General features: G+C 41.1%; 17 protein-coding genes, 1 long non-coding RNA gene and 1 other non-coding gene across 25 annotated transcripts in view; 10 read left to right on the plus strand and 9 right to left on the minus strand.

The window, feature by feature from the left end:
• Window positions 1-1,072: 1,072 nt before the first annotated feature.
• On the plus strand, window positions 1,073-4,107 carry LOC125022576 (galanin receptor 2a). The gene is made up of 2 exons (XM_047609317.1): window positions 1,073-1,593; window positions 2,786-4,107. Exons 1-2 carry the CDS (start codon window positions 1,232-1,234, stop codon window positions 3,423-3,425), a joined length of 1,002 nt encoding a protein of 333 aa, XP_047465273.1. The 5' UTR covers window positions 1,073-1,231; the 3' UTR covers window positions 3,426-4,107.
• Window positions 4,108-6,307: 2,200 nt separating this feature from the next.
• Window positions 6,308-28,971, minus strand: exoc7 (exocyst complex component 7). Its single transcript, XM_047609318.1, has 18 exons — window positions 28,753-28,971; window positions 28,544-28,609; window positions 27,614-27,798; window positions 27,416-27,521; window positions 26,629-26,851; window positions 26,132-26,299; window positions 25,911-25,922; window positions 23,896-23,988; window positions 21,818-21,963; window positions 20,824-20,976; window positions 19,738-19,968; window positions 17,172-17,232; window positions 12,915-13,035; window positions 11,728-11,823; window positions 11,567-11,630; window positions 10,074-10,115; window positions 9,847-9,980; window positions 6,308-7,000 (listed from the first exon to the last, which is right to left on the minus strand). The coding sequence occupies exons 1-18, from the start codon at window positions 28,828-28,830 to the stop codon at window positions 6,898-6,900; spliced, it is 2,082 nt and encodes a 693-aa protein (XP_047465274.1). The 5' UTR covers window positions 28,831-28,971; the 3' UTR covers window positions 6,308-6,897.
• A 680-nt stretch (window positions 28,972-29,651) lies between these two features.
• tvp23b (trans-golgi network vesicle protein 23 homolog B (S. cerevisiae)) lies at window positions 29,652-33,475 on the minus strand. The gene is made up of 7 exons (XM_047608235.1): window positions 33,384-33,475; window positions 31,957-32,024; window positions 31,723-31,867; window positions 30,811-30,900; window positions 30,563-30,688; window positions 30,209-30,337; window positions 29,652-30,118 (listed from the first exon to the last, which is right to left on the minus strand). The coding sequence occupies exons 1-7, from the start codon at window positions 33,393-33,395 to the stop codon at window positions 30,092-30,094; spliced, it is 597 nt and encodes a 198-aa protein (XP_047464191.1). The 5' UTR covers window positions 33,396-33,475; the 3' UTR covers window positions 29,652-30,091.
• A 1,280-nt stretch (window positions 33,476-34,755) lies between these two features.
• Window positions 34,756-44,565, minus strand: trim16 (tripartite motif containing 16). Its single transcript, XM_047610123.1, has 6 exons — window positions 43,536-44,565; window positions 39,475-39,570; window positions 39,024-39,257; window positions 38,021-38,192; window positions 36,259-36,354; window positions 34,756-36,030 (listed from the first exon to the last, which is right to left on the minus strand). Exons 1-6 carry the CDS (start codon window positions 44,079-44,081, stop codon window positions 35,405-35,407), a joined length of 1,770 nt encoding a protein of 589 aa, XP_047466079.1. The 5' UTR covers window positions 44,082-44,565; the 3' UTR covers window positions 34,756-35,404.
• Window positions 44,566-45,426: 861 nt separating this feature from the next.
• Window positions 45,427-56,961, minus strand: fads6 (fatty acid desaturase 6). The gene is made up of 6 exons (XM_047610125.1): window positions 56,394-56,961; window positions 53,053-53,219; window positions 51,719-51,899; window positions 49,625-49,812; window positions 46,787-46,966; window positions 45,427-46,096 (listed from the first exon to the last, which is right to left on the minus strand). Exons 1-6 carry the CDS (start codon window positions 56,605-56,607, stop codon window positions 45,947-45,949), a joined length of 1,080 nt encoding a protein of 359 aa, XP_047466081.1. The 5' UTR covers window positions 56,608-56,961; the 3' UTR covers window positions 45,427-45,946.
• Window positions 50,625-50,697, minus strand: trnar-acg. Its single transcript has one exon. It is a non-coding gene; the product is annotated as a tRNA-Arg (tRNA).
• Window positions 56,962-59,784: 2,823 nt separating the features above from the next.
• ush1gb (Usher syndrome 1Gb (autosomal recessive)) lies at window positions 59,785-66,066 on the minus strand. The gene is made up of 3 exons (XM_047610124.1): window positions 65,492-66,066; window positions 61,845-62,292; window positions 59,785-60,821 (listed from the first exon to the last, which is right to left on the minus strand). The coding sequence occupies exons 1-3, from the start codon at window positions 65,653-65,655 to the stop codon at window positions 59,997-59,999; spliced, it is 1,437 nt and encodes a 478-aa protein (XP_047466080.1). The 5' UTR covers window positions 65,656-66,066; the 3' UTR covers window positions 59,785-59,996.
• A 1,354-nt stretch (window positions 66,067-67,420) lies between these two features.
• On the plus strand, window positions 67,421-72,865 carry LOC125022785 (proton channel OTOP3-like). Its single transcript, XM_047609712.1, has 7 exons — window positions 67,421-68,210; window positions 68,314-68,450; window positions 69,832-69,890; window positions 70,010-70,164; window positions 70,579-71,273; window positions 71,353-71,523; window positions 72,533-72,865. Exons 1-7 carry the CDS (start codon window positions 67,421-67,423, stop codon window positions 72,701-72,703), a joined length of 2,178 nt encoding a protein of 725 aa, XP_047465668.1. The 3' UTR covers window positions 72,704-72,865.
• Window positions 72,866-73,942: 1,077 nt separating this feature from the next.
• Window positions 73,943-84,431, minus strand: LOC125023048 (potassium voltage-gated channel subfamily H member 6-like). Of its 3 annotated transcripts, none has more exons than XM_047610122.1 (12): window positions 84,324-84,431; window positions 82,898-83,023; window positions 81,435-81,860; window positions 80,500-80,893; window positions 78,967-79,166; window positions 78,155-78,407; window positions 77,840-78,033; window positions 77,643-77,760; window positions 77,202-77,453; window positions 76,909-77,089; window positions 76,081-76,285; window positions 73,943-75,969 (listed from the first exon to the last, which is right to left on the minus strand). In XM_047610122.1, exons 2-12 carry the CDS (start codon window positions 83,015-83,017, stop codon window positions 75,739-75,741), a joined length of 2,574 nt encoding a protein of 857 aa, XP_047466078.1. In that variant the 5' UTR covers window positions 83,018-83,023; window positions 84,324-84,431; the 3' UTR covers window positions 73,943-75,738. The 3 variants fall into 3 exon arrangements, with proteins under 3 accessions (XP_047466078.1, XP_047466076.1, XP_047466077.1); XM_047610120.1 differs by having other exon boundaries at window positions 82,856-83,023; XM_047610121.1 differs by having other exon boundaries at window positions 82,856-83,026; window positions 84,324-84,401.
• A 1,140-nt stretch (window positions 84,432-85,571) lies between these two features.
• On the minus strand, window positions 85,572-91,310 carry LOC125023052 (translational activator of cytochrome c oxidase 1-like). Of its 2 annotated transcripts, none has more exons than XM_047610126.1 (6): window positions 91,232-91,310; window positions 90,729-91,095; window positions 90,309-90,415; window positions 88,595-88,728; window positions 88,325-88,490; window positions 85,572-87,352 (listed from the first exon to the last, which is right to left on the minus strand). In XM_047610126.1, exons 2-6 carry the CDS (start codon window positions 91,015-91,017, stop codon window positions 87,137-87,139), a joined length of 912 nt encoding a protein of 303 aa, XP_047466082.1. In that variant the 5' UTR covers window positions 91,018-91,095; window positions 91,232-91,310; the 3' UTR covers window positions 85,572-87,136. The 2 variants fall into 2 exon arrangements, with proteins under 2 accessions (XP_047466082.1, XP_047466083.1); XM_047610127.1 differs by having other exon boundaries at window positions 90,729-91,075; window positions 91,232-91,278.
• A 2,599-nt stretch (window positions 91,311-93,909) lies between these two features.
• On the minus strand, window positions 93,910-100,917 carry LOC125022786 (NLR family CARD domain-containing protein 3-like). The gene is made up of 8 exons (XM_047609713.1): window positions 100,862-100,917; window positions 98,904-100,692; window positions 98,063-98,150; window positions 97,656-97,696; window positions 96,856-97,029; window positions 96,446-96,619; window positions 95,370-95,543; window positions 93,910-94,619 (listed from the first exon to the last, which is right to left on the minus strand). Exons 1-8 carry the CDS (start codon window positions 100,896-100,898, stop codon window positions 94,610-94,612), a joined length of 2,487 nt encoding a protein of 828 aa, XP_047465669.1. The 5' UTR covers window positions 100,899-100,917; the 3' UTR covers window positions 93,910-94,609.
• Window positions 100,918-119,641: 18,724 nt separating this feature from the next.
• LOC125022932 lies at window positions 119,642-121,163 on the plus strand. Of its 2 annotated transcripts, none has more exons than XR_007114506.1 (3): window positions 119,642-119,672; window positions 120,561-120,734; window positions 121,017-121,163. It is a non-coding gene; the product is annotated as an uncharacterized LOC125022932 (long non-coding RNA). The 2 variants fall into 2 exon arrangements; XR_007114507.1 differs by lacking the exon at window positions 119,642-119,672 and adding an exon at window positions 120,265-120,326.
• A 27,484-nt stretch (window positions 121,164-148,647) lies between these two features.
• Window positions 148,648-152,683, plus strand: LOC125022931 (NLR family CARD domain-containing protein 3-like; the record flags this gene model as incomplete). The annotated part of the gene is made up of 5 exons (XM_047609933.1): window positions 148,648-150,404; window positions 150,655-150,828; window positions 151,241-151,414; window positions 151,630-151,803; window positions 152,545-152,683. Coding segments are annotated over 5 exons (2,292 nt in total), but the record flags the coding sequence as incomplete, so codon positions are not given.
• A 2,493-nt stretch (window positions 152,684-155,176) lies between these two features.
• On the plus strand, window positions 155,177-165,412 carry pth3r (parathyroid hormone 3 receptor). The gene is made up of 14 exons (XM_047609714.1): window positions 155,177-155,385; window positions 158,937-159,042; window positions 159,930-160,040; window positions 160,111-160,235; window positions 160,516-160,610; window positions 160,694-160,847; window positions 160,976-161,129; window positions 161,208-161,268; window positions 162,321-162,387; window positions 162,620-162,714; window positions 162,802-162,943; window positions 163,029-163,070; window positions 164,386-164,461; window positions 165,405-165,412. Exons 1-14 carry the CDS (start codon window positions 155,311-155,313, stop codon window positions 165,410-165,412), a joined length of 1,311 nt encoding a protein of 436 aa, XP_047465670.1. The 5' UTR covers window positions 155,177-155,310.
• A 2,968-nt stretch (window positions 165,413-168,380) lies between these two features.
• LOC125022457 (RUN domain-containing protein 3A-like) lies at window positions 168,381-178,137 on the plus strand. The gene is made up of 11 exons (XM_047609128.1): window positions 168,381-168,780; window positions 171,741-171,856; window positions 172,967-173,094; window positions 173,533-173,618; window positions 173,703-173,792; window positions 173,875-173,955; window positions 174,521-174,689; window positions 174,854-175,011; window positions 175,852-175,971; window positions 176,102-176,202; window positions 176,631-178,137. The coding sequence occupies exons 1-11, from the start codon at window positions 168,671-168,673 to the stop codon at window positions 176,771-176,773; spliced, it is 1,302 nt and encodes a 433-aa protein (XP_047465084.1). The 5' UTR covers window positions 168,381-168,670; the 3' UTR covers window positions 176,774-178,137.
• A 5,005-nt stretch (window positions 178,138-183,142) lies between these two features.
• Window positions 183,143-195,455, plus strand: LOC125023053 (glucocorticoid-induced transcript 1 protein-like). Of its 2 annotated transcripts, XM_047610128.1 has the most exons (9): window positions 183,143-183,586; window positions 183,684-183,851; window positions 185,291-185,436; window positions 187,513-187,602; window positions 190,065-190,181; window positions 191,721-191,840; window positions 191,961-192,150; window positions 192,422-192,593; window positions 193,979-195,455. In XM_047610128.1, exons 2-9 carry the CDS (start codon window positions 183,707-183,709, stop codon window positions 194,268-194,270), a joined length of 1,272 nt encoding a protein of 423 aa, XP_047466084.1. In that variant the 5' UTR covers window positions 183,143-183,586; window positions 183,684-183,706; the 3' UTR covers window positions 194,271-195,455. The 2 variants fall into 2 exon arrangements, with proteins under 2 accessions (XP_047466084.1, XP_047466085.1); XM_047610129.1 differs by having other exon boundaries at window positions 183,143-183,851; window positions 191,964-192,150.
• Window positions 195,456-196,847: 1,392 nt separating this feature from the next.
• On the plus strand, window positions 196,848-199,401 carry ndufa4b (NDUFA4 mitochondrial complex associated b). The gene is made up of 4 exons (XM_047608245.1): window positions 196,848-197,069; window positions 198,729-198,817; window positions 198,978-199,038; window positions 199,172-199,401. The coding sequence occupies exons 1-4, from the start codon at window positions 197,022-197,024 to the stop codon at window positions 199,226-199,228; spliced, it is 255 nt and encodes an 84-aa protein (XP_047464201.1). The 5' UTR covers window positions 196,848-197,021; the 3' UTR covers window positions 199,229-199,401.
• Window positions 199,402-200,519: 1,118 nt separating this feature from the next.
• cenpt (centromere protein T) lies at window positions 200,520-207,887 on the plus strand. 2 transcript variants are annotated; one of them, XM_047609258.1, is made up of 14 exons: window positions 200,520-200,860; window positions 201,205-201,331; window positions 201,414-201,558; window positions 201,950-202,025; window positions 202,101-202,237; window positions 202,411-202,468; window positions 202,612-202,748; window positions 203,234-203,928; window positions 203,971-204,190; window positions 204,935-205,162; window positions 205,249-205,342; window positions 205,587-205,760; window positions 205,856-205,960; window positions 207,509-207,887. In XM_047609258.1, the coding sequence occupies exons 1-14, from the start codon at window positions 200,775-200,777 to the stop codon at window positions 207,636-207,638; spliced, it is 2,412 nt and encodes an 803-aa protein (XP_047465214.1). In that variant the 5' UTR covers window positions 200,520-200,774; the 3' UTR covers window positions 207,639-207,887. The 2 variants fall into 2 exon arrangements, with proteins under 2 accessions (XP_047465214.1, XP_047465212.1); XM_047609256.1 differs by having other exon boundaries at window positions 203,234-204,190.
• A 1,221-nt stretch (window positions 207,888-209,108) lies between these two features.
• Window positions 209,109-216,457, plus strand: part of LOC125023040 (speckle-type POZ protein) — a 17,308-nt gene continuing 9,959 nt past the window's right edge. Inside the window, exon 1 of the mRNA XM_047610113.1 lies at window positions 209,109-209,219. The gene's annotated coding sequence lies outside the window, so the exon portion shown is untranslated. The remainder of the gene's footprint in view (window positions 209,220-216,457) is intronic.

The following is a 216,457-nucleotide window of genomic DNA, read 5'->3' on the forward strand; positions in this document are numbered from 1 at the left end:
GAAATAAAACACTAAAATACACGTCAAATATTTATATCAGGATGGTTTAGGTTCACGCCTTAAGTTTTAGTTTGTTATTTGATGGAAGGAAGTGACGTAATGGCTTTAAAATAAATTCAGTGTAAAATCCAACATTTCCTTATAACTGGTGGAGGAAGTGCAGAGCGTAGTATTCGTTAAACAAAAATGTGATGTAGTCTGGAGGAAGTGTGGGCGGGGCATCAATATAGTACTGATCAGACTCTGGTTCCAAACTCAAAAGATGGCGGCGCCAGTAACCCCTGAAAAACAGAGTCAGTTTGACCAGTGAGAGGAAGTGGAGACGTGGTGTCCATATTTATATACAGGCTATTTTTTACAAAGAAGGACTAAAGCCTGCATGTTTCCTGAAGAGCAGTTGTGAAGCTCATTGTGGCGTCTGTGGTCGGCCGCCATCTTGTCTTACTCCTCCTGACTCATATCTAATTCAAAGATCAGTGAAAGAGGTGGAGCTGAGGCTAATTAGCCAGTGAAGTCTGAATTCCACCAGTGAACTGTAAAAGAAAATGTGTCCATGAGCTGAATGTGAAGAGAAACTGGAGGAAGAGAACGAGCCCAAAAACACCAGTGGTTCTAGAAAAGAACGTTTAAAGAAGAACATGGTATAGAACAGGGGCTTTAAGGTAATTATTGATGGTGTGGGGGGTGCAGAGGTCTCAGAAACTCACGTATAAAAAAATAAAAATAAAATATGAGTTATGTGGAGCTATGGGGTTAAAGGAGTGCAATGTTTCAGCCTGACCACAGGGGGGCAGTCTGCACCCATTAAACAACACTGAAGTGAATCAGAATCAACAGGACGTTAATCTTTATTCACACTATACTCAGAATAAACACATTCATTTACAATAAATATAAATATTTCTTTATTTTTTCTCTGTTATTTCGGGTTTTCTGGACATTTAATCGTCAAGAAAGATTTAAAGATTGAACCTAACAGAGGTTTGTGGATTTATCAGAAGGAAATGATTGAACTTTTATTTTATTTTTTTATTATATTTATTTAGAGACTGTCCCGGTTTGTTGGAGGTGGTTTGATGAGGAGACGTCTCCTGCTGCGCTGCGTCTGGATGGAGCCGCGGCGCGTAAACGAGGCGTCTCCAGGAGCAGTTTTTGTTTCCTCCTCCTCCTCCTCCTGGACACAAACCTGCAGAAGAGAGATTATGAAAGCATGAATGGATAAAACATAAAGATGAACCTGTCTTCCCTCAACTCCTCCTCTTCTTCTTCTTGGAAAGCGGAGTCGGTGGTCGTCTCTTTGGTTTTTTTGCTCATTTTCCTCCTCGGTACCGTGGGGAACTCCCTGGTGCTCGCGGTTCTGTGCCGTGGACCAGGGCCACCGGGGCAGATGGGCACCAAGACCACCAACATGTTCATCCTGAACCTGGGGCTGGCGGACCTGAGCTTCATCGTGTTCTGCGTCCCCTTCCAGGCCACCATCTACACCCTGGACCAGTGGGTGTTCGGCCCGCTGCTCTGCAAACTGGTCCACTTCATCATCTTCCTCACCATGTACGCGAGCATCTTCACCCTGATGGCCGTCTCCCTGGACAGGTGCGCACCCACTGGCCACTTTATTAGGTACACTAGTGGTGAACGCTACCACGGCAGATTGTGTCAGTCCTTTTTATTTCAGAGATTATGGTGCAGAGTTCATTAATGTTCAAACATACCACCAACAATCAAATGAATATTGAAATGAATTTTAGGTTTTTAGTAAAGTAAACAGCCACAACATTATGACCACTGAGAGGGGAAGTAAATAACATTTAAACCATCTTGTGACAATTGAAGTTCTAATGTGAAATCCGACATTCGTTAGAATAGAATAGAATAGAATAGAATTTATTGTCATTGTACATCTCAGCATAGGAAACTGGAGAGTATCTCCCCTCCAGTGCAAGAACAAGAACACTTCTAGAATGTATAAATAATGTAGAGTAAAAAGACTAAACTATGGTAGCGTCCATCACCTTCCTAATATTCATCACTCATTGTACACCTCTAATCCAACCATTTTCGTCCAGTAACCAGTAATCTGACGCGTTACTGTTTCCAAACCAGTAATCAGATTACAGTTACTTATCAAAGTTACGGCACAAAGTTACATTTTATATTTTTGCTTTCTTCTTCTTGCGTTCTTGAGGAATGACGTCACGTGTGCGACAAGTCACGTGTTCAGCTTGAGGACAACTCACGTGTAAATACCCACTGACTGTTTATACAAGTGGACAAACCCGTCGTGACGAACCTTGAAGATGAAGCCCAAAGTGGGCGGAGTCCATGGTCGCCATGTTGGATGATCTTTAATCCGCCCACACGCGGAAACTCCAAACATGATGTGAGACCCGCCCACATAAACTCTCCTGTACCTGTTAGCTCAGGTTATCACCTGTCACTCAAAGCAGGAACGATTTAAAACGAATCTTAAAACTTAATAAAAAAATAATAAATATACAGTTGTCATGAACATTGAAATAAATCATTGAGACAAAACCATTTCTGTACCAGGCTGTAAACACGTTTAATGATGCTGTAAAGTTGGGCTTTTTAACATGGGGGTCTATGAGGATTTGCTCCATTTTGGAGCCTCTAGTGGCCACTTGATGAAGTGCAACTAGCTGCAGTTCATCGAGTGGCCACTAAACAGACAAAACGCAACGTAAGTTACTTTTAAAACCAAGTAATCAGTAAAGTAACTAGTCCTAATGTTATGGCTGATCCGATCCTCTGCTCTCTCTTGCAGGTATTTTGCCATCTGCTACCCGCTCCGCTCCAGAGAGGTGAGGACCCCGCAGAACGCCCTGACCTCCATCTGCCTGGTCTGGGTCCTGGCCCTGGTCTTCTCCGCCCCGTACCTCAGCTACTTCAGCCAGGTGGAGCTGGCCGGCAGCGTCCTGTGCGTCCCCTCCTGGGAGTCCAGGCCTCGCATCGCCATGGACGCGTGCACCTTCGTCTTCGGGTACCTGGTCCCCGTCCTGGTGCTCGGCCTCACCTACGCCCGCACCGTCCGCTACCTGTGGACCAGCGTGGACCCGGTGAAGGACGCGTCCGAGTCCAGGCGCGCCAAGCGCAGGGTGACCAAGATGATCATCGTGGTGGCCGCTCTCTTCTGCCTCTGCTGGCTGCCCCACCACCTGGTCGTCCTCTGCATGTGGTTCGGGTGCTTCCCCCTCAACCACGCCACCTACGTCCTGCGCATCCTGTCCCACCTGGTGTCCTACGCCAACTCCTGCCTCAACCCCATCGTCTACGCGCTCGTCTCCAAGCATTTCCGCAAAGGCTTCGGGAAAGTGTTCGGCTGCCGGGGGAAGAGGGCGGAGGTCAACAGGGTCCACGTGGTCCAGGCGGTGAACACGGTCTGCAGCGAGGACGCGTCCCACTAGAGACGAGGACGCGTCTCTTTTCATTTGTATGATGAATGAATTTACCATATTTGTTTCCTTGTCCTTGTAGACATTTATTGTTATTCATTATTATTATTATTATTATTATTATTATTATTATTATTATTATTATTATTATTATTATAAAAGGCTGCACCAAACAGCAACAAAAACCAGTGAACGTTTAAAAGAAGAGTCAAAACTCATAAAATTCAAAGATATTGTGGAGTTTCAAAAAGCACAAATCCTCCACAAAGCGAAAAAACAAACAAACAAACAAAAAACTACCATAAAACATTTAAGAATGTATTTAGTCCGTGGGAAGAGGAAAGTTAAACTTCAGAACACATTTATATTTATAAACCAGTTTAACAATATATTTATATAAAGAGAAGATGCAGAAATGAAGAGTGTGTTTGATCATCAGTGTGTTTACTGTTAATTATTTATTGTTACTTTTATATTTTTGTGTGTTATTTATATATAATATAAAGATTATTGTTGTTGTTGTACTGACAGGAAGAGGAGAATATATATATTATTATATTATTATTATATACGTCGTCTTTGCTCCTGGACGTGTAGACGATGGAATATTGAGATTATTTTTATTTTGTGTTATTTATGTTCATTGTGATTATTCCTGTATGATTATTTTGTTGTTATTGGTATTATTTTGTTTGCTACAGAGGAGAACCTCCAGGACTTTGAGCATCTAATGGAAAAACACTATATCAAACCAATGCATTATTATTATTGTTATTATTATTATTATTATTATCATTATTATTATTATTAAAGATCAGACGATACTGAGGAGGAAAACCTTCGATGGGGACAGTGTTTGTATGAGTCAGAGCTTCATGAACCAGGAGTCTGACTCCAGGACGTCAAACTTTACATCATCAATGATCCTGGAGGAAAAGAAAAATGTTTCTGGAGGATGTGAGGAGCTTTTCCTGGAAATCATCTCCACATTTGTACCCGGTCTGTTCATCAGCTTGTTGTTCTGAGAAAAAATTAAATTAACAGTATATAATTAGAATTTCTCTGGAGACGAGGAGCTTCTCCAGCAGGATTTATTCCATCAAATGAAGAATAATTAGAGTTGAGGAGGTTTTAGTGTGAACGTCTCCTGTGGGAGGTTTGTGGTTGTGTAACCAGACTCAGATCTGAACACAGACGAATCTGCTGCGTGACCGATTTAACATCCTGTGCAGAATCTTAACAATGTTGATGTCAAAAGTCAAAAGAGATGAATATTGTTGTGTAGCTGTGATGTGAGATATGTTAAAACGATTAAAGCATCAATGTGCAGGTTTAGTTTCTCTGAGATTTTTCTTTATATGTCACAGACTTTAATGATCCACGTGGGAAATTACTTTGTCACCGTAGCTTTGTTGCATGTAAAAGTAAACACAAGAAAGATAAAATAAAATGAGACTAAAGTAAAATAAAAATTAAAAATGAAATCAAAAATCATTTGCTGTGCATTTCTCTTATCTGTGGTTAGTGGGAACTATAAAAACTACAAAAACTAAACATCGACAGGAACTCGTTTTAGAAAAAAGAAATGTCCTCATATGTGGTCACAGGGATTATTTCAATGTTATAACAAGGAACAAAATATAAAACTGTTAATTTTCATGTTTGTGCACAAGCAGAACTGTAAATAATTAAGTCCTAACGTCCTCATTCTTGCTAATTAGAGAAGTTACAGCTCGTTACTACTGATAGAAGTTGTGTGACATATTAAACTAGAATAATCATAAATAAACTGAAATCTGATGCAGAATGAATCCACTGAAATGATGCCATCATGTTTTTATCTAGTTATATGAAATAAAAGTCTAAATGAAGCAGAATAAGAAGCTTAACTTCACGTCCCCATATGAGGACGCAGGGTCTCAGGAGGTTAAAGGCTTCAAATCTACTGGAAGTAGATGCACCGTTTTTTAGATGCAGTGTTTCTTTTATGTGTGACCAAATAATTTAATCTGGTCATTAAAATCTAATTAAGTCAAAGGGGAAGTTTTGCTCCTGAATTCCAGCTTCTCTTCACTGGCTTCATTTAAAATCTAGAACAGAATTTAAAAGTCTCCTCCTTTACTTCTAAAGTCAGGATTCAGAGTTTCCTTTCTGACGAAGCTGAGCTGGACTGAACCATGTCTCAGTGAAGACGCTGTCGGCCGATGAGCTGCTGAGGACATGTCCTCTGCTTTCTGCTCTAATTACTACTCATGTGATCTCTGGTCCTTCTCTATAACACGTTAACTGCTGCGTGTTCCCTTGTAGCTAAAATAAAACCAAAGCCAAACAAAGTGTCACTGTTAACGTGCTAATTAAAAGACTTTAAAGTCTGTGTGGGTCGACCCTGTTCAGGTTCCTCGGTTCCTCCCAACTAGTTTGGGGTTTAAGCAGAGACTGTATAAATAGTATAAATAGTATAAATGGTTTTAATACATGTGTAAATTACAGAGAATTGCAGAATATTCCTGTTTAAAGGGACATTAGCATCAGTGGTTAGCCACTAGTAAGCTAACAGATTTAGCTAGTCGTGTTTTGATATTATTGGTCGATTTTCTGTCACAAATAAATCACTAAAAAACACAAACACAAAAAAGAATGAATCTAGAGTTAAACAGCGTAAAAGTAGCTTCATCTTAATAATGAGACTTTAGCTCAATAAAGCTACAAAATACAAAATAAAGACTAATGTTTTATATATTTATACAGAATAAATGATGATACGAACGGAAGAATAGTTAAAACGTGTTCACTTCTTCCTTCTCCTTTTATTTAGTTTTTTTGTCTTTTTTTATTGTTTTTTTGGTTTATAAGATTTTTTTGTATGTTTGAAATGTTCAAAATAAATTCATCCATTCATTCATTCATCGTTTATTTAATATCCAACATTTTCATCGTTTAAGCCTGAACACAACGAAACTGACACATGTTCAGTTTCAGCCAATAATCTTTGATATTTACAGAAGATTTAATGTCATTATTTAACGGAGTAAAGGAAAATCAAAGGAGCAGAAAGGTTTTAATGTTACAAACCATTGATGGGAATAAACCACCAGCGTCTGGAGGTTTCAGTCCTCTCACCCTCTCACCCTCTCACCCTCTCACCCTCTCTGGTGAAGTAGCTCCTCGTAAACACAGAGACGAGCAGCTTCTCTATAGAAAACTCTTCAGGGCTCATTAGGACGATGCTGCAGCTCCCTGACGTCTCTTCACACATATTCATTAGAGCCAGAAGCGTAAACAAGTGAAATAATCTAGAGATGATCAGCTGTGTGTGTGTGTGTGTGTGTGTGTGTGTGTGTGTGTGTGTGTGTGTGTGTGTGTGTGTGTGTGTGTGTGTGTGTTAGTGTCTCCATTGTCCCTTTGAGCCACATAAATAGGACGTGTTCGAGTCTCCGTACGGACGACGGGTCACGCTGAGGAGGCTACACCTGCAGGAGGAGGCTCAGGCAGACGTGTCGAACAGCTTCTCAATCATCTCCTCCACCTCCTCCGGCCGATACTTGTGATACTTCTCAGGGTTCTTGGTGAAGGAGATGTTGGCGCATCTAGAGGCGACACAGGAAAGAAGAAACGGATTTGTTATGAGGACGAATCGACCGTAGAAAATCAACACGGACTAAACACGTCTCCTCCATAGACTGTATATAAATATGGACTAAACACGTCTCCTCCATAGACTGTATATAAATATGGACTAAACACGTCTCCTCCATAGACCGTATATAAATATGGACTAAACACGTCTCCTCCATAGACCGTATATAAATATGGACTAAACACGTCTCCTCCATAGACCGTATATAAATATGGACTAAACACGTCTCCTCCATAGACCGTATATAAATATGGACTAAACACGTCTCCTCCATAGACCGTATATAAATATGGACTAAACACGTCTCCTCCATAGACCGTATATAAATATGGACTAAACACGTCTCCTCCATAGACCGTATATAAATATGGACTAAACACGTCTCCTCCATAGACCGTATATAAATATGGACTAAACACCTCTCCTGCATAGACCGTATATAAATATGGACTAAACACGTCTCCTCCATAGACCGTATATAAATATGGACTAAACACATCTCCTCCATAGACTGTATATAAATATGGACTAAACACGTCTCCTCCATAGACTGTATATAAATATGGACTAAACACGTCTACATAGACCGTATATAAATATGGACTAAACACGTCACCTCTATAGACTGTATATAAATATGGACTAAACACGTCTCCTCCATAGACTGTATATAAATATGGACTAAACACGTCTCCTCCATAGACCGTATATAAATATGGACTAAACACGTCTCCTCCATAGACTGTATATAAATATGGACTAAACACGTCTCCTCCATAGACCGTATATAAATATGGACTAAACACGTCTCCTCCATAGACTGTATATAAATATGGACTAAACACGTCTCCTCCATAGACCGTATATAAATATGGACTAAACACGTCTCCTGCATAGACCGTATATAAATATGGACTAAACACATCTCCTCCATAGACCGTATATAAATATGGACTAAACACGTCTCCTCCATAGACTGTATATAAATATGGACTAAACAGTCCCCTCCATAGCCCGTATATAAATATGGACTAAACACGTCTCCTCCATAGACCGTATATAAATATGGACTAAACACGTCTCCTCCATAGACAGTATATAAATATGGACTAAACAGTCTCCTCCATAGACCGTATTAAATATGGACTAAACACCTCTCCTGCATAGACCGTATATAAATATGGACTAAACACGTCTCTCCATAGACCGTATATAAATATGGACTAAACACATCTCCTCCATAGACTGTATATAAATATGGACTAAACACGTCTCCTCCATAGACTGTATATAAATATGGACTAAACACGTCTACATAGACCGTATATAAATATGGACTAAACACGTCACCTCTATAGACTGTATATAAATATGGACTAAACACGTCTCCATAGACTGTATATAAATATGGACTAAACACGTCTCCTCCATAGACCGTATATAAATATGGACTAAACACGTCTCCTCATAGACTGTATATAAATATGGACTAAACACGTCTCCTCCATAGACCGTATATAAATATGGACTAAACACGTCTCCTCCATAGACTGTATATAAATATGGACTGAACACGTCTCCTCCATAGACCGTATTATAAATTGGACTAAACACGTCTCCTGCATAGACCGTATATAAATATGGACTAAACACATCCCCTCCATAGACTGTATATAAATATGGACTAAACACGTCTCCTCCATGGGACTGTATATAAATATGGACTAAACACGTCTCCTCCATAGACTGTATATAAATATGGACTAAACACGTCTCCTGCATAGACCGTATATAAATATGGACTAAACACGTCTCCTCCATAGACCGTATATAAATATGGACTAAACACGTCTCCATAGACCGTATATAAATATGGACTAAACCCGTCTACATAGACCGTATATAAATATGGACTAAACACGTCTACATAGACCGTATATAAATATGGACTAAACACGTCTCCTCCATAGACCGTATATAAATATGGACTAAACACGTCTCCTCCATAGACCGTATATAAATATGGACTAAACATGTCTCCTCCATAGACTGTATATAAATATGGACTAAACACGTCTCCTCCATAGACTGTATATAAATATGGACTAAACACATCTCCTCCATAGACTGTATATAAATATGGACTAAACACGTCTCCTCCATAGACCGTTTATAAATATGGACTAAACACGTCTACATATTACCAACCTAAAATGAAGGAATCCATCCCAGAAAAAAAAAAAATTGACGTGTATTTTAGTGTTTTAATTAGGCCCAAGTCCCGCCCACTAACGTGGAAGGGGTGGAGCTTATGACCTATACTGCAGCCTCCAGCCACCAGGGGGAGCTCTATGATCACAACTGATTGGATAACAAGCCGAGAATTTATCAAAACCAACCCACTGAGCTGCACCATCAAAGATAAATTTTTATTTTTATTTATGCCCATTTTTTTTAAACTATAGTTATCGATTTGATTTTAGTTTGAAGCCCAAATAATCAAATATTCAATAATTTAATATGAAAACGAATAGTCTGACATTCTCCCTTTGATGTAAACACACTTTAAATGAATTAACGAGTGCTCACAGTGTTTTATCAACAGTACTTTCAATGACTTCTCTCTGGCTGGAATAAATCCATTCTTTCCCAGTTCTGCTGCCAGTTTTATCGATAATGAACATGTTTGTACTTGCTAGATATCCCAGAATGCAACTGGCACCATGCTGCAGAATTACGACCCTGCGTCCTCCCATCTTTTCTTCAGAGTTTGTACTTTGTATCGCGGCGTCTGACCTGTGCAGGAAGGCTCTGTAGGCGTCGGACACCACCTTCCTCTGGGCCTGTCGGATGAAGTCTCGACGCTCTTTGTCTGGTATCGCCCAACCCTTCTGTATCTTACACAGCTCCTCCAAACCGTCGTTAAAGCCCTGAAACAGACAAGAGGTCAAAGAAAGAATCAAAACCATGTGGAAACTTCTATTTAATAATCAATTAAAAAACAAAACAAAAACAGGCCTCACCTTAAACTTGTCCTTGATGACTTGTCGCTCTTTATCTTTGAGCTGCAGGAAGATTTGATAAAGACAAAAGGCAACAAGTTTAAAATGGTGAAACACACTTATTTTCTTTGTTCGTATCTCAGGATATTTGGTTGAATTTTTTTAATCAGCTACTTCTCTAAAGCTTGAAATGACTGTGTAGTAGATTATATTTAATATTTAGCATCACTGAATAATCATGGAAAACTGTGGAATCATGATGCTGCCGCCGCCGTGCTCCAGCATTGACATGATGTTTTCATCTCAAACAGTTAAAACCTTGTTTTTAATCTTAGTCTAAAGAGTCTTTAACTTTTCCTCAAGACTTTGTTCTTACATGTTAATTATTCTGTATTTATTTTTGAGTTGAAGCTTATTTCTAAGACAAAAAAATATATAAAATCAGCCAAAACAGTTAAACATAAGATATATATAATACATATTCAAAAAGGAGTGAGAAGAACTCATAAACTCTTCTCTTTATCTTAATATGTCTGGACATGAAGCCTGATACTTTTTGTTTCATATGTTGAATTGAATAAAGATAATTTTCTAATTTCATATTCATATAATACACTTTTAGCGTCATCTTAGCTGAGCGCCCACTTCTAGGACGAGTAAAATAAACTAAACCTGCACAGCAGGATTATTATTAGTTGGTTCAATACTTTTACCACTTAATATGCTCTGTGTCAACAATCATTATCTGTGCAGTTTTGATACTTTTTGTAAATAAACTACAGGCCAAACGTTTGGAAACAGCTTTGAGTTTCTGTTCATGATGTCTTTTCTAAAAACCAGCATGAGTTCTGTGTATTCTGGGATTTATTTACTACGTGATCAGACTTTCCTCAGTTTAGGTGAACGTTAATGTTACCAGAATATTACTGAATAAATGTCAGCAAAAGAAAAGAAGAAGTGTTTAGTTTTAGGGTCGAGAAGATTTGGAAGAGTCACAACTTCAGTGTAAAAGTGAAAAAATTAAAAATTAAAAAATAAAATCACAGTTTGTAGTGTTGACTTTAGACAAATATCGCTCATACATGTCATGATGATGTTAAAACCAGAGGAGGTTAGAAAGGAAAGAAAAGAAAAACACTAATACCTGATAATTATAGTACAAATATCTTCTGATAAGTTTCTCTTTATATAATAATCATGTTTGTTTTGATGCAAAGTAAATCAATGAATCTATGATATTTCATGTTGCTTCCAAACGTTTGACCTGTAGTTTATGCCAATACTTTTTTTATTCTATTCTATTTTATCTATTATTTATCTCTAACACAGTCTTGTTATTTTACTGAATGCATTATAACTCTTCTTCTCTGTGTTCTCTATGTTTTTCTGCTCTGTCTGGTTGCTATTGGAAACGTGTCCGTCCACTTTTCTCCGGTGTTAAAAGTCTCACGGCCGCATTAAAACAGACACTTGATTGTGAAAGTGCAGGAGGCGGCGGATTCTCTGGACCTGACCTTGGTTCCCGGCTGGAACTGGGGCATGTTTCTGTCCGTCAGATGCTCCGTCACTTTCAACCAGCTGCAGGAGCAAAACAAACCCGTCAGAGACGTTTATATGTGTTTATATGTGTTTATATGTGTTTATATATGGCTTTTTAAATGTATTTTGTGCTCACCTGCGCTGGTACGTGTCGATCTGCTGCTCTATGAGCTCCCGGTACGAATCCTCGGCTTTCCTCTGCGTCACCGTGACCAACTGGATCAGCTCAGACCTGGACACGAAAACACCCAAAAGAGAAGGGTCAAAGGTTTAATGGGACAGAAAGTTAAAGGGTGAGAAGCACATATACGATTAAATGTCAGATTTTTTTTAAATGTTACATGAAACATCTTTAATATGAGTCTTAAATGTTAATGTGACGCATGGATTCAGGACATTTTATGGAAACTGAAGCGTTGCAGCAGCAAACAGGATAAAAACATTAAATAAGGACAAACATTTAAAATAAACACAATCCAGAGTTTACTTATGTCTGTACAACAGATTAATTCACCATAAAGAAACGAGTTTGTTCTAGGAAGACGACATAAAGTTTTCCAGTTTCACACCGTTGTTGGTGATAAATGAGGAAATGAAATGTTTTGTACTGTTTGTGTCTGTGTCTTGTTGTGTTGTTGTTGCTCCGTTCGTAACGTTGTGCAGTGTTTTGTATCGTCTTGGTCCATCGGGGACAGTTTGGACAGTTTATTACACATTGGTCTGTTTATGTTTTAGTCAGTGGTTGGTCAATGATTTTCATTTTAAAAATTTAAAAAATTAAAACTGAAATTCAAGACGTTTTTCTTCATCAGGGTCGAGACTGAATAAAACAAACCTTTAAAAAACTGTCGATTTTCTACCAGAAAGATGCAAAATATTCTTATATTCACCCAAATCATGTTGTATTTAGAAAAAAAATCTGCCAGTGGGTTCAGATTGTTTTGCTTGACAAAAATTCTTAAAACAAGCACTGAACAAATTATAAGATGTATTTCTGTGATACAAGGATTTTTTGCTTTCTTGGAATTTCTTTTTTGCAGTTTGTTTCTGCAGGTTCAGAAAGACAAATAACAAACTTTAATACAAAAATCTGATCAGATATGTGTGTTTACATTAAACATCGTCAGGGTCAAATAAATAAATAACAATTTAATTCAAATTAAAATCGTTTTTAACTGAATTTTTTTTCTTTTTTTTTTAACCCAGATACCAAATTTGTGCAGCTAGTTCCAAAATATGTCCCATCTCCCGTTATATCCGTATATATCCAGTTACATCCTCTTCAGTTTGTGTTGCTTTAAGGTGTGAATAAATAAATCTCACTTTTCCAGAGACTTGAGGATGTAGTTGTAGTTGTTGTGCAGGAAGATGGCGCTCAGAGCCAAGTCCTCGTACACTTTGGATTTACTGAGCAGGTTCAGCTGCAAGTTCCCCAAAACTTTACCTGGAAGAAGCAGGAGGTGGATTCATTTACAGGGAGAGACACAAACACAGAGGAGGGAGGAGAGAGGAGGGAGGAGGGAGGAGGGAGGAGGGAGGAGAGAGGAGGGAGGGAGAGAGGAGGAGGAGGGAGGGAGGAGGGAGGAGGAGACAGGAGAGAGGAGGAGAGAGGAGGGAGGAGGAGGAGAGAGGAGACGAGGGAGAGGAGGAGAGGAGGAGGAGGAGAGAGGAGGAGGAAGGAGAGGAGAGAGGAGGGAGGAGGAGGAGAGAGGGAGAGGAGGGAGGAGGAGAGGAGAGAGGAGAGGAAGGAGAGGAGGAGAGGAGGGAGAGAGGGAGGGAGGGAGAGAGAGGAGGAAGAGGAGAGAGGGAGAGGGAGGAGAGAGAGAGGAGAGAGGAGGAGGAGGGAGGAGAGAGGAGAGGAGAGGAGGGAGGGAGGAGGGAGGAGGGGAGAGAGGGGAGGAGGGAGAGAGGAGAGGGAGGAGAGGAGGAGGTGGAGGAGGGGGAGGAGAGAGAGGGAGGGAGGAGAGGAGAGAGGAGAGAGGGGAGGAGGAGAGGGAGGAGAGAGAGGAGGGAGAGGAGAGGAGGAGGAGAGGGAGAGAGAGAGGAGGAGGAGAGAGGAGAGAGGAGAGAGGAGAGAGGAGGGAGGAGGAGAGAGGAGAGAGGAGAGAGGAGGAGAGAGGAGGGAGGAGGAGAGAGGAGGAGGGAGGGAGAGGAGGGAGGAGAGGAGAGGAGAGGAGAGGAGAGGAGAGGAGAGGAGAGAGGAGGAGGAGAAGGAGGGAGAGGAGAGGAGTGAGGAGAGAGGAGGGAGAGGAGAGAGAGAGAGAGGAGTGAGAGAGGAGAGAGGGAGAGGAAGGAGAGGAGGAGAGAGAGAGAGGAGAGGAGAGGAGGAGTGAGGAGGAGAGAGAGAGGGAGGAGAGAGGAGGAGATGGAGAGAGGAGGAGGAGGAGGAGAGGGAGGAGGGGGAGGAAGAGCGGAGGAGGAGAGAGAGGGAGAGAGGAGGGAGAGAGGAGGGAGGAGGAGAGGGAGAGGAGGGAGAGAGGAGAGAGAGGAGAGGAGAGAGAGGAGAGGAGAGGAGGAGGAGGAGAGGAGGGAGAGAGAGGAGGGGAGAGAGGAGGGGAGGAGAAGGAGAGGAGAGGGAGGAGAGGGAGGGGGAGGAGAGGGAGGAGGAGGAGGAGGAGAGGAGGAGAGAGGAGGGGGAGGGAGAGAGAGAGAGGAGAGGAGAGAGAGGAGGGAGGACAGAGGAGGGAGGAGTGAGGAGGAGAGGAGACAGGAGAGAGGAGAGAGGAGGGAGGAGGGAAGACAGAGGAGAGGAGACAGGAGAGAGGAGAGAGGAGAGAGGAGGGAAGACAGAGGAGAGGAGACAGGAGAGAGGAGGGAGGAGAGAGGAGGGAGGAGAGGAGAGAGGAGGGAGGAGAGAGGAGACAGGAGACAGGAGAGAGGAGAGAGGAGAGAGAGGAGAGAGGAGAGAGGAGGGAGGAGGGAGGAGGGAGGAGGAGGGAGGAGGAGAGGAGAGGAGAGGAGAGGAGAGGAGAGAGGAGAGAGGAGAGGAGAGGAGGGAGGAGAGAGGAGAGGAGAGAAGAGAGAGGAGAGGAGAGGAGAGGGAAGGAGAGGAGAAAGAGGAGGAGGAGAGAGGAGGAGAGGAGGGAGGGAGAGGAGGGAGGAGGAGAGAGGAGAGAGGAGAGGAGGAGAGAGGAGAGGAGGGAGGAGGAGGAGAGAGGAGGAGAGGAGGAGGAGGAGAGGAGAGAGGAGGGAGGAGGAGGGAGGAGGAGAGGAGGAAGGAGGAGGAGAGAGGAGGGGAGGAGAGGGAGGGAGGAGGAGGAGGAGGAGGGAGGAGGAGAGGAGAGGAGGGAGGAGGAGAGAGGAGGAGAGGAGAGGAGAGGGAGAGAGGAGAGGAGGAGAGAGGAGAGGAGGGAGGAGGAGGAGGGAGGGAGAGAGGGAGGAGAGGAGGAGAGGAGGAGGAAGGGAGAGAGGAGAGAGGGAGGAGAGAGAGGACAGGAGACGAGGAGACAGAGAGAGAGGAGAGGGGGGAGGAGAGGAAGGAGGAGGGGAGGAGGAGAGAGGAGAGGAGGTAGAGAGAGAGAGGAGGAGAGGAGAGAGTGGAGGGAGGAAGAGGAGAGAGGAGAGGAGGAGAGAGGAGAGGAGAGAGGAGAGGAGGAAGAGGAGGAGGAGAGGAGAGGGAGGGAGGAGAGAGGAGAGGGAGGAAGGAGAGAGGAAAGGGAGAGGGAGAGGGAGGAGGAGAGAGACAGGAGGAGAGGAGACAGGAGAGAGAGGGAGAGGAGGAGGGAAGAGAGAGGAGAGAGGAGGAGGAGGAGGAGGAGAGAGGAGAGGGAGGGGGGAGAGAGGAGAGAGGAGGGAGGAGAGGAGGGAGAGGGAGGGAAGGAGAGGAGGAGAGGGAGGGAGGAGACAGGAGGAGGAGAGGAGGAGGAGGAGGGAAGACAGGAGAGAGGAGAGGAGAGAGGAGAGAGGAGGAGGGAGGAGAGGAGAAGGAGAGAGGAGGGAGGGAGAGGAGGGAGGAGGAGAGAGGAGGGAGGAGGAGGAGAGGAGAGGAGGAGGAGAGAGGAGGAGGAGGAGAGGGAGGAGAGGCGGAGGGAGGAGAGGAGGGAGGAGGAGGAGGGAGGAGGGAGGAGGAGGGAGGAGGGGAGGAGGAGGAGACAGGAGAGGAGGGAGGAGGGAGGAGGGAGGAGGGAGAGGAGAGAGAGGGAGGGAGGAGGGAGGAGGGAGGGAGGAGGATGAGGAGGAGAGAGGGGAGGAGGGAGGAGAGGAGGAGAAGGAGAGGGAGGAGAGGGAGGAGGAGGAGGAGGAGGGAGAGGGAGAGGAGAGGAGAGAGGAGACAGGAGAGGAGGGAGAGGAGAGGAGGAGGAGAGGAGGAGAGGAGAGAGGAGAGAGGAGGAGGAGGAGGGAGGAGGAGAGGAGGAGGGAGGAGAGAGGAGAGAGGGAGGGAGGAGGGAGGAGGGAGGAGGGAGGAGAGAGGAGGAGAGGAGGAGAGAGGAGGGAGGAGAGAGGAGGGAGGAGAGGAGAGAGGAGAGAGGAGGGAGGAGAGAGGAGAGAGGAGAGAGGAGAGAGGAGAGAGGAGGGAGGAGGGAGGAGAGAGGAAGGAGGAGGGAGGAGGGAGGAGGGAGGAGAGGAGACAGGAGAGAGGAGGGAGGAGAGAGGAGAGAGGAGAGAGAGGAGACAGGAGGGAGGAGGAGACAGGAGACAGGAGAGAGGAGAGGAGACAGGAGAGAGGAGGGAGGAGAGAGGAGAGAGGAGGGAGGAGAGAGGAGGGAGGAGAGAGGAGGGAGGAGGGAGGACACAGGAGGAGAGGAGGGAGGAGGAGAGGAGAGAGGAGAGGAGACAGGAGAGAGGAGGGAGGAGAGAGGAGGGAGGAGAGAGGAGACAGGAGGGAGGAGAGAGGAGGGAGGAGAGGAGAGGAGAGAGGAGGGAGGAGGGAGGAGGGAGGAGGGAGGAGACAGGAGAGAGGAGGGAGGAGAGAGGAGACAGGAGAGGAGGGAGGAGGGAGGAGAGAGGAGAGAGGAGAGAGGAGAGAGGAGGGAGGAGAGAGGAGGGAGGAGGGAGGAGAGAGGAGGGAGGAGGGAGGAGGGAGGAGGGAGGAGGGAGGAGAGGAGACAGGAGAGAGGAGGGAGGAGAGAGGAGAGAGGAGAGAGAGGAGACAGGAGGGAGGAGGAGACAGGAGACAGGAGAGAGGAGAGGAGACAGGAGAGAGGAGGGAGGAGAGAGGAGAGAGGAGGGAGGAGAGAGGAGGGAGGAGAGAGGAGGGAGGAGGGAGGACACAGGAGGGAGGAGAGAGGAGGGAGGAGAGGAGAGGAGAGAGGAGGGAGGAGGGAGGAGGGAGGAGAGGAGAGGAGAGAGGAGGGAGGAGAGGAGGGAGGAGGAGAGGAGAGAGGAGAGGAGACAGGAGAGAGGAGGGAGGAGAGAGGAGAGTGGAGGGAGGAGAGGAGAGAGGAGAGGAGAGAGGAGGGAGGAGGGAGGAGACAGGAGAGAGGAGGGAGGAGAGAGGAGAGAGGAGAGAGGAGAGAAGAGAGGAGGAGAGAAGAGAGGAGGGAGGAGAGAAGAGAGGAGGGAGGAGAGAAGAGAGGAGGAGAGAAGAGAGGAGACAGGAGAGGAGGGAGGAGGGAGGAGGGAGGAGAGGAGCTGTCTCACATATGTAGGTGCTGAGGAGGCGCTTGTTGAAGTCGGACGTGTAGCTACTCGCTGAACTCGTCTCTGGAAGAAACACAGAAGGCGTCAGCGACGTTTACGAGGCTTTTACCTCCAGACAAACACATACACTCGTCTCCTCTCACTCTGAATCACTGCAGCACAGTCACATGTTTACACCAGGGGCCTGAACATGGGCGGGTTCTTACCTCGGGGGTCTAAAGGAATATTGTAAGTGTCCCCCAGCACTAAAAGGGCCGAGGCAAGCGAGAAGACAAAGACAAAGAGAAAGAGGCACAAGTGCAAAAAAAGGTTAGAAGAGATTTGTTAGTGCAGAGTAAGCAAACAGTCATGGGCCAGGCAGCGAGGAGGAGGAGGAGGAGGAGGAGGAGGAGGAGGAGGAGGAAGAGGAGGAGGAAGAGGAGGAGGAGGAGGAGGAGGAAGAGGAGGAGGAGGAGGAGGAGGAGGAGGAGGAGGAGGAGGAGCAGAGCAGTGTGACTGGGTCTGGACTCATGCTGAGAACTAATCTGAAGCTGCTAATAAAGAGGAAGGACAGAAACACGTCAGAGGAAACCGGAGGAAACGTTAAACTACAGGAGAACACGAAGGTCTGGATGATGTGGGCTCAGAAATCAGCCGAGAGATATTTATAAATATACATCATTCAATATTAAACTATTCTAATAACACACAGGGTCAAAGATTATTTGTTAAATGTCATAACGTGCCATAAACATTAATATATCTGTGTGGGCGGGGCCTGTGCACAGGAGGCTTTGATTGACAGGTCTAATGTGGTGCTGAACTTAAATATGTTGGATTTATGGTGGAAAATTTTAAAAAGTATGTATAAAAAATGCCTAATCAACCAATGTTTGCACGTATGATGGAATTTCCTCAAATGAAATATCTTGAGATCTTGAGAAAACAGAGGAAATTAACTCATAATCAGGAGAAAATGGAAAAAAAAATAAAAAATATGTGAATAAATTTCATTTTTCAAGTTTGAACACGTCCTATTAACGTCTCAGTTTTTCAGGTGACTTAGAACCACATGGTTCAGCTTTGGTACATTCAAAATAACAGAACGTGGTTTTATTTATTTTGTTGCTCTTCTCCTTTTTTTTTTTTTTTTTTTGTTTTTACGTATTTACACTTTAGATTGTGTTTGCTTTCCACAGCATCACAGCTACTTTCACCACGTCCTCTGGTTTATGTTTACGGCAACGTAGAAAAATTAGAATGATTTGAAAAGAGGTGAGAGAAAAAATAATTTCACAATCCTGAACTACTTTAGTTTGAACTTCAACAAAGGTGAAAGAAAACAACAACGTTTCATTGAATGTGTCACATGACGCCTGAAGGAGAAGGTGAACATGAAGCTTCCATGTTTCATTTCCTTGATTTGTCCAGATATTTTTTTTATCTCAGAAATGTGATACTTTACTTTAATGTAAATAATGTTTTAATATATTATCCAGACGAAACCGAGGAGCTTTGTTTTATTTAAGGTTTTATTTCTGCTTTTTGTGACTGAACTGAAAAACATTTCAATAAAAACATTATGGGAGAAAAGCTCAGAGGCAGAACTAGCATGACAGCAGGACGCTACGCTACAGGGCGCTAACTGCCTCGTGTTGTCGTGTCGTGTCGTGTCGTTGTGTTGTGTTGCGTTGTTGTGTCGTGTCGTGTCGTGTCGTGTCGTGTCGTTGTGTTGTGTTGTGTTGTGTTGTCGTTGTCGTTGTGTTGTGTTGTGTTGTGTTGTGTTGTGTTGTCGTTGTGTCGTGTCGTGGTGTTGTGTCGTGGTGTTGTGTTGTGTTATTGTGTTGTGTTGTGTTGTGTTGTTGTGTCGTTGTGTTGTGTTGTGTTGTTGTGTTGTGTTGTTGTGTTGTGTTGTTGTGTTGGTCCTTGTGTGTGCCGTGCTCGTTGTGAAGTTCCAGCAGCTGTGCGGAAGGTGGCTGGGGATGGGCAGCACAGGTGGAGGTGAGCATCCGATTCAACAACTCCGTTCCCATGGAAACCGCCTGGATCCACAGTTCTCCTACCTACACATCCATCCATCCATCCATCCATCCATCCATCCATCCATCCATCCATCCATCCATTATCATCCATCCATCCATCCATCCATCCATCCATCATCCATCCATCCATCCATTCATCCATCCATCCATCCTACCTATCATCCATCCATCCTATCTATCATCCATCCATCCTGCACATCCATCCATCCATCCATCCTACCTATCATCCATCCATCCATCATCCATCCATCATCCCTCCATCCATCCATCCATCCATCCATCCATCATCACTATCATCATCCATCCATCCATCATCATCCATCCATCCATCCATCCATCCATCCATCCATCATCCATCATCATCCATCCATCCATCCATCCATTCATCCATCCATTCATCCATCCATCCATCCATCCATCCATCTTCATCCTTCATCCATCCATCCATCTTCATCCATCCATCCATCGATCATCTCTATGTCATCGCTGTTCCATCCTCATCCATCAGTCATCTATCATGGATCTTACTGTGGTGAGTCGTGGACTGATTTTGGGATTATTTTATCTGGATATTCTGATGTCAGCAAGAGATGAGGTGGGATTATAATGACTGAGTGATAATGTATCTGAGTTGATGAGTGGGGTGGGGTGGGGGGGGGGGGGGGGGGGGCTCGTGCCTTGATGCTGTCGGCGAACTCCTCCAGAGCTTTGGCTCCAATCGTCTCCATGGAGGTGATGAGTGTGGGCAGCTTGTTCTTGGTGCTCGCTGCTGTTCCCTGGAGACAGAATCAAATAAATTAAATAAATTAAATAAATAAATAAATAAATGAATGAATAAATGTGTCAGTCTGTGAACACCATCATTATCTGATCCCATCCATCTCTGACGCTTTGTTATCTCACATGACTGTAGCCAGGGAAGTATAGTAAAGTCTGGGCTGAGTTATAGTCCTTTATTCTCAGGCATCAGGTCTTAGTTTATATCTGAAACTCATTTAAATAAAGGCAACTGGACTAGAAGAGTTTAGAGAAGACGTTTCATCTGAGGAGCTTCTACACATCTAAGATAAGTTTATGTAGGAAACTAGATGGATGGATTTAAACTTCCCTCTGGTCTCTAGGAACTGAAGAAGCTGCTCAGATGAAACTCGACCAGCTGCTTTTTATTTAAACTTGTTCCCTTTAGCTCTCGTCACCTGTTTGGAGTCTCTTTTGTTTCAGTGGAACCTTTCCATTTACATAGAAATCCATTTCCCCTTTATTTGTTCTCATTTGCTCACAGCAGGACGTCGATAACCTCCTTCACCTTCCTTTCATCTGCCTGTATGAATGTTCTGGGTCGACTAACCTTCCCAGACCAACTCTCTGTGTCTATAAACTCACCACGTACGAGTATACAGTATAAACGCTCCACTACAGCAAATAAATAAGGACTTTTACTCATTTAACTAACTCGGTGTCAGTGTCAGACCTGCAGAGTATTTAACTAACTCGGTTTCAGACCTGCAGAGTATTTAACTAACTCGGTGTCAGACCTGCAGAGTATTTAACTAACTCGGTGTCAGACCTGCAGAGTATTTAACTAACTCGGTGTCAGACCTGCAGAGTATTTAACTAACTCGGTGTCAGACCTGCAGCGTGGAGTCGAACTCGGACTTGTTCATCTTCAGGTGTCTGAGGATGGGGAAGATGGTGAGGACGGCCGAGTAGTCGTGGCGCATTATGGCCCGACGAGCTGCAGACACGATGTTGTCTCCCTCCAGCATCAGGTTGTCCAGCGCCTCCTGTGGACAAAAGGACACAATGACAGTCACTATTCTCTGCCAGTTCATTAGGTACAACAAAGAGCCTTTTGTACCAGGTCTGTGGTGTGTTTAATAATTAAGGATTTTATCAGGAGGCGTAGCTATAGAGCAAAACATGGTTTCATTTGTTGCCAGGAAGTATTATTATTATTATTCATAATAATAATAACAATCATAATAATAATAAATGTTGTTATCCTTTTAACTGGTCTGATAAAAAAAATAAATAGAAAAAAATTAAAAACTGTTTAATATTTTTAAAATGAATTTATACATTCATTTTTCCTGCTTTCGTTCTGTTTGCAATAACAAAAATGATAAAAATAAAAATAAAACATAAAGGAAGATTTAGTGCAGGACTGTCACTTTTTTTTATCATTTTTTTATTTGATTAATTAATTTACTTTACTAATAAAAATTTAAAACAAATATAAAATAAAATAAAGGAGGATTTAGTGCAGGACTGTCACTTTTTTGTCATTTTTTTTATTTGATTAATTAATTTATTTTTTCTTCTTTTTTTCTCTGTTTTCAATAAAAATTTAAAACAAATATTAAATAAAATAAAGGAGGATTTAGTGCAGGGCTGTTGCATCAGATTATTTAATTAATTACTTAACTAATCAATGTTTTATTTCAATGTTTTCAATAAAAATTAAAAAAGTGAATAAATAAAATAATAAAGGAGGATGTTGTGCAGGACTGTTACCTCGTGCATTCACTTTCACTAGTGTACCTAATAAACTGGCAAGTTTACATTTCCTGTTAAATGTTTGCACCGTTTCCTGAGTTTCTGAGGGAGGAGTGTGAGGGTTTCGACCTGGATGAGGGAGTCGAAGGTTTTCTTCTGGTGGTGCTCGGGGATGATCTCGGTCAGCAGGGCGTACTCGCTCTGAGCCAGCTTCACGAAGGCACTGATGCAGTGGATGTAGGAGTCGATCTCGATGTCCAGCACGTCGTCCTTTCCTGGGAGGTACACGAGCAGAGGTCCAGTCAGGAGGTGAACACACACACATATATATATGTATATATATATATATATATATAAATAAATAAATCTAAATCCAGACTAAAGCATGTGTTCTGGCTGCACGCTGCTCTTCATCTTCACATTAAAAACACTTGATTCGTTTTAATCCCGCTTGTCTTCCCCAGGTGTTGCCCTCACTCACCTGTGGCGGCCCCGTGCTTCTCGGCCGGGCCGTCTTTGACCCGCAGGTCGTGATCGTGACCTGGTGGGTGGGGCGGCAGCGGGACACGGGACAAGTCAAACCTTCGGCGGTTATGACTCGTCCTGACAAACCTGAACCTGGAACAGCTGAACCGACCACCACCAAGCACCAGCAGGGGGGGGGGGCAGAAGCAGGGGGGACACCCACTGAAGGGAAGAGCCCGAGGAGGGGGGGGGGGGGGGGCGTTTGTTGTGCATCGACTGATGTCTGAATCAGTCAATGTGTTAAAACTACATTTAAGAAAAACGCCACAACAGCTTTTGACTGAGAACCTGCCTGGTCAACTTTAACGTTCCTACATTTCCCAGAATAACTTCCTCCGTGTCGCATCAACAACAGTGTTAAAGGTTTAATTTGAAGCATGTTTTACACTTCTGTGAATGGAAATACTAAAACCTAAACTATAAAAAACTTTTTATTTTCCAAATCTCAAAACTTTCAGACAGAATTTTAAAAGTTTTGTTGTACAGATGCTGCAGCTGTTGTTTTATTACTTCTACTGTAGCTTATAAGAGCTGAAGGCTCCCGAGCTAAAGCTAATTTAATCTGCAGCAGCAGACATCCAAACACCAGGGGGCGCTAAAGAAAGACGCTAAAGTTTTGAAGCTCGGTGTGACGTCTTTGGTCGTCTCCATCTTTGACTCCAACTATCTGCCAGCTAATTAAATACAACGGAGCATGAGTGGGTTTTAGAAAACTAAGGTTTTGGGGGATTATCTCACCTTTGTAGCCACCTCTAGTGGACATTAGAGGAATTGCAGTGTTTGGTACTTTACCACTAGCTTTGGTTAAACCATCATTCAGACGTTTTTCACCCTTTTCATCATTTTTATCTTCATTGAAAAGCCAGATAGATCAAGTTTATTTGTTGTTTTTTTTTTAGATTTCGGCCTCTGATTTGAAGAACATGATTATGTCTGTGCAAATAAAAAACTTTCTGTTATTAGGTGCAAATCAAAACAACAAGCTGAAACAAGGACAACTGAACTAGAGTTTCTTGAAGGTTTCAAGCAAGTTATAATTTCTAAAAGATTGATGGAGATGTCGACCACCTGACGCTCACCTGACTAGAGTCTGTTAATAACCTGATCAGTACGTTTACATATTGGCTTAATCCGACTTTAAATGAATAACTTCAGTGCATGTAAACTCGTTAGTCCGACTAAAACCAGAGTTCTCCTCATCTGATTAACATCCAGATAAAGAGATTGAAAATCAGTTTTCATGTATACGCCTTAATCAGACTTTAACTGGACAACGTGTCTGTACATGCTCGGTGTCCTGGTATATGTCGTCCTTTACTCCTCTTAAAAACCATCTGGTTTCTCTGGCAAATGTTTGGGCTTGTTGTCCTTGATGGCAGGATTCCTACGACCACAGGTGAGCGTCTGGTTGTTAACAGACACTTAAATATGTTCCTAATAAAACTTAAAACTGAAGGCTTGGATGAAACACCTTCAGGAAACTCTACAAGGCCACTTGTCTTTGGTTCAGCTTGTCCTTTAATTTATGAAAGAACCCCATTTTACCAGTCTTTAATTTTCCATTTTGGATCTAATCCGAGGTCTGCAGAGACTAAAAAGCTGTTGTGACCGAGGGGCTTCCTGTGAGACATGGTTAGAAAAGTCAGAAATTGAGACGGCGAAGACAAGACCAAGGTGTTTACCTTCCAAAGGAGTGAGGTTAGAGCCCCCCTTTTTCCCATCCAGCCCATGCTGTGAGTACTGTTTCAGAAGGTTCTGAGCCTTGCGAATGGTCCCTGGTCCCAGAAAGACAGAGACAGAGTCCAGAAGAAGAAGAAGAAGAAGAAGAAGGAGGAGGGCAGCAAGGTCCAAACAGCCAGGAAACAAGAGAAGAAGAAGAAGAAGAAGAAGAAGAAGAAGAAGAAGAAGAAGAAAAGGGAGATCTAGGAAGTGAGTGATGAACCCCAGACACCACATCCCTCCACCTCCACCACCGAGGCAGCCAGACACTATCACCACACAACAAGACAACAGGACGACTACAGAGCTACTGAGGTGTCGGGGTCATGTAAGAGAACAGACAGGTTAGGTCAAGCATCACAGTCAACACAGTCAACACATCATCACTGCTAATAAAACACATCTACGCAACGGATTCAAACACACAACGTGGTGGCTGGTTAGTGAGCGGGGCGGCGTGGAGCACATGGACGGCAGCATTCGGCTTTTGTTCTTGGTCTTTAGACGAGTTAGCAAACACACAACATCCACTCCTATTTTTGTTGTAGCTCTGCTTTGGTCTCCACCAGCGCATACGCCTCAGACAGATGGATTTGGGCTTCAGACCAGCTTTTATGTTACAGAGGATCGGACAAATAAAGAATCTGGATGGATGATGGAGTCATCATGGAGTTTGTATTAAGCTCTGGGTTGTCCCATCATCGGATCAGACACAGTGTACTCATATTGTCCAGGACGGTAACAATCAAGTTTGTTGCTCATATCCTTTCACTTTTTGTCCATTTTTTTCTGCTTATGGCATCAACTTTGAGGACGAAATGTTGAACTGGAGGCCTGATACGTCCCACCTCCTGACAGGGGGTCTAAGGCGCCGTCTATAATACGATGCAGGACGACTAGAACATCAATAAAAAATGGTGTTTCCTGATGTTAAGACTTTAAAGTCTTCTGTTGGTCACATGAGCAGGGACGCTGCAAGTGGACCGGCAAACTGGGCAATTGCTTAGGGCCCTGAGGTGGAGGGGGGCCCCCAGAGACAGCTGATATTAGTCCATATCAATTAACTGGCCCGGGGCCCCCAGATGTCTTGATACAGCCCTGCACATGAACTGAGATTTATCGTGGAATCAAAAGCTGCCTTACGTCTTTCTGATCTTATTCTGAAGCCAAATAAGGGCCGTAAATTAGCCCTAAATTAGCCTAGCATCGCTTGAACTTCAATCCAATTTAATGCACAACGAAACAAACACCTTCCGTCTCTTTCCTCTGGTCTCGTTTCCCACCAGCGAGTCGGTGTCGATCCTGTTACTTCAGATTCAGCTGTAAACGATGCCAGTAAACCAGAGCAGGTTTATTTTCTGGTGATCAGCTGTTAATTAGCTGCAGACTCTTCGGTTAAAAACCAGCACAACAGCTAATCCACACAAACACAGAACAGCCTTTAGTTTCACGGTGGCAGCAAACGTTTCCTCTATGGAATCATTTCCATAACTTTAAATGATGACGAGAACCAGGCTAATTCAGTCGCACAGAGTTATTTTTCTGTCTCGTATTCCCAACAGCCTCGTTAGCCGCTCATTAGCTCGCCAACTATGAGCCTTGGTTGCTTCTAGATTCACCAATCGAACGGCCAAATTTTTTTATAGACGTCTTCCAAAGTTGTAAATTTAAAAGTTGAATTTGAAGGCAACAAAAAAACTCCACTATGATGAATTAATGACCCAATAATCACCTGAGGATGTTCAGATTAACCTCTGCATAGTTACTGGACATAACAAGTTAATTACATAAAATTAGACGACATTTTAGTGTAGTCACACTGAGATGAGCTTCTTATTTTTAATGAGCTCCACCTTTTCTTTGCTGCACACAACCACCGTGAGACTAAAGGCCTTCGTCTACATCAAATACGCCGCCGCTGACGGTTCCAAAGAACGTCCGACGGACAGAAGCAAGCACAGTGAAGCTTTCTGTTTACCTGGGATGTAGACTGTCATCACAACACAGGGATTATGAAAGAGGAAAGGATGAAGGGGGTTGGTTAGAGCAGACTGTAAAATCTCATCACAGAGAGAATCATGGAGGACACGGAATAATGTGGCTGGATGGCAACGTGGGAACTGGGACTGTACGCGGAGCGTGGTTGTTTGATTAGAAGGGGCAGAGGTTACGGACTGAAGTGATGAGGAGAGAGCTGACCTGGCCTCTTGGGAGCTTTTTTGGTGGGCGTGTCCTTGCGTTTGGTTTGGACGGCGGGCGAGTAGAGGACGCCAGAGGACGCGCTGTTCTTGCGGAAATGATCCTTCAGGCCTTTGATGGAGCGATCGAGCTGGTTGGACCTGATCTGGTAGTAGACGTTCATGAAATCTGAGAGAGGAGGGAAGAGAAAGAGGAGGAGGAGGAGGAGGAGACCATTTGATGTGTTCGTCTGTTCTCAAGTCTTTTCCAACACCATCTGTGACTCTCACATCCAAGATAATCTGTTGCTGCTGAATCAAATGCAAAAATTCTTCCTAAACTAACTCTCAGCTGCAGTTTCTTACTAACAAGAACTATTTTCTTCTGCATATTTATTGTAGAACACCTGGCATCATTTGAGGAAAAGCATGATCTGATATAGTAATTATATATATTAAAAGTCATGCATCAAATTTGGATTTTTGGTGCACAAAAAGGAAAAAGCACGGAGGTGGTACCCTGGTTGCGTCCGTACTCCACCAGCCAGCCGGCGATGCAGATGATGTCCTGCAGCACGGCCTCGGGGAGGTGCTCCAGCACCACCTCCTCCTGGACCTCCAGCTCCTCGTCCACGCTGATGGCGTCCAGGATGAGGATGGGGGGGACGGGTTTGCTGTAGCGGGTCAGGAGGCTGCGGAACTCGGCCTCCAGCAGCTCCTTCCCCTTCTCGAAGCGAGCTTTCTGCAGAGAGAGAGGGGATCGGCTACCGTCAGGGATCAGTCCGTCAAAAGTTCTACAGTTTATATCAAAGCTGACAATAAAAAGACAACGAATATGTGACAACAATGACGTCCTCCACCTGTCTTCCTCATACATTACAGAAAAAAGCCCTGTGTGAATATCAGAACTTGCACCACTAACAACAGCCTCAATCAATTTCACTATATTTTGCTCTTCATCTTCCAAACTCTTTCTTATTTTATTACATAATATTTTTCTGTTGATGTTGGAGCATTAGGACAGATTAAAATCTCTAATACACGTCTTTTTCCCTTTGGTTGATTTTTCCAAAACCAGAATGCAGAGTGAGTAAATCTGAAAACGTTATTAAGATGTTGCATGTAAAAGAGGAACGCGGTCACATTACTGTAATAAACACATTATTTATGTTGTTCTCTTGAACTGAAGCAGGAAGAAGAAGGACAAGAAAGACTACAAAGCTTTTACAAAGTGAAAACCTGTAAAGCTGAGGTCGGTTTAACATGATGCAGGGAGTAGTTTAACAAAGAGAGGACGATACTGTACCACTGTGTTGAGTTCAGGGCTGTCCGGGTTGTTGTCCTGAAAGTACTCCACAGCTTTCTGAATCTTTGCAATGCAAGCAAGATATTCATCCAGTCTCCCCGTCGGCCTGAGACAAGAATCACAAGTCACAGGTTTACGATTCATTAAAGTGCAGTTGCTCTGAAGTCGTGGCGAGATCAGACGGAGGCTCGGCCTCACCCCTCTCTGATGATCCTGTCCGTGTCTTTGGCCACGTGGTAGTAGCTGATGACGTGGTCCATGCAGGACAGGGTCTTGTCCACGTTCTCCTGCAGCCGCTGCAGGTTCTCCGTCTGTTTGTGGACCGGGATGATGGAGTTCTCCAGCTGCATGAGGCGACTCTCGAACGACGACAGGATGGAGACCTTCCAGGACGAGAACGGTTTGATAGATCCTCAGGTACTCGGCGTTTCTGCTTCTCTTTACATGTTCCCCGTTTACAACACTCCCATCAGGACAAAAACCACACATCATCTCAGGCCATCCTTCTCCTGAACAAACACTACAATACCCATAACCCCCCATTCCCCACGTTACTGCATCACATGTATATTTCCAGTTCTTTATCTTTCTAAATTGTATAAATATATTTTTTTCTTTCTAAGTTAACTTTTATTTAATGTTCTGTGGAGCTGATACACTGTGTAAAATTACTGTGTACACTGTACATTTGGCCAATAAAGAGAGTCTTAATACGAAGATTAGATCTAAATCAGTTATATGTTAACTTAAATTGCATTTTTATTTATGTATACCTGTGAAATCCCTGGGAATCTTTAATGTGATAGATAACGTTACTTTAAAACGCTGCACACAGTTTGCAATTTGTTCCCACAGTTTATGCAAACAAATCAAACATATAGAAGTTAAACTAGTCAAAGCTGGACTTCCTCACAGTGGAGTCACTATTCAGGCCAGTTTCACATTAAACTTTTAATTTATCAAAAGAAAACATTAAATATTAGCCAGTTAATCCCATCCAACCCACACAGAACTGGTCTGGATTAAGCTGTAGCTCTCCAAACCTAGACCTAGACTAGCTGAACTCTTCTAAATCTGTGTTTTAATGAAAGTGTAATATATATTTTTAATGTGTTTTGTTTATCGCACCATGCCCTTGGTCAGCTGATCGCTCTTCTCCAGGTTTTCCCGGATGAATGACAGCGTCTCTTGCTCCTGTAATAACAACAGCAACAGGGAGGGAAGCAACGTTTACATTTTAATTTAATCAAATAGCATTTAAAATGCGTATATGAAACTAAACGGGTGTGTTTAAAGACTAGTGAAGCTTCCTTCCTTCCTCTCCAGCCGTGACTGACCTGCTTCAGTTTCTCCTCTATCTCCCGCTTCCTGGCGGACGCGTCCTCGGTAGGAATCATCCTGGAGTTAATTCCCATCAAAAGACGCTCTCCCGCGGAATAAATAAGATTAATTTACTCGTTTAGATCATAAAAAAACGGATTTACACCCTCCAGAAGCTAATGTTGTGGACAGCTAATAGCAGAGATGTTAAGCTAGCTTGAGTAGCCGTTAGAAGGCAGGTGTTTCCGTTTACGATTTCAAAGTAAAATAAACCGGCAAATTATTACCAACTATTACTAAAATATTTATACTTTTCAGATGTTTTTGCTATTTGTCTCATCACTCACGCCTTCATGGGTAAGGGTTGAGACTACATTTTAAATGTTTGATTGCCTCTTACTTTTATGGAGAAGCGCTTAGCCATTAGTTTGAAGGTAACTTCTTCCAGTTTCCGGTAAGGCGTCTCCTGCTCTTCTGCATCCGGCTTCTGATCCAATTACGTCATTTTATTGTGACAAATTACATTTTTCTATTAAATTATATTTAAAACATAATCTTGCGTACTCCAGGTGATGCTGGTTGTTTTCAAAGTGCGTTAAAATATTAGGAATTTTTTTGAAAATAAATAAATAAATAAAATAAACAAATATGTAATGACCCAAACCTGCCACCGGGAGTCGCTGTCGCGTTCATTATTAAAAATCCAACACATCACACCAACGAATTAAATATATCATTTAAATAAGTTTTAAATCAGATAATTATTAAGATTTATTATAATATTATTAATGCTTTGTTTCGTGATTTAAAACTATGACACAAAACTTTATTTTGCTGGAAATTACCACATGTATTTCTTCTACACTAAAATATATGACACTTCAGAAAACTGATCAATTAGCACAGATAAAAAAGATGACGTTTCAAATCATTTCTTTACTTTACATATTTACAAATCTCCAAGGATACTTTACACAGTCCGTCATATACAAACAAAATTATGTTTGTAGAATACCTTTCAGAAACGTGTTAGAAACTTATTAGAGGCCCGACTAAATAAAATACGTGAGACTTTCACTCATGCGTTTCCTGCTGAAGTTAAAGTCTGAGGGTTTATTGCTGGGCTTCAGTTAGTGAAAGCAGCTTTCAGACGTCTGACTTCAGTGGGGAAGATCAAGCCGAGGAGTCACGCATCACGTTAAAAAGAAAAAATAATCAAACACTCGTCAGTTCCATTTAATCTTGAAAAAAAGAAAAAAAAAAGGTTTTCTTTCCCTGTGTCCCCTTCCTAAAAGAATATATATATAATATAGCATTAAGAATAATGCAGATGTGTTAAAATCGCAGAGCTGCACTCTACGATTCCTCCTCTTTAGACAGCGCCTGTGGATCGAAAACAGACTTTTAGAGGCACAATAAATAAAAAGGACACTTTTTTTTTATGGTTTACAGAATAAAAAATATTCAAATGACCTGTTTGAGGAACTGTCGTCCAAAGTAGTTGGTGGCCATGTTCTTTAAGCTGGTCTTTCCTCCCACTTTACATCGTACGTATCCGTAGAGGTTGGCTCCCTGCAGCACGACGCCCATGATCACAACAGGCTGAGAGGAAGAAAAGCAAAAACATCATTAATTCATTTTAAGCCCGGACGTTTTTATCTGTTATTGTCTCTATGTTATGGTGCAAATAAATACAAAATGTTTATAACCGTATATTTTCTGAGCCTCGACTCTGAAACAATGAAACTGAACATTTTGTGAAGAGTTTTTACAGAGTCACATCTTTGGTAGGAACCAGTTTTTAACTCCTTAAACTGAACAACTCACCATCCATTTAATCTTGAATGAGACCAGGGTGCTGAAGGAGAAGATGACCCAGAGGACTGGACAGATAATCAGCCCGAGCCAGAAGATCCTGGACTCTGAGTCTGAAGCTTGTTGCTTCCCAGAGGCCTGAAAACAGCAAACAGGATATTCTCACAGTCGGGACATCTGTGAATCCGCTAAGGCCTAAAGGACTGTAAACACCCATCATCTACATATAGAGCAGGAGGAGGTTAAATGGAGGCATCTACCTTCCTGGACTCAAACACCCAGTGGCTCCGTCCGTCGTCGTCCACCTGGTTCCACCATCGCAGACCGACCAGCAGCCGCCCGCTGATGTTCTGGAGATAAGGACGATCTGAATCATTCATTCATACTGAAAACACATCCGGAGCCTTTTAAACTTTACACTGGTGCCACTAACAGAGGGATGAAGGTGATGTCCCAGCTAGCGGACGTCTCTATGGTTACGGCCACTTAAACATGGAGATTAGTAGCGTTAGGTTGAATCATAGACTTTAATAGCGTCTAAAATGTTTAAATGTTGTGTGAATGACTGAACCAACAGGTTTGAAAAGCAGTCAGAGATATATTTTATATTTTTACAGATATCTGCCAAAGAAAAGAGAAGTAAATGGATCATTGCGTTAGAAAACCTGGTGTTGTGGTTCATTTAGTGTCAGGTAATATTAATTTATGCTGCATTTTTTGATGAAGTCAGACCTTAAGTTACTTCTTAAGTAACGTTGTGGACGGCTGTAAGTTAAGTTTGTTTATGGGTCATAGTTGAGTCCTTAATTTTATCTGATAATCCACATTTTTCCTGGTCTCCCTGTGTTTACTGACACATTTCACCATGTTTTTGCCACTCGGGGGGCGTGGCCTCGTTAATAAACACTACGACAAGCCACGTCCATATTTATATACAGTCTATCCGAACACAAGAGTTTAATGTTTATGTGTTACTGTCGAGCAGCGAGTTAAAGTAAGTTGGATCCGGGACAAATTGGCCATTTTTCCCAACAACTCCATAAAAATCCCAGCGTAGAGCAGATGTTTTTTATATGAGCAGATGTAGCCGCCACCGTTCAGACAAGGCCACGTCTCAGTGAGCGCGACATTAAAATCCACGCGCTAAGAATATCTGAAGCCAGAGGACAAACCTTCACTGTCCAGAAGTCACACGAGAGCAGCAGGATTATCGCCACCATGCAGGCGATGAAGCTCCGGCTGAAAACCTCACAGAGCAGGTAGACGACGATGGCGGTGACTCTGAAGAAGAGGTGGAAGAAAGACGCCATCGGGTGCCTGGTGACAGATTATCAAGGCATTAACACACTATGAAATAATGACATGTTCAACATCTGCTCAACGTGCACAGAGTTCTTTAAACTTACTTAATATTCGTCTTTTTTAACCTTTTCCCTGCATCCTCCTCTGCGTCAAACAGAGACACGTCTTCATCCTGAGGGATCAATAAGGAAGAAGCTTAATCACCGGAGACTGAAACATGTGGAAGAGTCACGGGTGATAAAAGCCTGAGTGACGGCACCGTGTTTAAACCTTGTAAATAAAAGTGAAACACAGTCACTGTGAGCAGATACCGGCTGCTCCCATTAGACCAAACATGTACAACTACTGTTGGTATTTATGCAATGTTTGCTTTTCCTCCCTTTGTGTGCGACGTCCTTGAACTACATCCTGCTGTGACAATGAAAATTATTTCCCTACTGTGGAATAAATCAAAGGATTATTTTATCTTAAATGTGTCTCCTTGCGTGGATCATAATTTAAGTTTTTAAATAATCTATTACTACAGCAAATACAGTACATCAATATAACACAGAAATATATAATTAAATAACAATTATGTTTATTATTCATTAATTTGACAACACAAATTAAAACTGTACAAAGTTTGTAGTATTTCATTTATTTATTTTCAGCCTTGTCCAAATTTCTCAATAACCAAAGTTAAATATGTTTTATTCTCTATAACTTTGTTTTGTTTTTTTAACCAGGAGATTTTTTCAATAACGGAGATTTAAGTCTAAATAAAAGTCTTAAATAAATAAAAGTCTTACCAAGCAAATTAATCAACAGCAGCTTTTTTTTTTTTTTTATAAGACATTAACTGTTTAATTAGCTTCTTCCAAACAACAAACAGGACTTGATGTAAAACAGAACCTTACATTAAGGAAATTATAGAAAATTGAATGTGTATCGTAATATTTCTACACTAAACATTAAATAAAGCCGAATATAAACCTGCTAAATCATGTTTATTTATATTTACGAGTTAACAAAGTTAAACACCAACAGACATGTAGCCTCGTTTTATTGGCTAACTCTTGAAGACGCTTCTCCATTTTAAGACATTTAAATACATCCTACAAAGAGTCAGATCACAGATGTTTTCTGGTTTAGTTAATTTGAGACTTTATATGTTTATTTGAAGGTTTTAAAGCAGAATAACAACAGCTAACAGCAATAACGCTTTACCACACCCACTGTGTATCATAGACAGGAAAGAAGCACTAATACGGGAGATTACAAGGAAGAAATCTTCATGTTTATGTGGTTTTAGAAAAGTTAAATTAAAGATAAATTAAAGATAGCGGTGCAGAAACGTTACTTAGCTCCTAAACCTAGCAATGCTAACAGCTTAGCAACGCTAGCGCGACAGATGTCCTGACTCAGCCGCGAAATATTAAACGTCGATAAAATAATTTTACGTTATTACTTCGCGCGAAGCAACCGTGCACACTTTGACATGGCCAATAAACGAAATGTAATAAAAGAAAGGATTAAAAACGTGACTTACTCCTGCTAGCATGTTGACGTCTGTACAGGAACTTCCTGGTTACACGTCAGCGCATTGGTGACGTCACGTGACCGGAAGCTTCCACGTCGTTGTTTTTGCGTTTTTATTTCTGGATTTAAACATGTTTGTTTTTGTGACGTATTTATGACTAATACACATTATTAACTAAGATATTTATATATAATTATGTTTTATTAACACATATATTAAACTGTTCTTCCGGTTTATTGTTTTTTTTAACAATAGTTAAAAACAATAGTTTTGTTATATTTAATATATATTTACTATAATATAATATATATAATATAATTATATAATATTTTTATTCAAGTTTCAAATGCATATATAAAGCCTCCAAACATCACACACAATCACACGTTTCCAGTTAAAACATTACAGCACAGTCTCTTTTTTTCAGTTGTTTTCTTTAGTCTTATATTTATTCTACTGAGATGCTATTTGTTGCTTTTATAAAGTGTTGTGTAAGCTGCTGTGTCCTGTTTGTTTCTGTCTGAGGACTACACATGGAAATTAGCTCGTAGCTAAATCCGGCATATTTACGCTGGGTCATGTATTTGTACCAAGTATTAATCTAATTTGCTCTGTCCTCACCAAATAAAGAAATAAATATTTTTAATCTTTCCTTTTGGCTTGTGGGCACAAACAGAAAAGGAAACAGATGCAGCCCGGTCTCTTATCAGCTCTCTGGCTCTTCCTGGTTGTTTATCATCTTCTTTGCATTTGTTTAATTTGTATGTGTGAGTGTTTTAAACCTCCATGTACTGACCCAAATATAAAGCTTCAGTGAGGTTTGGACGGATCTGAGCTGTGACACGATCACTGACTCTCATCGGCTTAGTTTGAACCTGAAAAAGTGACAATATAAAATGTTTCTTTACTGTTTCACATGTTGGAACTCACATTTTCTGCTTATATCCAGATTTATGTGAAAATAGAGATGATTACAACAAAAATAAACAGACTCTAAACTGATCTTCCCTCCGTGTTGCGCAACAGCCCAAATGACTCCACCCAGTTTCTATCGTCATGTTTGAGTCACAGGTTTCCAGTTTTCCAAAAATACCTCACGGTTCTTATGGAATATAAACACCATCTGGATTTTATTCTGAGGCGTGTTTCAACAGAGAAATAAATACTTTTACATCATCTGTACATTCCTCCAACCTACCAGACACATTTAATTATAAACTAACTCGACTCCACGTCTCTCGGATGACGGCTGACTTTCCTCCTTAAAAAAAATAATAATAATCTGTAGTAGGAGGAAGTTGGTCCAGAGATCATGCTAATCCTCTTTAGTGTCCTAGCGTCCTGAAACTGTGAACAAAAGTGGACATTTTGTTTCTACAAATAAAGGCAGACATGTTTTTTTTATTATCATTATTATTATTTTTTGCATACAGAAAACACAGAACATTCCTAGTAACAGTAGTCCCGAAAGCTTCACAGGAGTTTAAATATGACCCAAACATACACAGATTATTAGTAACAAAAAAAAAATAATAATCTGCTGTAAACAAGTCTAAAAAGTCAAGAGTTTCCACCGGGACTGTCGCGGAAAAATGACATTTCAATAATATGGTGAAAAACGATCCAGTGCTACTTGATCACAGTTTGTGTTTTATGTGTGTTTTCTTCTGTTTTATTATTATTATTATCTTGTGTGTAATTCACCTCCCAAAAGAGAGAGGACGACATAAACCAAGGTAAAAACATTTCCAGTTTTCTTAATTTGATGCATAATATGTTTCTTTATAAATGTTTTGTCATAATGTTGTGTGTCTGTATGTGGTTCTGTAACTGTCTATTGTACCTGTCTCGGCTGATTATTAGCATTCATGCTAAGTCCAGTACATTTACACTGACACTGACCAACGCATCAATGTCCCAATTCAATAAACTAAGAATAAAATAAAAAATAAAGTGAGAGTCTGACGTGGAGACGGCTCCAGGTTCCACATTTGAGGTTTTTTTTTGTAAATCTTCCAGGTTGACGTCCCCTATGAGTCGACGGCGGCTCCGTTGGGAGGTGAGGTGGGCGGGGAGTTGGGAGGGGAGGGGCGAGGGGAGGGGCTCTTCACAGGTAACGGGTCCCCGGGAGCCACCAGGGTCACGATGTTCTCCTTCTTGGAGAGCCAGAAGGCCGGGTACAGGGGCTCCAGGAACTCGGCCCGGTACTCGTGGATGAGCGTCATGGCGTCGTCCACGCCGTAGAAGGCCAGGAGGCCGCCGCTGTAGTCCACGTAGACGCCGAGGCGCGAGAACTTGTCCACGCTGAGCGGCGTCTCCACGTCGCTGTGCCAGGCCGAGAAGGAGCGTCCGTTCCACTGGAGGCACCAGGAGAAGTCGTTGCCCGTGATGCAGCTGTTGCTCTCGCTGCCCTTGCGGTCGATGCTCTTGTAGGTGACGCCCACGTGCGTCCCCTCGCCCCGGATGTCCACCTCGAAGTAGTGGCGTCCCAGGTAGAAGCTGTCCGAGGCCAGGACCTGGCGCCAGTTCTCGAAGCGCTCCGGGACGTCCGGGTACGGGTGCTGCCACGGGGTGGTGTTGGTCACCTTCCGGTTCTCCTCCGTCAGACGGAGGAACTTGTGAGCTGTGTCTGCGTCGAAGGACACCTGAGCAGAGTCTGGGGACGGGACAGAGGACAAGGTGAGACAAAAGGCAAGGTACAAGACAAGACGAGACGGGATTTGATCCCAGAGAGAAACTTTAAAAAGTCTGAGAGTAAATAATAAATAAATAAACTAAAAGTATTTTTTTATTCACAGACACTTTGTTCATTCAAGTTTTAAATAATTAATAAGTTGGTCTCAGTCTAAATAATGAAACGATGAAGAAATAAAAGAGGTTTTACATTTGAGGAAGTCGTCTCGTGTCTCTGGGTTCGGTATGGACATGTTCTGTTTGGCTGCAACGATCTCGTGGACGGTCGTCTTTATTCCCATTTTATCTGCAAGGTCAGAGACAGACATAGAAATTATAAAACATTCTGTTTGTTCTACATCTGTATCTGTATGTTCTACATGTTCTATCTGTTACATATGTTCTATATGTTCTACATGTTCCATATGTTCTATGTTCTACATGTTCTATCTGTTCTACATGTTCCATATGTTCCACATGTTCTATCTGTTACATATGTTCTATATGTTCTACATGTTCCATATGTTCTATATGTTCCATATTTTCTATCTGTTCTACATGTTCCATATGTTCTATCTGTTCTATATGTTCTACATGTTCTATATTTTATACATGTTCCATTATGTTCTTTATGTTCTACATGTTCCATTATGTTCTATATGTTCTACATGTTCTATATTTTCTACATGTTCCATATGTTCTATATTTTCTATATGTTTACATGTTCCATTATGCTCTATATGTTCTACATGTTCTATCTGTTCTACATGTTCCATATGTTCCATATGTTCTATCTCTTCTATATTTTCTACATGTTCTATCTGTTCTATATGATCTACATGTTCTATCTGTTCTATCTGTTCTATATGATCTACATGTTCTACATGTTCTATATTTTCTATATGATCTACATGTTCTATCTGTTCTACATGTTCTATATGTTTTATCTGTTCTATCTGTTCTATATTTTCTACATGTTCTACATGTTCTATATTTTCTACATGTTCCATATTTTCTACATGTTCTACCTGTTCTACATGTTCTATATTTTCTACATGTTCTATATATTCTACATGTTTTACACGTTCTATATGTTCTATATGTTCTATCTGTTCTACATGTTCCATATGTTCTATCTGTTCTATATGTTCTACATGTTCTATATTTTATACATGTTCCATTATGTTCTTTATGTTCTACATGTTCCATTATGTTCTATATGTTCTACATGTTCTATCTGTTCTACATGTTCTATATTTTCTACATGTTCCATATGTTCTATATTTTCTATATGTTTACATGTTCCATTATGCTCTATATGTTCTACATGTTCCATTATGTTCTATCTGTTCTATCTGTTCTACATGTTCCATATGTTCTACATGTTCTATCTCTTCTATATTTTCTACATGTTCTATCTGTTCTATATGATCTACATGTTCTATCTGTTCTATCTGTTCTATATGATCTACATGTTCTACATGTTCTATATTTTCTATATGATCTACATGTTCTATCTGTTCTACATGTTCTATATGTTTTATCTGTTCTATCTGTTCTATATTTTCTACATGTTCTACATGTTCTATATTTTCTACATGTTCCATATTTTCTACATGTTCTACCTGTTCTACATGTTCTATATTTTCTACATGTTCTATATATTCTACATGTTTTACACGTTCTATATGTTCTACATGTTCTATATGTTCTACATGTTCTATATTTTCTACATGTTCTATCTCTTCTACATGTTCTACGTGTTCTACATGTTCTATATCTGCGTGGAGCTGGCGGCAGGGAGGGGTTTTAATGAGCAGCAGGTGACTCATGGAGTTCAGGTGCGGGAATGATTCACATATCTGAGGACGCCGTCGCCCACGCACACAAGACTGTCAACATGTGTGTAGTGTGTCTGAACCAGTTCTTCTTCTTCTTTCTTTCCTTCTTTCTTTCATTCTGTTTGTTCTCACCGCTTTTACACGTCTCTTTGACCTTCTCGATGTAGGACGACATCAGCATCGCACACAGCTCCTGAGTGGAGTCCACAATCACTCGGCTGAAGGAGTTCAGACGGTCCATGAGGCCGATGTAGACCCCAGGAAGAGAGATGTCAGCGGCCTCCTTCTTCCACTCTGCATACTCCTGTTATAAACACACAAAGACAAACACGCAGAGGCGTTCAGGCCCGGAGGGATTTTTGGGCTTTCTGCTTTTTAAGTTACTTTTCTGCACAATTCATCTAAAAGTTATTAGTCATCGGAGGCAAAACCTTTAACCTCTTATCAAAAGAATCTATTTAGGACATTTAGGAAGTGAACTGGATGCTGTTCATGAACACATTCTTAGAGGCATGCACATACAAACCCTTTAAGACTTTATTAAAATGGATTTAATCGCGATTAATCGTATATAGTTAATTCACGATTAATCGCAAATTAATTAACCTCCTATAATTCCAGACTTTTTTTCAGAACAATTTAGGACATAACCAAAGTAAACGGGTTGTGTCTGGTTATTCATTATTCATCTTTCCTATGGACATAATATAATATATTTACTCCTATCTCTAGTTTTTGTACATTTGTTCATATGAAAATTTTATTATACTTATTAGAAATTAGATTTAACTTTTTATTTTATTTTATTTTATTTATTTGTGTTTATTTAATTGTGGTTCTCAAGTCTTTTGAGCTACTGTGACCTAGCCAGTTCCCTTGAGAATGAATAAAGTCTAATTTATTGTCACACTTGGTGTTCTGTGCATATTTTTGCACATTTCTACACATTGTTTTTTCTATGTTTTTAATTTATAAATAAATTTTTTATTTAGTTTTTCTTTCTACCAACTATTCACGTTCAGGATTCTTCAGTAACTGTTAAAAATTAATTCTAGTGTTTATTTATTGAATAGAAATGAGTCAAAATAAGGATTTATTTATGTTTTGAGATTACTAACAGATTACTGGATGGTACCTGTAGGAAGTCCACGTCGTTCTTGTTCTTGGAGAGTTTCTCCACCTGCGTCTGAGTCTTCTTCAGCTCCGTGCATCTCTGCTCCAGATGGACCCGGATGCCCTCGGCCTGCCTCAGCGCCTGCTTCTCCTCCGCCTCCAGGATCTCCGTCACCTCCCTCTTGGCCTTCTCCACCAGCGCCTGCAGCTCCACGAACTGCTCCTCGATCACCGCTCGCACCTCCGTCACTGAATTCTGTCGGAAGAGATTGCATCAAAAGGAAATCATTACATAACTCCGGCCTGACCGGGGGAATCCTGCTGCCTCACAGAAACTGGTTTGCGTGGAGGGCTGCTCCCAAACATCACGGATTACAGGTCAGTCCAAAAATATCAGTAGCCAACCCACATTTAATAAAAGCGTTTAGATATTTGTGGGATTACTCATGTGGTTACTCATGCTTTGTGTTTACCTCGATGGAGACGGTGTTGAGCTGCAGTTTGTTGATGGCATTCTCAGCCGCTGTCATGGTTTTCACCATCTCCGCCTGCTTCTCGGCCAGCTCCTTCTGCACAACACATCAACACAAAGCAAAGTCCACATGAAGATAGGACCGATGTAAACATTCAGAAAAACTCTTTCCTGTTCTTTGGAGGAGGAGGAGGTGGTTACACATCTGATTCTTGTCTCTTTTCTTTTGAAATGCTCTGGCTTGTCTTCACTCTGAATTCCTGAGGCAGGTCCAGGCAGAGCTGAAGCTCCGACTAAAATATTTGCTCTGCATTAAAGTTCAAACCCCGAAGGTAGAACAAGCGCCACCTTCAACGTGAGTCACACTCAGTATGTTAAAATTTATGACATTTCTATACCCCGCAGGGTGAACACACACTGGTAACTCACAGGGAAACTGATTTGAGAAAGCAATAGAAGTCCTGGTTTCTAACTCCTCTTTGCACAAATTGTCAGTGGTGTGCACATGCAAGATTCAAGAATCAAGAGTCTTTATTGTCAGTATGAGAACATAACGAAATTCTGCAGAGACCCCCGGCTTAAAGGCACAAAAAACACCCTTAAAGTAAAAAATGTGTGCAGAGAAAATGTAAATACTGTAACAATGAACATAAAAGTGCCGCTTAGTGCAGGTTCCAGTCTACACAAACCCTTTAAGACTTTATTCAAACGGATTTAATCGCGATTAATCGTGGATAGTTAATGCACGATGATTGATCGCAAATTAATTAACCTCTTATCATTCCAGCCTATTTACGACAACGTAACTGAATGTCATTCATGAACATGTCGGAGCTCATTCATGGTCTTGGTTTCTTTTTAAAGACAAGACTCTGAAGTTTCTGTCACAAAAGTCAGAATCACTCTAAGTGGTTTTGTTTTGGAGGAATCAGAGTTGGAACACAGTTAAAAAAAAAGAAGAAGTTGTTTATGTTTTTTAAAAATTGTGTTGGTTGAATCCTATAATGACTTTTATCAGTGAAACCAGAAGAAAATTACATATTGGATCACGCAGCATTTACTCAGACACGAACCATGTCCAAAACTCTGACTGGTTCAAAAAGCTGCTGCTGTCACTTATACGATGATACAGCAAAATGTTAACGGGTTAAATTGATATTTTTCTATTCTTTAATCAACAAGGGAGTGGGTTAATATGTTTCATGCATAAAGAAATCATATTTATTTCAGTATCAATTGCGTTGTCTTGGCTGCATATGGTTAAAATTAACCCGGTGATGTCTGAACGTACAGTGACGTCAATACCAGGAGAAGGTCAGGGCTGACCACTGGTGAACAAAACATGCTCATGTCTGTGAGTTTGGTTCTGAGCAACTTTCGTTTGTCCTTAGAAATCTAAATTTAATCTAAATGAAAGTGTCATAGTAGCGTCATGGTTGGGAGGAGGTCGGGGCGAACAAAGGGCGTGTGAAACACAAATGTTTCATAATGAGTGTGACAATGACTAAACACATTTTCCTGAAATAACTTAAAGAAAATAAACCACTAATCACGCACATCATTACTGCTGCATCACTTCCTCATTTACACAAACTACGGGTCGGGCCGAGGCTCAAACGTTAATCATTAACGTCACCATTATTACTGCTGTTAAAAGGAATTTGAAACAAACATCATTAACTGCACCGACCGAAAGACGAGGACGTTTACCTCCTACGGTTTGAATCTGACCTCGGTGAATAAAAATAAAACCGCAAATGAGTTTATTTTAAGAGGAGGTCGCTACTATATAATTTACAAGAATTAAGGACAAAAATGAAAAGCATTGAAACGGAATTTAAAGTTAAATAAGTGTTGTTTTGTACTGCTAAAATTTGATTTCCACGCTAATTGATCTTCTTTAATGTTAAATTTTAAGGTATCACTCATTAAAAGTATATTTTGCCAACTCTTGTGCAGCTTTTTCAGTTTCCATAGTTACTATTTTCGTTCTAACTAAACTAAACTTCTTCGCAGATGTTGTTCTGTTGTATTTTACTTAATCGCTTAAATGTTGTCTTGATATTCACGGTTGTTTGTGTCTGTATGCACCTGAATTCAGTCTCACATCTTTTAGTAAATAAAATGTTTCCAAGACCTCGACTCTTAACATTAATGGAGTTAAAGTTAAAGTCCAGTTAAAGTCCAACCTCCTTTAAAACTCAGATCTCAACTTGTATTTCTTCTTTAATCTTCAAATAATTAAGTCTTTAACTCTAGAAGTAGAGTTCATTGCTGACTACAGGTTTATCCAGATCCTTTAATCTTCCGCTTATAACCTGGATCAGAAACATCTCATCTGGTTCCTTTTATGTCATAATTTCAGAGTTCAAAGTCTTCTGTAGTTGCCATGTTTTTTTAATTCTGACGTTTTCTGGCGTCTTTTCCCGGTGTGACCTGAATGCAGCGTGACATGTTTGGGTTCAAGTGCATCTAAACTAAACAAAGGTAAGTTACGTAACGATGCAGAGATCAAATGTAGGAAGAGGAAGTCATTTTAATCTGCTGCCGCAATCAAGGAGCAGCGGTTAACTCTGGCATCTTTATTTCCTTCCATTTCTAGGGGAAGTTTACAGATTTAAATGTTGTTCAGCTTAGTAGTAGATCTACTACGTGAGCCACTTCTTTTCACCTGCCCGTCTGGGCAGCATTCCTCTGAACTGAGTTTACATTCCAGCTCTAACGAAACAGTTTGAAATTCTACAGCGGCGCACTGAGCAAATAACAGGTGTGGGCTAAAAGCTGCAGACCTGTGAAGGAATCTTGAAGGGAATGTTTGAACTTGAGAGGTCGGGGACTGTCACAACGAGACAAATGAGCCGTCGGCTGGACGACTGGACAGATTGAGTTTCCAGAAAGCCGCAAAGCCCCCGAGTCAGAGCTTGTGATGCTCAGTTAGACTCCAGTGCTATATATGCATGTCCTCTCCAGGGTGTGAAAGCTCCGGCCTGGATGAGATTTAAAGGATTATTTCTGACCTACAACAGCAGATTAATGACTCTACAGCTGGCACGTGTTGTTCTTTTGATGCTCAAAGCTTTTGTTTACTGAGAATGTGAAGATCTGTGAGACCTTTGCCACAGATGTGATAGATGTGAGATAAAAATATAACAACAAATAAAACACCCAGTTTCAGAGTGCCGGAGAAAAAATCAGGAATAATAAAAATAAATAAATATTATTAATGATAAATCATACAGTTTGAGATCATTTATGAAATGTCAAAAGTTCAGAAAAAAATAAGAAAAAAAGTCTTTAATTGCCCCTTAATAAATAATAATGTGGCTTATGACATGTCAAAAAAATTACCTTTTTTTAAATAAAAAAAATGTCTGATTGAAACTACAGACAAACTAAGTAAAAATAATGAATAAAAACAAATAAACAAGTAAATTCTTCATTTCTATTCTTCTGTTGTGAACGTCTGAATAGAGGCCAAGAACAAAGTGTACGACGTGTCCTCGTCTGGGTGTGAAGAGGGATTACATCTCACCTCTAGCAGCAGATTAATAGTCACAGATGACACGTGTTGTTTTTTGACACTCAGAGCTTTTGTTTAACTTTAATTCACCTGAACAGCTGTTGAACACAAGTCTTTAGATCCCTGGTAGCGTTTCCAAAACACCAGCCACAGGAATAACAGCATCATTTCCTCAGTCATATTAACACTTACTGTGAGAATATTAATAAAAACACCAACGTGCTTCTTGTTGTTTTCCAGAGTTTGACAGTTACTCTGTTAGACAAACGATATGTATGGAGATTAATTAAAGGAAATTAATTTAAAGAAAAGCAGATATTTGGCCTGATTCAAGATTTAAACTTTTATTTTAATTTAAGAATTGTTTTAAAGATAATTTTTAAAACATTTCTTGGCTTCCAACTTTCAACCGGCTTTTACTTGTTTTATTTGTTTGTTTCATTCCTTCTGTTCTTGTCTACCTGTGTGCAGCCCCGTGTTCGAACCCGTGTTTCTGTTTTTAAAGTCGTGTATAAATAAAGTTTGGTTTGGAGACCACTTGCCTCTATGCGTTTGCGGGCCTCCTCCACGGGGACCGTGTTGTGGCCCCTGTGCTCCTCCGTCATACAGTCCTGACAGATGCAGCAGGCGTCGGCGCAGCAGAACAGCTCCAGGGGCCACTTGTGGCTCTCGCAGGTCCGACGCTCGATGTCCCTCAGCGGCTCCACCAGCCGGTGGTTCTGGAACTTGGGGTTCTCCAGGTGGGGCCGGAGGTGGGCGCCGCAGTACGACACCAGGCAGGTGAGGCAGGACTTGAGGGCCCTGCAGGGGCTCTCGATGCACGAGTCGCACACCACGTCGTCGGGGCCCAGAGGTTCCTCCTTCACCTCCTCCTCCCCCGGGTCCTCCTGAGGCACCTCTGCCTCCTTGGTCTCCTCCGACTCCTTCGGGTCTTCCTCCGTTGCCTTTGAGTCCTGCTCCTCTATGATCCCAGGGGGGGCCTCGCCGGTCCCATTCTGCTTGGGGATAGACTTGTCGGGACTCTGGAGCCTCTCCACCGGCTGGTCTCCGTTCAGCTCACCTGGTTCCGCTTCCACGCTGTCGGCCATGACTCCGCTTCCACTCAGCGGGAGGAACTGGCTCGCCTGCTTTTATCCAAGAGAAGAGTCTGAAGGCCACACCTAGATGATGTGAAGCTTCACAGTTTCACCGCCCCTGGAACCAAGCAAACACCCCCCCTCCCACCAACACTCCAGCAGCAGCAGCAGGGTGGAGCTCCCTCTACAAACCACCAGGAAGGTGTAGGGTTGCATTCCTGCACATGTTCTGTGTTTCAACGTGGACTGAAACGAGTCGTCGGCCGCTCTGCAAACAGTCCTGATAATGAGGAAGTGAAGCTGCAGCCTGTTGTTTGCTCGTCTGCCTCCTCCTCCACATGTGATCACTTCTCATGTGTCCTCTCCTTCCTCTGCTTCTTCTTCTTCTGTTGCCGCTGCGTCTGCTCCAAAGTTCAAGAGGAAACTTAGAAACAGACTGAAACTGGTCTGAGAGCAGCTCCAGACCAGATACTGCCACCAAGTGACCAGACACAAACACTGAGGAACCAGGAAAAGCTCAATGAAAAGCCTGTGGTCATGTGACTGCTTACGTGTGTGCTCAGCCAATCAGAGATCAGTGTTGGTATCTTCCTCGTTCTTCCCTTTATTCCAGATAATCTACTCTCATTGTTCTCTGTATTTGTTTTGGTGACAATTTATTTTTTTTTTCCTAGTGGATTATTTTTTTATATTTTCCACAGATAATGTTTTTATAGCAAATAAATAAACAATTAAAATTGTATAAAGCATTTAAAGATTTTCTCAGACAACTTTTAAAATTTTAAGTTTTTATCCTGGTTGAAAAATGCTAAAGAACTGAGAAATGTTTTAAATGTTTTAAATTAGTTTTGTTGTTAAAAATAAATAATTAAATTATTAAAAATAAAAAATGATTTAGAAAAACATATTTTGTATATTTATTTTTTTCTTCATTTGAATAAATAAAATGTCTGTAAATGTCTGTATTTTGTGTTTTCTGCTATTTGAAATAAATAAACAATAATAATTGTATAAAACATTTAAAATCTATTAAGAAAAGAAAGAAACACTAGACTAGAACACACTAAAGAAACACTAAAGAATAGTGGTATTTTTATGGAACAAAATAAATTAATTAAACAATAAAATAAAAAACAAAAAATACAACAAATAATTTACCAGAAACCCTATAAAATTATTATCAGTAAATATAAATCCCAAATTAGTTTAGTTTAGTTCCATCTGTTTGGATGTCAACTTTTTAATTTAGTGTTATTGTTTTTTTGTTTGTTTGTTTGTTTGTTTTTAATGGTTGAAAATGTTAGGATTCCTCTAGACATGTGTTTACTGGAATAAAAGACAATAAAACAACTTTTAATACATTAAAATCAAATTAACGTTTATTCTCAGAGAAAGAAAATAAAAAGATTCCACACCCACTTAAAGACACGTCCATGTCTTCGTGTCCTGCAGCTACAGAGGTAAGAAATTAATCAAAGAAACAAAAGTAACCAAAGATTTATGTGATTAAATAGAATAAAAAATAAAATACAATAAATTAAATCTATTTCTCTAGCAGAGCTCCCTTTAGTATTTATGCTGTTTTTATTTCTTATTGTCTGGTCTCAGTATTTTTTATGCTGCTACTAAGAAGAGAGTCACTCACTGGACCCAAAATCTGAATAAAAATAAAATACATTTATAAAATACTGCCTTCAGCTTGTTTATCATTATTATTGTGTTAAATGGGACCAATCACGTCCTGGTGTTTGTGCTGAACCATCTGTTAGTGTTGGATATTTATCAAAGTTCGTGTCAGCTGATGATATTAATTATTGATTCAAAGTCCGGTGGACGGAGGTTTTGGTCTAAACAGTTTTTCTCTTGCCCCCCCTCCATCACTGAATCCCCACCAGGTCTGTGATGGGAGGAGCAAACACCATCAGTTCCTGGTATTTGTGGAAGAAGAGCTGGAGGCGGGACAGGTAGCCGTCCTCCTGGTAGGGAAGCTGCTTTTCACTCAGATACTTGGACACGATGGGCTTCACCTGCACAGCAGGAAAAAATAAAAATAAATATAAACTAGTTTGAATTAGTTTCTCACAGTTTTAAACGTCTGTCGCTCAGGAATGAACAATAATACGAGAGATAACAACATCTTCCTGGATGCTAGTTGTTAGCATAACAATGCTAGATGTTGTAAGAATGCTAGAACTTAGTCTAGTTTGATGGCATCAGGATGCAAGTGACTAGCCTGGAAATGCTAGTTGTTATAAAGATAGCGACTAGCCCCCAGGATGCTAGAATTTAGTCCACAAAGGCTAATCATTAGGATAACAATGCTAGTTGTAGTAAGAATGCTAGAATTTAGTCTAGTTGTTAGCAGCAGGATGCTAGTTACTAGCCCAAGAATGTTAGTTGTTGTAAGATTGCTAGAATTTAGTCTAGCGATGTTAAAGGTTAGCATATGGATGCTAACCACTGCATTTAGTTTTTATAGGGATGCTAGGGACTAGCTTAAGGATGCTAGCATTTTCAAGGATTTCAAAGACTAGCTAGACTAAGCTAGAGCTAGTCTAGGGATGGTAGCTGTTAGCCATGTTAGTCAAATATCCAGTGGTCCTTCTGTGGTTTCTAGACACAGACGGTTGCCTAGCAGCATGTTGATGGTTGCCTAGCAGCAGCGTTCTCACAGCTTATGGCTCACGTTGATGCGTTTTGAGGCGACGTCGTCGTACCTTCAGACACATGTTGTCCGACAGGAAGGGGAAGAGGTGGTGCTCCACGTGGCAGTTGATCAGAGAGTGTCCGAACATCCAGTCCAGCAGAGGGTTCCGGGGCAGGTTCAGGACGCCGTGGGTCATCTGGTAAATCCTCTTGGGTCGATGAGTTGGTGAAAACATTGGAAGACCAATGTGCTGCAATTGGAGACAGAATGAAAACAGTAACTCAGAAATAAATGAAGATTAAACCGTTTTGCCTCTCAGTCCCTGAACTTTCACTGATAAACATTTGTTTTTGTCGTCTGGCTGCACAGAGTTACTTTTTCCCGAGGAAGTAAATTTAAAATGACCCATAATTTCTTGACTTTTAATAAAACAGAACTGCAATTCAACATTTGAAGCTTTTTTCATTCAGCCAATCAGAGAAGATCAAGGAAACAAGAATGCCAGGTTGTTTTAACATAGACGGGGTCTATGTCCATTATTGATCAGACGGGGTTGACTCTGAAGCACCAAAGGACGGTTGTTGTGTAAAGTGGAATTTGTTAATACCCCTGAAATGCATTCTGGGATATCTGGCTGTACAAGGTCCATACAATGTATGCATTGATAAAAACATGCAGGGTAAGGACTTGGACTCTGATGGTTCTTTGAAGTGGATCAAGACATGGACAAGAACAGATAAGAATTAACGTGTCTTTGTCTGACGCATGGGTTTGATTCCCTTAATCCCATCACAAATGTGAAGCTGTGATCTAAAGCCTGAAAGAAGACCCTGGTCTCTTGCTGGAGTATGTCCCGCTGACATGGAGGGGGTGGAGCTTATGACCTATACTGCAGCCAACCACCAGGGGGAGCTCTGCTAGCTTAGGCGTCACTTTAGAGGAGCTTTATATAAAGTCTACAGTTTCAACAAAATCAGTTCCAGAGTTCCCATGAGTCAGGACTCCAGCCAACAACAACTCCAGAATAATTGGGTCGACAGGTTTTCGGTTCGACCCCCTCCCAGTGAGAACAAACACCCCTCCACCAAAACCCCGCCCTCCCTCCGTTAGATCCAGAGTTCACCCCCTCAACCTGTGTTTCCTAATCCACCTTCACACACTTTGATGAGAACAATACACAATGAGCTGCAGGACTCAGGCTCCATCTGGGATATTCATGCATGAATTGTTCCTTGTTATGTCTCATCTATGGGAACACAATGCTGCATTCAACAGCCTCACAACACTCTGTCACAAGGAAAATCTAACAAATATACAGCAACACTGATCAAAATCAAAGAAATACAAATCAAAGAATACTGTACTTTGATCTGGGATGTTTTAAATGGTTGGGAGGATAATCTGGGACTTTATCATTAATACACAAAACTAATTTCACATCACATGCAAGTCACATGTTTCAACATATCTTTCCTCTTCTTAATCTTAATCTGAATGAACTAAACTCATTTATTAATTTGTTGTTTTTATTCCTTTGACTAGTAGTAGACAATAAAATGCTTAATTTCTCATTTTGTACCCATTTTGTAACCACTGATAGTCATTCAGTTTGTGAGATACACAAAGTTGCCCATGTGTGAACACATTACGTAAACAAATATCTGAGCGGTGGCTTTTATACTTTTTCAGATGTAGCGCTTTTGAACAGATGATCATAGCTAGAAAATATACATCAAACTGCTTCAGTATTTATATTTTATGAAACCGTACAATCGTGTGAAGGTTTTAATAATAATAAGTCAAAATATTCAGTTTGTAGTGCACACTATTAATATAGATTAAAAATGAATGAAATTTAAACATGATTAATTGTATTTCTTAGTGTGGACGTCAAAGGTTATTGTACTGTTTTGTTTTTTGTTTATTTTTTGTTCATTCATTTAAGTTTCCTTTTGTAAAATATAGAAGGATTCAAGTTAAATAACTGATGGAGAAGAGGTGAGACTAGATAAGTTTACTTCTTCTTTTTTGAATATATTCCATGTTTCATTCTTTTATTTAATTTATCTTTTTCTTTTGAATGTATTAGAAATAAATAAGCCACATAAAGGCACATAAAGAGTTTAATATTACTTACATTTTGTAAAGTATCTTGACGTAGTGGGAGTTAATAACCTGGAACCTTTTCCACCCTGATGAGCAACAACAACTCTTTATCTGAGCTCATCACAAAGCTCATTTATCCGTTGTCATCACACACTTCAACACAAACATGTCAGACTGAGAGAAATCCCTGATTTATAGAAACTAAACCAGGAACTGAGCCTCATCACACTGATTAAATCCTAGAGGAGCTCCTCTCTGATATGTAATCTTGGCTCATTTTACTGAAGAAACTAACACTTAAACCCTATTCACATGCAACTAGTTTTATCTGGGACCTCTGGTAATTTGTGATAACATTAGAGGTCGTCTGTGATCTGTGCAAATCATCCATGTCTGTAATTTGTAAAATAAAAATTCAATATTTCTGGTAACACAGAGGTCCTGAGATAAAACTAATCTAGTGTAAATCAGCATCTCTTTGTTGCTGTTTTTTTTTTTTTAATATAAATTAGAATTTGTAAAGTAATTAAAGCTGTCAGAAAGTGTAGATTGTTCTCTGATCTGCAGCAGAGACGTAACTATGGATATTTGAAATTAGAGTAAAAGAAATGTAGTTTGTTTATCCACATGAAACTCAGACGTAGAAGGTAATATCTGATCGCACTTGTGTGAAACTCTGCTGATGTTTTAAGTCATTTTCATGCAGAGAAGGACACAAAAACCTTAAAGCGGTGCTGCCTTTTGGTTTTATGTGACAATAAATAACATATCTAAGAAAATAATCACACTTCTTTGTTCTCACCTGGAAGATGTTGACGTGGATGTAGGGCACAGAAAACATGGCCCTGCACACCAGCATACAGATCAAGGCGCTGCAGGGCGACCTGAACCCGGACACGTTGATGAGCAGCCAGTACTGAGAGTAGAGGCCCAGCGTCACCATCAGGACCGTCCTCACCGCCTGGACCAAGGAGTCTCCTCTGAGCTGGGCTGAAATCAGAAACCATCACAGGTATGAGAATAAACTCACACCACGGTGGCAGAAATGAGGTGAAGTCGAGACTGGAAGAGGATCAGAGGGTCAGAAAAGATTCTCGACTCTGTGCTGATTGTCACATTTAATGTTGAAATACCCTGGATTTACCTGAGCTACATAGTCCAGAGCCTCCTGGTGGATAATTAGTTCATGCATGATTAACTTTCAGCTGCTATTCAACAAGTTGTTTAATGTGGAATTGGTGCAATGAGGAGCTACTCATTTCATGTGGCAAGACACTTCCCGTGGTGGAAAAGATGTTTGAGAAGGGTCAAATCATTGGCTGCATCAAGCAGAGGAAACATCTAGAAACTACTAAAAGTGGTTTAAGAACTTTATTAAAAACTGGAAGGATAGTGGAGAACCATGGTCTACCAGGAAGAAATAAATCCTGATTGATGGTGATGGAAGAAAAGCAGCAGTAGAACTCAGGGCTGTGTTTAATAGTGGAAGGAAGAGCATTTCACACCATGGACAATGTGAAGGGAACTCAACTCAGGTCATGTGGTCTGATGAGTCCAGAGTGATGGGGCATCAGGGGAAGAAGAGAGCTTTTTTGTTTTTAAGCTAACCGTTTGTAGCAAATTATTTTTGAGCTGTTTGTATAGCCGTTTGTTTTAGCTAACTTTTATTAGCAAATTGTTTTTAAGCTGTTTTCTACCTAGCCATTTTTATTCATTTAAACATTTTAACTTTTTTTTTTTAGCTATCTGGGGTTTCAGCTCTTTATTAGCTAGGTGTAAGCTGTAAAATTGCTGAAAGGATGCGAGCCAGCCAGGAGTCGAACCTAGAATCTTCTGATCCGTGGTCAGACGCGTTATCCATTGCGCCACTGGCCCATGCCTCATGGCACCTAGCCATTTTTTTCCTAACCATTTACTTAGCTAGTTGTTTGAGCTGTTTTGTACCTAACCGTTTTTAGTTAACTGTTTTAGTTAGCCACTTTAAGCTAACCGTTTTTTTTAAGCTAACTGTTTTAGCTAAGGGTTGTTTAACTATTTTTAGCTAACTGTTGCTAAAGTGCTATCATCTGGGGTTGTCTTTTTTCGCCAACTGGTTTTTTTTTTTTTGGCTAAGTGTTTATTCAGCTAGTTGTTTTAGCTGATTTTTACCTAACTGTTTTAGCTGTTTTTTTTTGTTTGTTTTTGTTTTATCTAACCATTTTGAGCTAATTGATTTTTAGCTATTTTCTAGCTACCTTGGGTTTCAGCTCTTTATTTAGCTAAGTTTTTTTTTTTTAAGGTAAACGTTTTTAGCAACCCTTTGTTTGTCCCACAGTTGGAAAATTGCTGAAAAGGGGCGAGCCAGCCAGGAGTCAAACCTGAAATCCTATGTTGCGCAGTCAGACATGTTATCCATTGCGCCACTGGCCCATGCAGGCCACTGTTTACCTAGCCATTTTAAGCTAACCGTTGTTTAAGCTGACCATTTCGATGACTAGTTTGGGTTAGCTATTGCTAAATTCCTATGATGTAGGGTTGCTGCAATTGCTCAGGTTCATCAACACTGGTCTCAAATAATAAGGTCAGCTGAATACACTGAATGACCGGGTTTTTCCAACCATGTAATTTTCTTCCATGTTCCAAGATGACAACACCAGGATTAATGGGGCTCAGATAGTGAAAGAGTTTTTCAAGGAGCATGAGACCAGATCAGAGTCTAGACCTGAACCTCACAGAAAATGTTTGGGATGAGCAGGAGAAGCTTTGATTAGTGGTCAGACTCTGACATCATCAATACAAGATCTGAATTAAAAACACTGGATGGAATAAATCTGGAGACATTGTAGCAGCTTCTTATTGGATCAATGAAGTCAAAGCTGGAGGAGCTCCACCCACAGACTAATAGTGAGTCTTTTACCGAATGCAACCAGTGGTGTGATGATGGGGACGGCCAGGGGGGCGATGAACAGGTAGACAGTGCGAGGCAGGAAAGGAGCCTTCCAGATGCTGGAGTCTCCGAGGCCGATGACGTTGGTGTGAGCGTGGTGCATCTTGATGTGACCCTGGACTCCGGCTCGCGCTGAGAATGAACCACAGACCTGAGGAGGAGGACACGGAGAAAAGACAAGAAAGGTTATGATGACAAAAGGAACTGTTATATTTGTCCCCATTACAGGCACACAGAGTAGGCAACATACAACTGAGTGGAAAAGATCAGTTAAAGTAAGTAGCATTGAATAAACCAGCTGGCATACATATATATATATATATCTATATATATAACATGAATGAAAAACACACACCTGGTGATGAGTAATGCAAATGACTGAACAACATATTGAATATATATTAACAGTCCCTGTTTTTAGATTCATACTCCTTTTAATTCCTGCTGGATTCATTCATGCTGTGCTATGTCAGTATCTCTCTTCTTTGTCTCTCTTTTTTCAGATGTTTAAACCACAGAGGCAAACCTTAAAAAAAAAATGTATTAGCCACTTTTAATAAGGGGTTTTTATTTTTGTACCTACCTATTTTTGTACCTCAAGAGTTTCCTTGGTACTTTCCTTTCCTTCTTGTTAGTTTGCCACATATAAAACTGTTCATTTTAATATAAAAGCAGAATTGGAAAAAATGATATCCCAATCGCTACAAATGAGTACTGTGAATTAGCAACGTAGCATGTTACTATTGACTGTATTTTTTAAAATTTCTGTGTCATATCAAACTAGAAAGTCAATAAGCATTAATAAACAAGTTTATTAAGAACAACATTAGATGATGAGGATTTTATCCTGTTATCGGCTGTAGAATGAATCCACTGAAAAATCATGTTTTTACACCGACTGGTGTATTGACCCTTCGCTACCACTAGATGACAAACTACAGTGTCTCCTTATGAGGACAAAACTAAAATTTAACGTCACCATATGAGGACACAGGGCCTCAGGAGGAATGAGGCCTTAGTGCAGGTGTTCAGCTGTTCCTTTTTGCATTGCTCTAGGACACCAGATCAGTCGTGTCTTTAACCTTTTAGAAGAAAATGACGTATTGCATCATGCAGTATTTACTCAAATACAACTGGTGTCCAGAGCTCTGATTGGTTCAAAAAGATGCTGCTGTCCCATAAACCACTCAGAGGAATGTTAAAGGGTTAAAGAAGCTGCTACAGAACTGTTTATGATAAATAATAATGATTTTAATAATGATATTAATGATGACTCCATTATTGTTTATCTGTGCACATCTCACCTCGATGAAGAAGACGGACCAGAACTTCCCCCAGGCCTGAGACTCGGTCAGAGCCCCGTGACTGGCCAGGTGCGTCCCTTTGAAGGTGATGACGCCGTGGGCCATTCCCATGAGGAGCCCCCCCGCTGAAAACCACAGGAGCTGAGAGGAGCCGAGCAGCAGGAAGGCTGCAAGACAAAACATGAAAACCAGATAAGAGCTGCATCAACGGACTTCAGATATTTAATTTATCTTTGACCTCGTACGGTCCAACAGGAACCCTCCACAGGCCCGATATCACTGAAGGTCAGGAGTACGAATAAATAACAATGAATACCCTGCCTAGCATTTTAGCTTATTGTTTTGGTTTTAAAGCTCACAGCAGAGGATGAATGATTAGCAGGAATGCTGCTTCCTGACACTTCTAGACTGTGAAACTGAGGCAACAGTTTGAAAACGCTTTAAAGTTACTTAATTTAAAAGTATTTTTTGAGACAAAATTCAAAAATTTCTCAAATACATTAAAAGCTTCCATAGAGGAGGCTGGTGGTTCGTCACTAAGCACAAAATTAATTTATTTATTATGAGACAAATTATGAATCGGTGAAAATAACTAAACTAAGGCTTTTCTTTTAACACTTAGCTCAATATAGCTACCAAATACAACAATAAATACAGAAAGATAGTGTTTCTTTAAGTTCACTGCCCTCTAGTGGCTGCAACAAAGAAGAAGGAAGTCATTTGATCGTTGTTGTGACTGTCAGAGCAGATAAATGGGTCAGTAAAACATCGATTTGTTTGCACTCCATGACTTCAACCACCTGTAGATTAACGTTATCTATACAGCCCCTTTTATGTCTTGAATGGCTCCACAGACTGAAAATACACTGACTAATGCAACAGTAAGAGATAAGCAGAGGGTTAGAGAGAAGGTTTGACTAAATAAACACAGCGTTAGTCTGGAAACGGAGGGAAATATGTACGTTTTTATGACTGAAGTGGACTAATGGACCCACAGTACTAGGTCATTGACTGAACCTCTAATCTGAGTCACCAGGAGGATCAGATTAAAGGAAACTCCATCCGTCCCTGGAGGCGAAAGAGCTGCTTGTATCTGACACCATTTCATCACACGTTAACCCTTTGCTTTTATTTACCTTTTTTTTTTTTTTTTAATACTTATTTAGTAGTTAAAATCCTCATTTTATTTTATCAGTTAGTCCAAAACCTTAACAGAAACAATATCTACGATGTTTGAATGTCACAGACATACTCTAATTTACCGTCCACCCCTAACAGCAGAGTTTACTGATGGTCATATGATAAAACTCTCTCTTGATACGATGCACCTCGTATTTCAAAGCAACCTATTTTAAGGTGTTAAGTCACAAGCTCAAAAACTCTGACACCTCTTAAGCTGCAACTAAATTCAGGTCAGAAACAAATATTTCTAACCCTATCACATCCTCTTAAAGACGTCCTACGATGCATTTTTTTCTTCTTCTTTTAAGGGAAACAAGGCTGCTGCAGAACTAAACCACGTCAACTACAGCCAACATCTTCAAGTTTGTCTAAAAGCAACGAACAACAATAGATAGTGGCCCTAGTTCCTAAGTGAGGTCAGTCAGTAGCCGGTGACCAGTGACCCATAATAAAACAGGACACCATGAATCAACAGCGAGCAGCTCGGTTTTCTGGAAACGCAAGAAAATAAAAGACGATAAGAGTTGAAAATATTTGATCAAATTGTAAGTGATTAACTAATGATTTGTGTAAAAAAAATATTATTATGCATATTCCTTTGACTTTTATTTTGACTTTTATAAGGGATAAACTTTAAAGACCAACCTATATAGACCAAGTGATTATTTAGTTGATTAATCCACAGGTCTATTTTTGTCCAGTAAAGAGTCCAAAACCCAGAGAAAAACAACAAATATTTGACTTTTCTTTCTTAGACTATATTATTAATTAGATTTACTTCACATTTAAAGTAATTTTCATTTGTTTAATCAAATGATAAATGTGCCTTTTGGTCCAATGGAGAAATATTTTTTTTGATTTGCTGCCGTAATTAATAAGTTGGTGAAGATGGTGTTAACATGACTAGTGTCTAAAAGACTGTAAAATGTTAAAGGTAAGTGGCTCTTCTGTATGAAAGTCATATAAAACAGAATCATCAGCATAATGAGAGACATTAAGAGAGAATAAATGTCAGATCAACTTCCCTCATCTACAATTCTTTTGTGATGGAAAGTTGTTCCGTCACTGAAAAAACAAAAACAACAACTAAAAAGGAAAACTGCAAATTTTCTGTTGAATAAATTGTAAACTAGAAACAGAGACTAAACTTCTGTTTCTTTCTGGGATATTTTATTCTATTTTCTTCATTTTAGTAACTGGTATAATTTTATTTATTTTATTCATTTTTGGTATTTGGTATTTGTCTCGAGGGTTATGCGTGTAACTTGTTTTTAATTAATTGTATTTATTTATCTTTCTGTCGCTAGTTATCTACGTCTACTGTTGTTGCATCTAAACTACAAGAAGAAACTCAAAGGTTTCTATTTGATTCCTAAAGAAAAGACTGTAAAATATTAAAAATAAGTGGCTCTTCTGTGTGAAGTCATATAAAACAGTATCATCAGCATAATGAGAGACATTAAGGGAGAATAAATGACATCAGAGCAACTTCCTTCACCTACAATTCTTTTGTGAGGCAGAGTTATTATGTTATTAAAAAACAACAACAATAACCAACTAAAAATAAACAAACATAAAAAAAAAAAAAAAAACCACCAAAAAATACCAGAACGAGGTGCAAAACAGCAAATACTCAGTTAAATAAATTAGTAACCGGAAACTGAGAGACTAAACTTCTCTTTCATTCTGGGGATTTTATTTCTTTTTTATTAATTTTAGCTTCTGCATTTGTCTCAAGGGTTGGGCTTATAACTAGTTTCTGACTTATTTTTTTCTGATTCTTAAAGGAAAAACTGTAAAATATTAAAACTGAAACATCTCTAAGAAAGTCATATGAAACAGTATCATCAACATAACGAGAAAAATTAAGAGAGAATAAATTAAGTCAGAGCAACTTCCTTCACCTACCATTCTTTTGTGATGGAAAGTTGTTCTGTCATTAAAGAAGAACAGCAACAAATAAGTAAAAAGAAACAAAGATTAACAACAAAAACATCAAAAAATACCAGAAAGATGCAAAATTTACAGCAAATTTTCATAAATTGGCGACTGATTTAATTTTCTAACTTAAAGGTGCATCGTTTGTAGACATCCATAGTTTGTCCTGAACATGACACATTTACTCATTAACCATTAGTTGAAGTCAGTGTGTCTCCTACCTGGTGTCAGACTGAGGAACGCTGCAGCCAGGATACTACAGTCCACCCCCCTCCTCTCCCACCAGCTGCTTTCTTTCACCGTTTTCTGCACCAGCTTCGTCAGCTCCATCATCAGCGACTCCTTCCCAGCCTCCCCCCCCTCTGCCCCGCTGTTCTTCACCCCCGACTCCCCTGTCCTCCTCCTCTCAAACATCCTCCCGTCTTCAGTCTGCATGCTTTCCACCGGCTCAGATTAAAGTAGCAGCTTGTCCTAAACGCTGCAGCCTGAGCTCAGAGTCCACGGGTCAAAGTTACCAAAGTCCTTACAGCTCAGAAACATATTGTCAGAGAAGTCCGGCCCCCTTTTCCTGCTGCTTGAACAGCCTTGTGGACCCTCCTCTCCTACTTCCTCCTCATCTCTCTGTCTTCTTTCACCTCCTCCTCCTCGGTCAGCTGACTCCTCCTGCAGCCCAGCAGTGGTGGAATTTATTGACCCGACGAGTGTATGGATCCGAAGAATCCTCCTTAAACACACAACAGCTAAAGTACTGCAGTGAGCTCAGAGTCTCCCTCCTCGCCCCACTGGTGCCTCATCTATTCTGCATGAGCCCCCCCACCCCTCCCCCCTCCCACTCTGCTTCTCTTCATTGTGTCAGATCCTCTCCCCCCTTCTCCTCCCATCTCAGTAACCTTGGCAAACGTCCTGGGAAAGGAGAGTCAGGAGTGGACGGCTGATTAACGGCGGCTGGTGTGTGTGTGGAGTTGAGTTTATTTGCAGGTTTATTTGTAGGGTAGTATAAATATGTGACATGTATCTGGTGTCAGGGCTGCTTTTGTTCTGGAGAGAAGCCAGTGGTCGGGGCTGGACGCCATCCCAACTGCAGTGTCTTTTAAGAGAGTTGTTTAACTCTGCAGACACCAGCGAAGAAGAGATCTCAAGAGAGCTCTGCTCACTTCCCAACTCTGAGTGACACAAAACTGCCAAGAGACAAAGAGAATACAAACAAGATTCAATATAAACCAAGAAAATACACATAAAACAGCCACAAAGGATGCAAAATGTCCTTAAAGAGACACAAAGTGGCTACAAAGAGATGCTAAGCGACTACAAAGATGCAACAGATAGACAAAATGACCACAAAGACACAAGACAAGCACAAAGAAAAAAACTTAATGTCACATACAATGGCCTAAAACACAAAGAGACAGAAAGCAACTACAAATACATGCTCAGCAAATACAAAGATGCAAAACCTAAACAGACACACAAAACGACTACAAAGAGACTCAAAAGGAGCAGAAAAGGCATGAAATTACCTCAAAGTGAAACAAAACTACTAGGAGACAAAGAGAATATGACCAAGATTCAATATAAACCAAGGAAATACACATAAAACAACCACAAAGAGACACAAAGTATCAACAAAGAGATGCCAGGCAACTACAAAGATGAGCAAAGGCCCGACAGACACACAAAACTACCACAAATTGACATAAAATGACCTCAAAGTGAAGCAAATCTACAAAGACACAAAGAAAATATGCCTAAGATTTAAAAAACAAAATACCAAGAAAACACACATAAAACAACCACAAAGGACGGAAAACTTCCACAAAGAAATGCAAAGAGACCGAAAGTGGCTACGAAGAGATGCTAAGAAACTACAAAGAAGCAAAACCTCAAATTGCCTGAGAAAACAATGGCAAGAGACACAAAACAAGCAGAAAGAGATTTAATGGCCTCAAACTGAAGCAATACTACAAAGAGACAAAGAGAACGAAATGCCAAACAACCACAAAGGCACATAAAATAGATGCACAAGTGCTGCAAAGAGGCACAAAAATATAAAGAAAGAGAAACAACACGGCCGCAAAGATTCAAATCAACACAGTCACAAAACTAACAGAACAAATGGCCTCATAACAACAAATAACTAGGAAAAACTAAACAATGAACAACAGTAAGAGGCATAAAGCTGCTACGAAATATAGAAACTATAAAGAGTCACAATAGGACCCACAAAGAGATGACAAACTGACAAACAATTACGACTAAGAGACAAAAACAGCAACAAATCTGCCACTAAGAGACACCAACTAACAAAAACCCATAAGTCTGAATAAATTCACACGATTCACATAGTTTTCTTTTTTATTTTAATAAAACATAGTTACATTTGTGGGGACATCTTCACATGTTCAATACAAAAACAAAAACAAAAAAACAAGAACAACACAGATTTCTATGCCGACATAAAAACATCCATTCATGCTTCAGTCACACTCTGGAGTCCAGTCGAGACCTTCACTGAAACCAAATATGCGGCGCTGCAACCCGAGATAGACGCGTTATCTAGCGCACACTCACATAACCTCCCTGTGACACCCCCTTTGTTTTTTAATGTTGCGACAGTGTTTGCAGACCTACAGTCAGTGTGCGACTGTTTACATTCGTCTCAGACATGTAGTCGAGCCACTAGGGTGTAGGAGCCACGTAGGGAAACTAATTCACTAATACATGAGTCATTCATTGATGCAGGAGCCAAAGACAAACAGCGACAGGCACATTTGACTGGAGGCAAATTAACTTATGAAAAGCTTCCTCCATAAAATTCACTTCATATCAGATCCTTTGACTTTAGACGCGTCACATGGGACTAGAAACAGTTGGATTATCCTGCAATTAAACTGAAACAGAACAACGTGTACTGCCACTATTCCACCTTATCTCCACTTTTGATGTTGTTTTATGAAGTATCCAAGAGATGGAGCTGTTCAGCCAGTTTAAAAATGCTCTTTAGTGTAGTGGATGGGTTAGGGGTTAGGGTTAGGGTTAGTGGTTAGTCTTTAACATCCTCTCTCCTTGATGTAGGCCGCCCCTTCAACATTTTTCAGGCTTAGGACCCCAAACCGATGGAGAGATTAAGTAAGGACCCCTGCCTACTATATGTGTACTAGATTAAGCTCACCTCATCTCATCTTCCGTACCCCTTAAACCTACACTAGGGTCGCGGGGGTTGCCGGAGCCTATGCCAGCTAGCATCGGGTGAGAGGCAGGGTACATCCTGGCCAAGTCGCCAGCCTATCACAGGGCTAACCTAGATTAAGCTATTTATTATATTTCGCATTCAATATTAAGCTATTCAGATAATGCACAGGTTCAAATTTCCAACATGTGTAACAGTATGGTGGCCGTGCAACTGCCATAAACATAAATATCTCTACTTTTAAACATAAAGTAGTTAAATGTTATAGGGAGAGTGAATCTTGTGTAATATGTGGCCTCGTGATTGGATCACCAGCGATAAGGGCGTGGCCTACTGTGTATAGGTCTAGTGTGGCGCTTTGTGTGAATGATGTGTTGACTGAAAGATAATGTTTTCTGCCTCCATTCATCCATTTACTAAAAATATGTCCGATTCATGTTAATGTGCATTTAAACTAATTTCAAGTTTGGAGAAAAAGAAAAAGTCTAATCAACCGATATTTGCGCCCCCTGTTGAAGGCCTATGATGTAGGGTTAACATGGTCAGTCAGTTCTCGTTTCCCCCCAGTAAATATCACCTAAAGGCCATGCTAATGCAGGCAAAAACTAAATATGACAAAATGAGGACATGCTAGGTCTCAGAGCTCAGTGTCTTCGATGGCCTCGGGTTCATCCAGAGTGTCCAGGCGTCTCTTGCAGGCGTCCAGCAGCTTTTTCCTGGGTCCTAAAGGGATGTGGATGCTGGAAAGGTCCTTATCTGAACAAAGCAACAAAGCCTCCAGGTCGATCTTCTCCCTCCTGAAGATGGCGATAAACTCACTGAGGCTCTGAGAGGCCAGAAACGTCTCCAGAGGACTGTTCTCTGGCTCCAAGTCTGCGTCCAGCTCCACGTCGGCCTCCTCCCAAGGCAGCTCCTGCAGGTTCCTCTCTTGTAGACTCAAGGCGCTGCCGATGCTGTCCTCGTCGAAGCTGGACAGCCGCTGAGGGAGGTGTCCACGCAGTCGGACGTTAGGCGCCCGGCCGATGGGTTCGCTCCCCACGACGCTCCCTTCGTCCCGAGCCCCGATCCCAAACAGGCCGCCGCTCATATAGTTCCTCCTGAACACCATGGTGCCGAGGCCCGGCCGGGTGAAAAGGGAGTCGCGTCCGGAGTCGGCGCTGATCTCGGAGTAGGCGGCCTCGTGGAGACCCGGGTCGCTCATGGCACGGGAGATGTTGTCGGCGTCGTCGTCGTCATGGTCACGGGGGAACATGTCTCGGATGTTGAGGCGCGACCGCTCCCTGGGGTTGGCGTAGGTGCCCTGTTTCAGGAACATGACGTCGTTCCCGAGCTGCAGACCAGACAGTGAGCGCACGCTTTTCCTCCCGTCCTCATAGATCTTGAACGTTCCGTCAACCTGCTTCTTCTTCTCAAGCTTCTTCTGTATCTTGGCCTTACCCTTGCTTGTCGAATGCAGAGTGGCCTGAAAAGAAAAAACATGTTTAGAAACAAAGAGTCACACAAGATAAATCTTGTCTGTGAAGGTTCTCAGTCATCCAGGTCACGGTAATCCAAATTATTACTATTATTATTTCAGAAACAAGACAAGCAAGTTTCCTATTTAAACTTCAACTTCCCTCCAGTCTCTCAGAACCGAAGAAGAAACATCTTCAAGAAATTCTACAAGTCCTGTTGCCTTCCTTCAACGCCTTTGGATAACTTTTCAAGTTTGTCTCTGGTGACCACAGTTTGTCCTTAGCGAGGTTATATATCAGCCAGCACTGTCTCAACACTACTCTGTCTCACACAGAGCGCCACACTAGCCCAGACCTGCCAATCTAAGCCTTCTGTACACAGCAGGCCCACCCCATATTGCTGCAGGGCCACACATTACAGCTGACGGACACTGCAATATTAGCAGATGAGAAGCTAACAGTGCAGTTCACTCCCACCAGCCAACTACTGAGGCCAAAATATTTTGGTGATTCACCGTTCTTCTATATTTAGTTATGTTTGAAGGTAAAGGTATGTATGTTTATGGCAGTTGCACGGTCACTCTGCTGGTGCACATGAAATTTGAACCTGCGTGTTATTTGAACAGCTTAATATTGAATGCAAAATGATAATGTATATTTATAAACAGCACTAGGCCAAGTTTAATACAGAAAGTAGGGGTTCCTACTTAATCTCTTCATCAGTTTGGGTTCATGGTCTGAAAAATGTTGAAGACGCCTGCATTAAAACATCAGAGCTGATTCAGACACTTGTCAGCATCATCACATTAGACAACATTACACTTGTTCTTCTTCATGGTTCCTAATAAATCAGTTGTGCTCAAAGTTCATGCAGAGGTGGACCTTAGTAAGTCACTGAGAGGAACAATGACCTGAAGTTACGACATATGGTTCCTCACCCCATTAAGGGTTAAACCACAGGACGTATGATATGCCACTTGTAATAAAACTCATAATAGAGGCTTAAAATGAATGAGTCAGTTCAGAAGTACCTGAGAGTATGGCATGTTGGAGGTGACGGTGTTGAACTTCCGGCTCAGCGTGCTGCTGCTGGTGTAGCTCGAAAAGCTAATAGCGTCCAGGTTGTCCAAAGCCGCTGACTCTTTCATGAACTTCCTCTCCATGCGTTCGCGGTGCTTCCTCTGGAGCTTCGCGCAATCCTTGATGCGACGCTCCGCCGCCCGAAACGCCCGGTCCTTGAGTTTGCTCACCAGCTTCGGGTTGAGGGTGATCTGCTTGGCAGCGATGGAGTCCAGGTAGCGAACGCAGTCCATGTGGCCCTTGGTGGCGGCCATGTCCAGCGGAGTGTGGTAGTCGTTGTCCAGACACCACACGTTGGCACCGAAAGCCACCAGGAAGGACAGGCAGTTGTGGTGGCCGTTGGCAGCTGCCAGGTGAAGCGGCGTGTTGCCCCAGATGTCACATTTGTCCGGGTCACCTCTGGGGCACAGAACAGGAGACGCCATGTTGGATTTACTCGACTGGAATAAATTCCTGACTCTTTAAACTTTTTTTTTTGTTCTTTTTTTTGTCTTTATGGAGTTGTTTTATATTGTTGCTGGAAACTAATGCAACTTGTGCTCGCTTTTATGTGTTGATGGTTCGAGAAAAATAACATGTCAAATCAAACTAATTGGTCAAAATAACAAGCACTATTTCACTCATCTCCAGAAAACTGCATCTGTGGTGAAGCATGGTGGTGGCAGCATCATGCTATCGAGTTGTTTCAGACCTTCTAAACCCTGGTTGTCAGGGAAAGTCTCCCTCCTGATGTCTTTCAGGCTTAATTTAGGAAGTCTATTAACGTATATGACCTGGATTTACCTCATCTCAGGTGTATTAAAAAGGGCTTTTTATATTTACAGTCAAAGAAACCAGTGAACTCATTTATTGTCCCAAATATGATAAATCTTTTTTCTCTATGCTAAAGCTCTATGAGGTTTAGCATGCTGGACAGCGTTAAGACTTTACACTGGACAAGGTTTTGGTATTTTTGAACCTTTTCAGTCTTGTTACAGGGCACTGATATGAGTTGGAGGCTTCCACCTGCTGCTCCAGCATTTCACCAGAGCGTATCAGTGCAATATCAATAAAACACTACCCACAATGCCGTGCAACCACAACAACCACAACAACAGAAACCGTTGAGCTGTGTTTATGAGCCCCACTGCAGTAAATCCCTCCTCTTCCTGTTTTCCCTCCTCCCACGTGACCGAGCCCCTGATCAATAATTCAAGAGCTGCAGGTTAAACATGACAGAGGTGACTTTGCATTATTTATCCCGCACAACCGGAGTCCTTTTTTTCGCAGACACCCGGCGACACCGTTACCCAACACATACCACAGCGGGTTCACACCTTCATCAGCAGGACCCTGATTTAAGCTCCAGCCTGGACACACCAGACATTAGAGTCTGCGGTTCATTTCCAGGTGTTGCTTATTTTTGTTTATTTTTCGCCGTCAGCTGACAGGCTCATTAAGCAGATCATATTCCAAGGTCAAGGAATAGTTCACGGTAATAACAGGGAGGAAGAATCGCACTTAAGTAACTCAAACAGTAACTTTATCTGCAGCTCTGAGTCTGAGCTGAAGACCTGTTTACAGCTACAGCACTGGAAACATTTCTGCATGAAAATAAATCAAAACATCAGCAGATTTTCACTCTAGTCCTGAAAGTAGACAGAAAGAGGACCCGAACAAACTAATTAAACTAAAATATAATGATTTTTTTTATTTGTTAACTCAGGGAAATGAGCCAATGTTACATATCTGTGAAGTTAATATTAAGGTCAGATGTTCACAAGTGTTTCCATCAATGTAAAGAGACTCAATGACGGACCAGTGAATTCTGAATTCTACCAGTGAACATGTCAGGACATGTGTCCAGAAACTGGGTCACACAGCAAGAACAGAAGTGGTTCTACAGAAGAACGGTTAAAGAAGAACAAGACGAACGTTTAGGAACAGCCGAGTCAAAGTCCTGACTATAAAGAGACAAGAAATCACTAGAATTAGACACAGAATGATGAGAAAGAGACATAATGATGAGAAAGAGACATTAAATTACTAGAAAGAGACATATAATGACTGTAAAGAGATATAAAATAACCAAAAAGGAGACTTAACATACTGGACGGAGACATAGAATGATTAGAAATAGACACAATAATGAGAAAGAGACATTAAATTACTAGAAAATAGGCAATAAATTGGTAGAGAGAGACATAAAATGATTAGAAAGAGACATAAAATTAAGACGACGCAATGCAAAATGGAAAGAATGAGATAAATGTTTAGGAACAAGTCAAAGTCTTGACCTTAATCCAATAGAAATGTTGTAGCATCAGTTGATGAGAGGAAAGTGGTTCTGTTCTGACGAATGGCATCAAATGAATAATAAAATAATAATATAAATGTTTCACGCACTCTTGTGACATTCCCCTGATGTTTTGACTCATTTGTATGCAGAAATGTAGAAAAAAAACGTCCTTCCTGTAATATATTTACTTTTATTATTGTACAGTATAAAAACAGCAAAAACATCCCAACCTGAACAGACGCTTTCAGGCTTTTTTTTTTCTTTAGTTGTCGTTTGATTTTGCCTAATAAAAAATGTCACTTTCAAATTAAATATTTAATCAACAACACATGTGAAAAGGCTTTTCCCTCCGATCCATCACGCTGACCTTTTCCAGAGCCTGTAAACCCGTCTGACCTCGTCTTCTCCGCACGCCTCATAAACCTGGCGGCGCGCCGTAAATATCAGGCTTTAAAAACCCGCAGACACCTGCAGCCCCTCTGTTTTAGTCTGGACCAGGTCTTAGTCTGGACCAGGTCTTAGTCTGGACCAGGTCTTAGTCTGGACCAGGTCTTAGTCTGGACCAGAGCGTCCTGTCTGCACACGCTCGTCTCTGTGATGTGTGCGATCGAACATGAAGTCACCACACGTCACCTCTTTGTGTTAATCGTGTGTAAAACGTGTTCATGTGCTGGTGACCTTTCTCTCTATAACCAGGCTGTTAAATCTCCTGCAGCTCTGATCAGATTAGTGATGGAGGCTGGAGCGCATTCATTTATTCATTCATTTATTCATTAAAATATAAAAAAATGTATAAATCTATTTGTGTGCAGTGTGTGAGGGTGATTGTTTATGATGTAATATTCTTTAAAAATGAGGAACCATCTAAATCTTTTCTACAGAATCGGTGCAAAGCTGTAGTTGAAATAAAGGAGTTTTTATGTATTTATAGTTGTATAAAATCCAATGTACACATTTCTAGTAGTTGTACATTTAATTCTCATTTTATATTGGAAGATAGTTTTGGAATATTTATTCCTCTCCTGAAATTTGTCACTACAGAAACACAATGAAATATCACACGATAAGAAGGTTTATATTGATCAATTAAACTTTTGTTTACGTCCACCTCATTATTTTACCTCATTTTATTTTTAAAAATTCAAAGTTAAATTCAAAAGTATGTATAATTTGAGCCAATCGTTTTAAGCATGGTTTGTCAGAATAACTAGATTTTGATTAAATTAAAGTTAAGAATTCATTAGTTTTTATCCAAAACAAACCTTTAAACGCATGTCTAAAACCTAACTAACTAAATAAAAGTGTGTGTTGCAGACTCACCCTCTCCCCACGATGAGCCGGAGCGCCTCCAGGTTGCCGTGGTACGCGGCCCATAACGTCGGTGTCATCCCATCCTCGTCCGGGGCGTTCAGCTCCTTCCGTGTGGCCTCCTTCAGGACGTCCAGGTAGCCGTCCCGGGCCGCCCGGTGATACCGGTCGTTCATGGCGGCTCCTCGGGCTCCCTCACTCCGAGCTCGGTCCCATGGAAGTTACCGGAGGAGGGGGGGTCACAGGGTCGAGTCCCGGTCCCAGTCCCTCCAGGTCCGGACGGGCCTGCAGCGGCTCGGAGCGGCTGAGCAGCTGGTTGCTAGGAGACGAGCTGGAGGCGTGTCCGACTGACGGGGGGAAGGGGGCGGAGATGTGATGACGTCACGACACGCCCCCTCGACTCACTGAGACATGAGCAGATTTAATGCATTATTTCATGTTTTTTACTCATTTATTTTTAGATTTAAAGCTAGTTTTATATATATATTGCATTTAATACCTTTAATTTATAAAATGCTATTATTGTGACCTCTTAGTTATAAATTTGCTTCTATTTCTTGAAATATGTCTTCTTTTATTTCTCATCTTATATTTTAATTTATAATATACTGCAATTGTGACCTGTTAAGTTATTAATTTGCTTGTCTGTTTGACCTGTAGTACTTTTGTTTACTTCTGGCTGCAGGTACAACAATACATTTCACAGTGTGTTATACTATTGTACATGTGACAAATAAAATTGATCTCATCTTTTACTTTATAATGTACTATAATTGTGCCTGTTAAATGATAAATTTGTTTCTATTTCTCAAAATTTGTCTTCTTTTATTTTTTTTCCTTATTGATTTAATTGCACAACTGCTTTAAAATATTGTAAATTTGGAGGATTTAATTAAATTTTATCCAAATGTTATTTTATTTTTCTCAGTTATACATTCATATTAATACATATTTGTTTATTTTTTGTGCTAATGGCTGCAGGTATAAACATTATATCTTATCTTATGATTTTTAACACACTGATAAAAAAGTTTTGACTTAATCGACTCATAATTTAAACTTTTTATGTTTTCCTGTGAGTTTTTTAATGACATAAGTTTGGCTTTGTTTTAAGTTTTCCCCTCTTTCTTATGATATGGCCACAAAAAGCCAAAATATGATGGTTTATCTTAAGTAACTTTAGTAACATGTCATTATCCCTCTCAGAAAATCAAAATACAATGTTTTATCCCATGCTTTCTATCTTATATTCTTTACTTTATTACATTCAGATCATTTTGACGCCCTAGGTTATAGGTTTTCCTTTCTTTAAATAAATAAAAAAAAAAAAAATCAGAGGTTTTATAAATATTTCTACAAACTTTGTGCTCATTTATCTCATATTTTTGACCTTCATCTTATCATTTTGACACAGTTTTTTTGTCCTATGTGAGAGTGAAACTGAATGTGATTGCCTGGAGGCGGTTATCAGCTCGGACTGAATCACAGATTTGAGGGCGGAGCGGTGATAAGAGGGAGGTTTTCAGGTGTGGGTTAGTTCCTGGTGTAGGACGTTCATAAACTGTGACAGGTCCTGGCACAACGCCCAGCTTTAAAAAAAAAAAAAAAAAAAAACCTCTTTCAAAGTGAAACAACGTCAGCGGCTTTAATAGAAACCCAGACTGAGTGCGGTTGGCAGAGACAAATCTTTTTAAAACAAACACTCAAAAACGAGGTGAATGTGAAAAGTCAACATGATGGTTTCTCTGGAGGAAGGAGTGTCCTTATAATCAGGGCCACACCTACAGGAGTGTGGGAAGGTTGAGCTCAGCCAGGGCTGCCACGACCTTTCAGACGAATACCTGCACATGTGGAAGGGAAAGAACAAGAAGCCCAAGGAGGAAGTAACGTTTTAAAGACACAAGAAGAAGAAGAAGAAAGAAGTAAGGAAGGAAGGTGACCATGGATCCAGGTCCTGGAGATTTAGAGCCGGACTCAACCTGTGAAACACCTGAAAAACCCTCCGGTGATGAAGCAGCGACCGGCTCAGAGCACCATGTGCAGGATCAGGTGGTCGTGGTCGAGACAAGGATACAAGGAGGTGGAAGGATACAGGTGACCGTGAAGGACAGGAAGGTGCAGTACAAGGAGCTGGACCTGGAGCTGGACCAGGAGCTGGACCCGGTGAAGGATCAGGTGGAGGGCAAGGTGCAGTACAAGGAGCTGGACCTGGAGCTGGACCAGGAGCTGGACCCGGTGAAGGATCAGGTGGAGGACAAGGTGCAGTACGAGGAGCTGGACCTGGAGCTGGACCAGGAGCTGGACCCGGTGAAGGATCAGGTGGAGGGCAAGGTGCAGTACGAGGAGCTGGACCTGGAGCTGGACCAGGAGCTGGACCCGGTGAAGGATCAGGTGGAGGACAAGGTGCAGTACGAGGAGCTGGACCTGGAGCTGGACCAGGAGCTGGACCCGGTGCTGGACCCGGTGCTGGACCCAGGGCTGGTGTGGGCTCCCAGAGGGAGGCATCTGATCTCTGGTCTGCTGGGTATGAACATAGTGCTGCTGGGATCGGCGCTGGTGGCCGGCCAGGTTTTTAAAGAAAAGGCCTTCAAGCACCAGGAGCCCCAGGTCTTCATCCAGATGCTGATCGCGGTGAGCCTGGTGTGGATGCTCTGGTACCTGCTGTGGGCCAGGAAACGACCCGGGATCTGCCCACATAAGGACCACCACGCCGGGGGCATCACGGTCATCTGTAAGCAGCATGTGTGCTGGGTGGAACGTCCTGGTTCTCTAACGACATGTTCTCTAATAAGATGTCGTGTGTGTGTGTGTGTGTGTGTGTGTGTGTGTGTTAGTGGTCCTGGTGCTGTTTGCTGCCTTCAGTCTGCTGCTGTACACCTGTAGGATCGGTTACCTGGTCATTATGAGTGAGTGTAAATCTGCTGCCTCCGTCTTCTCTCCGTTCATAGAGGCTCCTTTCCTGGGTCTGCAGGTAACAACACAATGCAACACAACGCAACACAACACAACACAACACAACACAAACTATGACTGTACGAACACTGACCAGAGACATACACATTAAGACATTTATTCTATATAAATCTATAATATATAACATATACGCATTACATAAATATATATGTATAAACATACTATAACTACATAAATATTCATCATTACATAACATGAACATACATACATAAGCGTACCTGCTACATATACTATATGCTATGTAATTACAGTATAACAATCAACACTGTTTTATTTATGTCCCTCTGAGTTAACACACTTCCTCTTGCACATGCTTTGTTTAGAAATAATATTTTGTTCCTCTAATACCATTAGCTGCAGAATCAGTGCTGACATAAACATAAACATTCAAAGCTAATTTCCAGCGCTAGTCCTTTGATGTGCTTCACTAAACAGTTGCTAAGGAGCTAGCAGGGTTAATAAATTAATCTTTAAATGTTTAATTTAAAGGCGTTTGACTACATCACATCCACTTGAAAGTCTGCAGTTAGGTACTTCTACAATGCTAAGCTAGGCTAGTTAGTTTTTAGCAGCATCAGTTTAAATGATGTTTTGTTTAGTGTGCAGTATGTGGTGGTAGGACAAATAAAAGTACTGTTGTGTCCAAAATTTACTTCTTAAATCTAAAGAATCTAGCGCCAAATTAGCTTTAACTTGGCTTTGTCAGTGCTAGCTATTAGCTAAGGCTAACAGGCTACACTCTGGCTACTATCGTTTTACTTACATGTTCATGTTGTTAACCCCCAGAATTTACACATTCTGTGGTATAATAGCTTTTAAGCAGTTACATTTATAAAGGTGGTGAAACTTTGGGGGCTAGACGTCCCCGAAAATGTCCGCGATTTTAGTGTTTTATGAATGAGGAAAACAAAAAATGCTACAACTATTATGGTAACCGGTTGCGCTGCTATTGACATTACAGACACTTTAAAGTTTAGTTTACTTTATTATTTTATTATTTAATATTTTATTTATTATTAGTTTGACTTTAGCTTTAACAGTGACAACTAGCTCTTAGCTAAGGCTAACAGGCTACACTCTGGCTACATTTGACTCCTGTTTACTAGCTTCTGAGCTTTTACAGATTTTATCTTCAACTAAGTCGTAAAATAAAATAGTAATTTCAAAATTAGCTGAAATTTCCAGGGTTCCTTGATTCAAACCCTAAACATGAACTCTTTTCACAGATTCAAATGTCAGAGTTTAGACAGTTTGGCTAAAACGTGGTTTCATGAGGAGACAAGAACATCCACAAAAAGCAGTAAAAGAATTAATAAACTTCTCTAAATCTCGAAAACATTTCTCAGTTGCTTGATTAACCGAGTGTTTCTCTTTTGCAGACATATTTCCTGTGGGCTCACTCCAAAGACTGCATCCATAAACACAAGATCATCACCAGGTGTGTCTCAGCCTGCAGACTCTTTGTGTTTACGTGTTCCATACATATCTCAGCTGCTGTTGTTTCTAGATGTTCGTGCTGAGTCTTATTTGTTGGTGGTCTCTTCCTGTGGCCTCCAGGTCTGGGCTGATGCTGATCCTCTGCTCTGATCTGCTGCTGTGGCTCAACGCCGTGACAGAGGACACCATCCACGAGGAGATCGAGTTAGAAAAACAAGACGAGCTCAAGTTCGGCAACGCAAACTTATCCGAAGCAGGCGACGTTGGATCGGGAGGTATTTTAGACCAACTTGTGCGCAACGTGTTTAGAAAGTTCAGATGTCTGCAATTCCACAGGAACTGATGAGTGGCTGATGAATGTGGCTATGCTAGGCTAGTCCAAAAAAAAGATGAAACAAGGACAACTGGACCAGTTTGTTGAAGACGTTTCATTCAAGTCTTCAGGAACACTGTTAGTTTCCCACAGATGTTCCTTTTAGAACCGAAGACCTGGATGAAACGTCTTAAAAGATGTTTTTTCATTCCATGAATCAGCCTCAGCGTCTTCCTTCCTTCCTACTAACCTACATCCTTGTAGAACTAAAGACTCAGATCAAACAGCAACTCTCCAGTTCTACTTATTATTTAGTTTTTTTTTTTGGATATAACGTCTTAAACTCTTTGTCTTTTTGTTTCCTGTTTGTCTGAAGTTAATCGGAGCTGGTGTGACTGTAGCCAGAGCCCCGTGTGCCTGGCGTTCAGGAAAGGCTACGAGGTCCTGTACCCCTTCAACATAGAGTACTACCTGATGGCCGGCTGCATGGTCTACGTCATGTGGAAGAACGTGGGCCGCCGGCTGAGTGCAGACCACCAGCACCAGCACCAGCACCACCACAGCACCCAGAAGATCACCTTGCGCATCGTGTACCAGGGCGGCATCATCTACGGTCCCGCCCTCGGCGCCCTGGTCCTGGTGGCGGGCGCCACCGTCTTCATCGTCTACCAGGTTTGGGTGGGCCGGCCTCAGCATCGCCTCACCGCCTTCCTCGTCTTTTACGGCTACCATTTGGCCGTCATGCCCCTCATGTCCCTGTGCTCCCTGGCCGGGCTGCTGGTCCACCGGCTGGAGAGGAGGGCCCACGAGGGGGGGCACAACCCCACCCGTAGCCTGGACGTGGTCCTCCTGGTGGCGGCGGCTCTGGGCCAGCTGGCCCTGTCCTACTTCTCCCTGGTGGCGGCCCTGGCCATGGGGACCAAGGACACTCTCGGGGAACTGGACCTGTACTATTCCCTCCTCAGCCTCCTGGAGCTCATCCTCCAGAACATCTTCATCATCGAAGGCCTCCACAGGCACCCGAAGCTCCTCGCCCAGAAGAAGAGGAGGAGGAGGAGCATCATTTTCAAGGTGTCTGACTTTCTTTTTTCTTTTTTTGTTTGGCATAAAATAAAGTTTTATTTACACCAGATGTCGACTGTCCCTGCAGCCTAAGAGAAAGACGGCTGCACCACAACTAGAGGAGACACAGGCCGATGTTTCACTGCTAGACAGAAACACACCAGCGCCCCCTGCTGCTCCAGAGCATGATGGGAAACGAGCCTGGACCAAAAGAGCCATTCAGGAGATCTGTTCCTTCCTGATCCTCTGCAACATCATGGTGAGTGACACGGACAAAGAGAAGCCAGTCAGGCTGGTGGTTTCCTCTCATCAACTGATTTGTCATCAACATTTCTACTGGATTAACGTCAGGACTTTGACTTGTTCCTAAACATGCATCTGTTTTTTTTTTTTTCTATTTTGTATAACATTATCTTCATTTAATGTCACCTTCTAATCGTTTATGTCTCTTTCTATTATTTAATTTCTCTTTAAAGTCATTTTATGTGCCTCTTTCTATTATTTAATATCTCTTTTTATGACTTTCTAGTCATTGGCTGTCTCTTTTCAGTTACCTTTGTCTTTTTCTTGTCATTTAATGTCTCTTTCTAGTCATTTAATGTGTCTCTGTAATCATTTATGTCTCTTTCTATCATTTAATGTCTCTTTATAGTGATTTTATGTCTTTTTCCATTGATTTTATTTCTCTTTTTATTATTTAATTTGTCTTTATAGTAATTTTTGTCTCTTTTTAGTAATTTTTGTCTTTTCCTTGACATTTTACGTCTTTTTCTGGTAATTTTTGTCTTTTCCTTGTCATTTTACGTCTTTTTCTGGTCATCTTTGTCTTTTCTTAGTCATTGTTGTCTCTCTAATAATAATAATAACAATTATAATAATTATCTCTAATAATTTTGACTCTCTTCCTATTTCTATTGGATTAAGTTCAAGACTTTGACTTGTTCCTAAACATCCATCTTGTTCTTCTTTAACCGTTCTTCTCTAGAACCACTTGTGTTCTTGGGCTTGATTTGAAACACTTGCACAGACAGACTCTAGTTTTTTCTTCAAATTAACTTCTAATCCTAGAGATGCACCTCACAGATATGTCTTATGGGCTCACGTTTCTGAATAAATAAATACACGAGCCTAATGTTTCTGTTTCATGTGTTTGATTGGGTTCTCTATGTCTACTTTTAAGACTTGTCTGTTAATGTTTTGAGTCGTTTTTATGCAGAAAAGTAAAAGTTAAAATGAGTAAACATTTCCATTTTGTCGTCTGTGTGCAGCTGTGGGTGATTCCTGCGTTTGGCGTCCACCCACAGTTTGAGAACGGCCTGGGGAAACAGTTCTTCGGCTTCAGCGCCTGGTTTGTTCTGGTGAACCTGGGTCAGCCGCTCAGCGTCTTCTACAGGATGCACTCGGTGGGAGCTTTAATGGAGCTGCTCATCGTTGCATGACGACACGGCATCGACGTGAAACCACACCAAACAAAGACTGGATGTACAGCTACAGGTTCCCTGTGTGTAGTCTGGCTGATAACAAACACTGGACTTCTGATGGATGTGAAACCACAGTCACCAGTTAGTCTAATAAAGTCACCGTCATTTACCAAATTAAAAGAGGTGTTTTTGAGTCTTGTTTTTGGTTATTTTATGTCTCTTTCTACTGATTGTATATCTCTCTATAGTCATTTTATGTCTCTTTCTAGTCATTTATGTGTCTCTGTAATTATTGTTTGTTTCTTTATAGTGATTTATGTCTCTTATCCATCATTGTTCCTCTTTTTGGTTATTTTATGTCTCTTTCTCGTCCTTCTAGTTATTACCTCTGCAACTAGTTTCTTATTAAATTAGATTAGATTAGATTAGATTAGATTAGATTAGATTAGATTACATTACATTAGATTAGATTACATTACATTAGACTAGATAAATTTAGATTATATTATATTAGATTTAGTAGTGACTTTAGTACAGGTACATGCACAAATAAATGCAGTTTGATGTATAACCAGAGGTGCAAAAAGTTAAGAAAATAGCACAATAATAGGAAACAAGCTTAAACTATTTCATCAAGTATTTTACAATAGTATTATAAAAAGTGTAATACTACATATAAAATCACACAATAATAAATAACTTTGACCTGAACACTTCTACTGGTTGAACATCGGTCACGTGGTGCAACAGACTGATGTTAAAAATAGAGGAGAACCAGGACAGTAAAATGTAGAGTTCAGTTATTTTCTTCCTGTCTAACTTGGATAAATCAATTCAGATCAAACCTCTGCCCCTCGGACCACCACCGCTTTAATCTGGGACGTCCAGCAGATGCCGGGGGCCATAGGGGGCCCTGATACTGGCCTACACAACCCAGGCAGAGATCGATAATGTCCAGTGGGCTTCCACCCGGCCTGACTGGATCGCAATCTGCTCCGAATCTAGAACAAAGATTTCCAGTTTTAATTCACTGACGTTTTCTGGTAATTGACCACGATACAGGATTCGTTTGCCAGCTCTGCACCACTGCACATTTTATTCATGGAATTATTGCTTTATACACAAATAAAATGTTTGAAGTTTGAAGCAATAAACACAAGTTATATATTTAAACGAGGTCATTCATTAACACAATGATAAGAACTGACAGTACAGATTTAAAGTTAGAAATGATAGGTTGAAAAAGTGTCTTTTTTCCCACTAACTGAGAAAATACTGCCTGAAGAACATCATTCAAGATCTCTGTAGTACAATGAAGGTAAATTAGAGAAACTGATAACAAATGCTGTGAGTTCCTTCTATGTGATGCCTGGATGGGTTAATACAAGACATGGAAGTGAAGTGGTTGTTGTTTGCATGTTTGGTGCAACTGTGTCAGCCTGGGGCGCTAAATGAATTCAAAGAAATCAATTCTCCATAGACTGGAGCCAGGTCAATACAGTTAGAGTAGGTTCCAGGAATGTGGTTCATACTGTATGTTAGCTAATGATAAATAAAGAAAGGCTGCTGAGATATGTTTGTGGTAGTTTAGAAAAAGAAAGCCGTCGCATAGAGACAAACTGTGTAGCACTATGTAAATGATTGAGTCACGTTTCAACAAATTCAATGGATCTTTATAAAAATAAATAGAATAATGTTCCACATATTTTTATTTTTTTAATGTATATTATTTTTGACGTTGTGTGAAACATGTAGAAGCCATTCATGTCTGTACGCAAAATATGAATCGACAGCTTAGCTTAGCTTAATTTAGCTTAGCCTAGCACATTACTGTAATGACACCATACTTTCGCAAATCCCGGCCCCCATACGGTCATTGTCCAATCATACATCCTAGCAACCGTTACTACGTAAACAAGGTCAGTCAACCTGCCGACCTCCACAAGCTACATGGTGAAGCGTGTGTGTCTATGGCCTCTGTAAGTCGGACACTACGTATCACAAGAGTTTAGCTGGGGGAGTCGTGTTCTTCCTGAAGCCAAAAACACAACAGGAGTGGAGCCTGAAGTGGATCAAACTGTGTGGAAGGCCCCACCCCCCTCGTCTGCTCCAAGATAATCGGCTAGAATGAGCTAAAGCTATAGTGATAGCTAGCTAGTTAACGTTGATCTAGCAAGACTATATGAGCCAGATGCTCATATATACAAAACTGTATCTCAAAGTTATGGTTACTATTGGTTATTATTAGTAATATCAGTGCCTAACTAACATTAGTTAAGTTCTTGTTAGCTAGCTAGCTAGCTGTTGTGTTGGATCTCAATGCTGGGAGCCTTCTCCAACATGCTAGATGTTACCTCTATTTTGTTTTATTGTTGGGTTTCAGAGAGAATGCTAAAAATTAAATAAACAGCAACTAAATTACAACTTACAGCTGGTTCATTGCTTCCTTGTTTATGGTCTTTGCGCTAAACTATGCTAACCTTTTGCTCCCTGTATAATGCCATATTTACCGTCTGGATGTGTGTGGTATTCATCTTTGCATCTAAACGTATCCCAATATGTGAAACCAAGCCTTAATTCTCAAATTAATATCAGTATTGTCAACGCCGAGGCTCTGGTCAGTGGATAGAAAACATTTAAGTCAATTACTGAGGATTTAAAAATGAGTCAGGATGGAACAGGGGCTGTGAAAAATGTATCGAGCTGTAATTGTAAAAGAGGACAACAAGAACATCACTAGAACAAATGTCCATTAAAAAGTATGATAACTCTTTCACATCATACATTCAAAGGAGTGTAAATGTTTTCAAGTATTATTCTGGAGTTTACTTCGTAAATGCAGCAGATGATGTGTTTAACCTGTGACATGGAAGTCCTTGTCGGTCACCACTATCCGATTTCTACACTACTTGTCCAAATACCATCGAGGAATCTTGTTGCTGAATATACAGACCTGATCACGCGGTGCCTTCCGAAAGTCGGAAATACAACTTTTCCTTCCAAAAGAGTCTTAAAGCAGCAGAGGTTTACGGTTTTGAAAGTCACACTGGTCGTCAGATGGCGGGCAGGGAAGGATCGGAGAGGTGTTTCGGGATCTCGGACGGCTCCGAGGCGACGTCCAGGTTCCCCGGCAGAGAGGGGTAGCGGAGGTTGCTGCTCAGCCTGGAGTTCGCTGTTAAATCTGTACTGGTGTCAGTTTCGGGGGTGACAGTCGCGTGGATTCCACTAGACAGCAGCTCCTGAGACTTCTTCTCTGTGAATTGAAGGTCAGCGTGGGCTGAACTCTGAAGGAAAAGAAGAAATCACAAAGGTTGATGTATGGAAACTTGCTGTAATAATAAGTAATAATATCTAACATTGGTTTTCCTGTTTTTTTGGTATGTGTGTTTCAGTACCTGTGTGGGTGGCAGGTTGTCCATCTGAATGGGGGAAATGGGATACATGCTGTGAAGAACTGGATTTCCAGCGCCGTACAGACCGGGGGAATCAGTGGGGAGGGTGCTAGACGATACAGTGCTATAAGCCGGAGGTACGGGAACAATCTGCCTCTGGAGAAGCTGCAGAATAACGTTGATGTCAGCTGTCATACGAGTTTCCAATCTGGGAAGAACAGCAGAAGCAGAAGAAGGTAGTTGTGACTAGGGATGGGTGTTGATACTGGGTACCACAGTGGCACCGGCGCTGACTCTAACGGAAGTAACGGAGACCGAAAAGCAACACAGATTTTGGTGGTTCATTTTTGGGTGCCAGTGAATCTTTATTTAGCTTAGCCCCCTTAGCTCTATTGCTGTGCTGACGCTACACATGAGGTCATGTCAGTTTTTCACCTACATGGATGGAAGTGAACCTTCAAAATGTCTAAGGACAAACGTTTGTCAAAAGTTTGTCTGGACTTCACCTCTAAAGATGCAGACTGGTCAACCTGCAACAAGGGAGGTAACACCTGGAATTAGATTCAGCATCTGACCACACTTTTATTAAAAGACCAGCCTGACAGACCCCACACCACTGGTTTTATTAGGAGAATTATGACAGTCTGTTGGGTTATCAGATAAAATCTTAACAGTATCCCAAGATGTGACGATTAAAAGATCATATCTGAGAACACTAAAGAAAAACTGGACTTGTACAGTTCCTTGAAGACCTTTCTCCACTAATCTGGTAACCATGTTCCAAAGCAAACCCTCCTTAAACTTGTGGTGAGATTATAAACGCGAATGCACCTGTTTAGCTGTGAATGCAGAACTTCTAGACGAGACTGGAGCTCACTGGGCCTTTCTTCTGTGAACGGCGGTGGGTGGTATGAATTGCGGGCGGAAGAAGATCGCCAGGTACGACTGGAAAACTGCTGCGACTGTCGTTCTGGCCAATATCGATACAAGCCCGGCACGTTCAAAGAGGAGGCTGAGAAATATATACAGGCAAGAGACTGATGTTTGTTTGATGAAAACGAGTAGAAATGCAAAATATGAGGATTTGGCCACTAGTGGCACCGTGGAACAATCCTTAATTCTACCTTGGTGGCCCAGATCTAAGGAGGCATCCCGCCCTACTGAGTTGCCACTAGGGGGCAGCAGTTGCACCACAGGCGGAGAGTATTCCCGTTTGGCCTCTTCTGGAGGGTAAAGCTCGACTTTCGCACCGTGGACAAGAGGCTTCGTCAGGTCCTCGCTCGACTGTGAACATGGGGATCCGTAGCTGCAATGGTCCTGAGGAGGCGACCGAGGGAAGGACCGACGTGGATACGAGTCTTCGTGATCGATTCCGTCTGTTTATAGAAAAGCAGTTGTTTCAGTTCTTATGTACAGGAGCAGGCTCGGAATCTGTGTATCATTCAATTCTCAAGACAAAACCGAAACTAAATAATGACTTGTTTTCTCAACGTTTGTTTCCAAAACCAACTAATTTTTCTGATTTCAGATTTTGTGCACAAATTGACCACATGCGGGCATCTCACCTGGCCTAATCCGACAGTCCAGTGAGTGGAGTCTGTGCCTCGGTTTACTGGGGCGATATCCACAGTCGTCGCCAGACTCATCTGTTGTTGACATTATTATTGGCGGCACTTGATCAGCCTGACGACCAGAGGCAAAAATTACATCATTTTTAGACAACATTTATCAAATATTTTTCACAGCCGACAGCTAAACGTACATCTCTTAGGTCAAAGGTTATCTCTAGGTTCCTCCAGAAGTCGTCCGCGAAGCTCGGGTAGAGGTCCAGGACCTCGAGCAGGTCATCCCTGAGGATGCGGTGCAGGTCACAGTAGGTGATGGTGTGTACGTCTGAGTTGGACTTCCCCGGCTCATCGTACAGGTGGATGAGCTCACCGAAGACGTCATTCTTTTCTGCAAAAGAATCACGAATGTGTTTTTAAATGTGCAGATGCTTTGCAAAGAATACTAGGGTTTGCATGACTTGCATGATTTTTTATTTTTTTTTAAGTAATTTAAAGTGGTACAGATTTACCTAATATGGCTACCACCACGTCGTCCCTGATGACCTGGATGGAGCCACGTGCAATGAAACAGAGGGAGTCCAGGATGTCTCCATAGTGGATCAGAGTGTCTCCTGGTGGCGCATGGACCGTCTTGAACCTCTTGGCTAAGGCCCGCAGACATGCTTGACTGCCTCCACGGAAAGCTTTGCAGTTCTGCAACAGAGACCTGTTCAAGTGCAAACAGATGTCGGCCTGCAGGGACTGTGGAAACCCCTTCAACACCTGAAGAAGGGAACACAAAACCACATGAGTGACTGGATTTAATCGTATCAGGACTAAGTATGGGCCTCGATTACCAGTTCTTTTAAAGAACCAGTTCCAGCTGGTTCAATTCATCGATATCATTAGCCTTCATGCTTATCAATTACTTTTATGGATACTTTTCGCGCCAAATGTTTACAGACAAGATGGTGGCGGGAATGCACCTAAAAGTTGTTTGCCAGTTGTGTGGCTTCACTATGCAGCACCGTAATTTCAAGCAAGGACGACAACACCACCAACAAGCTGAAGCATTTGCGACGATGCACGGCACGGCAGAGCAGAGCTAGTGATGATCCATTGACCAGTTTCCTATTTGTTTACTTACACAAGCTCTTATCTCTTGTTCAGAAACTCAATAAAATTGCTGTTGTTTACACGAAAGTACAAACGATTAATTTTTCTAGGGAATCGATAAAGAATCGGATCGATAAGCAGAATCGATAATGGCATCGGTATCACTAAAATCTCATCGATGCCCATCCCTAAACAGGATGTTGTTCTGTTGTGTTGTTTTACTCACAGCATTCATATCGATGCCGTTTGTGTAGGACCAGGCGTGCTGAAAGTATTCCTCCAGTCTCTGGCGCAGACCACCTGGAATTTGGTGGAAGCGGATGAACTCTTTGACCCGAAGCATCTGGGTGTGGTAGCGGGTCGTACCGGAGTACAGCCGCTGGATGATAGCCGACACATTCCCGAATATGCTGGCATACATGAGGGCTTTAAAAGAAGGGAAACAGGAGAGAGGAAATAATTAAAAAAAAGCTAAAGAAAGACCAACTGGACTTGTTGAATTTCTTGATAATTCAGCGTTTCGTTTCATCCAACAAAAGTCGAAGTAGCACCCCTTTAGCAAAAAGAAAAAATATATAATTGCAATTATTTTTGTACAGTTCCCTAATAGACAGTTGTTATCCATCTCTTTCTCCCATCTAGGAAGGTTCACAGGTGATGGTATATCCAAAAAACAGTGAATAACTGGACTTGTAGAGTTTCTTGAAGATGTTCCTTCCAAGTCTTCAGTTCTAAAGGACTGGTGAAGGAGTCGGTTTGACAACCAGACGCTTACCTGTTGTTGGTGGACACAGTTTGACTCTGTCGTCTTCCTCTAGTGAATGGTTAAGGTGCTTATAGAATACTGTGGGACATACCAATACTTATACTTCTGTCTCATCAGTCTGACTCGCTCTGTAAGAAATGCTAGCCAGTCATACAAACGTCTTTATCTCTGAGCCTCCTCAGTTAACCTTACTGATTCTTTGTTGATCCAAAACAGTCAATTAGAAAATTGCAGAGATGGAAGCAGTCGGAAATACCAAAGAGGAAACACGCTGCTACCAAGAGGATGAATCACAGCTCCTGTGGTCTGCGTCTCTGTGATGCGTAGTTACATTTCTGCATTTACGCTAGACTCTGCAGAGGTGCCTGTGTTGTCGCCTCTAAAGCCTCTAAACCACCTATTACATGAATTTCAGGGTGTAGCTGTGTTTCAATTACAGTTTTCAGCTAAATAAAAGCAATATTTCTGAAAATTTGATAAAGTAGAACTGCTCTTTGTGCATGTTTTAATTGATCGTAAAGTTTCGACTCACGGTATCCCCCATGTTTAGGGACGGATTCTCCAATTCGACACAGATGTCTTCCTTTACTCCTCTTTCAAACCTTTTGTCTTCTCTGGGTAAAATGTGGAGGTTTATTGTCTTCAAAGGAGCGTCCTTTGTCCTTCAGGTGTCGGTGGATTCAGCTGAATTGTTTCCTGAAAGATTCTGATGGGTTTCTGACTCACAGATGTTCCTACTTAGAACTCATCCGTCCTTTAAAAATGACCACATGCATTAAACATCTTTAAGAAACTCCACAAGTCCAGATAGCGTTTGTTGGACACACGATAACCTGGAAGACGGAGAACCTTCACAGACAGGAGACAGGACACAGATTACTGATTACTGAGCATTACGTTAAATATGTTGTCTATTAAGGGGCTGTTTTTGCTGAAGTGGTGCTACTTTGACTTTTGTGGGGAGGGTAGACGAGAACCCCTTCTTCAACTCACATCCGATGACCATGACGCAGATGGAGAAGATCTTCTCAGAGTTGGTGTTCGGTGACACGTTACCGAACCCGACGCTGGTCAAGCTGCTCAGGGTGAAGTACAGGGCGGTGACGTACTTGTCTTTGACCGAGGGGCCGGAGGTGGCGTCGCTGTCGTTGTAGGCCTTCCCCAGTTGCTCGGCCAGGTTGTCGAGCCAACCGGTCTCCGTGTACGGCCTCTCCACGAAGCCGATGGCGTACCAGATGCAGGCCAGCCAGTGGGCGATGAGCACAAATGTGCACATGAGCAGGAAGAGGACGGCGGCGCCGTACTCAGAATACCGGTCCAGCTTTCTGGCCACGCGGACCAGGCGAAGCAGCCGAGCTGTTTTCAGGAGGCTGGTTAAGGTCGCCATCTTTTGGTTTGGATTGACAACGGAGAACAAGGTTTAACCCCTTTTTGCACAAAATACCCATTTAAGACAAAGTAAACTGAGTTTCGTTCATGAACATGTTGGAGCTCATTCATGTTCTTGGTCTCTTTTTAAAGACAAGACTCTGAAGTTTCTATCACAAAAGTCAAAATAACTCTAAGTGGTTTAGTTCTGGAGGAATCAAGGTTGGAACATAACAATTTTTTTTTTGTTGTAAAAATGTGACTTTTATCATTTGCATCATGCAGCATTTACTCGAACACACCTGGTGTATAGAGCTAATTGCACACTGTAGCCTCAACTAAACAGCTGCTTTGTTTATAAATGCTTTTTCAATAATTCTTTAAAACTCATCCTGGCTCAACCAGCAACTTCTTAGATAAAATTCTGCCATCTGCCAGAATTTTTGTATTTTACTACAAGACCACACGCAGCGACTAAGAACGGCTACTTGCATCTCTATGTATGTATTTTTAAGTTGAATTTCTCTGAGTCTGTTATAAAAAAATAAAAAACCTTTTACCTCATCAGAGCCGGACCTAACAATGAGGAGGTCAAAGGGGACGGCGGCGAACAGATCGATGGGGAACCAGCCCTTGATGTAGTGTTTGGCTATCCGGCCGGGCTGGGTGACCACCTCGTCGTTTTGGTCCACGTACGTCGTCCGCAGGTTGATGACGATGTCCACGATGAAGAGCACGTCCACCATGAGGTCGGCCACGTTCAGGGGGTTACAGGTGTAGCCACAGTTCCTCCGGCGGGACTCCCTGTGCTCGTCCAGGAGGAAGGTGGCCGAGTAGGGGGTGAACACGGCCGTGTAGAGGACCAGGATGAGGATGATCCAGTCCCAGAAGGCCTTGAACGGGCTGTAGTGCAGCATGATCCACCACGTCGTCTCCGGAACCTGGAGTTTATATTCAGGGAGGACGTCGGACTCCAAAGAAAGAACCTGAGAGGAATAAGAATACAAATAAACATGTAATGAGCATCAAACTGAAATATATTAAATTAAGGTAAAATATGTTTCTTTGACTCACTTTAATTCTTTTATCTTGATAAAAATAATTCTAACTTATAGAAAATTAATGTTTAAAATGAGTTTAAATTTGATCTTTAAAGAATCACATTAAAAAAGAAAACGACTAAATGTAACAAACTGTTTCAACTATTGCCACAGGAGACGAAGGAGGAAGAGGAGACGCTGAAGGAGATGAAGATGTAGAAGGAGAAGAAGAAGGAGGAGTAGATGGAGAAGAGGAGGAGGAGAGGGGAGGAAGGGAAGGAAAAGAAGATGAGGAACAAGGAGAGGAGGAAGAGAAGAAGTTAAAGGAGGAGGAGGCGCAAGAAGGAGAAAAGAAATCAGAGGAGGAGGAAACAAGGAGAAGAAGGAGGAAGGAGGAGGAGACGAAAAAGATGTAGAAAGAAGAGGAGAAGGAGAGGAAGAAGGAGGAAGTAAAGAGAATAGAGGATGAGGAGCAGATGATGAGGAATGAGGAGATGAAGGAAGATGGAAAAAGAGGAGGAGGAGAATAAGGAAGAAGGAGGAAGGGAGGAGCATGAGGATACAAACGCAGGGGAAAAAGAAGGAGGAGGAAGAGGAGCAGATGAGGAGATGAAGGGAGTAGAGAAAGGAGAAAAGGAGGAGGAAAGGGAGGAGGAGGTGAATCAGAAAATAAAGAAGAAAGACAACATCTGTAAAACCAAACTTGTCTTTATCTATAGTTTATTATTCCGTCATACCCCCCCCCCAAACCCCCCCACCTCCTCCCCCCCTGCCCCTCCCTCATGCCCCTCCCACTGGGGCAGCGGGGCAGGACGTTTGGCCCCTGGGGGCAACAACAGCATCTGAACTGAAGCCGCCAACAAACCGATTTTTCCACTCGCGGGTTAATGAGCAGCAGACGTCCGTCAGGGGGCGGAGCCTCTGTATTTACTTCCAGGTACCTGAGTGACCTTCTCTGTGACGTTCTGAGAGCAGTCCTTCACCTTGGAGGGGCGGAGCACCTCCATCCTGGGAGGTGGAGGCGGAGGCGGAGGCGGAGGCGAGCGGCACTCGGGGCTCCTCCCGGCTGGTCCCCCACTCTTCATGAGGTCTGCGTCAGACATGGAGCTCTGCTGGAACGACACCAAAAAACTTTAATGGCAGATTTATACCGATCAGCCATAACATCATGACCGCCGTCCTGATATGGTGTCTGTCTCCCTGGAGGAGACTCTGAAGAGAATGGACCTGGACCTGGGACATACTGGGTCAAAACCGTTTTTATTTTTTTAAACTTTATTCTGATTGTTTTGGGTTGGATCCATCTTTTAGGACATGGTTTTCAAAGTGTGAGGTGCGTCTCCCCTGGGGGATAAATAATAAACCTGAAAATAGTTTAAACATCTGGTTAGCTAACTACGGTGCGTGCGAGGGTTCGAGTTTTAGTCGGCTAAAGAGTCTGGGACGAGCAGAAAACAGAGGAAGTTTGATTATTTAAAGTTTGACTTTTCATGGTCCTTGTCCCAATTTACATGGAATAACTCATGGGAACATCTTCCTCCTCCACACTAGGTGGCGATATGTGTCTTTTCAGCGGGTTAATATGGCCCCCTTTCTAGTTGACCTGTTACGTCAAATAATAAACAGCTGGAGTCGTTCATGTGTCAGAACGACATTTAAACAACAACTAGACGGATAATAGTCCAGCTTTTTAATGTGAGCGCTACTTCTGGTGCAGGTAGATGGCGCTATCCCTCAGGTGCTTCTTCTACCGGCTCTATTTACCTTCTTGGATGCTTTGTCTAGTTTAACTCTAAATAAGGCGTTTACATGCAAGAGAAAATCAATTTCCAATCCCATTATTGGATTAAGTAGAACTCTGATATTAGTCAGTTACATGTTACTTAAGTTGTCCAGTTAAAGTCAGATTAAGGCAATAATTTTTTTTTTCACATGCATATAAACACAGTCATCAGTGTTATTTGCAAAGAGGAGCCAGTTAACAACAGTATGTGACCATGTAAACTCCCTGAAGCATCAACAGTAACAGTAATAATAGTAATGACAGTAATGTTAGTAATAATAATAATAATGATAGTAATAATAACGATAGTAATAACAGTAGTAATAATAATAATGATAGTAATAGGACATGGGTTTTAAACTCATTTTAGTTTCAAGAGCAAAGAAGAACAAGAACATTGTGAATTCTTTTACAGCAGGGTCATTGCTAAATGTTATTAACTTCTCCTGTCAGTGGTCATAATGTTGTGGCTGATCGCTGTATATCACCCACTTTAAAACAGTAGCTGCCCCCCCCCCCCCTTCCCAAAAGGTCTCTGCCTTCAAATATTGGACAATATCATAATGTCATAGGAAGAGAAATGAAAAGATAAAAACAAAGAGAAACTTTAAATCAAATAAACTCACCCGATCAGAAACCAGGATCCTGGAGCCTCGACTCAAACGTCCATCCTCCTCAACACACGGTTCTTCCTGCAGCGTGGATGGAAGCAGATGTCAGGGTTGACCCCCCCCTCCCGTCCCCGTCCCCGTCCTGTCCCTTTGGTCCAGCTCTGGTCCAGGTCAGAGGACGTCCCACAGTTCCCCACCAGCACTGGAAACCAATCGATGGTTCGCTATGATGAAGCCGAGAGGACGAGGAATCAATGAGGAGCTCGGAGCCATTTACTCTGGAGACCTCAGAGCTTTAAGCTTAGATTAATGTAAAAGTCCAGGATGTGACATACTGTATATATATAAATATATATATATAAATATATATATGTAATATGAGAGAGAGCGGAACTCAATACATGACAGTAAACTTTAATATCGACTGGATGGGAACGTGGAGGGAAATGACCTGTGGTGACTTCAGCTGGAACCAACAACATGAACGAGACTCAAACTGACACGTTACAAACGAACCTCATGTTTGTGACGATCCTGTTCTTTCTCTTATGTATTTATTAAAGTCTGGACTCGTTGTGCTTCAACATGTTCAGTGCTGCCACCGCACAACAGAAACTCTGACAACTACTTACTTTAATTTAAAAAAGAAAGAAAGAATGAAACATCTAAGCGACTTATTTTTTGGTGTAATAAGTAATTTACTTAATTGATTTATTTATTTTGGTTTGTTTTTCTGAGTAATTTATTTATTGATTAATTTATTTTTTGGTTTGTTGATTGAAGTTTTTTTTTCCTTATTCCATATTTTTTCTATTTACTCTAATAGGAGGGAAAAAATTACCATGAAAAACAGAGAGGGTTAGAAAAAATAAATATCTGAAAAACAGGAAAAATAAAAAAATAAATAAATAGTAACAAACCAAAGAATTATATTACTCTTACTTATAATTGGCCTGAAAAACAAACTCAAAAATAAGTTACTTAGAAAAAAAAAATGTTTTTTTCCAAATGAATGCAATAAGCTTCTGTAGTTTTATTATTTTTACATATTTTCTATATTTTAGAGACAAAAATGATGAATTAATTAATAAAATAAGCAGCGTAGTAATGAACTGAGGAATTTAACGTCTCGTTTTCGTGCCTTAAAATGAGTTTGAACTTTTTTATTTTGCTTTTTTTTTTGTTCTTTTAGCTCATTTTAGTGACATGTGTGGAATAAAATACAGCTTTAAAAATAAAAAAAATAATAATAATTTTCAATAGTTCATTTAATTTAATAGTTTATTTTCCTCAATAAACAAAACGCAGTGAATGAACAGAATCAGCTGCTGCAGAACAAACGTCAAAGCTGATGGTTTTACATGAAGCATGTGGAGCAGAGAGAACTTTCTCCTCTTTAATCATTTTATCTTTAAAAGAAAGAAAGAACCGACCTGGTCAGAATGACTTCAAAGTTCCTCGTCTGAGTTTCATCTTAAATCATCTTTACAGTCGTGGCCACAAGTTTTGAGAATGACACAAATATTAATTTTCACAAAGTCTGCTGCCTCATTTTTTAATGATGGATAATTTTCACACACCAGAATGTGATGAAGTGATGAGATAAATTTAAATGAAAATCAGGTTCATCCCAAAAAAGAAAAAAATATTTCCACTGTATTTCAGCCACAAAGAGACCAACGAAATGAACAGAACCTGTGATCTGTACCCATTCCTTTAGCTTAGCCTTTAGCTTAGCATTTAGCTTAGCATTTAGCTTAGCCGCTGACGCTGCTGAAAATGAGATTTTCTTTCTCTGAGCCACTAAAGTTCTTCTTCTTATTCTTAGACGCCATTTTTTTTTCTTTTTTAGAATGAATTCAATGAGGCGTGAGAAACCTTCCATGATGTTCTTTTGGTTTATTATGTTTCTACGGGTCATTTACTCACTTTTCTGAAGTTAGAAGTGTCCGTTGAACCTGACGGGGCAGGTTTGCATGAACTCTAGGATAAGAAACGAATCTAAATCAACCATTTATAGGATCATCAAGAACTTCAAGGAGAGAGGTTTAGCTGTTGTGAAGAAAGAGTCATGAAGCCAGAAAAAGTCCAACAAACTCCAGGTTTGTCTCCAAAAGTTGCTTCAGCTGCAGCATCGCTCGGTCAGGAATGGCTGCAGACGGGTGTGAGGACATCTGCAGACATTTGGGGGACGACCTGGTGTCAAGAAGGGAAGCAAAGAAGCCACTTCCCTCCAGGAAAAACATCAGGGACAGACTGATGTTCTGCAAAAGGTTCAGAGCCCAGAGTCCTGTTCTCTCTCAGCCTGAAGACGAAGCCATGAATCAAGAATGGAACCAAATTATCTCTGAGAGCAACAGCGTGATGGAGAAGTTTGCACAGAAGTTTTGGGTCCATGACCAAGAAACTCCCCAGAACATGTGGTCATTTCTCAGGAGGCAACAAAAACACACAAATTCTGACACTGGTTACGCAACAATGAGCTGCCGTCAGTCAGGATGTGGCCCAGACGTTGACTGGAAAAGAGGAGAAATACTGACTCTTTGCATAAACTTAATATAACTGTCTGACTCTTATGAGACGCTTGTGATTACACTTCGGCGTTACCATGGTAACATCGGACAAAAAGATCTAAAAACACTGAAGCAGCAAACTTTGTGAAAACCAACACTGAAAAAAACTTTCACCTCCCCAGTTTTCCTAGTTTTTCCCACAATGCATCAGCAACAAAATGGCCGACACGCCCACTGATGCTGCACAAGGCGTCTGATGGAAATGTCCTTTTTTTTTTTTTATTTATTTATTTTTTTTTGAGAATTTAAATGTCCTCAGCTGTCCCCGTCGGCCCCGATGTTGTCCCAGACCCGGACCACGTCCGGGAGGTCGCTGAGAGCGTCTATCAGAGACCAGGCGGCGTCCAGCTGGTCCTCGTCCAGAGACAATTGGGTGCGAGGGACAAACTCCAGCCCCGAGGACGTGACGTTCGTCCCCAGCTCCTTCAGAGAAGCTCGGACCTTCCAAACGTCGGCCGTGTCGCAAATAAACTGAAGAGACAGAGTTCAGGAAATATTATTCTCACTGTAGCTTTAGATCCAAGAGTCATGTCTGATGTTTACTTCTAACTAGAACTAGAACAGCGGCTGTAACTCCAGTCTGCCACCAGGTGTCACTGTTTCTCCTCACAGTAAAGACCCGGAAATAAAAAGAGGCTTCGTTCACTCGTCACTAGAAAATATGTATGAAAAAAAAATAAAATAAAATGATTTATTTCTTCAATGCCAATAATTTATTAGTATTAGTTTACATTTAGATAAATATTTGAAACTTCAATCAACAATAAATCTACATAAAATATGAAAAATATCCTGTATATTTAGTCTACTTCGTATATACAGGATATATATTTTTATATTTTATATATTCTCAACGTTTTCACATCTTTTGTTTAGCTGCTGCACCGTAGTTGACTTGATCTAAACATCTATAATGAACCCGTTTCTAATATTCAGCTCAATACATTAACATTTATTAATCACTTTAACCCAAATACCAGTTTGAAGACTATTTAATTTAAATTAGTTAAATGAATCTTTCTATGAATTAATCTTCGGATGTGTGTCGACTTTTTTTATATTCTCACTGTTTATATGTAATAAAAGAGGAGGAATGAATTAGAAATGTTAAAATATAATAATACTTTTTAGTGAAGAAGCTCCTTCACATTTAACAGAAAGGAACAGACAAATAAAAGAAAGAATAAAACATCAATGGACACATCAAACAATCAGCACTGAAGCCTTTACAGACAAATAATATAACAATATCACTGAAAAACCTCTAGATAGTGTTTAAATTAGGATAATAATAAATGAATAAGTGTCATTAGTATTAATAATGACAGAACATTATCTGGATCATTTAAGATTTCAAGATTGAACTAATTTCTTTTTTTTATTGACAGGACATCTAAAATGCTCCTCAGAGAGTCTGAGCTGCTGTGTTTCTGTCAAACCGACCTTGAGGACGGGCTTCTCGTCCTCGTCCTCGTCCTCCTGGACGTCCTCGGCCCCAGACTCGATGGCCAGCTCCAGAGCTCTCTCCGCGGAGACGTCCTGACCGGACTCCACCACCACCACCCCCCTCTTACTGAAGTTATTACGAGCTCCGTCAGACAGCATCCCTCTGAGGGAGAGACCAGCGTCACGGTTCACATTACAGCCGGACGGTTGAGAACGACAAACAAAAAGCCTTGAATCCTAAATCTCAGAAGCTGGACTGGTCTTTACCCGTTCCTGGAGAGGATGCGTTTGATTTCCTGTCTGAGGTGCGTGATGTTGTCGGTCAGGATCTCGATGAGCAGCAGACATCCTCCCGGCCCCCGAGCTTCAACCATGTGCTGCGACGCCGGTTTGGCCTTGTCCTACACGACCAGGAACAGATTTACTCCTTCACATGAAACTTCATGAAGCACAGGTCTTTAAAATTATGGACTTGGTTAAAGTTAAACACCATTAGTTTTATTTAAAGCAAAAAAATAACACAAACTCTCTGAAAACATTCAAAACTTGCTCCAAAAAATGAAACTTTAAAAGCATGTTCATGAGTTTGTGGTTTGGAAGAACGTATTCGTACTGTAGAATTTAAAAACAGATACAGATGTTTTTATTGATAATTATAAAAAATTTCTTTAAATGAACAATTACACAGAATTCTTTAGGATTTTGTTTATCACAATTAACAAAAAAAAAACATTACATTTGATTGATATGATTGTGGAGAAGGATCATAGATTTGTTATTTGTAATTTAATCGGTTCAGAGTTTATTGCCTATTATATTTCTTATTTCTAATTCTTGTATGTAGCTGCTGGATTCATCCCAAAGGGATCGATAAAATTGTGTCTAAGCCTAGAAGCACTTTTGCTTATTTTGCTTATTTGTGGAAAAAGATGTTTGTGTTTGACATGATATTGTTCTGTTTTTTTTTTTGTTTGTTTTTTCTCTTGTGTTGAATTTTAACAATGAACAATAAAGAATGTATGTCATAAAACTGGTGCAGTGTGGAGTCTAAAGTTGTCCATACATGTATCTTCTAGAATGAATCCTTCTTGGGTATAAGTCCAAATACAAATAGTGAACTATTCAAGATGCAACAAAATCCTGCAGAATAAAGAGATTTAAGTCCTTTTTGCACGGGAATATTTTTACCTGAGGACGTCCTGTGATTCAGATATTATAGATATTACCCCCTATGTCTGAGTTTAATGTGTTTCATTCGTATGGGATGAATAAAGTCTGTGTTTTACTCTAATTTCTGATCCATAGTTATGTCTCGTTTCAACAGCTGCTGTAATTACAGTCAACCGCCAGGTGTCACTGTTTCTCCTCACAATAAGGACCCGAAAATAAAAAGAGGACAATTTACACTTTCTGACACTTCCAATTATTTTACAAATTCTACATGATAATAACAAATATATTTTTGAGTGTGTTGATCCCAGGAAAGACCTGTCAGTGTTTAAACCAGCTCCACCTTTCCAGATGAACACATTAACGTTTGATTTAATTATTTCATCCTTGGTCTGAATGGGTGAATGAGTCAGAGACGTCTCCACTTTGCTCCCTAACATCTCGATTTATTAAACATCCTTCATGATTCTTAAGGGACAAGAGACAGGAAACAAAATGAAAATCAAACTAAAGTCTTAAAACAAAGTTAAAAACACAGAGATTCACACTGGATTAGTTTTATCTCAGGACCTCTGTATCTGTGAGAAATACTGAAGGTAATTTGCATGTGTAATTTTTACTCTATTAGGGCTTCAGATGTGTTGAATTTGATTTACTTAAGCATTAACGTGTGCGTTAGTAGAGGTGGAGCTGATTTAAATACTAACAGGTAGCTTGTAATTGATTGAAATTTGCAAAATAACTTAAGATGTCAGAAAGCGTAGAGGCATAAAAGGTAAAACCGATCCCGTGCAGACGTCAGTGAACCCACCGCGCTCTTGATCGCAGCGTCTATGGAGGCTTTGGGCATGTTCTTGCTCCTGCACTGCTCCAGTATGTGGGCAAGGTTTACGTTCATCTCTGGGTTGGAGCCTCCTTCTGCAGGGGACAGGGACCAGAACCCAAATCAGCTTCAGTCAGCAAGAACCGTGCAATAAAATGATACAAATAATAACAATACTCTGCTCCTTTTTAACTGTGCATCACATTCTATTCTACTTTTATCTATTTTTATTGTATGTACTTGTGTATAATAGTAAGCAACCAGTTACCCCTGGTGGGATTAATAAGGGTTTGCCTGCAACCATAAGGTTTTTTAACAATAAGGAGCTTTTAGTCACAGTTGTGCAATTGTTTTTATCCCTAATAATAATAATAATAATCTTGAATATGAATATTAAATGGTGCTTACCTTTCACTGCTATTCTTATCATCATGCCATACTTCATGAACATCCTCCCCCTCGCCTCATCTTTGGGGCCCTTGATGTGTTTCACCTTGGACCACTTGTTGTGTCCTGCACACAGGCCGGAGCTCAGCTGCAGGCACCGGACGGGGAACGTCCTCCACGCCGGGTGCAGCGCACATGGAGCGGGCAGACGGAGCGGCTCCGACCGGGCCGGGACGCAGCTGGAAGTCAAGGCCAGTGTCGCGGGACGGAGGATCCGAAGAGCCCCCCTGAGCAGCCCCTGTCCCGCCATGAACCTCCACACACCACCGGAACCAGACTCAGACCCAGAACCAGAGGAGGATCCTGACCTACATGCGCCTGCAGGTCTCTGTCAACAGGGATTCGTTTCTAACTTAATTTCTTCACTTCTAACGTATTTACAACTTAAATAACGAGAAATGTAAATAAATATACGTGCTGACGAGAATAAATGAATGAAAACACCCGGATATGTTCCAACTTACAGCTTTGATAAGTCCGAAGAGCAGCTGCTTCTGTCCTTGTTGTTAACCCGGCACTTCCGGGTTATGGTGACGTCAGACGCCGACCTGTCAAAATAAAAGCCAAATTGACTCAGTAAGTTTCTTTCATAGTCATTTATTTGTTAATAATCATTAAACAATCAATCAGGAGTTAAAGAGCGTTCCTCCATAGTTTCAGTATCCTCCAGAGGATCTTTTTTTTTTTTTTTATCTGTTTTTGGCCAAAATGAGCCTTCAAAGATGTTTAATTTATTTCTCCTACTTAACTTGTCTCCAGTTTCTATTTTTTTTTTCTCTCCTGAACAACAAGGCACATAAAATGTCACATTAGACCATTTCTAAAAGGAAATCTCATCAAGCTCCAGAATGATTCTTAAAATTTTCTCGCTGTTGAGATCTCGGGCAGAGCAATTGGAGAACTTGCTCTATGAACTCTATCTGTTCTCATCTAAATGTAATTTATTCATCTCATGCAGAAAAAGGTTTTCATTTTAATTCAGTGTCTGTGTCTATTCAGAAAATCAGGGAGAGCAAATCAAGAGCTCTCCACAAACACTCATGGAATTCTCATCCGGATGTAGGCTACTGCCACAAAATAAGTTTTATGATTGACTATTTTATTTCTGTATTCTAAATTAATCAGGAATAGACTTTTTACATTTTTCTAGCTTAGCCTCACGGGTAATTAATCAAATTCATACACTTCACTTTAATCAACTTCTTTATTCTTCCATCACAAGAATGACCAAAATACTAATAATAGTTTTTTATAAAGCCTATAAACACAGTCGGGAGGAGGCACAGAAGCCAAATGTTCTCTCATAATTGCAATATATCAACAGACTATTGGTGAATTTGGACAAAATAAAGCCAAAAATAAATTACATACCTGGCCTTGAAGTAACTAAATATATATATATATACATACATACAATATTAACCTATGCAAAAAATACAAAACTTAAGAAATGACTCAGACGAAATATTTAAACACAATAATAATAATAACATCACAGTTGTTTCAATTGCTGGATGGCAAAAGTGTGCAGATTTTTTTATTTTATTTTATTTTTTAATCTTTATCCACTTGCAGAGGTTGGGAGATGGGAGGAGAAGAACCGTGAACCGTGTTATCTCCGTGATGGGAATGCCACAAGTGCAAAAGCAAACGTCGAGGATTGACATGAGCAACAAACGAATGAAATGGAGTAAATCAAATATCTACTAAATGTTATTTTATAACATTTGTATGCATATATTTGTGGCTAAAACACTTGGCAGATCCGTAGCTGAAAACATTGAGCACCGTCGGCCACAAATGTGAATTAGCCTGTTGGCTAACTACTGCGACATAGATATCAATGGCTACTGCGAGACCACGTTGGAGGGAAAAAATCAGTTCAATCCACACTTAAATTAACAGTTCAATCCATTTTTTTTTTGTGTGTGTTACAGGTGTTGACCAACTTTAGAAAGCAAGGACCTTCTGGATAAAGTAGCAGATACAAGTTCATGTTGGTGGTGTGGCTACAAACAGGTCTGGGAAGCAAGAGCTGTATCCAGATAGTTGCCTCTTCCTGTCCCCTACCCCTGTGGCTGTTATCCATGCTGAAGCAAAGAGGACTGTCTTCACATAGTCCATCTTAACCGAGCACCCCCTGTACAGGTGAGACCCGTGCGATACATACGGTCTAAAACATATGATAGCATGCACCATTCCGAGCACGTACTACGCCAAAATGGTGAGAAACTCATCTAAAAGAGAGCCACACAACATGTGAAAGCAGAGATCCTGCTGATTACAAAGATGTGTGTCTCTTCACTGTGCGACAAAAACTCAGAGAGATAGAAGCCAAAGAGTCGCAAAAATAAATCATAAAGTATGTCATACCTTGGCTGCTGTGTGGTTAAAAGTTCTATTCCAACTCCAAAACGCTGCTAATGGCTTCTCCTATGACCCTGTGTCAGTGTGAAATGAATCATGGTGCTGCCGTTTGTTTACATGAAGAGGAAGAGGCTTCTAGGTTGGAGTGTATTGTCGCTGACAATATGCAATCTTTGTGTTTACTTGGCTCTGGATCCTCATTGGTGGTTTCTACGGTAAATTTGGACATGGCTTTCGGTTCTCGAGATATTCTCCTTTGAGTTTCACTGAAGGCCTCCTTTTAAAAACGGTCTGAGTGAATGAGTCAAAACTGTTGTATTTGTATTTAGTGATATATCAGTGAAACTAAATGAGTTTTTCAGACTGGTACCTGAGAAAGGTCAAATGGCACATATGGTGCCAAAATGTGACAAAAAAGCATAATTTGTGATTCTGCCTGTACATAAATGGGCTAAAACATCTCTAAAATTGTTCAGATTCACATTTTTAACATCTACTTTTGCGGTTACTTGATGACAGTTACAGTTACTTGTCAGATTTTACATTACTAATTCATATTTGAACTGAGCTACTATCCCACATATTAGGGGTGGTTGTTACTCTAAATAATGTGGGGTTTTTTTTAGACAAGAACAGAAATTTATATATTTTTTTACTTTGTTCCAGATTAATTTTCTCTGACACAGAAACATATATTTTTATCCTGACACTTTTGCAGCAATCTCACTGGTGTTTGAGTCACAGGTGACAAAAATTATTCATACAGCCCTTAGAGTTTTGAAGATATAACACATTTATTATTATATGTCATTTTTGCACAGGAGGCAGAAAAATAAGCCTAGGGATGAAGAGGTTAAATGGACTAAGTAAAAATGAATCCTTAAATTCTTTGTGCAATCCACATGCAGAAAAGAATGAGCCATTTATGAGACTGAGTAAGGTATCTCCTTACTCTCAAGTATGACTCAAGCCACTTATGTCTCACGCTATTGCCCCAAGTGACTTTTAAAAGCCGAACAGGCAAAATGGAAACAATATGAGGCTGAAATGAGAATCACAATTTTGTCTCATGAGCTGTGAAAAAATAAACTTTGAACATCAAAATTTTCCTCTGGTCCATCTCTCAGAGACAGACAGATGGACCAGAGGTTGACTAGGTTGACCTGTAGAATAAATAAAACATCTACTGTTTTTATGGAGACAAGAGAAGACAAGGAGCAAACATCTAGACAACATCAGGAAGGACTGTTGATGCTGGCAAGTTGACATGTGTCTGAATCATTGATGAGGGACTGGACTTGATTTGTTGGAGCTCTGTGAAGAGTTGAAGTGCAGCTCTGTTGATGGTCTTAAATGGAGACCATGTGGATGAAGCTCTCCTCCCCAACTCCCAGTAACATGGTCCAGTCAGAGTCTGCTTCAACCTCTGGATCATCAGGACACAGCTCATCCTCTCACGACACATACCCTCCTGTTTACCTCCACCTGTAGAGAGAATAAGAAAGAAGAGAGGAGATGAAGGAGTGTTTTCAGAGACTCCGTTCATCATCAAATCCAGTAGAAAGAGCAGCAGGGACTTGAGTCCTGTTCAGAGCAGCAGTGGAGCAGCTGTGGAGCTCAGCCAGCTTCCTTTCAGCTTCATGTTAACGTGTTGGAGTGAACACACACAGACCTGCAGAGACTTTTAGCATCAAGTCTGTTTCCTCTGCAGATTTCACTAAGAAACTGCTGAGAGTCCTGAACGCTTCATTACTGCACCAACACTTTAGTGATGGATTTACTGCTGCTCCATGGAAACAAAGATCAGCTGACTAAGAAACTCATGGTTACTAAATGTAACGCTGCTTCTGTGATGTGCAGGCTTCAGTCAGACTGATCTCAGAGCTGTGATCAGTTGTTGATCAGATGTGATGAATGACCACCACTGTCTCTATACATCTTGGAAGGCTGTCAGCTGGAATCCAGCTTTATTTCCTGGACACATCAACACAACCACAACAGTCGTCTTCACATCAACTCAAACTCATTATTACAACAAGCTTCTGGCTCATCTGATTGGCTGACTGTTGTCTCTCTCTCTGTCTTTCTGTCCAATCCTGAAGCCTGTCTCCATTCTCCTCTCACAGCTTCACTGAGAAGCTGCAGGTTTACAGGAAACACTGGATCTTTGATACTAACTGTGTTTAGGACGATACTGATGAAAGCAGCATGGACTGACTGGAACCCTCTACTCACCTCAGAGTCTCCAGTTTATAGTCTGGACTCTCCACAAGATAAAGAAGCTGCCTCACTCCTGAATCCTTCAGGTTGTTTCTGCTCAGTTCCAGATGTTTCAGATGGGAGGGGTTGGACTTCAGAGCTGAGACCAGAGAATCACAGCTGATCTCTGACAAACTGCATTTAATCAGCCTGAATAAAGAATAAAAGATTAAATTATTGATGATCAGTCAGATGTGTTGAGGTTTTAAACGTGTCCTCATCAGTGTGTGTTGACCAGGAATGAAGCTCAACATTATACAGTTATTTAAATTAGTTTTTATTTTTCTTCACCTTGAAGAACAATAAAGTTATTTGTTAAGGTGAATTAGATTCAGTTGGTGATTAAACATATCAGATCTACAACAGTAACAGACAGTGAACTCACTCCAGAGTCTCCAGTCTACAGTCTGGACTCTCCAGAAAACCACACAGCTGCTTCACTCCTGAATCCTTCAGGTTGTTGATGCTCAGACTCAGATGTTTCAGATGGGAGGGGTTGGACTTCAGAGCTGAGACCAGAGAATCACAGCTGATCTTTGACAAACTGCAGTCTATTAACCTGAACAAAGAATAAAAGATGTGAGGTTAAAAGACAAAGTTCCTGGTATCACTGAGAGTTGCACCATCTCTTCAGACTGAACATTGAGGATAAACATTTATTATCCATCATTGATCTTTACATTCCTCTGATTAGTTGTCAAACCAAATTCACATCAAAAAAAAAAAACGGAGACAGTTTTCAGTGGACAAGGTGACATCTTCAGTCCAAAGAAATTCAGTTTAAAATGAGAGAAACCAGAGAAAAGAAAATCATCAGAAACTAAAAGCAGCAAATGTTTGCTACTGATCAATGGCTTCAACAACCAATCAGCTGATTGATCAGCTCCACGTTTCATCAGCAGGAAAATAAAGCACAGAAGAAGAAAACAGACTTTACCATGAATATCCTCAGTGTGGATCAGAAGAATATCAGCCTGATGACTGCAGGTTAGAGTTACCACAACTATACCATCATTTTCATCTCAGAACACAAAGAAAACATGGAGTCTGACCTCAGAGTCTCCAGTCTACAGTCTGGACTCTCCAGAAAACCACACAGCTGCTTCACTCCTGAATCCTTCAGGTTGTTTTTACTCAGGTCCAGATGTTTCAGGTGGGAGGGGTTGGACTTCAGAGCTGGTCCCAGAGAGTCACAGCTGATCTCTGATAAACTGCAGTCTATTAACCTGAATAAAGAATAAAAGATGAAATGATTGATGATCAGTCAGATGTGTTGAGGGTTTAAACGTGTCCTCATCAATGTGTGTTGACCAGGAATGAAGCTCAACATTATACAGTTATTTATATGAGTTTCTATTTGTCTTCACCTTAAGGAACAATCAAGTTATTAATGAAAATAAATTAGATTCAGTTGGTTGATTAAACATATCAGATCTACAACAGTAACAGACAGTGAACTCACTCCAGAGTCTCCAGTCTACAGTCTGGACTCTCCAGAAAACCACACAGCTGCTTCACTCCTGAATTCTCCAGGTTGTTGTAACTCAGGTCCAGATGTTTCAGATGGGAGGGGTTGGACTTCAGAGCTGAGACCAGAGAATCACAGCTGATCTCTGACAGCCTGCATCTCCACAATCTAAATAAAAAATAAAAGATGAAACAACTGTAACGTGTAGGGTTCAATGAGCTGTTCTCTAAAATGAGTAGAGTGACTTTGTCCTTGTGTTATTGTGGATCTTCATCATGTCAGCCTTCTACAGACAACATCCAAACATCAGCACAACATTCAGACAACTATTGATGTCAACACAGATCAATAAGATGCTGCTGACCTCATTACAGGATCAATATCTCCTCACACATGTTGGACTACAAACTGTTGATTAGTTCTTTGATTCCAGGACCTTCTTCTTCCTGGATTTGGTGTCTCAGGAGGTTTGTGTCATTCAAATGTTAAAGGACAAGTTGACATGTTCAAGTGTGTCTTCCAACAACAGTCACATGTCATATGGACTGATTCCAGAATTGTTGAGATTCCTGCTGTCCACACTGACTGTGAAGTGGTCTCTTCCTAACACAACTCTACTGTTGAGCTGACACTAATATGAAGCTTCAGCAGTCTGACTGACACTAATCAAAGTTCCTCTTTGAGTTCCTGTCCCTCCACTGCAGCTCAGCAGGAAACACTGTGGAAACACAAACTGATACTGACTGGATGTGCTGAAGAACAAGATGAGTTGAAGATCAACACAACACAAGAACACTGTGGATGTTGTCCTCCATCTTGTCTCATTGGAGTCAGACTATAAGGGGATTTGTCCACAGACAGTATGGACAGAAAGAATGATTAGTGACACCAAGAACTCTGTTAATGTCAACACATGTGAAGACTGGACTTGATGTGGTTTGTGATCAGACCCACCACCGATGACTGAGGAGATACCTGCTGATGTTCAGGAACCTGATGCTCCTTCATTATAACTCTTTGAGCTCCTTTTCTATCTGACAGTCCTGACAAGAGAACTCATCTAAACTGGATCTCCATTCTTCAGAAGCCTGAGAAGAAAAGAAATGAAAACTGACCCCAGAGTCTCCAGTTTACAGTTTGGACTCTCCAGTCCAGCAGACAGATGCTTCACTCCTGAACCCTCCAGGTTGTTTCCACTCAGGTCCAGATGTTTCAGATGGGAGGGGTTGGACTTCAGAGCTGAGACCACGACTTCACAGTGACTCTCTGAGAGTCCACAGTCAGCAAGTCTGTCATGAGAGAAATAAATAAAATCTGTTATAATGGAAGAAGACATTTCTATGAAGATGATGTGTTGATGAGTGGACAGTTGGACACATCCTGTTGGACATTTTGTCTCCACACCAGTGGTTGAGCTCATTTTCTCTGACTGTGTTTGACAGGAAACAATCATTGTCATCATCTCTCTCAGACCTTTGTTTAGATGAATGGAGACAACACTGAGTTACATTGAGGCTTCCAGACTGTCCACAGTCTGTCAGTGGATCTGATCCATCATGAGGACATCTGGATGAGACAAACATCTGGACTGTCTTCATTGGTTAATGCACTCAGTCACTAAAATACTCCATTGATGGGTCAGTGTCTGTGTGGGATGATCAGTAGTTTACGGTGGCTCATGTTGATCTTAACAAGCTTCAGATAGATGTTGATGTGGAGCCACTTCACTGACTTCAGGGTTATTTTGTACTCTATAAACAGCCTTCAATATCCTCTCATCATTGTAACGTGAGGCCTCAGAGGCTGTTTCAGCTAAACTAACAAAATGATGGAGAGAATAATAAGACAGAGGAACAGAAAGAAAAGAGTCAATAACTAGAAAAACAGATTTAAACAGCTGGAGAACACCTGGGACTAAACACAACTGACTAATGTTTGCAGAGAAAAAGTGGAACACTGTTTGAAGAACAATGAGAACGTCTGAAGAACTAAACTACTAATCTCCACTGATTGATTTTGTTAATGATCACATCAGGACTCACCGAGCCTTTCTGCAGTTCCTCACAGCTGGAATCAGTCTCCGTCGTCCCTCCATTGATGTGTTGTACTTCTCCAGGTCCAACTCTTCCAGAACCTCCTCTGTCATCTGCAGCATGTAGGCCAGAGCTGAGCAGTGGATCTCAGAGAGTTCCTTCTTTGATCTGTTCACTGATTTCAGGAACTCTTGGATCTCCTGATGAACTGAGAGGTCGTTCATCTCCATCAGACAGTGGAAGATGTTGATGCTTCTGTCAGGAGAGATTTTATCAGTGTTCATCTTCTTCAGGTTGTTGATGGTTCTCTGAATAATTTCTAGACTGTTCTTTCTCTGACCCAGCAGACCTCCTAAGAGCCTCTGGTTGGACTCCAGAGAGAGGCCATGAAGGAAGCGAACTAACAGGTCCAGGTGACCATTTTTACTCTCCAGGGATTTAATCATGACTCTGTTCAGAAAGTCATCCAGAGATGAGTAGTTGTAGGTTCTTCCCAGGAAGTCCTTCAGCTCCTCTGTCTTCCTGTTGGTGTAACAGTGGATCGTGTAGACTGCAGCCAGAAACTCCTGAACACTCAGATGGACGAAGCAGAACACTTTGTCCTGGTACAGGCCTCTCTCCTCTTTAAAGATCTGTGTGAACACTCCTGAGTACACTGAGGCTGCTGTGATATCGATGCCACACTCTGTCAGGTCCGATTCATAGAAGATCAGGTTTCCTTTCAGCAGCTGATCAAAAGCCAGTTTTCCCAGAGACTCAATCATCTTCCTGCTCTTTTTATCCCAGTGTGGATCTGTCTCAGCTCCTCCATCATACTTGACCTTCTTGACTTTGGCCTGAACCACCAGGAAGTGGATGTACATCTCAGTCAGGGTCTTGGGCAGCTCTCCTCCCTCTCTGGTTTCCAACACATCCTCCAGAACTGTAGCAGTGATCCAGCAGAAGACTGGGATGTGACACATGATGTGGAGGCTTCGTGATGTCTTGATGTGGGAGATGATGCTGCTGGACTGCTCCTCATCTCTGAACCTCTTCCTGAAGTACTCCTCCTTCTGGGGGTCAGTGAACCCTCTGACCTCTGTCACCATGTCAACACACTCAGGAGGGATCTGATTGGCTGCTGCAGGTCGTGTGGTTATCCAGAGGCGAGCAGAGGGAAGCAGTTTCCCCCTGATGAGGTTTGTCAGCAGCACATCCACTGAGGTGGACTCTGTAACATCAGTCAGGATCTCAGTGTTGTGGAAGTCCAGAGGAAGTCGACACTCATCCAGACCGTCAAAGATGAACACAACCTGGAAGTCTTCAAAGCTGCAGATTCCTGCTTCTTTGGTTTCAGTGAAGAAGTGATGAACAAGTTCCACCAAGCTGAACTTTCTCTCTTTCACCACATTCAGCTCTCTGAAAGTCAATGGAAATACGAAGAGGATGTCCTGGTTGACTTTGTCTTCAGCCCAGTCCAGAGTGAACTTCTGTGTTAAGACTGTTTTCCCAATGCCAGCCACTCCCTTTGTCATCACTCTTCTGATTGGTCCATGTCTTCCATGTGAGGCTTTAAAGAGGTCTTCTTGTCTGATGCTTGTTTCCGGTCTGTGTGGTTTCCTGGATGCTGTTTCAATCTGTCTGACCTCATGTTCATCATTGACCTCTGCAGTCCCTCCCTCTGTGATGTAGAGCTCTGTGTAGATCTCATTCAGAAGGGTTGAGTTTCCAGCTTTAGCAATCCCCTCAAACACACACTGGAACTTCTCCTTCAGAGTAGATTTAACTTTACGTCCACATACTTCATGAGGTTCAATTACTGAATGGAGAAAAAGCAAATGAAATGAAAGAATAAACTCTCCAGTAAATATTCCAACATGTCATTGCTCCAAAGAATGAGTTTGTGAATATATCTTGGTTAATCTCTTGAGACATTAGTAAATGTCTCATTTCTCCAGCAACTTCAATGTTTAGAGAAATCCTCTTACTGATCTGCAGACAGTCAGCCAGCTCCTCCTGCTTCATTCTCCTCAGGAAGTTCACTGTTATCTTCATAAATAAATCTCTGCTGCTCCTCCTCTGCTCTTCATCCTCACCCTCCAACACCTCCTCATCCTCCCTCTGACTCTCTGAGCATTCTGGGTAATCTGGACTCACAACCTTCTGGATCTTCTTCAGCTCCTCTTTCACAAAAGTGATGATGTTGTCCTCCAGCAGCTGGAACAGAAGACGATATGAATGACACAAGCAGACTGAAACCATGGAGACAAACATCAGAACCATGTTGGACACACTGACAATCCACTGGTCTACAAAGAGCAGCATGGACATGATGGAAAGTAGTTGTTGTACATGTACAGACCAGAAAGATGGAGTCCAGCTGTGTCTGATGCTGCTGGGTAGACTGACCACTGAGAACCTCTGAGCTCTGCTGGTGGACTCTGTGGACCAATCATCAACAATTATCTCTCATCAAGTCTGTCCACACAGAGACAAACACAAGCTAAATGTCCCTGGAGTGACATGTGGAAGTGAAGAGTGAATCAGATGAGTCTCTGTAGTGGTAAAGGTTTACTAGTCCTCCCACTGACCATCAACAGCTCAGTCTGCAGCTGTTTCATCAAGCTTTGCCTCCTGATGAATCAGCTGGAGAAGGAACCCAGAGCCAGAGACTGAACACTGGAAAACGTCCTGAGCACCAGAAAACAAACCAGACAGAAACATGAAGAAACCTCAGACTCTCTGACTGATCATGTTAGAGATGATAATCCTCGCGAGGCACATGATCTTCACCTCAGAGCCATCAGCTGTTTCTTTCTCTCCTCAAACATACTTCACTATTTTAACTTTGGACACTAAGTAACAAAGTGTGATGTCCTGCCCCAAACTCACCTTGAGTTTATCTTCTCTATGAATGAAACAAGGTCTTCAGGTCAGGACTCATCTGTCCACATACACCTGAAGGACAAGGGACAAAAACGTCCACATGTTCTCAGAGAAGACAGATGGTTTAAAGAGCAGTAAAGGAAGATGCGTCTCTGATCAGAGGAGGATTGAGGTCTGATCTACATCAGTCTCAGACATCAGGCTGTGTCTTTATGAACTCTGGTTAGCTTAGCATTAGTTTAGCTCCTTTTCTCCTCAGACAGATCTCATCTTCTCTCTCTCTGGTCCAGAGTCAAACAGAATGAAGACTTGTCTCCATGAAAACAGACTGAACAGCTGATTAAAGATCGAAGACACTACTCTGCTTCAAAGATCAGTCTCTTGTCTATCTCCTGTCTATCTGTATGAAGTTAGTGATTGTTCTCCTGTATCTATATGTTGTCTATCATCTTCTTCCAGTGTGTCTGTGTTGTTTAGATGAAAATCTGTTTATCTTCTGAGGAAACATCTACAACATCTAAGCAGCAGAGATGAAACAGACATGAGCAAGTGAACATTTATTTATCCTCAGCTCCTCAAGTGAGATACATTTACTGACACTTTACCTCTCTGGACCAGAACCATGTGCTCCTTTAAAAACAATCTCCAAATCCTTTGACTGGTCACTCTTGAAGGACACACAGCTGGGTTCATCCTGATCAGACTCTGGTCTCTGATGGGTCCTGATAGAAAAACACCACTGATTAAATTAGATCAGGCTAAACCACCAGCCCTGTCCCCAATAGAATGTAGACCTACTACCCATACCTACTCCCTAGTCCACTTGCACTCTACAGACACATTTGCTCTGTTGTTAATTACTAGTTGTTCATTCTGTGACTCAGTTGTTTTATCGTCCCTGTTTTAAAGTGCTGCTACGTCCTACCAGTTCACACTTCTGTGCTTTTACTTGTTTATAGTGTGGATTTTCTTGTGTGTTTCTGCTGTAGCTTTTAGTTTTATTGCTGCAGAACCAGAGAGCTGCTAAACTGTAGTTTGTTTGTTTTTTTTTATCAGACAATCACGCTAAAACGTCTTAATTATTCAGGAAAATTCTCTTTATAATGATATTAACCACTTACCTTTGACTCTGTTTAATATCAGTAATAATGTCATTGGACCAGGACTCACAGCTGGATCCAGGTCCAGGTTCTGGTTCAGTTCCCTCCAGTCTGTCCTGTCTCTGGTCCATGCTGCTGAAACACTAATCATTCATATTGTAAACACTGATGATGATGCCTTCACTGACACTGTGTACATTTTATACATTCTTACAGTTTATATACTTTATATATTTTATACTGATATTAAATATGTTGTATATATTTCTAGACACATTCTTCTTACAATTGTCAACCTTCTGTTAATTTCTTTCTTTTGTATTCTGTGTTGTAACATGTTGTCGTGTCTTGTCAGCACGACATGGGGGACCAGGACAAACTCAATCTCACAATAATATGTTTTCAGTCATATACTGAGGAGGTGACAATAAACACCACTTCAGTCTTTAATATATTCACATATTATACATAAACTCACATATAAACACAACATATCTCATGTCCGTTCCGAAATGAATTTCTTATATTAATTAAATTCTTATATATTTTATTTGTTGAACTCCGAGTCTGACCTGGACTCTCAAGTATCACTGTATTACTGGACCTTGAACTTTGAACATGTATGTTTATATAAGAGCTACCGCCTTTAAGTTCAGTTTATATTTTATTTTTGTAAATAATACATTTATACTTGTATTTTTATTTAACTTGTGTGCTGTTTTACAACGATTATTTGCTACAAATAATCTTTATTCTATAAATGTGTATATCGTGTATAAAGCGTCTCTATGTGGAATTGGACTAAAAGTATTTAGTTATTTTTACCTCTTCCTGTTAGAAAAGCAGATCAATCTTCTAGAGACAGAAATAAAAGATTGTGTCATTGAAGGAAACAATAAAGTTAAGTTTAAATGATATTTAGGAAGCAGGTGTGTCTCTGATCAGTTTCCTAGCAGGCCTCCTCCAGACTCTACCCTTTAACCTCTGATTCACGTTAAGGTGAATTTATGGAGCTGCAGATTTCTGCTGCTTCTGTCGGAGCTGAGCTGCTGACAGCTGATGTTAACTAAGAAAACATTCAAAACTGCTTCAGTACCTTCAGACGGAGTTTGACACGGAGACAAAAACATCTGCGACACGATCCTGGTGAAAGTGAAACTAAACTGAAACCAAGAAACTATTTACCTGTCAGGTGTTTAGAGGAGGAGTCAACACGAACAATTCATGGCACAGATTAAAAGTCTGAAGATTTCCTCAAATTAATTAATAGTGCTTCCTGTCATGGACTAAAAACTAAATAATCTTCCAGTTGTTATTGGTATATTATCAGTGAGCTCTGAGCGGGACTTGAATCCTGTTTGGTTCACGGTTCTTTCTTCCTTGTTCTTCCTCATGTGAATTGAGTGAGTGAATTGAGTGAGTGAATCAAGTGAGCACGAACGAGCGAACTCCAGAGAGGAAGATCAATTAAGATGATCCCGCAAAGAACATAAATCTGAACACCAGAAAAGACTTGAGAGGGAGGCCAGGAGTAGAAGCAGCAGAGCAGGAACCAGGACATTAGAGACTAGCTGATATCAGGTGAGAGGTGGGCTACACTCTGGATAAGTCACTAGTTCATTGTAGAGCAATGATTCCTAGTGTAAGTAACTGAATGTTATTAGTTTAGTGTTTTTTTGCAGCGGTCTGTGTCTGTATGTTTCACACATATTATCTCTGTGGGGAGTGCCCCAATAAAGCATGAGCACCCACTCAGCAAAGAGGCTGCACTGAATTGTATTATGACGCATTTAAGTTCTACTCAGTAAAGAGTATTCAGAGGAGGTTAGGGGGCTCAGTGACTTGTGGTCAAGGGTTGTTTCCGAGGTGGTGGAGTGGGAGGGGCTGGACGATGGGGGAGGTTAATGGGGGAAAATATGGGATTTTGGCGTGGTGTTGGATTCCAATATTGACAAGGCTCTTCATCCTGTCGGTGAAATCCAGAAGTGGGGAGTCCGGACTGTGGAGAGAGTTGAGAGCGGAATGTGGTGTGGGTGGGTTAAGGTTGGGAGTCTCCTATTGGGGCTGGGGGAGACTCCATTCGTTGGGCTGTTGGGGTTGGGGAAAACTCCACTTGATGAGCTGTTGGGGTTATATTATGATATATGCTCAGACCATATCTTTACATGTAAAAATATATAGTGGAAGACCAAAAAGGGCACTTTAATTTTACATGTAACTGAAAAAAACTATGTTGGTTGTGATGGTGCTGGTTCACTGAACATCCATGTGGTGTGCACATTAAAACACTGGATCTATAGATCTGTTAGGTCCTTTATTCTGGCAACTGAACAATGATGAATGCAGCTGAAAAAAAGGTGAACAAAAGGTGGTGGATGATTTCCTGTACAAAGAATAGAATAAAACATAAATTTCTACGTCTGAACAATCAATAAGGACATTTGAAATTAACCCACTTAAAACTAATGCATCCGCAATTTAATACTACGGAGTTAGGTAAGAGGATATGTCTGTGGTTCCTTTGTCTGCTTCCTTTGTAGAGGGAAAAGAGCAGACCTGGGCATTTTACGGCCCGCGGGCCGCATACGGCCCTTTAGGCATTCCCGTCCGGCCCGCGGTATGTCAGTCATGAGCACAAATGAACAAGTATTTATGCTGTGCATGCAATACGACTGTGTTGCTTTTATTTTGAGCCATGATGTGTTATTTACGTCATGGCACTGTTAGTTCGTCAACAACAAAAAAGTAAAATTGAAACAGCTTCTTGCATCTATTAACCCTCAAAAGCCTGAATGGATCGCTGGCATCCGTCAAAGCGGCCGATTTTGAATAACCGTAAGTCACAGTGGTTTGCGCTATTGACAGTATTCATTGTGAGTGAACACTGGTTAGTTGTGCTTTTGCCTGGAAGACCTTCGTGACATCAAGGGTATAACTAACTTTGTTTTTACCAACAAATTCCTCCAAACAACTCTCTCTTGTAATTCAAATACAGCAAGCTTCTCTTTGTGGGCAGACGGACATTCAGGTCTTAAAGGGTTAAACATTTATTGAGATTTATTGAGATACAGAAAATAATTCATGTAGCTACATGATCCACCGAAGTTTTCCAAAGAGGACAAAGTTTCCAACATTCCAATGCGTTATATCCAAAACTACAGATCGATTGTGTTTCATTTTCCTCTTCAACCTACACCAAAACTCTATTTACAGAATATTCTTATGTTTCTGATTACCAGTAGCAGCTTATCAACATATATAATTTACTGCTTTTTACAATGGGAGAAAATTAATATTTAGCAGAAAAGCGTTTAAGTTATCGTTTAGTTTGGCCCTCCAACACAGTTCAGATTTTTCATGCGGCCCCCAGTAGAAATTAATTGCCCAGCCCTGGTAAAGAGGGAGTTGATTTGATTTTTGTTTGTTCTACAGAGCGTCTAGCATACTCAACAAGGTTCCAGTGGCCCAGTCACCGTTTAGGGGAGATCTCACTGTTTCTGCTATCCGGATTTTAGTATTATTTTTCAAGGTTTTCTTGATTAACCCTCTGAATCCCAAGCAGTTTTGGGCCGTTTTTTGTTTCTGTTTTACTCACTGTGGTCTAATGTGTGTGCGATATTTGATTTTGTGGAGATTAAAAAAAAAAATGAATTAGTGTATACTATACTCCAGTGGTCCCCAAACTACAGCCCTCCACATTTGGTCCGACCCCTGAACAATACCAGAGAGTATTTTCATATTTTCATGTGTATTTGTATTTGATAATAAAGTTGGACTTTTGCAATAAAATGTTCCTTAGTTATGAACTTTTTTCATTATTAACTATTAGTAAGTAAACTATTTCATACACGCATATAACTTGACATTCTGTTCCACCCTTCTGCGGTCTGTGCCCCTATCTGGCAACCCCCAGCAAAAAATCTTCAACCCGCCACTCTCAAAGAGACAACGGAATAATGGCGAAAAGATTAGGTAAGAGCTTTCTGGAAAACAATAAATTTTTACGTTTAGGCACTCTTGCAATCGTCACACTTTTTCTGTTACCACCTGACCCTGGCCCCCCATCAGAGAAGGGAAAAGTTATGTGGCCCTCACAGGAAACAGTTTGGGGACCCTTGCAATACACTTAAGGTACCCTGAAGCCCAGAAGAAAAACATTGATGATGTAACTACGTGCACACAAGACTTCGAATGAAAGACAAAAGAATTGGTGAACTAGAACTACATTATTACAACCTATTAGACGAATTTAGTCTTTATAAAATACTATTTATTCAAACACAAATAAACTTAGGCACTCATGGTGCTTCTTCTCCATCTGTCAAGGACTGTAGTCAGAAAGTCCAATTTTGAGCATAGCTCAATTAAGCTCTGTATGTAAACGCACCGACTGTTGCAAGTCTCCAGTACCTAAAGGAGACCTACAATGTGCTTGGAAGGAGTGGGAGAGTGAACTTCCAATGCTTGGCACAACCCACTTGGAACTGTCTGCAGCCCAGCTGAGTGAACTCATCAACACCGAGCTGACTGTATCCATTAACAGAACCTGGCTGTGGTCTGATTCTACTATGGTGGTGACACGGCTTCATTCTGAGTCCTGCAGGTATAAGCCCTTCAGTCCAACAGGATTGCAGAGATGCTCGACTTCACCTTAGCTGATAAATGGAGGTATGTGGACACAAAACAGAATCCAGCAGATGACATCACTAGGGGTAAGCCTGGATAAATTGGCCAACTTGAGGGATTTGTCCGCTCGCTACACATTGCAGCAGGTTCCAGAGAGAGAGAGAGAGAGAGAGAGAGAGAGAGAGAGAGAGAGAGAGAGAGAGAGAGAGAGAGACACACACACACGCTTTCTGTGTGGTTGATACGGACGTTGGGACGGGTCTTAATTGGAACAAACCAATCGTCTTGGCCTAATCACATGCTACTGGCCTGAGTGGCCTCTGATTGGTCTGGACTGCCTCTCTGACTTAGAAAAAAAAACGTCACATAGCTGTGACGCAGTAGACCGGCTGACCGGCAGCCTATTGAATTTTTTTTTTAAAAAAAATAGAGAGAGACACAGGCCAGCAGGCCAATCATAGGCCAGCGCTCTCGGGAATACTCCCGGTTCTCCCTATGGCCAGTCCGGGCCTGCACCATCAGGGACATAAGTCAAGGACCAACACATCTGTCTCTGATCATAACCACAGACACAATAATTCACAATCTATGTAGTTTTATGTAAATTAGATCAAACAGATTCACAGTGAGCAGTATGAGGTGGAAGAACAACAAACCTTTAGGGAAAAAAAAAGAACAGAAATTAAATAAAAATAACTAACTAATAACGTTTAACTATCCAGACTGTCCATGAAGGGTGGAAACATGACTGTATGAGTAAAGCGACTAAAGTTCAAATGTAAACTGGAACTACAGGGATTATATATTTACAGGTTGTTGCAGATAGTAATAAAGACAAAGCAATAAATATAACAAAATAAAGTTGCTTGGAAATAAATGTGGAGGAGGAGTTTCTTGTTTGTGTGGTTGTAGGAGTGGGGGCGGGGAGATGTGAATGTGCTGAGAAGAGTCAGATAATATCACACCATAAACTACAAAAATAAATCTAAAATATATGTTAATGTGTTGGAAAAAGAGGTGAAACAGATAATACTACTAATCATTTAATACTTGGTGATTTCTAAGCATCAGTTTGAGCTGGGAGGACAGAAGACACGAAGACAACACATTAAGAGGCTGAACTAGGGCTGGGCGGTATGACCAAAAATGTATATCACTTTCTTATCAGTCTTATCAAGATGAAATGAAGAAACTGGCACAATTATGGTTTAAATAAAAATATTAAAACCATCCCAGAGAAAACTCTCCAAAAATTGTAAATTGTCTTTTTACTTAACTTTTTTGTATTTAGGCTATTCAAATTTGCCACCAAGAACATTTTACAAGGCTACGTTTGAACACCTCATGATAAAGTAATTGACCCTTGTCTGATACTCATAATTTCTGAGTACAACTTGACTGAGTCATAATACAATACAATGCAGCCTTGTTGCTGGGTGCTTATGCTTTACTGGGGCACTGCTCACAGAGATAATGTGTGAAACATACAGACACAGATCAAAACGAGTAACATTCAATTAACTACACTAGGAATCGTTGCTCTACAATGAGTTGGCGACTTATCCAGAGTGTAGCCCACCTCTCACCCGTTGACTAGCTAGGCTCTGATATCCTGGTCCCTGCTCTGCTGCTCCTACTCCTGGCCTCCCTCTCAAGTCTTTACTGGTGTTCAGATTTGTGTTTTTTTGGGGCCATCATCTTAATTGAACTTCCTCTCGCTTGTTCATGCTCACTCAGTTCACATGAGGAAGAACAAACCGTGGGCAAAACCGTTTTTTAAAAGAAAGGGGTTATGGAAATGATTAAAATATTGTGAGACTGTGTTGCTTTATTTTAGCTCAAATTCATTGGAGTGAATACATAATAGTTAAGTTTATGTATAATAATTTAGTCATAGTTGCTATTGGGGTCTGTGTGTGGGTCCTAATGAGCTGAGGCCCTTTGAATTGTCATCACCTTTCCCCCCATAGAACGGTGCTGCATCTGGTCGTTCTAAAAATAAAAACCAGATTCAAGTCCAGTTCAGAGCTCACTGATAATATACAGATGACACCTGGAAGATTATTTAGAATTGTAGTCCATTACAGGAAACTATATATTCATTTATTCAGACTTTCATTCTGCGTCATGAATTGTTCATGTTGACTCCTCCTCTAAACACCTGACAGGTGAACAGTTTGTTAGTTTCAGTTTCGTCTCATTTTCACCAGGATTGTGTCGCAGATGGTTTTGTCTCCGTGTCAAACTCCGTCTAAAGGTAATGAAGCAGTTTTGAATGTTTTCTTGGTTAACATCAGCTGTCAGCAGCTCTGCTCCGACAGAAGCAGCAGAAATCTGCAGCTTCATAAATTCACCTTAATGTGAGTCAGAGCTGAAAGGGTAGAGTCTGGAGGAGGCCTGCTAGGAAACTGATCAGAGCCACACCTGCTTCCTAAATATCATTTAGCTCTCTTTATTATTTACATTAATGACACAGTCTTTTATTTTATGTCTGTCTCTAGAAGTTTGATCTGCTTTTCCAACAGGAAGAGGTGAAAGTAACTAAATAGTCCAGTTCAACATAGAGACGCTTTATACACGATATACACATTTATAAAAAAAGATTATTTGTAGTAAAAAAAAAAAAAAAAAAGTAGTAGTGAATCAGCACAAGTTAAAAAATACAAGCATAAATGTATTATTTAGAAAAATAAAATATAAACTGTAAACTTAAAGGGGGTAGCTCTTATATAAACATACATGTTCAAAGTTCAAGGTCCAGTAATACAGTGATACTTGAGAGTCCAGGTCAGACTCAGAGTTGAAAAAGGAGAATATATAAGAATTTAAATATGGAACGGACATGAGATATGTTGTGTTTATATGTGAGTATATGTATAATGTGTAAATATATTAAAGACTCAAGTGGTGTTTATTGTCACCTCCTCAGTATATGACTGAAAACATGTTAGTGTGAGATTGAGTTTCTCCTGGTCCCACTGTGCTGACAAGACACGACAACATGTTACAACACAGAATAGAAAAGGAAGAAATGAACAGAAGGTTTACAGGTCTATGAAGAATGAGTCTATAAATATATACAAGATACTTAATGTCTGGAGAAAATATATAAAGTCTGTGAACTGGAAGAAAGTATAAAATATACAGAGTGTCAGTGAAGGCATCAGTATCAGTGGAGGATCAGGTGATCTGTTTACAACATGTATGATTAGTGTTTCAGCATCATGGACCAGAGACAGGACAGACTGGAGGGACCTGGACCTGGACCTGGACCTAAACCAAAACCTGGACCTAAACCCAGCTGTGTATCCCGGTCCAAGGACATTATTACTGATATTAAACTGAGACAAAGGTAAGTGGTTAATATCATCATGAAGAGAATTTTCCTGAATAATTAAGAAGTTTTATCATCATTGTCCGAACAACAACAAACTACAGTTTAGCAGCTCTCTGGTTCTGCAGCAATAAAACTAAAAGCTACAGCAGCAACACACAAGAAAATCTACACTATAAACAAGTGAAAGCACAGAAGAGTGAACTGGTAGGACGTAGCAGCACTTTAAAACAGGGACGATAAAACAACTGAGTCACAGAATGAACAACCAATAATTAAGAACAGAGTAAATGTGTCAGTAGAGTGCAAGTGGACTAGGGAGGAGGTATGGGTAGTAGGTCTACAGTCTATGGGGGAGAGGGCTGGTGGTTTAGCCTGATCTAATTTAATCAGTGGTGTTTTTCTATCAGGACCCATCAGAGAACACAGTCTGATCAGGATGAACCCAGCTGTGTGTCCTTCAAGAGTGACCGGTCAAAGGATTTGGACATTGTTTTTAAAGGAGGACTTGGTTCTGTTCCAGAGAGGTAAAGTGTCAGTAAACGTGTCTGACTTGAGGAGCTGATGGTTCTACTTTCATGTCTCTTCCTCTTTGGGTTGAAGCTGGTTCATCACTCTAGTGTCACTGGGTTTATAAAACATGTTTGTTTCATCCTTTTACTTCTGACGTCTTGATTTGACGATTTGAATTATTCTCATCAGGTTTTGTCCTACATGCTCATTTATCCGTGCTGGTTTATTTACAGGATCCAACAGCAGAGACCAGACTCTCTTGGATCTGGATCTGGATACAGATCTGGAGTCAGCCGTGTGTCCCTCCAGAGTGACCAGTCAAAGGATTTGGACATTGTTTTTAAAGGAGGACGTGGTTCTGGTCCAAAGAGGTAAAGTGTCAGTAAATGTGTCTGACTTGAGGAGCTGAGGATAAATAAACGTTGACTTGCTCATGTCTGTTTCATCTCTGCTGCTTAGATGTTGTAGATGTTTCCTCAGAAGATAAACAGATGTTCATCTAAACAACACAGACACACTGGAGGAAGAAGATAGACAACATATAGATACAAGAGAATAATCACTAACTTCATACAAATCATGGTTTGAGTAACTTGCTGAATTCTTTCTTATTTGACAAAGATCTTCTTAAGGGAGAAGATAGATAAGAGACTGATCTTTGAAGCAGAGTAGTGTCTTCAGTCTTAAATCAGCTGTTCAGTCTGTTTCCATGGAGACAAGTTTTCATTCTGTTTGACTCTGGACCAGAGAGAGAGAAGATGAGATCGTTCTGAGGAGAGGAGGAGCTAAACTAATGCTAAGCTAATCAGAGTTCATAAAGACACAGTCTGATGTCTGAGACTGATGTAGATCAGACCTCAATCCTCCTCTGATCAGAGACACGTCTTCCTTTACTCCTCTATGAACCATCTGTCTTCTCTGAGAACATTTAGACGTTGTTGTCCCTTGTCCTTCAGGTGTATGTGGACAGATGAGTCCTGACCTGAAGACCTTGTTTCAGTCGTAGAGAAGATAAACTCTTGTTTGAGTTTCGGGGAGGACATCACACTTTGTTCCTTAGTGGCCAAAGTTAAAATAGTGAAGTATGTTTGAGGAGAGAAAGAAACAGCTGATGGCTCTGAGGTGAAGAACATGTGCCTCGCTAGGATTATCATTTCTAACATGTTCAGTCAGAGAGTCTGAGATTTCTTCATGTTTCTGTCTGGTTTGTTTTCTGGTGCTCAGGACATTTTCCAGTGTTCAGTCTCTGGTTCTGGGTTCCTTCTCCAGCTGATTCATCAGGAGGCAAAGCTTGATGAAACAGCTGCAGACTGAGCTGTTGATGGTCAGTGGGAGGACTAGTAAACCGTTACCACTACAGAGACTCATCTGATTCACTCTTCACTTCCACATATCACTCCAGGGACATTTAGCTTGTGTTGGTCTCTGTGTGGACAGACATGATGAGAGATAATTGTTGATGATTGGTCCACAGAGTCCACCAGCAGAGCTCAGAGGTTCTCAGTGGTCAGCCTGCCCAGCAGCGTCAGACACAGCTGGACTCCATCTTTCCGGTCTGTACATGTACAACAACTACTTTCCATCATGTCCATGCAGCTCTTTGTAGACCAGTGGATTGTCAGTGTGTCCAACATGGATCTGATGTTTGTCTCTGTGATTTCAGTCTGCTTGTGTCATTTATATCGTCTTCTGTTCCAGCTGCTGGAGGACAACATCATCAATTTTGTGAAGAAGGAGCTGAAGAAGATCCAGAAGGTTGTGAGTCCAGATTACCCAGAATGCTCAGAGAGTCAGAGGGAGGATGAGGAGGTGTTGGAGGGTGAGGATGAAGAGCAGAGGAGGAGCAGCAGAGATTTATTAGTGAAGATGACAGTGAACTTCCTGAGGAGAATGAAGCAGGAGGAGCTGGCTGACTGTCTGCAGATCAGTAAGAGGATTTCTCTAAACATTAAAGCTGCTGGAGAAATGAGACATTTACTAATGTCTCAAGAGATGAATCAAGATATATTCACACACTCATTCTTTAGGGCAATGACATGTTGGAATATTTACTGGAGAGTTTATTCATTCATCTTATTTGTCTTGTTTTTTTCATTCAGGACATGAAGCTGCAGTTTGCCGACATCAAGTTAAATCTAGTCTGAAGAAGAAGTTCCAGTGTGTGTTTGAGGGGATTGCTAAAGCTGGAAACTCAACCCTTCTGAATGAGATCTACACAGAGCTCTACATCACAGAGGGAGGGATTGCAGAGGTCAATGATGAACATGAGGTCAGACAGATTGAAACAGCATCCAGGAAACCACACAGACCAGAAACAAGCATCAGACAAGAAGACCTCTTTAAAGCCTCACCTGGAAGACATGGACCAATCAGAAGAGTGATGACAAAGGGAGTGGCTGGCATTGGGAAAACAGTCTTAACACAGAAGTTCACTCTGGACTGGGCTGAAGACAAAGTCAACCAGGACATCCTCTTCATATTTCCATTGACTTTCAGAGAGCTGAATATGGTGAAAGATAGAAAGTTCAGCTTGGTGGAACTTGTTCATCACTTCTTCACTGAAACCAAAGAAGCAGGAATCTGCAGCTTTGAAGACTTCCAGGTTGTGTTCATCTTTGACGGTCTGGATGAGCGTCGACTTCCTCTGGACTTCCACAACACTGAGATCCTGACTGATGTGACGGAGTCCACCTCAGTGGATGTGCTGCTGACAAACCTCATCAGGGGGAAACTGCTTCCCTCTGCTCACCTCTGGATAACCACACGACCTGCAGCAGCCAATCAGATCCCTCCTGAGTGTGTTGACATGGTGACAGAGGTCAGAGGGTTCACTGACCCCCAGAAGGAGGAGTACTTCAGGAAGAGGTTCAGAGATGAGGAGCAGGCCAGCAGGATCATCTCCCACATCAAGACATCACGAAGCCTCCACATCATGTGTCACATCCCAGTCTTCTGCTGGATCACTGCTACAGTTCTGGAGGATGTGTTGGAAACCAGAGAGGGAGGAGTGCTGCCCAAGACCCTGACTGAGATGTACATCTACTTCCTGGTGGTTCAGGCCAAAGTCAAGAAGGTCAAGTATGATGGAGGAGCTGAGACAGATCCACACTGGAGTCCAGAGAGCAGGAAGATGATTGAGTCTCTGGGAAAACTGGCTTTTGATCAGCTGCTGAAAGGAAACCTGGTCTTCTATGAATCAGACCTGAAAGAGTGTAGCATCGATATCACAGCAGCCTCAGTGTACTCAGGAGTGTTCACACAGATCTTTAAAGAGGAGAGAGGCCTGTACCAGGACAAGGTGTTCTGCTTCGTCCATCTGAGCGTTCAGGAGTTTCTGGCTGCAGTCTACATGATCCACTGTTACACCAACAGGAAGACAGAGGAGCTGCAGGACTTTCTGGGACAAAACTGCAATAACTCACCCCTGGATGAGTTTCTGAACAGAGTCATGATTAAATCCCTGGAGAGTAAAAATGGTCACCTGGACCTGTTAGTTCGCTTCCTTCATGGCCTCTCTCTGGAGTCCAACCAGAGGCTCTTAGGAGGTCTGCTGGGTCAGAGAAAGAACAGTCCAGAAATCATCCAGAGAACCATCAACAACCTGAAGAAGATGAACACTGATGAAATCTCTCCTGACAGAAGCATCAACATCTTCCACTGTCTGATGGAGATGAACGACCTCTCAGTTCATCAGGAGATCCAAGAGTTCCTGAAGTCAGAGAACAGATCAGAGAAGGAACTCTCTGAGATCCACTGCTCAGCTCTGGCCTACATGCTGCAGATGTCAGAAGAGGTTCTGGATGAGTTGGACTTGAAGAAGTACAACACATCATTGGAGGGACGACGAAGACTGATTCCAGCTGTGAGGAACTGCAGAAAGTTTCGGTGAGTCCTATATATATATATTACCACATACATATATATATGGTAATGTGGTTAGCTGGCTGGATAAATACGATAAAAAAGATTGTGTTGCCGAGATATATACCATTTACCAAATAGACTAAATGAATCGGAATGCTGTGTGTTTGAGCAAACTGAGGCATGGTGTAAGGTATATAGTAATTTGATCTGAAAAGTGAAGAGGGTGCCAAATCCAAATAGTTTCAAGGTAAGATAGAGTTAGGGCCACTCCACCCCATTGAATGCGTTTTCTTTTTTAAAAGAAGCCATTAAGCTCATTAATAGTAACAGTGAGCCGTTTCCAATCCTCACTTACTACTACAGTACGGATTACGAGCCTGGATCGCGATGCCGAACCTGAAAATGTCCCCGTCTGCTATCCCTTTCAATTCCTCCCATAATGACTTCAGAACAGTCTTCAGAAGACTGACTTGACCTGACTGAAGCCGGTATACAGGCACAATACGAGCTATGGTCCTTAACTGAATGTATTGCCTTCATGTATATGTTTAGTGATGGGGGAAAAAAATTAAGGTCTGTGTGTGTGTACATATACCGTCACAGTTCAATAGGTCTTTGCGTTTTTTTATGGATGAGAAATGGAGGCTTGTGTAAGGCTGTTTGGTAGGGAGCCTTGCTGGAGAGAATAATGATACATTTCAAGGAGTAGTGGAGCTAACTGATCTGAAAAGCGGGATTTACCACTGTTAGTCAATTTTATTGCCTCTTTGCATTAGAGGAGCATCAAGTATCTCCCTGTGATTGGAAGGAATGTTAGGCACTGTAATTTGGTCAAAGAATGTTGTAAGTTGAGTTTTATCACTAGGTGATTCTGATTTCTACAACTGAGAGTAGAATGTTTTGAAAGTCTGAATTTATCTGATCTGGATCCATTGTTATGTAGCCTGTTTCGTCTCAGATTTGAGTAATTTGGATAACAGGTTGTTTGGACTTTAGCTGGTGCACCAGGAGGCGGCCAGCCTTGTCCCCATGTTCGTATACTGATCCGCGAGAGAAGCAGATTGAGTTCCGTTTGGAGCAATACTATCTCTTTAAGCAGGCCAGGTGTCTGGGTTGTTGATAATGACCTGTCGATAATGGTTGTCCCAGTTTGGTATGGATGCTAAGATAACTGGTTTTTGGTATAATGTGTTTAGAAAAACAACATAGCGGCTGCCATGGTCTGTAATGGTGTTATCAGGGGTAAAATGCACATTTTTCCTAATCAGTATGGACATGCCTTTTGTTTTTAAGTTTTTGAGTGGTAAATCTGACCTATCCATGGCCTATTCTGTTTCCTATGAACGAGGATATAGGGATGTGTCTCCTGAAGGAACATAATATCAGGGTTCAAATTTTTAATATGCGTCATGATTGTTGTTCGCTTTACAGCAGCATTTAACCCACCAGTGTTGAGAGTCCCCTGCTTATTCCCAATTGCTACTGATCAAACTAAGTGTAAACCTTGGAACAAAAAAAACTTTGAGTACACCATTTGAATCTACTCAGTATACTTTGGGAGTCTTCCAAGACCGAAGAAAACAGTAGTTAGCTGGCAAACAGGCTAAAGGAAAAGAAATAAAATAGATTTAAAAAAAAAATACACACAGAAAAGCATAAATTAAGATAAGTAATAATAATGTTAATGTTTATGACATGACATCAACATTGTGAGAGGGATTGACATTAGAGGCGCATGTCAACATCAATACTCTCATATGACAAACAACCTGGGTAGTAAGAACAAATTTAGTGAATAATGGTAATATAAAATAAAGTGTCCAAGTGCAAAAACCACTCCTCCCACAAAGTGAGGCAGTCAAAACATTAGCTCGTGGCCCGAAACATCAGGAATGGGCTACACAGGTCCCTGGTCCCTCTTGTAGCTCACCGCAAAGGTCGCTACTTCTTCTGGGGACCCAAACCTTTGCTTTGCGTCACTATCCTGTGTTATTTGCAGGCAGGCTGGGTCTAAGAGCCAGATTATATAGTTGGGTCATGACAGCTTGATACTTGGCTCGTTCCTCGACCACTTCGGGGGCGTAGTTTTCAAAGTTCTGGACCGGGGTCCCTCGATACTGCAAGTTTCCATGTCTCTTCCGGGCCTGATTAGGTCATTCCGAATAATTACTGGCCGCGACCTCGACCCGTACTGCGGTTAAGACGCTAGTGATCTGTGTGCAGGGTCGAGCTCCGGTGGAAAACGGAGGATCTCTTTGTAGTTCAAATAGCAGCTCAGAAGAAGGTTGTGGCCCTGGGTCCCTCAATTGACTCTGGAAGGCTGATAATTCTGATATTATTTCGACGACTCTGGCTCTCAAGGTCAGAGGTTCTCGACAGCAGCTTAGCATTATTATCAACCAGCATCACATAACTCGTAACCACTTCCCATATGCGTTGGTCATTTTGTCTGGCCTTAGTTTCCAGAGAGTCGATCTGTTGATCAGGATCAGTCACCGCAGTTTATACTTTATCCAGTTGCAGCTCAAGGGCTACGAAGGTTTTCTTAAAGTTGGTTGAGATGTTAGCACCACGCTCCTCTAGCAGACTAGCTATGCTAGTCACACAGGAGTTGCTGCTGATGAGAATAACTCTTTCCTGTCAAACACAGTAAGAAAAGATGAGCTGAACCACTGATGTGGAGACAAAATGTCCAACAGGATGTGTCCAACTGTCCACTCATCAACACATCTCCTTCATAGAAATGTCTTCTTCCATAATAACAGATTTTATTTATTTGTCTCATGACAGACTTGTTGATCGTGAACTCTCAGAGAGTGACTGTGAAGTTGTGGCCTCAGCTCTGAAGTCCAACCCCTCCCATCTGAAACATCTGGACCTGAGTGACAACAACCTGGAGGGTTCAGGAGTGAAGCATCTCTCTGCTGGACTGGAGAGTCCAAACTGTAAACTGGAGATTCTGAGGTCAGTTTTCATTTATTTTATTTTCTTCTCAGGCTTCTGAAGAATGGAGATGCAGTTTAGATGAGTTCTCTTGTCAGGACTGTCAGATAGAAAAGGAGCTCAAAGAGTTGAAATGAAGGAGCATCATGTTCCTGAACATCAGCAGGTATCTCCTCAGTCATCGGTGGTGGGTCTGATCACAAACCACATCAAGTCCAGTCTTCACATGTGTTGACATTAACAGAGTTCTTGGTGTCACTAATCATTCTTTCTGTCCATACTGTCTGTGGACAAATCCCCTTATAGTATGACTCCAATCAGACCAGATGGAGGACAACATCCACAGTGTTGTTGTGTTGTGTTGATCTTCAACTCATCTTGTTCTTCAGCACATCCAGTCAGTATCAGTTTGTGTTTACACAGTGTTTCCTGCTGAGCTGCAGTGGAGGGACAGGAACTCAAAGAGGAACTTTGATTAGTGTCAGTCAGACTGCTGAAGCTTCATATTAGTGTCAGCTCAACAGTGGAGTTGTGTTAGGAAGAGACCACTGCACAGTCAACTCTGGAATCAGTCCATATGACATGTGGCTGTTGTTGGAAGACACACTTGAACATGTCAACTTGTCCTTTAACATTTGAATGACACAAACCTCCTGAGACACCAAATCCAGGAAGAAGAAGGTCCTGGAATCAAAGATCTAATCAACAGTTTGTAGTCCAACATGTGCTAGGAGATATCAATCCTGTAATGAGGTCAGCAGCATCTTATTGATCTGTGTTGACATCAATAGTTGTCTGAATGTTGTACTGACGTTTGGATGATGTCTGTAGAAGGCTGACATGATGAAGATCCACAATAACACAAGGACAAAGTCACTCTACTCATTTTAGAGAACAGCTCATTGAACCCTACACGTTACAGTTGTTCCATCTTTTATTTTTTATTTAGATTGTGGAGATGCAGGCTGTCAGAGATCAGCTGTGATTCTCTGGTCTCAGCTCTGAAGTCCAACCCCTCCCATCTGAAACATCTGGACCTGAGTAACAACAACCTGAAGGATTCAGGAGTGAAGCAGCTGTGTGGTTTTCTGGAGAGTCCAGACTGTAGACTGGAGACTCTGGAGTGAGTTCACTGTCTGTTACTGTTGTAGATCTGATATGTTTAATCAACCAACTGAATCTAATTTATTTTCATTAATAACTTGATTGTTCCTTAAGGTGAAGACAAATAGAAACTCATATAAATAACTGTATAATGTTGAGCTTCATTCCTGGTCAACACACATTGATAAGGACACGTTTAAACCCTCAACACATCTGACTGATCATCAATCATTTCATCTTTTATTCTTTATTCAGATTGAGTTACTGCAGTTTGTCAGAGATCAGCTGTGATTCTCTGGGACCAGCTTTGAAGTCCAACCCCTCCCATCTGAAACATCTGGACCTGAGTTACAACAACCTGATGGATTCAGGAGTGGAGCAGCTGTGTGGTTTTCTGAAGAGTCCAGACTGTAGACTGGAGACTCTGAGGTCAGACTCCATGTTTTCTTTGTGTTCTGAGATGAATATGATGGTATACTTGTGGTAACTCTAACCTGCAGACATCAGGCTGATATTCTTCTGATCCACACTGAGGATATTCATGTTGAAGTCTGTTTTCTTCTTCTGTGCTTTATTTTCCTGCTGATGAAATGTGGAGCTGATCAATCAGCTGATTGGATGTTGGAGCCTTTGATCAGTAGCTAACTTTTGCTGTTTCTAGTTTCTGATGATTTACTTATTTTCTCTGGTTTCTCTCATTTTAAACTGACTCTCGTTGGACTGAAGACGTAACCCTGTCCTCTGAAAACTGTCTCAGTTTATTTGTTGTGTCAACTAATCAGAGGACTGTAAAGATCAGTGATGAATAATAAATGTTTATCCTCAGTGTTCAGTCTGAAGAGATGATTGAACTTTCAATGATTCCAGGAACTTTGTCTTTTAACCTCACATCTTTTATTCTTTATTCAGGTTGATAGACTCCAGGTTGTCAGAGATCAGCTGTGATTCTCTGGGACCAGCTCTGAAGTCCAACCCCTCCCATCTGAAACATCTGGACCTGAGTAAAAACAACCTGGAGAATTCAGGAGTGAAGCAGCTGTGTGGTTTTCTGGAGAGTCCAGACTGTAGACTGGAGACTCTGAGGTCAGTTCACTGTCTGTTACTGTTGTAGATCTGATATGTTTAATCACCAGCTGAATCTCACTCATTTACAATAATAATTTAATTGTTGCTCAAGCTGAAGACAAATAAAAACTCATTTAAATACTATATAAGGTTGAGCTTCGTTCCTGGTCAACACACATTGATGAGGACATATTTAAAAGCTCAACACCTCTGACTGATCATCATTAATTTCATCTTTTATTCTTTATTCAGGTTGTGGAGATGCAGTTTATCAGAAATCAGTTGTGATTCTCTGGTCTCGGCTCTGAAGTCCAACCCCTCCCATCTGAAACATCTGGACCTGAGTAAAAACAACCTCAAGGATTCAGGAGTGAGGCAGCTTCTTGATCTTAAGAAGAGGCCGGACTATAAACTAGAGACTCTGGAGTGAGTAGAGGGTTCCAGTCAGTCCATGCTGCTTTCATCAGTATTGTCCTAAACACAGTTAGTATCAAAGATCCACTGTTTCTGGAAACAGACTTGATGCTAAAAGTCTCTGCAGGTCTGTGTGTGTTCACTCCAACACGTTAACATGAAGCTGAAAGGAACCTGGCTGAGCTCCACAGCTGCTCTGAACAGGACTCAAGTCCCTGCTGCTCTTTCTACTGGATGTGATGATGAAGGGAAACACTCCTTCACCTTCTCTCTTCTTTCTCCTCCTCTCTACAGGTGGGGGTCATTATAAACAGGAGGGTGTGTGTTGTGAGAGGATGAGCTTTGTCTTGATGATCCAGAGGGTGAAGCAGACTCTGATTGGACCATGTTACTAGGAGGTGGAGAGGAGAGCTTCATCCACATGGTCTCCATTTAAGACCATCAACAGAGCTGCACTTCAACTCTTCAAGTCCAGTCCCTCATGAAAGATTCAGACACACGTCAACCTTCCAGCATCAACAGTCCTTCCTGAAGTTGTCTAGATGCTCCTTGTCTTAACTTGTCTCTATAGAAACAGTAGATTTATTTATTCTACAGGTACAGTCATAGTCAACCTCTGGTCCATCTATCAGTCTCTGAAAGACGTCCTAGAGGTAAAATTGTCTCATGAGTTTTCACAACTCATGAGACAAAATTGGGATTCTCATTTCAGCTAGATATTGTTTGCTTTTTGTCTGGTTTGTTTCTTATTTGCTGCTTTTAAAATTCACTTAGGGCAATAGCATGAGACATAAGTTACTGGAGCCTTACTTGAGACTAAAAGACATACCTTACTCAGTCTCATTAATGACTCATTCACTAACAAGACCACGTTTGATTAGATAAAGGGTTTATTTAACCAGGTTAAAGGGGAGGGAAAGATAGGACATGGAATGGAAGAGCTGGAGAGGAGTTTTTTGATTTTTTTGTATGGAATGGGTGGATGTGATGAAAGTAGTGAAGGAGGTGACGTCTAGTGAAGGGAAAAGCAGTTGCAGGGATGCGTGGAAGGCTTTGAAGCAGTTCCAGCTGGTGTAGTATGAAGATAGTTTGGCAGGTGAAAAGCTGTTTAGGATGGACACCTGCGATGTGGACGCAAGGAGGCGGAGCTGAGGTCTTAGTTGTACATAGTGGCTGAAAACAGTGGGACCAAATTCAGATGAGGATCCAAGTCTGGAGCTAAGGACCCGAATTCCTGGAACAAGAAACCCAGGGCAACCCAGGCCCGTCACGGCAACAAAGAGTCGGCAATTGCGTTCATCTGGCCTGGAAGGTGGCGTGCACGGACAATTAATTGGTGTTGGACTGTGGTAAGGGTGAGTCTACACGTGAATTGCATGATGTCCAGGGATTTGTTACGGCCTTTATTTATGATGATTACGGTGGCGATGTTGTCAGGGTGGATGAGAATTACCTTTTTGGACCACTCATGTCCCCAAAGAAGGGCTGCGATGATGATGATATACAACTCGTACAGGACGACAGTGTTTTTTGTATTTCTGGGGGCCATTGGGAAGCAAACTAGTGTCCCCTGAGGGTGCTGCATCTGTGTAGAACTGGATGACGTTGGGTTGGAAGATTATATCATCATAGAAGAAGGAAATAGCGTTCCAAGACGACAAGAAATGGTATCACATTTTAAGTTCCATTCTGCAGGCTGGGTCGAGGCTGATTGAGTCGAGGAGGGGAGGCGCGGCAGAGTGCCAATGACAGACGGTGCGAACGGATAGGTCTACCTTGGGAAATGATGCGGTTGGCATAGTTGAGATGACTGAGAAGGGAAAGAAGCAGTCGTTTGGAACGTCTGTCGTTTATCTAGTGGCGAAGAGGCTTGGAATGAAACTGAGTCAAGAGTGATGCCAAGCAACTCTCGGGATGTGAGGGGTCCTTCGGTTTTAATAGGACTTTTTCCATCCTACGCAGGAAATCCTCCAAAAGTCGGGCCGTAAAGGCATGACCTTGAAGGCGCTGGTGATGTCAGCTTTGACCAGCCAGGCCCTGTGACCAGCCAGGTGGATGAAGCTGATGGCGTGGTGCATGGAGAAGTCTGCACTTGGGGTGAGGCTATTAATGCTTGGTGTATAGGAGCCAAGGTGGGAGGAAAGGTTGATAATGAGTCTCTTTTTACCTGAATATTTCCCGGTAGCTATGCCGATGGGGCTAATTCGGAACACAGAAAAGGGAGGAAGGGGGAATGGGCCTATCATGAAACCTTCTTCGATTTCTTACTCTAGTAGTTGATTGAGTACATTGGGCTCTGCAATGGCTGACTGAAGATTGAGAATGATGAATTGGGGAGGACCTCCAGTCCTGGGTGGAAGTCATGGGTGAAGGTGTTAGTCAAGAAATGCACAAAGGGGCATTTTGGGTGTTTTTTGAGAGCGGAGTTGAGAATGTTTATTTTAATGGGTGTATTGAGGAACTGGAATAGTTAGGAGTCCTGTTTGGTAGGGTTGTGAGGACAACTAGGGCAGGAATGAGTGCCACCACAGAAGGAGCATGTGTGGGGAATTGGCAGCTGGAATATCTGCAATCCAGGCCGTTGAAATTGTTACAGAACATCCTCATGCCCTGGCAGGATGGGTCAACCTCTTCTGTCCGAGTTCTGAGGAATGGAGCTATAGACGGAAGATGGGATTGTAGCTTGCAGAGGGTAAGAAGAGGATGGGGCAATGAGAGGGGGTGGAGCAGCCAGAGAGCAGGGAGCAGGAGTAGGAATAAACCTGCAATAAAGCTCAGGGGGTCGAGGGTGCCCCAGTATGTGTCCTGATTGAATTGTTGGAGTCTGCCTGTGGCCTGCGAGGCGAAAACAATGTCATAAGTGTAGAAGCCTGGGCCTTGGGCGGTGATAAGCTCCCAAGTGTGTGTTGTGGTACAGTGATGGTTGGATGAGCTGGCTTAAGTGTACATAGTTATCTTGGAGGATTTGTTGTTGCAAGGCAGAGGGGAAAGGAGATGGCCGTTGTGTTGGGATAGGGTGGGTGGCTGGAATTGCCATTGTCAAGGTGAAATTGGTGGCTGGCAGGTTCGTGTTTGGAAGAGGGTATTTCTTCAGGAGGGATGAGGGGCGGAAGAAAGGTGGAGGATTATTGGGAAAGGGATTTGGGTTGAGGATGGGGAGGGAGGATGAGAGGGATGGGCGTGTAGAAAATAGATTAGACTGATGAAATTGGTTTCTGTGACAGGCGGTTGTCGAGATTGAGGTATTGGGAAAGAGTGAGGATGGGGGGACTATGGAAGCCGAAGGCGCTGCATTCGAAATGGCTGAAGGGAGGGAAGGGGGAAATATGCTGGGAAGATGGGGTGTATGGGAAAGGGAAGAGATGAAGGATAAGAACAAGTTAAACAAGTGAGGTGTAGGTTGAACTGATATGACCTGGCCCTGGAGGGAGATGGCTGGAGGATGGGGGACCTGTCCTGCTGCTGAGGGCAGCATGGTGATGTCAGCGTGGGCAGTAGTGATGAAGTGCTGGGATAGCCATGGTGGATCCAGGCCCCGTCCTGCTGCTGTAGGCTGCACGATGACGTTGGCGCGCGCCGTGGTGGTGACAGGTTGAGGACGGAAGACCTTGGTCGCGCCTGTTGTTGATCTGGTGGCAGAGATGGAGTTTTGGAGAAGTTGGAAAAGTTTGGCCTTATTATCGGTGCGGTAGAATCGAATGCCCTTCTCGGTCAGGGTGCACTAGAGGCGGGCAATTGTCCAATCTGCTATGGTAGTCGGGCTTGGAAGAGTTCTTGCCGGAGCGAAGGTGATGACGGAAGAGTGGCCAGTGCGGCAGCCTCTTCACCAGCTGGCTGTGCCGGCTTCTGGAACAACCTATCTGGTATCAGTGCTAATAAAACTCGTTGAGAAGTGAGCCAAACGGGCGAGGAGAGGTTAGGTGTGCCTGTATAGACAGGTGCCAGTAATTGGATGGTTGAGGCGTGGTCTTGTTCCTGAACCTAAGTTATTTAACTTCATTTCATTGCTGCATGTGGATTGCAAAAATAATTTATTTGTATTTAGTCCATTGAACCCCTTTGTCCCTATGCCTACATATAATAATAAATGTGTTATATCTTCACAGCTCTAAGCGCTGTATGAATAATTTTGGTCACCTGTGGCACAAACACCAGTGAGATAGCTACAAAAGTGTCAGAATAAAGATATATGTTACTGTGTCGGAGAAAGTTAATCAGGAACAAGGTAAAAAATATAAATTTCTATTCTCGCCTAAAAAACAACACTTTATTTAGAATAAAAACCAGCCCTGAGTTAGTAGCTCAGTTCAAATAGGAATTATTAATGTAAAATCTGATGAGAAACTATGGAAAAGCAGATAGTAAAAAGGTGAATCAGAACAATTTTAGACATGTTTTAACACATTTTTTGTCCATGTGGAACCACCTATTGTGCCTTTTTGACACATTTTGGCACCATATGTGCCATTTGACCTTTCTCAGGTATCAGTCTCAAAAACTTATTTAGTTTCAGTGGTATATCCCCAAATACATGTAAAACCCGCCTCATGTACCTATAGGGGGGCCTGGCTTACTTTTATGATATTCCCTTTGTTTATGCTTTTAAAAAAATAAAACACCACACAACCAAACTTGAAATGCAAAGACTCTTTAGTGATAATTTTTACGCCCAAAATAACTACAAGAAAATTAAATAAGTCACCTGGGTATAGTGAGAGTGTTAAAAACTAACAAAGAGTACATGGTTTTACTATTATTCAGATTCTCATAACATCAAAGGAAACGAAGCAAAACTTTAAATTTGGGAAATGATGGACCCACTCACACACACACACAAAACCTGGTCCACAACAGTCCCTACAAGTTACCTAGAACTCTACAACCCTGTTGCAGGCCTGTGTCAAAACAAACTGGCCGCTTCACTTTTAACAAGCAGAAAGAAAAGAAAAATAAAAGGTACGTGCAAATTATCCAGTACTCACATCTCCTGACAGTTAGTGGGGTAAAAGGGGCTGAACAGGTCACCGTCCACAGCTCACACACAGCAGGAAAGAGCAGATCCTAGTAGTTCACAGGAACTTCGCCTTGTTCACAGGAATCTCATTCTTCTCCTAAATTAAATACACAAGATAAATTCCAAGTCCACGAACTGCTTCAGGCCGATGTAGCCTTAGCTCGAATCAACCAAAAATGTTTATGCAGAGCAGAGCTAATCACATACAACGATAGGCTGAAGCTAACAGCTAATCGCGGTTAGCATTAACAGTTTTATACTGTATAGCTTAGCTTGGTTTCAAAACACTCAGATGCTCATAATTACCTCTCGGTTGGTCGCAAAGTTCATTCCTGGGGTAAACTGGCCGTTCACCATGAGATAAGAACTCTGGTCCAAACAATCGCTCCGACACGGACTCGGTCAAAGTAACTGTCTCCCTCCTCTCCCGCTCTGCTCATCTCAATCACAACATCCCGCTCTGTCCCACCCCCTCACCTGTAGACTGTCCCACCTCCTCACCTGTAGACTGTCCCACCTCCTCACCTACAGACTGTCCCACCTCCTCACCCACAGACTGTTCCACCTCCTCACCTGTAGACTGTCCCACCTACCCACCCAGAGACTGTCCGACCTCCTCACCTGTAGACTGTCCCACCTCCTCACCCACAGACTGTCCCACCCCCTCCCCCACACGTCCCGTGTGTAAAAGCAGAATATCTCGACAATCAATTGGTCCAATTTAATGACTGACACCTCTATTGACCAATCAGAGTAATATAAGTATCTGTTACATTTAAAGAACCTTGAACTTTTCATTTTCATTTTCCAGACTCAAATAACTCGTCATCACCTGCAGGAACCAGAGAGCAACAACTCCCTGAAAACATAGAAATGACAAATCAAACATAATCAACAAAATGCATCAAACATTCGCTTTTTGAAGACACAATAAAATATATATCCATATTTGGCTCACCTTAGCTCGTAGCATTTAATTGTGGATGCTTTAAGGGAGTTAAGTTCAAATGTCCTTATTGACTGTTCTTATTTGTTAGTTGTGAAAATTTATGTTTTCTTCTATCCTTTGTCCATGAAATCATCCACCACCTTTTTGTTCACTTCTTTCATCTGTGTATCATTGTTCAGTTACCAGAATAAAGGACTGAACTAATCTATGGATCCAGTGTTTTAATGTTCACACCACATGGATGTTCAGTGAACCAGCACCACCACCACAACCAGCGTTTTTTTCAATTACGTCAGTTACAGTATTGTTACGTCCCTCGGTTGGTGTTCGGGGTAATAGGTACCGTAACACAACAACTTAAGAATACAACAAAGTCAAAGAATCACTGAAGGTGGTTTATTGCACGCAGACGGTCTCAACCAATGAGTACAAATGTGTCAAAGAAATTGATTAATATAACAAAATGAGGCCTAAGCTACTTTCACCTGGTGGAACAAAAACACACAAAAGAAAACCTATCTACCCAAACTAAGAAAGAGCCTCCAAAACAATACAGCGAGTGGCACCCACCACTAACCTGATGTTTTTAGCCACTACTTCTCCTCCAAAGCTGGAGAGGAGCTGAGCAAGAAGAGGAACAGGCTGAAGCCTAAGTCGGCTGAAATGATCTTGTTTTCAAATAAAAAGCTTTGAACCACCCAAATCCCTTTCCCAGTTTCACAAGCATTTTATTCAACCATTGTCACCACAGTCCCTAGTTGCACAAGCATTTCACCTTTGTTATTATTTTTTCGTATTTCTATCAGTCACCCAAAAGCAAAAATCTAAAACATACAGTATTATATGAAAGAACAACCACGCAAGCATATCCATGTTTTATTGAAAGAATCTGAATCAAGCATTTCAAAATGCACACACTGTAGATCCTTTACTGTTAATCAGTGTCTCACTGTTTCACCACCCTTTGCCGTTTACTGCGGATGCTATGTGTACTTTTATCCAGCAGATGTCGCCACATTTAATTGTATCAAATGCTTCGAATCACTGAACCATTTCAACACATTTGCTTCAGATTGATTCAGTGTTTCAGAAAGCTTCGCTTCCTCCATCACTATATAATCAAAATACACAAATACATGGTCTGAGCATATATTGTAATATATTGGAAAATATAAATACTAAATCCCATATATGTAAATATACTTTCTAATATATCATATATTGTCCAATATATCGTAATATAGTTGTTGTTGTTTTGTAGGGGATGTGGTGGCATCTCTGTTCTGTTTGTCAAATCTTGCTTTAAACCAGACTAATGTTTGACAGACACCAGTCAGTGTTTATCCCAAATAACATATGTAACAAAATTAAGTACATTTTCCATAAATACTTAAAAAATAATGAGTTGAACTGAAGTTGGATGAAAATATGTAATACACCATCAAGGACATAAGTCAAGGACCAACACATCTGTCTCTGATCACAACCACAGACACAATAATTCACAATCTATGTAGTTTTATGTAAATTAGGTCAAACAGATTAATAAAAGCTTCATTTGTCCCTGTAGGCGATTTAAGACACAGTGAGCAGCATGAGGTGGAAGAACAAGACACTTTTAGGAACAAAAAAAACAACAATAATAAAACAACAGAAATGAAATAAAAATGACTGTGACATAAATGTTTAACTATCCAGACTGTCCATGGAGGGTGGAAACATGACTGTATGAGTAAAGTGACTGAAGTTTACATGTAAACTGGAACTTCAGGGATTATATATTTACAGGTTATTGCAGAGATAGTATGAGTAATAAATATATATATATAAATAAAGTTGCTTGGAAATAAATTGTGGAGGAGGAGCGTCCATGTGTTGATTGTTGAGACAAGTTTTAAACTGGAGTTTCTTGTTTGTGTGGTTGTAGGAGTGGGGGTGGGGAGATGTGAATGTGCTGAGAAGAGTCAGATAATATCACACCATAAACTACAAAGATAAATCTAAAATATATGTTAATGTGTTGGAAACAAGTTGACTAAAGAGGTGAAACAGATAATACTACTAATCATTTAATACGTGGTGATTTCTAAGCATCAGTTTGAGCCGGGAGGACAGAAGACACGAAGACAACACGTTAAGAGGCTGAACTCACACTAAACACACACAAACATTCAGGACCGGGTTCGAGTCCAGCTCAGAGCTCACTGATAATATACCGATAACACCTGGAACATTATTTAGTTTTTAGTCCATGACAGGAAACATCATTTATTTATTTAAGGAAATCTTCAGACTTTTAATCTGCGTCATGAATCATTCGTGTTGACTCCTCCTCTAAATACCTGACAGGTAAATAGTTTCCTCATTTCAGTTAAGTTTCACTTTCACCAGGATCGTGTCGCAGATGTTTTTTTCTCCGTGTCAAACTCCGTCTGAAGGTAATGAAGCAGTTTTGAATGTTTTCTTGGTTAACATCAGCTGTCAGCAGCTCAGCTCCGACAGAAGCAGCAGAAATCTGCAGCTCCATAAATTCACCTTAATGTGAGTCAGAGCTGAAAGGGTAGAGTCTGGAGGAGGCCTGCTAGGAAACTGATCAGAGCCACACCTGCTTCCTAAATATCATTTAAACTCTCTTTATTATTTACATCAATGACACAGTCTTTTATTTTAAATCTGTCTCTAGAAGTTTGATCTGCTTTTCTAACAGGAAGAGGTGAAAGTAACTAAATACTTTTAGTTCAGTTCAACAAAGAGACGCTTTATACACAATATGCACATTTATATATAGGATAGATGAGATAAATGTAGTCGTAAAACAGCACACAAGTTAAAAAATACAAGTATAAATGTATTATTTGGAAAAATAAAATATAATCCATGAACTTAAAGGGGGTAGCTCTTGTATAAATGTTCAAAGTTCCAGGTCCAGTAATACAGTGATACTTGAGAGTCCAGGTCAGACTCAGAGTTGAACAAATAGAATATATAAGAATTTAAAAATAGAACAGACATGAGATATGTTGTGTTTATATGTGAGTATATGTATAATATGTAAATATATTAAAGACTCAAGTGGTGTTTATTGTCACCTCCTCAGTATATGACTGAAAACATATTAGTGTGAGACTGAGTTTCTCCTGGTCCCACTGTGCTGACAAGACACGACAACATGTTACAACACAGAATAGAAAAGGAAGAAATGAACAGAAGGTTTACAGGTGTATGAAGAATGGGTCTATAAATATATACAAGATATTTAATGTCTGTATAAAATATATAAAGTCTATGAACTGGAAGAAAGTATAAAATATACAGAGTGTCAGTGAAGGCATCATCATCAGTGGAGGATCAGCTGATCTGTTTACAACATGTATGATTAGTGTTTCAGCAGCATGGACCAGAGACAGGACAGACTGGAGGGACCTGGACCTGGAGCTGAACCAGAACCTGGACATGGACATGGACATGGACCTGAACCTGGACCTGGACCTGGACCTGGACCTGGACCTGGACCTGAACCAGAACCAGAACCAGAACCAGAACCTGGACCTGAACCTGGACCTGGACCCAGCTGTGTGTCCTGGTCCAAGGACATTATCGCTGATATTAAACAGAGTCAAAGGTAAGTGGTTAATATCATCATAAAGAGAATTTTCCTGAATAATTAGGAAGTTTTATCGTCATTGTCCAATAAAAAAAAAAACAACAAACTACAGTTTAGCAGCTCTCTGGTTCTGCAGCAATAAAACTAAAAGCTACAGCAGCAACACACAAGGAAATACACACTATAAACAAGTAAAAGCACAGAAGAGTGAACTGGTAGGACGTAGCAGCACTTTAAAACAGGGACGTTAAAACAACTGAGTCACAGAATGAACAACTCATAATTAACAACAGAGCAAATGTGTCTGTAGAGTGCAGGTGGACTAGGGAGGAGGTATGGGTAGTAGGTCTACAGTCTATGGGGGACAGGGCTGGTGGTTTAGCCTGATCTAATTTAATCAGTGGTGGTTTTCTATCAGGACCCATCAGAGAACAGAGTCTGATCAGGATGAACCCAGCTGTGTGTCCTTCAAGAGCGACCGATCGAAGGGCTTGAATATTGATTTCAAAGGAGGACGTGGTTCTGGTGCAAAGAGGTAAAGTGTCAGTAAATGTGTCTGACTTGAGGAGCTGAGGATAAATAAACGTTGACTTTCTCATGTCTGTTTCATCTCTGCTGCTTAGATGTTGCAGATGTTTCCTAAGAAGATAAACAGATGTTCATCTAAACAACACACACACACTAGAAGAAGAAAACAGACAAAATATAGATACAGGAGAACAATCACTAACTTTATACAAGTCATGGTTTGAGTAACTTGCTGAATTATTTCTTATTTGACAAAGATCTTCTAAAAGTTTCAGGCCTTAAGGGAGGAGATAGATAAGAGACTGATCTTTGAAGCAGAGTAGTGTCTTCAGTCTTTAATCAGCTGTTCAGTCTGTTTCCATGGAGACAAGTCTTCATTTTGTTTGACTCTGGACCAGAGAGAGAAGATGAGATCTGTCTGAGGAGAGGAGGAGCTAAACTAATACTAAGCTAATCAGAGTTCATAAAGACACAGTCTGATGTATGAGACTGATGTAGATCAGACCTCAGTCCTCCTCTGATCAGAGACACATCTTCCTTTACTCCTCTTTAAACCATCTGTCTTCTCTGAGAACATGTGGACGTTTTTGTCCCTGGTCCATCAGGTGTAGGTGGACAGATGACACCTGACCTGAAGACCTTGTTTCAGTCGTAGAGAAGATAAACTCAGGATGAGTTTGGGGGAGGACATCACACTTTGTTTGTTAGTGGCCAAAGTTAAAATAGTGAAGTATGTTTGAGGAGAGAAGGAAACAGCAGATGGCTCTGAGGTGAATAACATGTGCCTCGCTAGGATTTTCATCTCTAACATGATCAGTCAGAGAGTCTGAGGTTTCTTCATGTTTCTGTCTGGTTTGTTTTCTGGTGCTCAGGACGTTTTCCAGTGTTCAGTCTCTGGCTCTGGGTTCCTTCTCCAGCTGATTCATCAGGAGGCAAAGCTTGATGAAACAGCTGCAGACTGAGCTGTTGATGGTCAGTGGGAGGACTAGTAAACCTTTACCACTACAGAGACTCATCTGATTCACTCTTCACTACCACATGTCACTCCAGGGACATTTAGCTTGTGTTGGTCTCTGTGTGGACAGACATGATGAGAGCTAATTGTTGATGATTGGTCCACAGAGTCCACCAGCAGAGCTCAGAGGTTCTCAGTGGTCAGTCTACCCAGCAGCATCAGACACAGCTGGACTCCATCTTTCTGGTCTGTACATGTACAACAACTACTTTCCATCATGTCCATGCTGCTCTTTGTAGACCAGTGGATTGTCAGTGTGTCCAACATGGATCTGACGTTTGTCTCCATGGTTTCAGTCTGCTTGTGTCATTCATATCGTCTTCTGTTCCAGCTGCTGGAGGACAACATCATCACTTTTATAAGAAACGAGCTGAAGAAGATCCAGAAGGTTGTGAGTCCAGATTACCCAGAATGCTCAGAGAGTCAGAGGGAGGATGAGGAGGTATTGGAGGGTGAGGATGAAGAGCAGAGGAGGAGCAGCAGAGATTTATTAGTGAAGATGACAGTGAACTTCCTGAGGAGAATGAAGCAGGAGGAGCTGGCTGACTGTCTGCAGAGCAGTAAGAGGATTTCTCTTAACATTGAAGCTGCTGGAGAAATGAGACGTTTACTAATGTCTCAAGAGATGAACCAAGATATATTCACACACTCATTCTTTAGAACAATGACATGTTGGGATATTACTGGAGAGTTTATTCATTTATCTTATTTGTTGTTTCTTCATTCAGGACATTTTGCTCCAGGTTGTGGACGTAAAGTTAAATCTAGTCTGAAGGAGAAGTTCCAGTGTGTGTTTGAGGGGATTGCTAAAGCTGGAAACTCAACCCTTCTGAATGAGATCTACACAGAGCTCTACATCACAGAGGGAGGGACTGCAGAGGTCAATGATGAACATGAGGTCAGACAGATTGAAACAGCATCCAGGAAACCACACAGACCAGAAACAACCATCAGACAAGAAGAGCTCTTTAAAGCCTCACCTGGAAGACATGGACCAATCAGAAGAGTGATGACAAAGGGAGTGGCTGGCATTGGGAAAACAGTCTTAACACAGAAGTTCACTCTGGACTGGGCTGAAGACAAAGCCAACCAGGACATCCTCTTCGTATTTCCATTGACTTTCAGAGAGCTGAATGTGGTGAAAGAGAGAAAGTTCAGCTTGGTGGAACTTGTTCATCACTTCTTCACTGAAACCAAAGAAGCAGGAATCTGCAGCTTTGAAGACTTCCAGGTTGTGTTCATCTTTGACGGTCTGGATGAGTGTCGACTTCCTCTGGACTTCCACAACACTGAGATCCTGACTGATGTTACAGAGTCCACCTCAGTGGATGTGCTGCTGACAAACCTCATCAGGGGGAAACTGCTTCCCTCTGCTCGCCTCTGGATAACCACACGACCTGCAGCAGCCAATCAGATCCCTCCTGAGTATGTTGACAAGGTGACAGAGGTCAGAGGGTTCACTGACCCCCAGAAGGAGGAGTACTTCAGGAAGAGGTTCAGAGATGAGGAGCAGGCCAGCAGGATCATCTCCCACATCAAGACATCACAAAGCCTCCACATCATGTGTCACATCCCAGTCTTCTGCTGGATCACTGCTACAGTTCTGGAGGATGTGTTGGAAACCAGAGAGGGAGGAGAGCTGCCCAAGACCCTGACTGAGATGTACATCCACTTCCTGGTGGTTCAGGCCAAAGTCAAGAAGGTCAAGTATGATGGAGGAGCTGAGACAGATCCACACTGGAGTCCAGAGAGCAGGAAGATCATTGAGTCTCTGGGAAAACTGGCTTTTGATCAGCTGCTGAAAGGAAACCTGATCTTCTATGAATCAGACCTGACAGAGTGTGGCATCGATATCACAGCAGCCTCAGTGTACTCAGGAGTGTTCACACAGATCTTTATAGAGGAGAGAAGACTGTACCAGGACAAGGTGTTCTGCTTTGTCCATCTGAGCGTTCAGGAGTTTCTGGCTGCAGTCTACATGATCCACTGTCACACCAAAAGGAAGAGAAAAGAGCTGCAGGACTCCCTGGGAGGAAACTACAATAACTCACATCTAGATGTATTTCTGAACAGAGTCATGATTAAATCCCTGGAGAGTAAAAATGGTCACCTGGACCTGTTAGTTCGCTTCCTTCATGGCCTCTCTCTGGAGTCCAACCAGAGACTCTTAGGAGGTCTGCTGGGTCAGAGAAAGAACAGTCCAGAAATCATCCAGAGAACCATCAACAACCTGAAGAAGATGAACACTGATAAAATGTCTCCTGACAGAAGCATCAACATCTTCCACTGTCTGATGGAGATGAATGACCTCTCAGTTCATCAGGAGATCCAAGAGTTCCTGAAGTTAGAGAACAGATCAGAGAAGAAACTCTCTGAGATCCACTGCTCAGCTCTGGCCTACATGCTGCAGATGTCAGAGGAGGTTCTGGATGAGTTGGACCTGAAGAAGTACAACACATCCTTGGAGGGACAACAGATACTGATCCCAGCTGTGAGGAACTGCAGAACGTTTCGGTGAGTCCTGATGTGATCATTGACAGAATCAATCAGTGCAGATTAGTAGTTTAGTTCTTCAGACGTTCTCATTCTTCTTCAGTGTTCCACTTGTTCTCTGTAAACATTACAGTCAGTTGTATTTACTCCCAGATGTTCTCCGGCTATTTAAAGCTGTTTTTCTAGTTATTTGCTTTTTTCTTTCTGTTCCTCTGTCTTATTATTCTCTCCATCAGTTTGTTAGTTTAGCTGAAGCAGCCTCTGAGGCCTCACGTTACAATGATGAGAGGATAGGCTGTTTCTAGAGTACAGAATAATCCTGAAGTCAGTGAAGTGGCTCCATATCAACATCTATCTAAAGCTTGTTAAGATCAACATGAGCCACCGTAAACTACTGATCATCCCACACAGACACTGACCCATCAATGGAGCATTTTATTGACTGAGTTCAATGTTTCATTTTAAAGAAAGAAGTCAAGTCACATGGTCTTGATTTTACATCTTTCTTTATATTTGTTTCCTGTCTTGTTGCTGTAGAGAAGAGTTGGAGCAGGTCTGAATATAAGAGCAGAACGGTAGAAGTCTGACTTGTTGAAGTTGTTTAAGTTGTTAATGTCTTCTTCTATTATAACACATTTATTTATCTTATGACAGACTTGCTGACTGTGGACTCTCAAAGAGTGACTGTGAAGTCGTGGCCTCAGCTCTGAAGTCCAACCCCTCCCATCTGAAACATCTGGACCTGAGTTATAATGTCTTCCTGGAGGATTCAGGAGTGAAGCATCTGTCTGCTGGACTGGAGAGTCCAAACTGTAAACTGGAGACTCTGAGGTTAGTTTTCATTTCTTTCTTTTCAGGCTTCTGAAGAATGGAGATCCAGTTTAGATGAGTTCTCTTGTCAGGACTGTCAGATAGAAAAGGAGCTCAAAGAGTTGAAATGAAGGAGCATCATGTTCCTGAACATCAGCAGGTATCTCCTCAGTCATCGGTGGTGGGTCTGATCACAAACCACATCAAGTCCAGTCTTCACATGTGTTGACATTAACAGAGTTCTTGGTGTCACTAATCATTCTTTCTGTCCATACTGTTGTTAGATCCCCACAGGTAACAGGTAAGACAGCTTCTCCGTTATATAGGCTTACGGCTTCACGTCAGCAGAGTATTACTCTAACTGCACTCAGTGACAGCACTACTCAAGCAGTAGGCGGGGTAACTCGCTTGGCTTCTAACCACCCTTAATTCTGACGTCTGCCCCGCTTCCTCACGTCCCCCGGAACCACCAGTCAGGGAGGCTTCCCGCAGCTGGGTCCGAAGTTGAGTTCCGTCAGTTGTGGCGGCTTACCCCTAATGGAGGTGCACTTGGTACGTGCCAGGTTATAGTTTAAAGGCTAGGCTGGAAGCCCTAGGGACATAAGAATAGATTTAAGTGGACTCGACTAGTGTGACCAATAAGAGCTAGGTGTCGGAGCTACCATTCAGGCTGCCTATAGTTTTACTGTCTTGAGTACCAGCAACAAGGGAGAAATAACCGTTGGCAAAGACTTCTGACTTTTAGAGCCAAATTTTATTTGCAGGTTCAGTTTAAGCCTTCTGCGACAGCTCAATAAATCAATCAGATCCAAAATCAGACATTTGTTAACATAAGGTATGAATATCAAATAATCAATTAAAATTTCAAACATGTAATACCTAATTAGAAATATCCATATGAGATCCTGTTCTAAAAATTACTTAATCAAAAAAGAATTACTCATGAGCTAGGCAGATGAAGTAGAGGTAATGCAAAATGTCCAAAACTGTCCAAAAATCCTTTTTAGGGAGGAACAGGCGTCGAATGAGCCACACGGCCGATGCGACCACACCCAAACCCAGTCCTTTTACTACCGCGGACCGAGTTGGTAAAAAAGGGAAGTTCCGATGAAGGATGATTCTGTCCTTTGGTAAACCCCTTAAATCCTTCGCAGATGTATTCCGATTGAACTCCTCGACTCCGTACAAAGTCCCAGAAGTAGAAATTCAAAGTGCGAAAGATCATCCAACTCCTTTATATCCTTAAATCAAGACACATCCTATTTTCCACACATCACCATGACTAACCATCACCCGACTACTTTTATCCAATAAGGGTGTTACAATCATGACTTATTAATTAATACTTGAACATTAGTTCATTTTCTGTACTTTTCCACTAACTGTGTGTTTGGACATGTCCTGACCTGCCCTCAGGCCATAAGGTTTCAGTTCCCCTTTTTGCCCCCACTGCCTGACATCTGTATCCTGTTTTTCTTATTCTGCTCCTGATTTCACAAACATTGGTTACATTGCTTCAACTATTATTCATCTTACATTCTGTGTATAATAATCACTCACTGAAAATCAACATGTTTAATCAGAATCATTCTTCAATCATAGTATTATACTCTTAAATTCTGTCAATCCAAGTTCCGATCATACACTTAGTACCGGGCTCTTGAGCTGTTGGTCAGCTGAGGCCTCAACTCACTTGACACTGTCTGTGGACAAATCCCCTTATAGTCTGACTCCAATCAGACAAGATGGAGGACAACATTCACAGTGTTGTTGTGTTGTGTTGATCTTCAACTCATCTTGTTCTTCAGCACATCCAGTCAGTATCAGTTTGTGTTTCCACAGTGTTTCCTGCTGAGCTGCAGTGGAGGGACAGGAACTCAAAGAGGAACTTTGATTAGTGTCAGTCAGACTGCTGAAGCTTCATATTAGTGTCAGCTCAACAGTGGAGTTGTGTTAGGAAGAGACCACTTCACAGTCAGTGTGGACAGCAGGAATCTCAACAACTCTGGAATAAGTCCATATGACATGTGACTGTTGTTGGAAGACACACTTGAACATGTCAACTTGTCCTTTAACATTTGACACAAACATCCTGAGACAAAGTCACTCATTTTAGAGAACAGCTCATTGATGAGGACAAATTTCAGATGATCATCAATCATTTCATCTTTTATTCTTTATTTAGACTGATGAACTGCAGTTTGTCAGGGATCAGTTGTGATTCTGTGGTCTCAGCTCTGAAGTCCAACCCCTCCCATCTGAAACATCTGGACCTGAGTAACAACAACCTGGAGGATTCAGGAGTGAAGCAGCTGTGTGGTTTTCTGGAGAGTCCAGACTGTAGACTGGAGACTCTGGAGTGAGTTCACTGTCTGTTACTGTTGTAGATCTGATATGTTTAATCACCAACTGAATCTAATTTATTTTCATTAATAACTTTATTGTTCCTCAAGGTGAAGACAAATAAAAACTAATTTAAATAACTGTATAATGTTGAGCTTCATTCCTGGTCAACACACATTGATGAGGACACGTTTAAAACCTAAACACATCTGACTGATCATCAATCATTTCATCTTTTATTCTTTATTCAGGTTGAGTTGCTGCAGTTTGTCAGAGATCAGCTGTGATTCTCTGGTCTCAGCTCTGAAGTCCAACCCCTCCCATCTGAAACATCTGTACCTGAGTGACAACAACCTGAAGGATTCAGGAGTGAAGCAGCTGTGTGGTTTTCTGGAGAGTGCAGAATGTAGACTTGAGACTCTGGAGTGAGTTCACTGTCTGTTACTGTTGTAGATCTGATATGTTCAATCACCAACTGAGTCTAATCCATGTTCACCTAGAAATTTCCTCTATAAATCCTTAAATGTCCTTTAGTTCAACACACGTTTGTCTGAGAAACTGTAGAAAATGTCCACTGTTAGTTGTTGTTGAAGTCAATGAATGTTTCTGATTAGAGCTGAAGAGTCTCATCTGGATCCAGAAGATTCTCTGAACTCACATTTGTTTTAATTGATAATCTGACTGATCATCAATTATTTATGTTTTTATTCTTTATTCAGGTTAATAGACTGCAGTTTGTCAGAGATCAGCTGTGATTCTCTGGGACCAGCTCTGAAGTCCAAGCCCTCCCATCTGAAACATCTGGACCTGAGTTACAACTACCTGAAGGATTCAGGAGTGAAGCAGCTGTGTGGTTTTCTGGAGAGTCCAGACTGTAGACTGGAGACTCTGGAGTGAGTTCACTGTCTGTTACTGTTGTAGATCTGATATATTTAATCACCAACTGAATCTAATTTATTTTCATTAATAACTTTATTGTTCCTCAAGGTGAAGACAAATAAAAACTAATTTAAATAACTTTATAATGTTGAGCTTCATTCCTGGTCAACACACATTGATGAGGACACGTTTAAAACCTCAACACATCTGACTGATCATCAATCATTTCATCTTTTATTCTTCATTCAGATTGTGGAGTTGCAGTTTGTCAGAGATCAGCTGTGATTCTCTGGTCTCAGCTCTGAAGTCCAACCCCTCCCATCTGAAACATCTGGAGCTGAGAGAAAACAACCTGGAGGATTCAGATGTGAAGCAGCTTCTTGATCTTGTGAAGAGTCCAGACTATAAACTGGAGACTCTGAGGTGAGTAGAGGGTTCCAGTCAGTCCATGCTGCTTTCATCAGTATCGTCCTAAACACAGTTAGTATGAAAGATCCAGTGTTTCCTGTAAACCTGCAGCTTCTCAGTGAAGCTGTGAGAGGAGAATGGAGACAGGCTTCAGGATTGGACAGAAAGACAGAGAGAGAGAAACAGTCAACCAATCAGATGAGCCAGAAGCTTGTTGTGATCATGTGTTTGAGTTGATGTGAAGACGACTGTTGTTGTTGTGTTGATGTGTCCAGGAAATAAAGCTGGATTCCAGCTGACAACCTTCCAAGATGTATAGAGACAGTGGTGGTCATTCATCACATCTGATCAACAACTGATCACAGCTCTGAGATCAGTCTGACTGAAGCCTGCACATCACAGAAGCAGCATTACATTTAGTAACCATGAGTTTCTTAGTCAGCTGATCTTTGTTTCCATGGAGCAGCAGTAAATCCATCACTAAAGTGTTGGTGCAGTAATGAAGCGTTCAGGACTCTCAGCAGTTTCTTAGTGAAATCTGCAGAGGAAACAGACTTGATGCTAAAAGTCTCTGCAGGTCTGTGTGTGTTCACTCCAACACGTTAACATGAAGCTGAAAGGAAGCTGGCTGAGCTCCACAGCTGCTCCACTGCTGCTCTGAACAGGACTCAAGTCCCTGCTGCTCTTTCTACTGGATGTGATGATGAAGGGAAACACTCCTTCACCTCCTCTCTTCTTTCTCCTCCTCTCCACAGGTCAGGAGGATAACCAGGAGGGGGTGTGTTGTGAGAGGATGAGCTGTGTCCTGATGATCCAGAGGTTGAAGCAGACTCTGACTGGACCATGTTACTGGGAGGTGGAGAGGAGAGCTTCATCCACATGGTCTCCATTTAAGACCATCAACAGAGCTGCACTTCAACTCTTCACAGAGCTCCAACAAATCAAGTCCAGTCCCTCATCAATGATTCAGACACATGTCAACCTGCCAGCATCAACAGTCCTTCCTGATGTTGTCTAGATGTTTGCTCCTTGTCTTCTCTTGTCTCTTTAGGGACAGTAGATGTTTTATTTATTGTACAGGTCAATCTAATCAAGTTCAGGTCCATCTGTTCGTCTCCGAGAGACAGCCCAGAGGAAAATTTCAGCCTCATATTGTTTCCATTTTGCCTGATCTGTTTCTTATTTGTTGCTTTTAAAAGTCACTTGGGGCAACAGCGTGTGACGTAAGTGGATGGAGTCATACTTGAGACTAAAGGAGATACCTTACTCAGTCTCATTAATGGCTCATTATTTTCTCCACACGAGACTTAAATGAGACACAAATGAGCAATGCTCACTACAGCCACTATAGAACTACTAGAACTTAGACAGTCTTCAGGCCGACAAGCAGCATTTCCTCCATGTGGATTGCGAAAAGAATTTATTTGTATGTAGTCCATTGAACCCCTTTGTTCCTAGGCCTACATATAATAATAAATGTGTTATATCTTCACAGCTCTAAGAGACTCAGACCGTGTGTAAAAGCAGAATACCTCGACAACCAATTGGTCCAATTTAATGACTGACACCTCTATTGACCAATCAGAGTAATATAAGTATCTGTTACATTTAAAGAACCTTGAACTTTTCATTTTCATTTTCCAGACTCAAATAACTCGTCATCACCTGCAGGAACCAGAGAGCAACAACTCCCTGAAAGATATATAATATAATAGAAATGACAAATCAAACATAATCAACAAAATTCAACATTCGCTTTTTGAAGACACAATAAAATATATATCCATATTTGGCTCACCTTAGCTCGTAGCATTTAATTGTGGATGCTTTAAGGGAGTTAAGTTCAAATGTCCTTATTGACTGTTCTTATTTGTTAGTTGTGAAAATTTATGTTTTCTTCTATCCTTTGTCCATGAAATCATCCACCACCTTTTTGTTCACTTCTTTCATCTGTGTATCATTGTTCAGTTACCAGAATAAAGGACTGAACTAATCTATGGATCCAGTGTTTTAATGTTCACACCACATGGATGTTCAGTGAACCAGCACCACCACCACAACCAGCGTTTTTTTCAATTACATCAGTTATTGTTACGTCCCTGGGTTGGTGTTCGGGGTAATAGGTACCGTAACACAACAACTTAAGAATACAACAAAGTCAAAGAATCACTGAAGGTGGTTTATTGCACGCAGACGGTCTCAACCAATGAGTACAAATGTGTCAAAGAAATTGATTAATATAACAAAATGAGGCCTAAGCTACTTTCACCTGGTGGAACAAAAACACACAAAAGAAAACCTATCTACCCAAACTAAGAAAGAGCCTTCAAAACAATACAGCGAGTGGCACCCACCACTAACCTGATGTTTTTAGACAAAGGAACCACGGTGTGTTGAAATGTACAGTAGAGATGTTACACTCGAAGCAGACGCTCGACACAGCGTCGAGCTTTCAAAGCAGAAGTGTCGCTACAAGAGGGTTCGATGCCTCGCTTCACTCCTCAAATGAAGCTTCATTACATCACACGCATATCAGCCCCGTGTCACTAGTTTTGAATTCAGGGCGGGGTTTTCAATCTCACAATGCATATAAATAACCACAATTCCTCAAAATGTCGGAGGTTTATTAGACGATACGTCATGGATTTAGAACGAGGGAGAGTGAGGTTAAAGGTAAGAGTTGTATAACATTAGATTAGCTTGCATACTTACATTGGCACATATATTATAAACATTACTTAAGCATTAAGTGTTTGTGTGATAGTCTGAGTGTTTGAGTGTGAGGAGATACAGGGAGAATGGAGGCAAGGACACCAAAAAGAGCCAGATCTAATGTGTGGGAGCACTTTGACCTTATTACCCCCAAAAAAGTCAAGTGTTTGATCTGTGCTCAAGAGCTGGCCTTTAATAATAACATCTCTTCAATGCTGAGGCACTTGCGCTCTAGACACCCAGAGACTACACCCAACCCTGCAGCTCCTGCTGCTCCTGGAGTAGCTGGGTAAGGTAAGTCTATGGCAAGTAGGATGTGTATGTATTAAAATGACAGACTAACATTAAAATGTAAAATATATGAAACATGAACAATAAGAGGCCTTGGTACAAATGATTGTGCAGGAAAAGCAAGAGCACAGCTGGAAAAGACAGACAGTCAGCCTGACAGCAGACATGTGGACATGGATCAGTATGGATGCCTTCCTCAGGGTCACCTGTCATCACATAGATGAGGAATTTCATCTGTCACCTGTTCTGTTAGGTGTCACTAAATTCCCTCAGTCCCACACAGCTGAGAATCTAAAGAATGCCAAGGAACTTCTAACTGACCAACGGGTCCTTAAAAACAAAATCCACTGCCTTGTCACAGACAACGCTGCAAATATGGTGGCTTGTTTTAGGCTTCTGAGCATACGCAACATACCTTGTTTTGCCCACAGTTTAAAATTGTCTAAATAAAAATCTTTGAACCACCCAAATCCCTTTCCCAGTTTCACAAGCATTTTATTCAACCATTGTCACCACAGTCCCTAGTTGCACAAGCATTTCACCTTTGTTATTATTTTTTCGTATTTCTATCAATCACCTAAAAGCATATATCTAAAACATACAGTATTATATGAAGGAACAACCACACAAGCATATCAATATTTCATTGAAAGAATATAAATCAAGCATTTCAAAATGCACATACTGTAGATCCTTTACTGTTAATCAGTGCCTCACTGTTTCACCACCCTTTGCCGTTTACTGCGGATGCTATGTATACTTTTATCCAGCAGATGTCGCCACATTTAATTGTATCAAATGCTTCGAATCACTGAACCATTTCAACACAGTTGCTTCAGATTGATTCAGTGTTTCAGAAAGCTTCGCTTCCTCCATCACTAATGTTCAGGTTGCCCCCAACTTACCCAACACCTTCCTCCTCACCACATACCTTTGGTACATCTCTTACATGCATGAACACAGAGAAGCTTGTCACAGTCAAAATGAGAGAGCACGCCCCTCATTCACGCTCCCCTTTTATTGGCGAACTCGAGGCAGATGTTTGGCCACTGGGACATCCTTGCATAAAACCTGACTAATGTTTGACAGACACCAGTCAGTGTTTATCCCAAATAACTCATCATTTCATGGAAATTAAGTTTATTGTCCATAAATACAGGATAAAAGAAGTTTAAAGAGCAGTAATGAGTTGAACTGAAGTTGGATGAAAATATGTAACACACCATCAAGGACATGAGTCAAGGACCAACACATCTGTCTCTGATCACAACCACAGACACAATAATTCACAATCTATGTAGTTTTATGTAAATTAGGTCAAACAGATTAATAAAAACTTCATTGGTCCCTGTAGGCGATTTAAGACACAGTGAACAGCATGAGGTGGAAGAACAAGACACTTTCAGGAACAAAAAAAAAAAAACAAAACAAGAATAAAGTAACAGAAATGAAATTAAAATGACTGTGACATAAATGTTTAACTATCCAGACTGTCCATGGAGGGTGGAAACATGACTGTATGAGTAAAGTGACTAAAGTTTAAATGTAAACTGGAACTACAGGGATTATATATTTACAGGTTATTGCAGAGATAGTATGAGAAATGAAGATATATATATAAATAAAGTTGCTTGGAAATAAATGTGGAGGAGGAGTGTCCGTGTGTTGATTGTTGAGACAAGTTTTAAACTGGAGTTTCTTGTTTGTGTGGTTGTAGGAGTGGGGGTGGGGAGATGTGAATGTGCTGAGAAGAGTCAGATAATATCACACCATAAACTACAAAGATACATCTAAAATATATGTTAATGTGTTGGAAACAAGTTGACTAAAGAGGTGAAACAGATAATACTACTAATCATTTAATACGTGGTGATTTCTAAGCATCAGTTTGAGCCGGGAGGACAGAAGACACGAAGACAACACGTTAAGAGGCTGAACTCACACTAAACACACACAAACATTCAGGACCGGGTTCGAGTCCAGCTCAGAGCTCACTGATAATATACCGATAACACCTGGAACATTATTTAGTTTTTAGTCCATGACAGGAAACATCTTTTATTTATTTATTTGAGGAAATCTTCAGACTTTTATTCTGCGTCATGAATCGTTCGTGTTGACTCCTCCTCTAAATACCTGACAGGTAAATAGTTTCTTGGTTTCAGTTTAGTCTCGTTTTCACCAGGATCGTGTCGCAGTTGTTTTTGTCTCCGTGTCAAACTCCGTCTGAAGGTAAAGAAGCAGTTTTGAATGTTTTCTTGGTTAACATCAGCTGTCAGCAGCTCAGCTCCGACAGAAGCAGCAGAAATCTGCAGCTCCATAAATTCACCTTAATGTGAGTCAGAGCTGAAAGGGTAGAGTCTGGAGGAGGCCTGCTAGGAAACTGATCAGAGCCACACCTGCTTCCTGAATATCATTTAAATCTACTTTATTATTTACATCAATGACACAGTCTTTTATTTTAAATCTGTCTCTAGAAATTTGATCTGCTTTTCTAACAGGAAGAGGTGAAAGTAACTAAATACTTTTAGTCCAGTTCAACATAGAGACGCTTTAAACATGATATACACATTTATATTTAGAATAAAGATAATTTGTAGTAAATAAAAGTAGTAGTGAATCAGCACAAGTATAAAAAAATTCACGTATAAATGTATTACTTAGAAAAATAAAATATGAGCGGTTTGCCGTTTACTGTGGATGCTATGTATACTTTTATCCAGCAGATGTTGCCACATTTAATTGTATCAAATGCTTCGAATCACTGAACCATTTCAACACAGTTGCTTCAGATTGATTCAGTGTTTCGGAAAGCTTCGCTTCCTCCATCACTATATCATCAAAATTCACAAATACATGGTCTGAGCATGTATTGTAATAAATTGGAAAATATAAATACTAAATCCCATATATGTACATATATTTTCTAATATATCGTAATAAAGTTGTTGTTGTTTCGTAGGGGATGTGGTGGCATCTCTGTTCTGTTTGTCAAATCTTGCCTGACTAATGTTTGACAGACACCAGTCAATGTTTATCCCAAATAACATATGTAACAAAATTAAGTACATTTTCCATAAATACTTAAAAAATAATGAGTTGAACTGAAGTTGGATGAAAATATGTAACACACCATCAAGGACATAAGTCAAGGACCAACACATCTGTCTCTGATCACAACCACAGACACAATAATTCACAATCTATGTAGTTTTCTGTAAATTAGGTCAAACAGATTCAGAAAACTTTATTTGTCCCTGGGGATGATTAAAGACACAGTGAGCAGCATGAGGTGGAAGAACAAGACACTTTTAGGAACAAAAATAAATAAATAAATAAATAAAGTAACAGAAATGAAATAAAAATGACTGTGACATGAATGTTTAACTATCCAGACTGTCCATGGAGGGTGGAAACATGACTGTATGAGTAAAGTGACTAAAGTTTACATGTAAACTGGAACTACAGGGTTTACTGTATATATTTACAGTTTATTGAAGAGGTAGTATCAGTAATAAATATATATATATAAATTAAGTTGCTTGGACATAAATGTGAGGGAGGAGTGTCTGTGTGCTGCCTGGTTATCCAAGTTTGAAACTGGAGTTTCTGGTTTGTGTGGTTGTAGGAGTGGGGGTGGGGAGATGTGAATGTGCTGAGAAGAGTCAGATAATATCACACCATAAACTACAAAGATAAATCTAAAATATATGTTAATGTGTTGGAAACAAGTTGACTAAAGAGGTGAAACAGATAATACTACTAATCATTTAATACGTGGTGATTTGTAAGCATCAGTTTGAGCCGGGAGGACAGAAGACACGAAGACAACACATTAAGAGGCTGAACTCACACTAAACACACACAAACATTCAGGACCGGGTTCGAGTCCAGCTCAGAGCTCACTGATAATATACCGATAACACCTGGAACATTATTTAGTTTTTAGTCCATGACAGGAAACATCTTTTATTTATTTATTTGAGGAAATCTTCAGACTTTTAATCTGCGTCATGGATCGTTCGTGTTGACTCCTCCTATAAATACCTGACAGGTAAATAGTTTCTTTGTTTCAGTTTAGTTTCACTTTCACCAGGATCGTGTCGCAGTTGTTTTTGTCTCCGTGTCAAACTCCGTCTGAAGGTAATGAAGCAGTTTTGAATGTTTTCTTGGTTAACATCAGCTGTCAGCAGCTCAGCTCCGACAGAAGCAGCAGAAATCTGCAGCTCCATAAATTCACCTTAATGTGAGTCAGAGCTGAAAGGGTAGAGTCTGGAGGAGGCCTGCTAGGAAACTGATCAGAGACACACCTGCTTCCTGAATATCATTTAAACTCTCTTTATTATTTACATTAATGACACAGTCTTTTATTTTAAATCTGTCTCTAGAAGTTTGATCTGCTTTTCTAACAGGAAGAGAGGAAAGTAACTAAATACTTTTAGTCCAGTTCAACATAGAGACGCTTTATACACGATATACACATTTATACAGCGAGCAGATAAGATTTTATTTGCAGTAAATAAAAGTAGTACTAAACAGAACACCACTTTAAAAATACCAGCAAATGTTTTCTTTAGAAAAATGAAATATAAAATGCATATAAAGTCTATGAACTGGAAGAAAGTATAAAATATACACAGTGTCAGTGAAGGCATCATCATCAGTGGAGGATCAGCTGATCTGTTTACAACATGAATGATTAGTGTTTCAGCAGCATGGACCAGAGACAGGACAGACTGGAGGGAACTGGATCAGAACCAGAACCTGGACCTGGACCTGGATCCAGCTGTGTGTCCTGGTCCAAGGACATTATTACTGATATTAAACAGAGTCAAAGGTAAGTGGTTAATATCATCATCAAGAGAAATTTCCTGAATAATTAGGAAGTTTTATTGTCAACAACAAACTAGAGTTTAGCAGCTCTCTGGTTCTGCAGCAATAAAACTAAAAGCTACAGCAGCAACACACAAGGAAATCTACACTATAAACAAGTGAAAGCACAGAAGAGTGAACTGGTAGGACGTAGCAGCACTTTAAAACAGGGACGATAAAACAGCTGAGTCACAGAATGAACAACTCATAATTAACAACAGAGTAAATGTGTCTGTAGAGTGCAGGTGCACCAGGGAGTAGGTATGGGTAGTAGGTCTACAGTCTATGGGGGACAGGACTGGTGGTTTAGCCTGATCTAATTTAATCAGTGGTGTTTTTCTATCAGGACCCATCAGAGACCAGAGTCTGATCAGGATGAACTCAGCTGTGTGTCCTTCAAGAGCGACTGGTCAAAGGAGATTATTACTACATTTAAGGAAGGACGTGGTTCTGGTCCAGAGAGGTAAAGTGTCAGTAAATGTGTCTGACTTGAGGAGCTGATGGTTCTACTTTCATGTCTCTTCCTCTTTGGGTTAAAGCTGGTTCATCACTCTTGTGTCACTGGGTTTATAAAACATGTTTGTTTCATCCTTTTACTTCTGACGTCTCTGATTTGAATTTATTCTCATCAGGTTTTATCCAACATGCTCATTTATCTGTGGTGGTTTCATTTCAGGATCCAGCAGCAGAGACCAGACTCTCCTGGACCTGGATCTGAATCTGGATCTGAATCTGAACCCAGTTGTGTGTCCTTCAAGAGCGACTGGTCAAAGGAGATTATTACTACATTTAAGGAAGGACGTAGTTCTGGTCCAGAGAGGTGAAGTGTCACTAGCTGTTATTGTCCCTTGTCCTTCAGGTGTAGGTGGACAGATGAGTCCTGACCTGAAGACCTTGTTTCAGTCGTAGAGAAGATAAACTCAGGATGAGTTTGGGGGAGGACATCACACTTTGTTTCTTAGTGGCCAAAGTTAAAATAGTGAAGTATGTTTGAGGAGAGAAAGAAACAGCTGATGGCTCTGAGGTGAAGAACATGTGCCTCGCTAGGATTTTCATCTCTAACATGATCAGTCAGAGAGTCTGAGGTGTCTTCATGTTTCTGTCTGGTTTGTTTCCAGTGTTCAGTCTCTGGCTCTGGGTTCCTTCTCCAGCTGATTCATCAGGAGGCAAAGCTTGATGAAACAGCTGCAGACTGAGCTGTTGATGGTCAGTGGGAGGACTAGTAAACCTTTACCACTACAGAGACTCATCTGATTCACTCTTCACTTCCACATGTCACTCCAGGGACATTTAGCTTGTGTTGGTCTCTGTGTGGACAGACATGATGAGAGCTAATTGTTGATGATTGGTCCACAGAGTCCACCAGCAGAGCTCAGAGGTTCTCAGTGGTCAGTCTACCCAGCAGCATCAGACACAGCTGGACTCCATCTTTCTGGTCTGTACATGTACATCAACTACTTTCCATCATGTCCATGCTGCTCTTTGTAGACCAGTGGATTGTCAGTGTGTCCAACATGGATCTGATGTTTGTCTCCATGGTTTCAGTCTGCTTGAGTCATTCATATCATATTCTGTTCCAGCTGCTGGAGGACAACATCATCACTTTTGTGAAGAAGGAGCTGAAGAAGATCCAGAAGGTTTTGAGTCCAGATTACCCAGAATGCTCAGAGAGTCAGAGGGAGGATGAGGAGGTGTTGGAGGGTGAGGATGAAGAGCAGAGGAGGAGCAGCAGAGATTTATTCCTGAAGATGACAGTGAACTTCCTGAGGAGAATGAAGCAGGAGGAGCTGGCTGACTGTCTGCAGATCAGTAAGAGGATTTCTCTAAACATTGAAGCTGCTGGAGAAATGAGACATTTACTACTGAACCAAGAGATGAACCAAGATATATTCACACACTCATTCTTCAGAGCAATGACATGTTTGAATATTTACTGGAGAGTTTATTCATTCATCTTATTTCTTGTTTCTTCATTCAGGACATAAAGCTGCAGTTTGTGGACGTAAAGTTAAATCTAGTCTAAAGGAGAAGTTCCAGTGTGTGTTTGAGGGGATTGCTAAAGCTGGAAACTCAACCCTTCTGAATGAGATCTACACAGAGCTCTACATCACAGAGGGAGGGACTGCAGAGGTCAATGATGAACATGAGGTCAGACAGATTGAAACAGCATCCAGGAAACCACACAGACCAGAAACAAGCATCAGACAAGAAGACCTCTTTAAACCCTCACCTGGAAGACATGGACCAATCAGAAGAGTGATGACAAAGGGAGTGGCTGGCATTGGGAAAACAGTCTTAACACAGAAGTTCACTCTGGACTGGGCTGAAGACAAAGTCAACCAGGACATCCTCTTCGTATTTCCATTGACTTTCAGAGAGCTGAATGTGGTGAAAGAGAGAAAGTTCAGCTTGGTGGAACTTGTTCATCACTTCTTCACTGAAACCAAAGAAGCAGGAATCTGCAGCTTTGAAGACTTCCAGGTTGTGTTCATCTTTGACGGTCTGGATGAGTGTCGACTTCCTCTGGACTTCCACAAGACTGAGATCCTGACTGATGTTACAGAGTCCACCTCAGTGGATGTGCTGCTGACAAACCTCATCAGGGGGAAACTGCTTCCCTCTGCTCGCCTCTGGATAACCACACGACCTGCAGCAGCCAATCAGATCCCTCCTGAGTGTGTTGACATGGTGACAGAGATCAGAGGGTTCACTGACTCCCAGAAGGAGGAGTACTTCAGGAAGAGGTTCAGAGATGAGGAGCAGGCCAGCAGGATCATCTCCCACATCAAGACATCACAAAGCCTCCACATCATGTGTCACATCCCAGTCTTCTGCTGGATCACTGCTACAGTTCTGGAGGATGTGTTGGAAACCAGAGAGGGAGGAGAGCTGCCCAAGACCCTGACTGAGATGTACATCCACTTCCTGGTGGTTCAGGCCAAAGTCAAGAAGGTCAAGTATGATGGAGGAGCTGAGACAGATCCACACTGGAGTCCAGAGACCAGGAAGATCATTGAGTCTCTGGGAAAACTGGCTTTTGATCAGCTGCTGAAAGGAAACCTGATCTTCTATGAATCAGACCTGACAGAGTGTGGCATCGATATCAGAGCAGCCTCAGTGTACTCAGGAGTGTTCACACAGATCTTTAAAGAGGAGAGAGGCCTGTACCAGGACAAGGTGTTCTGCTTCGTCCATCTGAGCGTTCAGGAGTTTCTGGCTGCAGTCTACATGATCCACTGTTACACCAACAGGAAGACAGAGGAGCTGCAGGACTTTGTGGGAGGAAACTACAATAACTCACATCTGGATGAATTTCTGAACAGAGTCATGATTAAATCCCTGGAGAGTAAAAGTGGTCACCTGGACCTGTTAGTTCGCTTCCTTCATGGCCTCTCTCTGGGGTCCAACCAGAGACTCTTAGGAGGTCTGCTGGGTCAGAGAAAGAACAGTCCAGAAATCATCCAGAGAACCATCAACAACCTGAAGAAGATGAACACTGATGAAATCTCTCATGAGAGAAGCATCATCATCTTCCACTGTCTGATGGAGATGAACGACCTCTCAGTTCATCAGGAGATCCAAGAGTTCCTGAAGTCAGAGAACAGATCAAAGAAGGAACTCTCTGAGATCCACTGCTCAGCTCTGGCCTACATGCTGCAGATGTCAGAGGAGGTTCTGGATGAGTTGAACTTGAAGAAGTACAGAACATCAAGGGAGGGACGACAGAGACTGATTCCAGCTGTGAGGAATTGCAGAAAGGCTCAGTGAGTCCTGATGTGATCATTAACAGAATCAATCATTACTGATTGATGTCCAGGTCTGAGGTTGTCAAGTCATATGTTTTATGAGAATGATTGTTTCCTGTCAAACACAGTCAGAGAAGATGAGCTCAACCACTGATGTGGAGACAAAATGTCCAACAGGACGTGTCCAACTGTCCACTCATCAACACATCACTTTCATAGAAATGTCTTCTTCCATTACAACACATTTTATTTATTTGTCTCATGACAGACTTGTTGACTGTGGACTCTCAGAGAGTCACTGTGAAGTCGTGGCCTCAGCTCTGAAGTCCAACCCCTCCCATCTGAAACATCTGGACCTGAGTCACAACAACCTGGAGGATTCAGGAGTGAAGCATCTGTCTGCTGGACTGGAGAGTCCAAACTGTAAACTGGAGACTCTGAGGTCAGTTTTCATTTATTTTCTTCTCAGGCTTCTGAAGAATGGAGATCCAGTTTAGATGAGCTCTCTTGTCAGGACTGTCAGATAGAAAAGGAGCTCAAAGAGTTGAAATGAAGGAGCATCATGTTCCTGAACATCAGCAGGTATCTCCTCAGTCATCGGTGGTGGGTCTGATCACAAACCACATCAAGTCCAGTCTTCACATGTGTTGTTTGTAGTCCAACATGTGTGAGCAGCATCTAATTGATCTGTGTTTACATGAATAGTTGTCTGAATGTTGTGTTGATGTTTGGATGATGTCTGTAGAAGGCTGACATGATGAAGATCCGCAATAACACAAGGAAAAAGTCACTTTACTCATTTTAGAGAACAGCTCATTGATCAGGACACATTTCATCTTTTATTCTTTATCTAGATTGAGTTGCTGCAGTTTGTCAGAGATCAGCTGTGATTCTCTGGTCTCAGCTCTGAAGTCCAACCCCTCCCATCTGAAACATCTGAACCTGAGAGGGAACAACCTGAAGGATTCAGGAGTGAAGCAGCTGTGTGGTTTTCTGGAGAGTCCAGACTGTAGACTGGAGACTCTGGGGTCAGTTCACTGTCTGTTACTGTTGTAGATCTGATATGTTTAATCATCAACTGAATCTCTTTATTGTTCCTCAAGGTGAAGACAAATAAAAACTAATTAAATAACTGTATAATGTTGAGCTTCATTCCTGGTCAACACACATTGATGAGGACACGTTTAAAACCTCAACACATCTGACTGATCATCAATCATTTCATCTTTTATTCTTCATTCAGATTGTGGAGCTGCAGTTTGTCAGAGATCAGCTGTGATTCTCTGGTCTCAGCTCTGAAGTCCAACCCCTCCCATCTGAAACATCTGGACCTGAGAGAAAACAACCTGGAGGATTCTGATGTGAAGCAGCTTCTTGATCTTGTGGAGAGTCCAGACTATAAACTGGAGACTCTGAGGTGAGTAGAGGGTTCCAGTCAGTCCATGCTGCTTTCATCAGTATCGTCCTAAACACAGTTAGTATCAAAGATCCAGTGTTTCCTGTAAACCTGCAGCTTCTCATTGAAGCTGTGAGAGGAGAATGGAGACAGGCTTCAGGATTGGACAGAAAGACAGAGAGAGAAACAACAGTCAGCCAATCAAAGGAGACAGAAGCTTGTTGTGATCATGTGTTTGAGTTGATGTGAAGACGACTGTTGTTGTTGTGTTGATGTGTCCAGGAAATAAAGCTGGACTCCAGCTGACAGCCTTCCAAGATGTATAGAGACAGTGGTGATCATTCATCACATCTGATCAACAACTGATCACAGCTCTGAGATCAGTCTGACTGAAGCCTGCACATCACAGAAGCAGCATTACATTTAGTAACCATGAGTTTCTTAGTCAGCTGATCTTTGTTTCCATGGAGCAGCAGTAAATCCATCACTAAAGTGTTGGTGCAGTAATGAAGCGTTCAGGACTCTCAGCAGTTTCTTAGTGAAATCTGCAGAGGAAACAGACTTGATGCTAAAAGTCTCTGCAGGTCTGTGTGTGTTCACTCCAACATGTTAACATGAAGCTGAAAGGAAGCTGGCTGAGCTCCACAGCTGCTCCACTGCTGCTCTGAACAGGACTCAAGTCCCTGCTGCTCTTTCTACTGGATGTGATGATGAAGGGAAACATTCCTTCACCTCCTCTCTTCTTTCTCCTCCTCTCTACAGGTGGACGTGGTGATAAACAGGACGGTGTGTGTTGTGAGAGGATGAGCTGTGTCCTGATGATCCAGAGGTTGAAGCAGACTCTGACTGGACCATGTTACTGGGAGGTGGAGAGGAGAGCTTCATCCACATGGTCTCCATTTAAGACCATCAACAGAGCTGCACTTCAACTCTTCACAGAGCTCCAACAAATCAAGTCCAGTCCCTCATCAATGATTCAGACACATGTCAACCTGCCAGCATCAACAGTCCTTCCTGATGTTGTCTAGATGTTTGCTCCTTGTCTTCTCTTGTCTCTATAGAAACAGTAGATGTTTTATTTATTCTACAGGTCAACCTAGTCAACCTCTGGTCCATCTGTCTGTCTCTGAGAGACGTCCAAGAGGAAAATTTTGATGCTCAAAGTTTGCTCTTTCTCAAAATTGTGATTCTCATTTCAGCCTCATATTGTTTCCATTTTGCCTGATCTGTTTCTTATTTGTTGCTTTTAAAAGTCACTTGGGGCAACAGCATGAGACATAAGTGGATGGAGTCATACTTGAGACTAAAGGAGATACCTTACTCAGTCTCATTAATGGCTCATTATTTTCTCCACGAGACTTAAATGAGACACAAATGAGCAATGCTCACTACAGCCACTATAGAACTACTAGAACTTAGACAGTCTTCAGGCCGACAAGCAGCATTTGCTGCATGTGGACTGAAAAAATAAGTGAAGTATTTATTTGTATTTAGTCTATTTATTTGTATTTAGTCCATTTAAGTGATGATGATTATTAATAATTATGATACTACTAATAATAATCATAATAAATATATTGTATGTCCTTTTTTATGTAAAGGGAATGGCTTGATTTCATCTTTAATTATATTATAATTAGTATTATGTCAACTTTCTTTTGTGTAATCCTTTATTTTCCCTAATGTTGAAATAGTGCATGACTTTAATACACATAGAATAATACAAATGACCATAAATTGATAAATAAAAATACTTGTTAAACAAAAGAAAAATGACTTCTGGGGCAAATCACTTTTTCTACTTCCTCCAATTACATTAATTTCCTGCAGCTTCATTAGAAAGAAATATAACTCACATTGGTGCCTTTCATTGTCAAGGTAAAGTATATATTACATGATCATAATTGTAAGGGCCTGTTGGATAAACCAGCAAGATGCAGAGAGCTACGACTGGTGTAACTTTATTCTCTCCTCTTTACCAATCTGACACCATGAAAAGTATAAAATGGAGAAAATACAAATGCTATGTTTGCACAAATACTACAAATAAATCATGGTTACATTTTTAAACTTCATACAAATCATGTTGTTGCAATCGGACAGGAGCAGGAAGTCTAGCGCCAGCAATAACAGGAAGTAGTAGAAGAAGAGTGGTATTTTTCAAAATAAAACCACAAAAGAAACGCAAGGTCTCAGAACTCCATTAATCATTAAAATAAGTGTTGCTGCCATTTACAATAATAATTAACACACACGTTAAAACAATGATAAACACATTCTGAACTGTCACAAATTTACCTTAGAAAATAAAAGGAAATGTATAATTTATTCTTATATTATTCTTATTTTACTGGAATTCATTCAGTATTTAATTATAATTACTAGATTTATGTAGTTGTATTTAGTTATATGCTCTTTATTTCATACATTTTTGTTTGTATACTTAGAACGTTCTATCATAAAATAAAAATAAAAGAATAAATAATTAAATATTTCTATCATACAAATTAAATTAACATAATAAAAAGCATATATTTTAAATACAGCGAAAAATAACTAATATTAAGTCAATGTAGAAATAAATTGTCTATGATTCTTGTGACTAAGATCCACTCCACATTTAAATTTAATTGTAAATTCTTCCAAAACATCAGAAATATAGTTTCCATGTAACTGTTGTATGAGCTCAGTGTCATGGAGGTCAGTTTGTGAGATGACAGGAAGGTCTGGTCTGTATCAGTGTCTCAGCGTGGGAACTGGAGGAGAAACGCTTTAAATCATCAGCTTCTGATATTTATGACGATTCAAACACCAGGAACATCCTCAATGTTCTGGACTCCTCAGTAATAACTGGGTCATTGCTGGACCCCCAGAGGGTCCGGACTGGTCCCACGGTATGAACTTTAAAATAAAGAGAAGAAGAAGTAGGAAGAGGAGGAGGAGGAAGTGGATTAGGAGAAGGAAAAGTGGATGGGGAAGGAGGAAGGAGATGAAGAGGAAGGAGGAGGAAGAAAAAGAAAGTGTAAAAATGACAGAATACCAGAAATAACCAGTAGGTGGCAGCAATGAGCTGAAATTACACTCATTCTAATTTAAATATATTTCCAGGTTAATTAAATGTTTTTGTAAAAAAAATAAATAATAAGTAAAGTGAAACACGTGGAGCTGTTGTTGTTATTTATAGGTTATTGTGTTGAAATGTTACTATGTGTGTATGTGTCCTCCTGAACCATAAAAAAACCACAGCAGAGGAACACAAAGGGTTAAATGAAGAATCAGCGCTTTAAAAGGAGAAGGAGGAGGAGGAGGAGGTCTCAGCCGCATGCTGCCTCAAACCTCATTAGTATTGTCAACTCCAGGAGAAGAGTCTGAAAACATTGGATTTATTTTTTTCTGAGCCATAAAGACGATTCAACACTAAACCCGGAGGAGGAGGAGGAGGAGGAGGAGGAGGACTGATGGGACCCTAAACTGCTCCATGAGGAGGTCCTGAGGAGGAGAAATAAACCATGTGAAGCGGCTGAGGAGATGTTGTCCACTCAGGGAATCTGTTCTCTGGCTCTTTTCCACGCAGTGATGATGATGATGACCGTCACGGCTCTGGTGAGTGTCCCACGATACAGACTCCACGAAACACTAGAGAAACACACGGGAAACGTCTCACAAAAACCTTCCTGTCCTTTTATGGAGACGTTTTAGTTCAGCTGCAACAGTTTAAACCTGATGAGTTTTAGTTTATTAGTGAGAAACTTTATTTTGGATTTTAACACGTGATTGTCATCGAATCTGTTTAATTAAGAGTTTAATTATATTAGAGAAGCGACTGATTGCATCTTTATTTATGATTTCTTATAATAAAAAAGCTCTTTATATTTTATCTTTTATCTTATCTCATTTAATATCATCTTTTTTTTTTTATCAGAAAATGAAGTTAGAAACTTTAAACCTTTACATATTTTAGTGTATCTGTGATCGCAGACGACACTGGTTGAATTCTCCAGGTTTTCTCTGTTCTAAAATTTAATCTTGTCACACAGCAGCATCATATCTTACACTCCATCACGATGCCCGGGTCAGAAATAACACTCCGCAGACAGAAAACTTCACGTACCTGTGACGTGCTTTGATGGTTTCTGGCCTGGACTCAGGTTTATCTGTGGCTTCAGGAAACGAGCCAATCATTCACTCCTCAGGTCTCATTCTCAACACAGAAGAGCTGAACGGGTTTTTAAAGCTGCTCTGCTGAGAATATTAACTTTCTGCAACAAAAAAAATACGATATAAGACAAAGACGATTTAAACAGTTTGAAGAAAAAGTTTATTTAGTGTCTTTTAACATTTAATAACCGCTGCAAACATCTACTGAATCTATGAATATCTATGAATAAATATGAGAATATAAAACAGGAACATTAAGCCTTTAATTATCTGCAGCAGCTTTTTGAAGCTCTGGACACCAGTCGTGTTTGAGTAAATGTTGAGTTGAATCACCTGTGATCTGCTTCACCACTCAGACCTCATCAGACCTCTGACCCTTTATGTCCCGGGTCGATGTGGAGCGATGACCTCAGACAGACTCATAATGTCTCCACCGCTCGGCCCAGAAAATTCACTTATTCACACAAAAGGCCGCTGGACGAATGAGAGGAATGGATTGTTTTGTTTTTGCTGCAGCAACAAATAAACAAATAAATAAATAGATAAATAAACAAATAAATAAATAGATAAATAAATAAATAGATAAATAGATAAATAAATAAATAGATAGATACAGTTAAACCCTTGATTTATTCATTTATTCATTTACATGAATGTTGTTGTGGTGCATGAACATTTATGTCGTATTTTTATTCATTTGTGTAACGACTGAAGTGGATCCTTCCTTCCTTCCTTCCTTCCTTCCTTCCTTCCTTCCTTCCTTCATTCCTTCCTTCCTTCCTTCCTTTTGTCCATCCATCAATCTATCATCCTTCCTTCCTTCCTTCCTTCCATCCATCCTTCCTTCCTTCCTTCCTTCCTTCCTCCTTCCTTCCTTCCTTCCATCTCCATCCTTCCTTCCTTCCTCCTTCCTTCTCTCTTCCTTCCTATCCATCTTCTTCCTTCCTTCCTTCCTTCCATATCCTCCTCTCCTCCATCCATCCATCCATCTCTTCCTATCCTATCCATCCATCCTTCCTTCCTTCCTTCCTTCCTTCCTTCCTTCCATCCATCCATCCTTCCTTCCTTCCTTCCTTCCTTCCTTCCTTCCTTCCATCCATCCATCCTTCCTTCCTTCCTCCTTCCTTCCTTCCATCCATCCTTCCTTCCTTCCATCTATCCTTCCTCCTTATCCATCCATCCTTCCTTCCTTCCTTCCTTCTCCTTCCTTCCATTCCTTCCATCCTACCTCCTCCATCCTTCCTTCTCCTCCTTCCTTCCTTCCTTCCTATCTTCCATCCATCCTTTATCCATCCTCCATCCATCCATCCATTCCTTCCTTCCTTCCTATCCTTCCTCCTTCCTTCCTTCCATTCCATCCATCCTTCCTTCCTTCCTCTTCCTTCCATCCATCCATCCTTCCATCCATCCTTCCTTCCTTCCTTCCTTCCTTCCTTCCTTCCATCCATCCATCCATCCATCCATCCTTCCTTCCTTTATTCCTTCCATCCTTCCTACCTTCCATCCATCCATCCATCCATCCATCCATCCTTCCTACCTTCCTTCCTTCCTTCCATCCTTCCTACCTCCTTCCTCCATCCATTTCTTCCTCCTTCCTCTTCCATCCATCCATCCATCCATCCTTCCTTCCTTCCTTCCTTCCTTCCTTCCTTCCTTCCTTCCTTCCTTCCATCCATCCATCCTTCCTTCCTTCCTTCCTTCCTTCCTTCCTTCCTTCCTTCCTTCCTTCCTCTCTGATATGTTGGCTTGAATATTTCTAATATTTCTCTTTTGTTTGTTTGGGTTTTATTTTTCTACTTTCATGAATTCTGTGAAGATGTTTTGAGTCATTTTTGTGCAGAAATGTAGAAAAAGATGCAAAAATACTTTTCAGTGTCACTATACGTCCTCTACAGGACCGAGTCCTCTACAGGACCGAGTCCTCCGTGAGGACAGAGTCCTCTACAGGACCGAGTCCTCTACAGGACAGAGTCCTCTACGGGACAGCGTCCTCTGTGAGGACAGCGTCCTCTGTGAGGACCGAGTCCTCTACAGGACAGCGTCCTCTGTGAGGACAGAGTCCTCTAAAGGACAGAGTCCTCTGTGAGGACAGAGTCCTCCGTGAGACGCGTCCCTGAAGGAAGTGATAGCTGCTCATTCTCAGAGCTTCATCGCTGGCAGTTTATTTTAATTCACCGACTCCAAGAATGTTATTTATCACGTATCCCGTTACACGAGTCGCTCCAGTCGGGATTTGGTCTGTTTAACAAGTGTGAAAAACTGGAACACAGCTGGAGAGAAAGTCTCTGGGCCCCGGATCCTTCGTCTCAGCTCAAAGTGCATGAACCTAAAATACATTTATAGGTTTAACAACCAAAAGTGCATCAAGACTTTATGTGATGGTTTAGTTTCTGTTCAGTTGGAGCCGTGTGACTCGCTGCTGGTTCTGTTGCTCTGCTGTGAAATGAGACCGTGAACACACAGTCTCTTGTGTACGAGGGGTCTAACCCGGCTCCACCGAGGTCCCGGGGACCAGGTCCCAGTGCTGGACCAGAAGGGGCCTGGCGCCGGACCACCACATACCTCACCCTCGCACAACTATTTCACAACACACAACTCCTGGAGGCGGAGCTTCGGGGCCTCGGGAGAAATTCTGTTGACAAAGAAGAGAAGAGTCGTTTGGGATTTAGACGTCTTCTAGTTATTTGTCTCTCTTTTAGTCATTTCATGTCTCTTTCTAGTCACTTTCTAGTAATTTTAGTCTCTTTCTAGTAATTTTAGTCTCTTTCTAGTAATTTTAGTCTCTTTTAGTCATTTCATATAAATATAAATAAATAAATGCAGTTTGATGTATAACCAGAGATGCAAATAACAAAAAGTTTGAAATTAACCTGATAATAGGAAACAAGTTTCAACCATCGTACCGGCTGTGACTGTTTCATTAAGTATTTTATAACACAACATGTAAAATCCCTCAGTAAACCCTCTTAAACTTGTCTCTCGTCCTCCTCTTACAGGTCGACTCTGATGACGTCATCACTCGGGACGAACAGATCTACGTCCTGATTGGAGCTCACGCCAGGTGTGAGAGGAGCATCCGGGCTCAGATGCCCCTCGTCACAGGTTCGTGGGACGCTTCCGTTTTTTCTGAAGCTTTTTGGACGGTTTCCCAGAGTTCAGGGAGTTCACGAGGTCGTGAGTTTCTGTGAGTTTGACACGTCTGTGAGATGGAAAATCCACCGAGGAGGTGGAGACGCCGTTTGTTCCTTAATATCTGAACGGTTTGGTGAGCGCACGTCCAGATGTATAATCAGGGGAGGTTTTTATCGCATTGTGTATTTATTTGACATCAGATAAAACGCTTGTCTAATATCCGGCCTGTTGATCAGGATCTGTGTCATCACACCGCTGAGCTTTTTTTATTTTTATTTATTTTTTTAATTTGGACTCTGACGTAGGAGCTGAACTGTCAGATAAGATGGAGACATTTGTCTCCAGAGATGATTTAAATACCCATTAGAATAAAACGTCAGGTCGTGCATTCATCATATCAGGGAGATATCGAGGGCAGGTGATACAAGTCTGATTTAGATTTCTTGACTTTAAGCTTCAGAGCTGGAAGTATTATAGTATTTATATATTATAGTATAATAATGTAGTATTTATTGGGAAAGATGAGTTGAACGATGAGGGAAATGTACTAGAGATATTTATAAATTTTGTTATTATCATCATTCTGCATAATTCTCAAGTTCTAATGGGGGGCGCTAACACCATCTGCCTCCATTTATCCCTTTACTTATATATTATGGATTCGGGTTGTGTAATGTGTGTAATATTCATTGTCTCTAGTCTTTTTAGTCATTTTGTCTCTTTCTTCGTATAAAAAATATCAATGAAAGATTTTGTGACTCCCGCTATGAAGCCCTACGCTGCAGATGATCCCCAAACGTTTTCATGGCTGGTTTCATGTTGTTTTCTTGTCTTTTTCTTTTTTTTGTGTGTTAAAGAGGACGACTGCGTCCCAGAGTGGGACGGGATCATCTGCTGGCCACGGAGCAGAGCTGGTCAGCTGGTGTCCGTCCTGTGTCCCGAGTACATCTACGACTTCAACCACAGAGGTGAGACGAGCCGCAGGGACCGGACGGAGAGAGGGTGATTTGATTTTAATTTCCATTCCCGTGCGTCCAGGTCGAGCCTATCGCCAGTGTGATGCCTCCGGGAGCTGGGAGCTGGTTCCCAGCATCAACCGCACCTGGGCAAACTACACCGAGTGCACCAGGTACCTGACCTCCAACCACAGAGTCCAGGAGGAGGTGCGTACGTCTGCGCTACTGGCTCAGGAGAGGTGGTTCGTAGAGGTCTAGGTCTAAAATAAAACTACAACCAAGAACTACAGCAGTAATAAATAAGGTGGATTATTTATTTAATGTACATTTAATTCTTTCTAGTCATTTTGTCTCCTTCTTCTTATATCCTTTGCTAACTAGTTTCTGATTAATTAAGATTAAAACCACAGAAAACATTCAAAAAGGTTGAATCCTCCTCCTTTCTGAATCCGTGCCCACGTGTGATGGTGGTTTCGTTTCGTTTCAGAAGGTGTTTGAGCGACTCCACCTCATGTACACCGTTGGTTACTCCATCTCTCTGGCCTCCCTGCTGGTGGCCGTCTCCATCCTCTGCTACTTCAAGTGAGAACAACTCAGATTGTTTCCGAAAGCATCTGAACGAGCTCCGCTCTCATTCATCCATCTCTGTGTTTTTTTGATTTCAGGCGTCTCCACTGCACACGTAACTACATCCACATCCACCTCTTCGCCTCCTTCATATGTCGAGCTGTGAGCATCTTCGTGAAGGACGCCGTCCTCTACTCCATATCTGACCAGGATGAAGCTGAGCAGGAGCTCACAACAGAGAAGCCTCACATGGTAAGAGATGAGAAATAAATCATATTTCTTTATATTTACAAGAACTGTAATTAAATAAATGCAAAGAGCAGATAATTGCTGTAGGAGAACGTATAATCTTTCCATTAACCGACCTCTCGTGTCTTCAGGCTGGTTGTAAAGTTGCCGTCACTCTCTTCCTCTACTTCCTGGCCACCAACCACTACTGGATCCTGGTGGAGGGCTTGTACCTGCACAGCCTCATTTTCATGGCCTTCCTCTCAGACAAAAACTACCTGTGGGCCCTCACCATCATCGGCTGGGGTAAGAACCTTCCTCCCCCCGGTGCTGCTGGGGTAGCTGGTCTCCTCATGGTGGACTGACCCGGTTTCTCTGTTCCAGGTGTTCCAGCTGTGTTTGTGTCCATCTGGGTCAGTGCACGAGCGTCACTGGCAGACACACAGTGAGTCTTGGTGTTGAGTCTGCGTATGTTTTGGTCACTGGGTTTTCTGTTGGGACATTAAAAAACAAAACAATTGTATCTTCATTTTAAAGTTCAAAAACTATTTTAATTTTCCATTTCTAAAAATAAAACAGTTAGGAGACAGAAATAAAAAAGCACCAATTTGTTCATATTTTGCAACCTGAAAGTAAGAGCTCGGTGTGTGAGGACGGTGCTGTGTTTAAATACATATATATATGACTTTTACGTGCGGTTTCCCTGGCTAGTCCACGTTAAAATGTCTTTACAAGTCTACTCTGATGTGATTTTTGAGACTTGTCATCTGCAGAAATCTCTGCACACATATCAGAGTAATGTTAGCTAGTACTGTTAGCTAGTAATGTTAGCTAGTAGCTAACTATTCCCTGATTATATGGAGTTATTTTTAGTTTTTACCTGAAATGTGCAGCTTAGTTTTTCTGCAGTCATGTTCTCTTCCCTGAGACACTTTTATTGTTTTGAAAAACAAGGAACTGATTCATGTCCATCAACTTCTGTTACACAGCATGGTCCTCATACGTGCTCTTATTTTGAAAGTGACAACTTCATGTTGCAAAATGTGAAAAAAAATTTAGCTTTTTTTGTTTCTGTCATCTAACGAATTCTTTTTTTTTTTTTGAAAATCAATTATTTCTATATTCTTGATCCTGATGTAGAAAAATTCAAATTTCAACTTTAATTTTTTAAGTTTAAAATTCATTATATGTTTTGTAATAGTGCAGCTCGTTAAATGTTAATATTTTTATAATGAACTTCTTTGCACTGTAGATTATGGGACTGTTAGTTTGATTGTAACCATGTTCTCAGTTTTCCCTAGAAAGTGGCGAGATTGATGTTTGTCTTTTTTTTTGTGAATATCTCCTTCAACAGGAGCAGGAGCTCCTCACGTGGTCATAGATCAGATCTCTCAGTGCGTCATGTTCACGCATGATGTTTGATGAGGCCTAAACCTGTCGCTGGTCTTAATGTTATGGCTGATACAGATGTGAAAGTGTCTGATGTGTCGTCTCCAGATGTTGGGACATCAGCGCCGGGAACCTGAAGTGGATTTACCAGGTTCCTATTCTGGCGGCCATCGTTGTAAGAAGATTTTATTTTATTAAAATGCACAGATCAAAAATCTAAATTAACAAAATGCAAAGAAGAAAAAAAAACAAGATAAAACAGAAAATAGACGTTCTGAGAAAAATATAGCAAATAAATAAAATGCAGAGCTCGAGTTTTACACCAGTAAGATGCGTTAAGGTTCAGTCTCTGTTGTTAATAATAATAATAATAATATTAATTATTTATTCCCTTTCTCCTCCTGCAGGTGAATTTCCTTCTCTTCATCAACATCATCCGTGTGTTGGCGTCTAAACTGTGGGAGACCAACACCGGTAAACTGGACCCCCGGCAGCAGTACCGGTAAACCCCCCCCCCCCCTCCTCCAGGAACTCTCCTACCAGACTCTACGGTTAATTAACGGGTCCATTAACGAGCTTTTCTCTGCAGGAAGCTGCTAAAGTCCACGCTGGTGCTGATGCCGCTGTTCGGCGTCCACTACATGGTGTTCATGGCCCTGCCCTACACCGAGGTGACCGGGCTGCTGTGGCAGGTCCAGATGCACTACGAGATGTTCTTCAACTCGTCCCAGGTCCCGTTTATAAAAACAGCCTTCACAATAAAACCCTTTGAATTCCTTTTTCTTTTTTAATCACATGTCAACTTCGTGTTTCCAGGGTTTTTTTGTGGCCTTTATCTACTGTTTCTGCAACGGAGAGGTAAAAAAAAATATATATATATATACAGTATATATTTAGGAAAATTTAACTATTCTTCCATCTTCCCATCTAAACAATACATCACATTCCCTTATCTCAATCCTTCCTCTCTTTCTAAACTACTCATTTTCACATTTTTACCCTTTATTCTGATGTTCACAATTATCCAAGAAGAAGAAGAAGAAATGATCTCCATTTACCAAACACCAAAAATATCATCACCTCCAAGAGAATATTCTGTCTTTGTCATTAAAGTCTCATGTTATATTAAACTTACTAGTTAATAAGTATAAATAAACAAGTTTCAACTGTAAAATCTGATCAGGGTTTTAAGGGACTTCAGAACTTGTTGTTTTTACGAAACAAAAAAAAAAATAATTAGCTTTCTTTCCATAAAACTAATGTTTGGTGACTGGGGCATTTTTTTCGGTCTTGGTTGTGACTCAAATTATCTAAAATATGGACTTGATTGCATTAGTAATTATGAGTAACATCAGATTTAACATTTTTATGTCCCATTGACTTCCATTATAACTACGTTTTTAATCTTAGACATGACACAACAAAATTCATTCATTCTGAAATATTATGGTTTTATTTAAGATACCTTTGAATAAAGTGTTTGTTAGGTCATTAGTTTTTGTGGTTGTAGCAGATATTCTAAGGTGTGTGTGTGTAAAAAATAATATGTTTTTGTAAAAACAACAGTGAGTTCAAGTAATCACACATTTGGCATTTAATGGTTAAAATTCATCAAAATGATTGAATTTTTGTTTTTTTTGTAAAGAGCTGAAGTGGTATAAGAAAAAAATATTAATCAGTTAAGTTTTCATAGCAGTTTTGCACTTTTTTTTTATTTCAAAAAGTTTTGTGTAGATAGACTTTGTTACAAAACATTATGCCATTTACACTATCACAGCTGGAATGATGACCAGATGGATCATTTTGACCAAATGTTGCCTGAGTGTTAATGTGATAAAAGTTTAAATGGAGCAGAATAAGAATCTGCCACAAACCTAAAACTTAACGTCCTCATATGAGGACGAAGGGTCTCAGGAGGTTAAAGTCCTGAAAAGTTTCTCATTGTGTCCTGAGTTCTGACTTCCACTACTTCTGTTGATTCTCTTATTATTATTCTGTTTTTTTATGTCTTTAATTTCTGTATTGTAGATTATCAGTGGATTCCCTGTTTTCTCCACCCTCCATTTAACCACTAAAGTTCATTCTCCTTTTTAAAAAATAAAATAAAAGCAAATAAATATATACGTTGTTTTTGACTTTTTAAGTGTAATTGTAGCTGTGTTGCTGCTGTCAGGTGCAGGCGGAGGTGAAGAAGGCGTGGCTCAGACGTAGCCTGGCGTCGGACCTCAAGCAGAAGGCCAGGATGACCAGCAGCGGAGGAGGAGGAGGAGGAGGAGGAGGAGGAGGAGGTGGAGGAGCAGGAGGAGGAGGAAGCTGTTACTACGGCGGCATGATGTCACACACCACCACCACACACAGTGTCAGCCTGTCAGCAGCCAACCCCAGAGCTCTGTCCTTCACCGGGGGAGGAGGAGGAGGAGGAGGAGGAGGAGGAGGAGGAGGAGGAGGAGGTGGGGGGTCAGGGTTCAGATTACCACGCCACTCCTCCCCTCATCATGAAACCTCGGCCCCCCGACAGGAACTGGCTCCGTGGAAACCAGGCCGGGCTGAGTCGGGGGTTTTCGCCCGACACGTCAGAGCCGGAGGGGGGGTCAACGGAGGGGGGGTCAACGGAGGGGGGGTCAACGGAGGAGGAGGAGGGGGAGGAGGAGGAGGAGATCCAGGAAACTCCTCATCTCTGAAGGAGCTGGAGACCATGTTGTGACAAACGTGAACAAACGAATCAGACTGTGACGGGTTTAATAGTCTCAACTACAGATCAGCCACAACATTATGACCACAGACCAGACCTGGGATTCATTCATGTGGATGTTACTTAGACATGTAGCACCAACCTAGACCAGACCAGACCAGATCAGACCAGACCAGACCAGACCAGACCAGATCAGACCAGATCAGACCAGACTAGACCAGACCAGACCAGACTAGACTAGACCAGACCAGACCAGACCAGACCACACACACATAATGTGGTCATAATGTTGTGGCTGATCGGTGTGTCTGTCTGGATATCTTGTGGAAACATGGATGGTTTATTTTTTTAAATGCTTTCAAATGATGTGAAGGAAATGTATAAAAAGACAAATGTTAAACTAATGTAAATAATGTGTGAAGAAGTTTTTTTTTTTCTGTGTAAATAGTAATTAAGCTCAGATCTGGTCCTAAATGTCCTAAATGTTTGGTCTCCTGTAGATTCATAAAGTCTTTCCAGAAATGTTCTGGTCCTTCAACGCTGCCGTAAACTCCCTGAATCTTCTGTAGAAGGTTTGTCTCCGGGAAACTTTTCTCTTCCTTTAGATGTTTGTTGTTGTCTGGACTCCATAGATCCTGTTCAGTCACTTTAATGAACGATGATCAACTTCAACCACCAAACACCCACATCACAAGACGACGTTTGGACCCTACGGGGACGTGGTTTTGTTTTTTTTGGATAAAGAGTGATTTGATTTTCTTTCAAACGTCTGGACTGGTCTGTGATGTCGTCTCCGTCCGTCAGACTGACTGGACCCGGAGGTCGAACCGGACTCTTTGCTTCATGTCACCTCTGCCCTCAACAACACCGTCCAGAATTTCACATGTTCCTCTCGAGGCCTCGGAGCTGTTTGCAGACGTGGAGCCTCCAGCAGGTAAACCTGTGAACATGGGCGGGGTCTGTACAGTATGAAGGTAATTATGATGATGTAATAAATGTTACTCAGATCAAAACGAATCCGACGAGAACTGAATTTATTTTAATGTTTTGATCATTAATGGACTGAAAGTACAGGTGCATAATCAATCAAACTTTATTTATAGAGCAGTTCATACAAAAACAAAACAATAGACCACACATGTATGTATATGATGTAATATGTATATGAACATAAACACATATGCAGATTTAAATCCCACAGTCGCCACTTCGACGTTGAGAAAACACTAGAGAGATAAGAATATAACTGTATAAACTATAATTCTACTTAAAAAATAAATAAAATTCAGTTATGGGGAAAGTGATGATGGAAGAAACTGGTTTTAGTTTGGTGCCTTAGTGATGGATTAAATAATGAACCTAATAAAGTATATGATGAATTTCTGTCTATTTTTACCACCTGTACCACAAACTAAACACCAAAATATAATAAAATATAAAAATAAAAATAAATTAATAAATATAATGGACTCAATAAGAAACATTATTACCACAAACAATTAGAGCAGAAATATAAATAATATTGAAGGTACAGGGAAATCTGATCTAAATTAACCAAACTGTCGTAACAAAAGAGAAAAAGATGTAAAAACAGTAAAAAGTGTAAATTTAATTAACAACTTAGAAACAGAAATGAAACTATATAATACACTTAAAAAATATATTTAAAATAATATTATTAGTCAACATAATGAATAAAGGGAGACTCATGTCTTTGTCAGCACATGTTTCTGGTGTTTTCATCAACTTTTGCTCCATTTTTATGAAAAGTAGTCAACAGAACTGTGTTATAGTAAGAAGAATAAATAATAACTATCGTATGTGTGCAATAATTTCAAAAATCCCATAATGCACGTTAGTTTATTAATAAGAAACACAACCAGTGCTGTGAGTTCATTTAACGGTATTTATTTATTTATTCTCAGCTCTGGTCTCTGGTCTTTGCTGATGTTTGACTGCAGCAGTAAATGTTCCTGATTACATCGGATGTGTCCGATCATTTTCCTCAGAATACGACAACTTTAAGCTTCTGGTACGATAATTTATCATCTGCCATCTGGATCCCACCCTGAGGCCTTTTCCTCTTTAAAGACACTAAACCATCAGGAGGAGGAAACAGTTTGAACAGTGGAGACACTTTTCCAGCTGATTCAGCTTGAAACATGAAGACTTCCTGTAGCAGGAGGAGGAGGAGGAGGAGGAGGAGGAGGAGGAGGAGGAGGAGAGGATGCTGATAGGAAAGGAGGAGGGGGAGGTGAAGCGTGACGCTGGATGTGGAGATGATGTCACTTTTATTTTACTGTAAATCTGAAGCTGTTTATTGAACAAGAGATGTAGAATATACTGAACCACCTCCCATTAACATCCTTTAACTGTACAACTGTATATGCTGTTATTATTTTATTTCACATCCCTGTGCACAATCTGTTCACTATTTAAAATCTAATGTTTAATTTATTCTTTGTGTGTTTTATATCAGGAGAGTTAAACTCATTTTAGGTGTTGGAACAGTCACATACCGGCCTTTAAATGATTCAATCATTATGAGGATTTTTACATTTAGTGAATTATCCTTTTACAAAAGTTTTTTTTTTTTTTCAGGAACATTAAGTGCTTTGCTGCCATCTGCTGTTGAGATCTGGGTCTCAGTGTGCACAATTATTAAAACCATGCAAAACATAGTGGAAAAATAGGACTTTTATAGACAATATGTAATATGTTTAAAGTCTTCTATGTAATTTTGCACTTTGCAAGACAGAAGAATTTAACATAAACACACAAATAAACCACCTATGAGTTATTTCCCCAATTAATGAATCGTCCCAGTAGTGTTTGTACAGAAGAGGTTGCAGTGATGAATTAACCTCCTGAGACCCTTCGTCCTCATATGGGGACATTATGTTTTAGGTTTGTTGCAGCTTCTTATTCTGCTTCATTTAAACCCGTTGTCCTCATAAAGAGACACATTTACCTGCCATGTGCTGGTAGAGAAGGGTCAGTACACTTCTTTATTTATGCTTTTTAATTTTTCTAGTTTGATATGACATGTCCTCGTTTGAGGACGTTGGGATTTCATCGTTGCAAAATCTGCTTTGGCATTAAAATAAAGAGTTTTATATTTTGGTTACACGTTGGTGACTTAAATTGTGATATACAGTGAAATAATCCACATAAGATTTTTTTAAAACCTGCTGCCTGTTCATAGATGATGCTTATTGTTTATAATTCTCTGGTCCTATTAATCCCAAATACCTAAAGATCTTCATCTTATTTTAAAGAAATTAAGATGAATTCCAAATAAATGCTCGGCTCTCAGGGGGTTAAATGTCTAAAATAGTTTAATCTTTTAACGACACTGCCACCTTAAACCCCGCTGCAGCCCGAAGCATCAAATAGTGAAAGTCATCGCGTCCTTAAAGGTGACGTACTCTGTGACGTCACGGTGAGGTCATGAAAAAAAGGAGGCGGGGCTAGAGAGAGAGACAGAGACAGAGCAGATGCAGTCCTCCTCTCTGAGTGCATGAGTGATAATAAAAACAGACCCATCCACAGCATCTCATGATCCAGACCGCAAACCGGTCCATGCACCGCGCAGAGCCATAGGACGAACAGCTGTCTCTGTCTCTGTCTGTCTCCGTCTCTGTCCCTGTCCTCTCTGTCCCGATGCGGCCGTGCAGCAGTGAATGAGGAGCTCCGGTTTGGCCGACGGGACAAGGGAGGGGTCCTTTGACAATCCGGGGGCCAGCCTCCTGCTCCTCCTCCCCGGATGGAGGCCGGCTGCGCTCAGGCTGCAGCGATGGACACGGGAGACGCGTCGAGAAGGACCTCGGTCCGGAACGTGGCCGTGGAAAGACAGAACCTCATCACCGTGTGCAGGTCAGTGCGTTGTGTTCAGATGCTGCTGAGTTTATTCCAACAGGAAGAACAACAACAACAACAAATGGATCCTTAAGCTGTTTGTTGTTGTTATTTTTTTATTGTTATTATTATTGTTGTTATATTTACATGCATCATCTGTAAACCTTCACATTTTCCATCAGACTCTTTTTCATTTTCATCTGTTTCTCTGTGTTTGTGTGTGCGTGTGTGGTTGTGAGTTTGCGGTGTCATCTTTGTGTCAGCTGCAGTTTATTTCCTGGTGGTGCTGATGGGGTGGTTGCTATGACGACAACCTTCCTGGGGCAAGGACTAGCTGGTACCCCAGGGACTCGGGGAGGGGAGGGGAGGGAGGCGTATGTAAGGCCTGTGCATTAAGTCCCTGGTTGTGAGGTTGTGTATTTGGTCTGAGCTTAAAGACATATAGACAATAAGGGAGAGAGAGAAAAAAAAAAAAAAAAGTCCACACATGCCCCAGTTACCTTCAAAATAAAAGCACCAACAAGTAATCAATATAAGCAGACATGCTATTGAATTTATGAACCTGCTTTAAATCTAAACTTGAACCTAAACAAGGGAAAATAAATAACTAATATTTAACAAATAGCTCTAATCTCTGTGGTTAGAGCTTTGTCCTCTTGAATCTTTGGATTTCAAAATTTAAAAAGCCTTTTGCTGTCATTTGATGCATGACACAGTGAAATTACAAGATACGTATCACAGTGATGCCTTTAAGAAGAACAAAATACAAACAAACATTAAAGGAAATACAGATTAAGACCAGAATGAATTTAAATATATTCAATTTTAAAATATTCAGTTGGTTTGGTTATAAGATTTCAACAGCTTCAGGAAAAAACTGTTCAAACTCTTGGGGTGGGTTGAGTATATTGTGAACCTGTGTCGCCCCCTAGAGGGCAGGAGGTCGAACAGGTGGCGGCTGAGGAGAGAATCAATGGTTTTTTAAAAGATAAACATCCACAGTCCAGTTTCAAATTTAAAAACATTTTCTATCACAAAGTGTATAAAAAGTGGACGCCATGACAGCTCCAAAGCATGTGGAGCTCCCCCTGGTGGCTGGAGGCTGCAGTATCGGTCAAATAAGCCCCGCCCACATAAATGTTAGTGGATGGCATTTGGGGCCGAACCGAAACTGATATATAAGTTTCAAGGATGGTTTCTGTTCTATGTTCAAGTGTTTTTTTCAGAGAACATTTGCTTTAGTATTGGAAACAGGAAGTGGGATCATGATGATGGCAGGATACTTTCATATGGATGTAAAGGAGATTTTTTTAGGTCGACTCTGGTGATGTCCTGAATATAAACCCAATAGAAAGTAATGGAATCTCTGTTCTTGGCGTGAATACATTCTGCTGAGAACAGACAGCTCTTGTGCTACATACTGTGAGCTGCACATATGTATAGCCTGTATAAAAACAGTTCTCCACAGCATGTGTGATTTTATCAAATAGTTGCTGTGCAGCCTCCTTCTCTCTGTTACCACAGGACGTTTGGTGGAGTTGCTACTGACTGATGTCCAGAGGATTTGGGTCTTTCATCTGCTAGCGTTAGCCTTAGCATGTCTTTTCAGATGCATTGCAGTAGCACTTTAGTCGTATTCCTCAGACTACCTCCCAGACATTTAGGTGAACAACGGTGCACTAACAGGTGTATGTAGGTCACATCACAGTGCAGTGAAAACGCAGTGGATTGAGCTCATTTTGAGGACAGACGGCCGATTATTGTCCAGTCAGAGCGTCTCAATGAGACATTGTTTCCTTGGGAACAACAGGCAGTGACATCACTCGCCTGTTAAGACATTCATTGTCCTAAACAGCTGTTATTTGAAATGGACGGATAAGCTTTAAAGTGTTAAAACTCAAACTTGGAGAGAAGGTCACTCCAACAGTAGCCAAATTATTTCTGTCCATCTTTACATCGTGTCTACAAAGATTTCTTTCTTTCGCTGAGACCCAACCTGTTCATTAAAGGTCACGTATTATACATTTTTTTTATTCATATAGGTGTCAGAGGTCCAACATCATTGTTTTCAAAGTGTATTACTCCAAATTCAGCCTTGGTCCTGAATGTCATCCAGTCAAATAGTGGCTTTACAGCTCCACTGAGAACAGACTGCTTCTGTGTCTGTGTCTGTGTCTGTACCTTTAAATGCTAATGAGCGGTGCCTGACCACGCCCACTCCACGCCCCTCCCAGCTTAGGAGTACAGTAAGAGTTACATACACCGGACATTATGACCACTGTTCCTGATATATACTCATGGTGACTCATCAGAGAGTGAACATGGGCCTTCTGAGGGGGTTGAATGTTGTTAGTGGGGGGGTCTTTTAAGGGGGAGGGGCCTCCACAGATACTTGGATCGGTATCAAGTATGAAGTAGTGAATTTAGAGGCCAGGTTTACTTCTCCTGTCGATGCAGAAACACTAAAAACAGACAGCGTTTGGCAGGTGAAACAGACCCTCTGAATTATTTAGTCTGCAGGAAAAAAACATTAAGCAGTGGCCATTTGTGTGGAAGAATAAGGATTCTCAAAATAAATTGAATTTAGTTTAGCGCTGCTAATACAGAATATTAAATATTTAATCATCTAATGGAATAATTTCTCTGCAAACGAGAGACTAACCTATAAAGTGGGGGTGTCAATCTTCCTTCTGGAACAACTGTATATATCTGTTGCAAAATGTTCTTTGGAGGAAAGGCGGCGTTGTGTAATCGGAAGGCATCCTCTCTACCCAGAATCTATTACATCAGACCAGAGTCATAAACTAAATTGAATTGTCGGAGGCTCCTGAAAGCCCCAGCAAACATCATCCTTGTGGTAAATGGACAGGAAATGGAAAACGCTCACCAGGGAGGGAACGTACACATGTTCTCGTGTAGAGATTTCTTGACTAATCAAATGCCTCAATGACTTCATCTTGTTTCTTTTCCTCTCTCAGGTTTTCGGTTAAGACCCTGTTGGAGAAATACACGGCCGAGCCCATCGACGACTCGTCTGAGGAGTTCATCAATTTCTCAGCCATCCTCGAACACATCCTCAGCCACAGGTTCAAAGGTACCTACCGACCTGCCTACTTACCTGCCTACCTGTAAACCCACATACCGACCGACTGACTGACCTACTAACCTACCTACCTTAGTACCAGCTGACCGACTGACAGACCGACCTACCAACCAACCTATCAACCTACCTACCTAAATACCTATCTACTGAACTATGTACCTACATACCTACCTACCTACCTAACCTTGCGACCGACCGGCCCACCAACCTACCTATCTACCGACCTACTTACCCACCTACCAATCAAATGACCTACCTAACTAACCTACCGGCTGACCGACCAAACAACCTATCAACCTACCGACCTACATACCTATCTACTGAACTATGTACCTACATACCTATACTAACCTACGACCACATACGGACCTCACCAACCACTATCTACCGACCTACTTACCCACCTACCAATCAACTGACCTACCTAACTAACCTACCGCTCAACCGACCAAACAACCTATCAACCTACCGATCTACATACCTACCTGACCTACTTACCTACTGACCTACCTACCTATAAACCCACCTACCGACCTACCTACTGACATACCAGCCAACGGACTGACCTACCTACCGACCTACCTATCTACCGAGCTATGTACCTACCTACCGACTGACTGCCTGACCACTCAACCAACCAAACAAATTATCAACCTACTGATCTACGTACCTACCTACCTACCTACCTACCTACCTACCTACCTACCTACCAAACCTACCGGCTGACCGACCTACGAACCACCTATCTACCTACCTACATGCCTACCTTCCAACCTACCTATCTACCAACTGACTGCCCGACCGACCAACCTATCAGCCTACAGATCTAAATACCTACATACTGACCTACATACCTACCTACCTAACCGACCTACCAACCTACCTACCGACCTACCAACATACTGTATATCAACCAACTGACTGCCCGACCGCTCGAACGACTGACCAACCGACCAACCTACCTACCTACCGAACTGACCGACTCACCTACCTATCAACTGAACTTAGTACACATGTATATAATTATATGTATTAAATGTGTTTGTGCTTATATCTTTGTGTATAAAACAGAATAAAATAGATCGTCCTTTGTCTCGTTAGGCTCTGGGAGCTGGTTCGATGGTCAGAGGAGTTACTGGGACTACGTCCGTCTGGCCTGCGCCAAAGTTCCCAACAGCTGCATCAGCAGCATCGAGAACATGGAGAACATCAGCACCTCCAGAGCAAAGGTACACGCAATTTAAATAATTACACTAATTATAATGAGGCAAGCAAGACAATTCATTATCAACCTCAAAACAAGTGAAAACAGACGTCTGCAAAGTAAAGTATTAAAAATCTATAATGTAAAATATGGCCCTCCAACAAGCCATTTATGTATTTATGTGTTATCTTCAGTTTTGTGTGTATGTTATTTATAATAATGCAAAGATTATTATTATATATTCCATTATTTACCATAAATAACTATAGTACACAGGTACTAAATAAAAATACAATGAAGCAGCATGAATTTGTGCAATTTTGTGCATCTTTATTATTTTTATTATTATGCGAAGGATATTATAGGTCTGTTAAGGAGAAGTGGGATAAAATAAGTCTGTCCTTCCTCCCTTTGTATTACAGATGTGAAAGTAATTTAATAAAAGTGTTTAAACTGTCGTCAGGGTCGAGCCTGGATGAGAGTGGCCCTGATGGAGAAGAGGTTGTCTGAATACATCGCCACCGCTCTGAGGGACAGCAGGACCACCAGGTCTGGACCACGTCTCCAAATACAGCAGCATCACCAGAGCCCGAGTATAAACACAACTCGTCATCTGCTTTCTTTGTGACTCAGGAGGTTTTATGGAGAAGGAGCCATCGTGTTGAGGGAGGAGGCCACGGTGCTCACGGGGATGCTCATAGGACTCGGAGCCATCGACTTCAGGTGAACAGTCCGGACCCAGCGGATCGTTTTAAATTCACATGGAGGTGGAGGAGGTTTTTTATTTCTGTTTTCTCTTTGTTAGTTTCTGTCTTAAAGGAGAGGCCTTGGATGGGAAATCACCTGCAGTGATTGACTACACTCCATACTTGAAATTCACACAAAGGTAAAACAATCCTCCATCAGCCACAACATTATGACCACTGACAAATTAAATAATATTAACCCTCTTCTGACAATTCAGTGCTCTGCTGGGAAACATTTGGACCTGGTATTCATTGGTGTGTAACACGCAAATGAAAAAATGTTTAGGAACAACTCAAAAAAACAACAACAAAAAAAAAACATGAAGAACAGCATGTGCAGATTGATACCGAAATATTAATACCTCCGATACCAGATCTTTAGGCCCTAATGTTCAAATCAAAATATCGATACTTTTGATACTTGGGTTTAAAATAATTGAATAAGTTACTCTGATGTCTTGTATTCTTTATGAAGCTATGATTTGCTATACTACTTTAAGTTTACTAGGTGTATTTATGTTAAGTATTGATATTGGATCAGTATCACCGATACCAGCCTAAATTTTTCTCAGTATCGGATAACTTAACAAACACTTTAGGTCTCAGTTGAAAAATATAATCTATCTAGATTTAAAGATGTAAAGATGGATTCCAAATAAATAAATCTGCAGGACACTGAAACGCGTTTTTGTTGTGTTTTCGTAGCTATGATTATATGAGCGACGACGAGGACGACCGCCGGAGCGTCGACAGCAGCACGAGTGACGACAGCGTCCCCGACCACCCTTACATCCCTCTGGTCACCGACGAGGAGAGCTGGAGCACAAAGTGCCGCAAGATGGAGCAGAGGTTCAAGATCGTCAACGCTCAGAAGGTGAGCCCAAGGTTTTACGTGAGGAGAATTCATTAGAATCCAGGTAACTCCACCGGTATTTATGGGTATATTTAACAAATGACAGGTCTCAATCGACCCTTTCCAGTGAATGATGAACAGCACTGGTTGGTTTTCTAACGTGAAGCGTGGATGTGTGTTGTCAGGGTTACCTGGAGGAGCTGGTGCGTTTGCGCGAGTCCCAGCTGAAGAACACGGAGGCCGAGAACAAGAGGCTAAAGGGTCGACTGGAGGAGCTGCAGAGCCAGAGCCAGCAGGAGAAGAAGGACCTGGAGGCCATAGTCCTGGAGCTCCAGGAGCAGCTGTGAGTGGAGGTGTTACTCTAGACTCTAGACCAGGGGGGGCTCAAAGTCTTCCCAGTGGAGGGCCAAAACTGGGCCAGGGGCCAAAATGTTAATTTTACAGTACATTACGTTAAATATGGGTGTAAGAGCATAAATGTGCAAAATATGACACAAGATAATTGTGAAATGTGAATTAAAACTGGTTATTGAGTAATATGGACGAGGGTTAGGGCGACTAAACAGAGACTTTAAAGGGAATGATTTTTTAGTTTAGGTTTTAGTTTAATCTAAACTGAAGATTAAAGAAAAAGTAAAGAATTCTGACTTTAATCAATCTCAGAATTCAGACTTTTTCTCGGAATTCTGACTTTTTCCTTTTTTTATCAAAATTCTGACATTAATCTTAGAATTCTGACTTTTTTTCAGAATTCTGTCATTTTTCTCAGAATTCAGACATTTTCCTCGGAATTCAGACTTCTTTTTTTTTTATCAGAATTCTGACTAATCTTAGAATTCTGATATTTTTCTCAGAATTCTGACATTTTTTTTCAGAATTTTGACTTTTTGTTCTCGGAATTCAGACTTTTTTTAATCAGAATTCTGTCTTTAATCTCAGAATTATGACTTTTCTCAGTCAGTGTGTAGTATGGAGCACATGGGCTGTCTATCCTCAGTATATGTATTCAGGTTTAGAATATAGATTTCATTACTTCCTACTGGGCTTTTATTAGTGACCTCATCAGTCTGAAGTCAACTTTAGAAAACCTGAAGTTGTGCAGCAACCCCATAATGACCACCAATAAATACAGTAATAATCAGGTTACGGGTTAAACCTGATATTTTCTCCTCATCTGCGTCAGGACCAGTTTGATCCCGTGTGACTCAAACCACCTGGCCAAAAACCTCCTGACCCCCCTCGCCAACCAGTGGTCGACACTCGAGTCCTACAACAGCCAAGAGGACGTGAAGCTGTTCCGCAGGTCGGACCCACTAACTCGGTTTATACCTTCAGCGTTTAGCTTCAGCTAAAGAAAAACACACATCCACAACATTTCTCTGATACTTAATATTTGCTCTTTACTATTTGCTGAACTCTGTTCTGATCTACAGGAGGAGCTTCCCCAGCACAGAGCTGCTGTCGGTGGAGATCAGCCTGGATTCAGACTCCCAGAAGATGGAGGGGAAACAGAACGGAGGAGCCTGGTGCACAGGTAAAATGTTTTATTTATTTATTTTTAGTTCAAAGAAGAACTCTTTAATAATGTTTACAGTTAATGAACCAGCTGAAAATAATAATAAAAGAAAAAATAAGTGTAGTTTCAGCTCATTGCTGCCATCTACTGGTTAGTTTTGGCCTCTCAGGTTCATCTCAACTCTTAGTGGACAAATCAGGAAACTTGTAGTTGACGTCTTCTTCTTCTTCTTCTTCTTCTTTTTCTTCTTCTTCTTCTTCTTCTTCTTCTACTTCACCATCTCCTCATCCTCAGCTTTCTTCTTCTTTTCCTCCTCCTCCTTATTCTTCTTCCCTTTTTTCTCATTTTCATCCACCGCCTCCTCTTCCGTCTTCTCCTTTTTCTGACTAATAATGAATGAGTGAACACTTCCTAACTGACCCTCCCTCCTTTTCTTTTTTTTCCAGCGAAGGACTACACCCCCTCCCTGATGGGCCTGTGTGGGTCGCTGGCCTCCCTCCCCAGCTGTAAGTCCCTGGCCAGCCTCAAGTCCAGCGAGTGCCTGGTCAACATCAGCAGCGAGACCAGTCCTGCCCTCTCGCCCAGCTAGGGGGCGCCAAAGAAACACTGCCGACCACCACATCACAGACCCCTCCCTCCACCCCGACCTCCTCTTCTTTCCCTGAGACAATTCTACAAGAAAAAAACTAAAAAAAAAAAAAAAAAAAAGTGCTTCTATCGTGGGCCTTTACTGAACTTGTGTGGAGGAGTGGGATCCTCTGGTCCGGGTCCGTCCTACAAAGAAGCAGAAATAGCTGCAGTACTGCCTCGTGCCCCCCCTCCCCCTACCCCCCTCTACTCCTTCACCTTCACCGTCTTTTCATCGTCTCAACGTGGTTAAAGCAAAAAGATTTCACGTCACAGACCATAGACTGAATATAAATACGGACTAAACCCGTCTCTACACTTCCCCTCGTTGGTCAAACTGACCCTATTTCTCGGGGGAATATTTGAGTTTGGAGCCAGAGTCTGATCAGGGCGGAGCCACGACATCGATGCCCCGCCCACATGTCCTCCAGACTCAGGTGGTCACCATCATGTAACGTCCTGTTTCTATAGCGTCAAATAACGAACTAAAACGACTTGAACGTGCATCAACATTACATTAACTACCTAAAGTGACAGAAACCATCATTGCCCCGCCCCCTAACATGGAGGGGGTGGAGCTTAGGACATATACTGCAGCCGCCAGTCACCAGGGGGAGCTCTACTAGCTTTGGCTTCACTTTCGAGGAGCTGTTCAGCCCATATTTATGCAGTCTATGGTCACAACGCTTCATTTTCTGTTATTTTATTTTATTTTTTTATATTTTTTTGTGCAGTTACGTGTCCGAGCTGTATCATCCAAAACTCACCGTAGGGGTTTGTTCTGTATCCGTGTCTCCGTCGTCCACTCGTCCGTGTCCCCGTGAGGCCCCTGAGAGCGACGAGCTGTTATAACCATTTAGGAAACACTTTGCTTTGATGTCATATTCCACTATTATTACAGCGAGCAGAAAGAGGCCAGATGGGCGACGATGAAGACGAAGTTAGGGCCTCGTCCAATCAAACCGTAGTTTAGATACAGACTTTAGGAGAATGTGACACGTACTGAGGTGAGACCGAGGTTTGAGGGGTCGCCACAATGTGAACTTTTAGACGTCGCATATGCAAAGACGCATCGTGACTATGCAGAATGAATGTTTACCATCGCCCCCTTTTTCTACAAACCTGAGCTCGACAGAGTCTGAGAGGGAAGAGGAATGTGCAGTAAGTGTGTCTTTTATATTTATTTAATGAAACACTTACTTCTATCAGTTTGTGTCTGTGTGTACGTTGCAGTTCTAATGCAGTGTTGTTGAGCGTTAGGAAACATTGTGTTATTTAAAAAAAAAAACGCAATAAAACTGCCTTTTTTTCTTTTTTTAAACATGACATGCTGGAGTGTGGTGAATGGTGTCTTTCATGAGCTATAATGTATATTACGGTATTTTATTTTCATCTCGTGTTCACAACATTTTCTGCTGGTTGAGAGGAATTAATGCAGTAGATTGACTAAGGATGGACTATTTTACTGTGATGATGAGTAAATATTGTAGAATAATCCCACACTAGTAGTAAAACAGGTTTAGCACTTCCTGCTGATGATGAAATCTGGAGACATTTACAGCTACAGAGATAGAAATAAAAATAATTAATTGTTATCGAGATGAAAAGAAGAAACAGGAACAATTACAGTTTCATTTATTTTGACATTATTCATATTTAAATTGTTATGTCTGTGATGTCAATAGCAGCGCAACCAGCTACCGTAATAACTGTAGCGTGGGAGCAACATTTTTTTTTTTTTTCTCATAAAAAGCTAAAATTGGGGACATTTTCGGGGACAGCTTTAGCCGGGGGACAGGTCATGCAAAACGGGGACTGTCCCCAGAAATCGGGGACATTTGGTCACCCTAAAAATAACCCAACCACTGACACGGCACCTTTTGTTCATTCATTTTCCAGCTGCTTCTCCATCTCCACAATTTTCAGCTTGATTGTTTTGCATCAATAACGATGGAACACATAAGGGAAAGTTGAACTTAGGAGGTTCGGAGATTTGTGAAATTTCTGCAAAAGTTTTAGTCTCCATTGTTGAAAGCTGCAGGAAGTGGACAGAAAAAATTAACCCAAGTGGCAAAAAAAGACCCAGCGCCGCCTAGTGTTTGGGTGAAGGTTGTGGTGCAAAGCACGCAACAAAAACTAAACATACAAAGCCTCTTAAATGACAAACATTCAACATAATAAATGAAATAACAAAAATAAACTCAAAGTACAGCTAGTAAAGAAAAATAAGTCATAACGTCAAAAGATGAATGAAGGTATTTTAGAGGAGCGGGGAAGATGAAATTAAATATTATCTAAGTGGATGTTTTATGAACCAATTAAATATGTATAATTTGCTTCTTGAATGAATTAACCAAGGTGCAGTTTCTACTGTGAAACAATGTATTTGGGAATAAATCACCTTAAATTGACACCCTGCAGAAGCCGCTTTCAGTGACAGGTGGATGTTGGGTGGATGTTGGGTGGATGTTGGGTGGATGTTTGGTGTCCACCGTCCCACCTCGGCTCCACTCACAATCCATCTTTCTGACCATTTCTCAGCTGTGGTCGCCACCCACATCGAGCTTCAAACCCACTCTTTAGAAATCACAGAGGGATCATCCATCTTTATAGACACACCGTGCTTTTAACTTTGGTGTTTCTTTAACAGGAGGGGAAAGATTCATTCAGTCATTCATTCGTTTTCTGTAACCGCTCGTCCTCCTCCGTTGGGGGGGTGGGAGCCCAGAGCCGTATATTAGAGAGAGTCTGTCCAACTCAAACCAAGGCGCCATGTTTGCTACATCAGAGGTTAGATTCTACAGTTTAAGCCTATAGAGCGGATGTGCTATGTTGAAATAAATGTCTTATTTTCACCATTTATAGGCCTATAAATGTTAGTACCAACGTCTGTCAGTATGTGAAAGGCCCTTACTTAAATATCCCAGCGTCTACTTACTTTAAATATCTGAAATGAGCCTTTGTAGTCCAATCACCTCATCAGTCATGGAGCTGTGTTTACCTTCTCCTCAGTCTCCGTGTTCATCCATCACCGTTAAAAGGTGGAAATTACTCGGAAATATTACAAATACTCAGAAGTTGTGAAAATTAAACTCGTCTTACTGTTATTTAGTATTAGCATTAGCATGCTAGCCATAATAACTTAGTAGTAACTGAGGTAAAGTTACGTGTCAGTTAAATGTGTTTATCTACATGGACATAAATTACATGAACACATGGGTTTCACAGTATATATGACACTAGCTGCTATTTTCCTAAGCCTTTAGTCTAGATAACTAGCTAGCATAAGGCTAGCATACGGCTAGCATAAGGCTAGCATAAGGTTAGCATAAGGCTAGGCTAACTTCAGACTTCATTCATTTGTAAAGTGACGTCTTTAAGATCAAGGTTCACATTAATGATGGTGTGACTTTATTTTTCTATATAAAATCTTAACAAACGTCAAACAGAGACATTGACATTTACCTCATCACATAATAGAGAGAAACCAGCTGACGTCCAGTTCTTCCTTTTAATCTTCTGTTCCATAACTTTCTCTGTTTTTGTTCACTGGGGAAACGGTGGAGTTTCCTCTGTGTTTTCCTGATCCCGTGCTGGAGCCGTAGGCTGAGCACTGTGGCATATTTTAACTTTTAATCCAACTTTATTCTCTGTTATTGTCACTTCTCTATGGGTGAATATTGGTTAGATGCATCCAACATGGCGCCATGAAACACGTGACCAGCTCAGAACCAATCAGATCAGACGCTCTGTTCCCTGGTTGGACATATATCCAGGCAGAGTTCACTCTAATTCAGAACCTAACGAGTCTTTGGACAGTGGGAGGAAACCGGAGTAAAATGTGAGCGAATTTTCCTAAAATTGTGCAGATAAAAAAACGTAAGTCTCACTGGTTTGCAGTCTGTCCCATAGTTAATCACATTTGCTGGTGGGGACGTCCACATCAAGTTTTTTTTTATCTGACTATCAGCCGATCTTGCAGACTTTAAAAGTCTAAAGTTTTCCTTGTCGTCTCCTGGAGTCGACTGGATTCTGTCCAATAAATCTTTCTTTAAGTCAAAGTTAATGTAGAACGGAGAATCTCCCAAACCATCTCTGGAAAGATTTGTCTGCAGGAAACTTTTCTCTTGTAGATGTTTGGGACTCGGTTTAATCGAGGTGGTGTTACTGAATGATGATCTCCTACTATGATTTTGGTTCCTCTTCTTCTTGATGCCACTACAATAGAAGAAGGAGATGTTTTGACTCTACAGATACGTTTTGGTTTATTGCATCTTTAATATATAAATAGAAAGTATCAAAAAGAATTCACTTCCTTGACTTCTCTGCCTTTTTTTTTTTATCTACTGTAGAACTAAGCGACCTCTCCCCGCCTCTTTCTCCTCTCGTGCCTCGGTCACTCTTTGTTTCCTCCTTTTGTGTCTTAACCTTGTGAAGCGTGACCTCGTCTCTTCTTCAGATGGGCCTGAAACGGCTCGCGTGAGGTCAAAGGTCGGCCTCATTTATCCATTAACGCAGACAAACGCGCGGAGGCGAGCAAACAGCGGCCGGAGCCCCTTTGGCAAACGTTAGAAACGCATTATGTGGGGAGACGCATTCCTGATTGTCATACTGTCCAATTAACTCCCCGGCTGTAAATGAATGGGCCGCGCTAAGCTAGCTGTAGTGATCTGGCTTTATCTTCGCGCCGTTTTTGTGGAAAGTGACACCGATTGTTGGGCGCAGCCGCGTTAGATAGATGAACACGTTGCCGAGCGCACGGTTCAGCAGCGAGTCGTCCTGTGGTGATAAAGCTCATTCACTATCATCCCTGTGTGTGTGTTATCTGAGCTCGTGGGGGGGGGTTAGCGTTAGCGTTAGCGTAGGGACACAGCGAGCATCGGTTTTTAAAAGAAATGACGGCGCGTTATCTTTGCCTTCTTCTCCCGTCCCACCACCGGCACTCCCCTCTACACACAGTCCAGACATTTATCTCCCACAATACACACTCTCTAACACACACACACACACACACACACACACAGGAAATAAATCCATAAATGAATTAATGAATAGGAGAAGCTGATGTTTTTGTTGCCTTTCCACCGGTTTCCATTCATTTTATCTATACAAAGGTAAAATTCCTGTCTACGTTGTACATTTGACCAATAAAGAGGTTAAAATTCAGATTAAAATGCAGCATAAATGTTATGCATCATGCATTTTAACACAGCTGCAGGAAAATGAAACTCTACAGATGGTTTGTTCAGTAAAACCTTTAATTCTTCCTTTATAGTTGACTCAGAGGTTGTTTATTACTCACTTTGTTAGTTTGTAGACTTGGAATATTGAATTAAAAGTATTAAATATTATTAATATCACTAAAAACTGAAGTTTAAATCATCCTCAAGTATAAACGTGTCTATAATTAATCTTTAATAGCTGCCTATACTCGTCATCATTTCTGAACATGAGCCACTCATATTGTTACCATTAAAATACTATCTAGAACCTTCTTTACCTCCATATGCACATATATATAGGTAAAAATGTGTACATGTGTTTTATGCACATACTCTATATTTCAGTGCTACATCTTTTATATTCTATTATTTCACTTCCTTAACGTGATCGTCTGCAATAGTCGTAGCTTGTTCTCTATTATTGGGTTAATTTGGGCACTTTTTATTTTACTATTTGTATAATTCCTCCATGTGAGGAACCAACTGGAGCTGAAACTGTTCTTCCGTTTCCTGCAAATACTTAGCACTTAGAAGATCAGTTAAGAAACTAGGTCTTCAAGAAACTCTACAATGAAAGACATTTGATGAATTTCCCTCGGGATGAATAGTAATAGTAGCATCTATCTTTATATTACTTGTCACTATAACTATATTCTAACTATATGCAATGAAAATAAACTTTAATCTAATCCTGTAATATAAATTATAGTGACTTTTATAAATGAAGTTGGAGATCTGGCTGCTATCAGCTACAACACACTGGCCCTTTAAATACCAGGAAGAAGTGTTGAGCTTCATTTTTACGTATCTATACATATATTAATGTATTATTTTAAAAAATAAAACAAACATAAGCTACAGTCTCGCTGTGAATTTGCAGATTTCCTCATTTAAATTTGATTTTCAAACGGGAATTTAGCGTGAAATCACCAGTGGAGAGGCAGTCAAATGAGTGGGCGGGGACCAAAGATGGAGGATGACGGATTGACAGCGGCTTATCCAATAGGATTCGAGCACGGGTCTCGGACAGCCAATGAGAAAGTGAGAATGCGTGCGTGGCCCCGCCCCCCTTCGTCCCCCTATATAATTAAGCCCAGAGCAGCGTGGTGGTGGTGGAGGAGGCTTGTTTCAACTCTTTGGACGCTGCTTTCTTTTCTCTCTCCAGGGCCAAAGCAAAAAAAGCTCCGGACCGAGAAACTCCAGCAGAAACACGGATAAAACTCCCCCCTCGCAGGACGTTTTGGAGTTGACGCTAACGTGGCTTTATTTTATTTTTTTTTTTCCCTTTTGTTGTTGTTGTTTTTTGACGCCGCTTCCTGGTTCGAGTGGAACATCTCCTCACAAAGAAAGTTTTACTGGCTAGGTTGCTAACAAGAAAAAAAAAAAAAAAAAAGAGAAAAAGCTGACATTTAAAAGACTTTAAGCTTTTATCAGCGCCTCGTCTGAACAGGAACGTGTTTAAGAGCAAACCTGAGTGACTCGAGGCTGATTTATTTTGTTTATTTTATTTATTTTTTTGGAGGAGTCATCATCAACCAGAAGAGGAAGAGTTGGTAAAGTTAGCATAACCCCCCCTCCCTCCTCCTCTCCTCCTCCTCCTCCCCCCTTCATCTCCTCCTCCTCCTCCTCCTCCTCCTCCTCCTCCTTCAGCTCCTCCAGCTCCACCACATCACATGAACATGTCCGGAAGAAGCGGAGCTGCCGGACCCTCGGGTGTGAGGGGTCCGGGTCTGGGTCCGGGCCCACAGCCCCTCAAGGCCACGGTTCCGTACCACCAGCTGGCCCGACCCAGACCCAGCCGCAGGGAGGCCAAGCCAGGTAAAGGAGGACGTGTTTCATCATAATAAGAAATGATTTTTTAAAAAAACAGCAGCTTGTAAGAAGGAAGTTTCTGCAGCTGCTGCTTCTTCTGCAGCTCAAATCTCTATTACTTCACTTTTTATTTATTTATACTTTTCATGTTACAGCACAAATGAGCTGCGTCTAATAATGCACAGAAAACTTATTTAATTTACTTATTTAAACTATTACACCAGCTTATAATAAACTCATTCCACAGTATTTACATGGTGGAGCCAGAATATGTGTGAAAATAGAACTAAATTATAATAATAATGATGATTACGTATCAACAATGGTACGAAACTACAATACAACCATATATATATATGTATACACATGTGTGTGTGAGGAACAACACAGGGGCCATATATTTATATAGGAATTTAAATCTGGGTTTATTATTATAGTATAAAAATCTATGAAAGTGGAAGTAAATTAGGTAAATGTTTACATTTAATGAGATTTACATTAAAAAAATTAAAAAAAAATTCTTAAGACAAATAACTTTGGGCTCTGAAAACTAAAACCTGTGGATGATTTAGGAATATCGGCCACTTTTGTTCAATTAAAATCTTTGTAATTTTCGAACTTTTTTCTAATTCATCCCCTCTGGTCGACGGTGGAAACTGTTAAATTCAGTTTTTACACATAATAATAATAATCAAAATAAAATTTAATCAACATATTTCTCTGTTATTTCAAACTGAGGCCATGATATTTATATGTATATTAGAATTAATGTCTCCTATAAACTGGTGAGTGAGTGTAAAGTTAAATTATATTTCCTTAATAATGATAATATTGATTAAAAATAGAGGTTTTTCTTCGTTTTGAATGAGTGACACTTTACAGCTTGTTCTGAAATATAAACCAGCCTCCAAAATTAAAACACAATTAAACGAACAGGATTTTTATATATGGATGAATTCATGGTCACTAATGTACCTAATAAACTGGCCAGTGAGTGAGGAAACTGGGTTTCCCTGATAATTTACTTTTATTTACATTCATTCATTAACTTTTCTTTGGCGTCAGTCGATGGGAAAAACTCGATCATCTCCTCAGGTCTAAACCACAGCCTCTAAAATTAAAAATTCTCATTAAGCTGCATCAACGTCTCACAGACTTATTTTAAACTAAAGCTGAAAACCAAACCAGACGTATGACTGTGTTAAATGTACCTAATAAACTGGCCAAGTACTTTCAGGAACTGCAGCAGCACGTTGGGTTTTACTCTTATTCCTTAAGGAAGTGACCTCATCTCAGGGTTATTTTTATGTCGAGTTATCTGAAGAAATGCTGAGTACAAGTCTGAAATGTGCAACTATCCGGCCGCCATGTACGTCACCGTCCAAGGACTGAGAAATGTAAAATTTAAATTAAAATGCTGTTTTTTTCTTTATTTTAACTAACAGCTGGAAAGACAAAATCTCACCAGCTGAGCTCGGGCATGAGGAGGACGATGTCTCTGGACGCCATCGTGGGGCCGTACCTGCAGGGACACTGGCCCAAAGAACCGGAGGACCAGAGCGGTTTGTCCCGCGAGGACAAAGCCACTCAGGTCAGAGCCGATTACAACTTATCTGATTCGTTTATTTGCCCGTTGGAGATCGAAAACATTAAAAAAATGGTTAAAAATGTAAAGTAAAATTACACACAAATCATTGTCTACAGATTTAAATGAGTGGACGTACATTTTCTGCAAAACCAGGAAGAAACATTCATATATAAATATATTAAATGCAACATGTGGATGTTAACAGATGATTAAAAAGCTACAAATCTTTACTGGAGAATCACGTTTTCAATTAAAACAACGAGAGATATTTTAGGTGAGATGCAGGTAAATTGTTCCGTAACCTCTGTATTATATAAAGTTTATCGATTAAGAGACAATAAATATGGTAAATAAAAGCCTTTAGAAATGTCAGCCAGTCGTTACGTTTCCATGCGCAGTTTAATCCAGCGACGCTTAAAACCCGACTTTTTCAATGCGAAGATTTAAACGCAACAAATAACTGAGGGGAAGCGTCGTCCTCCTCCTCCACACTAGGTGGCGATATGTGTCTTGTCCGCTGGTTAATACTTCGCCCTTTTCTGGTTGACTTGTTGCATTGAATAATAAACAACTGAAGCAGATGGAGAATAGTTCAGCTGTTTGACGTGTGCAGTACTTATGGTGCAGGTAGGTGGCGCTATCTCTTCTACCGGCTCTGTTTAGCTTCTCCTTCTTCTTCTGTGATTGGTTTTATTGGATGTTGTTGTTTTGGTGGAAACACCCTGGAGGTTGTGGAGCATGTGCACTCATGTGTTGTCTAGTTAAACTCTGATTGAGGCGTTTTTATGGAGCGGACGATGGATTTCCAGTCGCATTATCTGGATGTTTTAGAAGAAGAAGAACTTTAAATGTTATTGCGCAAGTTACATCGAAAGTTTGTTTGGCAGCTTGAGGTCAGGTGTTTACTTGTATATACTTTATTTTATTATTATTTAAAAAATATATGTAATTAATTTATTTTTATTATTTATTTATTTTTCATTTAAATTTTAGTTTAGATAGTTTCATTAATTTTATTTATTTTATTTTTTATTTATTCCATTATTTTTATTTTATTTATTTTCATTAGTTTTATTTATTTTAATTTATTTATTTTTGTTATTTTTATTTATTTATTTATTTTGCCTGTCATGGCTGTTTGTTTATTTTTTAAAGATGTGCATCAATTGCACATACAATTGAAAAAGAAATAAAAGACAGAAAAAAATGTTTCATTAAACGAAGTTAAATCACAAAGAAACAAAAACATAAAAATAAAATAGATAATAAAATCAGAAGGTACGATAGAGACTTTAAATTAAACTCATGCTGCTGTTCTGTTTATTCTAGTTTAACATATTTTTCATATTAGATTTTATATTTCCAATGACATGTGTAATAATAATAATAATAATAATAACAATAATAATAATAGTAACGTGCCTTTTGCACTGTTTTCTATAGACTTTGTATAACTGTCCCATCTCATTATATAAACACTATGTTCTGTTCTTCTAAAATCATCTACAATATATTGATATTAATCCGTGTAACTCGTTTACATCTTCTTTAGTTTAGTTTAGAGTCGAGTCACCAATTCTCAAAAGTTTCCTACTGGATGGATCATCTGAGTAAATGTTAGACAATAAGGAAGGAGAAGCTTATTGGTGATTTGCTTCATTTATTCTAAGTGATGATGAAGATTAGTTTGCAGTTTTGCTGCAGAGAGGATGAAGTCTGTGGGTGAGGAGGGAGGGAGGGAGGGAGGGAGGGAGGGAGGGTGTCTCCCTCGACACAGCTGTTACCGGGTGAGAACCACAGCCCCGAGCTGACGAGGCCGTTTCCACTGCACCCATCCTCTCTGCTCTCTGGTTGCCCACATCCTCCCTCCACCTCTTTACTCGTTTCTCCTGCTCTTTTGCTCTTTTGCTCGTTTGCTCGTTTGCTCGTCTACAAGTGTGAAACTCTGTGGGTGTGGACGCTGAGACGTGGCTGCAGAATCAGCCTCTGAGTTTACGAAATGCATGCGTGAACTTTAGCGCAGAGGGGATTGATCTGTGTTTGTTTAGGTTTGGATCTCATGCTTTTCTTTCTCCTCAGACTCCGGACTCGTGGACAGATAGTTCCCAGAGCTGGAGAGGAAGCCACAAGCGCTCGGCATCGTGGGGCAGCGCCGAGCATCTCAAAGAGGTCAACTTTTGTTTTTTTTTTTTTTTCTTCTTCTGTTTGCTCCACATACGAACTTCTGCAGCAAATCTAAAGTTTCCACCGAGGAAACTCAGCAGAAAGCACCTCTTAAAAAGTCTGGTCTCCATCGGCTCATTTCTTGAAACGGAAAAGTGACATTCTGCAAAATAACAAGACAAAATGATAATTTATTAATTAATTACATGAAAGTGGACGACAGAACATTTACATCTATGATTGGAAAGCAGCATCAAATTTAAAATGTATCAGTAGCTGCATCTCCATTACAGTTTTTCAAAATAAAAGCCATATTTCTGTCTGAAATGTTTCCATTGAAAGGTGACATCCCATAATTCTCTTAAGCTCTCGTCACTTTGAGGAAGATGGACTTGAAGTGAACTGGTCGCGTGACCCCCTGGTGACGGGGAAAAGCCAAAAAAAGAAAAGTGTTTTGCACTAAAATCTTGATGAGTCAGTAGAAATGTTTTAGCTTTCAATATTTTTTTGAATGGAAACGTCACAATATCAACAAAAATGTAAATGCAAAATCCACGAAATTCGTCTTTAACTTTATTTAGTGATGAATTACTCTCAAAATAAACAGTAGAACGTGAGAAAACAGGGGCAGTAAGAACCACGGTTCCATCCTTCACTATAACTAGTAATATACTGAGAACATAAAAGCATCCTGTCAGTTCAGTTCCTCATATTCTGATTCATATTCATTTCCTTCGTAGCTTTGGTCTTGATCCTTGTTCACAGTGACTCATTCTACCGTAAATACAGGAGTAGACGGGCAAGAAAAATGTCTGTGAAGTTTAGTCCCTTAACTGGAGTTGGATAAGTGAGAAAAAGTGTTATTTTTTTAAATCATTGTGCTAATCTGGCAGCTGTTAGCTTTAGCTTAGCATAGGCGTGTGTAATGTAGCATGAAAAACAATAAAAGAACCAGGAAGAAAAGAAAATAGCTTCTGATTTACGTTCGTATTGTTGCTTATCTTCAAGCGCCTTAATTATTTTAAGGCTTTTCTTAAAGTCACCAGTGAGTTGCACATTTTGTCATCCAGTCTGTTCCAGAACAGAAACACATCTGTATTTAATATTGGTTCTGTCTTTGCATGTTTTAAAAATGCACAACCATCTTAAATTATAATTTCCTCTTAATTTGAATTGTTTGTGTCGACACTCTGTTGCTAATTATTATATAAATTATGTTTAATTAAGAACTTTAAGATGCGTGACATTATGAATAATGGTAGATTCACGGTAACAAGCTTTATTTTTTTAATTATTAAGAATTAAAAATAGTAACCGGATGAATCTCTGTCCTTTTGTGGTTCCGTGTTGTCCTGTAGTTCAGGTTTGGGTCCAGTTCTGGTCCCCAGATCTAAATAAATCCATCCACGTCGTCATGAATGATGAAAACATGGAGCTGAACTCTTTCACCAAATGGTCTTTTTGAGAATTTAATTTCTCTTTCAAGAAATGAGCCAAACTAATGGAGAAAAACTGTCGTGACGCCGCTGCTGCTATAGAGAGAAACCGTCACCGTGATAAAACAGGACGTTGGATGGTTTGTTACCGAAGCAAGAAACCGGAGCCACATACGTTAAATCCAGTAGAAGCATCAATGTCGACCCAAGAATATTAGTTTCACCAGAACTTGAGAAACTATTTAGATTTCTCTTAATCAGTTATGACTCAAAAGACGCTGAATAAAAGCAACTGGAACTTATTTCCTTTCTGACCTGAAAGCTTCTCCAGCTGGGTCATGCTAGCAGCTAGCAGCTAGCCGTTAGCTAGAACCGGCCTTTCCTCACAATATCCAGCTTTTCCTCCAAAGTTCACCGTGAAAATGTCTTTCTGCGAACATCTGCAGATGATGACTCATCAGATGCATGAGGAGAAGCTTTGAGAAAACCCAGATTAATGGGGAAAATATTCACACGGAAGCCACTGATTCTGATAAAGTTCAGGTCAGGAGAGAAGGATTTTCTGCTAAAACCGGCGACTCTCTGGAAAAAATCCACTGAAAAGTTTCTGAAAGCAGAGAGGTTGATGGTGTTTTCTCTCCTGGAAGGTTATAACATCCATTAACTGTTAAATTAACTCCCAGACGTTGTAGTTTTGTGCTAAATGTATAAAGGTTTTTACTCGCAGGACGTTTTCTGGCCCGTTTTGAGGCGTAGGTGCTAATGAACGTCTCTTATTTCATTAAATCAAAGCTGGTTGACTCTTTAAAAAGTGGCCCAACTTTTATTCTGATATCATTGAGCAACAGGGAAACAATGACCTCATCTGTCTGCAATGATGAAACTTCCCTTCCCTTCTTTTTTCTTCTCCTCTAATCCTCATCACAGCACCACAACCACCCGACTCCTCAGGTGGTGCTTTATGTTTAAGGACTTCCTCTGTTTGCACGTACGAGCCGATTAAGTGACATCAACCTGTGCTCGTTTTTGCAGATCGCCAAACTCAAACAACAGCTGCAGCAGTGCAGCAAACCTGCAGCCTCGGGAGGACGTGACAAAGAGAGCCAGCGTGGGAATCCTCCGGGGAGCTGTAGCCTAGGAGCTACTCAGGTACCTGCACACAAACACCTCCACGTCTGGACGCTTCGCAGCCGGTTAGCGTGTCGCTACGTGGTCTGCAGCCCTGTGCAGGAAGCGCTTTTAAATTAAAACCCTGAAGCAACAGGAAGGAGGGCGCTACAGCCGGCGTCTGCTTCTGCTTTTCACAATGAAACGCGTAGTTCTGCTTTTTTCTGCACAGCTGGTGCCACAGTCCAGCGCTCGGCGGCGGTTAAGTCTCAGCGACGAGCTCCACCTTAACGTTCAGTTAGACGTGGGCTCTGGGGAGTAACAGGAAGACTTCAGGGTTTATTTTAGTACTATCTGCGCACACAAACTCATGCCTGGCATTACTTCATCTCCTTTTTGTTGTTTTTTTTGTTTTGTTTATTTAATCTCCATTAGTCATCACCACATTGTCCCTGAGGTCCAGAACCAGTCACGTACCGTACGTAGAAAACAAACAGCGCGGAATATAGAAGATGATCATGTAGAAACACAGATAAAACATCATCACATGGATCAGTTTACCGCAGCATAGACCTCACTGAGCATTAAACTGAAAAATAAAATGAAAACTCATGATATTCATGGATGGAATTATTTATATTCAGCCTTTTTACCTCCTCAACCCTCCCTCACTTTTCAACTTCTGTTTTTTTTTTTTGTACCACAACGTATGTTTATATATAGTTTTCTACAGAAGAAGAAAAACTTAGCTGGAGTGAAGGAGTTTTTTTTTATTATTTATGACTTTTTACTAATAATTCTCGGAAATTCTGACTTTTTCCTCAGAATTTTGAGTTTTTACTAAGAATTCTCAGAATTTTGACTCTTTTCCAAAAAAATTGCCGAATTCTGACTTTTTTCCTCAGAATTTTGAGTTTTTACTAAGAATTCTCAGAATTTTGACTCTTTTCCGAAAAAAATTTGCAGAATTCTGACTTTTTTCCTCAGAATTTTGAATTTTTACTAAGAATTCTCAGAATTTTGACTCTTTTCCAAATTTTTTTGCAGAATTCTGACTTTTTTCCTCGAAATTCTGACTTTTTTCCTTAGAATTTGGAGTTTTTACTAAGAATTCTCAGAATTTTGAGTCTTCTGAAAAATTTGCAGAATTCTGACTTTTTTCCTCAAATTTTGCAGGAAAAAGTCAGAATTTTGAGTCTTTTCCAAACATTTTTTTGCAGAATTCTGACTTTTTTTTCTCAAAATTCTGACTTTTTCCTCAGAATTTGGAGTTTTTACTAAGAATTCTCAGAATTTTGACTCTTTTCCAAAAAAAATCAGAATTCTGACTTTTTTACCTCAGAAGTCTGTGGCCCTGATCCTCTTCTGTAGTTTCTTATCTACCTTGTGCTGTTGTTTTGTATATTTTTGTGTTTTGCTCCTGTAGCGCCCTAATTTCCCCATACGGGTGAATAATAATAATAATAACACTTTGATATATTTATATTTAGTCCTTAAGCAGTTGCTGAGAAACAGGAGGAAGCGTTTGTTTGTGTGGAAGCGAAGCAGCCGAAGCTGAGTTGAACTTGTTTGCGTCCTCAGACTCAGCCGATTCCCATCCCCCTGGCGACGCTCGTCCCTCGGCTGCGCTGCAGCGTGGAGGGTCTGAACCAGGAGCTGGAGGGCATGTTCATCAGTCAGCCTCCACATCCACAGCAGAGGGTAAACCCCCCCACAGCCTAAACGATACCTGCTCATGGTTCATGTGCCGAGGCCTTGGAGGCCTGAGAGCATCTTTTATCTTTTCACCGTTGAGCCTCATTTCTGAATCGCTCGTCTCAGCAGCTCCTCGAGGTCCCGGACGGCCACCGAGCTCCGGTCCCTCTGCAGAGCTGCAGCAGCGGATCCCAGAGCGACGCCGCCACCACGCCCCTGTCCTCCTCCTCCACCTCCTCCTCCCCCTGCTCCTCCCCGAGCTGCACCGGCGCCTCCCAGCCCAGCGCTGCAGACGCCCCCGCCGAGCAGCACCTAGGTCAGTTTACCCGGCGTTTGGCCTCCCCGTCACTGAGCTTTGTCCTGATCCGGCATGACGTTGGCTTAACACGGATGGTTTAAATGTTAGTCACGTCTCCTGGTCGTAATGTTGTGGCTGATTGGTTGACCCCGCCCTCTCTCAGTCTGACTGGTGTAAAGTCACAGGATGTGTATTTGTGTGGACCGTTTCTGCCAGGAAGTGCACTGACGTCAGATCATCTGCAGGTGTAAATATAAATATGTGTATTTTTTCGTTTTTCCTGTCTCAGGTGTGAGCGACGGTGCAGAGCTTCGCCTCCCGTCTCCGTTCTCCCCCCAGACTGAGGCCGACGTCTCCCTCCCCCTCCTCATCTCCTCCTCCCCAGGACCAAACAAGAGCTGCTGCTTCCAGAGGGAACCTCCAGAAGGCTGCGAGAAGGTCCGAGTCTGGGAGGAGATCAGGTACCTGGTTCTTTACGTGGCCGAGTCTTTTCAGTCTGAAAACGTCTCGTTTAACATTTTCTCGATAAACGGTTCGTTTCTCCCGTTTTTCTCGGCGTCGTTCCTCTGGGTTCCTCCTCTTATGAGAACATAGATTTCAGTCTCATTTCTCAGCCAGTCATTTAGCGTCGGTGGTTCTGGCTTATACCACTTCCTCCGGTTTGCTTTCTTACAGGGCTACTGACAAGGTTTTCAGTAAATATCCGTCCTCTTTTAACACATTTCCTCTCACGCCGCCTGAATACAGGAGCTCACACGGCCTGGTTACATCATTACCCAGAATAATGTTTATGAGACAAAAAAACATGACAATTATCTATGTTTATATTTCCATATTGCTTATTTTTAGCAGGATGAGTAAGAATTCTTTACCTCAGAACCACAACCTCTGGACATTATTACGAATAATGTTTATGAGTACAAAAAATGAATTATCTATAGTTATATTCATAATTCTAGTCAAATTTGAGTTATTTGAGGATTTGAGTAAGAATTCTTTACCTCCAGAATAATTAACTCAAATTATACTCGTTTTGTATAATATATATATATATATATATATATATATATATACTTCTGACTTTTTCCTCAGAATTTTATTTTTTTTCTCAGAATTCTGATTATTTTTGTCAGAATTTAGTTTTTTTTTTGCCTCGGAATTCTGATTATTTTTCTTAATTCTGACTTTTTTCTGAATACTGACTTTTCTTTCAGAATTGTCACTTTAATCTCAGAATTATGACTATTTTTTTTTTTTTCACTTCTGACTTTTTCCTCAGAATTTTGTTTTTTTGTCTCAGAATTCTGATTATTTTTGTCAGAATTCTGGATTTTCCTCAGAATTTAGTTTTTTGTATTAGAATTCTCACTTTTCACTCGGAATTCTGATTATTTTTCTTAAAATTCTGATTATTTTTCTTAAAATTCTGACTTTTTTCTGAATTCTGACTTTTGTTTCAGAATTGTCACTTTTAATCTCAGAAATCAGACTATTTTTCTTTGAATTCTGACTTTTTTTTTCCTCAGAATCTTATTTTTTGTACTAGTTTGCCCGCGGGGGAAACATAAATAATATAAAGATAATAATTGCTGCTAATTTTGGATGCGGTGAAGAATCTAATTAAATTCTTTCAGTGATGTCGTGATGATGTAGTTGATTGTTAATAGAAATGTTCACACCTCGTTCTCTTTCCCATTACACATATGAGGCTGTGTTCCCTCTTCTCTCCACTAGGGGGCCATGAGATTATGCCATTTTTATCCAAATCCTCCTTTTAATTCCCATAAAACTCCTTTATTTTGCAGACATTACTGAACCTTTTCGTCTGATCTTTCTCTCCCTCCAGCTCTCTGCACCAACCCAAACCAGCCCAGCTCATCTCCTCCTGCCCCGACCCCAACAAGGTCAACTTCACCCCCCACGGGACCTCCGCCTTCTGCCCCGTCAGCCTCCTCAAGCCCCTGCTCCCCTCCATGGACCTGTTGTTCCGGAGCCTCGCCGTCTCTCCGGCCTCCAGCTGCTGCTCCGGGGGCCAAGGATCTGGATCCGGGTCGGGCCCCCGGGCTTCTCCTCAGGACCCGCCCCCTCCACCTCCTCCCGAGGTGGGAGAAACGTCCGGGGAGGGTCTGGCGTTCTGATTTATTCAGATTTATTTTTAGAGGTCTGTTCACACCTTTTCTACACAGGTTAAAATATATATATGGATAGTAAAATACTGGGGGGGAGAAAAAACGACAAAGGAAACGCTTTAAACTCGTTTTGGATTTCTATCAGTTTATTTTCCAAAGATGCGTTTAGGGCCAAAAGTGAGCGTGGGACACGGCAGTTTCACGTCGGGGACTGCTCCGGGTATTTGGATTTTTATTTGGTTCACTTCCAGCACATAATAACTTCAGAGCAGCCGTTTATCTTTTTATTTTAAAGTCGAGGAAGATTAAAATAAAAAGTTTCTTTCTTTTTTGTTTTCTTTTTAAGTCAAACATATTTATTCAACCTTGCACCCGTCGCTTGAGTCCAAAGCACGACAAATCACTTGGGTACTTTTTATTTTTAATTTACCCGATTTATAAAAAGAAAAAGATGAAATCACACGTTCATTATCGTACACTGAAGCAATCCTCCTCCTCCTCCTCCTCCTCTTCTTCTTGTTTTTTAAAGTCGTTGCCTCGCGGCTCCAGTTCCTGCTTCCAGCGTCGTACAGATTCCTGATGTTGTCGATTACTCGTGAGAGAAGTGAGGTGATGCCGTAGACGTGCGCTTCGTTGTGTGTTCTAGTCCCGAGGCTAGCTAGTTGACTACCTAACCAGTTTTAGTGGTGTAGATCCGACATCCTTAACGTTTTCTTCTGACCCGTTTGAAGATCAGATAGTTTAGACACGTTTGCACAGATTGAACTGCTACGTTTGAGTCGCAATTCTTATTTTTATATTCACTTTGTTGTACATTTGAGACTAGTTGTTTGTATTTTCTACATTTTGTTGTTGTTGTTGTTGTTTTTTTTCATTTACCTGCAACATAAGCTAAAGAAAGAAAGAAAGAACCTGTTACTCGTTTTGTTCTGTCGGAGACGAAGCGTTGAGCCGGGGGGGTTTTTATTTTATGCACTTCCAAGGAGAGCGTTTAGTTCCCGGCTCCGACGTCTGCGGCAGCTTTGTTTGTGTGTTTGTTTGTTTGTTTGTTTGTGTGGATGAAAAGTTGTTCTTTCTCCCTAAATAATCTTTAAATGTTTGTGGAGTCACCGCGGACGCTGAGGGGGGAAATGTGCCGTTATCTCAGGTTCTTTTGTTCTATCCACATAAATATACGATGATGTTGAAACTGTTCCTCGTGTCTTTGTTGTTATTTCTCAAAGATCCTGACACAAAGATTTTGTTTGATTCATTTCATTCATTGACTTAAACAAAACGATTCAATATAAACACAACCTGAATGAAACGACACAATAAGCAGCAAAATAATGAGAATAATAATTAAGTAAAACAGCTGATTGTTTCCGTTTTAGTTCGTTATGTTTCGTTATTTCCTGAAGATTCTGGCTTTAATTGTTCTTTTAAATTTTGATTCTTTAGTTTCTTTGTTCATTCTTCCATAAACTGGTTCCTTTCACAGAAACAACGTTACACAAGTTTTTTAAAGATCCTTTGAAGTTACACTCACTTTCTCTTTTTTGTCGATTGGTTACTTTTTTCATGAGCTTTAAACATAAAACAGAATTGTTCTCGTTCACTGCTGCCAGGTTTAAAACTAATTTCATGTTTCTTTTAATTTTGTTTTAGATCTGAGATGCTGTGTTTTTACAAATCGTTTATTATCTTAGTGTATTGGCTCCTTATCAGTGGTGTTTGATGATATTTTAGAGACAAAAATTATGAATTAATTAAGAAAATAACCAGCGCACTAATGAACTGAGCCTTTATCCAGTGGTGCAGGAATTTAACTTGTTTTTGCGCCTTAAACCGGTTTATAACGGTTTTATTCTGCTTATTTTGTTCGGACCGACGCTTTAAGACGCAGGTTTCAAACTCATTTTTAGTTCGGAGCAAAGAAGAACCAGAACATTATGAAAATGTGTGAAATGATCCTCTAAATGTTTAGATTTAATAAACTTCCCTTTAAAATAATGAAATTTCTTGAGAATAATAAGAGGAATTTGGGACGTTGTTTAATGAAAAACATCTTTTAGATGTTAGGAGGAAGCTGGACAGAACCCACACAGACACAGGAAGGAAATGAAGTGTAATTTCAGCTCGTTGCTGCCATCTAGTGTTGAGTTTCAGTGTTTGTGTCACATTAAAGCAACAATGAAATCATTTCTTTCTTGAGCTAATGAGACGAAATAATGTGATAAATATAAAATAGTATAGTAACATATAATAGTATTAACATATAAGAGAAATCTGTTAAATTAAAAGTTAAAAAGGGGCTGAAAACTAAAAAGAAGCAGCTGACACAGACCTGAACATGAAGACTTGTTATTATTTGTTCTTTTTCCTAAACTGAAGAATGAAAAAGTCTGAAGTCGTGGATCTGGATGATCTGATCTCACGTGTCCGTGTATCTCACTGTTTTTTCTAAACTGCCTTTACATTATTCAAAGCTCCTCCTCACACGTTGAAGATGAAGAAAAGGCGCAGAGAGGAAGTTTGTTTGAGAGCTGAACTCTTGACGCGTGACATCCAGCCCTTGAAGGGGGGGTGGCACGGACGCACAGCTGTTGCCGGTGCATTGTGGGATTGGTTTCCAGCAGCAGCACTAGTAGCAGTGGAGCTGGTGCGCCGCCGTTCACTCTGCACCACCACCTCCGCCCGCACCCTTCAGCTTCCGCACAGCCGCGCGCCTCCGCCGCAGATAATTCCCGCTAACGGAGTCTTCGTGCATCCTCGGGAGTCATGTCCATGTTCGGCGTCGTCGCCAAGCAGCTCAAGTCCCACCCGGCGGTAAGTCTGCGCCGTTTAATCATTATTAATTTAAGAAATGATATGAGATAAACGACCCGGTGACATTGAAAAGTGTCTCTGTGAAGAGCTGAGAGCGTGCGTAAAGGCGCGCACACGTTTCCTCAAAATCTCTCCTTTTGATTCTTAATAATAATAATAATAATACTAATAATCGTGTGATAATCTATTAGTAATTTATTTATTTCTGTATTTATCTGCTCACGCCTCAAACCTTTAAACGCCCTGGATCCTGTTTTGGTTCCTTTTATGTGACAAACGCGATTTAAATTTCAAATTCCTCGACAGATGAAGACACAGATTCGGTTATTATCACGACGTTAAACCCACATTATTCTTCTCTGTGGCTCAACATCCACATCATTACACTCATTTGACAGATACGTGGTTATGTTTTGGTGTCATTGTTATTTATTTATTTATTGAAGCCATAAAAATCTTCGAGTCACCTGATCTGATCTGATCTAATCAGCTGGTGGATACAGAGGGATAGAAAAAAAAAAAAAAAAAAAAAACAAATAATAAAAGAAAACACGCGTGATTTCCTTACAGGGGAGCTCGGTGTTGGCACGGCCATGCGCGCAGGTCTCTGCAGCACGTATGTGCCCGTATAGACTCTATATCGCTGAGTCGAGGCCGAAGCTGAGCGCGTTACAGCGCGTTTATCCAAGGACGACGAGGTGAAGCAGTTTGCTTTACGGCAGCTCTCATATTAATAGAGCAACGATGGAAATGTTTCTCCTCCTCAGTGACTCTTCTGCCTGAAACATGATCCTTCATTGTTGTAGTTGTTGTGGACACAGGCTCCTTTTACCCCATGAGGATAAATCACCTCCTGTCTTCATTTAAATATCAACATTTATCTTTAAGTTTTGGGGGAAAAACTAAACTCTGATAAGATGAAGATGATCTGAGTGTTTGGTTCCTTTTTTTTCTCATCATTTTCGCATCATTTTCAGTTTGTTTTTGTGTCGTTTATTGTGTGTTACTGTGCAAATATGATTCATTAACAGATTATTACAACAACCTGGTTTTTGTTTCTGTGCTTTGAAAGATTTTTAACTTTTAAAAGGGTCACGTTGATCCTGTAGTTCTTCCTCTGACTGTTTTAGAGTCTGGACTAAATAATAAATGTTTACTAAATAATGAGTGAACAGGTCGTATCGTATCTTTTCCTGGTCGATCATCAAGTTTACCAGTGATTTAAAGTAGTTAATTTATTTAAAGTTAAACTGGAGAGACATGAACATATTTACCCGCATAATAAATAATAATAAATGAAGTTTTTCTAGTTCTGATGAGACAAAATTCCAGAAGACAAGTCTGAATAAGACCAGTCCCAACAGGACAAAAAGACAAGAGAGGAGACACGGAGACAAAGACTAATTAAGACCAGATCAGATGAGACAGGAGATAAAAAGTCAACATTAACGAATTTAACTACAACAAACAAAAAGATCCGTGAACACAAGTAACTGCTCAGATTTTAAATAGAAAACCTTTATTTGTCCCACGATGGTGAAATAGTTTACAACAGCAACAAGAACAAGTATTAGCATTTATTGAAAAGTAATGAATAATTCTGCACATATGATGAGTTTCAGATGTTTGTGTTGAGTCTTTTTGTCCTTTTCCCACCAGCTGATCCCGCTCTTCATCTTCATCGGTGGGGGGGCCACCATGAGCATGCTGTACCTGGGCCGTCTGGCTCTGAAGAACCCCGACGTCTCGTGAGTACCTGAAGCCCCCGCCCGGCCCGGTCCGGTTCAGCCCGGTCCGGTCCGGTTCAGCCCGGTCCGGTCCGGTTCAGCCCGGTCCGGTCCGGTCCGGTTTGGTCCGTTTACGTATGAGCGCCAGCGTTTACGTGTTTTCTCCTCCCGTCTCCTCCAGGTGGGATCGTAAGAACAACCCAGAGCCCTGGAACAAGATGGAGCCCAACCAGCAGTACAAGGTACGAGGTTTCTTCTCCGAGTGTTTCTCCGTAGAGGACGGGACGTACAGTCGCCTCTGTCTTATCTCGCCTCAGAGTCCAGAGTGTCTGATTACTGATTGTGTGTTTTTTTTTTCCCTGTGTTTGCTTCCAGCTGTTCACAATTAACATGGATTACTCCAAGCTGAAGAAGGACAGGCCAGATTTCTAAACCTACGTCCACGACAGGACGAGCAAATGCACTTTTTTTTGTTTTTTGCCAAATAAAACAAATGAATGTTTTACCTAAAAGTGACTATAAATAAACCAGACAACCACCTGCTGTAATAATCTGGGGATCCATGTTTCTGTGTTGTAAATTATTAAATAATATTTTAAACCTAATGCGTCATGTTTCATTTTCAACGTCAGATACGTTAGATTTAGGGTTTCACGAGAAAAAGAAGAAATTTAGAGAGCGGTTAATGGTATTTACAGGGATCAGCCACAACATTATGACCACTGACAGGAGACGGGAATAACATTAAAACCATCCTGTGGATCTTTTTGGATTTTTGGATGTTACTTGGACATGAGATGGATGCACACACTCTCAGAAGACCCGTGTCCATTCTGTGGTGAATCACAAACCTGCACAAAAATCAGGAAGGTGGTCATAATGTTATGCCTCATCAGTGTAGAATAAAAAAGTTCCATAAGTAGCTTGGGATCTTAACACAACATCTCAATGAGGTCAAAAAATGATTTCAAAATCTGCTAAACTGTTTAGGAGGTGGTCATAATGTTATGCCTGATCGGTGTACGAGCTGAATATACTGTGTCTTTGTGAGGCCGTCGATTGTGATGACTTCTAAACTTTAATTATTTCCCATGAAAGCTCTGTGCTGCAGTAGTTACTGAATTCATTAATAATTATACAATGAAGGTCTCAGTGAAACGCCAGCACCGTGTTTAGTGTAGAAAAGGAACATGTTTCTGTGTTTCATGAAGGGCTGATAAAAAACGAGAGTGAGCTTTAATATCTGGTGAATGAGTAACTGGAGGGTGGAGAAACTTTTTAGTTGAAACTGCCCATTAACCAAACAACTAACCCTTTATGTTCTAATGCTCTAAATACACGTCTAAGGGCAAGATGCCATATATGTTAAACTAATTAATCTCCATGAAAAAAAAAATAAAAAAACTTCTGACGCCCTATATTAAATCTAGGATTGAATTTAAAATTTCCAAGTATTTCGATGAGAAAACAAAGGGTTAATCTAGATTAAACACTATAATTTAAACAAAAGAATATTTTTTAAAATATTTCTTTATAAGTGTTTATTATTATAAATATGTTGTTTGCCTCATAGCTCAGTTTCTAGGGTGTAAATATTACATTTTTAAATCAAGAAGCTCTGTTTTCCCTTAGAGCCTCCAGCTGGTGGCGCTTTAGGCTGAAACCAAAATGACCACTTTAAATTTACATCGAAGAAGAACAACGCATTCTCGCGAGATTTCACTTGAAAATGACGCGGGACCTTGTGGAAACAGAGTCCGTGGATTCACTGTCACCGTTGGACTAAAATAGAGACTTAACTCCTCATTAGTGATGTTTTTCTAGATTAAATCGACATTTAACCGCGATATTCTCGGTTCAGTTTTTTTTAAAAGACCTAACTGGGAATAATCGGCTGTTTTTAAACAAGCCGTTGACTTTTAACGTCGCTGTTTTGACCGCTTGTAGCTAATCAGCTGATCGGGTAAAACTAATAAAAATGGATCCCACCGAGGACTTGTCCGCTCGGTTTCTCCTGAAACAAATCCTCAGCACGGAGCCGCCTGCCACCCCCGTCACCCGAAGGTAACATTTACCCCGGGAACCGGCTCTTTACACGAAAATACTGTCGCTTCTTGTCACGGATAAATGCTAACCTGTTTGAACCAACTTTATTTAAAAGCTTCTTGTCGCAGTGACGTCATCGCTCTGCTCAACGCTGAGCCCGAACTGGACTTAACCCATAGATAGATGTTTATTTATCATTATTCTGGTTTGGCACTTACAGGAGAAGTTAAGGGGAAATTAACTGAACAACTGATTGTTGTGTTTTTTTATCAGTTATACATCTACAGGTGTAAAAAATACATGTCTCTGTGCCTTGTATTATGTAGACCTGTGTCTTATTTTGTCCTTTTTTGTCTCGTAAGTGCCACCCAGCATCAGAGGAGCAGCAGCAGCGGGAGCCGGAGGAGTTCCAGACTGAGCGCTAAAAATGCTGGTGCCCAAACCCCGACGGAAATCCTGAGGCGAAGCATGAGGAGTAAACTGCACGAGGTGAGGAGGGAGACGTCTGCAGGTCACAACCGAACCCGAGAGTCTCTTCAAGCTGACTCTTCTTTCTTTTCTCTCTTTGTAGACGATAACCAGGAAATCTCTGCCCGCCCCTAAAAGGAGGACGTCCTCGTTGGTGCTCAGGAAGGCGAACAGGCCGTCGACAGCCTCCATGCTGTTCAATGATGAAGACACTCCGAGACACATACTCATGAACATCCTGCAGACGGGTCAGTGCAACTACCTCAGATGTGTCTCGTGTTTGATTGAAAATTGCATCATGCATCATGACCACTGACAGTTTAAGTGAATAAAATTCATGTGGATGACACTTAGACATGTAGCACCCACCTAGACCAAGATGATAATCCCTATTTAAGGCCTTAAAAAGTCTTAAGTATGAGCATCTTTTACATTGTGTGTCTTAAATAGCATTTAGTCAAGTCCTAAATCCTCCTTCCACACATTTACTACCACTTCATCTGCAGCACGACCCCCTCTGACCGCGGCCTAATGTGTTTCTGTTCCTCATTAGTGGGTCTCTTACATTTTACCTGCAGAAACCCTGAAAAACGCTGTTGTGCTCAGACTTTTCACTTAAGTTTCTCCCATGTGATCCAGAGCCTGTGAAAACCCCCGTGGTTCACGATAAAGCTCCGTCAGAGGAGTTGCAGCCGCCTTCAGCCGACACCACCAGGTGAGCAGGACGTCCGCTCATATTTACGGACGGTGTTAACATCAGCAGTTAACCTGTCATGTCTTGGCTTCCCAGTGTCGAGATGTCGGGGCTGGATCTGCCTGATTTAACCGTGGGCAACGCAGTGAGCACCGCGAAGAGACTGGCCAGAAAGAGACCGCGGCGCCTCCTCGACGTCACCGCGTTCGAGAAACGACTTAAAGATGGAGACGGTGAGATTTGTTCCTGTCACGATACGCGATTAATCAGTTAATCGCACGATAAATGAAAACGAACACGATAATTTCGAGGGTTCAAAGAGATCAAGCTTCAAAGATTCAAAGTAGTTACATCATAGTGTTACTGTCTTTGAATTGTAAGGAATTACATTACTTTTAATTTCCAGATGCTGTGGAGGAAACTGCAGAGTTGACCCACAACCAGTCGTCACTTTCTTCAACCAGGTACGTTGAGTAAGAACAAGAATAAATAAAAGTAAGAAACAACAACAATCAAACCAGTTTGTCGTCTGCATGTTGAAAAAGGAAATAGAGGAAGTTGAAGTTTATCTCGTCCCTTCATTTATTTATTTTTTTTCTGTGTTCAGTTCCACGTCGCTGAGTCTGAAGACGCCGTTTGCTGATGTTCAGACTGAGAAACGAGGCCTCCAGAGAAAAGTCTTCCACCGTCGAACCATCACAGCGGAGGAGTTCGGAGCTGCTGTGGTTAAACGTCAGATAGAAGGTGACGATTTAATGATTTAATGATTTCAGTCGTTTAAAAACACGTGAATCAGTGGAGTCGAGTCATTTTAGGATCAGGTTCATACTGGAATAATAACATATAAATAAAGAAAATGTTTCCTTTTTGTTTTAGTCTGAAGAAAAACATTAATGTTCATGTTTTTAATGGACTTTCTTTTTATAAAACGTTATGAATGAATGTTGCAGCTCAGTGCTGCCACCTACAGTTTAGTCCTGGTTCTTCAGGTTTCTTCTTCTTTCTTTCTCGTTTTACTTTGTCATCGTCCTCCTCCTCCTCCTCCTTACTCTTCTTCATCTCCTCCTCAGCCTCTTCCTCCTTCTACTCTTCCTTCTCCTCCTCCTCTTCCTCCTCATTCTTCTTCCTTCTTTGTCTGTTCCTCCCATAGGGGGAGGAACAAGGAGAAAATAGCATCTTCTACATCTATTGTCCTTTCTGATATATTTTCATCTCCTCCCGTCACTCAGGAGGTGTCCTGGAGGAGGAGGAGGAGGAGGAGGTTAAAGAGATGGACGCCAGCGAAGGCTTCACGTTGAGCCTCAGCTGTTTGAACGAACCCAACGTCACCACCGACATCGTCAACTGTAACACGGCCCTGTACGACCAGGGACCCTCGGTCACTATGGAGACGGTGGAGGAGGAGGTGAGGGAGGAGGTGAGGGAGGAGGTGAGGGAGGACAAAATGTTCCAGGAACCTGGAAACGAGGACGGAGATGAGGCTCAGACTGGACCTGAAGAGTCTGCGGCAACATCTGAGGAGGTGGAGTCTGGAGAAGGAGCGAACACAGAGAAGACTCAGACTGAGGTGGAGGAGGTGGAGGAGGAGGAGGTCGAAGCAACGTCTCAGGCTGAGGAAGAGGAGGTCGCACCTGATTCTAAAACTGAGGAGAAAGACGATGAGGAAGATGCAACTGAATCTCAGGTGGAAGAAGTCGTGTCTCAGACTGAAGACGCAGATTCTCAAGAAGACGTCGAGGAAGAGGAGGAGGAGGAGAAGGAGGAGGAGGAGGAGGAGGTCGAAGCAGCGTCTCAGGCTGAGGAAGAGGAGGTCGCACCTGATTCTAAAACTGAGGAGAAAGACGATGAGGAAGATGCAACTGAATCTCAGGTGGAAGAAGTCGTGTCTCAGACCGAAGATGCAGATTCTCAAGAAGACGTCGAGGAGGAGGAAGAGGAGGAGAAGGAGGAGGAGGAGGAGGAAGAGGAGGAGGAAGAGGAGGAGGAGGCTGCACCTGATGCTCAAACTGAAGAGGAAATTAAAGAGGAAGATGTTGATTCTCAAGCCGACGTTGAAGCTACGTCTCAGTCTGAGAAGGAGGAGGAGGAGGAGGAGTCTCAGGCTGAAGGTGAACACATGAGTCGAAGAGCTCGACGCTCTGAAGCTTCACTCATCACGACGAGAACAGAGGAAAGAAGAGATTCAGGTACAGTCAAAAAAATATAGATGTGATGTTTCTCTGAGGGTCTGGAAACAGAATCACTAGAGATCGATATATATCGGGTCAATTTTTTTTTTCCTGGTATCGGCCGTATCGGCCGGTGCATTCGTCGATGCATATATATATATTTTCCCCCGGCAACATTTCCAGACGGGCGCGTCCTCAGGAGACATGTGCAGCCCATACATGGCCCCGCCCCCACTAACAGACGTGTCAAACACTCCTAAAAATAAGAGTCTTTTGGTTAAAAAAAACAAATGGCTACCAAACAAATCACTCAGCTCCAACACACTAGTGTCACAAGCAACAGCCCCAACTTTTACTGTTGTTGTTGTTAGGTAGGACTTTGCTAGCTGTCGTTTTATTTCTCTCTCTGGCAAACCAGTAGTGCAGGTTGTCAATCAACCACTGTCCACAGTTTATATTGGAGCTGTTGTTAAGCTGTTGGTAGGAGCATGTGTTGATGTTAGAGCTGAAGTGTAAAGCTAATGCTGCCTGTAAACTAAAGATAATTGGCTCGTAACATTTGTTATCATTGTGTCATGTGTCGTCATGTTAATGGAGGGTGAATAAGCAGCATTCACTTCAAATATCGGCTCAGAAAAATCAGCAGCACCATCGGCCAATAAATAATCAGTATCGGCCCCAAAACATCCATATCGGTCAATCTCTACTAATTACAGGATCATCTTTTAAAATGTTTTAAGATAAATATTATTTCGGTTCTAGGACACAGTTTTCTGGAGACGGGAAACCAAGAGAGTCGTGGTCTGACTCAAACTTTGAATCCTGACGCGAGTGAAACTTTAAACGAAGATCAAACCGACGCCGATAAAGAAAACTCCTTCTATCCTGAGCTGATCTCACAGGAAGAAGCTGCTCCTCAGGAGGAGGAGGAGGACGACGAGGACGAGGACGAGGAGGAGGACGATGAAGACGACGATGAAGACAACGACCGTCGGTCTCATATCTTACAGCTTTTATTTTTATTAAAGTTCTAATGAGAATAAAACTGATTGTCTTTTATTTCCAAACGTCTTCAGAGATGAAGACTCCGCCGTTCGTCAGAGAGAAGAGGAACTTCTTCCTCCCGGGTCCTTCAGCGTCGTCCTCAAGTGATAAAAATATTCAAGCCGGGTGAGATGAAAACAATAAATGCTAGTTTTTATTCTTTATTTATTTATTAATTATTACTATTTTCCTGCGTCCATCACCTCCCTGAACTCTCAACGTAACAATGGATGAGCAATAACAGTATCGATGCTTTTATTCTGTTGTGTAAAAAACAATATATTTTTATGTATATTCTTAGTATGTTTTAGTATTTTAGCTGTAAATCTTTGTAAATTAAACCTTAAACATGTTACTCTGTTGTACTCAGTGGCTCGACTGAAGCTCGTCCTGCAGCCAAACCGAGGCCGGTGAGGAAGAGGACGGCGGCCGGGGAGAAGAGGAAAAACGCCGGCGTCCTTCCCAAGAGTTACCTCATGACCGTCTTCAAGCACTTCGCCAAAACTAAAGTGTCTGCAGACGTCTACCCCGTCCTGGACTGTGTGTGAGTACACGAACCAAGAAGAAGAAGAAGAAGAAGAAATGTTCTTCTTCACTTCCACCTTTGATCTCCTGTCTCGTCTCCGTCGTCTCTGACAGGATGGAGGTTTTCTTCGAGCGTCTGGCGGCAGATTTGGAGACGTACGCCGCCCACGCCAGGAGGAGAACCATCGACGTGGAGGACGCTGAGCTTCTGTTGAGGAGGTTTGGGTTTTTTTTTACATGATTGATTGTGTAGTTTTACATAAAAGTGTAAAAGAAAAATACTTCTGAAGATGATTAACTTCATGAGACCTGAGCTTTAGTTTCTAATTTATCTTCATTTCTTTGTTTGTGGGATTAGTCGGAGATAAAAACTATAAAAACTAAGAGTCATATTTGAGCAGGAAGAAGTTATTGGAAGAAAATATGTCCTCGTGTGTGGACACAGGGATTATTTATTTATAATAAAGTCACCAGTATGTAACCAAATATAAAACTGTTAATTCTCAGCTCGTTACTATTGATAGAATTTGCATCTTATTAACTAGTTAATGATCATGAATAAACGAGTTTCACCTGTAAAATCTGATCAGATTTTGAACTTTTGTTACGTGATCATCTGTAGAGTGAATCCACTGAAACGATGCCGTCGGGTTTTTACACCAACTAGTATCTAGTTATGAGGATAAAAGTTCAAATGAAGCAGAATAAGAAGCTGAAACAAACCTGAAGCTTCACGTCCACATATGAGGACGCAGGGTCTCAGGAGCTTAAACATGACATTTCTCCATCCAGCAATTTCAATTAGGTGGGAATTTGACTTTTTTTGGCCACTTTTGTGCAGTTGAAGAATATTTTTTTCAGCAACTAAACTAAATAAGTGTTTACACTGATCAGCCACAACATTATGACCACTGACGGGAGAAGTTACTAACATCTAAACCGTCTTGTGACAATTGTGTTCTGCTGGGAAACTTTGGTACCTGACATTCATTCATGTGGATGTTTTTCTTAGACACTTAGACCAGAACAATACACCCCCCCACCCCCCCACCCCCCTGCAGGATGCAGACTGAAACACAAACACACATAAAAACACATTAGGAGCAACTCAAAAAAGTCTTAAAAAGTTTAAAAGCTAATGCTAAGTCTTAAATACAAGCATATCTTACATCGTAGGTCTTAAATAACATGTAGTCGAGCCTTAAATCCTCCCATTTATTACCATTTCACCCCCTCTGGTCCCAGACTTTCATGTTTCTGTTCCTCAGTAGTGGAGCCCCCCCCCCCAGTTTTGTTATTTTGAAAGTAATTCTGATTTTTATCGTACCTCTTGTAGGTCTTAAATTTAACCCATAATGCTCTTAAAAAGGTCTTAAATTTCACTTGTTCAAACCTGCAGAAACCCTGAAAAACACTTAAGGAACAACTTAAAAGACTTTATAAATAATAATAATTATAAAAACTTATTTAAGAGGAATTAATTCTGCATTAGTGACGTGAGTTATTATCTTTACAACTGAACTGAAACTAACAACATTCAACACCCTCAGAAGGCGCATGTCCATTCCTCTGGTGTGTCACTAAGCCAGACTCTTCATTATCATTATCATTATTATTATTATTATTATTATTATAAATGAAGAAGTGAATGTACTGTGGCCTCCTGCAGGGGGCAGGATTGAGCTTCTTGTTTGGACTCATGAGCTGTAACTCATCCTTCATATACTCTGACATTTTAACTTGTGTGTATTTACTGTGTATTTCCAGGCAGGGTCATGTGAACGACAAGGTGCCGGTGGAGGTTCTCATCGAAAAGTATCTTCGCATGGAGCAGAGGAAGCTGCTGATTCCCGTCGCCACCAGTGGAAACGTGGTCGTTCCTAAAAGGAGGAGGTGAATCTTTCAGAAGCAGCTTCATGTTTGATGCTTTTCTCCGTTCGCTGCGTCTCCACCACAGAGTCTGTACATGTATAAATATATTGTTCTGTTTGTGGTGTTTGTAAAGTTTTTTATGTAACACAAGTTCTGCTTTTTTTTGTGTGTTTTTTTTTAATCGACGTGTATTTTTACTTTAATTTCTGACCCTTAGAAACAAAACTTTCTGAAACTAACTCAAGCTGAAATAAACTTCTCACTTTCTTTGGTATCTGTGGTTCATTTGCAGCCAGTGACTCATTTTATAGCAACATTTGCTACATAATAATAATAATAATAATAATAAATAATAAATAAAGACAAACGTCCACTGTGGCATAAATAAAGACATTTTATAAACAGCCTGATTTTTTTTTTTTAATAAAAATAACTTTAATTTCAGCTCCTTTTAGTGTTTAGTTCTGGTTTTTCTGGTTGGTTTTATATCCTCGACTCTAAGTGGAAAGATCGGGAGACAATTTTATTGCTTCTCCTCGTCCTCTTTTATCTTTTCCTTCCTTCTTCCTTCTTCCTTGTGCTTTGCAAATTCATCCCACACAGCCGGACCGGGACGGTTTATTACTGGCTGCATGTTTGACATTGACCTTTAATGAGACTGTACTCGCATATAATTTGCATTTTTAAGAGGCAGGTGTGAATGTGGTGCTTTTATGTCAATACTGGAAAAGTCCTGAGTGCCTCGGCTGGGCCAATAAAGGAGTGAGGATGTGAACTGTATGAGTCCAACCAGATCAGTTCAGTTAATTCCTCTTGGTGGCAAAACAGATGAGCTAATGTAAGGATAAAATCTATATGTGTTTATATTTAGCCATCATCTGGCAAAATAATTTCCCTTGGGATTAATAAAGTTTTTTTTTTTTGTATTTTATTTTATGTTACTTTGTTTGATATTTTTTTAATTTAGTTTTACTATTTTACTTTGTTTTATTTTGTTATTTTATTTTATTTAACAGTTTTATTTTAATTTACTTTACATTGCTTTATTTTATAATTTTATTTGGTTTTATTTTATCATTTTATTTTACAAGATTTTATTTTTTAATTTTTATTTTACTAGATATTATTTTAATGTATAACTATTTTATTTTACAAGATTCTATTTTATAATTTTATTTAGTTGTATTTTATTATTTTAATTTATCTTATTTTACTTTATTTACCTTTATTTTATAATTTTAGTTGGTTTTATTTTATAATTTTATTTTACAAGATTTTATCTTTTAATTTTATTTTTTTTGTATTTTATTTTAATGTATTACTTTATGTTATTTTACAAGATTCATACAAAACATATTTTATAATTTTATTTGGTTGTATTTTATTAATTTAATTTATCTTATTTTACTTTATTTACCTTTATTTTATTATTTTATTTAGTTTTATTTTAATTCACTATAGTTTAATTTTGTGTAGTTCCTCCCAGGCAGCAGGTGGCGCTGTGAGCTCAGACCCATCGTTGCTCCTCAAACGGCTAGCTAGCTAACAACAACAACAACAGGAGACTCGGGGAAACTAAACCGCTGTAATTTAACCCGGCGCAAAGGTAAGTCTGGCGATAATTAAAAGACGGAAACCAGAAAAATCTTTAAAATATCGCGGTTAAGGCGGTTACGAAGTGAATTCAGCCGCTGTTTCTTCGGCCCCTTTTTGTTTTTTTGTTTGGTTTAGCTTAGCTTCTATGGGAACGAAGGCTAAGCAGCTAGCCTGCTAATATCAGACGCTGTTTCTTTTTATTTAATGTTTATTTTTTATTTTTTTATTTACGTAAAATAAAGCAGCAGTTTTTAAAATCTGTGTGTTATTATGTGTAATATTATCAGGTTAAATATCCGCTTCTGTCACCGCCTTCATTTAACTCAGTGCAAAGTGTTTTCACATCATCTCCCAGAGTTAAAGTGAAATAGATTTAATAAGAAGCAATATCAAGTTTTGTGGCTCAAACTTTAGGATGTAAAATCATACTATATATTTATATAATGACACATGTTAAGGTTTATGTCCAGGGCGTTTTATTTGTAATGTTAATGGTAGTTTTATGCACCAGGTTTAATGTTTTAAAGGGCTGATGTTGTTGTGGTTTGTTGTGGTTCGTTTTCCTCAAATAATGTTCAACCATTTATAGGACACTCATTAAAAGTCTAAATTTAAACCATAGAGTGATATTGTAGGAGTTTTGTTTTGTTTTTTTAACTTTCATGGAGAAAATCAAGATTAAATAATTCCACATAACATGGCTCCTTGGCCTTAAGTGATGAACAAATGTAAAAACAAATGTATTTAGACCATATGATATATGTGAGAATAAAGGGGTTTTTATGTCCAGTGCCCAGAGTTAAAGTCTTAAATTATATTGAATCAAGTCTTAATCTTAACGTGTACGTAGATTGTCTTTATACTCATGATTTTATATAACCACATTTGTTTACATTCATATACGCACACAGTTAATAGATGGACGGAAATTTTATTTACCCTGTAGTAAGTAACCTATCCAGTGTTTAAAGGAATATATAAAATCTATAAAAATATATATAAAACACACAAGTATATAGAAAATCTACAATATACCAGGTCACATTTCTTCACCTTTTTTCTAGTTTATGGTATATCTCCTATATACTTGTATATTCCTACATATTTTCTTAAATATTTTTTGTATATTTCTGTATAACTACATTTTTGTAGATTTTATATCAACCTTTATGCATTATACCTCACTACACTTTTAAATTTTAAATTGAAGAGGTATATCCATCTTTTATTGTAACTGTGTGAGAGAGATTTATATAATAATTATAAAAGCTAAGATCTGATTCAACGTTAAGGTTGAATGTTATGTTGAGAACTTGTTTTTCTTGCAGTCGTTGCAGACACTGTGGTTGACTTGTCGTCCATTTCTGCCGAAGTAAAAAGAAAAAGCTGCCGTGCAGCAGTCTTCACGTGGCCTTTAATTTCAGGGTTTTCTCCTGAGTTTGTCCTTTTTTTTCCCCCCGTCTGTACATATCTGGGTTTAGCTGAGTTCACCTTTGCTGCGTTGAAATCTTTCACCTTTGAGCTTCGCCGGTGCCATTTTCAAGCTCTTAGAAAAACAGAAGTGAAATTTACAAAGGTGACAAACTCTAAATTAAATTGTTTCAACTCAACTTGCCGTGGAATCGGTTTCTGGTGTCATGAAACGCAGTCGAAAACATTGTTTCACTCCGAGTAAACTGGGGATTTGTACTGAGTCATAAATACTAGGGACTAGAGACGTCCCCTGATCTGAAACCAGTCGTTTAATGACCCAATCCAGTCTTAAAAAACTAAATTGTCTTCCCTGCGTATTCATAAAGGCTTCCCATATCTCACTTATTCTCCTAAATCAAATGTGCTTTTACTACTTTGTTTTTTGGCGTCTTGTCAACCACCGTTGGAACAGGGGACACGAGAGGACGAAAATATTTCCACTCTCGTGGGGCGTGGTTCGGAGTTTTTGGCAGAGCTTAAATAAATAACCTCAAAAGATCAGACTTGGCTCAAGCTTGATACCAATCTGATAATTTTAGAGATGCCTGGATCTGCCCCAGTGCAGACCTGGACAGTTCAGTTAAATTAATACTTAGTGGACAACTTAGATGATTACATTTATGCATGTGCAAGAGTAAATGTAAGAGTAAATGTGGAGTATTTATAGTGCAACATACTTTGTTTTTTATGGCTTTATTCGGGTGTATGATGCAGTGATGGGCGATATGGGCTGAAAAATTTATGGCGATAACGATAAAACCATGATGAAAAAGATATTAGAATTCCAGTCCATGTTTTTGACTCAGTTTGTTGGTACGTTCTGTCTTGAAAGCTGTAAGATGATCTAATACCAGTCGGCTTGGGTTCGATATATCCATTGCTTGATTTTCTTATTATACAGAACGGAAGCACTGAATGCAGTTTGAAATCCAAGGATATTTACAGCCCAGGGGGAAAAAAACTAAGAATTAAATGTTATTGAGATGAAACGAAGAAACAGGGACAGTTACGATTTCGTTTATTTTGACATATTTATTCATATTTAAACATGTAGAGGGAATTCATTGGCGTCACTCCCAACCGGAGTGTCAAAAACATGGTGAAATGCATCAGTAAATACAGAGATACAGAGATTATCAGATCAAGTTAAGGACAATTGGGCTCAACAATGATCCATACGAGCCACCAAATAACAAATGGTCCATGAACTTAATATTACTTGACAGTAAATGTGAACCACAACACCAGGTTTCTGTGTCTGGATTCCAGTTGTTTCTTCTAATGCAATGATCCATTTACTTCTCTTTTATTTGGCAAATATCTGTAAAAAATATAAAATATACCTCTGACTGCTTTTCAAACCTGTTGGTTAAGTCAATCACACAAGTTTAGACGCTATTAAAGCCTGTGATTCAAGCTAATGCTGCTAATTTCCATGTTCAACTGTCACTTCCTGCCGCTCAGTGGTCGTAACCATGGAGACCTCAGCTTCCTGTGACGTCACGGTCGTACCCTCTATTTAAACTGTAACGTACGTCAATAGCAGCGCAATCATCTTCCGTAATAGCTGTTGCGACATTTTTTTTTTCACATTCAAAAAAAATCGCTAAGATCAGGGACATTTTTGGGGACAGTTTTAGCCAGAGGACAGTTCGTCCAAAAACAGGGACTGTCCCCAGAAACCGGGGACGTCTGGTCCCTCTAATTCACCAGAGGATGTGGCTGCTTCCTCCTCCCTCATTTGCTGGATCGTGTTGTATTTCCGGCTTGTGGTTGTACTTCAGGTGGTGGGATAAATTTGTTGTGTTGCTATTTTTTTATTTATTTTTTTTTTGCAAACCTTTTACATGGGACACATTTGTTCCACACCCACCTCCTGATATCTGATTCATTGCCTTGTTATTGATGATTTTGCCTCGTTTAGCCACACATGACACTACGCCGACGATCAACTAGTGTTTATCACATTAATGTTGAGATGGAAAAATTCTCGTTGTTTTTAACGTAAGTTATCACACATTCCTAGTATGATGTGTAGCTAATGTGCTGGATAATTAGCTTTTATATGAGCGTGATTTCTCAGGCTAATAACTACATGCAGCGTTTTGCTTTGTATTATCCTGAGTATTTTCTCTTGGAGGTCAACACCGAACGAAGCAGGTGACCAGAGACATTAGATATGTATTGAGGTCCCTCCTCCCTTTAACCTCCGACGCCCGGGGAAGTGTGAAGGCTTTTTTTATTTTTTTTTAGCTAGGAAGCACAGGCAGGAGTTGAAGCCTTGGTGCTAATCCTTTCTTTTTTCTCGCCCTGTCAAATCCCCTTCGGTGTAATTGTGGGTTCTGCACCGAGTCGGGGGGTTGAGAGCGAGTCGAGCCGATCGGCGTAGCAAAATCAATAGTTCATACCTCTCTGAGATTGAGTTTTTAAGGGACGGAGAAGCTCTGCGGACCGAGGGCAGAATATGAAATCGCTCTGCCATCGATCCCCGGGCCCTGTACCAATTATAGTTTTTAGGGTTTGTCCGTGACTCGCTGTCGTCCGCAAAGACCGAAGCTTTGGAAAACAGACGTTGTGTTCACGGACACTTTGACAAGCGCTGCCAGTTTTTTTTTTTTTTTCATCACCTCCCAGTTGGAAATTGCCGTCTGAAATGCCTCAATACCTCCGGCCTTTAATTTGGAGCAGAGATGGATTTCTGCTTTTCTTTTATTTTTTTGTTTTTCACGTGGGAGTGAAATGTCGAGAAAAAGCATCATGTTTGTAACTGCCACTGTTTGCATCGTATTTCCTCATATTTAGAAAAAAAAACATGCTTTTCTTTCTTTTTGTTTTAGTTTTCACCAACAGAAGGACAAAATGTGTCCTTCGTTCTGATTTGTAGATTTCCTGTTTTTCCTTCCTGTTTTGTTTTGTTGGATTTTGATTCAAGCTCCGATCATCAAAGTAAAAACCTTTTTTTTTGTGGTCTGACGTAGATAATTTGTGTGTGTTTGTGACTGATTGTCGGGTCAAAGTTCAGCTGACGACCAGACCAGACATCTCGTCTGTGACCTGCTGCCGTTTTGTGTTGTGTTCATGGAAACTGAAGCATCTTTGGTCGAAGCTTCTTCCAGATATTGATCTGTGTTTTGGTGTGTGGTTGGTTAGAACTGATGCCTCACAACAACCAGAAGGTTCTGGGTTCTCTCCCGCTGCTCCGTCTTCTTCCCACCGTCCAAAGACATTGTTCATTGGTGATTCTAAATCTGATTGGTGCCCTCGTTGTATCCGGGACAAATGATTACAGAAAATGAATGAATTAATGAATGAATCCATGGGTATCGTTAAGGTTTTATCCGATACTGGACCCAAACCGGTGCTTTTGAAACGGTGCTGGTGGTTAAAAAATGAAAAACATTTCTCTTTATTTGAGATTAGTGGGACCTGAGAACTATAATAATTAAGCATCGTCTTTGAACAGGAAGTAAGCGCCTGTCCCTAAACCCTAAGTTTTTATCAGATATTTATTTATTGTGATGCAGCAGCAGTTGGCACTGAATTATCTCCACAGTTGGAGAAAACTCCACCATTAACGATGACTCTCGTTCTTCTTTCCCTCCTTTCGCCATCGTTCCATTTTTCCAGCCTCGCCACCAAATTGAGACCAATTAATCTAAACCCAGGTATCCAAGGCTCCAGGTGACAGAAGATGTTTCGTATTAATTCAGGTCGTCTTTCGCAGAGCAGTGAAACTAGAGCTTACCGGCCTAAACTAAACATCAGTAACTTAACACGACTTGGTTTTCGATCGGTGCTTCACCACAACAAAAAGCTCTTTCTCTATTAACCAGCGATGCCCCCATTACGTTTTTTTCCACCCCCTGATCCGATACCAATCTTTTAATATCAGCATCGTCTGATCCGGGTCCAGATCTGATCTTAAATGTACGAAATTTCATCCCCTGTGGATTCATAAAGTCTTGTCTCCTCCTACATGTTAACCATTAATCTGAAATCTTTCCACGGTGGCGTGATGAGAAGAAGCCGGGACCCCGTGACCTCCCGGTGCTTCCTGCACCTTCATCCCAGTCACCTGTCCCCAGACTTTGTCTTTGATTTCTCTCTCCTGCCTCCGTTCGATTCCTTTGTCTCTATCTAACCTCTTTTGGTGGCAATTTATCTGGTGAACGGTTCCACGGGGCCGCGCTCCATCTTTCATTCCCTCCACCTGTTTTTCCATTTGGCTTCTCTATCACTTTACTTTTCATTTTCTTTCCCTGCGTCTCCTTCTTTTTCATCTCCTGCTCTCTCCATCTTACCCCGCGCTGCTGTCAAAGAGTTGAAAAGGTCAAGGGGGGGTTTTATTCATCTTTTTCCTCCTGAAACTGGTTGTTTATTATTTTATTTTGAGGTTACATTCAGTAAACTATTAGGCATCGAGTCGGCCTGAAGTGTAGAGCAGGAAGCCGAGCTCTCGGCCGTCGCAGCTGATTAAACTCGAGTTTTGTCCCAAATTGAATTTATGGACGGAGACACGAAGACATTAAGAACTCTGTGAAAAAGACAAATACGCAGGAAGAGATGGATGGTGGGTTCAAGGATCGGTGAGGTTGGAAAAAGAAATGGCTAAACGGTGGAAAACGTGGGCAGAGAAAAGAAAGGAGACGAGCGCTGAATGAGAGAGGAGAGAGTTTATGAGTCTGAAGGATTCGACGATTCTTAAAGATTCGTCCTTAACCTCAGTCACAGGATGAAGAAATCCAGGCTGCTGATACGAACTCAGTGAAGTAAATGTGCTGTTTGCATGAGGTTATTTTCTCAATGGTCGAAATCCAGTCGCAATCATTTTAAGTTGCTTTTATCTTTGAAAGAAAAGGTAAAATGAAGTTTTGTTGTTCAGCTGCTTCTGGGTTTTTCTCCAAACAAAGATTTTTGGTTTAAAAATGAGCTGAATAAACCAGATTCATCAGTAGCTGATTATGTTTCTCGTTGGTGTGTTTCACTAGAATCACTGGAGGAAACATTACATTATTTGTTTTGGGCTTTTTTATGGGATTTGGTGACAGTAACTCTATCCTGCTTTTATTTGTCATTGCAACAAAGAAGATATGAGCATCTGTTTGGAGCTGGGTTAAAAAAAACAAAGAAACATCAACACATCCAGAATAAATAACTGCCCCCAGAAAGAAGTGGCACCGTTTCTAGTTGCTCTCAACCTATAATACCAACAATCCTTATTTCACATTTTAAATGGTGATTACACATGAAATTACTTATTTCTGTCTCACGAGCTCTTCTGCAAAAACATAGAACCTGTATTTGAAAAGCTATAGCTAATAATAATAATAATACATTTTAAGTTGTCCATTGGACGGTTTAACGTTGTGGTAGACTGATCATTAGTAACTAGGGTGGGAAAAAATATCATTATGCCAATAAATCGTGATGTCATATGGTTTTTAAATGTCTTAACATCGTCGCGTTTTGGGCCGACGGTGAAAGACTTCCACCTCCACTTTATTCTGAACAAGTGCAACAAATTGGATTAATATTATTTTTTGTTCCAATGAATTATCACTGATGTACATATATACAACGTGTATTTTAAGCATCTACGTAGAATCTTGCCATATATCGTGATATCATGATAGTAGCAACTTGTTTCTCTTTGTTGTCCATTAATGTTTAGGGAATATTTTCCCACTAGTCTGATGCTAAACGTCCTAGAGTTTGGTTTCCTGTAGCTTCATAAAGTCCGTCCTCGTCGTCTCCTGGAGTCGACTGGATTCAGTC

This window comes from Mugil cephalus, chromosome 16 (assembly GCF_022458985.1).
Source record: "Mugil cephalus isolate CIBA_MC_2020 chromosome 16, CIBA_Mcephalus_1.1, whole genome shotgun sequence".
NCBI classification, from domain to species: domain Eukaryota; kingdom Metazoa; phylum Chordata; class Actinopteri; order Mugiliformes; family Mugilidae; genus Mugil; species Mugil cephalus.

Excerpts from the sequence above, each read along its gene's own strand:
- LOC125023053 (XM_047610128.1), top strand. The coding sequence starts at position 183,707 with ATGAACATGTCCGGAAGAAGCGGAGCTGCCGGACCCTCGGGTGTGAGG. Across the intron at positions 190,182-191,720 it reads GTAGCCTAGGAGCTACTCAG|ACTCAGCCGATTCCCATCCC; the intron begins GTACCTGCACAC and ends TTGCGTCCTCAG. Across the intron at positions 192,151-192,421 it reads CCCCGCCGAGCAGCACCTAG|GTGTGAGCGACGGTGCAGAG; the intron begins GTCAGTTTACCC and ends TTCCTGTCTCAG.
- LOC125023048 (XM_047610120.1), bottom strand. The coding sequence starts at position 83,017 with ATGTCTGACGCAGACCTCATGAAGAGTGGGGGACCAGCCGGGAGGAGC. Across the intron at positions 76,286-76,908 it reads CTGCATTCACAGCTAAACAG|ATTGGAAACTCGTATGACAG; the intron begins GTGCATTCGCGT and ends TGTTCTTCCCAG. Across the intron at positions 75,970-76,080 it reads ACAACCTGCCACCCACACAG|AGTTCAGCCCACGCTGACCT; the intron begins GTACTGAAACAC and ends CTTTTCCTTCAG.
- LOC125022457 (XM_047609128.1), top strand. The coding sequence starts at position 168,671 with ATGGAGGCCGGCTGCGCTCAGGCTGCAGCGATGGACACGGGAGACGCG. Across the intron at positions 174,690-174,853 it reads AGATCGTCAACGCTCAGAAG|GGTTACCTGGAGGAGCTGGT; the intron begins GTGAGCCCAAGG and ends GTGTGTTGTCAG. Across the intron at positions 176,203-176,630 it reads CGGAGGAGCCTGGTGCACAG|CGAAGGACTACACCCCCTCC; the intron begins GTAAAATGTTTT and ends TTTTTTTTCCAG.
- ush1gb (XM_047610124.1), bottom strand. The coding sequence starts at position 65,655 with ATGAACGACCGGTATCACCGGGCGGCCCGGGACGGCTACCTGGACGTC. Across the intron at positions 62,293-65,491 it reads CGGCTCATCGTGGGGAGAGG|AGGTGACCCGGACAAATGTG; the intron begins GTGAGTCTGCAA and ends TCTGTGCCCCAG. Across the intron at positions 60,822-61,844 it reads CCAACATGCCATACTCTCAG|GCCACTCTGCATTCGACAAG; the intron begins GTACTTCTGAAC and ends TTTTCTTTTCAG.
- trim16 (XM_047610123.1), bottom strand. The coding sequence starts at position 44,081 with ATGGCCGACAGCGTGGAAGCGGAACCAGGTGAGCTGAACGGAGACCAG. Across the intron at positions 39,258-39,474 it reads TCAACACCGTCTCCATCGAG|AATTCAGTGACGGAGGTGCG; the intron begins GTAAACACAAAG and ends CTCTTCCGACAG. Across the intron at positions 36,355-38,020 it reads CAAAGAGACGTGTAAAAGCG|ATAAAATGGGAATAAAGACG; the intron begins GTGAGAACAAAC and ends CTGACCTTGCAG.
- ndufa4b (XM_047608245.1), top strand. The coding sequence starts at position 197,022 with ATGTCCATGTTCGGCGTCGTCGCCAAGCAGCTCAAGTCCCACCCGGCG. Across the intron at positions 197,070-198,728 it reads AGCTCAAGTCCCACCCGGCG|CTGATCCCGCTCTTCATCTT; the intron begins GTAAGTCTGCGC and ends TTTTCCCACCAG. Across the intron at positions 199,039-199,171 it reads AGCCCAACCAGCAGTACAAG|CTGTTCACAATTAACATGGA; the intron begins GTACGAGGTTTC and ends GTTTGCTTCCAG.
- LOC125022786 (XM_047609713.1), bottom strand. The coding sequence starts at position 100,898 with ATGAAGCAGGAGGAGCTGGCTGACTGTCTGCAGATCA. Across the intron at positions 97,030-97,655 it reads TGGAGGACAACATCCACAGT|ATTGTGGAGATGCAGGCTGT; the intron begins GTTCTTGTGTTG and ends TTTTTTATTTAG. Across the intron at positions 95,544-96,445 it reads TGTAGACTGGAGACTCTGAG|GCTGATTAAATGCAGTTTGT; the intron begins GTCAGACTCCAT and ends TTCTTTATTCAG.
- LOC125022785 (XM_047609712.1), top strand. The coding sequence starts at position 67,421 with ATGGATCCAGGTCCTGGAGATTTAGAGCCGGACTCAACCTGTGAAACA. Across the intron at positions 68,211-68,313 it reads CGGGGGCATCACGGTCATCT|TGGTCCTGGTGCTGTTTGCT; the intron begins GTAAGCAGCATG and ends TGTGTGTGTTAG. Across the intron at positions 71,524-72,532 it reads TGATCCTCTGCAACATCATG|CTGTGGGTGATTCCTGCGTT; the intron begins GTGAGTGACACG and ends GTCTGTGTGCAG.
- fads6 (XM_047610125.1), bottom strand. The coding sequence starts at position 56,607 with ATGCAGACTGAAGACGGGAGGATGTTTGAGAGGAGGAGGACAGGGGAG. Across the intron at positions 51,900-53,052 it reads GGTCCGTCTTCTTCATCGAG|GTCTGTGGTTCATTCTCAGC; the intron begins GTGAGATGTGCA and ends CCTCCTCCTCAG. Across the intron at positions 46,097-46,786 it reads CGGACAACATGTGTCTGAAG|GTGAAGCCCATCGTGTCCAA; the intron begins GTACGACGACGT and ends CCTGCTGTGCAG.
- LOC125023052 (XM_047610126.1), bottom strand. The coding sequence starts at position 91,017 with ATGGCGGGACAGGGGCTGCTCAGGGGGGCTCTTCGGATCCTCCGTCCC. Across the intron at positions 90,416-90,728 it reads GATAAGAATAGCAGTGAAAG|AAGGAGGCTCCAACCCAGAG; the intron begins GTAAGCACCATT and ends TGTCCCCTGCAG. Across the intron at positions 88,729-90,308 it reads ACGCTGCGATCAAGAGCGCG|GACAAGGCCAAACCGGCGTC; the intron begins GTGGGTTCACTG and ends CTGGTCGTGTAG.
- LOC125022576 (XM_047609317.1), top strand. The coding sequence starts at position 1,232 with ATGAACCTGTCTTCCCTCAACTCCTCCTCTTCTTCTTCTTGGAAAGCG. Across the intron at positions 1,594-2,785 it reads ATGGCCGTCTCCCTGGACAG|GTATTTTGCCATCTGCTACC; the intron begins GTGCGCACCCAC and ends TCTCTCTTGCAG.
- cenpt (XM_047609256.1), top strand. The coding sequence starts at position 200,775 with ATGGATCCCACCGAGGACTTGTCCGCTCGGTTTCTCCTGAAACAAATC. Across the intron at positions 201,332-201,413 it reads TGAGGAGTAAACTGCACGAG|ACGATAACCAGGAAATCTCT; the intron begins GTGAGGAGGGAG and ends CTCTCTTTGTAG. Across the intron at positions 202,026-202,100 it reads CCTTCAGCCGACACCACCAG|TGTCGAGATGTCGGGGCTGG; the intron begins GTGAGCAGGACG and ends TTGGCTTCCCAG.
- tvp23b (XM_047608235.1), bottom strand. Across the intron at positions 30,338-30,562 it reads CATTCAAGATTAAATGGATG|CCTGTTGTGATCATGGGCGT; the intron begins GTGAGTTGTTCA and ends TCTTCCTCTCAG. Across the intron at positions 30,119-30,208 it reads GACGACAGTTCCTCAAACAG|GCGCTGTCTAAAGAGGAGGA; the intron begins GTCATTTGAATA and ends TTCGATCCACAG.
- exoc7 (XM_047609318.1), bottom strand. The coding sequence starts at position 28,830 with ATGGGAATTAACTCCAGGATGATTCCTACCGAGGACGCGTCCGCCAGG. Across the intron at positions 26,300-26,628 it reads GGAGTACGGACGCAACCAGG|ATTTCATGAACGTCTACTAC; the intron begins GTACCACCTCCG and ends CTCCTCTCTCAG. Across the intron at positions 20,977-21,817 it reads CCTTCGACTCCCTCATCCAG|GAGGCGCTGGACAACCTGAT; the intron begins GTCGAAACCCTC and ends TTTTGTCCACAG.
- pth3r (XM_047609714.1), top strand. The coding sequence starts at position 155,311 with ATGTTGTCCACTCAGGGAATCTGTTCTCTGGCTCTTTTCCACGCAGTG. Across the intron at positions 162,944-163,028 it reads TGTTCTTCAACTCGTCCCAG|GGTTTTTTTGTGGCCTTTAT; the intron begins GTCCCGTTTATA and ends TCGTGTTTCCAG. Across the intron at positions 163,071-164,385 it reads ACTGTTTCTGCAACGGAGAG|GTGCAGGCGGAGGTGAAGAA; the intron begins GTAAAAAAAAAT and ends TGCTGCTGTCAG.